This window comes from Antennarius striatus, chromosome 6 (genome assembly GCF_040054535.1).
Source record: "Antennarius striatus isolate MH-2024 chromosome 6, ASM4005453v1, whole genome shotgun sequence".
Classification (NCBI taxonomy): domain Eukaryota; kingdom Metazoa; phylum Chordata; class Actinopteri; order Lophiiformes; family Antennariidae; genus Antennarius; species Antennarius striatus.
Genome location: NC_090781.1, coordinates 17,389,815 through 17,673,697, shown reverse-complemented (window position 1 = coordinate 17,673,697; position 283,883 = coordinate 17,389,815). Strand labels below are relative to the sequence as shown.

Genomic DNA, 283,883 nt, shown 5'->3' with positions numbered 1-283,883 from the left:
AAATTAAAAGAAAAAGCATGAACTCACAGCTACTTGGTGCAGCAGTAAGTGTTTATGAACTGAACATGTATTGAAATTCAAAGCTTTTATGATGATGGTTGTATTTAGGACTGACCATTAAGTGCTTACGTTAAGGGAAGTCTATAAAATTCTCAGCTTCATTTACATTGAAGCTGCTAGGGGAAAAACACGGTCTCTTATCCCAGTTCAGGAGCCACAGCAATCTGGATTCAAGGTCTTTTGGTGCACTGCCAGGGAAGCCTGCTGTTACAACAGAGCACTAAACATGCCTGAAACAAATACAGTAAATTCTCCATCTTCGAGAATAATGTGACTCATTTTTAGAATTATTCATTAAAAATAGGGCAGTCCTTGAAAATTTGGTTTTCCCAATGCAGTACAGTACATACAATAGTGTAAGAAGGTGTTTGCTACCTTCCTGATTTCTTACTTCATGTGAATGTTTGTCACACTTAAATGTTTCAGATTATCCAAAAAATACAGTATATATTAGTCAAAAGACAACACAAGTGAACACAAATTGTAGTTTCTTCATGTTTTTTTATTATTAAGGTAGAAAAAAAATCAAAACCCACATACCCCAGTTTGAGAAATTGATCCCCCCCATTAAAACATAACTTCAATGTGGTTTATCACACCTTAGTTAAATAGAACCAAAAGATCCTCAAAAGGCAGATGTCATGCCGAAATGAAAAGGTGAACAAACGGAACAAATGAGAGATAGTAATTGAGATCATTTCAGTATAGAAAATGTTATAAAGCCGTCTCTAAAGCTTTGGGATCCCAAAGATCACAATGAGAGCCACTATCCACAACTGTTGAAAACATTGAACAGGAGTGTCCTCACAAACCAAGATTACCCCAAGAGCGCAGCCACAACTCACCCTAGAGGTCACCAAAGACCCCACAGCAACATCCAAAGAACTGCAGGCCTTACCTGCCTCAGTCAAGGATAGAAGGTGATTTAATATCTTTATGGGGAGGGTTCATTAAGATAGAGTTTATCTTAATGAGTGGTGCAGTAGTGTGATGGGAAGATGGAAAGAGTACTTTGAAGAGTTGATGAACGTGGAAAATGAGAGAGAACAAAGACTAGAAGAGGTGACTGTTGTGGACCAGGATGTAGCAAAGATTAGTCAGGATGAAGTGAGGAGGGCATTGAAGAGGATGAAGAGTGGAAAGGCAGTCGGTCCTGAGGATATACCTGTAGAGGTATGGAAGTGTCTAGGAGAGGTGGCAGTAGAGTTTCTGACTGGGTTGTTCAAAAGGATCTTAGATAGTGAGAAGATGCCTGAGGAATGGAGGAGAAGTGTGCTGGTGCCCATTTTTAAGAACAAGGGAGATGTGCAGAGTTGTGGCAACTACAGAGGAATAAAGCTGATGAGCCATACAATGAAGTTATGGCAGAGAGTAGTGGAAGCTAGACTAAGGGCAGAAGTGAACATTTGTGAGCAGCAGTATGGTTTCATGCCAAAAAAGAGTACTACAGATGCAGTATTCGCTTTGAGGATGTTGATAGAGAAGTACAGAGAAGTCCAGAGGGAGCTACATTGTGTTTTTGTAGATCTGGAGAAAGCTTATGACAGGGTGCCCAGAGAGGAACTGTGGTATTGTATGAGGAAGTCTGGAGTGGCAGAGAAGTATGTTAGAGCGGTGCAGGACATGTATGAGGACTGTAAGACAGTGGTGAGGTGTGCTGTAGGTGTGACAGAGGAGTTCAAGGTGGAGGTGGGACTGCATCAGGGATTGGCTCTGAAACCCTTCTTGTTCGCTATGGTGATGGACAGGCTGACAGACGAGGTTAGACAGGAATCTCCATGGACTATGATGTTTTCAGATGACATTGTGATCCGTAGTGACAGCAGGGAACAGGTGGAGGAGAAGCTAGAGAGGTGGAGGTTTGTCCTGGAAAGGAGAGGAATGGAGGTTAGACAGAGTACATGTGTGTGAATGAGAGGGACCCAAGTGGAAGAGTGAGGTTACAGGGAGAAGAGATCAAGAAGGTGGAGGATCTTAAGTACTTAGGCTCAACAGTACAGAGCAATGGAGAGTGTGGAAAAGAGGTGAAGAAGCGTGTGCAGGCAGGATGGAACAGGTGGAGGAAAGTGTCAGGTGTGATGTGTGATAGAAGAGTTTCAGCTGAAATGAAAGGAAAGGTGTACAAAACTGTGGTGAGACCAGCGATGTTGTTTGGTCTAGAGACAGTGTCACTGAGGAAATGACAGGAGACAGAGCTGGAGGTAGCAGAGATGAAGATGCTGAGGTTCTCTATGGGAGTGACCAGGAAGGATAGGATCAGGAATGAGTACATCAGAGGGACAGCACATGTTAGAGGTTTTGGAGATAAAGTCAGAGAGGCCAGACTGAGATGGTTTGGACATGTCCAGAGGAGAGATAGTGAATATATTGGTAGAAGGATGCTGAGTTTTGAACTGCCAGGCAGGAGGCCTAGAGGAAGACCAAAGAGGAGGTTTATGGATATAATGAGGTAGGACATGAAGGTAGTTGGTGTGAGAGAAGAGGATGCAGAAGACAGGGTTAGATGGAGGCAATTGATTCGCTATGGCGACCCCTGAAGGGAAAAGCCAAAAGGAAAAGAAGAAGAACGTGAGGGGGAGGACTGTGTTGACAGAGGCAGCTAGGAGGGGGTTGGTGACAGAGAGCTTACAGGCACTCCCCATTAACAACAAGCATTTCAGAATGGAAGTGATTTTAACCATTTTCAATCAAAGATATTGAGGACCACAGATCACTTTGGGGCAAGACATTGCAAATACAGTGTAGCTGGACATCTGGCAGCTGAATGATATGAATTAAAAAAGACTTTTAAGGTTCATCTAAATTCCACCTGAAAACATCTCCATGATTCCCAGACTTTGGGGAAAATACACTGTGGTCTGATGAGACAAATGTTCATCTTTAAATCTGGTGTAAAAGTAACACTACGTTTCAGAAAAAAACATCCTACCAACATTAACATACTTTATGGTGGTACTGTGATGGTCTTGGGCTGGCAGGCTTGGGCAGGCTTCAAATCATGGAATTTAGCATCATGACAACTGATCCATTTATGGAAAAGAGAATCGCGAGTCAAACGAAGACAGAGAAGTCGGGGCAGTTTACAATGCAACAAAGCTTGCATATGTCAGAGCTCACCCACGAGCAAACACGCTCTCTCTGAGTGAAGCCTCTTGTGATCGGTTACGAACAGAACTAAAACACCAAGAAATGTCTGGAGTGTCGAAGAAAGTCTGCCAAAGGACATTGATTGCTGGCAGAATATGAGTTAATTGTAAAATCCTTCATTTAAAAACGGCATTTTGTGGTCATTTGTGTTCTCTTTGACTAATGTATAAAGGTCCCATATTATGTGTTTTTAAAATACTGTCATTCAGCTGCCAGATGTCCAACTACACTGTACTTGAAATGTCTTGCCCCAAACTGATCCATGATGCTCAATATCCTTGATTGAATATTTATAAAATCCCTTCTGGTCTTGCACTTTATCAACGCTTCCCCCTCTCTCCCTGAATGTAAACAAATGCCACGTGGGAGGACCACCATGCATATGTAGAAACCTGAAAAAATGTGTTTTTCATAATAGAACCCCTTTGAATTTGTTTGATGATTGGAGATGTATAAGTGTAACAAATATGCAAATATAAAAGAAATTTGGAAGGGAGCAAACACCTTTTCACACCACTTTATATTTAATGTGTTCAAATGTATGAATAAAATCATCTGATTGTCTTCTGCGATTGTCTTCTCTTATGTGTCTTATAGTGGATGGATGGTAGCATCACATCAGAGTTGTGTTGAGCATAATCCAATTCTGAGTTTTGATTTGCATAACTTTGGTGGTTGCTGTTACCATGGAGGTAAGTAGTTTTGCATTCCATGAGTTTCCAGTAGATCAAAGCATAGATGCTTCCATCATGGTGCTTCAATACAGTTAAATCCAAACAAATGTTTTTTAAAACAATACATTTCTTATGACTTTTAGAAAGTACCTATCATGTGTGTTGAGACATTTTAAGTTCTTTGGATCTTAAAAATATCATGTCTGAAGCTTTCAGCATTCTTTGCTGCGAGAAATCGAGCCTGTTGCACTTGTCAGAGCTGATTAGAATCCCATCTTTGTTTTTGTCAGTACTCACTGTTCTCCAGAGAATATCCAATGGCCTCCTGACTGGACACGCCCAGTGGTTCCTTTCAGACGAACCCATCATCGCGCCATTCACCTCAATGCGGAGGGCAGTCCTGAAGGATGTAGTGACAACAAAGAAAAAACCCGGTTTATGTCCACTCTTCAACAGCCAGAACCACCAATGACGTCCTTCCATCAGAACTGAATAACATTTGTGTGGTAATAGCTCATAAAGTGTCTGTAGTACTCTAAAACTTCAGCATGTGCTGAAGTCACATCTTCTTTGCACAGGAAGCTAGCTAATGCTAACTAGCAACACCGAAGGATAATAAATTGATATTAAAACGAGTCCCAAATTACTCACTTTTACTTTGGCAGTGTTACAACATAGTCTGTCGTTCTAATTTCAATAACTTCTAAATTTAACAGAATATTACTCACCTTAAAAATGGCTTTCTCTTCAGGTTCATTTCCCATCTCTCGGTTGTTGGATCAGTCTAGCCACGCCCCTTCTACCATTAGTACCTGCAACTGATTGGTCAGTATTGGGACTGACATCTTTTTGCTCCGATGTTATAGTCAGAATGGAAGAAGTGCCAGATTTTCAACGTGCTGAAATTAAAGGGTATTAGATTATTAACTTGTCAGTATTGCCCACATAAATGTGATACTATTAATTAGAAATAACCTTCACGTTAAAATCCGTAAAAAGTTTAAAAGCAACATCTACAATTTGTTTGAAACAAATTTAAGGAGTCTTGAACCTATTATTTCTAGAGATCTGGATACATTTAGTACTGAAATTAATTTCCTTGTGCTCCAAATTATATCCCAAAAAAAGTTTCAAAGGCCCAGATCTGTCCCTCTTTCCAGTTCTATGGCAAAATTTAAGTAATTTTCTGGTCTGTGCTCTATCCAATTTAATCTTTCACCTTTTATCAGCAAATCAATCAATCAATCAATCAATCAATCAATCAATCAATCAATCAATCAATCAATCAATCAATCAATCAATCAACTTTATTATTAATCGCACAACAATCACAACTAGCAGTTGCAAGATTAACTGCAACAGACTGCAACATCCCGCGACACCTCTGAATTCAAAATTTTCCTTGACCTACTTGCAGTTTTGATCTATGGTCTTACACTGGCCTTCTCCCTCGTCTATCTTATTCGGTTCCTGAGTGCACAAAAATTGAAATTTGACCTTGACCTAGTTTTCTCAAGGTCAAGGTCATAATCTCATTTTCATCCCCTTTGCTGCCCGAGTAATGTGCTTTTTGTTTCATCTTTCTATCTGCAACGGTTGTGAAGATATTTAGTGGACATACTAACGAACGAATAGACGGACGAACGGACGAACGAGTGGACGAACACATGAACACACCGACATTTACAAACGTCACCGCTTTGGAGCAGGATGTAATAAATATTAGATCAAACTAAGTAATCAGATAGGAGCCTAACATTCGCATGAACAGAAGAAACAGACATGTAGAATAAAACAAAAATAAAAAGTAAACAATTTGATGTTAAACAATGTTCTGGCCTTATGGATGAAGATGTGTTTCACTATTATATGATGCACATTTTCTTCCAAATTCTTTCCCACCAAGTGAGATATTTAAACACTGATATCCAGTTGTTAGTCTATGTTATTATAGTCAATGTCCTTATGATAAACTGGGACAGACCTGTTGGGATTCCTGTCCTGGGAGTGTATAAAAGTCTCCTTGCAGTTAACAGCAGGAGATGGAGCTGTCTGACATTACATCTACAAATGTCTGATAGAGTTCTGGGTTTGAGGAAAGTTTAACTATGCTCATTTGGTACTGTTTTTATCTTGATAGAAATGTGTTTTTCAGGAGCAAGAAATGTTCAGGATGTGGATTCCAGAGTTTCTCATTCTAACCATCTACCTTTTGAAAACACTTCAAACAGCTACTTGAACTTGAACCAGATCTAACAAGGTCATGTGATTCCCTTTGCTGTTCTGCTCTATCATGATGCAAAATTCAAATTCATCTGTTATATCTTATTTTATTCTTGGAGCGTATCTTGATATTGGAATCATCAGGCATTTGTATTTTTTGATAGTTATCTTGCTTTACGTGGTCATTATTCTGGTCAACACCTCTCTCATTGTTCTCATCTCCATGAACAGAAGTTTACATGAACCGATGTACGTCCTGCTGTGTAGCCTGTTTGTAAATGAGCTGTACGGCAGTACAGCACTGTTTCCATTCCTTCTGATTCAGACTCTCTCTGACGTTCACACCATTTCTGTTTCTTTCTGTTTCCTGCAGATCTTCATGGTGTATTCCTATGCAAATATAGAGTTTTGTACTCTAGCGATTATGTCTTATGACAGGTACTTAGCTATTTGTTGTCCTCTTCAATATAACACACGTATGACAGTGAACAAGGTGTTTATGCTTGTTGCTGCAGCATGGTTGTACTCTTTTATGAAAATGCTTGTTCTTTTATCCTTAAACATTCCTTTGACACTTTGTGGAAACATCTTAAAAAATTTTTACTGTCAGAACTACCTGATTGTTAAGCTGGCCTGTTCTGACACAAAGGTGAACAACATTTATGGTCTTTTTGGTATAGTTATCACAGTCTTAGTCCCTCTGATTCCAATCCTTTTCTCTTACATCAAAATTCTTCAGGTTTGTTTTTCTGGTTCTAACCAGACCAGACAGAAAGCTGTCAGTACCTGTACACCTCATCTTGCGTCTCTGTTGAATTTTACATTTGGCTGCTGTTTTGAAATCCTCCAGACCAGGTTTGATATGACCCATGTACCTCGTGTGCTGCGAATCATTCTGTCTTTGTATTTCCTCATCATTCAGCCTCTTATGAATCCTTTCATGTATGGATTGCAAATGTCTAAGATACGAGAAACATTTTTGTTCTATTATAAAGTGGTGATTAGTGAAAGAGATGCTGTGAAAGTGTAATAAAAACTGATATCAAATCAGCCGGGAAATGTACTGAGAAAACATGACTCCTGACAAAATGTTAAACTATTTAAAACACAATCATAATTACAAATATTTCATTAATACCTGAATATCAACATGTTAAATGTATTAATTGTACTGTATATTCATATAAACTATTTTAAAGTAAAATACAATCGTAATCCTTATCTTTTTTATTTTTCAATGTTTTAAGCATAAAGATGAAGGCTTTCTGGGAGGAAACAAAATTTCCTCCCAGAAATTTTGTTCTGGGAGGAAAATGTTCCGTTATGTGCTGTGGTATTCTGGACTCTGAGTTTTAAGAGCATTATTGGCGCCTGTGTGACAAAAGAATTTAAAGTAAAGTAGCAAATGCTCATTATGCAGAAATGTTAGAATAGGAGCATTAGTAGAAAAGGTTTTGAAAAGTTTTTAAAGTAAGAAAAGGACAACTCTTGGTGAAAGATACCACCCAGATGCAAAATCAACAGAGATATTTTGAAAGCGTGGTATTTCTCCTGCTTTTTTTAATTCTCTGTATCGCTGGAAGTAGAATATTTTTACCACATTTACATGCTGGAGAAACACTGTATTTCCTCATGGTGAAGGCAAAGTGAAAAAGAAAATCATGCCTTTTGCATCCTCTGGGTGATGCTGAAGACTGGGTTATTAGAGAACGTGTTTCTGAGACTACATGAATACTTTATTCCACTCTGAATTATTGGGTCCTTTTAAGACTGACTCTGGCTACTACATATTTAAATCACAATAAAAATTTTGTTTGCACATTTCCTGAAACATGGTATGATATTAATGACAGGTAAGATACCTAAAAGTACTCTTTCTGCTTCCTGAGATGTTGATCAGGGATTATTCACTTTAAACTACCATATAAAACCTCAGGTTTATCCAAGTCTTATCCTCAGGGTTACATTTAGAAAAGGGAAAGAGAGATACAGCCAGTTCAGTGTAATTAAATGGATTATATTGGATTGCCATTGCATACAGTATGTTACAGGTACAAAGCAACAAAACGCAGATTTTGTTGTGGGGGTATGAGGGTACATGTGAATTAAGGGGGTGAATTTTTAGAGGTGTGAGGTGACGTGGAGCAGAGTTTAGCCGGGACACAGCTGTAGGGAAAAAGCTGTTCCTGAGTTTTGTGGTTTTTGTAAAAACAAGTCCTCCCCGTCGGGGAATCAAACTCCCGTCACTCACGTGACAGGTGGGATACTCACCTCTATACTAAGAAAGAATACAGTAGAACCCTATTAAATGAACAGGACAGGTATATCCTTTAAATCCTATCATTTTTTGGCTTTCCAAATTAATGATAAATTAATGTGTACTGTATGAATTTACTGTTTTACCAAACGAGTCCACAGAACGTAATGACAGTTATCTGTTTCGTCAAAGGTTTCACAAAACCTTCTGATCAGTTTGAAGTGCTCTGCTTGCAGCCCCGACTGAGAAGTGTTATTTTTTAAATCAGGGGTGCTCAAGACATCGATCGTGCCTGACCAGTAGATTGCCTATCATCCCTCCCATCACTTGACTGATAAACAGGGCAACCAGTCAGATGAAATTTGACTTTGACTGGAATTTGGTTCACTACACATATGTAAATTGTGCTTTCCTGGTATTCCTGAATTACCACTGCATTATCCATTAATAAGGTTCATGCAAGGGAAGGCCTGTGTGAAACTTGACAGTCCACAGAACAGATCTTCCTCTGATTGGTCATCCTCTGTTCTGTAACTGGATCAGTCGTCGTGACGCTAAATTCAATGATTAGACGCCTAATTTAACTAACAAGCTCCACCTGACGGTCCGCCAGCCGTCTCCATTGAAAAGATAACTGACACCTATAGACGTCAATGGCAGCGAGTGACTTAAGTCCAAGTACTGTTCCGCCATGACTGATGATCATTTAAAAGTGTGCTTGAGGCCGACTGTCAGCAGCTGCTGTCCAGACTAAGCATCTCTGGCTGATTTCATTCAGTACAAGTCATCAGAGTAAACTTCTGCTGAAGTTCAGCTGAAGCCATTCTGGTTGACACCCCCACCTTCCATTAGGGCCAGTTATCCTAAATAACCGCCATCACCCTCTTTCTACCACAATGGTCATGCTCGGTGTGACACTGGACCATTACTTTATATTTGAAAACTACGTCAACTATCTGTTTAAAACCTATTTTTTCAATCTCAATAAACATTTCTACGCTCTGTCCACCTGTCACCCTCAACAGGGAAGAGAAACCCTGTGTCCTCCAGTTCGACTACTGTAAAGCCCTGCAAAGCCCTGCTTGTTGGGATCCTCAGAACACCACAAGATTGCTCTTGTCAAATGTGAGCACATCCATGGCAATGCCCCAGGCTACCTGAAGGACCTCCTCACACCTAGGACATCCACCAGAGCACTTCATCCTAGAGCACCAAACATGAACTGTAGACCATGGCAGACCAGCGTTTTGTTCAGCTGCCCCACGTATTTGGTCCTCCTTCACCAACCACCTGAAGGCTCCACTGACACTGGATGCCTGAAGGCCTTAAGCCTGTTTAGACGAGCTTTTCCTGTCTCCATAGCAGCTTAGTCTGTCACATTTACCTCTATTTTATATTTCACTGGCTTGTTTTATCTATTGCACTGTAGATTTTTGTAAATGAAGAGAACATAATAAAAAATAATTATTGTTATAGCTCATGTGTGCTCATGCTGTTCCTAACGCAACCGGGCTTTACCTCAATAAAGATTTGTTCAAAAGTGTTTTACAGATTTGAGCTATAAATATATAGCAGTTAGAATAAAAACTAATGTTGGAGCGTCTGATGATGTGACGTTAGAAATGAACAGTCCATCTGATCAAGATGTGGTCAATACTCATGATGGTCAACAAAGCTACAGTTTGGGTTGACTCATTACTTAAAAGGTCTCAAATAAGGAATAAGGAGTAAAAATTCAAACTGAAAGGTTAAAGCTGATTGATATGATAATTTTTGTGTGGTCAGGACAGAGGTGCATAAACACCCTAACTATAGCGTGATGCTGCTGTTAATTAACAACAACCTCAGAAGCCTGTTGTCCCACGATCCTCTCTGATGAGGGGTGCTAATTGGTCCGTTCGAGAGGTGGTAAAAGACTCCAGAGCTTCCAAGTGTCCACACAGACAGAAACCTCTCTATGGTGTTACAGCTGGAAACAGTGTCTGATGTTGTACCTGAAGAGAGGCCCACCTCTGGGGCTCATTACTGGGCACTGATGGAGTAAACATGATGAAATCACACATCAGAGACCTGCTGGCCTCTGTCCACCTGACGTCACAGCCGAACACAACAGGTCAAGTCACTAAATTGTGTAAAAGTCTAAAAGCACTGTATGTGGAAATAGTGAAAAGTGAATGAAGTGAATGTTGCCATGACTCCTGTCCTGATTTGCAGAATTTTGACCTCTAAGTCAGGGTTTGCTCAATACATAGATCGCGATTGACAAGTTGATTGCGATGGTAGTTTTGTTAGATTGTAGTTTGGACATCGTCTATGACATGAAAATAAATAGATGTTAGCCTGTCATCTATCCCATTACCTGACTGACATGCAGGGCAGCCAGTGAAATGACATCTGACTGTCCTTGAATTTAGGTCACCGTATATGTGCAGACAACTACACGAACAAGCAAGCTTGTGAGTTACCTACAATTTTTAGGCCCCAGTTCTTTGTCTTAAACTTAAGAAAATGTATAAAAAAGACTGGGGGAGCTGGACCAAGTAAGAAAACAAAGACTTACCACTTTCATGTGGAAAGGGATTAGGCCTTTTTTTTTACTATGACATTGTCAAAGTGCATTTGCCTCATCTTCTCGTCTACAATCTTAATGCTGGAGAAGAGAAACACACAGCGGCATTTTCGGATTGTTCCATTCCTTGTTTTGACTTTACACCAAAAAATGAGCTGAGGTGAAGGAAATAAAAAGCCAGTTGCCTGGACAGCATTCATTCTTCTCACAGCCAACTTTAGAAGTGAAAGCCGCCACCTCATCATGAAGAACAAGAGGTTCTTCCAAGATGGAAAGATGGTAAAAGAGACATTCATTTCGGAAGCTGACTCAAGAAATGAATAAATAGTTCATTTTCAACGAAAAATGCAACATCCTCGTCGAAGCTGCAGCACCATGATCTGTAGTGCACTCTACACGGAGTAGATTGACAATTGCCTGTCAGAGTTTGACAACCGCTTTCAAGACTTTTATTCATGTGCCATCCTTTTCAGGAAGGTGCTGTGGTTAATTCATTTCGTGCAACTCATCAGAATACACTCGGTATAAAACAAAGATGTACAAAGTCAATTGTGCTGTGTTGTGCAATATCGAATCCTGTGGTTATGCAAGGTACATTAACAAACTTTGAACTTATAAAGAATTCATATTCTCCCCAATTATTATTTGAATAAGCTCACTTGAAAACCTGACACTGTCACGCTTTTTAACTCCACCAATTTCCTGTCAATCAAGCGCCCAACCAATCACGGTGCACCTGCCAGAAGGAATCACGTGAACAAGAGCTCCTGAGAGCATGGTCGAATAAAATAAACAGCTGCCACCACAAAGAATGGTCTATTTCTGTTTAATGTCCATTGACATGTAATGCAAACACACAGTACACAAGAAAATAGGGTCCGTTTGGGAAACATCAGCTTTACTTAAGAGGTCAAAGGATTTCCCTTGAGTTTTAAAAAAGTCTGGGCTCAAACAACTTTGGAAACAATCCTCAACAACGCAGATCCATGAAATGAGTTGAAAATGCTGTAGTGTGCATGCCAGGCCAGCAGATGGCGGTGTCACCTTTTTAAATCAACTCCACAGAATAAGATTACAGGAATGATGTATCAAATCTACATCAGAGGAGCTTAAACTAACACGGGAAGTCCAACATTGTTTTCGTGGTTCTGTCCGTGGGTTTTGCGCTGGTATCTGGAGTCGAACCATGTCTTCCTGTTACCAGAGCTGTATTTGCTGGTTTACGATGGTATAATCCAGAACCTGAAGAAAACCACCATCAGCTAGATCAATTTTCTTTCTAGAATAACTTATACTAATATTGAGACCAATGTGATCCAGATTCTAGGGGCAGGATTTCAGGATCTAGGAGTCACATGATGAGAGTCAGCCTATCAGGGGACTGACGGTGCAATGTGATGACCTCATGGCGAGACTGACCTGCCTTGGCGGAGGTTTGTTGAACTTTGCAGCCAATGGCAGCGTCAGATGGAGGGTATTAAAGTACTGACTCAGTGGTTCAGCAGGGATGGGTGGGGAAGACAGAATGCCTTCTGACATCCATAACTCAAATCTCTGACTCATTTCTGGTCATTGGCTGACATCATCAATTTGACTATTTTGACTTTTCTATGCTTCTTTTTTTTTTGATGTGATGTGAAATTGTTGACTGAGTTGTTTGATGACTGTCAGAGTTTTCGGCTTCCTCCTCTATGTGATAGTGAGGAGAAAGAATTATCCTCTGCTGTTGGGGAGTTAGGGAAAATGATTCATGCTAATCATTCCCCGTTTTGTTTTTCTGTGACTTAATATTTATTAACATTTAAAATATTTACAGCATTGATAAAGATGATCTTTTCTTCTTTAGTGTACAGGAGCCATCATTCTGCTATGGGTGGTGTTCATACTTCACATTTCAGTAGCTACTTATTGGAGCTGATCTTATAACCTACCGGTAAGTCACCAAATCTAAGGTGTTTTTTACCTGCTGAAGCAATTTCTGCTATACAATTTAATTGTGGTGAAAAATGAATGTCTGCTGTGTGTGTAGAGTATTTTAATTGCTTTATACAGTATATTATATTTTAGAGTATTCCAGGAGTTTTTGAAGTAGTCACTGGTCACAATGTCGATTGCTTGAAAGTCTCTCTATATGCCTTCTTGAATGGGAAATGAGAGAAAATGGTCCATGAAATTGAGCTAAAAATAAATGTGCTAATCAGATGATTTATTTTTTAAAAACCCCTAAAAGACCCCTAAAAATAAAGATGCTTTTATTGTCATATTATGGTTCATATTTGCTTTTCAACATCAAGCCTTCAAATAAATAAATCTAACAAGAATTTTATCCATCCATCCATCTTCCACCGCTTATCCGTAGTCGGGTTGTGGGGGCAGCAGCTTCAACAACATAACACCGCTTGGATTTAGATCAGGGAGGCCATTCCTCCCAATCACGCCCCTTCAAGTGTCTCCATCATTGCCGACGTGTGCATTGAAGTCCCCCAGGAGAACAATGGAGTCCCCTGCAGGGATCCCATCGAGGACCCCATTGAGGGACCCCAAGAAGGCCGAATACTCTGAACTGATATTTTGTGCATATGCACAAATAACAGTCAGTTTTCCCTCCCACACCCTTAAGGCGTAGGGAGGCAACCCTCTCATCCCCGTGGCAGACCTGGCCACCAGGTACTCGCTGATGGGCCCTTCGTCTAGGCCTGGCTCCAGACGTGGGCCCCGGATTTCCTCCAGGCAGGGTGACATTTTTCCCTTTTCGATTTTTCATGGGATCTTTTGAACCATTCTTTGTCTGGCCCTTCACCTGAGACCTGTTTGCCTTGGGTGACCCTACCGGGAGTACAAGACTCCCGACAACATAGCTCCCAGGATCCTTAGGGTACACAAACCTCTCCACCACGATAAAGTGATGGTTCCTTGGAGAGGACAAGTATTTTAATTATTTAAAAAACCCATCCGTACATTTTTCTGTCAATTATTAAGAAAGACTGATAGAGCAATCCAGACAATTGCAAGTGATGCATGGTGTGAAATATTTACTCTGAATCCAGCTACTGTGTCTGTGTTTTGTAAAAATGTGGTTTTAGGTAATCCAACTGAGACTGGAGGTTTTAGGAGGAGGGGAGGATGGCAAACGTCTCCTCGCACAAACACTTCATCCTTGATGGCTTCAACGAACTTGGAGCTCTGCGGACCGTCCTTTTTGTCCCTTTCTTTTTCCTGTTTGTCCTATCAGTTCTGGCCAACTCCCTGCTGCTGTTTGTCATCGTCAAGCAGAGGAGCCTCCACTCGCCGATGTACATCCTCATTGCCATCATCACATGTGTGGACGTGAGCCTGCCGCTCTTCTTCATCCCTGGGATGCTGCTGAGCTTCCTGTTCGACTGGAGGGGAATCTCTCTGATTGGTTGCTTGGCTCAGATGAACTTTATTCACCTGTTAGGAGCTTTTCAGTCCACTCTGTTGCTGCTGATGGCGGTTGACCGCTACTTCGCCATCTGCAGGCCTCTTCATTATAAAGAACTCATGGCATTACCGAGATTCCTCAAGTTCACAGTGCCTCTGATTATCAGAAACGTGTTCTTGGTCTTGCTGGTGGTGATTTTAGCAGGACGGTTGCCCTTCTGTGGGGTGAATGTGATCAACCACTGCTTCTGTGAACACATGGCTCTGGTGGAACTGGCCTGTGGAAGCACCGGAGTCAACAACCTGGTTGGCTTGTTGTCTGTGTTCCTTATCCCCATCTCTGACTTCATCATGATCACCGCCTCTTATATCATCATTTTCACATCCGTGCTCAGTTCAGGCAAGTCGAGCGTTAAAGCGCTGCACACATGTGTCACCCACATCGTCGTCATGGCAGTAACCATGATCATCATCCTAACTGCTTTCCTGTCATACCGAATCGGAAACCACCTTCCTGCACCCATTCGGGTTTTCATCAGCATCATGTACTTGTTCTTCCCGAGCTGTTTTAACCCAATCATTTATGGCATCAGGACCACTGAGATACGGGGACACATCCTGAAGACGCTGATGTGTCGTCACTTTGTCCAAACTTTGAATCATTGAGAAACAAAACATAAGAAATCTTGGCTGTATGGATGCTCTGTGAAATGTAAATGTCTTCATAATAAAAGTCACGATCCTCAGACTTCTGGGAACAAAAATGAAACCTGCATCTTGACCAAAATGACATCCTTCAAACCCATATTCTGGTGGCTCTCATTCAACCCTGCATCTGTTCACGCAGAAATGTAAACATTCGCAAGGGTAAAAGTTAGCCTTTGGTTAGGGTTAGGGCTGGCCTTTGGGTTTAGGGTTAGGATTAGCCTTTGTGTTAGGGTTAACCTTTGGGGTTTGGGTTTAGAGTTACAGTTGGGTTTTGGGTTTAGGGTAAGGGTTAAGGTTAACTTTTGAGTTTAGGGTTAGCCTTTGGGTTTAGGGTTAAGGTTAGTCTTTGGATTTAGGTCCAGGGTTAGCCTTTAGGTTTAGGATTAACTTTAGGGGTTTTGGTTTAGGATTAGGGTTTGGGTTAGGTTTAGGGTTAGGTTTTGGGTTTAGGGTAAGGGTTAATGTTAACTTTTGGGTTTAGGGTTAGGGTTAGACTTTGTTAGACTTTGGATTTAGAGTTAAGGTTAGCCTTTGGGTTTACGGTTAGGATTAGCCTTTGGGTTTAGGGTCAGTCTTTGGATTAGGTTTGGGGCTAGAGCAGGAGAGCACAATAAGGTGATACCGATCAACTGGTCAATTGTGACAGCTGCTTGACATTGACAAAATAGACGTCAGTCTACCATCCATTGCTTTACCTGATTGACACACAAGACAGCCAATCAGATGAAATCTGATTTTCTTGAAGTTAGGTAACCGTACATGTGCAGACAACTATACTATGCCACAGTGCTATGCCAGTAACACTAACAAAAACTTAGCTAGCCTTGGGTTTTTGTTTGGTTTTTTGAGGCCTTGGTTTTTGGTCTCAAACTTAATTAAAAACATTAAAATGAGTGGGGAAGGTGGACCAAATAAGAAAACAAAAACCTACCACAATTTTTTACTATAAAATTTTTGAAGTACGTTTGCCTCCTTTGCCAGTCTTCCATGTCAACACTGAAGAAGGGAAACTGGTAACATCTCGGACACACATCGAAGGCTATGATACTGCCATTGTGCAATGTGAACATTGATCGGGACTACAAGTACTCGAGGGTCCAGCAGTCTGAGGGTGGGGGATAGCAACAAGCTGAACAGACTGATTTGCAGGGCTGGTGACATTGTTGTAGTAAAGTTAGACTCACTGACTATAGTGTTGGAGAGGAAGACATTGTCCAAACGAAGGGCCATCCTGGACAATGAGTACCACCTGCTGTACAGAACGCTGATGGGACAATGGAAGTCATTCAGTAGTAGGATGAAACTTCCTAAACACACTACTGAACGACATAGGAAATCTTTTCTGCATGCCTGTGGCAATCAAGCTGTATAATACCTCAGGATAGAGATGCAGGATAGAGATGTAGCGATCAAGATAAATATATAAATATACACACATATGTAGCTACAGATAGAGAGATAGAGACAGTGGACATGAAAGGAATATATGGACCCATCATTTATCTACTCTAAAACCAGTGGTTCTCTAAAAGGACTTGTTCTCTAAATCCCTCAAGAATATAAGATAAAAATGAAGATAGTTTATTTAATTTTTATTTAATTTATTTTCATCCTTATAGCAATGGACATGGTGAAACCAGATCCCCTTTTGATCAAGAGAAGATTTTTCCCATTAATGCGTGGAACGACAATCTCAGATGATCAACAGCTGAATTGAAATCCAGCAGGAAGTCTTGACGTCAGTTTTGTCTCATGATTATTGATGAAAGCCGGAGCAGCAGAATGTAATTACATCAGGAGCTCTGGGCCGTCTGACCAAAAAGACGAATGAAGCTGGGCAGATAATTAATCCCAGAGTCCCACTCAGTGGAAACTCTGCTGCCTTCACCTCAGGGCCAATTAGCTTCCAGGATTCCTGAAGGGATGTGCCACACTCTAATTGGATTTCAGACTAGAATTCCAAAAGTAACTATCTTGGAAGTAAACCAGCTGTTTGTGACATCAGAGACTTGAGTCCACAAACTATTTCCTTACAAAATGGATGACCTATAGGATGAATATTATTTATCATCTCACCTCCACGAAGTGGAATTTAGTCATAATGAGAAGAACACTATCATGAAAAACAAAAACATGTTGGGACAGAAAGTAATGAGTGTAGAGTCTGTAGGATAATTAAAACTCTGGAGGATCTTAAATCCGTCTCCTCTGATAGGCTCAGGGAGGAATAAAACTGATGCTGCTTTTGGGCTCAGTCTTCCTGTGGAACTTCTGGGCTTCACTTATAAGATGAGGACGGAGTGGACCGAGGTCCTGACGACCGACTGACGAACGACAGGTAGGAAAGTTCACTTGTTGCCAATGACCGACTGCAAACTTCTCAGATATTATCAGTTGCAGTAGATGTTCTTCTTCTGCTCTATATTTTAGAGACATAGACAAAAATTAAATGTTTTTTGTAATTGTTTTTGTTTTTATTTATTTATGTTTTATTTTGAAGGTTTCCATTCTCGGTTGTCAAATTTCACACTTACTGTCTTGTGTGTCTTTCAATTGTTCTTAGTAAAATTGCCCTTCCTCATGAATTTAGTCTAAATGTTCATTTTTACCAATCTGTCAAATTCATTCTCTTTTTTTGGGGGGGGGGTCTTGATGTTGTTTGAACTTTATATTTTGCTGCTTCTTGTGGCTACAGATTGTCGTTTTTGACCCAAACTTGCCTCATTGTCAGTCATATTTTTCATCCTCTGCAATATTTTCAAGTTTCTATTATTATGAGATGATATATTTAATTAAAGTACAACATAAATTATGAAGCTTCTATCAAGGAGTAACATTACCTCTCCTTTCAAAGGATACGGTTCCTAACTTTTTTATTACGCCTTTAATGTGACATTCCTGTTGGCAATAAGATAAGATAAGGTAAGATAAACTTTATTGTCCACACGGGGAAATTTGTCTTGGGCAAGGTGTACTTAGTCAGCACAAACGTTTTAAAACTTACAAGACAATACAAGATAGCAGCATTGTGCATACATAAAAGAGGTAAAACTGCCTAAACAAGAGGATATCACTGTCCTCAGTAAATGCTAAAAATATAAGAACCAAGCAAATGAGTAAAATAAAATAAAGTGCGTAAACACAGTAACCTAAAGCGGGACCACAGGTCAAATAAAAATGTAAGTAAATATAAATAAAGTGCTAAGCACAGTAATAACATGTAGACATTATTGAGTTTGACTGAAAAAAAAAGAGATGAACAATATTTGTTAGAGATGTGAATTTGACAGCAAGGCAGGCTCTTCTTCGTGTCCAAGCTTTCTTGTTTAAGAGGAAAAAACTTTATTTCCATTATTTTCTTCTTAAAACAATTTTAGTTGAAATACTTTACATGTTTGTGATTCGATTTGTCACCTAACTGGTTTCTCTATCCAGTGGTGTATGCATCTCCAGCCACGTGTCATTACAACAGCAACACGTGTGATCTTCATGTCTGGAAAACAGCAGAAGTCAAAGTCATTTTCATTTATGAAGCAACAAGGACCAGGAAAATCAGGGAAGATGACCCGAAGGCACTCAGAAATACCCATTTCGATCCAGCTGAACAAGAACAGCTAGGAGAATTAAAATAAGAGACATTCTTTCTCAACTCTGGAGGTGAAGGCTGTTCCAAGCAGGTCTGCAGAATTTAATCCCGAACTCCTAGAATGAAGCCAACAGCGTGGTTTTAGCTGAACATCCCTGCATTTCCTGTTGTTAATCCTCCTGTTGTTACTCTCCTTTCCGTCCGTCCTCCAAATTGCATCGATTGATTTTCCCTCCTTTTTTTAGTCACAGGTGTGTCTGAATTTCCTCTCCTACTAGTTCGTCTTCCTGTCTGGATAGAAAGGGTTATTTCTGTATCCCCCCTCCCCCGTCTCTGGTACAATTATAATTCTTTTAATACCAAAGAAGAAGGTTTAAATGAAATGAGGTGGACCCACAATGCTCTGTCTACATTCTGTTTCACATCAATTGAATACTGATGTAGGATTTTTTATGGCTGAGATGAAAAATCTGTGCAACTTTAGCACACAAGTAGAACTAGCGCTGTTGCCATCATGAACATCCTCCAGAACATTGAAGGTTTGACTACATGTATGACCGAGTTCTGCATAAGTCAGCGCTATGTTGGAGGCATCGCTACCCAACAACTTCTCCCACAACACCTTTGTTCTCAGAGGTTTTCCTGAGCTGCAGAAACACCGGCGGCTGCTGGCGCTTCCGTTCTCTCTGTCCTACCTGTCGGTGCTGCTGGGAAACTCTTTGCTGATCTATGTGATCCACAACATGGAGACCCTGCACACTACCATGTACCTCCTTATTTATATGCTGTGTGTTGTCGACATCATGGTGGTGACCACGATCGTCCCCAACATACTCCTCGGGCTCCTGTTTGACGCATATGAGATCTCATTGGCCGGCTGCTTAACTCAAATGTTCTTCACTCACTTCCTGTCCTCCCTGGAGTCCACACTGCTGTTAGTGATGGCGCTGGACCGCTACGTGGCCATCTGCCTGCCACTGCGCTACAGCAAAATCATCAACTCCACTATGTTTGTGAAGCTGCTCCTCTTCACTGCGGTTCGAAGTGGCTCCGTCATGGGGACTCTGGTCGGGTTGGCGGGTGCACTGCATTTCTGCGACTCAAATGTCATCCAGCATTGCTACTGCGACCACATGGCACTGGTTAGCCTAGCATGTGACAGCACGGAGAAAAACAGAGTGATGGGCCTGGCTGTGATCCTTTGCTTTGTTGGGGTAGATGTGCCGCTCATCTTCCTGTCCTACATGAAGATCCTGAGGGTGGTGTTACGAACGGCGCCGCCTGGAGAGGACCGCTGGAAGGCGTTTCACACCTGCGGCACTCACCTGATCATCATGATGTGTTTCTACCTCGTGGGCAGCGTCACATTCCTCTCTCACAACCTGAACATCCCCATACCGACGGACGTTAACACCTTCCTGGGACTCATGTACATTCTGTTCCCGGCAACAGTCAACCCCATTATTTATGGCGTCCGGACCAAAGAGATCCGGAAAGGATTTTTCAGGATTTTTAAGCTTAGCAGCAAAAAGACAATGATAGTGGCTAAAGTCTTCCCTGTTGGAAGAAAGGACGAATCTGACAAGGTAAAGCAAAACTTTTAATTTAGAATATTTGTAATTTGTAATTATGTCATGGTTTTATTTGATTTTTTCAGTTGCATGACACACAATCTTTCAAAATCTGCTTTTTTCAGAGTTAACTTGTGTCGTCTGCCTAGACATTTGTGTTATCCTCTACCGGGATCTTTATTTCGACCTACAGTAGCACCTTGAGATACAAGCCATCACTCTGTCCATGTTTTTATTCAACATACGAGCAAAAATCTGAGGTACAATCGGTGCTTCTGGACGGTAACACTGCTTCTCAAGGACTATTGTGCCAGTTGGCAGATGGACACATCATCATTCTCGTTCACGAAGTAAAGAGGTAGCTTGTGTGTTCTCGTGACTTTTGTATTTCTTTTCAAACTCTATCATTTTTTCCCAAACTTGCATATATTAATTATGCACAGGTATACATGTCTATTGGTTTATTTAAAAAATTCCCATAACGTAGAGGGTTTGGGGCGTTTTTTTACAAGGCTAGAATATATTAAGTTATATTATTTATTTTAAATGGGGAAAATTACGGAACGGATTAAACTCGTATCTCAAGGTACTGCACTTGCATATGTTCTATGGTGAAAACTTCTCCACAGGTAAAGACCTACAAGCGCTCTGCTATAAAGTCATCCGGTCTTCCTGAGACTTAAAATCACCTGAGAACAAAAATCTGTAAAGGTGGCAAGAGCTTTTATAAATAACATCCAGAACAACAACTTAACAAGAAATATTATTTAACAAGTCGCGTTTCCTTCTGAGCGGAAGGTATCATTGTCCCTGAGGTGTTAAAACACAGATCTGTCCTTCTTTATCTTTTGTAAACCACCAACAACTTTTAGCTCCTTTCTTTGTGGTGCACACTAGTTAATTTTTTTCTTCATCATGTTCCATGCATTGAGTTCACCTACAAAACAGCCTTTACTAAACTTTTTTAAATGAGTTGAACCTGATCTTTCATCTCAGTCCTCATCTTTGAAGCAGTTCTATGAAAGATGTGACTCGGGGTCATTTAACACACAAACACACAAAACTCCGTAAACTTCTCTTTATTTATTCACTGTGGATAAAGGTTTCCTCCTGGCCCTGTCAAAATAAAAGCCAATTAAAATACTGTCACAAACAAATTGAGTGCTTGCTGTTGACCTTTTTCCTGTGATGTTACAGAGGAGAACCAGACCCAGATATATCTTCCCTCCATCATCACACACATCACTGATAACACAACTGTACACTTAAGACGGAGGGACGTTTCAGTCACTCTATATACTGTATATATAACATCTGTTCTTTAAAGGAAATGTTCAGTAATTCTTAACCTGCTGGTGACGTCAAAGCTACATCACCTCCTGAATCCATCTTTAAAGTCAACCGCTGGCTTGAATTTATTTCTCAATGCAACATGAAAACAGAGTCCGACCGGAACAGTTCTGTTGGTGCATTCTAGAACTTAATTTGAAATCTGCACATGTCAGAGAGCTGTGACCCGAACCTTTCTGTCACAGTCTAAATGTAATCACTAAAGCCACATCAGCACGAGTCGTTTAAAGTTTGAGGTGTGTCTGGGTAATGGATTCACCTTCTTTTCCACTGAGATTGCAAGAACGTCTGAAAAAATATTTTGCAAACATCATGAAAAATAAAAATAAGTCAATCAAAATTAAAGTACCCAGACATGCAGACGGGATGTTTCACCACTATAAGCAACTGGATCAAGATAAGCATCATCGGCCCTTTGTTGGCATGATTTTACTAATACTGAGATAAAGCCTGTTCAATAGTATTCAACCCTCAAAAACAACTTGATCAATACTATAATCAATAAGAATGTACAGATAAAAACATTCAGATTATGCATTTACAACATTATAATGAGAAAGATGGATGTTAGCTGATCTCACATGCAGGATCTGGAGGTCTAGCTGCCTTCAGCTACTTTGCTAATTAGCCTAGCCATTGCAAAATGAGTCAGAAACTTCCTTAGAGAGACCATCAATATGTGATGCTGAAAAAGATGGATGGCTAATTAATACACACCCTCACTAACAAATGGACGTGTGTGAGGGGACTGTACCTATCGGATTCTTACATCATTAAAAAATATTTAAAACACATTTACACAACCTCTGCTCTGACGACAGCTTCATCTAAATACCGATGATGTCACAACCATGTGTCCATGTCCAGGTTGATAATTCATGACATTAATAAATCACTTAAAATCCTGTTGTAATTCATGCAAACAAGGCCATTGGTTCTTCTCAGCTGATTGGTGGTACTTTCTTACAGTTCAGGTCCACGTGGCGGTGTGTGTGTGTTTGGGGGGCGTCCTTCAGTTGACTCCTCCCCCTGCAGCTTCGCCTGACTTTAAACCACCATCTGCTCGTGGATTGTCCCATAAAGTTAACCATGTTGTTTAGTTGGACCCTCTGATATGACAAACTAAAGTCAATATAAAGTTACTCTTGTTCACTCCCTAATGGAAACACACAGAACAAAGTGACATTAGAGGCATGCTACCAGTTGTCATCATGATGCCGCCGCCGCCGTCGGGTCCCGTCTCTGGCCGGCTGGCGGAGGAGTGGACAGCTGCTCCGTCTGAAAACACACTGACATCTACGCTAGCTTTTTACACCTCAGCAGGACGCAGAGGAGAAACATAAACGTGAACACAGACGCCACCTCGCCAAGTGTTTAATGGGTTTCCAGATTTGACCTAAGGGTGACCTCTGTCAGCTCTGCCCTACTGCAGCAGCAGTGGCAGCCGTGACGCCCGCCATCTTTATCTGTCGTTGAGTTTAGGCGAATTGACCGGCTCCTCATCTTCCTCCTTTTCATCTTTTGCTCCTATTAGTCGCTGGCGGGCGAAGTCTTCAAAGATGATGTCATCGTCACTGAGGGAGAAGGAGGAGAGGGTTATGACATCATGACATCACACGGAAAAGATTTTAGATGAAGCGAGGAAACAGTCATGAGCGATGGAGGGAGAGGAAAGATGAAACTGGCACATTGAGCCACAAGAGGAATCAACATGGCTCTGTTTCATGCGGCCTGTTGTTAGCTTAGCACAAGTAGAGGGATCAGGGGAAACTTATTATTTCTTTGCAACATCCAAACTCCAGTTGAATCATCTTAAAGCATCTTTAATCAAGGTGCTTTAATTTCAACTTTTATATTTACTAAAAGTAAATAACAGCCATTTGTTTTTTTATTTCTTTGGGCCTTTATTGGTGGGACGACTGGGGATCAGTGTGAATGACCCGTGTGTTGGAGCTAATTTGCCTTATTACACATTGAAGAATAGATGCTGAAACAATAATGCATTTTCAAGTGTTCTATCTGATATAAATAAAGCTCCTGCTTCTGAATAATTTACCCTGATCTAACATTAACTGTGTCACTTAAATGCAATGGAAATACTTACCTTTACAGTTAAGATGTAATTATTTTTGAACAAATTGAGAAGAGACAGTCTCACCTTTCAAACGCTGTTAATCTCTGGTGTATACATTATCATAATAAGCAATTATTTGTTATATGAGTGTGAAATCATGAGCTGTAAAACGCAGAGGAGCCATTTTCTGACGGGTGAGATTCCAGTTTACAGCCCATTTCCTGCAGCTCGACGGCGGCGCGCATTAAAACGCATTAAGGCTGAGGCTCAGGAGACATGAGGGTTAATGCTTCAGCAGGATGAAAGGAAACCTGCTCTGCTGTCAGGGTTATTGACGAGAACGTAAAGCAGAGAGCAGCCAATCAGACAAGCCGTTGGGGAGGCGCAGACAGTAAGAGAGACAGCTGCTTACTTTGTGTCAAACTCGATCAGGTTTGTGTCGATCTGAGCTTCATCCGGAGCTGCAGCAGGAAGACAGACAGAAAACATGGCTGAAAGAATTCATTTCCACATAATCATTCAGTTTGGATCAATATTATTACACTTTTGTGCACATTTTTATTTAATTCCAGGTGAGGTCAGTTTCTGAAAGTCCATTTTGAGCTGTTCCCCGATCTACTTGTGCTGGTTAAGTGGTCAATTGATTTTTCTCAATCAGGGACCTAACTTAGATGGGGGGGAATGGGGGATATATGTCCAACACCTGTGCACACAAGGTTAAGAGTCAGCAGGTAGGTGTCAGAGGTCATATACATGGCTCACCATCTCTGTAGGCGGACTCTTCTAACGGCTTCGGGTGCATCAACGTGAACGGCAGCTCCACAGAGACGTCACTAAGACATAGATCATCGTGTCACCGATCACCAATCAATATCAACACGTCTTTCGTGCCACCAATAGTTGCATTCAGTGAGACGTTCAGGTGACCTTTGTAAATCTCAATAATAATGTGAAAGGTTACCTCGCTGCCAGATCTCCCAGGAGTCTGAAATCAATAAACATTTAAGACGGTCAGCTTCGCAGCAGCAGCACTCATTCCTATTGATGCACTCATTAACTCTCATGACGATCCGGAGCCGTTAAAGAGAAGATTGTGTGTGATCTGAGCTGTTCATCCCTTTAGTGCTGTCTCAGGAGGGTATTTATAATCTTCCAAATGTCACAAGATAAATCGTGCTAATTTATTTCCCACATCAGTGAAGGAGAGGAATGACGTCTCCCGTTGGAAACAGAAACATCCTCTCGGTGTAAATGCTAGATGTGATTCAGTTTTAAACAAAAATACGCAGACTCTAATTCCAAAAGTTTACAGAGAAGGACTTCTTTTACGGTTTGAAGACATTTCACGTCTCATCCAAAAGCCTTCCTCACCTCTAATCAACATCGTCATCGTCATCCGATATGTGAGAGACATCCTGGTGTTCTCCAATTTCACCGCCAACCTGACCTGAGCTCCTTTCAAAATCAGCTCAAATTTCAGGTTCATTAAAGAACTTGAGACTCTGGTGAAAACGCAGTTGGTTAGCTGCTAACGGCTAGGTTCTTGAATCTCTGGACGTTAACAACCTGACTGGGTGTTAAATACTCCAGACTCCACATCATTCATTGAGAACTTCTTGGATGAAAGTCTTCTATACTAAAAGAGAAGCCTGTGAGTACTTTTTAAATTTAAGTCTGAAGGTTCCGCATGTACAACAAAATATATACAATATAAAAAAGCCATTGTAGCAGTGAAAAGTGGATAAAGCTGCATTAATAACAAGTTTAGCAGCAAAGACTTACAGATTAATTCTGTAATACTGACCCGCCTCTGGACACGACCAGCTTGACTTTGACTTTGTACGACACAATGATACCCAGGATCTCCTTATTGGCTCCTTCTCTTAACCTGTTAAGGACAGACCAATCAGCAGACAGGCATCACTCATCAAACTGTCTGTATGTGACTATCAAAAAACGTTTGGATTAAGGTTGGAGAAAATAGCTCATTGAAAATATCAGCAAACATTAAACGACTCGTTAGCTCATTGGTTTCGGAGACTGGCTCAGCTTGGAAACCATCATCTGAGGCCGACCAGCCAATGAACACGGACAGGTGAAACATCCTCCAAACAGCCCTGCTGGACTCACAGCGTGCTGGAGGCCAGGTTGGTGTCTTCGTGCTTCAGTTTTCCATCCAGAGCCAGGCCTCGCTTCTCCCGATTGTTGGCCAGGAAGGGAGTCAGAGTGAAGACCTTGCAGAAAGTTGAACTGGGAGCGACGACGTCACTGAGCACAGAATGAATCCAACGATCAGACAATTTAAATCAGGGTACGCTTGTTCTAGTCCAAGGAGGTGTAGAAGTTCATAAAAAGCTCAGAGGACATCTGAAAATCTACAATCACGGAACGGACCTCATGCTGGGAAACTCACTCTGACTCCTCGGTGGCCACTGGACATTTGTACTGAGCTGTGTTGAACAGACAGATGTCTGCATACTGTCGCACTACGGAGGCATAAATCAGACGTCAGCAAAACAAACAGGTGAAGACGGAGAGCAAGACCAAAGCTTTGATGTACCTGAGATCTTCATCTTCTTTACCGTCTTATTGGTGTTGTTGGTGACGTGAACATTGACGCTGATCGGCTCCCCGTGGTAATAGATCTAAGAGAACAAAGCATTTTGGAGCATTTTAGCATTAGCATTTTAGAAGACATGAAATGAGAGTAGGAAACACACATTTGGAGAGCACACACACACACACACACACACACACACACACAAACACAAACACAAACACACACACACACACACACACACACACACACACACACACAAACACAAACACAAACACAAACACACACACACATCTGATGATGCCAGCTGCATAGATCGACATCCAGATGCTTTGATTAAGTGATGGAGATACTCATGGTGTCTTCTGAAGGATATATAAAATACAGTGCGCCCTCATTCCTCGCGGTTAACGCGTTCCAGGAACCACACACGATTAACGAATTCTGCATTAGAGCGACAAACTATTGATCTTATTATTTATGGTAATTTAAACCTTTATGAACCCTCCCCATACTGATACTAAACCACCTTTTATCTGTATTACATTTTCCCACACTCTTATCGACTGTTTAAAGCACTTTTGTGTCTCACCTAAGTCTGAGACTCACGGAACATAGCCACTTCCTGATGCCATCAGCCAATAGAATGCGCGTACGGTATCACGTGACTTCTTCTTCTTCTTTTCCTTTTGTGACTGCCTACCAAAAATCCGCAATGAGGTGAAGTAGCGAGCTTTGATGCGCAAATACGAGAAGGCGCACTGTACGTCTTATTGGCCTACAGAATCATCACTCTGTTAGCCAGTTCCAGCCTCCAACGACCCGATCCTCATTGACCTTTAAAAGGCCAAAGGCTAATAGTTCATCCCCTGAATCCAGAACATCGTCTTCATCTGGTACTTCAGCTTCAACGACCTGTTCCCGGCTTTGACTCTTTTATTTTATGGAGACAGTTACAGCTGGACAGCAAATCAATATCATGGGTACGCTTAGTCCTCAACCTACGAACACAATTGGTTCCAGGAAGCTGTTCACAAGTTAAATTGTTCATAAGTTGTTATTTATTAAATTTCAATCTATAATCTCCATTTGTCATTTAAAAATGTCATTAATAGTCACAATACAAAAGTACTATTACATAAGACTTACTAGAAATCATTACAGGGCATAAAACAACACATAATGAATAAATACTGTAGTACCATAATGTAACTTTTACATCTCTACCTCTGCTGAATGAATTTGATCCTCGGGGTTGTAGAGGCTAAGCCAAGCTTTATTTCACTGAGGTATTTCACCACACTTACGTGAATGACGCACAGATGCGTTTCCTGGTTATCAAATGTCCAAAACGCCACTTTATGTTTGATTAATCTGTTTTATTTCTATTAAGTTTCTCAGTTAAGTCAACCAATAATTAACATCAAATAGCAAAACATTCAGCTTTCAGTGTTCAGAGGTTAATGCTTCCGGGCAGACACCATACCCAGCCAACATTGGTTCCTAGTTTCTTTAGCTCCTACAGGAGGACAACCCCGTCAATAAATTAAAAATAATACAAAATAACAGGCAGGTTGTTTTACAAACAATGTGATCACCAGGCTGAACAAGTCCTTCCCCTCTACCTGTCATCTTATTCCTGCTTTTACTGTAGAATTCAAGCTAGCCACTTTTCGCGGTTTTACCTCTTTGTCCAGCGAGGCCTCCAGGTGCAGGGGTTTGTCCGACATCAGGAACTGTCTGGTGGTTTCTGCCGTCGGCTGAGGACCAGGTTTCTCTGGAGCGTACTGCACCTTCCTGATCACCAGACGCACCGAGTTCCTACAACAACAACACAAAACTGATGCCACTCAGTCTGGATGAAGTCTTCATCTGGATTATGTCAGCAGCGATACTCTCTGCCTGCACAGGAAGCTGCTAATGCACAAGTGATTTCTGTTCCATTCATAATTCATCTCTGGATTCCTTCTGCAGCCAACTCACTTTTACCTTTTGTGGATCTTTTCCTCCAGATTTTCTGCGCAGAAAGCTTTCACCTCGAAGTCAACTCCGCAGGCCTGAAGACAGAGATTTGTTTCGTTAGCAGATCTCTAGGTTTCTTAGAAATACCCGGGAGGAGGTGTTTAACCTGTTCCGTCTGCAGCTGATGGTGAAGAAGAAGTAAACAGTGTCTTTACCTTCCCAGTATCTTCTGGACCCGGCTGGAGGGTGACGGAACAAGGCAGGTTCAGAGGAATCTAAAAACACGAAGGTAACATCACTTAAAAAGCAAGAGATCTTTATTTATGTTCATCACCTCACTTTACACCAGTGGAGTTATGAGTAGTGACTCATCTCTATTACCATCTTTTGTAATAACATGCTTTTATGAAATTGATGACTTTGTTCTTATTTTAAACCTAAACACAGTTTTGGAGATGTTATTCAAACTTCAGCGTGTTTTTAGAAATTTGACTATACCAGGCATGGGTAAATTATGGCCCGCGGGCCATTTACGGCCCCATTGGCTTTGTAATCTGGCCTGCCAAACTTGTTTAAACTATATATTTACTTTTATGAAATAAATGTGGTTGTTGATTTTCATTTTTATTTTTTACAATAATCATTGCATATGTACGCTTTGATGCCTGTTAAAGACCAAAAGCTTTTACGGAATGCTTTTTACATCACGTTTCAAATAAACACTCCATTCATCTGCCCGCCCATGGATTAGTCCCACGCTGATGGAGATTCAGGTACAAAACACTCCACATGCAACTTAAAATAGGTCAGTGCTCCGTCTTCACATGTTCCTTTGGAAAGGTCCCGTCATAAAAAAGACTGAGAGCATTTAAACAGATATGAAGCTTGTTATCCTGAGATAATCCGATCAATCAATCAATCAACTGATCTCAACTGTTACCACAAATTACACATCTATAAATCACAAATAATAAAATAACAACATGTAGTCATCAATTGCAGTTTAAGGGACTCGACCTGTTGACCATTAGTTTAGCATGTGTTTAGCATGTGTTGGTTAGATTCAACCATCATTATGTTCTGTTTTCCACAATTATTAGAAAAAAAACACACTACAACAAAGGATTGAAAACAAATTTTAGATTCGGGAATAAAACGTGACAAAGCCGTGATTTGCATAAAATTTGTGTAAAGAAGTTTTTAAACCATTTGGAGTTCATCATTTCCCCTGATGCCGTCTTCCCTCTCATCACAACGAGCTCCATCTGTTAAAATCTCAGAACCAATTTGCAACCTGACACCAAACATTTCATTTGATATGAATAACGGAGGGCAGGAACCACTTCCTTACAGGAATAAATTCAGGGCAGTAAGTGCCCCGTAAAGGCTGAACATAAAGATAATTAGTCAATAAATGAATACAGCACGCTGTGGTCATTAAACGAGTCTGGCAGGTTGGGTACCTCGAATGTGAAGGGGTGAGCATGTTCTCCTAGTTTTTTAATCAGGCGTTCCTGGAGACGGGTGAGACTCTTCTTCTCTTCGGGAAGTGGAGGAAACGCCTGGACGTTTGCCACAAACAAATCTTTACGAAATGTCAGGCCAAGGACATCCAGATCCTCACGACCGTAACGGAAGGCACAGGTCAGCGTCACAAACACTGGTGGAAATGGAGAACACATCATGACATCCAGTATTTTTGTGCTAAGCTAGGCTTAACTCATTTTTGAGCTCTGTCTGTTTCAGACACAGAGATAAAATGATCTTTGAAGACATGCAAGAAGTTTCACTGACTACTGAAATATTCCTTTGACTTTGGCGTTTATAGAAAGAATGGAGGTTCCAGCATGAACCCCTGAGGGACTCCTCATTGGACTAAATGGGATACCTCTGATCTCAAGGTACATCCAGCAAGTCATGTGATGTCTAACACAATGCCAGAAGATTTTCTTGGTTTCCTCGTGGATCTACAGTTCCTTCCTATTCAGAAATCACTTTCCAAAAATTGGGATGACCAAATTTCCTATTACACTGAATGCAGCAAATACTCACAAAAATCATCTGGTGGCTCATATTTCTCACCTTTCCTCTCCTTCAGGTACTCGGGGTCTATCAGTACAACGCCATCTACAGGAAGTCAGTAAACACCAGAGGATTATTATTTTCATAGTCATTATTATTTTGTTAAATTAATCTTTGATGTAAATCCAGGAACAAAAAAACAGTAATATTCAGTACTTTATGGACAATTTAACCAATATTAGTAAAAACTGATCTCACCGACAGGCTCCACCAAATCCACGTGGTCCACGAAGTCTCTCTTCCCCAGGTAGACTGTGAGCTGAGGGAGGAACGCAGGTGTCAGCTCAACCAATCAGAATCAACTCTCAGCACAGCATGCATCCAATCTGCCAATACAACTATGACAACCAAAAATATTATCATATTTCTTCATTTTTTAAGACTTTTTGCTTGTTTCCATTGTTTTGAATTTTGTTAATTTCCTTGTTTCTTTTACACATTGTTCCAAGACATGTTTCAAGTCTCTGCAGGTGTCCGCAAACTTAATTCCTCACGTATAAAGATTTGTCTGGAATGCTCAAATTTTTCTTGTAAATTCACATTTATATGACAATTTCAGATTTCTCTGGGAGGTTCTCATTTTTTTTGGATTGTTCAGATTTTTCTGGGAGGTTCAGATTTCTCTGCGATGCTCACGTCTGTTTGGAGCCAGGGTTTAAAGGATTCTGAGTGGTTTGAACAGGAGGAAGAGGAGGACTCACCTTTCCATTGGGACTGGCTTTCTTAAACACTCTGAAAACAGAGAAAAGAAGGTGAGAGGAAAATAACTCTTATCCACAATATCTGTTTTTACTGGTTCAGGTTGGTCTCTGGTATTCAGTGGAGAGGAATCTCTCTACTTGCCGCGCATCCATTCAACTATTGACACAAGAATGTTGTCCCAACAATATTCTGTACGAGACAAATATTTTTATTTTCCTTTAATATGTCCTTAATTTTTAAATGGCTACATCCACAAATATTCAGATTTGAACAACATTCAAGTTATTCTTTATTTCTTAAGTCTTATCTTTAAGGGGACCTCTGAGGTTATCACTATCATCATCATCATCATCATCGCCGTCGTCGTTGTCGTCGCTGTCGTCGTTGTCGTCGTTGTCGTCAGCAGCAGCAGCTTCCTGTTCCATGGCCTGTGTCTAATATTGTCTGACATTACAACCCCCCCCCCCGTCCTCTGTGTTAACGCTGTCATCAATTAGCCGCTGCGGCTCCATTAGCTTTCAGCTTCCTCCTGAATGGATCCTTATCAATCAGCAGCATCAGGACGCCGTTTTCCCGGAAGCCGTCTTGGCTTCTGGGAGTTCGTTCAGCATACGATTACCTGCTAAGCATCATCTCTGCAATTAGTCCAATTAAATATGAGCACACACCGGCTGGTGCAATCTCATTCACAGATTAAGATGATCTAGAATTTATTGCAGATTATTACACATCCTGGTTATGTTATCTTTTATGTTCTTACATCCAGTCAAATATTTTAGTGATACACAACATTTGCTCTGTATTTCTATACTATTCTAAATCCTCCTTTTCCAGTGACTGGGAGCTCTGGGACCATCTCCTACTGGTCTGGTGGGCAGACCAGCATAGCATCATGCTCATCAATGACATGTTGGTGAAGAAATGTCTGGTGTGTCTTGAATATCTTGTGTCACTGAAGGATGGCGGTTTTCCTCGGTTGAAACTGATTGATTGGGACTAACTGACCGATCAATATCTGATGGTGTGTTATCTCTCTGCTCGAAGACTCCCACGATGCTCCAATTGAAAAACTCACTCTGAAGGCCGATTACACTTCACGTAACACTAAAGTACGTACCTTATAATACAAATATGTTGAAACGGATAAGTTAAGGTTGAATTTCAGTCATTATTTTCAACTCTTCAGTTATTTTGAGGAGTTGAGAAGTTTTTTTTTGTCTTCCTGTTGTTAAAAACTTGTCAGCATTTCGCTTTGTTTGGTTTGAGGCCATGACAGAAACAGGTTCCGTCTTAAATGAACCGCTGGTATTAAAGCATCATCTTCATCGTGAGGAAGGAGGAAGGTTAGCTGTGAATCAGCAGCGCTCTGAGCTGCTCTGTATGTCTGACAGATCACACTGAGCTCATTAATATTCTCCTGACACCACACACTCGGATAAACTCAGCCTGCAAACACACACACACACACACACACACACACACACACACACACACACACACACACACACACACACACTCGAAACAGACGCTCTGTGGTACAGATCCAGGGGTGTGTGTTTACAGAAACGTCTTAAACATTAACATCAAATCACCAAGCAGAACATTCGTTTCTGGACTCTCATCAGGACCGACTCCAGCCACTCTGTCCAGGTCCCGACAGTCCTCATTGCCTTCTCTCCTTCCGGAGTACTCCTGATAGAACAACTCCCCGGTGCTGGAATCATTTCCTCCCCACCGGTTAGCTTTGTTTCGATTTCGCCCACCATGAGCACAAAGACCTAGAACACGGAACCTTCACAGCTTTTATCATGGGGAAAATGGCATTCCGGAAGCGTTTCCTGTTGCACTGGGAGGATTCTCCTGACGTTGAACCAGCTGTTTCCGTTCCAGATGTTTCATGTAAACCCTTCTAATGCGTTTGAGGCTCAATGCTGCTTTCATGGTTCTAATATATTTCCACTTTATCAAGATCAATCTAAAACATGATTCCTTCTTAGGGAATCTGTCAACAAGTTTTTCCATCAATAAAGAAAATACTGCAAATCTGATATGCCACAATGGGGGATCTGGACCTGTTTCTGGTCCAGACAGAACTTCAGACCTTTACAGTTCTAGAAATCCACTCTGGAGCTACGTTATCTGATCTAACTGTAGGTGTAGTGTCATATCTGTACGGGAAACCTGAACCCCAGTCACATCCACATTTAAAGGACCAGACCTCAATCCACACAGCGGTAAAAAATGTCTTCCACATCTGGATACTTATATTTTGATTGGCATCTGATTATTTTTGTTTCTCATAATATTGAATGTTAAAAACATTCAATCTTAATTGATTCAATCTATTGAATCTATTGAATGTTAAAAATATTCAATCTCACGACAAAGACAAGGTGAACCTTATCCAGAATCTGCACCAGGACCTGAATCCACCTGAAGATTCAATCAAAATATCCTGACCCAAAAATCCTCCAAAGCACAAAATGTAATCAAAACCAACAGATAACTTAGAGTTATTTTGCAGACAGATGAGCAGAAGTTAATTCTGATGAGTATTAACTTCTGACCAGGTTTGTTTCCACTTCATTTCTTCAGTTGTTTGTCACCATGGCAACACAAAATCTTCCAAGCAGGAAGGAGGAACCCGTTTAAGGTCAGTTTAGATCCAAATAATGGGATAGATCCCAGGAAGTTTGGCCAAATCCTAATAGATGCTAACAAACAGTAATGGAGCCTTGGGCCTGATGGACTGTTTGTCATGCATTCTCACACAGTCAGACGCCATGCTGCATTCAGGTGCACCTCTTAAACGCCACAGAAGTCCAGCAATGAGGTCACGTTCTGTGGCTGTTACCCAGAAACTATTTGATCGATTTCCATGGAACTTCAGGGGAGGGTGAGTTTTAGCGAGGATCCAGATGATGGGATGGATCCGTGACTTATTTTCTCCATTTCTTTAACATCGATGGAGAGAATGGTTTTCAACATTTCCCCCAATAACACAAAAACCACAGAATCATTTCTCTGAAACTTACTGGAGGTGTTGGACATGTTTTGAGAAAAAAACCCTTGAATTTCTGCAGCATATCTAGATTAATTAGTAATTTGATTACTTTCTTAAACAGTAACTGATTCTTTGTCCAAAAGTACTTCTCAGTTTGCTATTTCTGTTTCCTGTCTATCGTTGCTTTCAAAATAAAGGCAAAAATGTAGGTAAAAGCAAACGCTTTGAACACAGAAAACCAGCAGAGTACGTCTCACACAGACGTCACACCCAAGGTTCTGACAGAACGTTATGTAATGTTACAACACAGTGTGGTTCTCCTGACACACACACACACACACACACACACACACACACACACACACACACACACACACACACACACACACACACACACACACACACACACACTTGAGCAACGGCAGCAGAATGAAAGGAAGGGAAACAGAATGAAATCTTACCTGGTTCCTTTATCTACCATCCTGACGATGCAGACAAGTCAACAGCTGCTGGACAGAGAGGTCGTGTTGATGGAGGAGGATGGAAGGATGCCGTCACCGTGGAAACTGAAGGCAGGATCTCGCTCTCTGTCTCTCTTTCTCTCTCTCTCCCTCAGGAAGTTGTCGTCATTCCGTCAGATTCTCCTCAGCGGGAGGAAAAACCTCCGTCTGAGCTGCAACTGAACCAACGACTGAGTCCACCGCTCTGCTCCTCCTCCTCTTTAACTCACCCCCCCCTTCTCTCTCTCCCTCTCTCTCACCTCCCTTCCTCTCCTGTCATACTCATTACCAGTAAAATGTGTTAAAACAAAAAACACCCTGAGGACATCATGTATTTTAGTCTGACATCAGCGTCATGCTACCAGCTGGACTCCGACCTCCATCATCCTTCAGTAAATAAAAAAATATCAGAAATTGTTGCATGAAAAATTCAGAATTCAGCACAGGAGAATGGAGCTTCAGCACAGAGTATTAAAAGTGCCAAATTGTTCACAATGTAATTTGGAATCTTTTCTTTACTTTAAAATATAACCAAGAAAAAATGCTTTATGATGCTTATAAGTCACAAAACATGAAACACAAAAAGAAAAAAAACCCTAAAAAAAACTATGAAATTATATGAGATCATCGTGAATGAATTTAACGCAACCCCTTCCCGCACAAAAAGAATTGGCTATTATTGACAAAGAAAACCTGAAGAGCCAGCTCCAATGGTGACGTTAGCTAGGAGAAGATTGAATACTATTAAGCCGTTGCCAATGACGTTTATTCAGGACATCTTCATTAAATCCTACCAGCCTCAGATCTTTTTTTTTTTTTTTACAAACTTTATTCTGGCATTTGAACCTTGACGGTGACATCACAGAGAAATGCCCACTGTTTAAACTCAGTCTGAAATGCTTCCCATTTACAACAATTCAGGAGTGGCACCACAAGTCCTCATGGTGGCGATGCGTTTATGGGCCATACAAATATTTTTCAGTCCATTTCAAACGGGCGATGGTTGAGGCTCAAAGTTCGATCGGGTCACAGGCAGCAGCTGCTTCCTGATCCCTCATTAATGAAACTGTGAAATTGCCTCCAGCGCCGTTGTCAGATTGATAAAAGTCCAATGTTTGAACACATAAAGGATAAAACACCTGAGACGACAGGAAGGTTAGAAAGTTTATTGGAAGTGTAAACATATTAAAACATTTTGTTCTCCGCAGAAATATGAAAGTAAAGGAAGATGAACTGAAGACATGGCGGCTCTGAAGACATTTTCTGATTGGTTTAATCTGAATTACTGTATTCAGTGCAGTTTTAAACTAAGACTCCTTCACCTCCACCTCCCTGTTGGAGGATGCTTCTCTCTGGCACCTCGATTTACCTACAAATTAAGTTACAGAACAGTATTTATTTCTTTCCCTTTCACTTCGTGGGTGAGGAGATCATGTCGTCCCAGCTGTTTGTCTTTGGGCCCTGTGCTTCAGTCCCACATTTAAACAGATTTTTCGCTTAAAAAAATACCTGAATGTCAAACAACACCAAGATTAGAAGGTAAACTACAATAACCTCATTAATAAATAACAGAGAAACACTGACAACATCAAATGAAAGACAGAGATAAACAACAGGAAGTAGAATATGAACAGAACAAGATGATTTCCTCTGGATCGGAGCATAAATCTATTAAATTATAGTTCACCTTTGGTTTTTTTTTACATGCTCTGTTTTGTTCATCGTGTCTCTGGAGGCTACTTGACTCCACCCCTCATCTCAGAGATCTTGATGAGATCTGGAAGAGGAGTGTCTGGGTTGGAACCACAGAACTGCATCTCTGATGTTTTTGTTTTTGTTGTTGTTATTGATGATGTAGTTCTGTTAACTTTAGTCCATGACCTTCATCAGCATCGCAGCGTAAGTAGCTAGATCAAGGGTCAACAGCTCCAGAGACGTGGTCGTGGTCCTCCAGATTGGGGGGGTTGAGTCGTTGCCTCAAGCAAAAGAGTTCAGAGTCCTGATTGGGAAATGGGTCACCAGATGGACGGGTGTTTTGATTCTACCGGTGAACAGCTGATTCAGAGGCTTACAGTTGACTTACAGTACTAGCTATGAACTCTGGGTAGTGACCGCATGATGTGTTGTATGAAGAAATTCTCCAAAACTGATCCCCTGAACATGTTTAAAATTCTGTTTCCCTTCGTTCAGTTTTAATAGTGTTAAATCCTTAGAAGTTTTAAATGTTTGTTGGTGTTTTTGCGTCGTTACAAAATGAAAAGTAAAAAGCAAAAAATTCTAGTCCAAACAACAAATACAGCAGCTAAATGTCCCTTTTGTTTTCTCAAGATGTGCGTGCTGTTGCCATGCCAATGCTTCGTCTTCATGGACTGGCTGTTTCAGATGTCGCTCCAGAGGACAGCCAACCTGTTCTTTCCCACACTGACGACATATTCACCAGAAGGAGACCAGGACACGGCGCTGATGGGCGAACTGGAGAGAAAAGGCCCGAGTAAAGAAGCTGAAGGATGTCTGGTCCCTCAGGGAACCGTCTCGGGCCCCAAAAACATCTGGTCCACTTATATATCAAGGAACACCTTTGTATTGTGGTCATAGGATTTTATTTACAGAACAATAACTTCATCAGCAGTGTGTTAAATTTCAGTTCAGCATCTCAATCGAGTTTGAAAATCTTGTAGCATTTTTCCTTCGTCATATTGACAACTTTGGAAAACTGAACCTACATGACTCCATAGAATTAAAAACACAATAAATATTTTTGTCTCTTCAACTGCTAGTGGAGCTCCTCAGGAAACTGACCTGGGTCTCTGATGTTTTTATCACACTTTAGGATCGGAACACGGCCTGAATGGATTTCTGATTAACTGCTCAGTTACCTGTGTTTGTCAGGTAGGCGGGTCTTCAGATTGCCAGTGGAGACATTCCAGATGTAGACAGCGCCATCAGCTGATCCGGCAGCGAGGAAGCCCCCGTCTGGACTGATGAGAGAACATTGGGTCAGACTGGAAGTTCTAACAGTGTCGGTCATGGAAGGGAAGTATACAATATGAGGATGCAGTCGAACAGGAAGTGGATGAATGGGGGGGGGGGCAATACTCATCTGAGGGTAAGGAGCAGACATCCACTTCCACTGACACCTGTGATTTAATGATTGGAGGAGATCTGATCTAATCATTATTTCCTGTCTATTTAGAGAGTCAACAAAAGATATTAGAAGGAACCAATGAACTGCTTGAGGGATGACATCACTGCCACTACAGGCCATGGTGAAAAGGGCAGGAATGGTCCTAAGGGGCCTTGATGTGGGTCAGAATGAATGATGCTGTTCAGAGATGTAATATAATTACACAGTAATCAATTCTCTGACTCTCAGATGATGTAACTCATCTGTAATCACAGCTGTACAGCAATGAAGAGACTGGATGTTTCTGACACCAGTACCTCGGTACCAGACTGTACAACGTGAAGCACAGGAGGGTTTGTGAGCTGCTAATGCATTAATATTTGATGTCACTGATTGAACTGAGTGCATTTATGTTGATTTACCAGCCGTTCATAATTGGTTCTGTGCGGAACGTCAAACAGAACCCAGCGGGCGAACTGCCTGCTGGTCTGTTGGGACAGAAACTCATATATTTGGTGTTTCTATCAGAGAGCTGAATAATCCTGGACCTACTGTTGTCATGGAAACTGCAGAAAATGAGCCACACAGAATCTCATCTGTCATCCTTCTCTTTCTCTCATCTCACTCCGACTCAAAACATCTTCACTGGAGACGTGAACAGAAACACAAAGACAAACTAACGCTGTGATGTTTGGACCGCCTGCAGGTAAACCGCCAAAAAAACAGATCGGGAAGCAGCACAGCAGCGAGAATCTGATGATACAAATCAAACGCAGCAAAATCAATACATATGCTGTCTAAATATTGTTTCTTGATGTTTACACTTGCACTATGTTCTAACTTCATACTGATGGGTGAAGACAGATTCCACGCTGCCATCTATCCCCCAGGGGCTGACTTACGTCGCTTGTTTCCACGCTGCTCAGGGACGGACAGCAGCCTCACGTGTAATCCAATTTATTTATTTTTTACTCAGTTTACAGGGAGTTGTTCCTTCAGAGATGTAAAGTCACATGACCAGGCGGACTCACCTGATCACAGCTTTGGTGCAGTCGCTGAAACATTTAAATCCCTCCGCTCTGTCGGACAAACAAATAAACAGACACACAATCAACACCCGACCGAATACACACAAGCAAACTTTATTAAAGCCTCTACCTGAAGCACGTTCGCCCCTTGCTCCACTCCCTCAGTTCCATCAGCTGGAGACTGTCGTCGCGGCAACAGCTGAGCAGCTGGCGATGGTCACAGCTGATGTCCAAGGAGGTGATTTTTCCCTGAGCAGGAAGTTCCTCAACACAGCTGACCACCCTGAATGACAACATTCAGCGATCTGACATGTCATCGCTGGAGATCGATGTGACGGGATGTTTTACCACTTCCAGTCCTTTCAGTCTTCTCAAGCTGCTCAGCACTTTAGAGCTCATAAATAAATTCATGATATACCTTGATGTCTGTTCATATAACATATGAACAATTAATTAGTGAATGAGAGTCGCTCTCTTCTTCTGCAGTCCTCGTCTGCAGTTCTGTTTACCTTTTCATTTTCCTACTTTGTTATGAAAAACTTTAATAAGCATGTGACCAAAAAAAAATCTATGTAAATAAATTAAAATAAATTAATAATTAATAAATAAATTTAAATACTGAAATGATTGAAAAGAGGATTGTGATCATAATTTGGGGCTTGGAGAATGGATGTTGGTGTGTGATTGGTAAACAGAGCTGTCAATCTCCTCCTCTTTCATAGTCTAAGGCAGGAAGGGGTTGGAGGGGTTATGAGCTGTTGCTAGGTGACAGAAGGAGATGAAAGTTGTCGTGGTGACAGTCGGGAGACTGAAAGAAGTAATCATAATGATATGATCCGTTATCAGAGAGAAGATTCTACTGGGTCCACGGTCAAACAAGAGGAAAAGATTTACACAAAAAGGAAGTGGAGAGAAAAAAAAACGGAACAAGATGAGAGATGAGTGAGTGAAATAATCAAATGAAAGGATGAAGTAGTGAAGTGTTAGAGGAATAAAAGAATGATGAAGTGGGTAGTGACCCTGGCAGCAGAGTGAAGTCACAGCATAATGGAGCGGTGAAAAGAACTGAAGTGAAAAAGAAATAAAGGAAAGGATCAAGATCCTTAGTTGTCAGTACTGAACGGGTGGCGTGTGAACGGGTGGCGTGTGAACGGTTGGTGTGTGAACGGGTGTGTGTGAAGAAGTAACCTTACCTGGTATCCCAGACTCTGATCTTACAGTCGTAGTGTCCACTGATGATGCAGGTGTGAGAACAGACCACATCACTGCAGTATGAGCCCACCTTAACTTCCTGCACACCTGTACACAGAATTTCTTCTTAATCAGTAAGTCGATTATCAGTTATTGGAATGTTATTGATCTGTGACGAGTCTCACAGGCGGCTCTGTTGAGGTCCCACAGTCTGATGGTTCCATCTGCACTGCCCGTCAACACCTGATGAGGAGAAGAGCTGAACCTCGCTGCAGTCACCTTCCTGCTGTGACCTGTTAGTGTTACCTGAGACACAGGTGAGACACAGGTGAGACACAGGTGAGACACAGGTGAGACACAGGTGAGGCACAGGTGAGAGACAGTCCTGCAGTTTCTGCCTCAGCTCAATGTTTTAAAAAAATCTTTCTATAGATTTTCTACAACAGAAGTCAACATTTTTATTTTGTCAATTTTAATTAAACTGTATGAAAATGTATGTAAACTTTCGTTTGGCTGCGCTCTGGCTGTCATGGTTACCTTGGGAACGGACTCATCCCTCTGCCACAGCAAGGCCGAGTTATCATAGGAGGCTGCGAGGATCCTCCACCCCTGAGCAAAGACATCAGCATTAACTTCAGCCAGCTGAGATTTCACAACTCAAAAGCTGGACAGGTCATTTTACCGTTGAGTCGAAATCGATGCAGGTGATTCCCCCCCTGCTGCCGTCCAGCGTCGCTCTGTGCGTCATTGAGCCTGATGACATCATCAGTGAGGTCACAACACCTCATTAACAACAACATAATAACACTAACTCAGGATATACCTCCTCTGACGTTCCACAACTTGATGACCCGGTCTGTTCCTCCAGTGGCCAACAGGTCAGAACTGGAGCTGAACCTCACGGCGTTGATGTCTTGCTCATGGGCTTCCTGGAAGGCAGCAAGCAGTCGATACCATGATGTCAACACTTTAGTGAACTTTACTCCTCTCCATTCATCATATCTTTAACAACCGAGTTCCTGGACTCAAAGGAACCTGTAAATATAAGCCAATCAGATGAGCTCTTCTACTTCCTGTTTCACACTCTATGACATCAAACACAAACAGAGAAAAAGCTCCTGTCAATCAGAGATGAAGAGGACCTGCTGCAGCTTTAAACTTACCAGAGAGAGGCATGATGGGTAATGTGGTGAGGACAGAGGACCTCTTTGTCAAACACACAGGAACCCTATCTGTGTGTGTGTGTGTGTGTGTGTGTGTGTGTGTGTGTGTGTGTGTGTGTGTGTGTGTGTGTGTGTGTGTGTGTGTGTGTGTGTGTGTGTGTGTGTGTGTGTGTCTTCTGGTCAATTTCAAAATCACTTTGAATGTTTAAATAATTTGATGGCAAACTAACCAATTCTTGAATCAATCCATGAATACTGATATGACTGTAATGCTTTTAGTTCACATCCTGCAGTTTACAATAACTCCACCAGAGGGCGACAGAGGTTTAGTACGAGAGGCTCAGTGTACTGGCCATGTGGTTGGCGTGTACTTGGCATGTACTCAGAGTGTATTACCAAGACTTGTAGAGCTCTAGCAGGAACTCTGGCTGACAGACATATTCCTGAAGGACACATCAGCTCTTCCTCCAAACTGCACACTGAGTAGCCACGCCTCTTCCTGCTGACGTCACACAGTCACATGACTATTAGAGCCATTAAGGTAAATATTACAAGGTATTCCGGTAATGCATCACTAACCCAAAAAGCTCCTTCATGGAGGTGAAGATTCTTGGAGAGGAAACGGATGCTGATCTGAGACAGAGATGGATGTTTAAAGAACACAACCGCTACAACAACAACAACAACAACAACACTACCTGAACAGTCTGGCGCGTCCTTTCTCCGGCGAGTTGCTGCGGTGGTTTTCCTTTGGAGATGTGCATCTGGAAGCGGGAGCGCTGGAAGAACTGAAACACAAAATACAGGGAGGTCAAAGGTTATCATCACACTGAAGAGTCTGCCGATGACTTATGGACAGGAAACTACCAAAATAAGAGTCTTTGGACCAATCAGGGGTCATGCTGACGAGGACAAAAAGTTTCAGAAACATTTAGAGAAGAAACAAAAAAAACATTCCACTACAAATGGGATCAGGTTACCTGTCAACCGCGACCTTTGACCTGGCAGCAGCCTGCAGCTCCCTCTGCAGCTTCGCTTCTCGAGCTCTGACGAAAACAAACAGTGATGAGTTCAGGTACCTTATCCTGTTCGGGTGTGTGGTGCTTTCAGGTACCTGGACCTGCGTTCGTTGCGGTTGTTCATGTGGGCGGCGGCCTGTCGTTTCAGTTGGATCATGTCCTCCAGCAGGTGTCCTTCTTTGACCTTCTCCAGTCTGTGTTCTGCCTCCACCCCTCTGAGTTGCTCCAGCAGGGCATCATACTCTATCTTCAACACCCTGTTGTCCTCCCGAACCTGCTCCACCCGCCCCTGCAGCTCCTGCCGAATCTCGAACAAACCTGCCCTCCCACGCTCCTCCACAGACAGTCTGATTGAATCAGACAATCGATTTGAGTTTCAGGGATTAAACAAATACTTTTTACAAAGTAAACATACTGCACTCAGAAATAAAGTGGAAGTCAGGTTTAAAGGAAAACCTCAACTTTTACAGACTCCAAACATTTGGGAATGTTTTAGAGGAAACGTTCTGCACATTGACGTTTTATCACCTCCATCTCCTTTCACCGACTCAGCCTGAACCAATCAGCTGTGAGGATGTCTGACAGGTGTGTCACCCACCTGACACGCTGCTGCTCCAGAACACAATCCTTGACTTTCACTTCCTGCTGCAGCTCCACTACCTGATAGGCCAACTGGCAGAAAAAAGAAGAAAAAAAACACAGGAAATGTTCATGTTTAAAAAGGATCACACATCCAAATTCAACCTGTCCAGGTACGTCTGTACCTCCCCCATAGATTTTTTCAACTGGTCATTCATGTGAAGCAGATGGGAGATGGATCCACTGCCGTCGTAGGAGGGACTTCTGGACACACAAAATGAACACACCCTCAGCGTTATCATCAGTGATGGAGGAATGCTGTCGTGTCTCAGCGTGTCAGAGGGCAGATGCAGCTACCTGATGGAGCCTCCCATGACTCCTTTGGTCAGACTGGTTTTCTCCAGCAGCCGGGTGTCTGAAAGGACGGAACAGAACAAGGAAACAGATCAGCACCGCCACGAGCAGCGGCGCCACAAGCGTGTCACATTGCAGAGGAAGAAGAACCTGTGGTGCAGTTTTTAAACAACTCACTCACAACAAAGACAAGATAAAGGAACTAATTTACTGTTGTTCAGAGAACAAACCTCCATCACTGCAGCTCCCTATGATGTTATCACACCTAACAGCAGCCCCCTGATTGGCTGACATTCATCATATGACTCCTGGACCTCGAAAATCCTCCCCTTAGATCAATTGGTCTCATTTATCAAGTTTTTTTAGACAGTTGTTCTAGAACAACAGGATTTCGCAAATATTTTTCTTCGGGGTTCAGGTCCAGAACGTTTGAAGATCAATTTGACTGAATCAGTTTCCTTTCGAATCCGATTCATATCCAGATCAGACACTGGTGAGAACTCATGATAACGTCACCAGGTCATTTTTATTCAATCAATGTCAACATATTCAAGTCCAGTCAGGTAATGGGTTAAGAAATCTGTCCCCAACATCTGTTCACATCTTCCTGAATAAAAAGTCCCGAACTTGGTGTATGGGGGGCCGGGGGCACAGGTGTGAGTGACGCACCTGCTGTCACGTGAAACACATTCAGGCACATTTACAATACAAACTATGATTCCAGCCTTCAGCTGAGTGTAAAATCCACTAAAAACCGGACCAGCCGGGTTCCCGTTCTGACCCACCACCAGAAACATCAAACTATTATTGAGCGCTCATGGAGATCGGTTCCCTTGTTAACCTGACAAACTCATGTGGAACTTGTCGTACAGAAGCCGATCAGGTCCCTGAACGTCGCGTACTGGATCAGGTCTCGGTTCTTCAGCTGCCGGACGATGTGTCTCTTCCAGGTCTCCGCCGCCCCGCCGCCGCCTCCCGCAGCCGGACACCGGTCGCTGAGCTCCGACATGCTGTCCGAATCCGTCACGTCTCCGCCGGGTGTGCCGGTCAGAGCGCCCCGGCCTGCTTCATTGCGTTACCCGCTGACAGACGCTCACAAGCCGGGCAGATGTTACACGCAGCCCAGCGGGGAAGCGCCGCACGCCGCCATGTTGTTTGTGTTTCTTTGTCGCTTGTTTGTTTGGTTGTTTCTTAACTTTTTTTTCGCCATCAGACTTGTCAGTCTGGCAGGGGGCGGGGCTGATGGTCGGTGCCGTGTGTGTCAGCCAACCAGCTGACAGGAACACGCATGCACGCGCGCACCCAATGACGTATTTTAGTTTGATTTTTAAACACGTATTTAACTTTACCTAAATAAAATAAAATAAAATAAAAACGTTTCATTAGTTCTTGTTCAAGCATGAAATAAATAAATCTAAAATCGTTAAGAAAGTGTTTAATTTAAAAAAAAAAAAAAAACTACCTCTGTATCCGGATGTGGGTTTTTTCTGCGTGACATCCATTTTTAAGCTTTATTTATACAGCCACCAACCACACAAACATGACTACAGAGGACTTCCTGGATCCAGAACGATCCAGTCTCCCCATTCTAAAACACACCTCCGTGGAAAATAACTGAAATCTTTGAGAAGTGAAATAAGTGAAATAAGCATTTGACGTAAACAAACATCATCCTTTTGACAGCACGTTTGGCTCCCCCCAGTGGTCAAAAAGAAGAACTGCTTTACCTCCCCAGACAGAAGACGTTCCCTCACCGTTATCCTCCGCGTCCACAGACTGGTGTACAGGTATAGAACGAGTGTTTTTGGATATTAAATTAATAACAAAAAACGTCAAACGGAACTCCAGTACACGAGAAACCGCCCCCCACCCCCCAAGATGTTTCTGTCATGTGATGTAAAAGAATAATATTTTAAAAAGATCATTAATCCTGAAGGAGCCCAAAGTCCATTCAGAACAATCCTTTTATAGTTTTTTTAACAGTCAATAAGCCTCCAGCTTTAATGACTGTGATGAAAGTCAATTTTTATTTCCTTATTTTATAATCCGACCACAGTATATTTAAAAATTTTCAGAAACAGAAAAAAAAAAAAAAAACTCAACTAAATCTAGTAAGTTTTAGTCAAAACTCCTATGAGACCGGACCTGGGTCAAGTCTGCAGACCGAGAGCCAGATCTTTAACTAAGTCTATATTCAGGTGCTGTAACTCTGGGCAATTATTATTATTATTATTATTATTATTAATATTATTCTTTAGAAACCCATCACACAGGAGGCACTTCTTTTGATTCATGTCCTCAAAAGAAAAAAATTCACATTACACTGATTCTAATCAACTAAACCAAGGTTCAGCATCTTTCACTGACCAGACCCTTCCGTTGAACTGCTGGTGTCCTGTAATGCGATTTAATTCTGACATTTTGTTGACATGAGATGAAATGATTTTAAAGAAAGAAATAACAGAATCATTAACATTACTCAAAACACAACTGGAGGCACATCTGTTTTAATTAATAAACCCTCATGTAAACACTGGAAGATGAATTCATAGACAGACCTCAGATCTTGCGTTTCAGTGGGAAGAGTGTTTAAATATATCACACTCTGATTAAACCTCAAACACCCCTCAGTCTTGTCCTTTCTTTCTTCTCTTCTTGCTCATCTTCGGCTGTACCTCCTCCTTTTCTTCTCTTGTCTTTCTCTTTGCCTTCTCATCTACCTGCTCCATGGTGTCCCACACCTCATCATCGCTCCCCTCCTCCTCCTGCTTCAGCTCCTGGCATTCTGTCTCCCCTGTCTCAGCCCCTGCCTCTTCCAGGTCTCTGCTGGAAAGGAGGAGGCAGTTGAGTTTGGACTTCAGGTAGACTTTGTGCTGCAGTTTGCGGTCCTCCAGACTGTGGATTCGAAGGAAGCGGTCCAGGCCACATGACGCCACCACAGGCATTGAGGGGTGACACTGCAACCCCCGTACGCTCCCCGCGAGTCCCTTGAGACAACCGCGGACCACACCTTTCCTCAGGTCCAACAAGGCGATCTGGCCGTGGGTGTTTCCCACTGCCACCATGTTACCACTGGCGGGTAGGGACAGAGCAGTGAGCGGGTACTCGCCATACTCCACCTCCAGGACGGGCCGGCGCTGAGGAGACAAGGGGTCAAAGATGTGGATCTGAAGGAGGAGAGAAGAATGTTACAATCCAACCTCTATCACAAACTGTTGTTTTCATTCAGTTCTGGTCATGAAGGCATCAATCTTCCAATCAGCAGACATGAAACAGGTCAACAACAACAACAACAAACATCGTATGACTTTTAGCACCCTAACGTGAACACACCTGATGGTAACCTGTGCACGTGACCACCTTGTCCGAGTCCGGGATGAAGGCCATGTCTCTGACCCAGTAGGGCCGCCGTAGATCCAACCAGTCATCCCGCAGGTTCTTGGTGGTGAACAGCGGTTCCTTCGGATTCTCCAGGTCCCAGATCTTTAACCCATTGTCCTTCCCGCCGGTGGCGACTTTGTGTCGGTGTACCGGACTCTGCCGCATCCTGCAGACGTTCTTTCCCGCGTTGACCTCCGTCACGGAGTCGCCGCTGTCCTCCTTCCACACCCGCAGTGTCCCGCACTCTACGCAGGTGACAAACGCGGAGCCGCTGAGCGCGGCCAGCCCCGTGAAGCAGCCCTCGGACGGTTCCCCGCAGCGCCGGCTCTCGGTAAAGGTCCCCTTCTCGATGCTGAAGGTCTTCACAGTTCCGTCCACGGAGCCCACTAGCAGCTCGCTCTCCGCCTCGTCTCCCCAGCACAGCGCCCGGACCTCCTGGTCACGGCTCAGGTGAGACGTGTTGCAGAAGTTGAAAGCCTGTTTGCGGGACAGACTGACCCCCTTCAGGATGCCGGTCTCCGCGCCCAGCCACACCGAGCACAGCCGGCTGCTCTCGCCCATTAGCCCGGATTAAAAAGGACCTAAAAGTCGAGACAAGTCGAGTCGGGACTTCTGCACGTTTCCTGTCCTGTTTCAGACAACACGCGTTTCCCCTATGTCGCGTTGCAGTGACGTCAGCATTTTCCAAGAACGTAATCGAAGAAGGTATTTTTAATTTGTAATCTTTATTTACAATACAATTGAGTTACGGTACAGTGAAAACATAAAAGAAAACAATGTACAATATAAAAATACACAATGTACAATATAAAAATACACACAAAACAAACGTTAAGATTAAATGTTTTAGTTGTTGATAAACTTTATTCAAAAACAGGTTTTTGACCTCTTTTCAACGCGAACCGCAAGTCTGCGCAGGCGTAAAAGACAATCGCAACACCATTTTGCCTCTGGGAGCTGCTAGCTAGCCACGGAAGTTAGCTTTCGTACCCGTGAGGTTATTTTGCCTTACTTATTATTTCCACGCGTTCGTATTGAGGTTTAGTTAACAGACTTGGTTCGTGTTGAAACCTGAACGTGAATCGATCTTTGTCTGAGCAAATGGACGCAGAAGAGGACGACTTCATGTCTGGGAACCACTCCGGTAGCTACTGCTTTGTTTCCTTTTTAGTTTTTAACTGTTATCTAGTACATGTCAGATTCACAAGCAAAACCTTGGTAAACAGTTTTGCTTCTCGATTTATCACATAAATTCAACTTAGATTGTTTGAAATGAGAATTATTGCCTACTTAAGATATTAAGGTTAGCAGTTAACTTAAGGTTAGCAGTTTAGCAAACGACGCCAGTAAACAGTTACACCTCAAAGCCCTGCTCTGAAGCTAGCAAGCGGGAACAATCTGGATTGTTTTGGCTTTTCCACAAAGATCAGTCAATTCATTTGATAATGAAAATACTCTTCCAAGTGGCAGAAAAATTAACAAAGAACTTACGGCGTTTGAGGACCACAAAGAATCCATGGTGTCTTTGGTATAAGATAGCTGACAGATCTGACATCGTTATGGAGGAATTTTGCTCCATGGCGATGGAACATCAAAGCTATGTAAGAGAGGACTGCTGGAAAACATACATGAGAGCTTTGTAATAGAGAACTATCAGCAAGCTTCGATTTTCCCTTTAACCTAGGTGAGATGAAGGGATTCTGATTCCAATGTAGTTTGGGTAACATGATTCATATCAGATGTAAAAGTACTTTGGTGTCTTTGGGACAGTGCAGTCATGGATGCTGACCTTCTTTGGGATGTTTTTGGTCTGGACAATTCATGATGTTCCAGTTGGCTAATGATCTGAACCTTTATCCAGATCTGGGAGACAAAAATCTAGAATCAGTTGGGTTTGTGTAAATCAAACTTCTGTTTTTTATAATCAGTACATTACCTCTGCTGAGCGTCACCAGGAAAAGGCCTGTACAGGGCTAGTATTTATTCATTCATTTTCATTAACCGTTTCTTCCACTTTTGTGGAAGCCTATCCCAGCGGACTTGGAGCGAGAGGCAGAATACACTCCTGGCATGATGCCAGTGTTTCTTACAGCCATTTAAAAACCTCCCACAGATCTTGTTCAATGTACAGCATCAGTTACTGTGGTGGTCCGGCCTCTGAGGAGAGAGCACCCCTTTTGGGTTTTGCTTCCAACCCACATAAAGTGAAGTTGTTGAAGTTTTTTTGTCCTGCCGTGTTTTGTGCAGACGACGGAGGGGGTACTCCAGTTCAGGATGAACACCATGAGTCAGGCGAGGAGGAGATGAAGAGTGACCGGCATCAGTCTGAGGTCAGTGCCACAGCTCCTCTAATGCAGAGGAGGTGGGATGAAGTTTCTGGATGTCTTCCTAGTGACAATTGAGTGCGTGACTACTTGTATTCTTGTTGATCATGTTACATTCTGGAACTTCGGGTCTCTGTGTTCAGAGATAATCAAACGTTTCGTTTGTCCCAACACAACAGGATGAGGGCAGCAATGATGAAGATGGTCCTGCTGGCATGGAGACCAGCAGGGCAGTCAGCGGCTCAGACAATGATGATCACAGAGGAGCCGACAGCGACTCGGACGACGAGGCCCCCGGGGATCGCGTAGAAGACAAAAGTGACTCGGAGGTGGAGGCCCCTCAGCCCGCTGAAAGCGAAAACGATGATGACGACTCCTCTCCGATCAAACACCCAATTAGTGGGTCAGACGCCGAGGATTCACCTTCCAAGCAGGGAGGTTCTGATAACGAGGAGGGAGGCTCGTCTCCTGTCAGGCGAAGAGGGAGCAGCTCAGATATGGAGGAGGGGGTGGGGAGGCCCAAAGCAGATAGCGACTCTGAGAACGAGGACGCCAAGCCTGCGGCGTCTCCTGAACGCCGGTCTAACGCTGACAGTGACTCTGATGCAGAGACGCCAGCCAGACACAAGGCGGCGCACATAGACTCTGACGAGGAAGAGAAACAAGAGGGGGGAGGAGGGGGTAAATGGAAGGCTGTGATGCAGTCCGATAGTGAAGATGAAGTGCAGGGAACGAGGAGGAAGTCAGGAAGTGATGGAGAGCAGCAGCATCAAGAGAAGGAGCAGCGAGACAACAGTGATGATGATGAGGATGACAAACCAGGTACCCCGCCCCTCCCACATCAACTTCCTGTTTGGCGTGAGGTTGAATCTGTTTTTTTGAAGCTGTTTTTCTTTTCTGTGTGTTTCCAGTGAAGAGGAAGAAGGCCATTTTGTCAGACAGCGAGGATGATGACGACGAGACGGCAGACAAACCAGGTAAGAGAGCCAATGCTGAAGCTGGAAATTCTGGGTAAAGGCTTCAAGATGTGTGTGTCACAATATATATTTAGAGAACACTTTCACAATAAAAGCATGTAAGAAATATGATGACCATAGAAGGAAACCTGCTGCCGTTCTGGTGAGGTATAACACACTGCTGTATCTGCTCTTCAGTGGTGAAGAGGAGTCGGGCCGTGTCTGATGATGAAAACTCCGACAGCGACAGGGGATCGCCCGGACCCGATAAGAGTTTAGCTGCCAAACTCCGAGAGCTTGGCTCGGACAGCGGGAGCGAGGATGACGATAGGCCGAAGGCCACCGAGGGGAAGAAGGACGAGAAGGCGTTGTTCGGCAGCGACAGCGACTCTGGAGGAGATGACGAGGAGGAGTAAGCACTGAATCACCAACAACCAGTCTTTATCTGTTCATTCACTACAAGAAATAAGTTACTGGTTTGACCTTTGACCTCTAATTCTTCCAGAAAAATGATAGCGGACATCTTCGGAGAGTCCGGAGATGAGGAAGAGGAGGAATTCACGGTGAGTTAAAAGGTTATGGTTATGACATAACCTGATTCAATATTGGGTTATGTGCTAAGCTAACAGTTTAGCAACATATGTTTGTAGCATACCTGCTGAGGGGGAAGACATTTTACTAAAATGTTTGGAAAACTGTTTTTACCTTAACAAAGCAGCTTTCCAACAAATGGAGGCTGTTTGCACGCGTAGCAGGAGTAGCACTAACATTATGTTCCTGGTAAATCGATGCTGGTGATGTGTCAACAACAAAAATGACGGTAAAACCTGGGACACTAAGGGGTCCAGGGGTATTTAAGATTTATTGCTAAACGAGTAAAAAAAATTTTAAATCGATTAGCACCTCCTGTTGGCTTAGAGAGTTAAGTCTTCTGCCTGCTGATGGTGCGTTCCATTCAACCATCAGATGCACCGCAGAGCCTGTTGTAAGTTCAACCAGAGTTTCTATCAAACCCTCTCTTTGCTTCACCTGCAGGGCTTCAACCAGGAGGACCTGGAGAGTGACAAGAAGGAGTCAAAAGAGAAGAAACAGCAGGTGATGGAGGAGGAGTCCGACTCTGATGACGGTGTCGACCGCGGCGGCCAAGAGTAAGCACTGACACCCTGATCAATCATATTTAGGGCCTTGAAGTTGGATCATGGCAACAGTTGGGATCTGCTCTGTTCCTGTTTAGCACCAGCTTCATGTCCGACTTCGACATCATGCTGGCCAAGAGGAAAGCCATGAACAGCAAGAGAAGACGTCACCGCGATGGCGGGACGTTTATCAGCGACGCTGACGATGTCGTCAGCGCCATGATCACCAAGATGAACGAAGCGGCTGAGGTTCGCTTTACAAAAATAGAAACCTCTTTGAATGTTGTCTGTGTGCTCCAATCGCTGACTGTCTTCATTTCAACAGGAGGATCGAATGCTGAACAGCAGCAAAAAACCAGCGCTGAAGAAACTCACTCTGCTGCCACACGTCGTCATGCACCTGAAGAAGTAAGAATCATCACTGCTACGTAACTTCAAAAGATGAACTGGAGCTTTGGTTTGAGGTGTGATGGTGCTGTTTGTCCCTCAGGCAGGACTTGAAGGAGACATTTATCGACAGTGGAGTGATGACAGCCATTAAAGAGTGGATCAGTCCTCTTCCTGACAAATCCCTCCCTGCTCTCCGGATCAGAGAGGAGCTTCTTAGGATCCTCCAGGAGGTGACTGTGCGCCTGAGAGGACATCATTGGCTTCAGCCAGGGTTCCATGTTTCACTGTGTTTTGTCCCTCAGCTGCCCAACGTGAGTCAGGACACTCTGAAGCACAGCGGGATTGGACGGGCGGTCATGTTCCTGTACAAACATCCCAAAGAGTCCCGGGCCAACAAAGAGCTCGCCCTCAAGCTCATCAGTAAGGACCGCTCTGGTCTGTTTGTCCAGATCCAATGATAGAAACTGAACATTTTAATCTCTGGTCCAGACGAGTGGTCACGGCCGATCTTCGGATTGACGTCCAACTACAAAGGGATGACGAGGGAGGAGCGCCAGCAGAGAGATCTGGACCAGCAGATGCCCCAGAGGAGACGGTTGAGGTACAAACACAGGCTCAGACAACAGTGGGAGCGTTAGGACCTCCTTCCATTCATTCTTTAAGAACGGAAACTTTCATTTTTCATCTGATTTTCTGTCACTCAAACACGATGAAAGTACCGTCAGTTTGATTTGTGGTCGCGCTCTTAACACAACTAAAAAAAGACTTCCTCAGATTTTGAGTTTTTCCCGACACTTTTCATTTCATTCTCTCCTCACATTTTCTCCTCCTCATCCTTCTGTTGTTTAAGCTGTACCTTCTTCCATTCCTCTTCATCACTCCACCCCCCCCCCCCCCAGTGAACCTCAGAAGGTGGAGAGGGCGGAGGAACCCGACGTCTTCTCTCCACCAATCAGGTTCAGTCACAGAATTGCATGGTTCCATCCTCCGTTTGGACTCAAACCAGCAACTTGTGTGTTGAAACTGAAACCCACTTTATTAATGTGCTCTGCTCTGATTGGACGGTTGTTTCCTTAGTCAGGAATCATGGTTGCCACTGTCGATAAAGTTGGGCTGAAGCAAAAGAGTTATCTTGAATTGTCTGAATTGACTGAATGGAATATAATTTGAGCCCATGAATGGAAGTGTTGTAAACTGGGAATTTGGAGCCTCTAGGTTACATAAAAGTTTACAGTTCATTTACGGTTCAGGATTTATGAATGCTGATCTTCTCCCAGGAGGTAAAACCTATATATTTGATGCATGTTATATGTTTGAACACGGGGTGATGGCACGAGTGCCGGCCGACCAGTATGACGATAAGAATGAGGTCAAGTGTTTCCTGAAAAGCTAACTAACCTCTCTTGAGGTGGAGAATGCTAACGTTAGCATGAAGGCTCGCCTAATGGAGTTTCTCCTGCACGTCAAAGTGTTCCTGTTCATCCATCATGATGTTAACCGACGCATTTGTCTGCTTGACCCTCTGTCTGTAGTTCTGGAGGTCAGACGCCTCGCAGGGATCTGGAGAAACAGCTGACTGGGGAGGAAAAGTAAGATCAAAGTCTTCACGCTCCAAGCGAAGGCAGCGCTGTCGTCATGTTAATTTTAACCGAGCGCCTCCTCCCGTAGAGCTCTGCGACCCGGCGACCCCGGTTTCTGTGCCAGGGCCCGTGTTCCCATGCCCTCCAACAAAGACTATGTGGTCCGACCCAAATGGAACGTAGAAATGGAGTCCAGCAGGGTGAGTACACGAGGAAGAGGCATTGGAGTGTGCTGCTCTACAGCTAATGTGCATTTTATTATCATGAGGGGTCACAGGTTCACGCCAGTAGGAACATGTAATGCTTCTTAGGTAAGAAACATTTCTGACGATAAGCAGTTTAAATCATATTGCCTCAAGTTTAATAATAATCCAGTGATGTTTTTAAAAAAATGAAACTTATTTGCACAGTTAGATTCAAACACTGAGAGGCAGCAGAGACTAACAGAAACAGAAACAGGATGTTCTGCATTGTGTTGACTGTAGCTGTCAGGTGATCACTTACCTCCAGTGGTGTGACGCTGGTGTGAAGGGGGTCACTGGCTGAGCTGTGATTGGTCCTCTGTAGAGCTTTCGGAAAGGCATCAGCCTGCTGGAGAAGCACAAGCGTCGATTCGCTGAGCAGAGGAAAATGAACCGTCCACAGGGGGCTGTCAAGATCAGCATAGAGGGAAACAGGATGCCTCTGTAGTTCCTGCTCTTGTCCTGCAGGGGGGGGCAGTAAGTCCTTCTGCATGGTATGGTGGTGATGGTGCCGCTGTCTAACATTAACTCCTTCCTGACCCGTCAGAGGACATCAGAGCTACTTTCAGCCGGCGGTTTTACTTTATATCTGACCCGATTTTGGGTTTTTACTCAAAACAACGGCTGACCAGTGAGATACAAGCAGGATCACGTTCCAAGCTAACGTAACCTCCTGATTGTTAGTAACTGTAACCCTTCAAAAGTATCTTCTGCAGTGATGAACTGACCTGTTCTTGAGGCCCTGTTCTTTCATTACAACAGACTTCACCTTAATCTCGCTTGCAACATCAACAACACCCGGGGGGAAAAAAGGCTGATGGGTAGAAGCCATTCGGCTTGTGTAGTTCCTGTCCCCACATGTTGTTAGCTAATGTTAGCATTCAGCTACATTAATTTTATCTCATAATAATGATACACATATCTCAAAATAAGATTCTTTGGTATTGATCTTCTTTCAATTTGCCTGAAAACTAACACTGAGACAAGGCTGTCAACATAAACATAATTAGCCTTAGCGCTAACCTATTCGGTCTTTGTGGCTCTTATGTGGTGAGTAGGTATGTATGTGTTGCTCTAACAGCGATGTGTATGGTCTGAAAGCCTGCTGACTCAGGAGCTACTGGTTCAGGGGTCGCTTCTTTTATTCACCAACAAGTGCTGGTGAAAGTTGAGTTTTGAGGGGTTGGTGATGAAGCTTCTAAACAGACGGTCCCCTCTGAGAATTTGAACTCTTCCTCTGCATGACTCTGGAGAAGGGAAGTGTGCTAAATGGTGATGAAACGCCAGCTAAAATGCACTGTTTCAAAGTGTTCCGGATTAAAAAATACAAATATCATCTCAGATTTGTTTGGGATTAAGAAAGCAGCAGTGCTTTAGCGTTTCATCAGCCTTTTAAGAAGGAGGTGGCTAAGTGTGAACATTTTACCTTTTCTAGTTTCTGGTTTTAAGAATGTGATGTTTGTTTCTCCTGCAGGGGCCTGTGAAGAAGGGTTTGTCCCGCGTCGATAAACAGATGCGTAGATTTGCTGACATCCGTCGCCTGACGAAGCCGGGTCACGCTGTTAAAATCAGCGTGGAAGGAAACAGGATGCCGCTCTGATTTTAACATCTATAGGATTTATTCACTTTGTTTTTTTTCTTTTTTAATGTGTTAGTGTGGAACAATCCCACGCTCCTCCTTGCGTCTCCTCCCTCCTCAGGTCCAGATCCGCCTCAAGGGCTGCAGGAATGCGAAAGTCTGATCTGTCTGATGTCATAGGAACTCCTCTGCAAATGTAAAATGTTCTCCAAAGTGACATATAGAATTAAAAAAAACCACAGCTGTTAATGTTACCGGTGTTAATGTACGTTAGTTTATGTTACAAACCGACAGGAGCTACAATGTTGAATAATCAGCATTAACCCCAAACCAGCTAGTCATCATCCATGTTTGTTCTATAGTAACACCTAATGTTAGCATACATTTGATACGGCAGTAAAGTTTTATCTAATGCGTAGGAATCAGCATTGTTAGCTTTAGCTCAGAACCAACTGTATCCTTAATTCGAACCAATTGTGTTGTGATAACCAATTGAGGAAGCTAATGTCAGCAATCAGGTACTAAACTACTTCTCAAAACTGAAATCTCTGATGCTATGTTAGGTAGCAATGTTATTCTTCTCAGATCTAGCAAAGTGTATAATATTAACTAACTGTATCCTCAGTGTTTAATGTTATTAGCAGTTTGTTAGCTTTATAGCCAAGTCAGCCAAGATAGCTAACCCTTGACTCATGTTTGCATTGAGCTACATTACTTTAACTCCAGTCAAATTCTGTTAGCCAATGTCAACATTCAGCAGCTAACGGCCACGTCAGCTTAATCTCTGAACCAGGAAGCCTCTGTTTTAATTGCTTCTCTTCTAACAAGCAGTGATGTCACTGAAATTTTAACACCACTAAGGACGGAGTCATGACAGATTATAGGAGGCGGAGCTGAAACACTTTTCAGCCATCGGTGGAGAGAGGAATCAAAGAAGCTCATCTGAAGATCATTGTGTATTTTAGTACAATAGTTCTGGCCACGCCCCCTGTGTCTCTGAATGTGCAGATGTTTTTCTCATTGGATGACCGGACCCCCCCCCCCCAGTCCTTTTTGTCCCTTCTCAACTTCCATAGCTGCTGTACAGGAATCTTTAAACTGACTTCAGGACTGAGATGACAGGTGAGCGCGTTGGATCAGCCCTTGATGTCGGACGGGGTGTGTTGGATATATACACCTACCAGTCTGTCTGCACTGTTGTGGTTCAGATGTTGCTTTTTTTTTTTTTAAATAAAGATTCAGCAAAACCTCACCTCTGCTCTCCGAGCCTCGTTGATACAACCACAGCTAGTTTTATATTCTTGGTGGGCGTGTGGAATATTTGAGCTTCAGAATAAAATACAGACTGCAGCGATTATTAACTCTTTATTGTGCACAATTAAACTACAGGCGGTAAAAAGCATTTAAGAACATGAGACTCGTTTTAACCTGACTGTCAAAGATGTACACTGCACAGCTGGGAAATTCTGGGCTGCCCTTTAACTTGTGTAGTTCATGTTGTGAAAACTTAAATTTAATCGGGAGAGGTCAAAGACACACACTTCCTGTCAGTTAAAAGACTTTCCATTACATGATCAGACTAATATCTTATTGTGGGCGTTTCAAGCCTGCTTTAAATTATTAAAATGCAAATCAGTTTGCATCAAGATGACATTTTGAGATGCTAAGTCTTTTAGAATGAAGAAATGAGTACCTATGTTTATTTTTAAAGCAAGACTTCAGAATTCAGAGATTTTTTTATCTTAGTGTAGCCTTCATTTCTCTGCTATCTGTTCCTTTAAAATAAAAGATCAGCACTTCCTTGAGGGTTGATGGTGCAGTTCCTCTATTGGCCACTAGATGGGTTTTTGGTTGGTTTCCTATGGTTGGTGCTTGGTGACGTCAGCTTTAACCTGTAATGAGGTCACGTCTCAGATTCACAGGGTAAATGTAACACCCGCAGAAAGTCAAGTTTAAGTCGAGTCACGTGTTCAGTTTCAGCGTCGAGGTTGAGACACCTCCAGTCATAGGAGGGGAGGGAGGCGTGTGTGTGTGTGTGTGTGTGTGTGGGTGGGTAATGATGCATTCAGGTGATACAAAAAGAAAAGATGAAGTTCGACTTCTACTCAGTAAAAATCACGTTTAAATGTCATTCAGAAGATCTGTCGGTACGACATTCGCTAACTTTAGTCTCTACCATTCAAATAACGTTAGAAAAGTTTTCTTCTTTAGTCCAACTGAAAGTCATAGACTCTTTTTTCGTGATCACAACAGAAAGAAGCTGCAGATTTAGGAAGCTGGATCAATTCGTTGATTACCATTGTCATTGGGAAGTTAGCCTAATGGTTGGAGCTGCAGCCACAGTACTGAAGAAGACGAAGAGTTGTAATCCCTAGGGCTGATATTCTTACTTACAAAATTCAAATTCCAAATCAGCTCAGAATATTTTAAATGAGGCTCTAATTAGTTTCCGTTCAGACTTTCTTCAGTCGCTACTTTGGTCCTGACTTCTGAGATGAGCTTTACATTTACCAAGCTGCACCTGAATGAACCATTATGAAAGGGTCAACACAGCGTGGGGGGGAGGGGGGAGGGTTCCATGTGAAGTGAAAGTGGATGATTGAGAGGCGTGGCTTGGCAGCTGACTGGTGGCAAGTGACCGGTGATTGGATGTGTTTCATGTATCAGTGGTGATTCTTCTGCAGAGAGAAAAAATGTCCAATGAGGCACCAGCAGACTTCAAAAGGCTCTGCCCAGCGTTTTACAAAAAATAATTTCAAAATAGTAATTTTTAATCAACCGATGAAATAATTGGGCGGGTCTGCAGTGCCGTACCTGTCCAGAGGAGGGCGGCATAGAGAAGAGATGCTGTCAGACCTGGAGGACGCAGTCTATCCCCGACTGTTTGGTAGTTGACTCATTCCAATCCTGTCAATCGGAGGCGGAATGACTCGTCGCCGTGGCGACTCAACAACCTTGCTACAAACACAAAATAGCATAGATGCTAAACACGTATCCAAACATGTGAGCGTGACATCATCAAGAGCTAAACGTGTTTTAGAATTAAAGGACTGCTGCAGTGTCATTTTTGTCTGTCTCACCTTTGCCTGATTGTTCCTGACTTGGTTTCCATGGAGCTGACTGACAGTCGGTCCAGTGGGGGAATGTCGCCTGGGAAACCCCTCTTCCTTTTTGGCTCCATGACGTCATTCTCCATCCTCACTAGGTCATTGAATCGGAGGAGCTTTGCTGTCAGCTCCTCCCCCACTTTCATGCCACGTTGACGAGGACGAAGACCCAGTGAAGACCTCAAGCCGGGCCGGTCTACATGCTGGAGCACAAGGAAAGGATGGGATGATGCCAATTGACTGGTATACCGTCCTGAAACACAGCTGGGTTAATGCTATGCCTTGAAACACACCATGGGGCTAACAGTATATCTTGAAACACTACTGTGTAAAACGGCTTCTTTTTATCATTCTTTTTTTCATACAGATTATTGTGATCACTTTCTCTTCACCCTTTTTGTTCACATTTGTCGTGCATTGCACAAACGGCAGCTTTATTGACCCCCACCATGTCTTTCTTCTTCTTCCTCTTCTTCTTCTTCTTCTTGCAATTCATGTGACCAGGAAGAGGAAAATTGAAAACGATACCGCTCAAGAAGCAGCTACTGTTTTTTGCTGTAACATCAGATGTCGCTTAAAACTAGAATTTGGTTTCTATAAATTGACAAAAGACCTGAATAACTTTAGGAACATCTGGTGTTACAAAAATGTCCTATGCACTTTAGTTGATGACCACCTCACTTTTGCAAACTTCATGTTATAATGCACTAATTCTTATATTGTATTTCCCTTTGTTTCTTGGTGTTTAATGTTTTTGAGTGTTTAGTGTTTTTGAAATTTCATCTAATGAAAATTTGTAAAATGTTCTAAATGTTCTAAATGTTCTAAATGTTCTAAATGTTAAATGTGATTGAAGTTTGTTTGGAAAAGATGTTCTGAGGCACTTAAATGCTTTCATCTAATGTAAAACTGCAAAATGTTTGAATGAGATTAAAGTGTTTTTGCAAAAAAAAAAAAAAAAATCTTCTTCTTCTTCTTCTTCTTCTTCTTCTTCTTCTTCTTCTTCTTCTTCTTCTTCTTCCTCTTCTTCTTCTCCTTCTGGCTTTTCCCTTCAGGGGTCGCCACAGCGAATCAATTGCCTCCATCTAACCCTGTCTTCTGCATCCTCTTCTCTCATACCATCTACCTTCATTTCCTCTTTTGCTACATCCATTAACCTCCTCATGCAATTTCCTCCGGGATTATTAAAGTATCTATCTATCTATCTATCTATCTATCTATCTATCTATCTATCTATCTATCTATCTATCTATCTATCTATCTATCTATCTATCTATCTATCTATCTATCTATCTATCTATCTATCTATCTATCTATCTATCTATCTATCTATCTATCTATCTATCTATCTATCTATCTATCTTTGGTGTTCCTCTAAGCCTCCTGTCTGGTAGTTCAAAACTCATCATCCTCCTACCAATGTATTCACTATCTCTCCTCTGGACATGTCCAAACCATCTCAGTCTGGCCATCTCTTCCTGATCCTATCTTTCCTGGTCACTCCCAAAGAGAACCTCAGCATCTTCATCTCTGCTACCTCCAGCTCTGTCTCCTGTCTTTTCTTCAGTGACACTGTCTCTAGACCAAACAACATCACTGGTCTCACCACAGTTTTGTACACCTTTCCTTTCATTTCAGCTGAAACTCTTCTATCACACATCACACCTGACACTTTCCTCCACCCGTTCCATCCTGCCTGTACACGCTTCTTCATCTCTTTTCCACACTCTCCATTGCTCTGGACTGTTGAGCCTAAGTACTTAAAATCCTCCACCTTCTTGATCTCTTCTCCCTGTAACCTCACTCTTCCACTTGGGTCCCTCTCATTCACACACATGTACTCTGTCTTACTGCGGCTAACCTTCATTCCTCTCCTTTCCAGGACAAACCTCCACCTCTCTAGCTTCTCCTCCACCTGTTCCCTGCTCTCACTACAGATCACAATGTCATCTGCAAACATCATAGTCCATGGAGATTCCTGTCTAACTTCGTCTGTCAGCCTGTCCATCACCATAGCGAACAAGAAGGGGCTCAGAGCTGGTCCCTGTTGCAGTCCCACCTCCACCTTGAACTCCTCTGTCACACCTACAGCACACCTCACCACTGTCTTACAGTCCTCATACATGTCCTGCACCGCTCTAACATACTTCTCTGCCACTCCAGACTTCCTCATACAATACCACAGTTTCTCTCTGGGCACCCTGTCATAAGCTTTCTCCAGATCTACAAAAACACAATGCAGCTCCCTCTGGCCTTCTCTGTACTTCTCTATCAACATCCTCAAAGCAAATACTGCATCTGTAGTACTCTTTTTTTGGCATGAAACCATACTGCTGCTCACAAATGTTCACTTCTGCCCTTAGTCTAGCTTCCACTACTCTTTCCTATAACTTCATTGTATGGCTCATCAGCTGAATTCCTCTGTTGTTGCCACAACTCTGCACATCTCCCCAGTGGTTCCATTTGGGAGAAGAAGTCGGACAGTAGATCAAGCGGCGGTGCTACGTTGTAACATAAGCTAACACATATAAGGGAGTCTCCGTATAGAAAACATTGAGAGGCCACCCTGCTTGGTGTCTCTGTCTCATCTTCTGTTTTCACACATCAGGACACCACGTTGTGAGTCACCTATGACATCACACACCTAGCGACGAGCGCTTCCTGTCCGCCTGCTGCCTCTGATGAGTCACATGATCAGATATCAGCCAGACTAAACAGAAAGCAGCATCCCCGTCGGAGCCCAGAGCTTTGTGTTGGCCTTTGCTGTGATGTTACTTCATCTGATACAAGCACAGGGGCCCCTGAGGGCGGGGATGTTTGTTTTGGCCCTCAGGATAGTTTGACAGGACACAATCTGATCCGCTGAGCTGCCTGAAATCAAACATGGCGCAGTGGAAGATACATTTATCCTTGAACCCTTCAGGTCTCAGAGCTGTGTGTGTGTATGTGTGTGTGTGTGTGTGTGTGTGTGTGTGTGTGTGTGTGTGTGTGTGTGTGTGTGTGTGTGTGTGTGTGTGTGTTCTGACCTGAGCAGGCCGGACTCTGAAGCCGTCGGTGCTGCAGTGGAGCAGAATGATGGACAGCAAGCAGGAGAGGAGCAAACATTCACAAGAGTGCATCTGAAAATCAATAATCACTCTTCAGTAAATCAATAATATAATCTTATAATGAAACGATAGCTGGACATTAAGGACATCAAATGCAGCGTCAGCACTGACAAACATATTTAAAATCATCATCAGGAAGAGAAATCAACTCTGACTTGTTGAAATGATGTTAAAACACTTCCATGAAAAATAAGCGTCAACTTTGCATCAACAGATTTTGCATTGTTTACGAAATGCAGAGAATCTGGACACGTCCACAATCACACCCGTCACCTTTCAAGTTTTACATCCTGTTTTGCCAAAATAAGGTCACATCAGCCGGAACCAAAAAACATCAAATAAATAAATTATACAGAAAATTATACAGAAACAGAAACTATACAGAAATTATACAGAAACTAAATTAAAATTTGTAATTTTTTTTATCGCTTTAATATTATATTCTTATGTACGCGATTTCATTTTGCTTGAAATTCTGTGTTGTGTGAAATTAATAAATACTTTAATTAAAATGTCTTGAAATTTTTTTTTGTAAATTTTAATGTACATTTCCCAGTACATTTCCCTTCAAATTTCCCAGTTTGGGATGAATAAAGCATATCTTATCTTATCTTATTGAATTTGAAAGACCATTTACAGCAATTCTGATCCAGTTCGTGCAATGCATTGTGGGAGGTTGTCTTCTTGAGATATGCTGAGAAATTAAAACTATATTGTTTTGTATAAAATCATTTCCCCAGTGTTTTTAGGACACACACACACACACACACACACACACACACACACACACACACACACACACACACACACACACACACACAAACAAGGACACTTTTAGCACAGCTGACGCGTGAAGTGTATTGTCCAGCAACATTGGCTAATTTTAGCAATTTCCATCCCTGTAAATAAATGTCTTGACCGTCACATGCACGCCCACTTACGTGCACGCTCCTGCATTCCCCTGACACCACACACACACACACACACACACACACACACACACACACACACACACTTGTTGCTGCTGATGTTCTCGTCCTGCAGCTCATTCATGTTGGACACGATGCAAATTCTTCCATTCACAAAAATACCCGCTGTTTCCTCCCTGCAGTCCAGCACCAGCCTGAACATCACCTCCACACTCACAGACGGGCACCTGAACGCAGCACAGTGACACCAGAGGAGTTCTATGTCCTCAAACGTCTCACATTATGTTTGATTTATTAGAAAACTTGAGTGACATACATTTCATTTTAGTTTAACTTTTATTGCATCAGTTTCTTTTGAAGCATTTTGACTGAATAAATAAAGTTTGATTGAATAAAAGCAAAAACAGCAGAAGACTTTTTGCAAATATAAATGCACATGATTCACCTCAGAAAGAAACCCACAATTTTGTTAAGTGATGTTTAGAATAAAAAACTGAATCTCTGCCTGAGAATTGAAATATCTTGGAATGTGACACCTGCAGGAATTTGAACCTGTGCACACCTGAACACACACACACACACACACACACACACACACACACACACACACACACACACACACACACACACACACACACACACACACACACACACACACACACACACTGTACCTTCGGTCTCTGAGCGTCTCTCTCGCTGTTTCGTCTCTTCTTTGTGTTTCTCTGTCTTCTGTTCAGATTTTATAGCAGCTGCCTTGGAATCTCCCGTCCAATCAGCACTGTCCGCTCCTGTGACATCACTGCCTGCGCTTCCCTTCCTTTCCACACTGTGTGTTTGGTGTTTCATCATCAGGACCATTACCTGTTGGCAAAATCTCCTGAGAGCAATCTTCTCATCCTCCTTTCCTTTTGCAGGTCAGTTTAAAGTCAACTTCTCCTCTACGTATAAATAAAAATCAGATATTGTTGTTTCTTCCTTAGTTTAAAAAACCACCTGGCTAATCAGAGCTTTGTGGGCGGGATCAAGCGCATCCTGTACCAGGTGCCACATGACATTATTATCTTTATGTTGCTGGTTTGCTGATTAAAGCTATTTGCTGCAATTGCCTTTTAAAATGCAGTCTAGCCAAGTTAGCCGTAAAATAGCTTCACACGACAAATATTAATGTTTTCATCATTAGCTTGCTTGACTTCAATGATTTAATGACTTTAAGCTAAGCCAGCTAACGTTCTTTAGCTTGTCAGTACAGACGAAAAGCGGCCTCCTTACACCTACGATCATCACTCGACCCCACGATCACCCCGGGCTCCTTCCGGTTTCATGTGGACCAGGATTTTTGGGCCGGGTGTGCCCTTACCGTCTGCTCCATCCTTTGGTCAACTTTGACACCAACTTGATTCTGATGGTGCGTTGAACTCCGAGCTGATGCACGGATTCTTTTCCTTGTGTTGCTGTTGCCATGGTGGCGTCCCCGTGGAGCCACATGAACTCCGGTCTATCCAGTGGGGATGGAGGATTGGGTCATTGAGAAAACACACCTGGGTTAATATCAGTAATGACACCTCAGCTAATAATGATGGAAAACCCCCTCCTGTCCGCTCACCCTTTAATTATCGACGACCTGCTCCGCTTGGGGTGATGTCATGTTGCCCTCCACCTCACCCCGCCTAAAAACTCCCTCCCTGCAATGGCACATGGAGCTCAGATATCTCCACAAGTGAAGACTGTGGTTTTACTTGACTACAGCTTTAGTTACTTTCCAATTGGAGTAACTGAGACCAGCTGTTTGGGGTTAAACTCACTTAACCTGCCATTAAGGTGAGACGCAAGTAGAATGACAGGCGAGTCATACCTCTGGCTTAAAACCAGACCAGTAATGGCACCATGGCAACACTGACCACACAATCCCTCTGGATAGCCAACATGGCTCTGCCAAAACGCCATCGGCTCCTGGTGTGGTCTCCGAAACGGTTCCGTTGTCTAAAACTGGAAACCATCCCGAGAGACTGGATCTGCTGTTTGTCAGAAACAGGAAGTGCTGCTCATGGTTCCCCTGCAGGACTTGAACCCTGCCGTCCTTCCAGGTTCTCCTGACTCTGCAGGCCTGATGTGAAGCTACGGTTGGCGAGCCCACCTGATGACTCACAGCGAAGATTCTCCTGGCCAAGTCAAGCCTGAAGGATTCCCCTGGATGTTTCCCACCATTCCCTCTTTCTCAGTCCAGCTCTCACGCTGGACTCACACTGTAAACAGAGATACTTCATGTCTTATTGATCAACGCGACACCTCGCTGGATAACGCCTCTGTTTGTGCAGCATCGACACCTCAGTGGGAAAATATCCCAAATCATCAAATCGGTTTCCTTGGGTCAGATTCATTTTAATGCTCAGCTTCATTTATTTGTGTTCCCTTTCCTCTATGTTGATGAAGAGTCAGGTGAGGTTTCTTCATCCAGCTTCACAGCGAAACGACCTGAAGAAGCAGATCTGTGTGAAACAGCTTCAGGTCAGAGGTCATCGCTGAAGTGAAGTGAAGACTTGATCTGAAAGGTAATACAGAGTGCAGTCCAAAGCAAATCAGCTCCTCTCTGCAACCAGAGATGGAGGGATGAGGTTGACAGACGGAAAAGACATGATGAAGTCTCTGCAGATGAGAGCACTTGTTTTCTGCATCTGTGAAAATGAGAGCTGCAGGATGCTGGACAGGCTGATGGAAAGCAGACAGCCGGGGGATGTGGGGGTGTAGGATGAAGAGGTGGGATTTCCACTGTGTCTCCCCAGCAGTTCAATGTTTCAGTCATGACTTCCTGGTTGTGACCGGGAGTCGACCCTGTCCACACACCAACACAACATCAACACAACCTGTGAGAGCAATCAGTTGCTGCCTGAATCTGATTCCGGCACCGCAACACTAAAGGAGCGCTACGACCAAAACCCCTGCCTCATTCGATTCGTTGATTTCATATCTGAGATGATGAAGAGGACATGGAGGGCAGTGATTGGCCGATCATCAGTCAGTGGTTGATGCCCACAACAGGACCAGAATGGGAGTGGTTAGGGTTAGAGTCAAACATAACTGTAATTAGTCAGTGCAACTTGAATCCTTTGTTACTTTTGGATGATGACAACAACAACAATAACAACAAATACAACAACAACAACAGGATGTTTTGACTTAAAAACAAACACTGCTGTTTTGGTTTCCCCCTTTTTTTGAGATAGAGACAAAAGCGATGCTGAAGTTTCCATCGGCTGAAGACGTTTCTGGAGTGGAGGAGTGGAGTAATGAGCTGCAAAATTATTGATAGCTGTGGTTTGGCTCCGTCTGGACAGATGGAGGTGGGGCCGGCCTCCACCCTGATGAGGTGAAAGGTCACATGAGGCTTGGGGAAAAATCTCAATAAAATTCACTCAGAGGTAAAAACTCCTGCTCATGTGTGTGTTTTTATCCACTGTTGGGTCCGCTTCATTTGAATCTTTCTGACTATAAGAGACATTTTTAACCCTCTGCTGCCCGCTAAACGCGTTTTAAACCCAAATACCGGTCCAATAGTTTCCTTTGGCAGTAAGACAAGGACTATTTTAAACTCCACTGTAAAGGTAAAAAACAATACTTATTTAAAGTATCTGATACATTTTATTTTTATCTTAACAGAGAAGGTTGCTTTCTTTGTATCCTAATTACTTATTGCTGCTTTGTTTAACGTTCACCACCATGTTGTAGTTACACGGGCTGGCCTGATGGTGGTGCTATCGCATTGCTGCTGGTTTTACTCCAATCCTCTGCTCAGGAAAAGAATATTGTGAAAAGCCGGCCTTACATTTGGACGGAGGAGAAGACAAAAGAGTAGTCTGTTTTATTCCTGCTTCACATTATCCTCATTTCCCACCTGATTGCTCTGTGTGTGTGTCAATGAGGCATGTGATTGGCTAATTACTGAGTAAACAATCAGAGGGCAGCACCAGCCAATCAGCAGGGAGAAGGCGCACACATCTTTTCTGCTTTCCCAGCATCCCCTGGGAGTGTGTTCATCACACCAGCTGGAATTTGGTGTTTTCTGCCTCCAGCTCAGAAGAATGTGTTTATTTGAAGTGTCATAATTGTATTCAAAAGGAAGCTTTAACTGATTTAATTTAGAGTATAATCACACTTTGTTCTTCCTCATTAGACAACTCTAAAAGTAAAGACCTATAAGGAGAGAATGTAATCAAAATAATGTGACTCGTTTCCTGCTGTATATCTGTAGTTGTACCTGTAACCACAGGGGGCAGTGCAAGACTGCAGGAGGTCAGAATGGACTTTAAACAGCCTGACAAAGTACCTCAGATTTTAAACCATTCCCCACTTCTCATTCCCCACTTCTCCGAGTGGGGAATGAGGTCCTTCCACAGGTGAAGGAGTTTAAGTATCTTGGGGTCCTGTTCATGAGTGAGGGAACAATGGAACGTGATATTGGACGGAGAATTGGGGCAGCAGGAGCGGTATTGCAGTCGCTTTACCGCACTGTTGTCACAAAGAGGGAGCTAAGCCCAGAGGCAGAGCTCTCCATCTACCGTTCAATCTTCGTCCCTACTCTCACCTATGGTCAAGAGCGATGGATTATGACCGAAAGAAAGAGATCGCAGATACAAGAGGGTGAAATGGCCTTTCTCAGGCGGATAGCTGGTGTCTCCCTTAGAGATAAGGTGAGAAACACTGCTGTTAGCGAGGGGCTCAGAGTAGAGCCACTGCTCCTTCACGTGGAAAGGAGTCAGTTAAGGTGGTTTGGGTATCTGGTGCGGATGCCTCCGGGACGCCTCCCTAGGGAGGTGTTTCTGGCACGTCCAGCTGGGAGGAGACCTCGGGGCAGACCCAGGACCAGGTGGAGGGATTATATCTCAACACTGGCCTGGGAACGCCTTGGGATCCCCCAGTCAGAGCTGGTGGATGTGGCCGGGGAAAGGGAAGTTTGGGGCTCCCTGTTCAAGCTGGTGCCCCCGTGACGGATAAGCGGTGGAGGATGGATGGATAGATGGAATCTTATTCTACAATTATAGGGACGCTCAGTGTCAAGGAGCCAAATTCACACCTGGAAACTAAAAACTACAACTGTCCTCATGTGTTTTTAGATCCCAAGGACCCAAATGATGGCAAAATGAATCCTAAAAAATACACAAGACTCTTATTGAACTCTTTGGAACACAATTGGGAAACATTGAGTACTCTTGAAGCATCATAAAGGTTAGCAGGAGGTGGAAGAAGGCACTTTCACACGCCATTTAAAACTTAAAATATTGGGAGGGACCTCCTGGAAGGACCTTTGATTTTTTTGAGAGCACTGAAATGTAATGAACCCTTATAAGTTCCTCAGAGACTCCCAGGATCATTTGAATTAATCAAAGACTCCATCAGAAACTTCTGATGTCTTGCACACAGGAATCTAGGACATTTCCTGAGGAATCCGAAGAACCTCTGTCTCTCTCTCTTTTCCTTTTCCTGTCTCTATCCCCATTGTATTTCCTTTGCCACCCAACTGGTCAAGGCAGATGACTGCCCTTCAGAGTCAGGGTCCTGCCCAGATTTTCTTCCTCAATGAGGGAGTTTTTCCCTGCCGCTGTCCGTTATGCTTGCTCTGGAGGGTTCTGTTGGGTTCCTCTGTCTGTTAAAGCACATTGCAATGTCTGCTGATGTCATTAAGTGCTGTATAAATACAGGTTAATTGATTGATTGATTGAGCCCCCTGCAACCCTGAACACCTAACTTTCATCAAGCAACCCTGGCTCATCCGGCCAGGGAACCATTCAGCATCAGGAATCGACTACGCATGGACTTGGACTTGATTAATTCCACTGGACTCAAACCCACCAATACATCATGACGTGAATGTGTGAATGTAAATCCTCCTATAGAACCATGAAAACATTTCTCAGGACCCCTGAAGTACCACATGGGTCAAGAACTTCTTGAACCTTTGACAAAAGTATGGTCCTGGTGATGTCCACACAGTCAGCAACCCCTGAAACCTACTCGAAGACCCAAGCAGGCCTTTCACACACCTGTTAATGTTTGATCTTTGTCGTTAAATGGTTGTCTGGGGATCAGTTCTGATCGAGTCTCTTTGTTGAGTCACGACCGATTCTGGCAGCAGTTAGACTCTGTGACTCTTTCACTGTGACTTTTAACAAACCCCAGCAACACTAATCTGTCTGATTAGAACTCTCTTTAAACTCCAATAATCTGACGTGATCTTTTCTTCTTCTGTGCTTCAGGCAGTTCTGCTGGTGTGCTAATCTGACATTGACGCGTCAGACCCGTTACCAGATGTGACACTTTAAAAAGGTAGAAGTTGTTTTTTTGACAAGCTTGAAAGCAGACACTGTCATTGGTGTCAGCCGGCGGTTGAAGGTTTCTGGACAGAGATGAAGGCGGCAACTTGACATGAGGCGACGTCTGATGATGATCTCGACTGTGCACCAGAGGACATTTGATGGACAGCAGCGTGTTACTGGCCAAGTGTTGTGCTTTAACAAACGGCAAAGGAGCTGCTCAGCCTACTCAGGTTAGAAAGACACCATTGCGCTGAACAATCAGATGATGAATAGACGTTCAAAAATGTGTAAATCCGGCCAACATGAAACCTGAGAGGAGCATCTGCTACCTACAATCAGACCCTGAACCTGAGAACAAACAGATCCTGATTCCTTTTTCTGGTTCTGAACAACAAACCCCATCACCTTGACCAACCATCCATCAGTGCTCAGATTGATTTCCTTCCTTGACTCACTTCTGGAGCTTTTCAGCTCCTCCAGGAACCCTGAACCTCCATCCTGGTCAGTCCACCAATCGACATCTCTTCTCTTAAATACCTGAATAAGATGGGGACACCCCCTATGATTGAATTTCCAGAAGCCCTAAAATTTAAAAAAATACTTGAAAAACATCATTTACATCCAACTGTTTATCGATTATTGATTATTTATTGGATTTGTCCGATGAATAATTTTTTCATAAATTGACGGTATGGAGAAATTTGTCCAAAGATCAAAATTTTATTTTTACTGATTTTTATTCATCAGATTCAAATAAATTTTTTGAAAAATAAAAATGACAATGGAATGTTTGATTTGATCGCTTGAACAAAGTTGCTGAAACCAGAACACTTCCTCTCTGCTGGATCAGGTTTTCGTTCTGAAGCTGGGCTGCAATCTGAAACTAATCCACGTCCTCCTGACCGACTGCCACACACCCCCATAATCCCCCGCTTCATCTTCATCTTCATCTTCGTTTTCTTTTATTATTTAAATGGTATTTGCAGTCTGACTGTTGAACCAGACTCAGCGCTGAAGACAAGAAGTAATCAGATTACATCCATCAGTAGAGGGAGGATTGGGTCTGCCACATTCGGGATGGGGGGCGTTTGACAGACAGGGGGTGGTCCAGGTGTAACTAACTGTGAAGGTTGAGTGACACTGAGGATATTTGTCTAAGTGAAAAAGAAAGGATGATAGAAGGATGTAAGTGTTGAAGGTATAGACAGTTGTTGTCCTTGTAGTCTTGCATCTACAATCATTTCAATCCTGTCTGGGGAATATTGATGCTGATTGGCTCCTGCTCAATTAACCAACTTACACCAGGTGAGCTTCGCACCTTCGTGTTTCACGAGCCCCATCTCATTCAGACTGGGAATGACCCCAGAATCACCCTGCTGTGGTGAGGATGGAAGGCTGGTACATCGGATTAGTTGCTGACACCGCAACTCGACCAGATGAGAGGATGAAGCGGAAGAAGAAAAAGAAGAGGAGCAAAAAAGAAGAAGAGTAGGAAGATGGATGTCAGCGATGAAACCGAAGATTCATTTTGGACATGGCTGTTTGTGGAAAGCTTGAGCCAAAGCTGACCTTGCATTTAACACACAAACACTCAAAGATACACAGACATACAGACACACACACACACGCACACAAACACGCAAACATTGTTCAGCCGCCACTAAGATTTTGACAGCTGGTCACGGTTCAGCAGCCCTTCAAGGACACAACAAAAGGGTGGAGGGACTAACCTGTAAGTGTGTGTGTGTGTGTGTGCGTGTGTGTGCGTGTGCATGTTTGTGTTTGTGTGTGTGTGTGCGTGCGTGCGTGCGTTTGTATGTGTGCGTGTGCGTGTGTGTTCTGCAGAAACCTGCTACAGCAGGTTCTATGAACTGAAAGACCAGAGGAGACCAAATACTTCCCTTTCATTTCAGCCCAGAAGTTGAACTCTGGTTCTGAACTAATCAGAGGATCCGCTGACAATGACTGGCAACAGTGACATCATCGCTCACACAACAGTGACATCATCGCCCACCTGGCAGAACAGGAAGATCACCTAAAACGTCTCAGTATGAACACCCCTGAACTCCCACTGGGCTTCTGTTCAATCCCTTTTCAATTGTTCAGTAAAAATGAAAGCCAACACAAAAGTCCAGATACTGATAAAACATCAGAATTCTGAATGCGGCACTTTAACTTTTCAGACATCGAACCTGGGCCAATTGAAACTCAGAGCAGAGGGAAAACATGTCTGCCTGTGCTTTGGGTGAAATGACCCTTTAAACCTGTCAGGTCTGCTGAGCCCTGACTGGCTGTGGAGGTCTGTGTGTGTGTGTGTGTGTGTGTGTGTGTGTGTGTGTGTGTGTGTGTGTGTGTGTGTGTGTGTGTGTGTGTGTGTGTGTGTGTGTGTGTGTGTGTGTGTGTGTGTGTGTGTGTGTGTGTGTTTAACAGCAGCACTCCGATTGGTGGATCATGCTGTAGTCTGAGCACACTCACTGGGGATACTCTGGCCTTGTTTCATCACTACGGTTACAAGAAAACACACACACACACACAAAAGCACACAAAAGCACACACACACACACACACACACACACACACACACACACACACACACACACACACACACACACACACACACACACACACACACACACACACACAAAGTTTTCTCCTTGTGTACTTCAGTTCTAACCATCAAGCCTTTAAAGAATTGACGGGTGGATGAAAAACCTCTCAAGTTTTTGTTCTTCATTTAAGATGCTAATATGTTCTGTTGTCGTGCGATCACTCGTATTTTTTTGTCTGCAACATGTCTCAAAAAGTTGATTCTGAGTAAAATTATTTTCAAGGAGTATGCTGGGAACATGACTACGACAAAAGTATGTTGGGACTGTTTCTTTGTGTGAACCTGGACCGTTTCACTTCGTGAACCTGGACCTCATGCTGTGTGTGTGTGTGTGTGTGTGTGTGTGTGTGTGTGTGTGTGTGTGTGTGTGTGTGTGAGGCCTTGTTGTCCGTTTCTGGATGGACGTGTTTGTTGTTAGTTGTTAGTTGTTTGTTTGATAATGAACCTCAGAGATTTCTTCCTTCAGCCAGTTTAGATTTTACAACATCTATTAGGCCAAATTAAAATCGCCGCAGGCTTTAAATCACCCTGATTTTATGGATGAATGTGGTCCTGGCAGAAAGGAAGCCCTCAATATTTTATGAAAATATCACTGCAGGTGATAAAAAAAGACTGCAGTGAGGTTGTAAAATCTTTTTGCTGGTGTTAAGTTGACTTATTTATTTGTTAGCGAGAACAAGTGATCCAGATCATTGTGTGGATCCACAATTATTTTAAAGCAACTTTACCAATAACCCAACAACGTTTAAGGCTTTAGCAATAATGTTCACGTTATCATGACAACGCCAGGTTGCCGTCGCCGCCTGAGACGCAAAATATCTTCTCGTTAACCAATCAGGATAAATTTCATCTAGAATCTGCACCAAACAGCCACATCTACGCAACGTTTCATTCATCTTGTTGACAAACAAACCTCTTAAGTTGTCACATGATATCCTCCAGCTCTGATTGGTGCAGGAAGCTATCAGCAACATGGATCCTAAATGACTATAGAGTAATTAAATTATTTAATTTACAATCTCTCTTTACACCTCGGGTCAGTTGGAACACTTTGTCCATGCAACTCGCCCACATTCACCCCGCTGGCATCCAATGAGAGGCCTGGAATCTGGTGATGTAATCAGCCGAGTGTCGTGTACTGTTGAAGGAACAGAGGGAGGCCCACTGCCCGGCGACACCCGACTCCTCTCCACTGTTAGCGTTGCCGCTAACGTATAATTAGCTGTCAGTCATGTTGAAAATAATCTCATTACTTTAGCTTAGCTTTAGCATATTGTTGCCGCCAAATGTAACAACACAGAAACGGGGTTGTGACCCGTCTGAGCGCCTCATCCATCTGGTTCCATCTCCAAAAAAACCAGAACAACATAAACAACATCAAACGGTCTGGTTCTGTTTAACTGCATGAACCCAACTTATTCTCTGGTGCTAATTTGAAAACGTACGCCACCTACTGGCCTGGAAGAGACACAACAACAATGTTTACAACCCAACATGTACGAAGACACCTCACAAACAAACAAACAAACGTCACACCTGGAGTGGCTCCATTCAGGACAATTAAACACATAACCTATGAATAATTTCACTGCTCCAGGTCGGCAGAACGCAATACAGCTGGTTGGCGTCCATTCGGGACAGCAGCAGGTTTGAGGCCTGGAGGGGTCGCTCTGATTGGCCCTGAGCTCACAGTAAGATGCCATAATGGAGGGAATAGGGAGCCTCACACACACACACACACACACACACACACACACACACACACACACACACACACACACACACACACACACACACACACACACACACACACACACACACACACACACACACACACACACACACACACACACACACACACACAGAATGACAGGAATGATTCTGAATGTTTTGACAATTTTTTACGGACAGTCCTGGAGGCAGAAGTTTAAGTGAATTCTATTTTGTAAGTCATAAATATTTGCATAACTTTTCTTGAATGTGTTTCATGGAAAAGAGCAATAAACATTACTTATGGGAATTTTTATTAAACTTCTGTTAATGTTTGTGCATCGAGGCACATACTCATTATTGTTCCATGACACTAAAATAAATAACAGATTGACAGACGTATCATTTAAACACTGTCCAAGGTAATAAATAAAGTGTAGCAATTAAAATGTGGTACATAAAATTTTCAAAAAAAAGTGTAGAAAAGAAAAATGCAGTTAATGAAATGTAGCAAATTAAGTGTAGTAAATAACGTGTTGTAAATAAAGTAATCTGAAGCATCCGTCAAATACTGAAGGTTCTACACTCAAAAAAATAATGCTGCATGTTACTTCATTCAAATATTGAGTAGATATGAAAGCTCTCAAATCTGTTAAAACAAAACCTGAGTCATGAGTAAAATGTAAGTAATATTTTCTAGTACGTCTGAACTAAATGATTTGGTTCAATTACCTATGCAAATTGAGTAAATATAACTGAATTTGGGGGGGTCGCACCCCAAAAGGAGGGGGGACAGCACCTTGCTCAAGGACACCTTAGCAGTGGCTGGGAGGTGAGCTGACACCTCCCACCATCAGATCACACTCCGAGGGATGTCATGGCGGGAGCGGGATTTGAACCACAGATGGCTGGGCAACCTGTCTACAAGACATCTGCTCTACCGCTGAAGCACTGCCAGTGAGTAACCAGCGCCCCAAAATCGTAAAAATGCGGAATCGGTTCCCGTATGTTTACTTGATGTTTTTAACTTGTTAGTTATGTCTCCAATAAAATTGAGTTGACTTGTTTAATTAAAACTAACTGATATTTGTTCATATATTCTCGAAAAGTTTGGTGAAACATAAACTTATTATTACAAATATTTAAACCATGTAATCTGTGACTCAAATTATACTTTATTTTAAGTAAGTAAACTTAATTTACATGTGTCCATTTCACACAAATATTCCTGTTGGAGTTTTACTAATTAATTTTGATGTAGTCAAATCAAATACTCATGATGAAATTCAGAATTTTTATTGAGCATGTATAACTATATATTACTGTCACATTTACTCAGTCCTTGAATCATTTTTTAGAGTGTATTCATCACACCTTTAATAGCTGCTGTGAATGTGAACGAATCAGAGGCCTGCGTTCGTCTGTTTGGACGTCCAGCAGAGAACAGGCAGCCGACGCTGTTGTCCAACAAATCAAGCCGTCCGTCCCCCTGTTATTAGGATCTCAGCGGGATAGCAGTGGGGGGGCAGCTAGGAAGGGGGGGCAGGTTGGGTTAACATCTGTCCTGCTGAACCTGAGTTAGACCACCAGGTAGCCCACCCGCAGGCCTGTGACTGGCTGCAGGGTAATTAGGCTGTTTAAACATCTGCCTCATTAACTGGCTTCTGAGCCCCCCCCCCGCCCACCCCCGACCCACACCCCTCCCCTGGGTGCAACCAACTAAGTGTACCTGCCAAAGGTTTAGAAAAAGTGGAAGATCTGACTTCAATCTACACCCTTCGCCGCAGCACAAACCTGTTTGGATAAATCAAACCAGCTGGCTAACAACACCGTGCCGCAGAGGGTCAGTAATCCTCCGTTCCGCTGCCTGCCGGGTGGGTTTTGGTGAACGACGGCAACCTGGTGGCTTAATTTAATTGGGAGGGTGTTTCATCTAAGGATACTGGATGAGAGCTCAGCAGGTCGCCTAGCAACGACAGAGACACATTAAGATGAGTGAGAGGACACCCTGCTGACTGACACTCCCATACACACCACCTGCCAACACACACACACACACACACACACACACACACACACACACACACACACACACACACACACACACACACACACACAGGCCGCACCCATTTGTGTGGGGGGAATCCCATGAATCGCTCTGAACTTCTTCTCTTTCTTATGTTCATAATCTGGTGTACCACAGGGTTTGATTGTAGGTCCCTTTTTGTTTAATTTAACGTTTGATTGTTTGAATGGATTTAATCCCTCGCTTCAAGATGCATGGCTTCATTACATCACAGATTTTTAGTAGGTAGTCATGTGATACCATACGCACATGCTATTAGTTGACATCCATGTGTGTATATGCGTTTCAATTCACAGTTCTTCCTGCGACTTTTCTTTCATACAAAAGTGTTTTAAACAGTCTGTTAGAGTGTGGGAAAAGGTCATACAAATATATGGTGGTTTAATATTAGTATAAGGAGGGTTCATAAACATTTATATTACCATAAATAATAACATAAATAGTTAAATATGTTGCTACATTGCGGTCCTCAAATGCATTAACGGCCAGTAATGAGGGATTACTGTCATTTTAAATGTGCTAGAATGGAGCCAAGGTTAGTGCTCAGGGTGGTACTGTCATCTCTTCTGTCCAGATGGGATCTCAACAATATCCAGTCCAGGTGTGATGGCTAATCCAATGCTTTGCCTTCACACACTAGGCGGGGCAACACCGACACACTATATAAAACATGACTGACATGTCAGATACTGAACATTTACAAATTTTTCCAGAAGAAAGTAATAAGTTAACAAAGAGCGTAGACCAGGGGTGTCAAACTCATTTTCACCCAGGGCCACAACAGCACAACGGCTGTCCTCAAAAGGCCAAATCACTCTCTCTCACTCACTCATCTTTTGAACCGCTTTATCGGCTGTAGCGGGTCACGGGAAGCTGGAGCCTATCCCAGCTGTCCTAGGGGGTGAGGCGGGGGACACTCCGGGCATGATGCCAGTGCGCTGCGGAGAGCCACAAAGACACAAAATCATGCACGCTCACACTCACACTCACACACTACGGGCAATTTGGAACGGACAATTAACCTGAAGCGCATGTTTTTGGAGGTGGGAGGAAGCTGGAGAGAACCCACGCAGGGAGAACATGCAAACTCCACACAGAGCGAGACTCCAACCCGGAACCGCCTTTCTGTGCGGCGACAGCGCTACCCACTGCGCCACCGTTCTGCCCCAAAGGGCCAGATGTAACTAATAAATGTAATTAAATGGGACTCAATCTAATGTAACATAAATGTAATACTTTTACAAACATTACAGTTACACAGAAAAAATGTTTGCTTGTTGCTCTGTTATAACATAAATCCTCATAATTTGTCAGGTTATGAAACCCACAGAACTCCATCAACCAAAATTCAAACTATCTGAGTGAATAAAGAAAAATAATATCAAATACAAGTTGGGAAAGTAATTAAAATGGGCTTAATTACTGCATTGTGGGAAATGTGGTTTTGGTCAATGCACACTTCTGACCTATTTATTTTTAGACACTGACCTTTTATGCTCTCGCGGGCCACATGTAAAAATTTGGCAGGACATATTTGGCCCCCGGGCCTTGAGTTTGACACATGTGGTGTAGACCATTATAAGACAATCAATAATGAGACAAAGTTTGAACTTGAATTTCTTCTTAAGGTGGTTTTGCGTTTCTGAATCCTTTTCTGAAATTGCTATCTATTTTATATTTTATAAATTTTGTATTTATACTAAACAAAACCAGGAAAGTTTGGTGCCTAAATTTATCCTCTGGGATTTTACAGAGTCAGTCTATAGACTCTAGTCTGGAGTTGATCCATCTCCAGGTCCAGTTCTACAACATTGACCTTGTTGCTAACACTGAGGCCTGAGGCATCTCTCCATCCTCAAACCAACAACCTGCCGTTGTCCAGCCTCTCCTGCGGACACACATATGGACGCCGCTGCACTCACACTGCTGCTATTTGATCTGTAGAGGGGCCCCGCTGGTGGAGGTGATTAACCCCACTCCAGGACCACTTAACCAGTCACAAAAGCTAATGGGAAAAGTCAAATATAATGGGCAGCCAGTGTCCCTGTGAGGGAGGGGCATAGGGCTGGGGAGGGGGGGCCAGACGGATTCGGAGGGAACAGATTTGGGCCTCAGCTGGAGGTGGACAAATGTCTGGCGAACATTTATTTCATCAAACAGTGAAGCGGTTCTTGCTGCGCATTAATGTGTCATTGTGCTGGTGCCCGGCAGTGGATTAGGGTCCTAATCACTGCTGAGGTTTAACTGACCTGCTGTCAGATTACAGATTAACTCGTGTGTAGGATCAGATGAGACTGACCACTGCAACACCATCGATCAGTTTATCAGCAAAATCCATGACTGATCATCTGCAGATCAAATCAACAGACAAAGTGTTTTACTGCAGCCTCTGATGGTCCAGTTCTTCTAGAGACCCTTTAACCTGATGCAGACCCAGCTTCTGGTGCCTGAGGAATCTCATCCTATTCCTTCACTTCTGGAACACTCCTGGTTTTCCTGATGTGGCCACCTCTTCCAAATCCACCAGAGGGTTTGTTGTCTGGATTCTATTCAGGTGACGGCTCTAGAAGCATCAGGAACAGGGTCTGCGTGGACTCCCAGGTCTGCTTGGGATCATTCTCACAAGTTTTCTTCCAGGATTTCTTGATCCTTGATGGAATCCATCTAACCAGCTACAGGCTGCAGGTTTCTAGTAGACCAGGAAGCAGCCCTGGAGCATCACTGACACTCCCCCTCTCCCCCCATGTTTTATCTAGGGAGGCTGGAGCTTCTTTTTTTGAGTCCAATTAAAACATTTTAATATCTGTGGTATTGATCTGTTTGAGTTGTTGTTGTCTGATCTGGTTATTAGCAGCCGATCAATAGTAGATTTTATCAATGAACCTAATTCAGGACTAAGACAAACTGTTGATTGATGACGTAATCAGGATGAGTTAACACAACAACTCGGAGCTGTTGTTCATCTGTCAGTATGACGTCACATGGCAGCTCCGAATCAGCCTGCTGGAGGACCGACAGCGTCAGCAGCTCCGTCCTACCAAACACTCTTACACCTGTCCGTCAGAGCTGCTGGAGGTTTCTTCAGTCTTCCGTGAGTCCTCAGCTCCACATCACAAACTCCACCCGGCTTCTTCACCCAGGATTCTCGTCATTCTGTCATTTTCCACGCGGTGCTGGATGTAGAATCTGTGGCGCGCTTTTACGCAGAGCACACGCAGCCTTAAGACGCAGATCTCGGGAGCGCATCCTCCGTGAGTTCACGAGTGTTTCTGTCTCTGATAATCAATGATTGATAGGCACGTGATTGACGTGTCGTCGATGTTACGGGAGACGTGTGACGTTGTTTCGAGGTTTTAATGAATGAAGTCTCGCGTAAAGGAGAAAAGGTGAAAAGTTCTGAGACGCAACAGGTGGAGCGATGAGCGCAAAGATTTTAACAACTTTAAAAATGAAATTCCTATTCAATTCAACTCATTTAGGACATTTAAGACTCTACTCACGACATTAAAGACGGAAACTGATGGAGATGTTTTAATCAAAGAGGCTATATTTTCGAATTTCTAATTTGTCTTTATTTTGAGGCATAACATGTAAAAAAAAAAAAATCAACCAAACGATTTTACTTGAACATTAACACATAAGGGGATTCACAATGATGCAGCATGGCCAAAAGTATGTGGACAACCTGTCTGGCTCCAATGATATGACAAGCCTTCCTGGTCAGATCTTGTCCTGCTTGTGGTCCAGATGGTACATGTGTGGTCCAGTCAGCTGACGAGTGATCACTCATCATCAGCCGATCAGCTGGTGATTAGTGATCAGCTCATCAACAAACGTCCCCTCAGGGAAAAACTGGTGTATGCAGGATAGTTAGGTCTAAACCTGGTCAGTCTGGTAGTTCTATTCTGCTGGGCTGGATGATGATGATGGTGATGATGATGATGATAATGATGATGATGATGATGATGATGATGATGATGATGATGATGGAGGAATCAAATCCTCAAAGATTATCGAAAACAGTAAAAAAAAATTTTGACTGAATGTTGGGTCTGGTGGTACCCCCACCCCACCCCCAATCCCTGAGAGGTTTACGTTTTTCTAGTGAATCGTTTTGCTTGTGCCTCTGGAGATGAATCCCTGCTTTTTTTAGTGTTAAATGTTTGTGAATAATTGAAGCATTGATCACCATATCAACGCCGTCAGCTGCCGCCTTCCTCCCTTTCAGTCACTCACAAACTCTCTGTCGCTCTTTGGGGAACTCCACCCTTTCTCCTCCTCCTCATCATCATTACCACCTCCAGGACACAGCCCTTGGCCCTGACACTGTTGGAGTTACCATGGAAACCCTGGCCTCTGTTTGGGCCTGTGACCCCTGTGACCTCAGTGACCTTGGGCTCAACCCATCAACTACATGGGGTAAGAATCATAATTGAATGGATGTGAATGACTCACTCAGAGGCAGCAGTAGGGTCTACTAGTTAATGAAAAGTTCTCTGTAACAAAATACTAGCTCAAGTACACACAGTAAAACTAGACTAACAAGGGGACACTCATCACCATGGCAACATGCTGCTAATGAACATCCTTGTTTTACAGCAAAAAAAAAAAGAAAAAAGAATTTGCAAATCCATTGTGTTAAAACAAATTTCTAGAGAATGTCTGTTCATCTGGTGCTGTCATGTAACGTTTGCTCTTCAGATACCCGAACAGGGCCGCTTTCATATTTTTTTGCTGAGGTTGACTAATTATGAAAGGAGTTCTTCCTATTTCCTTAAAGGCCACATTCAGCAGGCTGGAGCTCATCCATCAAACAGAAGTGACTTTTTCCTAAGCTAATCGCTCCAGCAGCTTCCGTCAGTGATTTCAGCAGAAACACCCGAAGAAGTTTACGTAAAGGCTCAGGCTTTCGTTTTCTCTATGTTTCCTTGCTCTTTGCATATAATTTGTGGAATAATTATGACATCTTCTGATGTGGGACTGAGCAGAAATTCCAAAGACTTTCACCAGAGGGAGAGGCAATTTAATTCTACAAGGACGGTTTGATCTTCATAACATCCGGCTCTGGTTCTGGTGATCAGTGATGTCTGAACCAGGATGATTAAGGCTCTGCTGTGGTGGTGGTCATACTTTTCAAGGTGTCCACTAGTGGGCACCAGTGTTTTCATTTGAATATAAAAAAAACAGACTGGCATTTGAGACGAGTTTTGGGTCAGAGCAGTACCAAAGTTAAACCCTGACCCAGAAGTATTTTTGGAAAGGAAAACTGTTTTTAACATTAATAAAGTTACAACCATTTGTAGCTGTTTGTCCTCTCTTCATAATGAAACAAGCCCCACCCCTTTGATTACAGTAAAATAATTTTGTACCAGCCTTGTTTTGCACCGTTCCCACCACACTGATAAATATAAAAAAGCCTAAAAACAATGAATGCAGGGCTTTTGATGGAAAGTATTCTAGTACCCTCAGAGTAACCGAGTACTTTATCTATCACAGAGTCTCAGTGTAATTTTAGCAGCACCCCACCTGCTAGCCTTATGTGGACGAAGCAGCTGTCACCTCACCTCCAGAGGAACAAACAGGTATCTCTGTTTTATTTAACTTTAAAGTTAAAGGACAGGGGAGCATCCTCAAAGACCATCTCCTCTATCTCAGTCCAATCTGGTTGTGGTTCTGACTTTATCTCAGCTTCAGGACACTCTGCTTCAGAGAGAGGAGGAACTGGCCCGACTCCAGGAGGAGAACAACAAACTCCGAGGGTTTCTCAACTCATCTTTTGTAAGAAAGCTGGGAGACGAGGCAAAGGTTGGTTGGCTCATGCCCTACCCCTTAACAGATGTTCATGGTAATTGGTTCTTCTGGGTCATTTGATTCTGAAGGCAAAGAAACTGGAAAGAAAATCCTGGATGCATTTCTTGGCTTAAATCCTATCCTACAGAGTTCTTTTGGAAAGAAATCCTTCCACATAATTTCGCAGATAAACTGGAATTTAATCTTAATTTTAAGGTTGTTTCTGAATGACTTTGCTCTCACCTCTTAGAAACTACCTGCTGATGGGAGGAGGAAGCTGAAGAGAAGCCTGATGCTCAATGAACCTTTCCAAATTAGCGGTCAGCAACACAGAACCTCCCAACCGGTCAGCAAGAGAGTCTGCAGGAACCTTGCTGCCGAATTCTGCTTTGAGACCACTGAGACGTCTTCCACAGAACCAAACCTGGACCTCTGGGTGCTACGAACACTGGGACTCAAGGACAGAGACACAATTGACACATCCAGTGGGTCCTCCTGCTCCTCACTTCGATACAGGAGGAGCAGTCATGTTAATGGTGCTGAATCCAGCCCAGACTCCTCTTTCAGCTCTTCACTCACCTCTTCTACACCCTCCTCTGTCCACAACTCCCCCCAAACTGATTTTACGATCAGTGCTTCTGAATTCTATGAACAAAACTGTTGCACTTCTCCGGGTCAGTACTCCGACTTCATTGTCACTGGGAGACAGTGTGAAGCTCCTGAAGCTCTGATCAGGAGCTATAACACACCAAAGGTCTTCCAGTCTCCACCTCAAACAGAGCAAACTAGAGCAGACATCTGTTCTGTTACAGCCTCAGATCAAATCCAAACACAACCAGTTTACTGGTCTCCCACCAGCCAGGCACCATCACTGAACAAAATCCAGTTCAGTCCACCAGGAGAAAGAACCATTTTCTGCCCCACCGTGTCTCTGAGTCCTGTCATGAACCAGTTGACATCTATCTCCAGCCCGTCGGTAGGATCTATGCCCACTGCTGTGCCACAGTCTACCAGCATCCGCACAGATTTGGCATTTAGCATGTCCCTTAGCCCGTCAAGCAGCGTCAAGACCCACAGTTTCCCCCACGGCCAAGCCTTTGTCAGGAAGGACCCAGAGGGAAAGTGGAACTTCACTTGGTTGCCCAGACAAGAACCATAGGCACCGCACTCACAAGCTGTAACCAAGTGCTATTAAACAGGAAGTTGTTGTGAGTCCATTGCCATGCAGAGTCATGCCGACTGGCAGGTGTTACGTTGAGAGTCTAGTCGGTGTCGGTGAGTGAATGGTGCAATGATTTTATGTGTTCCTTAGCAAGTTAGCCCATTTGTCTATGCAGCTAGTTAGCTCAGTTAGCTAAGCAGCTAGCGCTCGTATTGGTAGATTCTGCTTTAAATGACTGATAGACTTTTTTTCTTTTGTTGTATTAAATGCAATGAAAAACACAAGAGCCCAAACAGTTGCAACTGTTTGGGTTGATTTTAATTAAAGAACAAATACAGCCAATCAACCTAACGTGAAATCTGCCAGAGGGCCAAATGACCACTTCGACATGTTATCAAGCCTTCAAACAATATTTCTGCCAGATTATTTAGACATTCAAACGGATTCCACTGAACTGCACTAGCTAGTAGCATTGGAACAAGGTAGTTAGCTTAGCTAGAAAGAGAAAAGGCACTTTTTGAGGTGCTTTAATTTACTTATTTTAAATGATGCACTTTTCACACTGTATTTTTATTTTTAACAGATAAACATTAAACATCAGCCGAAATGGGAAAAAGATGAATTTATGCTGTGATGAAGTTCACACATCCTGAACCAAGTAGCCTTCAAACTTCGAAACAGTTTGTTTGGTTTGAAGTCTTACTTAAATACAAACATGAATATTGTGTTTGTTTGTTTACTGTAACATTAAATAAGCCTGCAGCTTTTAAAGCAACAATTAAATGTCATGTTGATGATGTCATCACCGTGTTCAAACTGTCTGAGTATGATGTCATGGTTTCATATTAATGAGAAAACTGAAAAACTGCCGACTAAAGAGAAAATGTGATTCACAGATGTTTCTGAGTCATCCCTTTATTTTTATAATCAGTGTAGAATTGTAACATTGTCTCCTTTAAATTGAGTTTTCACAGCAATAATTTGATTTGATAAACTTCTGGAGTAATAGTGTTGGAAAAAAAAATAAAATTCTGTATTTAAATACAATCAAAACATTTATACAGTATTCGTGCATTGGTGCCATAAAGAAAAAAGCATACTGAAGAAACCCAGTTAACTTAGGAAGGAACTTAAGCTCAACCAAGAAAACAACAGGACACGACTGAAAAAAGAAAGACGTGATGTGTGTAATGTCTGATGGGATGTTAAAGGTCCCATATTTTGCTTTTTTTAGTTCATGTCATTCAGCTGCCAGATGTCCAACTACATTGTATTTGAAAATGTCTTGCCCCAAACCGATCTGTAGTCCTCAATATCTTTGACTGAATATGGTTAAAGTCACTTCCGTTCTGAAACGCTCCATGTTAATGGGTATGGCTCTGAGCTCCTGCTGTCACCACCCCCTTGCCACTCTGACCTGCCTCTATCAACACCTCCCTCTCCCCTTTGCATTCATGTGTGCTTTGTTTTTCATGTGCAGCATGAACGCGCTCTACCGCTATAGATCGCCATAGTCTGGAACTTTTTTTTAACTCTCAGTAACTTTGTTACGATGTACTGTGTTTCACCCTTAGTCTTCTCGTGTTTTGTGCTCTTGTTTTCAATGATATAAATGTGTATTTTTCTGCGCAAAACGTGGAGCTGCTTTCTCAGTCAGCTGAAACTAACTGATGGCTCATAGTGTAAACATGATGAGAACGGCCCATGATCGCACAGATTGTTTTGGAGGAAACACACAGTGTTAGCACATGGGACAGAAATCAGTGGATACGAGAGATGACTAAGAACTGGATATAATAAAAGCTGTTTCCCGACATTTGTCACGGACAATGAGAGATAGCTGGCTAACAACACCGGCTAACGCAGACTAATAAATGGTAAGAGAAAGTATATTGAACTGTGGGCTGTTCCCTACTTCATCTCCGTCCACCAACCTATGTCGCAGTGACGAGGAGGATGTATCAATATAGCACTTTAGTCATACTCGTAAGCAACTGTAAATAAGATAAAAACGTGTCTCTCACTTAAATAAAGGCTGAAGCTATTTGTTAATGTGTGGTGTAGTTTTGGATACATGCAGTTGTGTTCGCTATGACGCTGAGGATACACCTTTAGTGGACACACACACACACGACTGAAGCGGAGCTAACTAGTTAGCCAAATGCTAGCTGACTTCAACAGCACGTGAGGAACTTTCAGTGTGTAGCTCTGAGCCATGTCGTTACCACACACTGCTACTGTAGCCTTAACGAAATCCCCCTCGGGGATGACCACGGCCATATCCAAGTGGACAATCAAATATGAGTCAGGATAGGTAAATTTACTCTATCAATCACCGCGGAGATGACGTAAGATTCGGCACTTTATGAATCAAATCGTTTTTGATTCTGTCCAGCCATGAATCCAAAAGATTCCAAATATCAATGTAGGAAGCATTTGTTTTCCAGATTCCAGGATCTGGTCGGGTTAGGGAGGATCACTATGTATATGTGGAGACCTGAAAAAAATGTGTTTTTCATAATAGGAGTATTCCTTTAATCATCTCAGACTCTCAGGCTCTGGCCTCTCAAACTGGGAAATACTACTCCGAGTAAATGTTCAAGGATCTATTTGAACCAATTAGTTGAGACGAAACTGAGGAAAACACCCAAACTGAAAGTAAGAACTGTCCTCATACTTTTGGCCATGTGTGGTAATGTCAAAGCCCCTCCCACCCCATCTGGTTTTTGGAGATGCTGCTGTGGAAACAACTGTTTTGTTAACAACTGTTTTGTTAAAACTTGTGTCAATAGTGTCAAAATCAGGAAGTCAAGCAGGAGAACGTTCCTCCCTGTCTTCAGCTCCGTTACCAGTGAAACCAGTTTGACAGTTCTCCCTCTCCTCAGGTCTCTCTCTTTACAGGAACAAAAGGAGACCCTCGGCCCCCTGGAGATACGCCCCTCCTAACATCCTCCACCCAGATCCGCCCCACACAGGTAACGATGGTGGGGTTTCTTCTCCCTGGGGGTTCTCAATACCGGGTCCCAGCCCTGTCCCGGGTCCCCGGAGAGCAGGACGCGGCCAAGGGAAAGTTGGGAGCGGGACGTGTCCGTGGCGGGCCGACAGAGTGGTCTCTCTAATGACAAGGTAAGCCCGGCTGCAGCTGTCCGACAGATTGAGGTTCTTTCAGGGCAGGGAGGGCTCCAAGTCTGGCAGGAATATGAAGGCAGGGCCGATCTGGATCACAGGCTGGTGTCGGCCAGGATAAGGGGTTATTAAAGAGGCCGGGTGGCAGAAACCCAATCCTCCCCGGCTGATCAGGGGAACGGGTTCACCGCCACGTTCTCGCAGAACCTGACAGCTTGGCTCACCTCAGAAGACAAATGAGTTGACACATGGTTCCACACATCTGATTTCTCTTCTGATTGGTCTCCAGCACTAATCAGCTGATCGGTGTGAGGATGATGAGGGAACCCGCTCAGACACAAACACACATACATTGAGTTACAGATTGACTGTTTGCAGCGCTTTTGTGTAATATGTCACGTATAAGTGTGAGGATGCTGCTGACCTCTGACCTCTGGGCGGAGTGATCACTGAGGGAGAAAACCAGTGGCACGAGGAGATTCTGGAGCGGGTTAATGCTCATTTAGAAGATGATAGGAAGCAAAAATCTGAGTGGACATACAAAACCCATCAGTATCCAGATATACAACTGGCCCAGGAGTCACATCCCAGAACCTCCTGGGTCTCATCTGGATGGTTTTGAGCCTCATTTCTGGGTCACTTAGCCGGCAGTGGTGAAGATCTGAGGGGTGATGAGCTAATATGATTATAATTAAGTTAATAACTATAAAGTTTTGAGGGACGTGGCAAGGGCGGAGCTTCAACTCAAAATGTGTTGTGCAGCAGTAATAACGGATATTCCCTCAGATGAATGGTTTACAGGTGGATGTCTTTCAGACACGGGTAGTACTCCTACTGTTACCAACAGTTAGTGGGGACACGCCGCTGCTTAGCACTAGCAACATTCGCATCATGACAATTGTTTAAACACCTGTATTTCTCAATCATCTCAGATGCGACAGCCGATCTGTTTCCTGAGGACCAGCAATTAAGGGAGGACTTCAGTGTTAGACTCATCGGGGTTGCCATGGCAACTTAAAAAAAGATCACGTTTAGTTCCTTTGAGCTCATTTAACGAAATTCACAAAAAGCATTTCCTCATAATGGTTCTTTACCTTCATGTTAACACTTTTGCCGTCATGGTGATCATCACGCAAATGCAAATGAGTCCTGCCCTGTTTCCAGGATGATGGATGGGAATTGAGGCTCCCTGTGTATACATGTGCGCCAGGTTTAATGGTTAATGTCTTCCAACCATCCGGTTGGAGGATGAGTAACTACATACAAACACGCTGACTGCTGCCGCTACTGCTCAACAATTAACCCAATGTGGGCCTCCACACACACACACACACACGCTAATAGATGATGCTAATGAGACCTCATCCAGAGACAGACGGGACGACATGAACAAAAATCACAAGTCAAACCAAAAAGTTCATATTTGAATCTTTATTATCTATAGAGGTCATGTGATTCAGAGTCTCAGCTATTTCATTGGTTTATATGGCGTATTAAGTCAGAGAGATGTATCGCCCCCCACAGGAAGCTGAGGCAATGCAGTGGAAAATCCAGGAAACCAAAGAGAACCATGGCATGAGTGGTTTTCAGGAGTCATTATTATTGTTATTCTTGTTAGCTTAGCATTAGCATGAGTGAAGGAACGTGATGACGGCGAAGTATTTTAGGAGTGTTCCTCTTCTTTGAACCACATCTATGTTGTTATTAACAAGAAGCTTCACTGGATCATTCACAACTTCCCAACTTTGGGATTTGCCACAGGAGACCCGCTTGGAAGCAGCGGCAGGGTTCCGTTTCTCCTGCAGATCAAATAACAGCGCTCGCGTGTTGTAAGCGTGTGTGGAATGTAAATCGACCAACAGAGACGACCTTTGTCACCTGCAAGAAAACACACCTCTGCTCTGGCACAATGCCACCATGAACCCCTCTGTGTCCGAACACACCACCCACAGCTCAGGTGGCGCCGGGCGCCGTAACAATGGACGCATACATACATGCATGATCTAACCAGGAGTTACAATTAATAACCAGTTAAACCAGTCCAGGAGAAAGGCAGACTGGATTACACATGGAATTCTGTGAAATCTGATATCGGCTCTGACATTCCAGATTAATCCCTTCGTCTGAATCGCCGCCCCGTCTGAACACCTATGAAGTTGAGATCGATGGAGGGATGCGGCGCCCCGTCCGGTGCCGAGGTGACAGCTTATGCTTCATCTTGAGCTTAAAAGTCCTGTCAGAGTAGGACAAGGACGGGTGTTGACCGGCAATAAGAGGAGGAGGAAGTGAGGAGACGATAAAGATCAGAGCAACGACTCATCAATGACAATAAAAAAGGGAGACAGAAAATCAATTCATTCTTCTCATTACTGTACATACAGAACACACAAAGTAGTACTATTGTAGTACTATAAGACACACACACACACACACACACACACGTACACACACACATACACAGTACTTTGTAGTAAGCTGCTATTGACCTTTCAGTTGTTCCCTGGCCAAATATGAGGTGCTTTAATCATCTGGTGCATTATTTCCTATTGATCCACACACACACACACGCACACGCACACGCACACGCACACGCACACGCACACACACACACACACACACACACACACACACACACAGACATGATGGATGATACTCTGAGCAGAGCTGTGAATAATGGGTTGAAGACCTTGTGCTTTTGTTTGTGTGACCTTCCTGGTTTGTTTCTTTCTCTATTAGTTGCATCATTTAAACAGCTTTTATTTATTTTAACTCACTAACTCACTTCTCTACAAAGAGTACTACAGATGCAGTATTTGCTTTGAGGATGTTGATAAAGAAGTACAGAGAAGGCCAGAGGGAGCTGCATTGTGTTTTTGTAGATCTGGAGAAGGCTTATCACAGGGTGCCCAAAGAGGAACTGTGGTATTGTATGAAGAAGTCTGGAGTGGCAGAGAAGTATGTTAGAGCAGTGCAGGACATGTATGAGGACTGTAAGACAGTGGTGAGGTGTGCTGTAGGTGTGACAGAGGAGTTCAAGGTGGAAGTGGGACTGCAACAGGGACCAGCTCCGAGGAATCTCCATGGACTATGATGTTTGCAGAGGAAATTGTGATCTGCAGTGAGAGCAGGGAACAGGTGGAGGAGAAGCTAGAGAGGTGGATGTTCGTTCTAGAAAGAAGAGGAATTAAGGTTAGCCGCAGTAAGACAGAGTACATGTGTGTGAATGAGAGGGACCCAAGTGGAAGAGTGAGGTTAGAGGGAGAAGAGATCAAGAAGGTGGAGGATTTTAAGTACTTAGGGTCAACAGTACAGAGCAATGGAGAGTGTGGAAAAGAGGTGAAGAAGTGTGTGCAGGCAGGATGGAACAGGTGGAGGAAAGTGTCAGGTGTGATGTGTTTTGAACAGTTTCAGCTAAAATGAAAGGAAAGGTGTACAAAACTGTGGTGAGACCAGCGATGTTGTTTGGTCTAGAGACAGTGTCACTGAGGAAAAGACAGGAGACAGAGCTGGAGGTAGCAGAGATGAAGATGCTGAGGTTCTCTCTGGGAGTGACCAGGAAGGATAGGATCAGGAATGAGTACATCAGAGGGACAGCACATGTTAGAGGTTTTGGAGATAAAGTCAGAGAGGCCAGACTGAGATGGTTTGGACATGTCCAGAGGAGATATAGTGAATATATTGGTAGAAGGATGCTGAGTTTTGAACTGCCAGGCAGGAGGCCTAGAGGAAGACCAAAGAGGAGGTTTATGGATGTAATGAGGGAAGACATGAAGGTAGTTGGTGTGAGAGAAGAGGATGCAAAGGACAGGGCTAGATGGATGTGGTGACCCTTGAAGGGAAAAGCCAAAAGGAGAAGAAGAACTCACTTCTCTAACCAGTGTCTGCAGAGATGTTGAAGGGCTGGCACTCCAGGTCAACAGGAAAAACAAATTAACATAAAATAATTCTAATAATAGAAGAAGAAAGGGTGGAGTGGGGGATTACTGGGGAGTGTGTTGGTCAGGTGTTGGTCAGTGTGTGTGTGTGTGTGTGTGTGTGTGTGTGTGTGTGTGTGTGTGTGTGTGTGTGTGTGTTTGTGTTTGTGTGTGTTTGTGTGGCGGTGGTGGTGGGGGATTAGTTTCAGATAACCAGTCTTTTAAGACCAAAACCTGAGCCAGCAGACAGGAAACGGTTTCACTGGTTTCTGTTGGACAATTAACAGCTTTGGAGTGTGTGTGTGTGTGTGTGTGTGTGTGTGTGTGTGTGTGTGTGTGTGTGTGTGTGTGTGTGTGTGTGTGTGTGTGTGTGTGTGTGTGTGTGTGTGTGTGTGTGTGTGTGTGTGTGTGTGTGAAATTAGTGTACGATTGCCAGTGTGTGTGTTCTCATTAAATGCTTCCTTCCCTCGTGTTTCGGACCATAGGAACTTGTTCCCCATAAATGGTGTCTACACTGCCCCTAGTGGCCCTCAGCGCTACTGCAATTTCAGCTGTTTCTGACATCGCTCAGCTGACATGAAAGTCCTGTACGCCCTCATAATGGTTATTGATGAGGTTGTCACGTGATTAATTCCTTATTCGTATTGGCTTTTAAAGCCGGAAGAGAAACCGAAGGATGAAGAAATGAGGAACACAAACTGATCTCAGTCCTGCAGCCAAACACTGACACCTGCTGCTCACCTGGACAGTCTGAGAGCTCCAAATTAAAACTGAGGACCAAGCAGACACAATGACGTCATACTGTAGCTCAGTGACGTGCGGTGAGGTTCATGGCTGGTGAGGCACTGATCTCATCATAATTAGATTTACAAACATATGAACCTACAGTGTAGCTTATTCACCATTTAATTATCAATAGTGAGTGGGTTATGTTAAAGTCTCAGATCAGAATTATTTACACATACAAACTGTAACACACAAATAAGCACATTTGATTAAAAAATATGTTGTGTTGTTACCTACATGTTTGTTTATATGTTACATTTACTTATAAATGAAATCCATGCACTGCTCCTTCTGAACAAAAGCAACGAGAAAAAAAATATATAATAAGGCAAGGTGAGCGCAAAACAAATGAATGGCTGCACTTAACTTTAGATCGTAGTTTGCTGTCACTTCTACGGCCGAGGAAGAAGACTCCTCGGCCGAATCCCTGGAATGTCTGTGTAGGTTCTCAGTCATCCAGGTCATGGTTATCCAAAAGCTGTTGAGTCGATCCACTGGACATTAAGAAAGTTCTTGAAGACGTTTCGTCTCTCATCCAAGAGACTTCTTCAGTTCTGAAGAAGTCTTCAGTTCTGAAGAAGTCTCTTGGATGAGAGATGAAACGTCTTCAAGAACTTTCTTAACGTCCAGTGGATCGACTCAACAGCTTTTGGATAATCCCTGGGATCACCAGCGCCCCCTACCGGTGAGGCAAGTCAGTATCGTGCCTCAGGTAGTGCCTTTTCCCAGCGGTTTAAGGACCGCTGAACTCAAGAAAGACGTTACATTCATGCAGTTGTTGACAGAAAACACTTTACATTATATACATTAGCTAAATTATGGAAATTTAGTTCATAGAGCAAACATGTTGGAATATTTTAATAGCGACGTATAGAGAGATAGCATTACGGCCTCACTGTAGTGTGTAGCATGCCAGCACAGCTAATCAAGCCATTGTGCCATCCATGGTGAGGCTCGGCCGGCTGGTGCCTCACCGCAGGTCTCTTCTCAGTATTTCAGTGGTAAATTTGACAATTCAGTGATTTTGAGTAAAAATAACCTAAAATTGGTGATGTTGAATAGAAAATAACTTTATACTACGCATCACTGGATAAATGTAACCTTTTAATTTATTTCTTCCATTTTTCTTCTCATTATGGAAGGTGAGGCCGTGCCTCACCTGCCTCCCTTGACCGCACGTCACTGCTGCAGATGAAATTTAACCTGAATGGTCTGAATGCTGGTTGCATTCAAATGACGTAAGGTAAAAACGGTGCCCTCTGTTGTGACGTCAGGTTAGTGCGATATTAAACTGATTTCATTTCGTCATTTACATTGAAATGATGCTAACATTATTTTAACTCCTGGAGAAAAATGGATGGACTGACAATAAGCTGTGTCAGTGCAAAATAAGAAATAAATAAAAAATATCTAAAGGCATGAAGAGATGTTCATCAGGTTGGATTCACATTTATTTCAGTTTTATTTCTTTTTCAAAAATGAAAACTGACATCTGGATTCATTGTTTAGGAACACATCATCAAGAACATGCGAAATGAGTCATGAACAGGTTAAGCTGAGTTGAGTTTCATCTTCATCAGGGACCCAATTGGTCTGATTCCCACAGATAGCCAGGCATGTCAACTTTCTTAGATGGCAAAGGCTAAGTTCTGATTGGCTCACTCTTTTGGTCCAACCCCTTTCGTAACCAATCACCTTATGTCTGAACTACATCAACTGTCTCCTGATGGGCGTGGCAGCCCCACAGGCCTATCCCCTATTGATTAGATGCCGCCTCTTGATTGGAAGCCAGTCCTCCACAATGAATAGCGCCCATGGCACTTCCATTAGCTCCTCCTCTTTTTCTGCTGACATCAGTTTTCCTCAGTTGTTGAACTAATCGTATGCATCTGCTGGGATGTGGGGAGGGCGGAGTCAGGTATGTGAACAGGGTTGGGTCGTACGTGGGTGGAGCAGAGATTCTGGGCAGGGTCTGCTTCATGGCGGGCGTCTCTTCTGTTAATGGACTCCTGCATGATCTCTGTTTGTAGAGTTCGCCCTGCCCCGCCCATCACGTGACCAGTGAAGCATCCTGAGCAGCTTCTTTTGTGCTGTGACCCCTTCCCCTTATATCCACTCCCTCTTTTTAATTTGCTACTCCCTCTGGGTGGAATTTGTTGCTCTCTGCAGATGTTACTGGTTGAACCCTGTCTCTTTCTGTGGATTTGATTGGCTCCAACTCTTTTACTCCTTTTTTGGACCAGCTCTGTTCTTTGCAGCGCCATGGCGGCCAGGTCTGAGTGGGACGATGTGCTATCGATCAACCTCCTGCCCATCGCCAGCGGCCGGACAGGCAGAGCCAGCCTCAGCCTCTGCCAGAAGCGGGACCCGTGTGGTTCGGATCGGCTCCCTCGCCATGTCACAGTGGTGGCAGCAGCGACCTGACGGAGCTGAATGACCTCCACGCAGGACAGTTGGCTGATGGAGCGGTAAATAATGGTGACAATCACAGCCTGGTGGCCCTGTTGGAGGTAGAGCCCCAGGCGACACTCCAGGAGGCAGAAGCTCTTTTCCACCAGGAAGTTAGGGCTGAGGATGAAGAGGATGCGACGACTCTGCCTCATCAACTTAAGTATAGCCTCTGATAGGTCTATCAAAGAGGAAGAGACTGTGAAGTCAATACAGATCATTAAATCTTCAGGAGGAAACCCCTGTTTTCAGAAGCCAGACTCATGGGCTGGGTGTTTGCTGTTCAACATAAATCAGCCAATCAGAACATATTTCGTATTTGGACGTGTTCATTAAACTCACGTCATCGGAATAAAAAGTTTCTGCAAAGCCGCACTGTTATATTCAGATTCTGAGAAAAAAAATTTTTGGATCGTTTAAAATAATATTATATCTGAGAAAAGATGAAACACTTTAAAATGAGACAAAATTCAAAATGTAAAATAAACTGGAAAATACTCACCGACGGAAATATCAGAAATATTTCTTATTGCACTCATGATTATTTATGCAAATGGAAAATGCGGAAAACATGTAAATGAATGACAGTGAGATGATGTACTTTATACAACAGATGAAAACTGCTGAATCAACATATAACAAAGCAAACTTTTTTAACAAACTTTTTTCTTAAAGATTTTAAAACACAAAGAAATTCAGCAAAGTTCTCATTTCTACAAACGTGAAAACAAGGACCCTTTAAAAAGATCAATGACGCTTGAAAGTGAGAAGCTGTATCTTAAACCAATAACTAAAATGCTTCTCGCTGCTCATTGCTCCTAGTAACAATTTAAGTCTGTGACTGTGGATCCTTCTACGCAGATGATGCTCTGATTTTTTTATAACAGACGTTCAGACTTTTGTATCTCCTTAAAAGCACCACAGTCCTCTTTATCTGGAGGGGGCTCAAGTACCCACTGGTGATGCAGGTGAAATGTGATGGATGCTGATGCTGACAATGAACGGACATTTAATACTGAATTTGTTACAGTCACAAGATCTTTCTCTAATTGTTCCGTCACTCTTCATCTCTGGAGCTGACGATGAGTTTTCTCTCCATAACCATCCATCTATCCAACTTTCTGTGGTGAAAGAGTGTTAAAGACTTTAGTTCCGTCAGGACTAAACCCCACCTTCTGCAGGTCTTGGGAGGTGGTGCTGATGTGACTTTGCAGCCTCAACAGGGGTATGTTCTTACTGCTAGTATCCCCCTCACTACCGCCTACCCTCCTCATAGGTAACTCCACCTGCAGCCTCTTCCAGAAGTGGGACGTCAGCTCCTTGGACTTGTCCCCCTGCCACCGGACCACTGCCAGGGCCACCTGGGCCCTCCTCAGCTCTTTGACCCAGCCCTGCCTCCTGATTGGCTTGTACTGGATGAGGATCACCCGCAGGTGCCCGCCTAGTGCCATGTTGTCGATGCCAGCCTTCAGCTCCAGGAGGGTCTGGGAGCCCTGACAGGCGTAGCCCGGGCTAATGACCACCAGGAGGCGCCGGCTACGAGCCACAAAACTCAAAGTCTCATCTGTAATGGCTGCAGGGAGAGAGGAGGGTTAATGGATGGATGGATGGATGGATGGATGGATGAATGAATGAATGAATGAATGAATGAATGGATGGATGGATGGATGGATGGATGGATGGATGGATGGATGGATGGATGGATGGATGGATGGATGGATGGATGGATGGATGGATGGATGGATGGATGGATGGATGGATGGATGGATGGATGGATTTTGTTTTGGTTTCTGTAGTACTACACCCTGTACTCACTCCCTCCTGGTAGGCTGTCTCTGTCGTAGATACACACTGAGTAACCAAACTCGTTCTCCAGAACGCTGCGCAGCGTCGACAGAACAAATTGCTCCTCCTCGCTGTTCCTCGCGTACGAGATGTAGACATCATACGTCTTATCGTCTGAACACACACACACACACACACACACACACACACACACACACACACACACACACACACACACACACACACAATGACTTCCTGTTTTCAGTCATATAAATCAGATAACACCCACAGAGTCACAGATTCACTGTGGTACGATCAAGGGACTTTCTTTGGTGTGAAATTGTGAAATTAAAGGAGCTGCTCCTCACCTGTTTGCTGCTCGTCGGTGCCAAACCAGGAGCGATAGAGCAGCAGGAGCTCCAGCCAGAAGACGTGGTAAATGATGAAGAGGAGCAGCATGAGGAGCAGAGTCACGCCGAGGCCACATCCGAGCTCCACCACGGGCAGTGACACTGAAACACACCGCATGTTTAGGAAAGAAGAGGAAAAACCAATTTACTGCTGTGTCGTTTTAAACGCCATGCTAACAAATACGTCAGAGGATTCCAGTGCCAAGAAGTAACTAAAAGTTACTCAGGCAGGATGGAGATTAAGTTTCTGCTTCTTACAAAAATGTGACATGAACATATTAAAGGGATATAAAAGTTTAGCTATCTTATGGATGTCACATAAAAAGCCTTCCGGCAGGAAGAACATGACCATCCTTCCAGACAGACTTAAACACACCATTATCAACATTATCAAGAATAAAGGAGAAACTGATTCTCATCCGAAAGTGATGGGTGTCATGAGGGTGCCTCTACATGTCTGGATTTTAAAGCTGGTTTGAAACCAGACGGCCAACCCCCACCCCCCTACCTTCCTCCCCCCTCTTCGTCCTCCTCCCCCTCCTTACCCTCCTCCTCAAGGTGAGCCCGGCGGGTTTTGAACCCCCTCCCATTCCTCACGGAGCAGTTGTACTCTCTGTTCAGGTCTTCAGCCTGGAAGTCCTTGATGACCAGCACGCTCACCTCTGTCCGGGTTCCAAAGTTGCAGTTCAGCTGGCTGCAAGAAACACATGTCCCGCGTTTTTCAAAATAAAAGTCAGCCTCTAATTTTTCACAATGAACACTGTTGGGCTGATTTACTGGAGGCTAAACATTTTTTTAACATGAATCTTATTTTCAGGTAATACAACCTCAAATCACCTGTTGATATTGTAGAATCGATGGTCATGAAATTCATCCAGCTTCTTCCCATCAACCGTCCACCAGATCGCCCAGGAGGAGTTCAGAAAGGGGAACCGACCTTTGCAGACCAGATGCTCCTCTGAGCCTGAGCGACGAAAACACAATCACATAAAGGTCCAAACGTTTGCCTTTTAAATCATGGATAAACTGAAGGCAACTTTTCTGTTTTTTTCTCTCTGATTGCTTACTGATCATCGGATGCTTAATTTTCCAAAAGTCTTTAAATGACATTAATGTACAATAAAACAGTGAGCTCATGCTGCCAGATTTTATCGTTCAGTAATTTTAGCTTTACACAAGCAAAGCTCCGTTTGACGGCAGGTTTGTCCACACATGCCGCCAACGGCCTGTCGTGTTTTATGGGATGAGCTCCTGCTGCATCCACAAACGCTATGGATAATTAACTCTGTGAACGCGGGAGCTGCTCTCAGGAAATTCAATTTAAAAGAGGTTGTTGGCAGAGGATGGGCAGCTGTTCCATCACAGCCGGAGCAGCTTCATGTTCCAGGAGTCCCGACGCCAGGTGGAGACGGGAAGATGAAACGCTTGTTGTAGGTCCAAAGAAGTATTCCGATCCTTTCAGTGTGTAAAGGAAGTAAACTAGAACTGTCCCTTTGTGAGCTTTTATAGTGATTTATACTGTATAACTGAATGGCTGACCGGTGTTTTAAAATACTCTTTCATGCAGTGAACCTACCTTGTCTGACTCTGAACACCTGCTCATTGGACGGGTTGAGGAGGGTAGGTAGTTTGGATATCGTTGACGGATCTAATGAATAAAACAGAGTCAACCTCCAACACGTATATCGATTCATGTCTGTACATTTGCAGAAATTTGTAAGCAGGATGACTTACAGACGGCGGTGACGTTGATTCTCCTGGTGAAGTTGAGAGCGTTGCCTCTGCTCTGGAAGTGGACCGTACAGTAATACAACCCCTGGTATCCATCCTCCATGAGATGAATGTGGAGCTTGGTTCCCACCTGCTCCCGATCCTCCTTCCAGAATGGATACCGTTTACACCGCTGGAAACAGAGATGGGTTTGGTAAGACTTAGCCTGACGCGTAGAACTGTAGTGGACCAGGCACTGGATGCTATTCTGGCTTTTAATTTTGAAAACGCTATGCAAGGTAACATTTTTATAGCTAAACATATTCTGAACCTCAACACGCATTACCTTTGTTTTCAGGTTCACAAAGAACCAGGTGACTCTTGGCGTGCTGTCGGCCATCTTTGCAGCATCGTTCAGGTCTGGACACTCCAGCGCCTTCCCCTCCTGCAGAGGGATGATCTCATGCCTCGCTGCCACGGCAACTGGAGGCTCGCAGTCGGCAACCCGGTTGACCTCGTTCCGCCGCTGCACCTTCAGCCGCATGGTGGAGTTATGGCAGGTCGACGTGTTGCTGCAAAGCAGAGGCATGAAAAAAACACCAGGACATAGCATCACATCCTGAAGCACTCTTATTGGATAATGATAACAGTATTGGAACAGTAAGGCGGCGTATAGGACCAGTCCATTTAACATATGATCTTCAACGAGGCTGCAGACACCAAAGAAAAAGAATTCAATGACAGGAAACCAGGTTCAGCCTACATTTCCAAAACTTTCAAGGCATAATCAACCGGAGTGTTTCCAGTGCAATAGTAAAAAAAGACCAGACACAGGTAACAGGATGCGACGCACAGGACCACACAGGAAAGTTTAAAAAAAAAAAAAGAAGGATGAATCATGTGTTGATGTGATTAAGCTCTTTACAAATAAAAGCTGAGTGATCTAAAGCTGGAACCTCAGACCTCGTCTCTGGAGACAAAGTGGTCGTATTACATGGAGACCTGGAGCGCCGCCAACTTGCGAGTGTCCGTTTTTGGCGATCCTGGGAGAGGCGAGCAGCGCCACGTCTTTCAGTCGCTCTAAGAGCCTCTTAAACTGATTATGTGTGAGATGGCGGATCGAAGCTGATCTAATCTGAAGGCTCTGCCGCTCAGCTCTTTGTTATCTCCACCAAAGAGTTTCTGTTTGAGTCTGTTAGCAGGAATCGGCTACAGCTGATCTTTTAAATTCTTAAGCCCTGCTGGACAGAAGCAGCAAAAAGACTTCAGTTGCCAACATCGCTGAAATACTGTTTTAAGAGTCAAGAGTCCAGGTCACTGTCAGAGTAGAACTGGACATTGTCCCAAAGACAGAAGCATTAAGGTTTGGAGTAGATCCAGTTTAAAGGGTTCACACTGGATCTTCTTCTTTTTTGTTGGACAGCAGCGTTTTAAATGATACACAAACGAGTGACGGATCTACAACAGAGTGGCTTAAAAGAACAACTGGACATAATCAAGTTTGTGTTCTGCCAAATCCCATTCTGGCTCTTAATGTGACAACCTCTCTTCTTGGGATTAAATCTATAATATTTAACATAATTTAACATAATTGTGTAATTTCTTACCATAGCATACAAATGTAGTGTCCAGCATCATCGGCAACAGCCGGCAGCAGCCACAGTCTGTCTCTGGCTCTGGTGAGACGGGAGCTGCAGACAAGACAGGAAATCAGACGCTAATCCAGCTGCTCACCTCCAAATCAACATCCAACCCCCCAGAAGGGGGATTAGAGACGACTTCAATGAATCCATCCTCATCCTTCAGCAGCAGAGCTAGCTTGAGTTTCACAACGAAAGTATGGCTTCCTGTGTTGCTATGGTAACCGCTAACAATGGTTGAATGTGGTGGAGTTAGGAGCCAGCGATGGTACTGTGTGATTGGCCACTGTGAGGTTTTACCTGAACCTGATTGGCTGCTCCAGGTTGTCGCTCTCGGGGGTGTGGTACCACACCAGGCTGTGTCCAGTCAGCTGGGCGGAGGTGTAGTTGTAAACGGAGGGATGAGAGAAAAGAGGACAGGACAGCCAGCCGACCTCCCCCTCCAGCACAGACACCTCCTCTTTTCTGGACTCCCCCCATTCATAGCACCTGATCCCTGGGGGGAGGGCGGGCACAATCCACAGGTTAGCGCAACAGCAATTGTAATAATCACGTTACAATAAAAATACTAAATTTATCTCTACAGAAACGTTTAATGGGGTCCTCCTGAGACCTGCTGAGACTCATGGGTAATGTAGGATCTAAAGACTTCAGGAAGAACTCACAAGAACTGTGACAATTGCATTCAGCATTGACTCCAAACACTCAATCAATCAAAGCAGGAACACATTCTCATTTATTTTAGAAAAGCTTTGTGTGTGTGCCTGTGTGTGTGTGTGTGTGTGTGTGTGTGTGTGTGTGTGTGTGTGTGTGTGTGTGTGTGTGTGTGTGTGTGTGTGCCTGTGTGTGAGTAGCCATGAGGCTGAAGGTATTTGCGTAGATGGATGGTTGTTGAGGAAGGTTTTAATAGAAAGACAAATTCTGAGTGTGGGAGAAGCAGACAGGTCAATTACACACACACACACACACACACACACACACACACACACACACACACACACACACACACACACACACACACACACACACACACACACACACACACACACAGGCTCCGACTCCCCCACTGGTCACAAAAAAACACTTTACCACCTTGTGAGACCAGTTCGTTGTGTCCTAGTGGTCAGTCCTGGTACTGCAGCGCCTTCTGGCTATTGGTGGGACACCTCGGTTCCCCCAAAGGAATTCTACTTAATCTTTTCTTTCACCTATAATGAATCAAGTCACCCTCCCCTCCAGTATCTACTCCTCTCCCGTTCCCTTCCATCCATCCTCCTGCATAACGACCTCCCGCTGTCCTCCCCCCTCTACACCCCCATAATCTGAGACAGCGTTACAGATGACCGTCCTCTCTGGAACATCCATTCCTCGTCCCGAGGGGCAAGAGCTTCACCTTTCATTAACCCCGCCTCTGCAGAGGAAGATTTTTTACCTCTGCAGTTAAAAGCGTCAACGTGAAGAATTTCATGTCCACATCAGACACATGAATACACCCAACTGGGATGAAGGGGTGTCACCTACCTGGAGAGTAGCCGACAGATTCACTGATGGATGCTGTCGCTATGACGACAATGATGAGAACAAGGTGGGTGGAGATGAAACCCGCCCTGCAAACAGACAGACATTTCTTTATTTTGAATCGTAACAATAAAGACAAAGACAATCTAACTTGTCATGCTTACATCCCATAATAAGAAAGAACTCAGTTAGAGTTCAGGACCAGAATCCTCCTCTGGATCTGTAACTATAAGTTGGTGTAAAGAGTGTGTTCAAAGTCTGTTTGATCGCTCCGTCTTCTCTTCACATTCTGGTGTCTCCTCCTCCTCTTCCTCTCTCTCTCTCTCTCTGTTCCTGTGTGCTTCGGGGTCTCTCGCCCTCTTTGCTGCGTACAAGTGCTGCAGCAGCAAAGCTAAATCAGCAGAGGCCACGATTATCCGATCGTTGCAGGAGACGGATGGACAATCACAACCTTAAGGTTGCTGTTCATTCTTCACCTGATCACTTGTGTTCCTTTGTTTTATTGAACTCTTGTGTTATTATCGGAGGTGATCAATAAGTGATATAAGTGAATGGGAAGAAAATTGACATAGTCGCCTTCATTCAGAATAGTCTCCTATATTCTGGGGGAGGGGGGTTAAATGTCAAAAGTGGTTTTTTTTTATATTCTAGTAACTGAATCACATCTTATTTTTCTGATAATCAATGACGATCAACCTCCAATGAATAATCATGACTTAAGCTCTGAGTCAAACGCCTTGTATGATTGATGATGATGATGATGATGATGATGATGATGATGATGATGATGATGATTCTTCATCTGTATTTCTGCTGATCACTGCAGACTCCTCAAACTGATTGTCGGTAATCTGATTACCAGATTGATCGATAGTTTTCCATCTGAACAAATGCATCTTGTTTTTTTTTTTGTTTTTTTAAATTGTTCATCAGATGTCAACGCGTTACTCCTCAGCTCTGTCCCGAATCAGATTAAAATTCTGCTTCTGTTAATTTAGAAGCTGGCAGGGTTCAGGTAAGGAGCCGAAATGTCGGAACCATCGGGCCGAACATGGCCCGCGGGCCGTGTTCACCTCCAGTGGGTGAATCTCTCAACAAGGAGCAAAACAAATGTAAACGCACCGGTTTGTAAAGGAGCTCCACGCCCCGGAGTCTCACCACAGGCGTGGGGCGGGGGTGACACCGGTGTGTTACCGGGTAACAGACTGAACATTTACAATCAACGATGTCACCATTTAATTCAAAATAAACATAAACCCCAGAAGTCGCGTTATAAGCGGTTATGGGGTGTTTATGTTTATTTTAACCACCGCCAGTCTACCCAGCAGGAAGTTGACTCACATGAACAGAGTTCCGTCCCGTCCGTCTCGGTCCGGTGGGGACAAGTCGACAAGTGTTGTGAGCTGAGCCTCACGCCCGGCGGTCGGAGTCAGGTGGAGGGTGAGGGGGGCCCGGGGTTCGGACGGAGGGGTCCTGAGTTCCGGGTACCTGGTTCCTGACGGGAGTCCGGTGGCGCCGCTGCCACAGCAGGTCCCGGCTCTGACTCTCCGGGAACACCGGATCGGTACCGTTAAGTCTATTAGTGTGTGTGTGTGTGTGTGTGTGTGTGTGTGTGTGTGTGTGTGTGTGTGTGTGTGTGTGTGTGTGTGTGTGTGTGTGTGTGTGTGTGTGCGTACATGGAGGAAGTAGAGCGTGTGTGTATTCCCGATGAGGCTCCGCCTCCTTCACGTCATCAAGCAGCGGAACAGGAGATCACGTAGTATAAGAACGACAGACAGACAGACAGACAGACAGACAGACAGACAGACAGACAGACAGACAGACAGACAGACAGACAGACAGACAGACAGACAGACAGACAGACAGACAGACAGACAGACAGACAGACAGACAGACAGATAGATAGATAGATAGATAGATAGATAGATAGATAGATAGACGAAAACTACATATCCCTAAATCAGTTCTTCTTCTATGGCACATCAGTAATTCCTGGTGTAATGTCTCCCTCTGGCGGTGATAGGCTGTAAATACATGAAAAAACGAGCGAATGGTTGCAGTTTAGAAGCTGAAGAATTTTTCCACTTTTATACCTTTTTAGCAGTGACGTGCGGTCAGGAGAGGCAGGTGAGGCCGTGCCTCAACTGCCATCGTGAAAGAAAAAAAAAAAGGAAAATGGAATAAATAAATTAAATGCTAATATTTATCCAGTGATGTGTATTATAAACTTATTTTCCGTTTAAGGTCACCAATTTTAGGTTAGGTGTTGATAGAGGGAGCTCAGAGGAGGCTGGGGGTGGTGATAGAGTAAGCTCGGAGCCATGCCCATCAACACAGAGCGTTTCAGAATGGAAGTGATTTTAACCATATCCAATCAAAGATATTGAGGACCACAGATCACTTTTGGGCAAGAGATTTCAAATGCAGTGTAGTTGGACATCTGGCAGCTGAATGTCATTAATTTAAAATCATAATATGGGACCTTTAAATGACCTCATCACCAAGGGTCATCTGCGAAGCCTCACCGGGTTATCCTGCAGGTCATAGGGTGGTGTGCTGCATCCCAGCCCAGGATAGGACATTAGTCCTGGAGAGGGACACATGGAGAGAAAAAAAGGGGCCCTTTGGAGTCCCCTGCATGACTCTATGAGATCCTCTGGTCTGGACTCGACCCAGAGGATTCCCGCCTAGAAGCGACAGTCCAAAATACAATAGAATTATCATCCGTGGTGCCTTCAGGTTCCACTCTGCTGACATCAATAGTTTCATCAATTAGGTCTGAGTCAGTGCAACATGATGCTACACACACACACACACACACACACACACCACGAGTTTACCTGCGTTCATTTCATGCATACAGTATTTGTTTCCTGACAGGATGTGGAACACAGCAGTACCAGCAGACACCACTGGGGGCAGTGTGGTATTGTACGAAGCACGATGAGACGGTTGTATGTTGTGACTGCTTTTAAGTACTCAGAGACAACTTATTTTCACTACAGTGTGGCCTCATTACTCGCAGTTAATGCGTTCCAGGAACCACACGCGAATAACGAATTCTGCGATGTAGGGACAAACTATTTATCTTATTATTTACGGTAATTTACACTTCAATGAACACTCCCCATAATGATATTAAACCACCTTCTATTGGTTTTACCTTTTCCAACATTCTTATTGACTGTTTAAGTCACTTTTGTGTCTCATGAAAGTGCGCTGCGTCCCAAGACTCACGGAATGTAGCGCACCTCCGGACGCCGTCAGCCAATAGAATGCACATACGATTTCATGTGCCTACCTACTAAAAATCCACAATGAGGTGAAGTAACGCATGATGATGCACGAATGCGTGAGGGATTACTGTATACCACAAAAAAACTTCCTTTGCAGTTGAAACGTTTGCCTCTTCACTGCCCCCTTGTGGAGGGATTGAGCCCAACATAAGGATGGAAGTAGACGAGATACAAGAAAGGTAAATCATTCAAGCTCACATAACACCATCACAGTCCCTTAAATGGTCTAGTAGTATTGTAGACATTTTGTAATGTAATGCCTCTTAATCTTCAATAAGGAACTAGTGTTCTGGACTAGTTTCGTTGTTCAGAAGGCTCTTCTTGTCGATGCGATGTCAGCTGTTGGTTTCAGCAGCAGTAGAGTCATGTTTTTGTGTCTCTTCATTAAAACTGGATGAACTCTGAAGACATTAGAACATCAGATGGAGTGGAAGGCAGTGGTGGAGGGTATTTATACCGGAGAGGAGTGGATGGATGCTCCCCAGCTTTTAGCCCGTCGCTCCCACTTTATGTTTTTCATTTGACTCCAGGAATAACAGAGAGCTTTCAAGACACCATCCTCAAACCATCACAGCATAAACTCTGGTTACACCTCTGTCATTGCTGCTGATGGCTCAGGCGTTTCCTACATGCAGGCTTTAAAACAATGTTTGAAGAAAAAACACCCGAGAGAGAAAAGAGCCAGGTTTTTTAGGCAACTGTTTTGGGTCATTCCTAGGAATGTGTTAATATTAGCCCTTTGAATTTATAACTTTTATACCATTCAGAACACGTAAGACTTGCAATAAAACATATTTTTCAAGCTCAGGCACCATTATCTGAAAGTTTTTTTTAGCACATTCTATCCAGAGATCAATTTCGTTCTTTGTTTTCTTTTTTTTTATGGTATATGTATGTGTACATACATATACTATGAATACATGTACGTACAATTATATAATTTAAAAAAAAATCATAATGAACATATTCCCTAGTAAGAGGGAAGTAATTTTAACCATAACAATAAATGTGACATTTGACATTTTGATTTTACATTATATGAATGACAAAAATGCTCAGCGACATGAGAAAATTATTGTAGTCTAACACAAAAAGTTAAAAATATGCAAATTATGTATTATTTAACTTGTACCACATGATAACAAGTTAATTTAAATCAGTGGTTTCAGACACTGAAAGTGTTGGGGACTGGAATGACTCTTTTACACAACAAAAATATTTGTATTTTTATACAAGAACTAAAGAGAATCATTCATCTTATGTCACATGGCTGTTGACTTCATCCTCCTGGACCTCCTGTTGTCTCATCCATTATTTAAACACATCACTTACTCACTTTGTAAGGCTGAAATCTTCAGTGAATGCTGGCATCTTGGCTAAAATCGCACATCCCCTGTGAGAAAGGCGGCGCTTAGCGACATTAATGAATGTTTGCCTGCAAACAAAACGAGACACACCAAAGCTCTTATTTCATTCTTTTTATTTTTCAACCATCGTTTCATCTCTCTGCGTATTTGCGATGATTATTTCTAATATATGATGCGCTAAATGGAGGTGACTCAGAAAAGGTGCAAACATCAGCAAACAAAAACAAAGGTCAAGACGTTTCAGTGCAGCAACAGCTCGCCATCCTCCCACGTCCAGAGACATGGATGTCTTAGAAGGTGTGGATACCTGAGCCAACGGGCCAATCAGAAACCTCATTTGAAATAGATTAATCTGTACTAACTGTACTAATGATGTAATGTATAATAAATAAGTAAATGCAGATATTCTGCTTAACTTAACACATAATAATTTAGTAAACTGGATACATTATTTTAATAATAAATTAGTTATTCATGGGGCCATGTTCACAAAAATGTGATCAACAATTTACGATGTGAAAATATTACAAGAAACGTACCTAAAAAAACCCCTTCCTATGCAGGAGGCCTGTGGGTTGGGCATTGGCGCAGCATCCCATAATAAGTCATCCATGCTGTTTGTGAACCACCCGCCAGCTTTTACCTCAGAGATGCGTCCGCAGGAAAATTTTCTATATTTTCCATGAATGACATTGAAGTGATGCCTTCATGGAACCTCACACATTTTGACGCCATCTGGCTTTTCTGTACATTCTCAGTTAAGTTCCCCCATGTACTGAAGGCTTCTGTTGCACAACGACATCATCAATCAGTGCTGTAAGGAGGATGCGTTGCTGTTCTTCCAGTAACATTGAGAGCGTCCCCTACGGGCCAATTCATCATCGATGGAGTCATTGATCATTGATAGAGTCGCAGTGAAGGGTCAGCAGCTCGAGCTCAAGAGTTTTAAAGTAGTTAAATTCTAAAAACTGATGTGAAATCTCATCAAAACGTCTGACTCGACCTGCTGCTCCTTCCCAAATCACAGACTTTGACTGCAGAGTGTCATATCTAAAATTTCTACTTCTCAGAGAACCTTTAACGTGTTGGAAGTGCCTTCAGGGTGAAAACGAAAAGGTGAAATTAGAAACAAAAATCTAGTGGAAATTACTGTGATTCATACTTTCTGGCAAAAGAAAACAACTCCAAAACACAAATTAAAAATAAAACCAATGAGGTCATAAAAGATGGGAGTCTTTCTGGTGCTGTACAGGCCCTGAAAGCACCATCAAGTGGCACTAAATTCGGTATGGCAGACTCTGAAGTCCATGTGGCTTTCAGGATCAGTAATTATCATCTGTTCAATTGTGATGTTCACAAACGTGCTCCTGAAAAGCTGAGACAGTTTCTTTCTTTGACATTGGATTGAATGCTGTTCCTTATTTTTATTCTGTCGTATTTTGTTTAGTTTCTCTGGAAGTAGATGTGATAGAAGGAACACTCGTGTTACAATATTCCTGTCGTTCAGTTGAGTGGAAAAATTAAAGTTCATTCCCACTTTTTAACGGACCACAGTAGACAAAAGCCCAATGATGGTCCAGTTGCTCTGGATACTCGTGGTCCGACCCCCCAAAACCCCAAACTGGAAGACTTTCTCACAGGCAGTGCGGTGGATTGTGATTGGTTAGGTCCTTTCATTATATCCGTTCATCTGTACATCCATTCATCTGTCCATCCGTCCATTTTGAACCAACATAAGACAAAAATGTAACATTTCCAAAATAATGAAAATCCTGTGTGGTGGCAGCCAATAAGAGTCAAGTTCTACATCTGTGAACACTAACTCCGCATCTTTTAATGCTGACGATGTCACTGTTAATAATGGTGGCAGCAAATCTAATGACAGCGTCATTCAGCTACTGCCTGAAGTAATGTAGAGATAATTACAGTTGTGGCACATTAAAAATACTGACAGAAAAACCAGTAAGTGAAAATTACTAACAAAAACCATACAAAGAAAAACACAAACAAAAAACTACAAGAATAAATGCAAAAAAACCTACAAACACAAGCAAAAAATACAAAGAAAAAACCCCACAAAAAACCCTACAAAAAATAGAAACAAAAACACAAAAACGAACAAACAAAAGATACAAATAAGACTACAAACAAAAAAACTAAAAGGAAAATATTCAAACAAATCTAAAAACCGCAAATGAAAAAAACAACAACAAAAACTTCACACTCTAACTAAGAAAAGTTTTGTTCTTTATAAACAATGGATGGAACACTGCTACAGCTTGGAGTCATCAGAGAACCCTCTGATTCCTAGGTTCCCTAAATGTATCATGAGTGGAAGGGAAGTGCCGCGAATTGTAAGCTGAACCAAGAAACAGAAATACAGGGGTATTTTTTCTGGACTGTTAAGATGTGACTTTAGGATAAAAATAATCATAAACTGTCTTTAAAATAATTATTTGATTTAGATCAAAGATAAATACTTTTGTTTTTGTCTAAATTCAACAAACTAATAATGAATCACAAACATGAATAAGGTGCCACTGTTCCCCAGGGTTCTTTGAACAAATTCATTCAATCTGCAAAAATATAAATAAGATTCAAAAAAAGAACCAATCAGGAAGCTGAGGACATGGCTGCAATACTTACTGGAAGTGATGACATCATCAGTTACCTTTGGTTTGGATCTGAACCTCTTTTGTACAATTGGCTTGTGTCATTTTACAACAATTCTGACATGCTTTCTACATGAAAAAAAGTTCTAAATAAGCCCCACCCCTTTTTGAAAAGGGCACCAATCAGGACTCAGTGTGCCAGATGCAGCAAAACATACAATCATGTTTAAAAATGGTGTTTTAGGCTCGCAAAGACATGCTGTGCCACATCATCGCATCTCTATCTCATATCAGACAGTCTTTGAATGTATCACAGGATGGGGGCAGAACTGGTTCAGACCAGATCAGAGTGACACAGCTCCTCTGTCAGCATCTCCATAAATTGTTTAAATCCCACAAACGACTGTGGGGATGTCGCTACACTTTGGAAAGTTCATCATGCAACATTTCAACCTACAACTTTACCAAATAAACAAAAAACTTCTAATTTGATCAGACCTTGAAGGCAGCACGAGACAGAAACCGGAGGAAGATATTTGCATTTTCTTCAGTCAGTTCTTTGTACTTCACATTCCTGTTTGGTGGGAAGGGAATGAGTCGCTGACAGTGTTCGATGGGCCTCGATTGAAACGGGACGACCTCCTCATACCAGTGATGTCATAAATCATAGCGAACCAATCAGATCCAAGACATCAACACAAATTCAAAAACCAATGCCGAATGCGGCTTTAAGGATGTTAGCAGGGGGCTGCTTCTTTCACGCTAGCGTGTTAGCATTAGTCTAAGTGCCTTCTAATTATTTCTAGTCATGTTTTGAAACATTTTGAGACGCAGAAATAGTCGATTATTATAATTAGTTAATAACTAAGTTGGATTGTCTGCCCCGCCCTAACTGTTGTCACTTGTGTGTTATTTCCCCGCCCCCCTGAGCCGGTTGGCTCCAGCTGTTAGCTATAAACTGCTCCTGAGTATTGTTATTTACTACTTTTCTGCAGGGCTCAGTCTTATCAGGAAATGTGTTTGTGAGTGTGTGTGTGTGTGTGTGTGTGTGTTGGGGGGCTTAGGGTCGCTGTTCCCTGAGTGAAAGTTGGGGGGAGATTGTAAATATATTCAAATGTTTATTTGACCATAACTGTCTCTAAAATGCTGCTCGGAAATGTAATACGGTTGAACATACCACAAATCCATCTACAGTCCAGACAACCAATAGGAAGGCCTTCTTGTCATTACATAACGGGTTTGCTGGAAGTTTATGATCAAAGATTCACGTGAAAAGTTGCTAGCGGGCTGTTTAGCTATCTTTTTCCTGCTAAGGGTGGGCGCTGCGCTTCCCAATCTGACCACAAGGGCGATCATTCTGATTGGCTTCGTCAACCTCCGTGATTTTAAGCAACTTCATGTTTAGCTCTGATGATAACCAAAAAGTAAATGACAGTTGAGGACATCATTGTGGACAATGAACAAATGGACTCCATGATTGTAGCTTTTTTAAAAGTGATTTAAATGCGCTGTTTCTGCCTCTGGATGGTTTGGAGCAGATTTCAATCCCTGATGTTCATAAAAAGTAAAAACTGATGGTAATTTTACAAAATGCAGGAATGTGAAGTTTACAGTATTAAACTCACAAAATCTGACTTCCTCCAGTCCGATCAGAACAGGGCGGCGTTCAACCCCCTGAAACTTTATCGGCAGTGTCTACAGTAAATCTCACGAAGAAACAAGCGAGACATAGCAGCTGAAAATAAACAATCCTTGTCTCTGATTGGACGGAACAACATAGAGAAGAAGAAGAAGCGCAGCGTGTGGAAAGTGCGAAAGTTTTTGCATTCATTAAGAAATGAAAGGACGAGAAGTTTCTACACGGCTTAAAGCTTCAGAGTTCTAAGCATTTGTGACAGCAGTGATGATGACGTAGCAATGAAGGGTAGGTGTGCTCGCCTCCGGGCTCTGTATCAGCGGGGCTTTTTGCATAAAATGTAAATCATGATCAACGTTCTGATATTTTTTTCCAAACAAGCCCCTCCTCCTTAACATTTAAAATATTTCAACACGAGGAAGAAGAAGATTTTTTCTTTTTTTTTGCCTCTTTTTTTCTTGTTTTCTTTGTTGTGTGGTTGTCGTTGCTTTTGCTGAACAGAGGGAGTGTTAAAATGGGAGTTCGCCTCCTCTTCCACCTCCTCCACCTGTGGGGGGCGCTGCAGGCTATGATCCGTCCTGCTCTGTGCAGTCCTCTTGCTCCTCCTCCAGATCGCGCTCCCCGCTCCTTTCCCGCTCCCGGCTGTTCAGCGTCGGGCTCCGTGACGACTTCAGCAGCTTCTCCTCGAGCTCATGCAGCGACGGCTCCTTATACATGCATACTGCAGGGGTCGCAGGGGGGATGGGAGGGGAGGGGGGCAAGGAGGAGAAAGGAAACTTTAATAAAGCCAAAGAGATGATGTGGTGTCCCACCCTTCACAAAACCTATATGTGTGTGGAGACGATGAAGGACGTGGAAGAAGAGGAGGACAGGAAGGGGAAGGTGACAGGTATTTTTAAATGATGGCGGAGGAGGGGGGGGGGCAGAGGAGGTGAAAGCAGAGAAGGAGCTTCATGTTTCCTGGTAAACCTCCATCTGTGATATTAGAGCTTCATCCTGACCTCAAACTCAGGAACTCCCTGCAGGACGACCTCACGATGAGTTCAGGTGCTGTAGGTTAAAGCACTACACTGACCTGATGATGTCATCTGTTGTCTTACTGTTTGGCTTTATTTTCATACTCACAAAAATAAATTCAAGAAAAAGTTTATATTTAAACTTTGGTTAAAGGAACACTTAAAATTAGAAATATTCTTAGTCTGGAAAACATTTCTAGGCTACCAGTTTCCCCCTGCCTCCAGGGTTTGTGCTAAACCAGGCTAACCAGGGTGCGTACCTTCGATGGGTCTGGGGACGAAGTGTGAGCAGGGTTTGGTTTTCTTCACTCGGTTTCCCTTCATGATGACTCCTTCCTTGTTCAAGCCGAGGAACCAGGCGCGACCCGACTCGTGCTGCCGGTACAGCGTGGACGAGTAGATGACATAGTAGTTCTCAAACACCGACTCCTTGAATTTACACTCCGCTGTGAACACATCCTGACACACAAACAGTGGAGACGTCATTACCCATGCTATGCTTTCATTACATCTGATGTCACGAGGGAGGCGGGACACCATCTTGGAATAATCAAAGTCTTTCTTATTCCTTCTCATAACCTCTTTATGAAAGGATGTGGAAGGAGATTGGCCTCATGGGATATTTTCCCCTCAAATTTAAAGCAAACAATTTTCATATTATCCTGATTGTTCCTGCTGCGGACTTCAGAACCTCTCCTTACATCTGCTGTTTCATCCCTCTCTTCCTCCATCCCTCCATCTCATCTCTCGTGTTTATTCACTCAGTGGCTGAACGGAAGAATTGCTTTTTAAAGTTTTATGGAAGGAGCAGACATGAATTATGGATGGTGCATGGACTCAGCAGCAGCGAACCATCTGCAGCGTCCACACTGCCGACGCTCTATCACTTTTATTAACTGCCACTGTTCAGCCAAGCCCGACCTCCACTGAGCTTTTTGTTCCAGAGACGCTGATCGTTTCTTTTTATACTATCTGGTGTTTCTATATCAATATTTTAAAATCGCTCTGGTCACATGGTAAGAGATGAAAAGCAGCTGAGTGACTTGGTTTCTGTCGTGTTCTATTGCTGCACCGACAGGAGGATGAATTTACCATCACGAAGACCCTCCTCCTTCACTCGACAGGCAGTGTTGTGTAAAAAGTCTTCATTTACTTTCGTCCGTTTACATCTGTGACACATTTCCTTTATTTGGAGAGATCAGATTATTACCTCCTGATTGGAGGCGGAGCTACAGCACGTGTTCTTACCGATGTGTAGAGGAATCCTTCTGCGTTCATTGCCACATAGAGTCCCGCCTTCACGCCCTGGATCGCCACGACCCGCAAACCCACCGGAATCAGGTTGAACAAAGCTGCAGGCAGACAGACAGACAGACAGACAAGTTAACAAGTTGAACTCTGTATCCGATTGGCTGAGAGAAAAATTACATAAGTGAAGCAGTAATGATAAATTTTTTTCACCATCGAGAGTGGAGGAGGTGCGCCTCCATGTTTCGAAGCATGGGATAAAGTAATGATCAACAATCATACTGAAAATGTTCTAATTGATCTGAGACAGGATGACAGCTGATGTTTTGATTGATGGACGGTTCACTGTGTCTGTGAACACATCGTCTCTACAGGTGTTGCTGTTCCACAAGTGAGACCCTTAATGTTTGCTATGAATACCCCGACTGTCAAGCCGTTAGCTTAGCTTAGCTTTAGGACTTTAATGCTAACAGCGGCGCCTCCTGACGTTCAGCTTCAGCAGATAGATGTAGAGAAGACACCAAACAAAAGAGAGGGGGAGACGGAGGAGTGACGGGTGGTGATTTAATCCTCAGGGATGGAGAGCTGTAGTGTGGGTGAGGATGAAGAAGAGGGTGAGGATGGAAAAGAGGAGGAGGATGAAGAGGAGGAGGAAGAAGCCTCTGGTGATGGTTGACTTTAATCCTCTTATTTAACTCAGAGGGAAATCAAAAACATCTCCTTCTCCTGTCCTCCTTTCTGTTCCTCTTTTAGACACAGGAGGATTTAAAATCCTACAATCCTGGACTCATCCAGACAAGTGGATCCAACATATCCATAAATACAACAAACAAACAAGTAAACAAACAACTCCTGAATTCAAATCCACCCAAAGATTTACAGGATTTAGTTCTGGTCCCATGGCAACCGATTCACAAAGTTGTCGATTGACCCAAACCCAAACTGATGTGTGTGTCAGGTGATCAGGTGTTTGTGTCAGGGGATGTTTGAGTGTCGGAACACTCCCAACACTCGGATAACGGACGGACGATGAGGAAGGACTCACTGTAGTCGCTGTTCTCGTCCTTGTTCCCGCCGATCGCTCCATCCGGCTGCATCTGGAGGAAGAAACCCTGTTCACTGAAGAGACGCGTCACGATGCCCTTCAGCTGGGGCTCTGCAACACACACAAACACACACACACACACACACAAACGTACACACACAAACGCACACACCAGGTACAGGTTAAGATAAACACCAGATAGACGCACACCGCACATACCAGATAAACATCAGATAAACATCAGATACACACACACACACACACACACACACGATACATACACACACACATACTGAATATAGTGCAGGTTAAAGTGGGACACAAACACTAAACAACTCCAACGCGACACTAGATGGAGGTTCTGCTGGTCCCAGAGTTCTACTCAGAGGTTTAAACTAAATGAGTCAGGACAGAACAGAGCGCCACCTTCATGGGAGGTTCGTACTGGTCCAACTGGTTTGTTCCTATTCGCTGAGGTAGTAACTCTGGCCCGCGGACCACCTGTCAGATGACAGCAGCAATGTGTGATGAGGTGAACAGGACCGGAGGTAAAGGGATGGAGGCAGAGGGACTCGTCCTCTTCGGAAGAAAGAGACTCAAGACAGGCAGAGCCGCTGCTTTGGATACCTTCAGACAGAAGACCAGAACCAGAACCGTCATGGTCCCACAGATATTTCTAGGTTCTGTTTTTGATCTGCCTGATGTTGAACCAGACGTTCTATTTCCAAGCTGTGAGCTGAAACACTTCTGTCGGGTCAGAACACCCCGTTCCTCAGCCCGACATGATCAAAGCGTTATATGGTTCAGAACTTCACAACTATTTCTGTTTGGGTCAGGATCAAAGCCTTTGACACAGGAAGTCATTTCTTTGCCTCCATTGTTTGAAATGAAATGATTAAATGATGAAGATTTCTGATAGAGGATAGAGAGATCTGTAGATAGATGGATGGATAGATAGATAGATAGATAGATAGATAGATAGATAGATAGATAGATAGATAGATAGATAGATAGATAGATAGATAGATAGATAGATAGATAGATAGATAGATAGATAGATAGATAGATAGATGATAGACAGAGACAGACAGATACATAGACAGACAGATAGAGAGATCAATATATAGATGATAGATGACGGATGATAAATAGGTGATAAACAGACAGACAGGCAGACGCTAGACAGTTTGATAGATCGACAGACAGACAGAACACCTGGTTTCCTTCGGACCGGTTTTTTCTTCCCACTGCAGAAGCGAACTTTGCAGAAAACGCTGAAGATGTGTCTGTCACACAAAGACTTGGTGTCTTTACTCGGACTAGAGCGCCTCTTGTTGGTGGCGACCTTTTCGCTGTTGGCCTCCCGCGCCTGACGCTTCTGTCGGATCAGGGAGCTGGCAATGGCCGCCGCCATCTCCCGGAGCGGCAGTTGGAGTTTGGTGCTTCAGTCTTGATCAGCTGGCATGTCTCATCGGTGTGAACCTCTGAGTGTCTGACTGAAAATTCAAAACACTGCAGATCCACTTCCAGAAGGTCTTTCCAAATTTCTGCAGATTCCAAGCCTCATTCATGTATTTAAGAAACTTCACATCGTGCAGGTTTGACTTCACTTTCAATCCACAACCTGAAGAAATTGATAGAAACTGATCTCAACCATTTTAAAGGAGAAGATTTAGAAGTTCGGTTTGATCAACCATGAAGAAAAATCCCTCATCTCATCGGAAAAATAAACCAAATATTCCCTGGTTTGGGAAGTTAAGACCAGAAACCAAAGCATGATGGGAGACTGATCGCTGTTCCATTTTCACGCCTTTCAGGACGGCTTCTTTTCAGATGCTATCGCCGTTCAAACAAAATCTTCATCATCAGCTCTCCCAATAACTTTCAGATAGAGATGGTGATCAGACACGGGGCTAAAGAAAGAGGACGATGAAGAAGAATACAACCGATGATCCAAGAGAGACGAGAAAGCAGGAAATCAAACAGCAACTCTCTTCTGCTCTAGTTGACTCTCTTGTTTCCTCCTCCTCCTCCTCCTCCTCACAGCCAGAGAGCTGCTGAATGTGGTGAGAGGCTGTGAGGAGAGAGCGGTTGTCACAGAAAAAAGAGAGAGCGATGGAGAGACAGGAGAGAGAGTGAGGGAGATATGAGAGGTGGAGGTGTGGAAGAAGCTCCTATAAATACCCAGCCTGATGTTTCGCCTCTCTCACATCAGATTCTCCTTTCAGTCCATCCACTGAAGTGATCTGGTTCTACTGGGTCTGGTTCAAGTTTGTGGACCAGCAGATTTTTGATGTGGGTGTCTCTTCCGGAAGAGGTCCTCCTCCAATCCACAAGGTGGTGCTGATGCGCCTGAAGTCGCCCTGTACTTGACAGAATCAGCACAAGATGAATTCATGCTGTTTTGCCCCAACAACAGATGAGAGCTGGTCCCAGACCTGTGTTCCTAAATCTGTGTAGGATCTGCTTTGAGATCAGGTCATGTGACACGCCACCCGCTGCTCCGCCTCCAAAGAATGATTCCCTCTTCTGTGAAGAACTGCAACCTCAGCTGAGAGGTCGAGGAAACTGATCCCAGGCCAGTAGACAGGCCGGCGACCTTTGACTTCATGCACCGCTTTTGTTAGCATCACCACTTAAAAGGAACAGTCCATCCTAAAATAAAACGCAGTTATTGTCTCCATGTCGATGGAAAGTCAGGAAACATTTTCTTGTGAGACAGAAGTCATTGAGTCAGAGAATCTGTCAGTGAACGCTTCGTCACGCTGAATGTAGGCTTAGACCAGAAAAAAAAAAAACCAGGTCAACCTGTAATGAATTACTGACGTGTATCTGAGTCCTCGCGGTGCAGAGCAGAGATCAAGGTGAGGATGAGAAGATATCAGGATGGGCGGGGGCAGACAGCTTCAAACCAGACCCACACCTCTGCAGCCCCTCCCCCTGAGTCACATCCATCCATCAGGAAAACCACACATATAGTGACGCCCTAGTGGTGCCAACAGACAAACAGCCAGTAGATGTTTTTTAACTCCTCCCCTCAACCCTGTCTGAGCACCTTTCTAGAACAGGGTGTTTTAGAGGGGCCACGGTCACCTGGACAAACAAACAAACAAACAAACAAATGCCTGCTCAATGGTTTCAACCTGAAAACTCTATGAACTCTCTTGCTAGGTGTTAAGGAGACATTCCATTTCCTGGCCTTCAGCCAACACTCCCAGTGTGTGTGTGTGTGTGTGTGTGTGTGTGTGTGTGTGTGTGTGCTTGTGTGTGTGTGTGTGTGTGTGTGTGTGCTTGTGTGTGTGTGTGTGTGTGTGTGTGTGTGTGTGTGTGTGTGTGTGTGTGTGTGTGTGTGTGTGTGTGTGTGTACAGGAATGTTACCTGATCAATAGACGGACTGCTTCATCAGGGGGCAGGAGAATGTCAGCAAAGAATAATTAACAGCCCAGTACGTGAGTCTACAAAGTAATCAGAACACTCTGCTTTACTCTGTGTTTACACAGAGTAAAGCAGAGTAAACGCTGTGTGAACAGAGTTGATTTTTAAAGATTTACTTCCTGACATTTCTTTTTCAGTGTAGAGCTCAGTCCTCTTACAACCATTAGAATCGGTTTATTTTTCCTGGTTTGCTGAACCAATCACAGGCGGCCGACAACCTGATACGCCACAGATAAGGAGCAGAAACAACAAACGGCGGCGTGGGCGGCAGCGAGGCCGGCAACAGGAATACGCTCAAAAAGATGACAGTATTGTTCCTCAGTCTATTCTTAAACGCTCTTAAATATACTGCATCCCAAATTCATCTCCCTGTCCAGCATCTGCTGATGACTCATCGCACGCAGCCGATAAATAGGCTAATCCTCCAAGAACATCTTCCTGTTTGCAGGAACGATGATCTGGGAAAGCCTGGAAGATGCAGCTTGGTGCTAGCGCTCGGATCCATCATCGTTAAATAAACCCACAGCCAAGCGCTCACATACAGACATGTGGCTACCTAAAGCTAATGCTAACTCGCTAACATCTGACCCCTTTACAGCAAGGAGAAAAAAGAAATCAAAAAGAAAATTATAAACTAACAGCATGCTACGCTACGCTACCACCATGTGATCAACCATAATTTAGCTTAGCTTAGACCAGGGGTGCCAAACTCATTTTCACCGAGGGACACATCAGCATAATGGTTGTCTTCAGAGGGCCAGATGTAACTTATAAATGTAATGGAATGTGACAAAATGTAATGTCAAATAAATGTAACTACTCCTTAAAGTTTTAAACTCAAACATTTTTGTCAATGTTAAAATAGAATAAATGACTGCATTGTGGGAAATATACTTTTGTTCAAAATCAACATTTGACCTATTTATTTTTTGACACCATGACCTTTTATGCTTTTGTGGGCCACATAAAATGATGTGGCAGGCCACATTTGGCCCCCGGTTCTTGAGTTTGACACATGTGTCTTAGACCAAGAAAGCTCCTCCCATTGGCTAAAGATGAACCATCCAAACAAACACAGCAAAAATATTTATTCTCTGTGATTCCAAGATGTGAAGAAAAAATGAAGTTGAAGCGGACCAATGCAAACATTTCTTATCAATCAGTGTTCCAGTGGGGTTATTGATCTGTGATCATAACGAGGTCGCAATTGATTCTTGTGCGTCTTGTCTCAAATACCTGCCGTAGGTACATGAGGAGATTTTGATGTTTCAGAAATAGTCTCATAATCACTCAACGTAATAAACAACAAATAAACATCTCTGACGGCATGTTTTATCACGTGACCGTGTGAATCTCAATGTGTTGAATCTAAAAGGCGCTCGCTGAGAGACTCCTGGAGGAGCAGCACCATCTGCTGGACAAGAGGAGAACTTCAGAAATCATAATCTGGTCGATTGGGACGCACCATCCTTTTCTTTTAATGGCAGAGACCTATTATAATTCACTTGTGCTGATTTATTATTATTATTTACATGTGCTGCTTTCTGTCAGTTACAAGACCTACATGTGGGTACTCAGCTCAAACGGTGAAGAAGAGCCTCATCATCATCCTCACATTCATAAAGCTTTTACAATTCCTGATGAAACAAGAAAAAAAACCGTGTTTCACCAGGATGAATATTTCCTTTCACTGATGCAACAGGCAAACTATGATAAAAGCTTCTTCAGCGATGATTTGACTCCCGAAATCCTTACATGCTCGTCTTGACCTGTGGACTGTGATCACGTGACTTCAAGACATCATAACCCTAATTAACACAAACACTTGGACCACGGTGTGCCTTCAATGTTTCATGAATCTCTAATTCTGGAGATTCTCTTGCTGAAAGATTCATGATGTCAGAAAAAACGCAAACACACACCACACACACACTCACACAGACACAAACACACACACAAGCAGACCAGCCAGTTTGAAATTTTTGAACCTGTGTTCCACAAGATCTATCGCCACCCTCTGTCAAGAAAGTGATGCACTGTGGGTAATGCAGGCACAGGAATGAGTCATGTTAGAGCTGGATAGATGTGAAAAGTTGATGACCTCTAAATGCAGAATGGTTGTAATGCTTGTAAAGAGTTTTAAAGAGAAGCTTCTCACTGAGGCGGTAATGATAACAGAGGATGAGAGTATAAATAAATGATGAAGATAATGCACTTCTTCCTCTTATCTGGAATCGGTCCTGTTGGCAAGATCAACATGATCCAGTTCTTCCTGTCGGATCCAGCGGCGTTCCCCTCTTGAGGATTCTACTTCCCATCGAGCTGCTCCTTACATTTTGTCACTACCGAGTATTTAAGAGTCCACGACGGAGACTTTCTGTTGAACAGTCAAACTGACATCTGGTTTGTGTCAGGAAACACAATGAATGAACCCGAACCCCTAACTTAAAACGATGACGTCATGAGGGTGCAGAGACAGAGTGACCACTAGAGGGAGACACAGAGAAACGGGCAGCTGCACCTTGTCCAGTCACACCGTCAGATGAACGGATGACAAGAATAAAAAAGAGGACAGAAGCAGGGAGAGAAATCTCACAACAGAGAGGGGGAGCAGCGAAGCAGAGGAGCAGCGCATCCGGTTTCATCTTCTGGGGGTCGCTGCAGGAGATGTCATCAATATTTTGTTCCTTAATGATGAAATATTTAATCACCTGCTCCCATCAGCTGATAACCAGGATGATCTGTGATCAGCTGCATCACTAGACCTCCTCCTCCTCCAGTCAGATGGGGTTGCTGATGGGACAAAGGGTTGGGAGATGGTGGAGAAAGACCAGAAGATGCTGGTTAAACAGCAGCTCCAGGTGAGACATGCCTGGCTTTACAGGGACTGGAGGTGAACTCTGATTGGTTGCATTAATCTTATAACAATGTAAAGCGGCATTTAATTACAAAATTGTTTTATCCAACATCTTTAAACACAGATCATATTCCCAGGTGACACCATCAGAGAACAGACTCCATCCAAATAGACGGAAGCCTGTCCTTATTCCAGCTGTGTGCAGCCATGATGACATGATCACCGTGTGAACACGTGACGTCCATGTAGCCCAGCCACAAGTCACTTTTCTGACACAGCAGTGAAAGGAGGTGCTGACAGCGCTGAAGAAACACAGCTGCTCCAACAAAAATACACCTGAATGTAAATATAACTGAGAGATCGTTGTCAAGGTCACACACACACACCCTCTCTCTGGAGGTAATTTTAGTCTTGCGTTCCATTTCTGTCGCTGTTTTCTCGATACCAAACGTCTCAGGGGAAACTCAAACTGGAATATATCTGTTGGATCGGATGCATTTGTGTGCTTTTATTTTGGAAAGCCATTTCCTACCGTAGCATTAGCTGCATGTAGCATCAGTACAAAAACAGAGTGATTAAAGACTTTATATTTTACAAGGAGATCAGGGACCAATCAGGATGGTCCTCTTCCATTGCCTCTTTCAGCTTCCTGTTTCTGAGCCTAGACCCCATTTTCAAGTGATCTTGTCCTTCTGTGGTTTAGCTGACAACTGCTTTGTCACACTTTATATTTTCATCATCTCCACAGCTGCCTCAGGAAGCACCATGGAAAAGCAGGAAATCAGCAAAACAGTGTGGTGCACCTGTGGGGCAGGGCTTTTGTGCAGAAACCGGAAATCAAGCATGATTAATGGAACAATTGGTGCGACGCCAACAGTGAAAAATTGAAACCAGTTCAACTGTAACGGCATCCAACAAACATGACTCACATCAGACCCACAAGACACTGCTGCCTCTCCCAACAATGGCCCCACCCTCACGTTTAACCCCGTTCAAAAGCAATTTAATAAATTAAAACATAGCGTGCATCATTGTGACAGGTAGTACTCTAGGGTCACGCTCTGCCAAGGTCATTTTGAGGTCACTGCTGTTATAATTAAATTTGATGCATTTAGTGTACTCAGGAAAAATGAAGGATGGCAGAGAGCTGATCAGCACACGAGAGACCAATCAGTGTGTCTAAAGAGAGTGAGGTGAGATGTGATTGGCTGAGAGGTGATGAAGACATTCAAACTGATATTAAACACTACTACTGGCATCTGATACAGGGGGGAGGAGGTGGAGGAAGAGGGGAACTGGTGCTATCGACACCTGAAGGCTGCATTCTGATTGGTGATAAACTTACACCTTGACATTTCAAATAAACTCAGCAGATCAAACATCTTGAGGTTTAACACCCCGACACGTCTGTCTAGTCTTACCGTACAGAGGCTAAATAAAGACCACACACACACGCACGCGCGTGCGCACACACACACCCACACACACCCCCACACACACACACACACACACACACACACACACACACACAGATTTGTTTTTCACACAAATATCTCGGAAGATGATATTTCCCAGTTGTCCTGAATGCTGCATATGACGCAAAAAAAGATTGACTATAAAATACGAGAACTTAAACCTGGTTTTTTTTCCTGTTAGTGAAATAATCTGTTAATGCATAATCTGTTAATGCAGATAATTAATCATTTTAGTAACAACAACAACAACAATAAAATAAGAAAACCATATTGAATGATTTCAATCATCATCTCCTGAGGCAAGTTGCAGATTTTAAATCCTGGTGTAATGACATAAATAATAATGAAATTGTCATGTTGTTTGTTTTTTGGTTTGTTTATTTGTTCAAAACAACATGTTCGGATATCAATCATTTTATTTTTCTCTGCTCTGATGCGACACGCTAGCTTCAGCTATCACTGCTAATCGACTGCTGGAGGTTATTGGACGACGTGGTTGTTGCGGTTGGACTTACGCTGCTGGCTGCTCTCTCTTGGAGTGCTGCCTTCCTCCCGGTCTTCCTCCTCTCCTTTGCCCTCGCCGGAAAGCAGCCGACGGAACAGGCTGCGGTAGCGGGTCATTGCTGGCCGACACCTGAGTCAGCTCCCGCCAGCCGCCGAATGAGTCAATGAGCGGCATGAAGCAAACTCAGAGGAGGAGCGTTAGAGGCCGATCAAGTCATGTGACGACACAGAAGGAGTTTTGTGCCCTCACTAAAGTTTCATGATCCTCTTAATCCATGTCCAGAGCTAAATATGATCTGTTCCTGTTCGCCTGTCGCCAGAGGAAGAGTTATGACAGGTCGTGACCGCGTCGTTCTCCTGTCTGCTATCAATCACAAGTTATCTTTAGCGTGTTTTTAGCTGAGTCACTGGAATCCCAGCTAGCTCCTAGTATAAAGCCTCTGAGGCCATTCTCTCCATCTTTACCTCCGCCGGGAACACCTGATGACAGTCAAGTTATTTATAGAACAGGATTCTAGAAGATCAGCTCCTATTGGTGCTCGGCTGACATGTGACCAGATTATTTGTGTCAATTCCTGAATTCTGTATCATGAAATTCTTCCATCCTCATGTGGATCAAATGTTCCTGTTCTTAAATGTTCAGCCGTATCGGGCTCTCTTCTTGGCGTCCTATTGGTCCTGGTGAGTCATGTGATCTGAGGAGAATGTAGACATGAATGGGTTCAAACCATACAGATCCAAGCCTTTACCCAGAACCACACCAGAACCTGAAGGGTTCCGAGTCCAACCACGTATCCTTTGACCACGACGGGTTAAAATCCGCCCAGTAGTTAACACATCAACCAATCACAGGCCCAGGATGAAACCTGAACCTCCTTGGTGGAGGTGATGATGTCTCCTTGGTAACTGACTGGTAAATAAATACAAAAGCATCTCATCTGTCTTTCAAAGCTGAGACGGGCCTGGGTTTGAATCTGTCCAACTGTGAAAGGTGTTCAGAGGTGAGATCACCAATATGAGCTGATGTCAGATCAGCAGAATCATGAAGTGTTCATGAAGTGATGATCAATATTTCAACCATCAATAACTGATGGTCTGCTCATTGATCGAACGTTGGCATAGTTTGCCCTGAACGAGATGAACTGCTGACTTAAACTCCGCCCCCTGCCCAGTGTCAGCTGGTATAGGCTCCGCCTCACTGACAGGACCAAGGAAGTAGGTAACGGAGGGACCAGAAACTGTTCACATCCAATCAGTGATTTGTAGCCAAGCAGAGATTGTGCTGAAGTTTGTTGAGTTTGTTTTAGTTTGTGTAGAGTGTGTGTCTGGACTGAAGACACACCTGGTCCGTCTAACCTGGAGAACAAGGAAAATGGTTGGAACGCTAATTACAGGTGTCAGCTTGAAACGTCATTGTAGCAGAACAGCTTTTATTTATAAGAAAAAAAAATCCTCAACCATTGAAAGCTTCCTGAGAAAAAAATTGAAACACAAGTGCTTTCTTGCTGGTTAATGATTTGTTACAGTGCCAAACACATTTTGACCTTCAAGTAAAAGGCTCGGGTGTGTATGTGTACTGAATGCATCATCTGTTCCATACACTTGTGGAATCACACCAGACAAACCTTTGAACACATGTACAGCCAGGTGAGAGGCGTGTTCAGGCAGGACTCTTACTTTGGCGAGCTCCTCAATCAGGAAGTGGATGAAGCTGATGGAAGCCTTAATGCAGCACTCAGACGTGCCTCCAGCCGCAGACCAGTGTGTGTCAGAGTGTTTGTGTGTGTGTGTGTGTGTGTGTGTGTGTGTGTGTGTGTGTGTGTGTGTGTGTGTGTGTGTTTCGGAGACCATTTACCAAAGAGCCTCATAAATAATCGAAAGGTCTGCTCCCTCTCTCCCTCTCCCTCTTCATGATGATACACTTTAAGGTTAATCTTGCTTCCCCCCTTATTCTCTCCCTAACACACACTCTAACCCCCACCCCCACCCCGACCCCCCCCACGCCCCGTGTCTCCATAACGATACTCTTAAAGGAACACAACCCATTCCTCAGACTGTCCCAGCAGTTAGCACAGATACATTAGCAGCCATAATCCATCAGTGACATGCTAACACTTTAGCATTGATTCTGTTGAGTGCTATTAGCTGGTAATACTACAACACAATGAAATAGTAGCACAAATACAAACTACACAACATGCTCATGAAAAATGAGGAGGAAATCCAAATGCTTTTTGTCTAATTTATTTGAACATTCTTAAGGTCAAGTGAGATGTTATCATTATTATTATTATTATTATTATTATTATTATTATTATTATCATTATTATTATTATTGTCATTATTGTTGTCGTTTTTGATGTTGTTGTTATATTAATGAAGATTCTGTTTTACTCTATAAATCCTAAAGGTCTCACACATAGTCCAGGTTCAATCAGTGAAACAGTCCAGGTACACACAAGTGACACAGTCTAGGTTCACACAGTGAAACCATTCAGGTTCACTAAGTGAAACAGTCATTCTGCTGATGAATCAAATATCATCAGTACTCCAGGATGAGCATTGTAACGCCTCTCGTGTAGGTGCATCTGATGCATCCTGCATTTCTGCAGAGTTGAGGTTACTGTAGGATTTTATTGGTCGATGGTTCAATGGGTCGGCAGTAGCTCAGTCCACTGGGTCTTAGGTTGGGGGACTGGAGTGTGGCCGATGTGGACCAAAACAAATTTTATTCATCATTCGGGGATGAATAAAAGGGTTGATTATTATTATTAAATAATTTCCAGCTACCTCCAACAAAGCTTCTGAACAGCATTTAAAGGGTTAATCTGAACCCCTGCTACCAAAACAGCTGCTCCTTTAAATGGACATATGGCGTGTGATGTCATGCGCCGTTAGGTCTTCCGTGATGTCATTTTCCACTGGGATCAGTGTTGTTTCACAAGCAGGCGTATGTTCTTGTTCTCTGAGGCTTTGAATAAAGTTTCAATTTCATACAAATACAATTTGTTTCCATTAGAGCCTGACAGGGGGGCAAAGCGCTGCTGGGAACCAGTGAAACAAGTACAGAGACAAAAGGCTCTTCAACAGGGTGGGGCACACACACACCGCCCTCAGCCTGTTTGAGCTGAGCTCAGCATCTCATGCTGTTTATGTCCATTTCCAGTGGAGGAGGGGTGTGTCTCCTTTCCATCACATCCATCCCATAATGCCGTGCATAAGACATGGTTCATCACTTCCTGTAACACAAAACCTGCTCAGCACTTTATTCTCACATTATTCCAGCAGTAAATGTGTGACTAAATCTGTTCCCAGATAAGGGATCTCCTGTAGAACACACACCCCCTGTCATGTTGTCTACTTGAACCACAGAAGAAGAAACGGCGCCACCACCTGTCTGGTTGCTGTTGTTGTCCCCAGAAGTGATTGAATATTACCTGCACTATATTTCCTGCAACAGTTCACCCACTGCTTTCAAACACACCACACGTCCCACATTCTTTCACCCACCAACTAGCCTGATGCTAAGGAAGTCAAGCCAGGTTGGTTGGCATTGTGTTAACTCATGCTAGTAGTAATGGTAATGTAGTGACATTCATTCATCTACAGTGGAAACTTTGTTCAGTTTCATCACTCGTGATATTTCATTTTAAATTAGCTAATGTTATTTATGATAGCTGAAATGAGCTAGTTTTAATTATGATAGCTAGTATTAGCTATTAGCTACGTTTAACATGATGGCTGACAGCTAGTTCTACCCATGGCAACTGGCATTATTGTAGGATATCTTTACGACGTCGTGAAATGGATGAGGCCTCTCTCACGCTCTCTCTCTCCCTCACACACACACACACACACACACACACACACACACACACACACACACACACACACACACACACACACACACACACACACAGTGTTTGCGTGATTTTCACTCGGTCAGCAGCACCACAAACATAAATCAATTTGAAACAACAACCTCTCCAGGGACATTTTGTGTGTTTCAGGTTTCTCTGTTGTGTGTAGTCCTGAATCTTGTAGATCTGATCCCAGAATCAATACAACATACTTATCAGTCCACTGTAAACAAACACAAACTGAAACTTTCACTATACTCATTTTACCTGAAAGCACACACGTTCATGCCGAAGTCAATAAGCTAACTGACTGATAAACATCTGACGAAAGGAGGTATTTAACAACATGTACAAATTCAATATACGTTTACATTTAAAGTCTGTCAGAAAGATATAATTTATTTCTTGATATCATAGATCAGCTAACTCCAGTTTAGATCTTCAGCTGTAATTAAGACTTCATCTACACACATCAGTGAGCTTACTGTCCACCCTCAAGGCTGCACGCATTTTTTCAGCATGAGAGATGCTTATAAAATGACCAAGTCAAAAAGATCTACCAACCACAAAAAGACAAAACATACATTTTTAATTAAATATATTGGAAATATACAGTATGTACAATGTACATTTTTGTACCTTGCATAAAAGCATGAGCCTGTGTTTATTCTGATGACTTGAACTGATTGGAATCAGCCACAGATGCATCGTCTAGAGAGTCGCTGCCGACAGCCAGCCTCAAGCACACTTCCAATGAGCACCACTCATTGAGGAACAGGACTTGGAACTGACTTCACTAACACCCACTGATCGTCATTTAGCTGTTTGTATTCTGCATTTCCAGTTACTTGGATAAACTCATTAATCTCCAGACAGATCTCTCAAAATCTTTGAAGGAATTTCCCTCAGCCCAGTCATCTCACATCAGTGTGTTCCAACAACTCAGAGTGGTCGCAGTCAGCCTCCTTCAGATGTTCATAGAATAGACGTGTTTTAAGAGATCTGGCGCTAACGGAACTGGTGATCTTCATTGTCACATCCATGTCTTTCATATTGAACATTCTAGTGCATAACGCTTGTTGATGGATTATGCAGTGGTAATTCAAGAAGCCTGGGAAAACATCGTCCTGCTTGCACTTGGCAATAAATCCATTCAAGCGGCCAACCATTGAGGGTTTCCAGCTCCTACTTTTCAGTGACATCAATAAATACCACACAAACAGAAATATACATCTGGGCTGTGTCAGTCACATCCTTAGATTTGTCCAGCTGCAATCCTAAAATATCACCATAAAAAATACACATTATAACAGAGGAGTAAATACTTCCTTAGCACATTCTATTTTATGTCAATGTGAAAGTGCCACTGCCATCTATTGTAGCGGATGTGCAATTACACTTAATTTTGGTACGTCAATGAAAAAGCCAATGGTTTTTTCGCTGTGCACATTCACCAGGATCACATCTGCCCCCCGCTCACCCCCATTTGCTTGCGATGCTAGCAAATGGAAAAGTTTGTGTCACTTGCGGATAGCTAGTAGCCTGTTTGCGTTTGGTTAGTTACGGTCAGACATTATCTGATGGTTGGTTAGTTTAATTAGATATCTTAGTTCAAGGATAACTGCTTTTTATGCATAGTGGTGAGGTTATAGATACTAATCAGTTATTGATAATAATTCACTGTTATCTTAATAAATTTTGTTTGTTAATAGTTGTTGGTTAATGGATCAGTTTATTAAAAGTTGCTTGTTATGAGTAATTTTTTGTTTTTTGTTTGTTAATGGATCTTTGTTTGTTAATAGTGGTTTGTTAATGGATCATTTGATTTTTTTCTTAATAATAATCGCTCGGGACAGGTATAATTATTCGCTCATAGGTTGTTGTTAGCTCATAGCTGGTCAGTTGTTTATTTGTGGTTTATATGTGTTTAGACGCAAGTATTTACTGCAGTTCCCAGAATGCATCACTCTGTATGGGCTTCATAAGCCACACCCCCTTGCACATAACTTTACCACAGCTGTCTGCATTTTTGTCTTTCTGATCTCCTGTCTGTTTTTGTGGATGTCATCCTGTCTCTTTCTCCACCTGTCTACCTGCATTCCTGTCTACCTATGCTGTCTTTTCATACACCTGTCCTTCTCTCTGTTATCAACCCCCCGCCTGTCTCTCTGTTATCTGTCTTCCCATCTTTTATCAACCCTCCTGTCTGTCTCTCTGTTATCTTCCCTCCTGTCTGTCTCTCTATTATCTGCCCTGCTGTCTGTCTCTCTGTAATATGATCTCCTGTCTGTCCCTCTGTTACTTACCCTCCTGTCTGTCTCCGTTGTGTCTACTCTCCCGTCTGTCTCTCTGTTATATGTCCTCCTGTCTTTCTGTTATCTGCCCTCCTGTCTGTCTTTCGATTATCTACCCTACTGTCTGTCTCCCTATCCTGACCATCCTGTCTCACCTGTCTGTCTGCAACATTCAACCCCCCAAATCCTGGTTTGATCCTCCTGTCTCTCCCTCAGCCCACCTGTCTCTCTCTAACTCTGTGTGTGTATTTTTGCTGCATCAGGCTTCACCCAGCCATTTGGTAAAACACACACACTGCACCCCATCCCATAATAACCACACCTAGAAGCTCTACTGAAGCTGCAGGATTTGAGCAGCAGGATACCGCAGTACACTTGTACCCAACATGCATCACATCCATCCATCCGTCCATCCATCCATCCATCCCTCCACTCCTCCACAGTAAATCCCTCCAACTTCCTCTCATCCATCCTTACAGGGTCAGGAAACTTCCATCCAACCCTCCGTTATCCACCCCTCCATCATCCATCCCTCCATCCGCCCGTCTATTTCCTACCTGCCGGTGCTTTCTCTTTGCTCTCCATCTCCCGTCGCGGTTCGGTTCGGTCCCGGTCTATACGGTGGTCCTCCCGCCCACGTCACAAATCCACTTTACGCCCTGACGAGCCAAGAAACGTCGAGCAAGAGAAAATGTGATCGGTAAACGAGCTACTGATGGATCGATACCGGCGGGAGGAGGAGGAGGGAGGCACCGGGAGACCCGCGCGGATGATACCAGAACCCACCCCGCGGTGTTTTTCTCTTCAGCCCTCCTCGTAGCGGGGTTCCTTCTCCGTCTTCTTCTTCTTCTTCGCTGTTTGTTCGCCTCCTGCGGACGTTGAGGCTCGTGCGTTCACCTGGGGTCTGTCCGCGCGCGGCTGCGCTCCCTCCCTCCCGGCTCGCGCCGTGTTGCTGCAGCTCACGTGACGTCACAGTCGGAGGTGTTTTTAAGGTAACACGAAGTTTTTTTTTTGTTTGTTTTTTGAACAAACAACAGAAACCTTCTGCCGGTGAAAATACACCTGTCCGCGTAGAAAAAGTGGTCACGGTTCAATAAATGGAGATGACGTCACAAAACTTTGATCTTTGATAGATCGATCGACATATGACACGTCTGTCTGCCCTTCAACGACTCAATGACGATTCTGTCAGTCTGTTCAGAGGAAATGAATCCGATCCTTACACATGTCGAGAATGATCAAGTCTTCCACTAAAAGATTTTGATGCATGAGGTCATTCTGACCACTTTACTGTATTTAAAGGATGACGTCATGACGAAGGCCTGCTGGTAATTTAAAATTATGGCTTCTTTTGTTGAAAGAAGTCGGTATTAAAGCAATAAAACAACAAATACCCCGGTGTTTATACTGTTAGCCAGGAAGTGGTTCCATGCTAACGTTAGCCATTTTAGCTGCTGGGTTATGTTACATCCAGATTGATTTTTATCTGTTGTCTTTTACTGTTGCCAAGTATGACATCATCATAACGTCAACGAAAAATGGTTTACATGTACCATTGATACAGGTTTAGACTGGATTGCATTGGTTCTGACTGGTGACACACCCCAACACCAACCCTCGATATGATGACCAGCAGAAAACCAGCACCTGTTCTGATGACGAGAGGAAGACGACAGCATCAGCAGGAAACAAGGAGAGGGAGGGAGGACAGGTGCTGAGACCACAGGATGCTGACAAACACCACAGAGGAAGAGAAGAGGAAGCAGAACAGAAAGGGGGAAGGAAGGCATGCCAGGAAGAAACAACAGAGGGGAGGAAGTCAATATGAGGGGAGAAAACATGAGGAGAGGAGAAGGCAAAACAGAAAAGAGGGAATAAGACAGGAAGGAAGAAGTAAAACACAAGGACAGGTAGTAAAAAAACAGACGAGAGAAAGAAATAAAACAAACCAGCAGAGGGGGAAACAAAACAGGAAGAAGGAATGAGAACATGGGGGAAATACAGGAAATCAAACATGAATTGGGGAGGAAATAGAACAAGAAAGAAAAATTAAAAACATGAGGAGGAAAACAGAAGAGGAAGAAATAAAATGTAGCAGGGGAGGAGGAACAAAACAGGAAGAAGGGAACGAAATATGGGTGGAAATTAAACAGGAAAGAGGAAATAAAATATGAGGAAGAAAACAAGTAAGGGGAAGAAATAAAACATGAGGAGAACACGAAACAGGAAGCAAGGAATATAAAATGAGAGAGGAAGGCTTCAGGTTAACGCACCAGACTGCTACGTCGTTAGCTTGAGCCTGCTAACTGAAACCTGCTGCAGTGCCTCTGGGTTGTTCGCATCATTAGAAACAAAGTTCTGCTGCTTCATCTCAGAGAACTGCTGATTATTTTATCTTTGTTCTCTTCAAGACATGTGGTAAAGAAGAAGATCCAGTTAATGAATGCTCAGAGACGGGGGAGGGGGTTCTGTTGAAAAGACTTTATGATGCCTGGACTGTACAGTGAACTCCAGTGAACCTTCACAGACGGGACAAGCTGCCGGCCGAAGGGTGGAACCATTCACAACACATGATCAGAACGAAGCGGAGCAGCCGGACACGGGAAATAAACTCACAGCCGAAAGGTTCTGAACAGAGGTCAAAGGTCATGAAGCTCAGAAGAACGACACCAACAACATTTCCACCGAGCAGGAGTGTGTGTGGCACTTCAATGGTGTGAGGACGTGTGTGTGATTCAGGTTTTACTGTGGTGTGTTTTGATTAAAACCAGCTGTAACAGGTATGTGTGTATGCTGACGCTACCGGATGTGTGTGTGTGTGTGTGTGTGTGTACATGTGGTGTCACTAATTGCACTTGAGGATGAGGATCTGGATCACAACGCCGGTCAGATATCTGCACGTTTTTGGCATCTTTCTGGAAAAGTTCAACACGACCGGCTGAGGGCAGACTACAACTCCCATGATGCTCACATTTCATGTGTCTGATGTCAGCCAAGCATTTGCATTAGAGACTGATGAACATCTGTACAGTATATCAGCTGATGTTGGACTCTCAGCTGATTAAGCTCCATTTGAATTTATTTTTTGCATGAGTCAGACGATTGATCAATCAGCAGCACAGCTGGTCTGTGATAAATCATATTGAACGGTCGATCGACTAAAAGCCAATCAGTGGACGCGATGAAAAAAGAGGCACAGAGAGGATTCCAGAGGGGTTAAATCATCATTCCAAACATGGGAATGTTTACAGAGATATGGAATGACATGAAAACCACGTAATGGGACGTGCCAGTCATGTGACTTGTCGGTCATGTCACGTCAACACAGGCAGCTGAGGTAACAGAGCCGGACGTGCTGAAGAGGATTGGTTGGATCACACGATAAAATAGACGGGATTAGGAACGAGTGGGATCAGGAATATTCTGTGATAACGGTCGTGATGCAGCGGATCAACCTCAGCGGACGCACACAGTAATATTGACACACCTCCGCTACAGACACGTGACCCACACGGGCTGCTCTGATTGGTCCATCTACAGATGGGTTGGTAAAAACCTTTAAAACTATTCCTGCAATTGATAGACTCAACACAGGTTTTATCTTCACAGGTTAAAAGATTCCTGGAGGGGGGTGTGGTCTGATGTATGTACAGGACAGCCGAGCCAGGGGGTGTTATAGAACAATGTGTTTAGGGACTTTCTGCACGTAGGAAGGGTATTCACAGAGCCAAGACCTCCATCAAGGCCGAACCGCCCCGTTTAATTAATGAAAGCCTATATATCATGTTAACGGCCATCATGGATCCAAGTCTTTATCTGGATCCTCTCCAAAATGTAAAGGCTTCTTCCTGGTCATGTGACTCACCACCCCGCCTATCATGAAATCCAGCCGTATTGAAATACATTTTATGGAAAGTCCGAAAAGAAGGATGCTGTGGTGTGTGTGTGTTTGTGGGGGGATGTATGCCTGTAGTATTACTGTGTACTTGCTGTGATCCCAACAGTTAAAACATGCAGGCTGACCGCCGCTCCGTAGCGCCACCTGTCTGCTGAGACCAAACATCATCTAAGAATCAGGACCAGCGTTGCATCCGTCATTGAAAGGAAAGGTGGTGGGTTTTTTTACATTCTGTGCAAAATTAGACGAAAAGTAGTCCACATATCATCATCATCAGTCACAAGCTATCTCTTCCTGTCTACACGTCTGTGTTCACATTTCTTCTATTTACAGTTAATTTCTAAGACATTAGTACCATCATCACCAGCAGGACTAAGACATTCATCAGACGGACAAAGTCCACCTTCAGACAGAACTCCTCTGTTTCAGGCATTCCGGTCAGGAGAACGAGTGACAGTTAGAATAAAGAGTCCAACCTCTGGACAGACCAGACACTCTGGGTCTCCTGAGGATATACTGTGAAGCGTCTGTGCTTGCATTTGGACCCAAACAGAACCAGGACAGAATTCTATTTTTTTCTTTTTGTGCAAAGCTTTTGTACTTGGATCCAAAATTATGGAATTTTATAATTTTTCCCATTAATTTGGTATGAAGTATGAATTTTATGTAAAATTAAATGAATGAAAATGTGTTTTAAAGATCACGTGTGATTTTTTTTTTTTTTTAAATGGGACGTATTAAAAATCAAAGTACAATGTTTTATGTTGCAACCGTTTTCCGGGTTGGTTCCTGGCATTCCGTCTCATTGGGGCGGCAGTGGCTCAGCGGTACAGCAGATGTATTAAGAACAGACATCGCCCAGACATTGGCGGTTCGATTCCCGCTCCCGCCAGACATCCTCGGAGTGGGAGGTGTCAGCTCACCTCCCGGCCACTGTTGAGGTGCCCTTGAGCAAGGCACCGCCCCCCCTACAAGCTGCTCATAGTTGGGGCGCACCCTGAAGTTGCGAACCTTCACACTGGCTTCCCATGTACTAACGGTTGTTTTTGTACTAATTGCATGCCTACAGGCCCCTAGAGTGTTGTGTTTGTTCATGGGCCTGTACACAAACATCGTATGCATGGTCTGACATACATGTATGGACGAGTGAAAAGATAATTTCCTTCTTTCTTTCTCAATTTCTTTTTCTTTCTCATTCACAGGATCCAGACTGAAACAGCAGTGGTTCCGCCTAAAGGTGAATCTTTGCCTCGTCCTGCAGTTTAAAATCGGTCTGCTGCTCAGCTGTCTGCTATAAAGGCCTTCAGCCGGTAAAAACACAGGGCACACAGTGAGAGGAAGGAAGAGGGGATGGGAATAGAAAAATAAAATCAATAAAAATAAAAAAACTGTGTCAGACAAAACGAGACAATCACAAAAAAAATGTAAACAATAAAGTTTTAGAGTAGGCGTGGTCGCCGAGTGAGGAGGAGAGACAGGATGGGGAAAAAAACCGGGAGGGAGGGGTCCTCAGTCTCAGAAGAACTTGTCATCGATACGGAAGTGCGGCCGTGTGACGTCGTCCGGATTGATGAACACTGAGATGGATTTCCCGGGATTCTCCGTGACCAGCTGCTGCAGCTTCTTCGCCAGCCGGTCGTCGGGTTGGTTCTCTCCGCCTGCGTCGGACTGCGGCGATGGGAGGTTATTGGCGCTGCCTCGCCACTGCAGGTCCACCGTCAGCCTGTTGGCGGCCTTGGCGTGCTCGATGGTGGTGCGCAGGTGCTCGGCCGGGTCGGAGCGCACTGAGGAGAGTTTGCGGGCGTGCAGCATGGCGGTCTCATCTGACAGGTGCTCCAGCATGTTGCACTGCGGAATGAAGTAGTTGGGACACATCTTGTTGACGAGGCAGTGTTGCAGGTCATCGATCAAGCCCAAGAGGAAGTGGGCGGAGAAGTCGTCCTGCGCCAGGTAGTTGGAAGGGAGGCGGTCGCAGGCCCACAGCATGATGCTGCGGAGGTGGTACGGGCTGATGGCTTTGGGGCGGGACAGCAGCTTGATGATGATGGCTTTGCAGGCCTGATATGCCTGCATCAGGCTGGACGAGATGCACTTCTTCAGCTGCACCTCGCTGCGTGCGAACGACAGACGCCACTCGTTCTCCTTGCGGCCTTTGTAGGAGCACGCGGGGACGAGATAGAAGCCGCTGATCACCTCCTCCTCTGTGATCTTCCCGTCCCAGAAGTGGTTCTCCATCAGCCAGCTCTGGGCGACGGCCGGCCAGCCTTTGAACGACACCACGGGGACGATGTCGTACAGCATACGGCTGCTCCCCACGCCCAGGATAACGGAGATGATGGTGCCGTTTCTCTCCACCTTCTCCACTCTGGGCATCCCTCTCTGGGGCTTCTTCTGCACCTCCAGCAGCACCAGGGAGATGGATTGGTAGAACCAGTCGGCCACCAGCGTCGGAGAGAAGAAGTAGTTGGTGGTGCCGTTGATGTGGTCGACGATGGTGCAGCAGTCCTTCCACTTGTTGATGGTTCCCTCGTCAAAGAGGCGTAGACTCAGCCATGAGTGGCCGAGGGCTGAGTGCCTCATGTCCAGGGTCACCGGTTGGTTGCGGTCGTGCAGTTTGAGAGCCGGGACTAGCAGGGTGAAGTCCATGTCGTAGTCTGTGCCACGAGCATAGACGCTCAGCTCATCCAAGTCCATGTCCACCACACCCTCCCGAACACCTCCTGACAGGAGGAGGTACTCGTTGGCGACTGGGAGCTTCTGATCCAACTTCTGGACCATTCCTGCCAGGAAGGACACAATCTTATCACCACCTGAATCATATCATCCACAAATAAAAACAGAAGCAGGGGTAAAGTGCTGTCTTTAAGTGCTTAAAGTGCTGTTTAACTGCGAAAGGAGGACGCAGGATGGAGACATACCAGCAAAAGATCGTCATCCCATCGCCAATCCGATTCTACCTAATGGAAAATCCAATGCAACAGTGACACTCTTCATCACTGCTACGTCTGAATTTCAGGAAAACAGCACATTATTAAGTGCATTCAGACGTACGGAAACCAGAGGAAACTCTGTCACTGATCAGGTTATCGTGTCTTACATCGTGTTTGACGGAGTCAACGCTGCTGCTAATTAAGTTTTACCAAAGCAGAGGAGTGAACTCCTGCTGAATAGTTTCTCTGCGGCATCAACGAAGCAGGAAGGGTCAGACTAACCCTTTCAAAGATAAAACTGCGTTGAAGTTTCATTCAGCGCCTATCTATAAGTTTTGTGATGCGCTGACATCCTTGTGTAGCCAGAGGAATTTACTACTTTTTGTCCGTACTTCAATCAAACAAATCTAAAAACAACATGTTGACATCATCAAAAGTTATCATTTACACCAGTACCAGAGATGGACCAGGGATGCTGTGTCGTCATCCATCTATCTATCTATCTATCTATCTATCTATCTATCTATCTATCTATCTATCTATCTATCTATCTATCTATCACTGTTAAGCTGCATTAAAGGTTTGTCCTTTTGATTTTCCAAACATAAAAAAGTATTTGAGTGTTAAAACATTGAATGCATCACTGCTCCCAGGGTCTGGAGGACGTCTGCATTTGACCTGTGTGGACAGGTGGACCCACAACAACCTAGGACAGGTGTTGTTCTGGGTAAAACACCGTTTACCGTGGAGCCCCTCAGCATGCTGGGTAAATACCGGTGGTTATAACGGTTTGTGTGTTTGTCCGCTCACCCAGCATGGAGAAGATGAAGTCCTTGGCGGTGTGGATCTCCAGAGCCCGCTGGTCGTCGTACTCCCGCTGGTCGTGTTTGCTGAACTCCTGGATGAGCCGGTTCAGGTCCTCCATTCGGGCCGCCGACCTGAAGTCGAGCTCGGGCCCGACGCCGCCGTGCGGGAGCCTCCCGCCGGCCATGGTGGGGCTGTTCCCGAGGCTGCCCGCAGAACCAGTCCGACTGGAGAGAGCAGGGGCCGCCATCTTTCCTCCGCGGTCGCTCACAGGGTTTACTCTCCTGATCCTACAGCTGATGAGTCCGTTCCGAGCCGAGCCGAGACTGACCACACCAAACACAACAACCGGAAACCACAACCACACTTCCGTTACTCACCGCCTTCAAAATAAACGCACTGTTTACGTTTCAAGGCAGTTTATCTGTAACACGATTTTCCTATTTTAATTGGGCATTTTTACTTTTTCAGTAAAAGCAAAGAAAATAAAATATGCATAAATTTCAAAATGATATCTAATAAAAATATATTTGGAATTAAATTTAAATATTTTGAAATATTGAAAAACATTTTCTAAAATACTAAAACTGGACTGACTAACCACAACCCCATCATAGTGACAAGAAATCCTAGCTGAAACATATAATAAAAAATGAATATATGTTAAATCAATTTCGTCTTTTGCGGTATAAATAATTGTATGGGTTCCAATAGTGTGACTGTGTATGAATGTGTGAAGTCATAACAGTAAGAGTTTAATAGAATTGAATGAATTAGAATTAACATGAAAATCAGGTACTGTACATGTAATTATGATATCTGCGTGACAATATTCCTCAGAACCTCAGTTGGCACATAGACAAAACAGATGGACCTTAGTCACAAAAATGCATAATTTAAGACTTAAACAATCCTGTAAGCATAACGTTGCACTTCAATTTTAAATCAAGTACATAACTTCTCATTTAAAACGTGAATTTGTTGTTTTATTTTGAGTTTTATTTGGAAGGTCTTGCTGTTTCTACTGTATTCAAGTCACACGGAGGGTTTTTTTCATCGATGCAGTGTGTCACGTGTCCTCTAGGTGTCGCTGTCATTTCTCTGGTTGTCTTTTGGAGGTTCGGAAGTGAACCCTTCGCCGGGTCGGCCGGAAGGTCACTGTGCTTCACTATGGCGTGGAGGTCCTGCGCTGTCCTGCTTCGGCTGACCGGAGGAGAAGCTTCATGGAGCTCCGTAAGGGGAGGCAGGTCAGCAACTACAGCCGCACAGAGAGCAGTGTTTTCAGCTGATAGGCAGACAGAGCACCGCTTAGTGTTAATGCCCTGAGATTGTTAGCCGTTAGATGTTATCGAGCTGGATTAAGCAGTAGCTAACATAGCTAACTGTTTATTTCTGTGGTTCTATTTGATATCATCTCATTTTGACGTGTTTGAATAGCTCAAACATTTTTGTCCAGAGTATACTAAACAGATATTATGATCTGAAAAAATACTGACAATCAGTGCAAATATTGGTCTTCAGAAGTGCAGCTGTCATTGTTGTGAAGAGCAGGTTTAGAGGAGGGGCTGAAGGATCAGGAAGTGGGAGGAGCTAGAGGTGGGACAATTGATAAATTGGTTAGAGACCAGGTGTGAGTCTTTCCAATTACCATGCAGCAGTTTACTACACACCTGACAGAGAGGGTTTGTCTGCGTGCCTATGTGAGTTCCCTTCTATCCACGTTTAATTATTTTTTTACCTGATATCTTTGTTTGATAGACCTATGCCTTGTGTTGTTGTTCGTTTGTAGCGATATTTGTGTTACCTTTCATGTATGCTTATCCTTAGTTTCCATTCTCTTTAGATAAAAACCAGCCTTAATTTTGTCAGCCTTCATTCTGTCAGCCTTCACCAGTCAGCCCATTGATTCATCTGCTACCCTCAAAGCCATAATAAATTACAACAAAGAATCTTGAGTGTTTCCATGTTTTCCATGCTTACATTATTTCTCAATTGCTTTGACTGAAGCAATCACAAAACGCATGTTTTATAAATTTGTGATAAAGTGAATCACATGGCCTCCTTGTAAGCAGCGATCAGACTGTTTGTACTCCTGTTGTATTTCAATTCTAATGGAAGATCATTCATTTATTTTCTATACCCTCTTCTTCCGCTGTCAATGGTCGCGGGGAGCTGGAGCCTATCCCAGCTGACTAGAGGCATGAGGCAGGGGACAGTCTGGGTGCAATGCCAGTGCACTGCGGAGCCACATTGAAACAAACACTCGCGCACACCCTCACACCCATGGGTAATCTGGAACTGGCCAATTAAACTGAAGCTTATGTTTTTGGAGGTGGGAGGAAGCCGGGGAACCCAAACAAAAACTCACACAGACATGGGGAGAACATGCAAACTCCACACAGAGTGGGTCTTGAAGATCGGAACTGCCCTGCTCTGCGGCGACAGCCTTCTCTCTCTCCTTCTCACACTTTGACTCACTTTTAGTTGAACAACCAATCAGAGCATCCCATCCTACTGACGTTCTCAGATGCTTTTTTAAAAAACGGGATTGGTCTCACTGCCTCTCAGGTTAGTTTGTGTTTCTGTCCAGCAGGTGGCCTCAAAGCCTCCACCAGAATCGAGGCTTCAAGAAAGCCTCACGGAAACCAGAATCCAGGAAGGTAGAGGAGGAGCTGGAAGCCCCTCACACAGAGTCCCCTGAAGCAGCAGCCCCCCGCCAGATGCCTGCCCCCCCTCAGGCTCCACCCAGGTCAATGCTGTCCTTCAGGCGACTCATCAAACCGTTTGCCTTCACAGTGGGAGTATGTGATGCTATTTGCTGACATCATCAGTGATGTCACAAACAGATGCTAACTACATGTCAGTTTACAGGCTGCTCCTTCGGCTCGGCGGCCATTATCCACTATGAGTCCTTGAAGTCTCTCTTCGATAGTCGCTTTGCCAGGTTCCAAGGTGACGGGCTGGAGAGGCAGCCGACACAGAAAAGAGGAGACTTTCGTAACCTGGTGAGACTGTAGCTCTGACATCACATGTGATGGGTCCACGTTCAGCATCATAGGTTCAGGTGCCAGTCATCGTCTGATCATCTGAGATCTTAAACTGTCGGTAGACTGTGATGAAGTTTTGTGTTAAGGTGGATCCTGGCTTGAAGATGTCGGATCAAATTCTGAGGTGGCTTCACTGGGAGATATGGAATTTGTATATTCAGCTATATCATGAAAATTATTGTCAATTAAAATAAAAACACCCAGACGAGGACAACTAATGACATCACTGATGTCATCATTTGTCTTTATCTTGGTCGTTCACTTCATGTGGAGGAAGAGATGTAACACTACCCCCTATAGGAAGGAGATGGGATAGCTTCATGGACCTGATTCTACATCAAGTCAATCCATTTTGTTATGTTACATACATTTGGAATGAGGCAGATTCAAGTGGAGCACCATTGTCATGGTGACATTGCTACAGCAATAGCCGGTCTCCTCAGAGTGATGATAAATAGATTAGCTGTGTTTTTTTCTTTGTTGATGACATCACTGCCGTTTCCTGGAATCAGTTTATGGTAATCTTAAAACTAAGAAACATGGTTCTCATAGGAACCAAATTTTTTGGGTAGACTTTTGTTAATAATTGTGTAAATAAATCTGTTTCCATTTGAATCCATGTTTGTTTGTGTTCTGGTCCTTGCTGGTACATCTGATAAACATTAGTTCCAGGGTTTAATTGTGTTTGTTGAAGCCTGGAACCTGTTCTCTGGTCGTTCAGTTTGGGTGACGTGGGTCTGGTCTCTGTGGTCCTGGTAGCTGAGCTGATTGAACTTCAGGTTCAGGACTCGGATTGTTCGTCCTGTGGTTAAAAACATCTGTAAAACATGTGTTTGCTCATGTCAGAGCCTCGGATGAACCCGGATGGTGCTTGGATGTCGTCGTCATTCCTCTGCGTTTCATACACGACAAATAAAACATTCCAATATTCTGGCAATTGGTTCTTTTTTTGTACGAAGTGAAGCCTCATCTGGAACCAGAAGAGACGGTTTAGACAATCTTGGGTTCTTCTTCAGCTTTGAGCTTTGCTGGATCTTGATTGGCTGCTTGTATTCCAGATCAACCAGTGGTGGAACAGCTTGAGTCAAGGTCAGAAGACGGTCGCAGGTGAGACCTCACACCGCCCTCCCTCTGCTGAGCTCGATTAATCACCCTCACGCCACCCTCTGTTTTTTCCCAGTGATTATTGCTGCTAACACCATTGTGTTTTGCTGCTGGAGAGTGCCGTTTCTGCAGCCCAGCATGATCAAATACTTCACCGCTAACCCCGCCTCCAGTGAGTGTCACTGTTGTTTCTGCTTCAGGTGCTCTGGAATCAGCCAATCAGAGTTGTTGTTTCCTTCTGCAGACACACTCTGCTCTCCAATGCTCCTCTCCACCTTCAGCCACTTCTCCTTCCTCCACATGGCTGCTAACATGTACGTCCTTTGGAGCTTCTCCACCACTGCCGGCACCATTCTGGGCACAGAGGATTTTGTGGCCATCTACCTGTCTGCAGGTAAACGCTACACTGCTCCCTGGTGGTTGGATGTTTCATGTTTCCACTGATGTGTTTCTCTCCCGTTTGTTCAGGCGTTATTTCCACATTTGTCAGTTACACCTGGAAGGTGGCCACCGGGCTTGCCGGCCCATCTCTGGGAGCTGTGAGTTGATCCGTGAATGTTTTCAGGCCAGTTTGATGCCTGAGCGTTGTTTTGTTGTGACGACCTGTGAACTCGACTTGAGTCAGAGGCCGTACCGTAGGAAGTAAATCCTCTTGATACTATGTCCCTGTGTTTCCAGTCTGGAGCCATCATGTCCATCCTGGCTGCTGTCTGTACCAAGATACCTGAAGCCAAACTGGCCATCGTCTTCCTTCCAATGTTCACCTTCAGCGCCGCTAACGTAAGCTTTGGCTTCACCTACTTCCACTTTGTGACTTCCATGATGAATCCATCCTCCCTCTCTTTCCCCCAGGCTCTAAAAGCCATCATCGCCTTGGATACCACCGGTGTGTTGTTGGGATGGAAGTTTTTCGACCACGCTGCTCATTTAGGAGGAGCCATGTTTGGAATGTAAGTTGCCGGTTCGACAAATCACAGCAGCTACTCTAATATTGTCTTTCATCTTAACAAAGAAAAACTTTGCGTGTAGAAGGTTTGTAACTATTTGCTGTATGAACGTGGGTTTAATTCTGTGCTGCTCTTGTCATGACTGCTTGGCTTATGATGGGTAAAGGATGTTTATAAATCTGTTTCATGAGTTCGTAGCAGGTGCAAGACGTGACTGAACTCATTTCCCATCATGCTCTCTGCTCTTGTCCTTACAGCTGGTCCATCAGTTCCGGTAACAGTTTGATCGTTTGGTACCAAAGACAAATTCTCAAAATTTGGCACAACCTGAGGACTCGAGGAGGGTCGGGCGGAGGTGATAACAGAGGGGGAGGGCGTTGAATCGCCGGAGCTGATGGGAAATAAACATTTAAAGATGTGTAACATGTACAGACTTGCAAATGAAAAGAAAGAATCTGGATCATCAAGCAGAGTCGGGACCAGTGAACTGGAAGCGGGTGGGAGGTGCCATGACATCATGCAGTTATGTCACACAAATACCTGGAGCTGGAATGATGACTCTTGTTCATATTTATAAATGTTTTTTCTGCATTTGTTTGTTAGTTTCTTGCAGAAAAGAAGGTAATAGTTGTATGGATTTGTTTTTCTGTTCAATGATTAGCCAATAAAATGTCACCAAAAGTCCAATCCAAACCAGGAAGCGAAGTAGATGCTGTTCCTCCATACGAGCTGGCTGTCTCCAGTTGTTGTGTCTTTGGCGTCATTTTCATATCTAAATACTAATAGCGTATTTTTGCTGATATTCTTTAATCTGTTAATAAAATCTCCCATTAGCTTATTTTTCACCTGCGAATTATGAAGTTAACGTGTGAAGTTGACCTAACAAAATCACCTCTGAGTGATGTAAAACACATCATCTGCGTTTCGTGTTAACCTCGGCTACACTGTTAGTTCATCCCCCTGTCAGAGTGGCGGAGCTCCCAGACCACCTGCCGTCTCCCCTGTTGGAAGGTGTTTTCCTTCCAACTGGGGAGCTAGCAGCAGAGTTGGTCGTGCGTTTAACTGCCGGGAAGGAACAGCTGCTGCTACAACATATGTTCAGATGTTTGTGTTCATGTTGTCGAGTTGTGTTCACAAGCAGTTTCTACTCATAACTGGTTTTATTTATCCACTGAGTCATTCATTAGTGATGTTAATGATCTACAGCGGTTGGCTGCTTGTTTGGGAAAATTGTGTCAACATTGCTGGGAAAAGTTTTCTGGGCTAATCTGAGGTTGGAATTAGAGACAGATCCTGAGTTGAGCGGGTCGGCGCTCCAACGGGTCAGATCAGAGGGCAGGAGTTTGACTCCAGATCTGAAACAAAAAGGATTCAGCAGCGGCAAACTTTTTATCTGATGGCAACAGGACCAGTTTAACATCTAACAGTATATCCAGGGATGTGGCTCAGAGGTGGAGCATATGCTTCGCATGTATGCTACCCTAGATTAAATCCCCCAACATCCACAGCCCTATGGGGCCACAAGCCCGGATAATGCAGAGGATTGTGGCATGAAGGGCATCCAGCATTAAAAACTTTCCCAAACAAATGCGTTCAACTAAAATGGAAAAAGGGTGACCAACGGGACAAACTGAAAAGTTTTCCAACAGAAGTTTGAATTCACAAACACCTTTTGATTATTTTACACTTCATTATAATTGTAAAATTTCAAATATCAATTTCACTAATTTTTCGACTCATGTTGTTGAACTAAACAGTAGCATTCTTTAGTGTAAATTCCTGTTAAATGACATTGGGACTGTTCTATGTGAGGATGTGATTACTTTCAGTGCTACCTCACACCAGATATGATCATCCAGCTGATCGGCTAATTAGGTCTTGAAATGCCTTCGTTTGATGGTTCCACACTAGCTGCATGACGTCAGGAGGTGAAACGGCTTGATCGATAATGGTGTGTGTTCAGAGGCGGTCCAGAGTTCATCCACCCCAAAGACCAGCGGCCGCTGAGGATTAGACCAGGTCCACAGAGACGATCTGCATCACAGAGCCCAACGACCTAAGATCCAGAACACGTCAGTTTTCAAATCTGAGCCAACGGTAAGAACTGTGACTTCAGCTGGTCCATGAGTGTCAGACAGGTTCAGATTAAAGCGTCCTTTACTCTGGATGTTTGTGGTGTGATCCAGGGTTATATCAAATTAGAGTTTATGTGACTGGATCATGGACTGTAATTGGTTTGCGTTCATACTTCGATATTGGTTGGTTTGGAGCCAACGGGAACTATATCTGTCGGGGTAGAAGGAAGAATTGGTGCCTCTGGGTGAAGGTCGCAAACCAGAGGTCATTTTGCTTTGGAGTGTTACATGTTTTATATTAAAACTGTTCGCAAGTGTTTTTTATAATAAACATGACTAAAAGTAAAATGCCATCTGCTGTGGATCTCCAGCAACAGCGTCGATAGGAAGAAAAAAAAGTATTTTTATCATAGTTTGGCGGTTTTATCTTATAATCTTAAATTAATAAAAGCAGGGAATGCTACAACTGAATAGCTGCTTAGTTTCTTTCAAACTATTTTGAAGGCTTTCACCCGTTGTTTGTGTCTGGTAATCTATGTTATCATGTAAAGTAAAACTACAGAGGATCAGGAGGTGAACCCTGAGGAACCCCATAAGTCATTCTGTACTTAAAACGCTGTTTTACTGTTTGTGTTCTGCAGTGTATCCAGGTTCCTCAGGTGTGTTGGTGCATACGGCAGCATGGCGGTGGGCCTACAGGTTGTGGGTCTGCTATTGGGCATAGTGTCCTGGTGTCTGCAGTCCAGCTGCACCTCCTCTCAGGTGTGGAAAACCAGGAGTCAGCTTGAGTCGGTCAGCAGCAGCCAGTGGCTCTTTGAGGGTCTGTGGATGAGCTGTGCCGCCACCTCGCTGGGCTCCATCCAGTGCAGCAAGTTCAAGACGGTTCTGGGACTCCCGGGTGAGGACGCACACATGTGCTGATGGTGTCGAAAATTGATGATGATGGTCCTTTAACACATGACCGGTTAAAACACGTTTTATGCCCATCTGCAGTTCACCTGCAGGCCTGCAGGGCTCTGATGATCCTGTCTTTGCTGGTCGGTCTGGCCTCCATCATTGTCTCGGTGATAGGTCTCAAATGCACCAAGATCGGTAGGACCTCAGAGCGGGTCAAACACCAGATTGCCCTGTCTGGCGGGATCCTGTTCATCCTGTCAGGTATGTCAGTGTAATAACCATAGAACCATGTTGTGGCTTGATGGTTGGACAGTCTCACTTTTAAAAGTTTATTTGGGATTGCTGTTCTGTTCCCTCCCCAGGTGTCTTCACCCTTATCGCAGCCTCCTGGTACACCGCCAGAGTTATCCACGAGTTCTACGACCCGCTACACATTGGCGCCCGGTCGGTCAGATGCTCCCACTGACTGTCATGTCAGTCACTTCCTGTTGCTAACACTGTGTGTTGGCATCACAGGTACGAGCTGGGTACTGGTCTGTATCTGGGCTGGGCCGCATCCTGTTTGGCCATACTGGGAGGATCTATGCTCTGCTGCTCATATAAGAAGACTCCCCCCTCTCCCACAGGGTAAATCCACACTTCATGTAATACTGTTGTTTGTCCACTGGGGAGCACTATCAGTCATATCTTCAAATGATTACAGTAGTCAGAACCTATACGACAGATTTTCATAAAACTTGCCGGGAGGGTGGGCAGCAGCCCAGAATAGATTCATTAAAATTCTGGTGTGGATCATAAATCAGAAAACTGATTCACAAAGTGGGTGCCACAAAAAAACCCGAGTTCTGATCTGGATCAGACTGAAATACAGATCCATGAATCCTATGATCCATGAGTCTGACATCTGTTTGTTTTCACCAACAACTCCAAACTATTCTTTCAATTTACTTGGTGGACTCTGATTGACTGAAGTGTAATTTAGGTGGGTGGTTCCCAACCTCAGGGCCACAGACCAGCACCGGTATGTGGGTCAATTAGTACCAGCTTGCACAGAAAGAATACATAACTGACTTTATTTACATTTTATTTATTATCTAATTCTGAACAATTTTTTGTTTTGGAAAATTTGCGGATGCTCTCCGCCAGATCTTTCACTGTTGATGCTTGTCAAGATGCTTGCCTCAGTCACATGACTACTTTCTTAAAGAGGGCTGCTCCAGCCGGTAACACAGAATACAATATCTTTTTGTATTTTTCCTCCACACTTTAAAAGCTGGTCTGTGAAAATATTGTCTGATGTTAAACCGACCGTGGTGCATAAATGGTTGGGGACCACTGTTTTGGATAATAAAGGACAAAAACTATCATCCTTTTTTGAGTGAAAACAAGATGAATTTTGCCAACATTCGTACAAGATTATATCCTGATCTTTGCTGTTAATTATTTTATCATTTGTGTGCATTGGTTTGTTTTTTTTTTCTATCCTGCAGCCAGTTTTCCTACAAATTCACCAAAACAAGCCAAGGACAGAGCATCTACCGGGCAGCGCCTGTGTCAGACGGTGGCAGCTCCAAAGCCTACGTGTGAACCAAGACCACTGCTATTGATTTAGATATCAATATAGATTATCCTCATTTTGCCTCTGAAACCTTTTCTAACTGTAAAATTAAATGCATTGATTTTTTTAATGGGATTTTATTATGAAAGGCAGCCTTCTTTAATAAATATTTTGTACCAAATACAAAAATGAAAAGTGGATCAAGAGCTTGAAACAGTTCCATCATTTCAGAATGTTCAATTCCTTTATTTCTTCCACATGATGTCATGATTGTATTAGAGGCAACGCCTTTGGGGCCGTTTCATTTTATGAGCAGTTCATGTTATCGACTACAGGGGGCAGCAACACATTCCACTGAGGTCCTCCATCTGTTCGGATGGATGTGAAACTGCTGACATACAATTTAACTCACTTAACTTAATTTAAAAAAACCCCCCTAAATTTACCATAAGCCTGCAGGTGTAGAGAGCTGAGCCAGACAACTACTACTACTCAACTACTTTTCCCAGGATGCATTTCACCAGAAAATCAGTTTTATCTGAACGTTTTGTGGCATTTACGTTCACCCTAATGTTTAAAAAAGCAAAGTCTACATGTAAGAACCCAGCCCATCACATGACTTGCTTGCTCCCATTTAACAATGGCAACCAGTCACCATAGAAATGAAAACCTCAGGTCTTGATTATGATCTGGATCACGATCTATGTCTACATAAAGTTAATATTTCTATGACTCTTAAGGAGACACATTGTTCAACCAACCTGAAGCAAGTCCAGTTGATTGTTTTTGCTCCTCATTATTTCGACAAGTTTAACATTGACAAATTAATACAAACATCATGAACATATGTTTATTCACATTTATTTCCTTCTTCCTTCTTAATTTAAACAACATGCAAAACCTGATTCTGACTTGAACCTTAGACCAGCTACAAAACTACCACGTCAGCGTTTAAAACTCTACAGTCCTCCTTTGATCGTGTTTCAGGCAGACAGGAAACAGTTGGATGGCTCGTTGTTTTCTGTCCTGGAGGTGGACAACGTCCCGGAGCGGCAGGTTTATTCAAGGCTCACCGCCCCCCTGAAATCCATCATCACATTTTAATGGAGGGAAACTGTATACAGCCAACATCCTGAAAGACTATCAGTCTGTCTGCCTGTCTGTCTGCCTGCCTGTCTGTCTGTCTGCTTGTTTGTCTGTTAGACAGAGGGCGTGGCCTCGTGATGTCACCTCTCCTGGCCTGTGGACCAGTGGGTCAGTTGTTTCTGACCTGTTCTGTTGATCCAGCATCCACCAGGTGGCGCTACTGAAGTGTGTGTGTGTGTGTGTGTGTGTGTGTGTGTGTGTGTGTGTGTGTGTGTGTGTGTGTGTGTGTGTGTGTGTGTGTGTGTGCTGGGGGTCGACCGTCGGGTGGGAGGAAAAGGAAAAGATGACCATTTCCTGTTGCAGCTAGAAAATAAAACAAACAGGAAACATGGACCAGAACTCCCGGATCTCCACAAGGAGAACAGAGACCAGTGGAACCAGTGGAAGTTAAAAGCCAGAACCCACAACCCAGCCAGAAGACAGAGGGACAGTAGAACGTCAGTGAATCCAGCAGAGACCGACTAAATCTCATTAATAGAACCAGTGGAGACAAACTGGATTTCATCAATAGAACCAGTGAAGAAGGACGATAGACATTAACAGAACCAAGAGAGACAAACTGGATTTCATCAATAGAACCAATACAACCAGCGGAGACAGACAGCGGACCTGGACTCGGGTTGTGATGTCACAGTCCTGAGGAAAAATCCTGGATTATTTTATTTTACAAATAGAAGAAAAACAGTAAGAGCTGTTATTTATTCATTTATTTATTTGTTTATAATTTATTTATACAAATAGGTGAGCTATCAACTGCCAACATTTATTTATTTGTTTATTTAAATTATTTATTGGTGGATAATTTTTTTGTTGAATTGTTTTTTGTTGGTTCTCCAGCTGCTCTACTTCGTCCCACCTCTAAAAACACACCACCTCAGGTGAATTGATCATTTCCAAGTTGCCCGTAAAAGGTGTGTTTGTGTGTTAATGGTTGTTTGTCCTCCATGTGGCTCCGCACTGCACAGGCGTCGTGCTCGGAGTATCTCTTGCCCACAAGTCAGCTGGGGTAGGCTTCAGCAACCCCCGTGACCCGCAATAAGTGGAACAAATAGGTGAAAATGAATGAATGAATGAATGAATGAATGAATGAATGAATGAATGAATGAATACATTGGATTTTGCGTTGGATTTTTTTTTATTGGAGGATTTTTTGTTGGTGGATTATTGTTTGGGCGGCATGGTGGCACAGTCTGTAGGGCAGTCGCCTCCTCTGAGGATCACTCCGAACTCCCAGTGTTGCTCCTCCTTTTCTACACAGATCTGTAATGGAGCTCAGCAGAAACAGAACCTCATCAGTGGTTCCCATCCAGTTCAGACTCATTGTTTCAGAGGATGCAAACGACACCTACTAAAGGACATCAGAGGCCTCTTTGTCGCCCCCTATTGGCTCTGCCTCCTACAGCATCAAAGTGTCGAAGTGCCTGCTCCACCTGTTCTAAGATCTAAATCTGAATATATGTCACGATAATATCATCTGGTCATTTCATCATTTTCTCCTGTATGATGATGTCATCACTAAAGATGATATCATGATGCCAGCCTCCTGCAGTGTGAGAGCTGCTGCTGCCCGTGGAGTCGCCCTGGGTTTTGCCTCTCAGGTGACCCACCTGTTCAGGTTTGGTTACTTGATTGATTGATTAAGTTGTTTTCTCCTGAATCGTATTGACGATTGACAAAAGAAGACAAAACGTCAATGCTGTTGGGGATAGAAAAAGGAAAGCGTGTGGAGAAACAAGAGTAAAAGGAGTGGCAGTGGCTCAGCAGTAGAGCAGAAGTCTTCCATCCAGACATTGCCCAGACATCGGTGGTTCGATTCCTGCTCCCACCAGACTTTCGACATCGGAATGTGAACTGACTGTGGGAGGTGTCAGCTCACCTCCCGGCCACAGCCAAGGCGCCCTTGAGCAAGGCGCAGTCCCCTTACAAGTTGCTCAGTTCGGCTGCTACCTGAAGTGGCGGCCTTTCACTCTCTGCCTCCCCATGTGTTGTGTTACTAATTGCTGTGATACTAACTGCATACACTCAGGCCCCTTGTGTGTTTCAGGGACCTACACAAATAAACTGTATATATCCTGCATGTAACACAAAAATCATGTAAAAGAAAAGACAGTGAAAATTGTAATTTCCCCGTGAATGGGGATTGATAAAGTTCTGCTTCTTCATTTTCTTCTTCTTCTAAATGTGCTGAGAATGGACAGAATTATTCTCACATCAATCATTTTTGTTTCATTTCTGGCTCCGAGCTGCCAAACATGAAACTCAACCTGATTTGAGGAATGGACAGAATTATGGACAGAATTATTCTCACATCAATCATTTTTGTTTCATTTCTGGCTCCGAGCTGCCAAACATGAAACTCAACCTGATTTGAGGAACTTCTGAAAATTCGATTCGCTGACCTCATGACCTCTGCCAATGAAGGGTCTGCTGACTCAGCAAAGATTTTGTCTCCACGCGTTTCATTTCAACACGAAACAAGAAGTCAAATCTCAGGCTCCTCCCATCTGTCGTTTCATCTTCCTCTGTCCCGTTTCTTAGTTCTGATGGATTGTGTTGAATAATCAATCCGTTTTACTCGAATAATGAAGGAAATAGTTTTATTTTATTGATGTTTAATCTAAGTTAAATAGGGACTAGCCAGGTAGAATAGTGGGTGGGACCAGGACCATTTGGCCCACCCATAATAGATCTGGGACAGAGTGTAGAATGAACCTTGGAGCCTCACCGTACTACATTGTCAGCTTTAAAAAACCATCCAATCAAATGAAAGCAGCAGCTTCAAAGGAAGGCCGCATTATAACAGCATCAAGCTTCGGTTCCACCGTCACTGAAACGCCTTCTGATTGGCTCACATGTTCAGGATCACGTTTCGTTTACTCAGCTACATCCAGGGGTTGAAGTGGGATTTGGCAAATAGGGGAACCCGAAATTCCAGAGCAGCAATGAGAAACCGCACAGAATCAGATTTAAGAAATTATCAGCACCACAAGTCCAAAGTATGACCTACAAGACCCAGAAATCATTCCTGACAGCAACAAAACCCACTCTCAGGTGACCGTGTGTGTGTGTGTGTGTGTGTGTGTGTGTGTGTGTGTGTGTGTGTGTGGGTGGGTGTGTGTGCATTCCTATAGCTTGAAGCTGTCAGTCAGCTGGTAAACACACACACACACACAAACACACACCTTCACAAATGAGCTGACGAAACATTCATTAACTCTGCTTTCCACACACACACACACACACACACACACACACACACACACACACACACACACACACACACACACACACACACACACACACACACACACACACACACACTCATTGTAATAAAGCCCTTGTTGACTGAGGAGTGTTTTTATGATTGAGGAAATGAATCCGTCAGAAAGTGACATTGAAAGAGAGGTGACGGTGACCTCAACCAGACCTGGACCCAGACTCAGATCTGTACCCTGACCTGGTTCAGACCAGGACCCGGACCTTGACCCATGCTAGTGCCACAGTCTCTCCTTCCGTTATGTTATACTGTATTTGATTCACCTTGCTTGAATCATATCTGGAGCACTAACCCTCTGACCCGCTGACCTTCAGTTACAGCCCCAGTTGGTTCTTGGTGTGAATCTTATGTCCATCATGAAAGTTTAAGTGGGTAAGATGTTTGAGGTGTTTCTTTGCTGGCAGCTCTCCTGTTTGCTGTTGTTAATATTTGTTGGACTCATTAACTTCTAGTTTGACATAAAACCGACTCCCTTCGCTCAGATATCAATGAGTGGATTACATGTAGACTATTAAACTAATTATTCTCAAAAACCGTTTGATGCAACCTCAAAATAAAAGGAATTAAAATGGTTCACCCTTTAACTGCTTTTGATTTGAGTTTCTATTCCCCTGAAAATCATCCCTAAATGTCAAACGATGACGTCATCGACACTTTCAATGTAAAGACCTGCCCGTCAGTAAGGTTTTAAATCCAACTGGTTCCGTCCAATCGGACAGTGAGGGGAGTCTTGAAACCTCCAGTCATATCAGCCCTCGTTTCTTCATTGGTTGCGACATTTCCGACTGCTCCTGAACGCCTCTGCGTCCCCTGCTCCGGTCCCGTTGCGTCTCCGGTCAGTTCAGCTGCGGCTCCCTGCAGGCTGGAGCTCCTCTTCTTCGCGCCGACGTATCCCGCTGTATCCGAGTTTCAGTTGCCACAGGCCGGCCGGTGACGACAGTCTGACCCGCTGATCCGCCGCCATGGGTCCCGGCAGTAAGTAAACCCTCTGAGAGACGCTGGACCGCATCACAGCTGGAATAAACATTGTTTGACTGAAATGGAGTGGATCAATTTTCTGAAGTGATCAGAAAGTTTAGTTGTTCTTGACTGGAGCTGCAACTCATGTAAATGTTCTTTATATATATATATATATATATATATATATATATATATATATATATATATATATATATATATATATATATATATATATATATATGTATATATATATATATATATATATATATATATATATATAGTTTATAAAATCTGCAAGTGTCCTTGTGTGAATCCCAAGGTGACAAACGGGTCTGGAAACCCACAGGAGGAGGTGGCGCTGGGACTTTTGGGGGAATTTTTACTGGAAAAATTTTAAATCAGGATCAATTGCGTTCAAACTGGATTCTGCCAGTGTGTCTTGCTGCAGTTGTGTTGAGGATATGCACTCGTCTGGAGTCGATTTGTGCATTTTCAGCACTTAAGAGGTTTAAAGTTCATTGATTCATATGTTTCTGTCAGTTTGATCCTGATCCAGATCCTGATGCAGCTTGTGATTCTGATCAGCTGCAATAAGTGTAATTGATTAACCTCACTTGAGGGGTGCTCAGGCATCAAGGCAGAATTTCTGCAGGAAATTCTTGAGGGTTTTTCTTGAGGGTTGTGGAAACCCATCTCAGGTTCAGTCTGGTTCTTAAAGTGTGAAAGTATGGAAGACAATATTCAAATATATTTTATTTATTTTTTTATGAAGGATAAATATACCATAGGGGATAAATATACTGTAAAGTTCTAAAATGACATTTTATATTTATGTTTATCAGCACAGGAGTTATTTTTCACCATCAGCTCCCATATATGGACTTCCTTGTGTTCTCTAGTGGGCGTGGATGGGTTCACTAGAGGGCGATAAAGAGTCAGACGTTTGAACAAAGTCAATGGTCGCTGGTGTCAAAGTGTTTGGTGTGAGGTCGCTAACGCGTCAAAACCTGTGAGCGGAGTTTCTCCATTTGTTGAAAAACTGATGTTGAATGACGTTAGAGTGCGAAAACCGTCAGAAGCACCTCCCCTTCTGTTGGGCCCTCCTCCAGATGGTTGTCTGACAGCTGATTGGTTGAAGTGATCATTTTGAATGTCTGATTTGTATTAGATCTTATTGATTATTGTTGTGAACGAAATCACGCTGCCTCCCCGGTGATGATCGAACATTTGTAGAATCTGTTGGTTGTAGTTGCATTGAGTAATCTAAAGCTGTTGTCATGGAAATGGTTTGCTGTAATCAGTTAAATATAATTGTTCATAAAGTTATGATCTTCGTCCCACGGTGACGTGGAGACGGTCCGGTCGCATTGAGATGAGGATGAAAACCTGGCCCTCTTCGGCCGATGACATCAGCGGGTCACATGATGTCTGTCCACAGAGGGGTTGTGTCCCTCTGCAGAAGGCTGGTATTCAGCGCTGCGTTCACTGACACATTCTCTGAGCGTTCCGCATAGTTTCTACATCAGCCTGATGAGTCAGCAAGTTTTCATCTGAGCTGTCCTCATCCATCAGTCTGTCCTCATCCATCCGTATGTCCTCATCCATCCGTCTGTCCTCATCCATCCGTCTGTCCTCATCCATCTGTCTGTCCTCATGCATCCATCTGTCTTCATCCATTCATTTGTCCTCATCCATCCGTCTGTCTCCATCCGTCTGTCCTCATCCATCCGTCTGTCCTCATCCATCTGTCTGTCCTCATCCATCCGTCTGTCCTCATCCATCCGTCTGTCCTCATCCATCTGTCTGTCCTCATGCATCCATCTGTCTTCATCCATTCATTTGTCCTCATCCATCCGTCTGTCTCCATCCGTCTGTCCTCATCCATCCGTCTGTCCTCATCCATCTGTCTGTCTTCATCCATCCGTCTGTCCTCATCCATCTGTCTGTCCTCATCCATCCATCTGTCTTCATCCATTCATTTGTCCTCATCCATCCGTCTGTCCTCATCAATTCGTCTGTCCTCATCCATTTGTCCTCATCCATCCGTCTGTCCTCATCAATTCGTCTGTCCTCATCCATGCGTCTGTCCTCATTCGTCTGTCTGTCTTCATCTATCCGTCTGTAATCATCCATTCGTCTGTCTTCATCCATCCATCTCCATCCATTTTTCCTCATCCATTCGTCTCCTTCCATCTGTCCTCATCCGTCCGTCTGTCTCCTTCCATCTGTCCTCATCCACCCATCTCCATCCGTCTGTCCTCATCCACCTGTCTGTCTCCCTCAATCTGTCCTCATCCACCCATCTCCATCCATCAGTCCTCATCCACCCGTCTCGATTGGTTTGACCTCAACCACCTGGCTGCATCCTTCTTTCCCCACCCGTCTGTTGGACTCCTTTTCCTTCTTGATTCCTGCCTTCTTCCTCCTCCTCCTCCTCCTCCTCCCTGATTGTTCTTGTCATATACCTCTTCATCCCACTCCTCCCTATTTCCTGTTCCTCTTGCTCCTACATGAACAAAGAAATTAATGAACAGAGAAATAAAAACAAAAATATTCTGAATCCCTTCAGTGAAACATGATGTTTGTTTGTTTGTTTGTTTTCTGAACTGATTCAAGTTCAGCTTTTAACATTTAAAATGCAAGCATGTTTTCTGACTACATGTTTGTATTGTAGACATGATAATCTTTGATCTCTATTTCTCTACTCTATCATATACATGCACACGCACACAGAGTTAAAGTTTTACTGATCACCAGGTAATAAAACACAAACAGTCATGATGGAAAAGAACAGGTGGACACGCCCAGTCTGTGACCTTCAGGTGTTTCTGCTTATTTAAAAGAACAGTTCTGCTCATTGACTCACCGGCGCCTCCATTAGGCCGAGTGTGGCTAGCGCTTTTTGCTGAAAGGCTAAAATGTCACTTGTAATCCTCATGATCCTTTTTATTTTTATTTAGACATTATATTTTGTGTTACATTCCACAGGTGCATCTCATCCTCCTTCAGTCAGTCCAATAGATCAGACAGCATCAGATCCTCAGGCGTGAACCCGTGCCTCCTGTGGGTTCAGGTGTTTATGTTTGGGTGTGACATCCTTCTGACGTCGTCACCTCCAGATGCACAAAACTTTCAGGTTTTAGGATTTAAACTGTCAGCTGTTCAGTTTCATTCTTTCATGTGTCTTTTCTGTCGGCGTTCATTTGACCAATAGGGGGCAGAGGAGAGAGAAGCGGTTACGGCAGCAAATATGGCGGCTGTAGAGGGAGGGGTTATGATGATGTCACTGCTCAGTGCAAATTGATGAACGGATGGTCTGTGATGTCATCAGGAACATCCAGACGTGAGGACGAAGAGGAGAAGAGTCCTGTCTGTCCATCACTTTTGATTTATGATGTTTGCATAAACAGGTTTAATCCTGGCTCCGCCCCTTTCATCCCCTCCCAACTTCACTGGTTCACATTTTGGCACTCCCTCTCTTCGGCTGCTGGATTCCGTGCGATGGCGTCAGGCAACAACTGATTTCATGTCTCTCCGATGAGACAAAACACATCTTTGGATTAGCGTCAGAGGTTGTGGAACGGCGCCCGGGCCGGTGGTGCCCCCCGCCGCCTCGGCGTGATGAAGGCCTGATCCTCCTCCTCAGCTGAGCGTCTTTGTTTTGTGGCTCAGGTCTGACCTCCGCCCTGTCCAGCTGCAGTCTGAGAGGAGAACGAGCTGCATTCCTTTCTTCTGGGAAAAGATTATATTACATTTTTCTCAAACAGCTGTTTTCCCTCACAAGGGTTGCTGACTAGGCACTTTTTGCCAAATGAGAGACAGACGGCGAGGATCGCCGTGACCTCATCGTCACGCCGAGGACTGGCGTTGAGTTGCTGCAGTATCTCCTCCTCTAACCTGCAGCTCATCCCGACTTCTTGCTCAACATGTGTCACTGATCACGCTTTGGCGTGTCAGAGACCCGCCCCGCCCCGTCTGCGACATGTTCTCATTCCTCAGCCGGTAGTTTGAGGTTAGGGATCAATGAATCGCTTTAACGATCAATCATTGATCTGATGAGCAGTGGGTCGCTTGATACGAACGTCGATAAAAACAGGAAGTGGTGCTTTTTTCTATATTCAAAAACATTTATTACATATAATGTGTTTTTGTGTCCATGTGTACAAATTGCCTCTATCATCAATCAATCCGCCTATCCCTAATAACATTCATTCATTCATTGTCATATGACCACCGCTATATCCGCCGCAGCGGGTCACGGGGAGCTGGAGCCTATCCCAGTGGCATAGGGCGTGAGGCAGGGGACACTCCGGGCACGACGCCAGTGCACCGCGGAGCCACACACAAAGACATACAACCACTCACACACACACTCACTCCTACGGGCAATTTGGGACCAGCCAATCAACCTGAAGCGCATGCTTTTGGAGGTGGGAGGAAGCCGGAGAACCCGGAGAGAACCCACGCAGACACGGGGAGAGCATGCGAACTCCGCACAGAGCGGGACTCGAACCCGGGTCCGCCGTGTTGTGAGGCGGCAGTGCTAACCACTGCGCCACCGTGCCGCCCTCCCTAATAACAAATCTCTGAAAATGAATGTCAGATATATATTCACTCAGCTAGAGGAGAAGCCCATTGGATGTCTCACAGAGGTGGCTGATGGGACTTTGGAGCCACTAAAGTTGTTTTATCATAGCGTCTCATCTCTCATTGGCTATCATAGAGTCTGATCGCGGATCAGTTCTGGGTCCTTCCTTTCCTCGTCCTGATGGCTCCAGATTTGCCGGGTTAATGGCTCAACGTTTGATGATAGATCACAGCTGATTGGTTGGTTTTGATGCCAGTCATGAACTGGAGCTAAAAAAAGGACAAAGCCATAAAGCAGGAAGTTGGTGATCAGCCATCTGACAAGCATTCCTGTTTTTTTATTGTAGAACGTACTGCTTGTTCTTGTTGTTTCCTTATTATCTCTGCAGCCATTAGTCACGAAACGCCACGGGTCTCCGCCCACAGAGGTCGAGGCCGAGCTTTGTGTCTCCTTCTGATTGGCTATCTGCATCTCTTCCTGGTTTCCTGTTTGTGTTTGGTAAAAGGTTGTGATGTCTTCACCTTCACATCGCGGTGAAAAGTCATGTTGAAAATGACAACAAAGGCGACGGTGTGTCTCTGCGGTGCGTGTGTTGTGTGTACAGTATATACATATATATTTATATATGTATAGTGACGTCACATGATCAAAAGGCTTACAGGCGTCGCTACTTTATTGTGACATCATCACAGGGACATCCCCACAGCGTGTTTTAATCACAGGTGACGTTAGATAACAAATGATGACCTGCCGGCCCCTAGAGGGCGCTGTAGAGTAGTCCTGACCTTCTAGACAGGATTTTATTTTGTCTAAATATACAATTGTTTTTTTTCGTCAGAGGTGGAACACAGCAGCTTTATTATAGTGGTGACTCTCACTGGTTTAGTGAGGATACCTTTGGTGGAGGTTTGTTTCGTGGCCAGTGGCTCCTGCTCGGAGGCCCAACACTGAACGAAGAAGACGTTGGTTCTGGAAAGGGAATCAGGATTGTAAAATGTGTGTGTTGTGTGTTTTCAGGCGTTGTAAAGGATGCTGTTGCTGCAGTTTGTTGTGCAAGTGAAGGTTTAAGAGCAGTAAGTGCATTTCATCGACTTCAGCTGTTCTGTTAAAAGCCAAACAGTTGCTTTTAGTGGTTCTGGCGTTCTGGTTGTCGTGACCGCACCACGCCCAAAGGTGAACGGCGGGGACCCAGGAGTCCTCGCCTCTGTCCTTTACACTATCGCTGTCCTTTCCGCTCCTATTGTTTGTGGCCAGAAGCTTCCGCGATGCCCTGCGACCCTCTTGAAGAAAACAGGTTGTGTGTCAACGCCGCCAGGCTTGGTGTGGGTTTCCTGAGCCAGTCGCCGGGGCTGCTGGGTATTTATGGAACCAACACCGCTGAATCACTTCCACTTTACCTCCACGCTGTGCCCCAGTGTGTGTGTGTGCACGCACGTGTGTGTGTGTCTCTGTGTAGCTTCCTTAGTGATTATATCATGTGTGTGTGTACACATTACTTTCCTTACAAGTATGTTCAGGATCAGTGTGTGTGTGTGTGTGTGTGTGTGTGTGTGTGTGTGTGTGTGTGTGTGTGTGAGCGGATGTTGTTCATGTTGTTGATTTTGCAGTCTGACCAGCTCAGGATATACTGCTGCTAGAAATATACACACACACGCGCGCGCGCGCACACACACACACACACACACACACACACACACACACACACACACACACACACACACACACACACACACACACACACACACACACACATTAATCAATGTTTTTGTGAGAAATCATTACAGAAATGAAACGCTGCAGGAATCCGTGTACCCATGTCTTCCACTTACACAGGGTCGTTCCAGACGTCTTGGGTCAGAACCCATGACTGGACCTCCAGAGCAGGAGGTGTTAAAGAAAGCTGATCATTTTCACTGGGCGCTCTAGACCCACTCAGCGTGGTTTTGCTCATGCTTGTACGTCACATTAATACTGTGGAATGATGCTCTGAATGTTGAGGCTTCTGTCCTCTGAGGTTTTCAGATGGGACAGAGCGCAGCGTCATAGAACCATTTTGTGAGGGAGGATTAAATTCTTATCAGTATTTGCATGCTCAAAACTGTCTTGATAAGGATAATTTAAAACAGCCTGGAGGCAGATTTTATTTAAACATTAAGAGGCTCATAAATCATTGGAGCGAAGGCACAGCTGACCTCGGAGCAGTCTGTCAATGTTTGATCCGTGTATGTCTAATGCTTCATCGCTGTGAGAACATGTGATCTCATCTGCATTAGACTTGGGCGGGGCTTGTGAGGACCTTCCTGTTCTTGGTCTTGCTCACTGGTGAGCAGCCCTGCCAATGACACGCCACCAGTGTCATCTTATGTCATCACATGTCATGTTATATCATCATACGCCATCTTATGTCACCATATGTCATCTTATATCACCATGTGTTATCATATGCCACCTTATGCCACCAAGTGTTATCTTATGTCCCCTTATGTCATCCTGTGTCATCATGATGCCACCATATGTTATTGCTGTCTCTGTCTGTTTCTGTCATCATTAGGTCGTTCACAAGCTTAGCAAACTGCTAACAGAAATAACTTTACTGTTGCTATGAGTGACTGTTCAGCCAATGAGGGAGCAGGATTTCCTGACAGGTCACTCAGTTTTTGTCTTCTAAGTGTCCCGTGGGCAAAATCACCTTCAAGCACCAGCGCTGCTGTGGAGGTGGGCACACCTGTGACGAGGAGCCAATCAGAAATGAGCATTTTATTTATTTATTTTTTTCATCTCATTGTTTCTTGGTTAATGTTCACCTTCTGGACTTTGGTTGGGGAGTGTAGTTTCACAATATGTGGGATCTCTTTAAGGTTAGTTTGGGTTTTTTCACCTGAAGGTACGCTAGAGAGAGGGGCGTCGTGGACGTCACCCATCGTACTTGATCAAGGGCGTCTTCTTCAGGGGTTAAGACAGCCGTCCAATCATCTGTCTGTATGAGATCTTATTTCTCATCCTTCCATAATATCAACCTAGTGTAGACGCTGTGTGTGCTTTAGACGTGATTTAGTTAGTCGTTATCTCACAAGTCATAAAGTGTAACTGTCTCAGCAAGGGCGGAGCCAAAGTCCACATGCAACAGGTGTGATCTCTATGTGTGTTTGTCCCAGCAGGAGATCGTGGAGTAACAAGACAAAATTTCCACATAAATCAGTTCCATAGTTTTCGAGTAATCATTGGAACATTCCTGGATCCATCTTTTCATCCAGATCTGTGCCAAAGTTCAAAGTGTCCCTGAATTCATTCAAAAGGTTTCATGGAGTTCCGTTGACAAACAAACCAACAATCAATCACCCTCAGTTAATGTCACACTGGAGCCACGACGGATTAGACTCCCATCCATCGTGTTCAGACAGCTTCCTTGAACAAATGACTTCCTGGTTCCTGTTTCAATTTTGATTTTGAGAATGTGGCAAAATAAAGAAGAAATAGTGATGAACTGACATCCTGGAGATGAAAAGCTGATTAATTGATCCGTCTTTTCTCTTCCGCAGATTCCTCCCTCCCTGTCCCACTTCCCCCAGCTCCATCATGCCCATTCTCAAAAACCTCCCAGTGCGCCTGAAAGGCGGTGGTCCGACTCTAGATAACGCTTTATTCATACGCAGAATGAGCCTCAACATCGCCCCGCACCACCACCACAGCCCCTTTGACAACAACGATGATGGGATTCATGATGGCCATGACAACCACTGGTCACCTGGAAGCTCGCTCCTTGATGGCGACGGGCCAAGAGACCGGAATCCATTTGAGGATGAGGAGGATGAGAATGAGGCCAATGAGGGTAAAAAGGGAAGTGGAGGTGGAGGTTCAAGGAAGGGATCGCTGAAGTTCAAGTCCCCGCTGAAGACGCTGGGAAAGCTGGGCAAGACCCTGAGGATGTCGGGAAGAAGCAAAGAAAGTGCAACACCTTCTCCACAGGGGTCACTGCAAGGAACTCCTTCACCTTCAGACAAGAAGAAGAGGGGCAGGAGGAGCTCCGAAGGAAGCTTGTTGAGGTAAATATAGGTGATACGTAAAGAGTAAAGACATGATTGGAACATTATTGGAGTTTGTTGAGGGGATGAGGAGTCTCGTCATTGTTTCTTTCATATCTCGACCAGGTTTGCGGGGAAATATCGGGACACCCTCGGCTCGCGAAAGGAGTCTTTCACCAACGGGGAGCAGAACTGTACGGAGAGCGAGTGCGACTCCACCAGCCGCCGCCTGTCCTTCATGAAGATGGTGGGCCTCGGCAAACTGAAGAGGGAGTCAATGGCTGACCATTCATCCCAGGCTGAGGAGCAGCCCCAGAAGGTGGAGGTGGTGGAGGAGGTCAAACCCAGAGAGCCGCTGTCAGGTAAGAAGACTGAATGATGAGTCACTGAAATACATTAACAAGAACTAGCAGAGTCTGGTCTTCTGATCACTGAGCAGCTCCCCTAGAGCAGCTGGAGGTTAGGGCTACCTCACAGTTGGTAATCGGTTCTTACGCTTTGAGATGATTGGAGCTCTGGATACTAAAAGTGATCATCTGAAGGCGTGATGGGACCTGTGTCCTGTTATCTACAGTCTCTATCTAACATTTCTATGGGCTCATAGATGTAAGATGTCTCTGCATGGTTTGTTTTCATACCATCTTGTCTGATCTTATCGATGTCTGCTGACAGTGTGGGGGCCACTTTAGACTCCAACACCCACAGTGCATGGAAGGGAGGGAGGAAGGGAGGGAAAGAAAGAGTGAGAGAGACTGACTTGTGGATTTAGGGAGAGGAATGAAATGACTGAAACTGACTTAATATCCAAATGGTGTTCAGCAAGATGTTGTAATTGTTATTATATACTGAGAGAGAGAGAGAGAGAGAGAGAGAGAGAGAGAGAGAGAGAGAGAGAGAGAGAGAGAGACTGAGAGAGACTGAGAGAGACTGAGAGAGAGAGAGAGAGAATCATGACTATTGGGTCAGTCCTGGAAACTTTCTCTGGGCGTCTATTGTTTATTGTACCCTGTTTACTAATGATTCAAGTGTGTGTGTTTCCTCCACACCCTTGTTTACATGTATTCAGTTTCTCTCCTGTTGAATGTCATCCATGCCAGACTGTAAAGCTTGGTGTGTACCCTCATAGCACTGCTAGCTGCATAGCAGAATGCTCTTTGTGTGTCAGTGTAACCTGTGGTACCACTATTACAATTGCTACTAATACTACAAGTAGAAGTAGTAATCAAAGGTGATTGTCAGAGTGTTGCTCAATGCATACGTATGCCATCAGGATGCTGCCATGTACATCATGCTTTTAACCCCCACCCTCCCCCCCAACATGCAAGAGGTATTTGTTGTGGCGCTAATGATTAATCAGAAACTGACTCAAAGGATTGAGGCCACGTTTAGGGTTAATCACAGGTTAATTCACAAAGTGCAACAGAGTCCTTTAAAACATTCACTAGTATTTTTATGTAACAGCCACTGAAGTCTGAGCTCAGAGAAAATTCTGGATGTTCAGGCCAGGACTTGTTTTCAGATGCACTCAAACCAGCATATCAGCACATTAGTGTGTGTGTGTGTGTGTGTGCGTGCACGTATGTGTGTGCGCGTGTGTGTGTATTTAGAGTTGTTTGTACCTGCATCACCGTTATGTATCATTTACACACAGTGCTGCAGCAGCTGATGCATCACCTTGAAGAACTACTTGCTCGAAGGAAGAAGCTTTGGTGTTTTTTAAGTGTTTTAGGTCAACAAGACGACGTATAACATCGGTTATTACATGTAATAACAAGAGAGTCCAGTCAGCAGGGTGATTCCACACATTTAAAACAAATAACACCCTCACTGATATTCGATACCCCATTGGGGTGCCTCAGGGTCTATTATTTGACCGTGTGAACGTGGACTGTTTCACTGTGTCAACTTGGACTATTTCACTGTGTGAACCAGGACTATTTCATTGTGTGAACCTGGACCGTTTCACTGTTTAAGCCCGGACTATTTCACTGTGTGAACTTGGACTATGTCATTGTGTGACCCTGGACTGTTTCATTGTGTGAACCTGGACTGTTTCACTGTGTGAACCTGGACTGTTTCACTGTGTGAACCTGGACTGTTTCACTGTGTGATTGTAGACTGTTTCATTGTTCTATCAATTTGATTTTGGATTCAGTTTGAAGCTGAACTTTAAAAGTTACCACATGTAGCAAATTTGCATAAAACTGAGGTACAGTTTGAGTCCAGCGTGTATTTTAGGGTACTTTATGTGGCGCGTTAAGGTGTCTGACCTGCGTTTGACTCTGTTCCTGCTACTGATTGCTGTCTTCATGCATTCTGGCTTCTTATGTCAGCATGCAGAGCTGAGAGTGGAGACAACAGATTCACATCAGGTATGCAGCAGAGCATCAAAGGCATCAACACCACTATGACCACCAGATCAGCGCTGTTATCTTCGTGTTATGGGGGCCATTCGTTGTTCATGTTGCTCTGAACCGTCATTACAGGAGTATAACTGCTGGGGATTTAGCTTCATTGATAAACCTGATTAACTAAAGCTGCAGTTCAAGAAACAATTAAATAAAATATTATTTTCATTCATAAATATCTGGACTCTCTGAAACTCTGATCGTTTACTATGTGTATGTTCAACACATACAAAGAACATTTAGAGATGAGAGCCTGGGTTCCCAGAAAGCAAAACCATCAGTGCATCTCAACCAGCTGGGATGCTTTCAGGTTTGGACAGACTTCATGAGGAAGAGAACTATTATGAAACCAAATATTTGCGCGAGCTTCTGTTTAGAGAACACTCTCTGTCTGACCTCTGGTTAGCATCAGTCTTGGCATGATGCTGCTGCAGAACTTTTTTCTTATTTTCATCGATGAAACAGAATCGCATAAACAGTTTAGTGCAGTGTCTGAAGACAAACCTCACTTTATTCAGACACACTGATGGTCTTTAGCTCCAAAACACACCATCTTCATGAAGTCAGGGCTCAGACTGGGCCACAAACTAAAGAAGACCCACCCATTCATGTTCTGGGGTCTCTCCAGTATATCTCCACCAGGTGTGGGTAGCTTTCATTTTATGAACCAGTTCAATTTCATCCAAATAGACTCAACTGGCACAGTGCTACTTAGCCATTGGCTAGTTATCACCTTCTACATAGCTTGTAGACTACGAATAGTATGTGAGGCATTGAATGTTTTGCGACACATTTTGTGTTCCAGTCTGATTCTCAGCTACCTGAACCAATGATATGACAAGTCCTGATCTGAACAAGTGTAAAGACCATCATCTGCATAGAAACTGATCCAAAAGTATGGATCTCGAACTGGAACAGTAGTCACCAGGTGAATTTGTGTTGATTAAAGTAGAGGTCATATTTGTAGTGAGGAGAACACACACACACACACACACACACACACACACACACACACACACACACACACACCTTGGAATGTGTATAATCCATGCTCACGTTTCAGGCCTGTTGGAAACCAGCAACATGTCGCTGCAGCTTTCAGCACTGAATCGATGATCGTTCTTTAAACTGGGCTTCATGACCAGAGAAAACCAGCTGTTGGGGATCTGTGACCGATGTGGCTTTAGGCATTGTCGAGTGAAATCATTTGATATTCTACTAAACAAAAGTTCTTTTTTGTTATACAACATGTCAGTGAATATTTCAGATCAATAACTGATCAGATGATCAGACTTGTTGGGGGCAAAGAATTTTATGGCTTAAAAGTCACCTGTGATCACAGATTATCTTCTTCTTCAGTCCTTAAACTACTTGTGAACTACTTATGATAAAAGAACAAATGACTTAAAGGTAAAAGGTTTTCCTCAGGTTGGTTTCACTTCCTGCTTTAATGCCTTCATTAGCAAGAGGTGCCAGGACATGTCGCTGTGTCTGTAAGCACAGAATGAATTCATGCTAAAGACATAAAAAAGAAAATCCTGGGAAAATATAAGATTGAAAAGTAAAAGAAAACACATTGGACCCAGCTGTGCCTGCAGGGACCGAGCTGGACAATCCCCAACTTATTAAAAATTCTGCCGTGAGTGGAAAACCTTCCTGAGAGAAGGGTTGAGCTCCCAGGATCAGAGTAAACCAAAAGTCTTTGTGTTTGGGATGGTCACTTGGACAGTGTCACAATGTCATCTTGGACTTTTACTCTATGGTTAAGAGTTAAGAGAAAGGTTCTACCTACCTGATTTCTCAGGACAATCAATCCATCGATCGTGACATAGCAATCATGTATTTATCTATGATTGTGTATGAATGTGGCGCACATCGAGATAGTACACCAGACCGGCTGACGCAGAAAACATATTTGCTGTGTTCTTCATTTACCAGCTACATGCTAACTGTAGCTACTAGCACACCACTACAAGTTGATATAATGAGGTTCAGACTTCTAAAAACATACCCAGATGATTTGTTTTATGACTTTTAAAGGGATCCAGATCTGTTGGATGTAAGGCGTGTAGAGTTGTTCAGCCTTGGCAGAGGTATGCTGGGAGTTTCTGACATAATTTGCTTCAGACTGGAATGTTTCCTGCACTCTTTTCACTGCTCAGTCATCGCCGTTCTGTCACTTTACAAAAGTTAAAACTTCACCTTTCACACAAGGGTACCAAGCAGTTCAACGCAACGGTTGCTAAGTACATCTGACGTAACTGTGAGTGGCTCCACGGATGCGGTATCATAACTGCTAGTGGAGCAGAGGTTAAACAGGAAGTGATGTCGTGAAACTCACCCTGTTCGACATAGGAATGAATGGAGATGGGGCCTGCAGACATGCGATCGTGTGTGTAGACTGCCAACCATAGTTAGTTTTAATAAGACCACTGGGGAAAGGGAAACACACACACACACACACACACACACACACACACACACACATACATGCACACACATACACCCTGCATGCACTATGCAGAAACACTGCTCTTATTGTTCAGCTTTAACCTTCAGAGAAAATCTGTTCCAGCTTGATAGATCCACCCTCTTACTCACACCACCATTATCATCACCATCATCATCATCATCATCATCATCATCATCATCATCATCATCATCATCATCATCTCCACCGCTGCCACCGTCAGAATCTGTGCAAACAGCTTTAGAACACAATAATCTGAAGTAGAGCAGAAGCTGAAGTCGTGAAACAGAAGCGTCAGCTGCTGCTGATGAGTCGGCGCATCTCAGATTTTTGACTTGCTCAGATACACCTGGAAGAAAGGCAGGCTTTGAGGTGTGTGTGTCTGTGTGCAGTTGAGTGCTGCTCTCGGATCAGTAGCTGCATTATGTGAGTGTGCAGAAAGTAACCGGAGCCCATCGTTCACATTTCCTGCCCTCACGCCTTTTGCCCAAACCTCATTTTGATCCTGACGGCAGCAAAGCCCATGCTTCCAATTCTCAGTGGGCTTTAGAGCCTGAGCAGAACCAGACAGGATCTGATCTGAATCTACAGAAGACCAACCAAAAGCAGAGGATGTACCTCCGACCCAACATCCCCTCAAACGTCGTCCTGTGTTGATGGAAAGAAAAAGAAAAGTTCTGGATCTACATCAAGATTTAGTTGAGTTACACCTGGCTTCATTGATTTAAACCCACCTCCACGGAACTGGGTTTAAGAATTCTGCTGGAAACTCACAGAGCCAAAACAGGCAACCAAGCAGCTGCTCAAACAACCAGCTGATCTACCATCCAGCTGATCGACCGACCAGGTGATCAACCAACCAGCTTATTGAAGAACCAACTAATCAAACAGTCAACCAGCTAAACAACCAACACCCTCACCAATCCAACAATCCAACAATCAAGTAACTGGTCAGACAGTGAACCAACCAACCAGCCAGCTAACTAAATGAATAATAAAAATTAAACTGACTGACTGACCAAGTAAGAACTAAAAAAAAGTAATTCAAGAAAATGAGAGTCAACCAACCAATCAACCAACCAACCAAACAGCCAAACAGGAGTGAAATAGTCCCCCACAGGAAAGCCGGCAGCCTTATAATACACACTCATTCCATGGATCTTCTCGGTGAGTGTGTCCAGGCTTTAATGCTGTGAACTCTGACCTCCTTTCTGCTGCAGGACAGAACTTTATTCTCTGCTGAACCAAACAAGTAACATAAAAGACTAACGATGTTCCAGTCACATTGTTCTGTTTATAGAGATGATCTTCCTCTGGGCGGTCCCTGTGTTTGTGCGCCTTCCTCTGCCGGCGCTGAGGTGAACTAATGAGCTGGGGTCTAGAGGACTCACATCCTCACACAGTATTTGAGGCAGATCCGGGTTCTTATGTGGATCCAGGACTTTATTTCAGTTCTGGATTGTGGTGACAGTTTTATGTATGTTTATTAAGGTTTCTTTTAACTGGATGTTATCTTCTAAGTTCCTAACATCTGCAATAACTGAACAAAAATTACAGAACGTCACACAACAGAATCGGAACTGGATCCAAGTCATGTTCTGCATGTAGGGATCCAGGAGTTCACAGGAGACCTGAGGTCACGTTGGAGCCGAAACAGATTCAGTCAGGAGCCAAATTTAAAACGTTTATTAATTAATGTAAAAATCACTGATGATTTACTTTCTAAAATGACAGCATTTAAAGACTGGTATTGGAAGCTGAGTACTTTTTAATTTTGAAAAATCTAAAGAAGCAGGGGTGACATTACTTCCTGTCCAACTGTGTATCTGTGTACATGAACTTCCTGTGTATAATCAGGCTGCTGCAGGGGGACTCTACCATAAATATCTGACTCCTCTTTCCTCAATGATTATTCCGGGTTGTGTCTGTTTCTCATTTGACTCAGTGTAAACTTCATCTTCTCATTGCCACGTCTTCATCTGATACCAAACATGTTGATATTGTCCAGCGTGACTTCCTGAAGATTATCTGTAATGCAGAATAAATTCATTGAATTGAATCCGGATCACTGGGCAGAACAAGGAGGTTTTATCTCTATTTACACAAATCCAATAAACCTTTTGTGAAAGGATGGGGCATAGGTTCAGCAAGAACCTAAAAAAATTATGGTGCAGATCTGTAAAGCGGGTCAGATCCTTTATGGACACATAAAGCAAATGAAAGAGCTTTTCTGCTTTTCATCAACACATGAATAAACAAAACAAAAATCAATAAACACAAATTACTTCAGCATATAATAAACAAGTGGACTAACAATGACAGTGATCCTCAATTTCGGCTCTGGTGACAAAATGTGGATCTGTGTTTATGTCAGCCGGACTGCAGGTGACCTGACAGTGAAACTCATGTGATGGAGGGTGGAGCCACAGTCATATGACAGATTGTTTGACTTCGATGGTTGTATGACCCACAAATGAAAAACAGTTGGGACTGTAACACATAGGATGTCAAATTTGAAACGCAGATCGCAATTTAAAGTATTATCTCTGCACCGGCACTGCTAACATTAGCATATCCGCAGCCAGCAGTACAACTAACGTTAGTATGTCTGCAGCCAGCGCTGCTGCTAATGTTAGTATGTCTGCAGCCAGCACTGCTGGTAATGTTAGCATGTCTGCAGCCAGCGCTTCAGCTAAAGGACAGAGCACCTGTTTTGGGGAGGCAGTGGCTCAGTGGTAGCTCGGGCGGTAGAGCGGGTCATTCAATGTTCCAAGATTGGCGTTCGATTCTCGCTCCCGCCCAAAAACACCTGGAGCGTGAGCTGACAATGGGAGGTGTCAGCTCACCTCCGGAGCACTACCGAGGAGTCCTTGAGCTTGGCGCTATCATACCCTTAACAAGTTTTTCATTTGGGCACACCAACAGGAGCTACCCGCCACTCTACCTTCCTCTGCATGCGTAGAGGCCCCTTGTGTGTGTTTGTGTGTTCAGGGCCTGTACACACTAATATTTGCATGTGTGAATTACTAGCACTAGAGTGTGCCACTAATTTTTCCTTCAAGGAATTAATTGAGTATATATATTTAAAAAAAAAAGTTATATCTCAACACTGGCCTGGAAACACTTTTGGACCCCCCAGTCAGAGCTGGTGGATGTGGCTGGGGAAAGGGTAGTTTTGGGCTCCCTGTTGAAGCTGATGCCCCCGCGACCCGACTATGCATAAGCGGTGGAAGATGGATGGATGGCTGTTAGCATGTCTGCAGCCAGAACTGCTGCAAATGTTAGAATGTCTACAGCCAGCACTTCATTCTTTAGTCTATTAGAACCCTGATGATGGAACCAGGAGAACCTGAACTGTGTACTATCAACGGGAAGTACAACAATTTTGAATGACCATGTTGACAACAATGAATCCAACATTACAGACTGGTGGTGGTGTTTTTTCTTCTTCTCTGGATAAGGCCAAGCAGATGCTACAGTTTCACACTGCTGCCCTCTACTGGTTGTTTTTAATGATCAGTTTCTTCTTGTTAAACCCGGTTATCAGGTTTATTGAGAGTAAAAGAGTTTTCAGCTGATGTGAAAACAGATTCCTGTCTGGACCCGATGCTGCCGGGGTTCTGGTGCCTGAAAACAGCTGGAGCTCCTTTATGGTCTTACAGAATGACTGATGGACTTAAAACCAGTAGCTTTGGGTAGGGTTAGGAGTATGAATGAGTTCAACCAGTCTAATGATGTCATCACAGCACTGCTGTGCTGCTATGATGACATCATCAGCCCTGACGGTCCAATGGGATCCTCCCTTACAGCCGACAGATTTCAAGCTGACCTCAGCCTCAGGAGGATTACTGAATAAAGTTGCTTGTTTGGAGGAGTGCTGACGGGTACAGGACTGTTTCCCATCAACACCCTTTTATAATGCGACTGTTTGGAACAAAAGTGAAGGTTGTTGGTGTTTTTAACCCTCTGGGTGCTGAGAGAAATGTCTTTTATTATTTTAAATTCACCTTTTAAAGTTGCTTGCACACACAACACACAAATAAATGTCACTGTCTCCTTCAGTCCTGGAAATCCTGCAGCTGGTGAAGAAGAGGGACCTTCTGCTGGCTGACAGTCACATGCTGGAGCTGGAACAGGAGTGCAATGAGTCTGCTGCAGCTGACCGAGCCGCTGCGCCGCATCCAGAGGACGCCGCCAGCCCGAGCATCAAAGATGGCCGACGGAGAAAAGCTAAGGACGTGGAGCTGCTGTATGAGGAGCTGCAGAAGGAGCTGTGGGCCGTGGTCAGAGAGTCTCTACGATCCCCAACGGCCGGGCCAAACCTGGGCCTGGTGGTTCAGGTGAGTTCTCACCGCTGCTGCCATGGTAACAGGGTTAGCATACTTCACTTTAGTAAAGGTAAACTTAACTGGTTAATTGAGTTCTGCCCTCCCTTTTTTTTCTGCAGGTGCTCCAGCAGGAGGAACAGACTGACAAAGACTGGATCCTCAGTGAAGCCACGGCTCCTGGGGGCCCCAGGCCTCGCCGTCTTAAACAGAAGTGGAAGGAGGCGGTGGAAGAGGCCGCAGACGGTTCTCTGCCTCAGAGAACAGAGCTCACGGCTGGAGGGCTGGACAAATACTTGGACCGACTCCGAGTGCGGGTGGTGGACGACCTGGGGGCTGCCAAGAGGAACGTGGTGTCCATTTACCCTGAGGAGTACCAGCCCTTCCAGGTGAGGTCACACCCGCGCAGTGATCTGCTTTCAGCACTAAAACGCAGGAAGTCGAGTAAACCTCCACCTCACGATAGTCCCAGATGAACGTTAACCTTTGACCTCCCACCTGTTAGGTGTATGTCCAGAGCTACCACCAGGCAGTTGCTAGGCGACTGGAGGCTATCACTTCCAACCAGCTGGAGATCACAGACATTTACTCCCTTCTTGATTGGCTGCACAACATATACAACAGGTACACACAAATATACCTAATGACAGGAAGGAAATGAGATGACGTAAGGTCTAGGAGAACTCTGTGTTTAGCCATCATGTTGTGTTTGTGTTGTTTCAGAGACGTTCTGGGGACGATTTGCATCACGAGTCCCTTCAGCCGCTCTCAGCTCAGTCCTCTGTTGCCGTCGGAGACGGTGGACCGGCTGGAGCTGGACTGTCTGAACTCTGTCAGGGTGAGACTTATTCAACTCCGCTTTATTGATACAGAGCTTGATAGGCCAAAGTTGTGCAGCAGATTGCCAGTGGTTCTGTTTTAGCCCAAGTCCTGCAGCTTGTTGTAAAGTGTGGGGTGTGTTTGTTTCAATCACCGGCTCCTCCAGGCTAAAGTGACCACGGAGCTGAGTCAGGTGCTGGATGAGGAGGAGAAGAGATGGATGGAATCGCTGCACATCGAGGAGTATCAGATCACTCTGGCCAAGACTGTCATCCAGGTAACCCACCCCCCACCATTACCATGGTGACAATGACGTGTTTTCTGTTTGTTTATATGACGGCTACCGAATCATTGTGATTATTGTGCACTGGAGGATTACGCTCTGATTTGTATGTCTATTGTTTTCCGAGTATTCTCTCACACACACACACAAACACACACACACACACGCACACACACAAACACACACACACACACACACACACACACACACACACACACACACACACACACACACACACACACGAGTGAAGTCACTAGTATTTTAGTAACTTGTTCATTCTGAAATTTGAACTGTTGTCCCAGAGGCTGCAGGTTGATCTGGAACGTTCTGCCTCCATCAACAGCAGTTTGGGCTCCAGAGTGGCTCAGTGCAGCCTCAACGGTCTGGCGGACTTCCTGTACAGGTGAAGACACAGCGGGTCTGACGGCTGAAGCCAGGTCCGTTCTGGCCGAGGACCTTTGTCACAACACTTTTCTGCTTTACCAGTCTCACATGGAAAACTCAAACGCCCCCCAAAATAAACTAAAATTAAAAATTACTTTTCTTTTTCAATATTAGAATTTATAGATAGAATTAATAGATAAGGAAAAGCTTTATTCTTTAAAGATGGACTCATCCCACTAGAACAGTTCTTTTGTGTTTTTGTTAATGCCTGTGGGTCTGAGAGGACTGTAATTTCACCTGTGCTGTGTGTCGTGCACATATGGTACATTTGACAATAAAGTTGACTATGTTTGATGTTAATTGTTTTATCAATTAACTGAAAATGTTAAAGAAAGGCTCTAAAAGAGACATTACAAAGCCTAAAAAAGTTCAAATAAAAAAACGGCTTAAGAATCCATCCATCGTCCATCCAGCCATCCATCCCAGACCAAATGAGATTCAAAATCCTCTAATGAGTTCTGGGTCTCCTCCCAAGTGGACATATCTGGCAATCTTCCACCGGGGGGGGGGGGTGATGACATCCTGATCAGATGCCCAAACCATGATGCAGCAGCTCAACGCAGACAGCCAGGAAATATGCTGTGATTGAATTTTTCAGGTTCCAGGAGTTTGACTTTGAAATCAGAATCACATTGGGGTTTTTTTTGCTTCTCCCTCATGTTTGTCACTTTTTTGTTTTAGTTTCCGACGTAAAGTTGAGATGTTTCATGAAGGGATGCAAGCCGGCATGTTTGGAGACAACGAGTACGGATACGTGTCCAAAACTATCGCCCTGGTCAACTGCTGTCCTCCATTTAGGTACAAACCAGTAGATTCTGAGAGAGACCCCAAAACAAACTGAAGACCTCACTTAGTTCACATACAGTCAATGTCACCTGTTTTGCTAAAGTGTGTGTGTGTGTGTGTGTGTGTGTGTGTGTGTGTGTGTGTGTGTGTGTGTGTGTGTGTGTGTGTGTGTGTGTGTGTGCGTGTGCGTGTGTGTGCAGAGGTTTTGTACAGCGCTGTGCTCAGTGTGATCCGTCGGTCAGTGAGGACTCTCTGCACCGAGCCACCAAAGCTTTGGATCACATCGTCCATCAGGGAATCAGGGTCCTGACTGAACGCCTCTTTGTGCACATCAGGGTATTACACAGCTACACACACACACACACACACACACACACACACACACACACACACACACACACACACACACACACACACACACACACACACACACACACACACACACACAAAAACATGAGAGACAATACGTCGACACTTTAGTGTTTGTCTTTAATCCTTTTTTGTTCATGCCTGGTTTGTCGAGGTCACACCTTTTTATTTCTGTATCAACAAAGCTTTTTTAATTTTGTTGAATGTTTAACCGTTATTTGTTCTGGGCGTGTTGGTTTAAACACTAATGGCTGTTCCTTTGTCCGGCCGTTAGCCGTTTTTTGAGCGACTGGTTAAGAGGAAGTGGCTAAGCAACACGGAGCCATACGAACAGATCGAGATGCTGGTTAAAGAACACTTCAAGAAATACCACAGGATGGACAGTCCACCTTACCAGGTATACACACTCATCTACCACACACAGCAACACATGACCAGGAGAGTGTGAATAGTCAAAATGGAGGGTTGAATGTGTGACACCTCTGGTCGATGTGGCCACAAGGCCAATTTCAATCTGATCTGTGCTACTCAGCTGCTGGCGTCGGAGGTCCATCGACGGGTGGTGATGGAGTATCTTCGCTCCGTCATGAGAGGCAGAATCATCTGCACCTCCTTGAAGATGAGGAAAAGGATGGCTGGCAGGCTCAGAGATGAAGGCAAACAGATCAAAGTCCTCTTCAAAGATCTGGTGAGTGAAATTGTTCTCTTACCTTTGGGTCTCTGGTAGTTTTAGCTCCTGTAACCTCAGTGGGATCCTGAACACAACCCCCTGTAATGCTTCCTGAATTTTATTACTTGCTGCTGTTAGATTTTATGATATTCTTTTGCCTATCTTTCAGGAGTCTCCCTCCAGCTGGTTGGATAGCGCTCTGTCTCACATCTCAGAGATCATCCAGCTGGAAGATGTCCCCTCCATCCAGATGGAGGTTGCAGTTCTGGTCAGAGAGTTCCCAGATGTCAGGTAGGGCAAGTCAAAACTCTTTTTTGCGTTGTAAACCACTTGTCAACCATGAACCTCGAAAAAGTACTGTAGATTGTTTTTGAGATGACTCCTCCTCTTCCTGCTTTCTCTTCATTCAGGAAGAAGCATGTGTCAGCCATTCTAAACATCCGGGGGATGACTCGACAGACGGAGCGACAGGAGATACTCAACATCGTCAAAGACATCGAGAGCAGCGATGTCAGCAGCGCCGGGTTAGCTCGGCTGTCTCGGGATCGCGCCCTCTTCTCCGAGGTGCCGGTCACCTCCGAGGTCCACTGCCTGAACGTGGGCCTGAGTCGTATTGCCCTCACGGCCTCGTCCTGCTTCTCCACACTGAGACCTCGAAGACGCAAAACACGAGCACCCATCCAAGAGAACCCAGATGATGTTCTCTGAGCAGCGGATGGCTCCAAAGTGTTGAAAGTCCAAACAGTTCATAACGTGGACTGAATCTTCCAATCAGCCTCTGCTTTAATGGAATCACCCAAATATGTTTCTTTCTTCCCAAGAGACTCTGATATTGTATGGAAGGTGGCTTAATGTCCACTGGAGACAAATATGTCTCATAGAACATGAGTGAAACATCATCCTGGGTTCTAATTTCATAGATTCTGAGGTTGAAGCTGGATGGAAACCGAAATTTTCTCATGACCGTTGTTTCAGTGATGGATGGGTGAATTATTCACAACTCTTTCATCTGAGCCCTAAGCACATAACCCTGACAATAGCGATGTAACCTGGAATCTGGTTCCTATCATCATTATTCCCACTTATTTAAAGTCCTTCACCTGCAGGGACACTCCATCATTTCACCTCAGAGAACCACGGTCGTGGAGTTGGAGATGTTGACTTTAATGCCCAGCCATACTCAGCTGGGATTTTAACTCGCCAATCCTCTTAGGAAACGGCTCCGGTGCATGCTAAAGCCAACAGTATCACATCATCTGCAAAGATGATGTGATACTGTGATACATCTCCCACTTGCCAGAATGTTGAGGTGCTGTCCTTGAAAACTGGAGACCATGGAAACCTTGGTGGAGCTCAAACTGTATGATGATGTGTGATGATAGGGCTCGAGTACAGACACAAGTTATGAGGACTGGACAGCTCAAGGCAATGGTGGAAAGAGTTGGTCTGCTGTACCGCAGTTCTAGTCCCAGATTTCTACACTCTACATTTCATCAGTAGACCACATTTGGAAGACTGTGTGATTTGCTATGTTGGGCAAACATCTAGCATGAGGTGCTTGTCAAAAATTGTTTGGTTGTCACCAGGCTTTAATTCTATAATATCACTATGATTTAAATTCATATTTCAGATCTGCCTCATGTTTATTTTTCATGTTTAATGTGATTACATTTCGTTCTTGGACCAAACAGGTGATTTTGGGTGATTTTTGTGATGTCAGAACAACTTGTTCTGTTAAGGTCTCCCAAAATTTTCCTGCAGCGTTTTGTGAACTTGACATGAAAAGCATTTCAATTTCAGACAGGATAATTACAAGGAAAAGAGTTCTGTTGACTAAAGAGAAATGTAACTGGAATAAACAGACCATCCAGACTTTCTTTCTTGTCTGAAGCAATAAAAAGGAATCTGGAGTGAGCATATGTGGATCCATACCACAGCAGCTCCTGCACCTGCTGAAACTCTTTCTGAGGATGATGTTTAAAATCCAGAAGAAGGGGACTCTTCACATGAGATCTAGTTTTATTATTGCACAATATAAAAATGAACTTTTAATCAAAGGTACTAGATGACAATCTTGTCTTACTGATGGTGTATTTAAAGCAGTGATATTAGTTTAAGCTCTTCGGTGGGATGAGGTTTAGCACATAAGTAGGAATCAGAAATAGTGATATTCCTTTTTTTGATTACTTTTTTTTGTTGATCAAGGAATCAAAAAGAGCAGCTTAGATATAGAGGGGGAAAAAAGGATATTGATATTTTCCAGACAGGTTATGTTGGATTTAATGTCTTCTCATCTGTTTGGTTTCCTCATGCTAAACTATGACTAATATCACATTTAGTTTTCTGATTTTCTGACAAAGTGTAGTTACATGTGTCAGCCACCAGGGTGCAATGTGAATACATTGCTTCCACAGGTCAGACTCACTTTGGTGTCTACGAGGATAGAATTAGGATGTATGAAATGAATCATTCTGTACAAACCTCAGCATTTAATGACAATAAAATGGATCAGCTCATTGACTGTTGTTGTTAGATTTGTTCCATGAATCGATCTCTCCAGTAGGATTTAATTGGACGTTTGCGTCTTGGATAATGCTGGTCCTCCTTTCCTTTCGGCTTTTCCCTTCAGGGGTCGCCAAAGCGAATCAATTGCCTCCATCTAACCCTGTCTTCTGCATCCTCTTTTCTCACACCAACTACCCTCTTGTCCTCTTTGGTCTTCCTCATCATCCTTCTACCAATATATTCACTATCTCTCCTCTGGATATGTCCGATCTATCTCAGTCTGGCCTCTCTGTATCTCTAAAACCTCTAACATGTGCTGTCCCTCTGATGTACTCAGTCCTGATCCTATCCATCCTTGTCACTCCAAAAGAGAACCTCAGCATCTTCATCCTTGCCACCTCCAGCTCTGTTTCCTGTCTTTTACTCAGTGACACTGTCTCTAGACCAGTGGTTCTTAACCTGGGTTCAATCGAACCCTAGGGGTTTGGTGACTCGGTCTCGGGGTTCGGCGGAGACGGAGGTCAAGACAAAACACCCGACGCATCGTGTCGGGTGTTTTTGCTGAACGTACACGAATCACCGTTTCAACGATGGTCGTTGGAAAGTGAATAGCACTGACCACACCCCACAGGGTTTATAAACTGGGACATGATCAGCCACCCTCTGAACTGAGGAAGTCTCTTGGACGAGAGATGAATCGTCTTCAAGAACTTTCTTAAGGTCCAGTGGATTGACTTAATACAGCTTTTGGATAACTATGACCTGGATGAGTGAGAACCTAAACAGACATAAACGAATCACTGTGTACGTTTGACACATCATGTCAATTTGTGATGACACGCCCCCTTAGCCATCACTTGCTGAAGGTGATCACACTACATCGATTAGCCTACCTGTGCTACAGGGGATTTTGCGCACTCAGTAGTTGATTTATGCCTGTCATGATGGTATGTCATCTGATTGCTTTCTTAATATTTTAATTCATAGTAACAATGTTGAGCAAAAAAAGAAAGCAGTCGGACGAATATGTGCAAGGTAAATTTACATGTACTGTATAATGGAACGTGGGCGGCACAGTGGTGCAGTGGTTAGCGCTGTCGCCTCACAACACGGCGGGTCCGGGTTCGAGTCCTGCTCTGTGCGGAGTTTGCATGCTCTCCCCGTGTCCGCATGAGTTCTCCGGCTTCGTCCCACCTCCAAAAGCATGCGCCTCAGGTCCCAAATTGCTCGTAGGAGTGAGTGTGTGTGTGCGTCTTTGTATGTGGCTCCGCGGTGCACTAGCGTCGTGCCCCTAGTGTCCCCCACCTCACGCCCTATGCCAGCTGGGATAGGCTCCAGCTTCGCGTGACCCGATACAGTGGATACAGCGGTGGTACATGACAATGAATGAATGAATGTATAATGGAACGTGATGGCGTTCTGCATGATTTGCAATGTCAAGTTGAGCAGCTCTAATCTAGCACTGGCAAAAATAAAGGTACACTTCCTTAAGCTGCATGGAAACAAAAGAAACAGACTTTGCTGTTGAAATGACATAAGAGTAGCACTTGCCAAGGTGAAGCCACGCATATCTGAACTGAGGCCTGTACCATAAAGCTTGATGAACCTAGCCGGGCTTCCTCTTACTTATCTGGCTTCACTTACCGAGAAATCCACCCACTGGATTTCCGGTACCATAAAGCCGGCTATCAACTCACTAATTCAATTCAGGCATGTCCACTCTAGATCTGTGTGTGCTGACATAAAAAGGACGGAGGTTGCTGCATGCGACCAATCGCAAACATGCAACAAACCGGCCCGAGCCGCATATTTCACAACGGAGGAGCAAACAATAATAATTAATAAATACATGCAATACAAATCAATAATCCAGGCAAAAAGCAACACAGTTGCAGCTGCCAAATGGCGCAAGGATCGCTGGCACAAAATCGCCGACTGTGTCAATGCCTAGGTTAGTGCCATTATAATATTACTTCCCCACTATGACTCCACTTGTATATCTGACTACAGTAACATTTGTGTATTGCATAAATGTATGCATGTACGACATTTTTCGTTATGGCATGTGATTGTAGCCCCCGCGACTTTATGAATAGCTGTACGTACTGTGTTCTTCCCGAGGTTTTCGGCATCGCCAACAGAATACATAAAAGTACCTATGAATGAATGAATCAATCCATGATTTACTTAAACAAATAATTGATTAATGGCATTTTTTCTGTGGATTGCTTGTAACCCATCCAACGAGGGATTTAAGGACATCATAATAATTACGAACATCACTAAGAAATATATTAACTGTGGCAAAAAACCTCAGTGCAATGCACACTGTCTGCGGGACTGTCAGCGCGTGGTTGCGGTGCGTTACATTACTGATGTAAGGCTCCAGCAGCTGACAGATGTAATGTAAGCCCTCTCCCCAAAACCTGTACCTTTCGTACAGTGATTGTTCAGGCAATTCGAACGGATTACAGTGATCTCTAAATGTTCTCTTGCGTCTGAGTGCTCTTCGCACAAGCTGTGTTCTCATAAAACGGACAGCCCATTTTCCAAGAGAACTGATTAGTCAGTAGGTGGGGCTGTTATACCTGCTGAGCTCTGATTAGTCAGTAGGTGGGGCTGTTATACCTGTTGAGCTCTTATCCTGAACTTATCCTGCTCCGGAGCAGGTTAGGTGTTCAGCATAGGTTACCGCGACAACGTAGCCCGATAGAAAGTCAGCCACCTTTATGGTACCGAAAAGCCAGGGTTAAGCCTGAAGTTATCTCGCTAAGCGGTAATCCAGCCTTATGGTACAGGCCTCTGGTCTCTCAATAACAACAGCAGAGGTCACACTGATTTGCAGGTAGGTCATTTCATTTGAGCTCATGCACTGTCTTGGTTTTGTTATTTAAAAAAGGTGACATTAATGCGCAATCCATTAAATACACCAGTAGAGCATATACTTATGTCTTAAAGTTTTTTTTTGTTTTTTTTTTAACGAAAGAAGGGGTTTGGTGAGTGAGCATATGAAACCAGCAGGGTTCAGTACCTCCAACAAGGTTAAGACCCACTGCTCTAGACCGAACAAAATCGCTGGTCTCACCACATTCATTTTAGAAGAAAGTCTTCTATAGCACATTACACCTGATACTGTTCTTCACCCGTTCCATCCTGCCTGTACATGCTTCTTCACCTCTTTTCCACACTCTCCATTGCTCTGGACTGGTAACCCTAAGTAATTAAAACCCTCCACCTTCTTGATCTCTTCTCCCTGTAACCTTACTCTTCCACTTGGGTCTCTGTCATTCAACACATGTACTCTGTCTTACTGCGGCTAACCTTCATTCCTCTCCTTTCCAGGACAAACCTCCACCTCTCTAGCTTCTCCTCCACCTGTTCCCTGCTCTCAAAACAGATCACAATGTCATCTGAAAACATCACAGTCCATGGAGATTTCTGTCTAACGTCGTCTGTCAGCCTGTCCATCACCATAACAAACAGGAAGGGGCACAGAGCTGATCCCTGATGCAGTCCCACCTCTATCTTGAACTTCTCTGTCACACCTACAGCACACCTCACCACTGTCTTACAGTCCTCATAAATGTTATTCACCGCTCTAACATACTTCTCTGCCACTCCAGACTTCTTCATACAATGCCACAGTTCCTCTCTGGGCACCCTGTCATGAGCTTTCTCCAGATCTACAAAAATACCATGCAGCTCCGTCTGGCCTTCTCTGTACTACTCTATCAACATTATCAAAGCAATTACTGCATTTGTAGTACTCTTTTTTTTTTGGCATGAAACCATACTGCTGCTCACAAATGTTCCCTTCTGCCCTTAGTCTAGCTTCCACTACTCTTTCCCATAACTTCACTGTATGGCTCATCAGCTTTATTCCTCTGTAGTTGCGCAACACTGCACATCTCCCTTGTTTTCAAAAATGGGCACCAGCACACTTCTCCTCCATTCCTCAGGCATCTTCTCACTATCTAAGATCCTGTTGAACAACCCAGTCAGAAACTCTACTGCCACCTCTCCTAGACACTTCCATACCTCCACAGGTATATTATGAGGTCCGGGTGCCTTTCCACTCTTCATCCTCTTCAATGCCCTCCTCACTTCATCCTGACTAATCTTTGCTACATCCTGGTATACAACCGTCACCTCTTCTAGTCTTTGTTTTCTCTCATTTTCCACGTTCATCAACTCTTCAAAGTAGTCTTTCGATCTTCCCATCACACTACTGGCACCTGTCAATAGACTTCCATCCCTATCCTTAATCACCCTAACCTGCTGCACGTCCTTCCCATCTCTATCTCTCTGTATTGCCAACCTGTATAGATCAGTCTCTCCCTCCTTACTGTCTAACCTAGCATACAATTCATCATAAGCCCCTTGTTTGGCCTTTGCTACCTCTACTTTCACCTTACGCTGCATCTCACTGTACTCCTGTCTACTCTCCTCAGTCCTCTCAGCGTCCCACTTCTTAGCTAACCTCTTTCTCAGTACACACTCCTGTACTTCCTCATTCCATAACCAAGTCTCCTCATCTACTTTCCTTCCAGATGACACACCAAGTACTCTCCTACCCGTCTCCCTGATCACATTAGCTGTAGTTGTCCAGTCATCTGGAAGCACCTCCTGATCACCCAGAGCTTGTCTGAACTCCTTCCTAAAAGTCATGCAACACTCTTCCCTTTTCAGCTTCCACCATTTCGTCCTCTGCTCTGCCTTTGCCCTCTTCATCTTCCTCACCACCAGAGTCATCCTACACACCACCATCCTATGCTGTTTGGCTACAGTCTCACCTACCATTACTTTGCAGTCACTGATCTCCTTGAAATTACACCGTCTACACAAGATGTAGTCTACCTGTGTGCTCCTACCTCCACTCTTATAGGTCACCTTATGTTCCTGTCTCTTGTGGAAGAAAGTATTCACTATAGCTGTTTCCATCCTTTTTGCAAAGTCAACCACCATCTGTCCTTCTGCATTCCACTCCTTAATACCAAACCTGCCCATCACCTCCTCATCATCTCTGTTTCCTGCGCCAACATGTCCATTGACGTCTGCACCAATGACAACTCTCTCACTTCTAGGCATGCTCTGCATCACTTCATCAAAGTCCGACCAGAATTTCTCCTTCTCCTCCAGCTCACATCCTACCTGTGGAGCATACCCACTATCAACATTGAACATCACACCATCGATTTCTAGCTTCAGACTCATCACTCTATCTGACACTCTTTTTACCTCCAGGACATTCCTAACAAAATTTTCCTTCAAAATAACTGCTACTTCATTTCTGTACCTATCTACACCATCATAGAACAAATTGAACCCTGCTCCTAAACTTCTAGTCTTGCTACCTTTCCACCTGGTCTCATGGACACACAGTATGTCTACCTTCCTCCTCTGCATCATGTCAACCAACTCTCTACCTTTTCCTGTCATAGTTCCAACATTGAAGTCCCTACTCTGTCCAATACTATTGGCGTTCTTCTTCTCTCCTCACGAACACACTTTCCTCCTCTCCTTCTTCGACCAACAGTAGACCAATTTCCACTGGCACCCTGTAGGTGAACAGTACCGATGGCAGTCGTTGTTAACCTGGGCCTCAACCGATCCGGTAGGGAAGTCATATATGGAAGTCAATATTTGTATATTGATTTGGCAAAAATTTTACGATGAATATTCTTCCTGACACAACCCACTGTATTTATCTGGGCTTGGCTTTTGCCCTCTTGCGGCTACATTGTCTTGTATAATGCTGGTAATGTTTTAAAATTAACATTTTAACAAGATCTCATTGGGCGGCACGGTGGCGCAGTGGGTAGCGCTGTTGCATCACAACACGGCGGGTCCGGGTTCCAGTCCTGCTCTGTGCGGAGTTTGCATGCTCTCCCCGTGTCTACGTGGGTTCTCTCCGGCTTCCTCCCAACTCCTGGTCGCAAATTGCCCGTAGGAGGGAGTGTGTGTGTGTGGTTGTCCGTCTTTGCGTGGCTCCGTGGTGCACTGGCATCATGCCCGGAGTGTCCCCCGCTTCACGCCCTATGTCAGCTGAGTTAGGCTCCAGATCCCTGTGACCCGCTACGGCGGATGAAGCGGTGGAAAATGAATGGCTGAATGAACAAGATCTCATGACTAATTATAAAAGTAAATTGTGGTATAGTATCTTTACTAGCTTATCTCTTAACTAATTCAGTCAAGAGTCTGGAATGAGAAAATGTATCGTATATTTGCTACCACCCAGTGGTCATAAAGTGTAAATACATGTTTTAATAGCCCTCACACTCCAACCACAAGAAGGCAATGACTGGTCGATATGCCTCTGAGTGAATGTCAGATTTGGGGTGGGTAATGTGATTTAACCATTTTTCAAAGTCATTTAATTGTGAATGATTATTCATTCATCCATTCATTTTGTAGTGCACCGTCGAGCCATAGACAAGCACGCACACACTCACACCTATACAGGCAATTTGAAACTGGATAAATTTACTTGCGGTGCATGTTTATGGAAATGAAAAGAAGCCCGAGAACCTGCAGAGAACCCTAACAGACACGGGGAGAACATTTAGATTCTGGTGCAATTATGTTTTTAGATTCTTGAACAAAGTGAGGAAAAACCCCATAAAAACAAAACTTAATAAACAAAATCAACCAAATTCTCGTAGTTTTATAAAGGCACAAGAGTAATATGTTAGTAATGTCATGAGTTCTGTCAGAATGACAACAATCACTACTTTGTTTGTGTTCTCACACTAATGGTAGCGCGTTGTACTCATGGTTTTGTCCATACGGAATTAGACTACAAAAATACTACACACTAATGGGCCAATTATTTCAATTCTTCCTTGACTTATCAACTCCCAATGACATTTACCTGACTCATTAATTATTTAAATCAAGTTGTCAACATGTTCCTCTGACGAAGTCATAGCTCAGTATTTATATGTTGTCAGTTTTTTCCCATGTGAGCTCTGAGTTTTTGACTTGTGAAAAGCTCCCTTCAGGCTGAAGACACTGGTGTTAATGTCACCAGTGTCAGAAATCATCATGTACATTAGCACACTGGCATGATTTCGCTATTGATGTCTTTGCTGTTTGACCTGCATAGCCATCAGTCTTTAAAGGATGTCAAATTGTCACCAGAGGATATTATGGTCTTTGATCCATGACATGTTTGTTACCATTCGAATCTGTCTTCAATATATAATGATGACCTTTGAGACATCTCTATTCCTATGTGTGATGACAAATTCCAGTGAAATTAATTAAATGTCCAGATTAATGGTATCATTAATAATTTAAAGAATGTCCTGTTATTGTTGGCTTGGCTAATGAATCAGTCAGAGTTCATTTGACAACTACAGTGCAAACAAAACTTTTGCTTGTTGTCATCAGTTTACATTGTTTAAATGTCAGTGTATCCCCCTGGCCCATCCATCCATCCATCCATCCATCCATCCATCTTCCACCGCTTATCCGTAGTCGTGTCGTGGGGGCACCAGCGTGAACAGGGAGCCCCAAACTTCCTGTTCCCCGGCCACATCCACCAACTCTGACTGGGGGATCCCAAGGCGTTCCCAGGCCAGTGTTGAGATATAATCCCTCCACCTGGTCCTGGGTCTGCCTCGAGGTCTCCTCCCAGCTGGACGTGCCAGAAACATCCTGGAGGCATCCGCACCAGATGCCCAAACCACCTCAACTGACTCCTTTCCACGCGAAGGAGCAGCGACTCTACTCTGAGCCCCTCGCGAACAGCAGTGTTTCTCACCTTATCTCTAAGGGAGACACCAGCTATCCGTCTGAGAAAGCCCATTTCAGCCGCTTGTATCCGTGATCTTGTTCTTTTGGTCTTGACTCATCGCTCATGACCATAGGTGAGGGTTGGAACGAAGATTGAACGGTAAATGGAGAGCTTTGCCTCTGGGCTTAGCTCCCTCTTTGTGACAACAGTGCGGTAAAGCGACTGCAATACCGCTCCTGCTGCCCCAATTCTCCGTCCAATCTCACGCTCCATTGTTTCCTCACTCGTGAACAGGACCCCAAGATACTTAAACTCCTTCACTATTGGAAGGACCTCATTCCCCACTCGGAGAAGGCAGTCCACCGGTTTCCTGCTGAGGACCATGGCCTCAGATTTGGAGGTGCTAATCCTCATCCCCACTGCTTCACACTCGGCTGCAAACCGGACCAGTGAGCGCTGCAGGTCACAGGCTGATGACGCAAACAGCCACTCAACATGAGCTCTTTTTGAGCTCATGGCTAGACACCGAAGCGCCAGTTCACCTCAAAGAAGATGGACATTCATTTCAGTACAATAATGTCCAGATTTTGTACTAGGCAGACGGTTTGAGAGAGGAGTGAAGAGCCATCTGTGTGGGGTGTCTGCAACATCAGCTTTTGTCTGTTTACAATCAGTGATCACTATTAGCATACAAGGGCGATGACCTCTTTGAAATTCATAATTTGACGACCATTGACACTCACTGGCTCCTTCATGACCATCAGTTGGGCAGCCAGGTGGGTCTTGACAATTGTGGTTGGAATATGAACAGTCCTGATCACACCTAGCAGAGTTAGAAGCTGAGACAAGACCAACCACCACCAGAACTGAAGAAGAGTCTAGGATGAGAGGTGAAATAACTTCAGGGAACTTTCTAAAAATCCAGTGGATTGATTTGTACATCTTTGGGTAGCTTAATTGAACAGAATGTTTTAAACAGATATTTTGGACATTGTGCACACCCCTTAGAAAACACGTGAAGTAAACCTAAGTTAAAGTTCGATCTGGCTGTCGAAGTAGGAAATAGAGCTGCTGCATGTACGCTGGGCATGTAAAAGACGACAGCGTTGTTTTACTGTTATGTTACAGGCAATGTTTGGAAAAAAGTGGTAATTAAAAATTTTCTGAACACCGTCTTTCTGTACAAAGATCTGAAATACAACACCTGAACATCTAAGGCTTATAGACAGGTGTAGTCTTTATATGTGCAAACTTTATTTTCTTTTGAAATTTATTTGGTGCAGCTTGCATACAAGTTCCCTCAATAGTTCAGAATTTCAGGTAGTTCTTTAAGTATGCCAGCAGTTCATTTCCATCTATTGGTCTGTGGTCTTTGCCTGTTTTTCCTCCTTTGTATAATTACATCTCGCTTCATAGTGGTGATGTATTGTTGAATGTCAGTGTTTGTCCATTCGTCCGTCCGTCCGTTACTCCACCAAATATCTTTGCAACCATTGGTGATACAAAGATGAAAAAAAAGCACATTACTTGGGCGGCAAAGGGGATGAAAATGAGATGATGACCTTGATCTTGAGAAAACTAGGTCAAGGTCAAATTTCAACTTTTGTACACTCAGGAACTGGATTAGATAGAAAGACGAGGGAGAAAGCCAGCGTAAGACCATGGATAGATAGATCAAAGATAGCTCTCTGACAGTAGGTCAGAGCACTAGCTTTGATCTTTGACTTGTACAAGTAGGTCAGGGTAAAATTTTGAAATCAGGGGAGTTGTGGGATGCTTAAGTCTCTGCTTCGTTATAATAATTGAATGGTTCATCGTTTCCAGAGTGTGTCCCGCCTGTCATCCGTAAAAGTGGAAGAAGCAGATAAGATGATGAATGAATGAATGATGAAATGTTGAATTGAGGAACGGTTTACATGCTAGAATGTTCACAGTTCTAGGCTTTGTGCATTTTTAGTCTACCTCCTGTTGTCATGGTACAGAAAAAATATTCTGCACACAAACATCCGTCCAACCTGTGATGGAGCCCCACCCCCAAATGTCTGACTAGGGAACTGCTCCCTGGTTAGCAACAAATGGTGATGTCCACACTTTGGTGAGTGAAGCTTGATTGGTGTTCGGTGCTTTAAAGCCTTCATGCACAGTATCCGTTGCTCAGAAGGCTGCAGGAAGCTCTGAAGCAGCCTCAGACTGCAGGGAGGCTTTGGTAATCTGACAGCTTCATGCTTGTTCACCTGCGCATGTGTTTATTAGATATAAAATGTTGTGTAATGTGTTTGTGTTAATCATCTGAAATTCCAACAGTCACAGCTGTGATATTGTTAAAAGGTGAATTTTTATTCCTAAATGCATTCTTGAACTTTAAATCTCTTTTTTTCCACATTATCCTCCATGAATATACTGTATTGTTGATTGTTAATTATTGTTAATATTTTGTCCTTGTTAAATAGATCACTTAGATTCATTTCTGAAAATAAAGTAAATTTGATATTAGTGGTTCATAAAATTTAGAATTGTATGGCGATAAATAACTCTGAATTAGGTTTTGAATCCTCAAAGATCAAGATCAATGATAGGGTCATAATCATTCAGATCTTGGTGATATTATTCCTTTGCATTAACATCATGCTGATTATAACTTTTTGTATTAAGGATTTCTTCTACACAAGCATGCGCTATATCTTGTTTGCTGTTACACTCCTGTCTGATTCTCTGTTTTTAGTTTTGTCTGACATCATGCTCATTTTCAGCTATTTTCGTTTCACCATTCAAACTAGTTTGTGTATTATTTTGTATATCCTTGTATCTCAGACCAATTACATCACAATACTTACTCTGACAGCAATGGCCCTGGAGCGCTACGTGGCCATTTGCTTACCCCTGAGGCATGCAGATCTGTGTTCCACACGCAATTCTCTGCACTTAGTCCTAATAATTAATGGTCTCAGCTCTGTGCCCTGCATTATATTTCTTTCCATTTTCTTTGCATCTGTGACTCAAAACTTCTACACTCAGGTCAGAGTTTGTTCTTCGCAAATCTTTGGCATACATGTTTGGCAGAACCATCTTCGGTCATCAATACATCAGTTCTATTTTGTTATTATAGGAATCATTATTGTATGGTGTTATTTCAAAATAATGAAAATAGCAAGAACTGCATCAGGGGAGAGTAAAAAGTCAACATGGAAAGGTCTCAGAACTGTTGTTCTTCATACCTTCCAGCTGCTCCTCTGTGTCATCCAGCTGTGGTGTCCTTTCATTGAAAATGCTGTGTTTCAGATTAACGTTTTGTTATTTGTTAATGTCAGGTTTTTTAACTATGTTACTTTTATTCTTGCTCCAAGATGTTTGAGTCCTCTCATATATGGCCTTAGGGACGATATTTTTTTTCAGGTATTCAAACACTATGTCCTATGTGGCTTGTATAAGAAAACAAATAAGTGATTTTGAGTAATGAACTAGAGTTGTGGTCCTATTTTACCTGCACAATATTGTTTAAAGAGGTTATTGATATTATTTACTTTGTTATATAACAGGGAAATAGAAATGAAATGTTTCAATCATTCCTTTGCAACTAGCAAATAATATGGTATGAACTGTCGCTCATATTGACTTTTGCTATTTGACTGTGTTATTGCATTGCACATGTTACCGGTCCCAAATACTGAGGGACGTAATAACGAATGAATGGCGGTTCTGTACGCCTCGCACCCTGAAAACACAGGAAAACAATCACAGGAGTGAGAGAGACGAACCACCCTTGTTGCATTTCCAGTATGTTCTCTTTTTACTTTGCAATTATTCACAACATTACAATGAACATTCATGTCCCTAATGCAATAAAGTTCAGGTCCCAATGTCCATTGTGTGGCTCTCATCTGTCCCTGCTTCAACTCCAAGACACAGTGTATTCCGTTCCATCTCACATCACAGTCAGTTTAAGATTTTCCTCTTAAAACTCAAAATAAACCAAAGTAAATAAACATGAACCAGAGGGATTCAGATGGTACATTACTTTGGTCCCAAAAGTATATTTTCGGCATCTATGCCATTACTATGGCTACTATGATATATAGTGCTCTAAAGTCAATTTCACATTTACTGTACCAAAATCCACTGAAAGTTACCTACAGTAGTATAAGACTGGTATTAATCTAAAACAGTAAACTCATTGCATAGGGAATGTTAATGGACTCGTATACAGTAAAACTAGCACTTTTAAAACTGACGAAAATAGTTTCACGCTTCATACTCTAACTATTTATTCCTGAAAGGCACATGAAACTAACAGTGCTTTTTATAAACAGACAATAGCCATTCAAAAATATATGTATCAGCTTGTTCAAGTAATTTCCGTAATGCACCATAGTAAACAAAGATCCTATAGTATTAGTTTAATCATATCCCAACAGCAACACTTTATTTACAATGTTTGTCAGGTGTGCAGGGCCAAAAGAGGGAAAACAACTAAAATCTTGCCACGCAATGTGCACATATGCAAATGAGCTCTGCCTAATATGTAACAGGTAGGCGCCACTTTCTGAAACTCCCGCCAGGCGGTTTTGCTTACTAGGCGGAGTTTTCTAGCTAACATCAAACTTACTTTTATACATTGAGAAACGCCGCCGAAAGCATGTCACTAATGCTAAAATAATTAACTCTTAGGAGGTATTCATTTTGTGATTGTCACAGTATACTAACCTGAAAACACAGGAAAACAATCACAGGAGTGAGAGAAACGAACCACCCTTGTTGCTTTTCCAGTATGTTCTGAAGAGAGGGACCGAGGTCCGTCACTAGAGTCACCTGGGTGAAACGCGACCTGCACTTAGGTTCCGCCCTCCTGTTTCCCTGCTACCTGAGCTACTTTGTCTCAAAAAAAAGAGAGACGAAATTAATATCTGGGAAGACAGACGTTAATATAAAAATGTGTCATCAATTAGAATTGCCGAAAATAAAGTGCTGACAAATCAGTAAAATAATATGTAAACATTAATCCCCCAAAATAAAAACAAATATGACCATATATTTTGAGTGTACCACACAATGTAGCCGCAAGAGGACACAAGCCAGTGTCTTATTGTGCCGGTCCCAAGCCCGGATAAATACAGAGGGTTGCGTCAGGAAGGGCATCCGGCGTAAAACTTTTGCCAATCTGAGTTTGTTGATTACACATTCTAATGACAGAAATGTTCGTTGATTCTGGGGAACGGGAATTTCACAAGCCTATTTGGCTTCTATCCGTCTGCCCTTTTTTTCGGATGTTGTTGTTGATGTTGTAAGTATGATGAAGGTGTGAAGTCTGCTATATTAACATGTCCTGAAATAAATAAATAAATAAATAAATAAATAAATAAATAAATAAATAAATAAATAAATAAATAAATAAATAAATAAATAAATAAATAAATAAATAAATAAATAAATAGTAAACTCATCTTTATTTTTGTTCATTGTAATTTATCAGCTGTTCAACTTTTCTTAGATTTTAAGTCACAGCTACATGAGAGAGATAGTCAAGAAATTTCCTCTGGAAATGGCGGGCTGCTGGTGAACATATTCTTATATGCCACAATGTGATGCTAAATTTTCATGTATCAACATAAACAATCCCAACACAGACTGTATTAGTCAATATAATATACTATACTGTACTGACTGTACAGCTACTAACTACACTGCTAAGTACAGTACTGTACTATTTTGTAATCAATTTTTAACTATTGAAATATTATCTCTGAATTTATTTAATGATTTTTTATTTAACACTCTACTGTGTATGTTTCCAAATTTCGACCGGAATATTTCCAATTTCTGCCTTTGAGCTGCTGCAACACCTGGAAGACATTTTCCCGGGTATCAATAAGGGCTTATTTATTTATTCATTTATTATTCAGTTTATTTTCTTCTTTCCAGACATGCTATTGCAACAGATTTTACTTTCATCAGTGTTTAGACATCAGCAAAAACATCCGAAAAGAAAAAAAAGGGTTGATGGGTAGAAGCCATTTGTTTGTAAAGTTCCCGTCCCCTAAATCAACAACATCTCTCTCATTGCAGCAGATTTTCAACCAATTCATACATTGCATGTCACAAATCAATTTCAATTATTTTATTCTGGTACATTGTTGTTTTAATCTGTCCATTTAGTCCAATAGGCATGCATCTTTGCACACCTCTTTGTCAGTTATTGAGAAGAGTCCAAGTTTTGTTAATGTTCATTTTGTTATTCCTTTCAAGGGTTGTTTCTGGTCAATTTTATGATTTAAGCACTGTTGGAGCAGTCATAACATCTTGCATGTGCTCAGTTACTGCACAAAGGTTACAGTGACATTTGTTTCACAGGATTGACAACATGAAGTTCAATTCGCCACAACAGTGCAGTCCTTTAACCATCATTCATGTCAGAAATATAGCCTTGCAAAATCATGGTTTTAAAAGCTTTTTTAAAGGCAGTTAGAGTTCCCATACTCCTAATTTCATTATCCAATTTATTCCAATGTTGGACACCAGTGAACAATAATGAGAATGTTTTTAATGTTGTTCTTGCTTTTTTCTGTACAAATGCTGTGTTTTCTCTTAGTTGGTAATCTGATTCATTAATCTGTATGTGTGATTGTATATTTTGAGGTTAATTGTTATTGGCTGCTTTATACATAAGTTGTACTGTTTTATAGCTTATGATGTCATGTATTTTCAGTAGTTTAGATGTAATAAATAAGTGGTTTGTGCTTACATTATGTTCCAAGAGTCTAAATGTTGCAGAGTGTCAAACAATGTTGCCTTTTCTCCCACGGAGGGGGAAGCAGTTTTCAGTTTTTTACGTGCAGAAGAAGAATAAGTGGAAGTAGAAGAAGAAGAGGCGGAAGTAGAATTAGAAGACGCGGAGGGGCGGAGCAGCATGGCCGCGCCGCGAAGGCTATTAGCCTGCCTCAAAGTCTTGAGGTAGGACACATTGTTAAATACCAAACATTACTAATGTTCGGTATTTATTTTGTATAAATTATTCCAAATTTACACAATCTATCATGTTATAAATGCTGCTGTTGGGGTAAATACTGAGAAATTTGTGTTCAGCTTATAGGAACTGCCCTAGCAAAGACGACAGGAAGTTGAAGACAATAAAATTAGCTTTTGATTCACAGCCTCAATGTTGAGATTAAACCTAAACTGAAAAAAGAAAAACAGAACAAACAGGTTCTACTTTTTAGTTTATACACGTCTTTCCTATTTTAAGGCGTGTTTGACAGTTGGTAAAGCCGAATTGCGCAAGTTGTAGTTGTGACGGGAGAAATGTTTTTCGTAATTAGATCGCAGGGATTAGTTTCTATCAGAAAGTAATCAACTAATAATTGTGAAATCTGATCATGCAGTTTTTACTTTAATATACAATTATTCAGAAACTAATTAGTAAAATATAACATGGATTGAACGTATCGGTATTTTTTTCCAACTAGCTCCACAAGTTAAAATGACAGACTTGTGAGGACATATATAATGTCTTGAGACCTTTTCTAAGTGTCACTTGACTTGATTCTGAACCTGGTCTTTGTTTTATTCAGGAGTTCTGTTCGTCCCCTGGTGAGCAGCAGAAAACCACCTGTCCATAAACCAGCAAAATGGACCAGTGTACTGTACACAAGTGTTGCGTCCTTAACCGGCGGCGCTAGTCTGTGTGCCATACCTTTCAGAGAAGTAAGTGCAGGGTGCGATTTGTTGGGGAACCCCCCTCCCCCCTCTGGTTTTTACATCTCTGGTTTTTACATCTCTACCTCTGCTGAATGAATTTTATCCTTTTGGGGGACAACCCCAAGGATAAAACTATTTTAAAAATATATGAAATAATAGGCAAGTTTTCTTGCAGGTAGCCTATAGTTCACATTTCTGGCACTATCAATCTGACCCGAAATGTCGACAATCTTGATGTTTGCGAATGTCCCCATGTACATAAATACACTGTGGGTTTGTTTCCTGCTCAGAAGTTCACAGAGATGTGGGTAAAAGAAGGACACAACGATACAGATGACGTGTTGACAGAAAAACCAAAAAATGCCACATGAAGTCTGACATCACAGGAAACTGTTGACTTAGTCTCATGTTTGCTCAGCTATTTTGACTTGATGTGTGACATCTTAATCTATGGGGTGTAAATGTTACATTTTTCAGACCGTTAGCAATAGGCTAAATTCTCGTGCCATGTTCGCGTGATCAGCCCTTATTCATGATCTTGAAGCCTAATTAGGACATCTTCATCATCTTTATCTTCCACATCGTGGCCAGTGCAGAAAATTAAATGTTTCATGTCTTTTAAAGTTTATATTAAATGTGAATATTAAACTGTTCTAAATTCAGGCTCTTTGGTCCTACTATTAACCTAAAAGAGAAGTAGGCCTGTTGATTGTTTATCTGTTCATAATTTAAAAAAATCTATAGGAAATGTCTCCTCAACTTGTTCCCCCTTGTGTTTCGGTTCCAGGCTGAAAGCCTCTCTCATGACACACTGATCAGACGGGCAGTGTCTCTGGCAACAGACAGTTCAAGCACTTTACTCTCTCAGACTACTTTGGCACTCATAGACGCCATCATGGACTACTCAAAAGTGAGTTTTTCTTGTGGTAAGCATTTTTCTGTATCTTTAATATTGTCACACTCATTCATATAGGGTTTAGAGTATATAGTTTTTTGTGCAAAGCCTGTCGGTATCACTGTGATGTCAAGAAATTTAGATTTAAATTTATATAGTTTTGGGTCATCTCTTCATCTGCTGCTTGCAGATGATGACAGCATGCTTTCATACAAATAGCCACATTAAATACAGTCTTTTCACATGTATGTTCCATGGTCTCAATTGGATGTGTTTCCAATCTAGGACCATGTCTGAAAGTGACTAACCTAATTTGATTGTATTTATGTATCCTTGAAGGAAAAAGTCAACTTGAAAAGATCAAGTGAGTTTTTAGCGACTGCAGGAAGTGAATACGCTGATGTTTCACATTTCCAATTGTGCAGTTGACACATTAAATTGAAGGTGGATAATAGATGGGAGAAACTGTAGAAATAGCGAATGCTGTGGTTAAAAAACATTTTAATTTTGTGTTTTATTAACCAGGAATAAAATCTTTAGAGCATAAAAAGAGTTCTTCATGACCAGATACAAGGGAATGGCAATGTATGCAGACATTTATATCAGTTGTTGTGGACTTTCTTAGTCTAGCCATGAATTTCGAGGGGTAAAGCATCTGTTTTCCCACTCACAGACACATGGACCATTTTGGTTTGTGTTTGAGTACCTGATCTTGTGTTGCAGTTTGAGTATGTCAGAGATGACAGGCATTTCTTTTAGATGTAATTACCCCAACATTATTTTCGTTTGAGATACAATGAGAAGTAGAGGGCGGCAATAACATTGTCTTTAAGGGACTTGATTCGATTCACCTCCTGAGCAGTTCCGAGATGTTGAGTATGTGCGGAAGATGAGAGTGTGACTCACGGACACTTTTAATTTCTCCTCTATGTCTTCAACATTATTAAACATGAATATTTAATTATTTGTTTTTCAGTCACCAAAAAAAATCTACAGCATCCATAATTTTTTTTCAGCTTATTTGTATTTTAAGCTTTGAAAATAACAACGTGAAGTACATGCAAATAGACCTTGACGCATTGTGGCATTGAGACTTTTGGCAGAAAACAAAATAAAATATAAACATAATTAATTTTTATCATGAAATCCGTTGTTGTTCCAGGTAGAGGTCATTATCAGCTTTATTATGATATTTTGTTCAGTGACTAACTTGCATGTTTTATAACTGAAATTATGGCCGTCATGGTTATTCGCTAATTTCACGAGGATGACCCAATGATCTTAAAGACAGACTTGGTAGGGAGTGGTAGGGACGTCCACATACACGTTATCAGTAGGAGAATTGTTCAGACTCTGTAAAATGAACCTTCCTTTTTTGCGCTTCTCTGCCACTGTAGTTTATTTTCAAATGATAAATATGTATTTTCCTTCTCTGTTTGCTCCCAGGCTGTGCACACACTCATCGCTCTCCAAAAACGATACTTGGAATCATTGGGAAAGCTGAGTCCTGTAGAGGAAGATAAGATCTGGCAGGTGATCATTAGCCAGCGTGCACAGGTTAGTGTGTTCTGTTCTCTTTATTAAAAGCACTTTGCATTCTAGCATTTAGCTTTCCTGTGAATGTACTGATTGTGACTATTAATGTGAGAGATGAGACAAAACAGCGACAGAACTTTTTGGTCTGACTTCTTTCCTGACAGGTCAAACATCATCAAGATGAATGCCACCGCTTTGAGTCATCCTGGATCGGTGCAGTCAAGCTGTGCGAAACGGCAGCAGAAGTGGCGTTCAGCTCAGGTGTGGACTGGAATATGTCAGTGTGCGGCAGTGTTCTCAGGTTTTCTGTGTAGTGAGTAGAAAGGAAAAAAGCTTTGTGTATTGTTGTGTGTGTCTGGTCCCATTCAGCTGCTATCAGTCTCGCTCTCCACAGTGGATGGAACATTACATGTCGTTGTGGGTGTTTGTGTTACACCAAATGGAGATGATGGACAGGAGTGCCTTCTTAATGACCATAACGAATGTCTGACCTTGATGTGGTGTCATTTCAACCTCAGAACTATTTCAACTCGACTTGACAGAGTGTTGACATGTGTGTATGTCCAGGAGCTGACCACGCATCCGTCACAGTGAGGACAAACATTCAGCTGGCCCTGTCGCAGGTGGAGGAGGCACAGAAACTGTCAGAGGATGCGAATAAGAAGCTGACTGAGGCCAAAGTCATGGAGGTTGAGAGAATGACACAGTATGCTACCACCCTACAGAGTAACGATGAAGAAGATGTGCCTGAAGCTTATTTAAGAGAAGATTGAAGCAAATACAAGTATCGGGAAACAAAAGAAAGCACAAAAAAGTGTTAATCACTTTCATCATAAGTACTTTTTTGGCTCTGATTTATGTCTCATTTATTGTGATTAAAGCTACACAGAAACTGAAATGCTGAAACCTTTTGAGAACATCTTTAAGGTCGTGTTGTTTTACTTGTTTGTATCCTTTTTCACTCAACAGCTGTGCATTCACTGCTAATTGCCCGTGTCCTGTTTTTTTTGTAGAGCTTTTAGGACATTTCTCAAGTCCCCCCCGACCGTCATCACTTCGTCTTTTACGTCATATCTTTCCACACTGTCACTGCCCAAAAATAAACCCCTCTTTTCTGATTCGCATTAAAAGATGTCTGAATTACGATGACTTTTTATTAAAGGAAACCAAAAATAATTTCACCACTGTTACTTTTGTGTTGGCAAATAAGAGACAAAATGATGTGAATGAATGGATGCTGTGAACCAATTTACTTATGAAACACAACAGGTTATTTTACTTAACCTGGTCTAAAGTCATATCACTGCTTTTCTTTGTTAGCTTCTAAATGTTACCAGTTATTAAAACTAGTCAGGTGCTCATATGTATGGAATTGGAGTGTAGAAGTTCTTACTGCTCATAGTGTCTGAGATGTCAATGACAAAGTTGCCTGTTCTTTCTTGTTCTTCATAAAACATCTTAAAGCACTGAATTTGTCCGCTTCGGCTTGGATTGTGTCTTTACATTCTTTACGTGAAGGATGTGGATTCTGTCCTCCGTCAGTTGAATGTGACATATAAGAGATTGTTATGTAGCCAGTATTTAATGGGAGGAATGCTAATATGATTCAATATTCATAATTACGTCTAATTATTTTCAAGAGACTTGGAAGAATGTGGTTATGAAATATTTTATGACCAGCAGATGGCGATGGAAACCCATAATGTGTTTTTTGATCATTTTAAAATATTTTTAGTTAAATCAAACACTTTGGAGTTCTTTTTCTTGTCGATTAGTATTTTTGTCTCGGAGTGTTAAACAAATATTGTAACGTTTTTGCTAAATGACCATCATTATGTAGGGTTTTGATTAAATGGGAGCTCTACCTGTTAGATTAAATTAAATAGCCACATGCATATCCTTAAGTTTGTGCTTGTGCTCACAGAGTACGACACTTATTCATCCATTACAGTTGATGCCTTTCTCTTGATCAAATTCCGGAGAAACGTAAACTCTCCTCCATTCAGTGAATGTACAGTAACTCTATTCTGAAAGTTTGTCACCACATTGACTCATCGTGGAAGTTTTAAGGCAAAGTAAAGCCAATATGCTTTGTAACTGACATATGAAGAACGAACATTTCAGAGGGAGCTCATTGTGGGAAGACTTTTGTGGCGCTGTAAGCATGACTGTATTGTCAGTGAGGTGACCTCCCTGCTCTGAATGGTCAAGATATGGTACGGGGCTACAGAGTGGGGGCTGGGAGGATTTGAGGTGTGCTCGGACTGGCTCTCCAGTGTGACCAGCGAGGAATGTTGTGTTGAACAAAGGCTGTTTTCTCAGACTGTAAAACCAAACGTCCCAGACAGTCCGTGTGGATGTTCACCCACTGGTCACAGGGGAGGTGGTGCCAGTTCAGCCTCGCCTTCCTGGAAGAAAAAAGTGGTAGTGGCCACTGAGTATGTTTACAACATCAAAGCTCAATGAGGTGCCTACAGTTAGAAAGGTCATGGGTTATAAATGCTCATAAACTATTTAGTGCTTCCAAGAGTAGAGAAATTATGCTAGTAAAAGGAAATATGCCTCACAGACTCTATTCGACCCAAACTGGTGATGTCAGATTAAATGTAGAAAAAATATGATTTATTAAAGTAATGTATAAGATTGTAGTCTCATAAATACAAACAAGACTCTCACTGCACTGACTTTACTGTTCCAATGCAAAAGGGTCCAGTAGGAGGGATTGATTGGTGAAAAGGGCAGAGCTTTCACCTGGGGCTTTATAGGTCTTTCAGGATATAAATACACCACCGGAGGGTATAAAGGCAGGGGTTGTAGTGTGGTGAGATGTCATGGGTCACACTTTAATCAGTGAAGCTGGGTTATAGTGAACCTGAATGGACTCTTCACATTCACTAATACGTGTCATAAATAAAGTCATACAGGTAATAAAGTCCTCACCACAGTGTGAGATATAGAGATATAGTTAGAAACATACTGGAATCATATAAAAATTAACATATTCACACACCTTTAGTGAACAAATGTCCTACCAAAAACTGCTGAGAGAGGACGTTTATCTGTTCGAGCCGCAGAGTATAATAACATTGTGCTGCATACAATGCTGGATTCCTGAACGTGTGAAAGCTGTAATTATCTCAGAGAAAAGAACAACCCCAAAAGAATTTAGGATGGAGCATTAGTGTATTTACTCCCATGAGGACGTGTATTTTCATATTTTTAGAAAACGAGTAATGCACTTTGGTTGCTTGTGATAGATAGCTTTGTGCTCACACCATCCTCCACAGGTCATGTCAACACTCATATACATTTCTTTGTTTTTTTCCACCAGTTTTTGAATACTTTTACTACTCTGGCCACACATTGGAATACACCTTAATCATTGTTAGTGGATCTGTTCTGTCTCTAGGAGAAGTTAAATAAAAATGGAGAGACTTCATGGAGCCAGTTGCAGGTCTAATTGTTTTTAAAATCATGGGACCAACCGATAAATTAATGAATGTTCAATGTCTCCTTGTGTATGACAACGAGTCTTTATCTGTTCATTGATGTTAGGAATATACTGATGCTCTATGAGTAAACTGTTATGTGTTCCCTGAAGGGAATTTCATATAGAGATCCAAATAAAACTTCTCTTTGCTTTTATTATTTTTAATAGAATGACATAAGAGACCCAAAGATAAAACTTTTTAATAATCTCTTTGTAAATATGAAACAGTTGTTTCATTGTGGATTAAGATCAATCAGGAATCTGTTAAAGGAAGTGACCTTGAAACACAACGTAGGTCTGTCAAAGAAAACAAAATAGATCTGTTGGTAATCAGTAATTACAGACCAATGTCAGACCTTAAAAAGTCATACATCAACAACTAGATGACTTTCAACTCCTAATATTCATGGTTTTCAGTATATCAATGGTATTTCAGAGCCAATCAGGATACAGAAACTGCTCTTAACATGAAACAGCGATCTTTAGGTCAGCAGTGACTCACACAGTTTTAGTGTTGCCTGCTCTTGCTGCTGCTTTTCACACCATTGATCACAAAATTCAAAGGCAAAATTAATCAATTTGCTTAGCTGGTCATGTCTTTCACCCACTTTAAAGTTCTGAAGCTTTTGTTTAATTTTATGCTTTTAATGTGCAGGAAGAAAATTTACAGGTACTTGAGGTTCCACACAGGTCAGTCTTTGGGACACTACTCTTCAATCTCGAGTTAATCATTGTACACCACATTAAGTAGCTACCTGCCGCTCTACCTCTTACTATTTATCTGTGTGCTTACAGGCCCCTTGTGTATATGTGTCAGGGTCTATTCATATATACAGTATATAAGTGTGAAAATAGGCTGAGTGGAAAAATAATTTCCCCAAAGGGATAAATAAAGTAAATTCTGTCTTATTATTAAAAATAAGTAATCTGTCTTAATTTGAACTACAGTATTTGAAACAAACAAACATACAAACAATGCAATCATAAATATACAGACACAAACACAAACGGCTATGTACAAACGTTTGTACAGACAGTTGTTTTAATTCCTCAAAGCCATAAAACCTTTCAAAGCTTTCAAAGTTTTCAAAAGTTCAAAGCTGATGCTTTGAACTTTTTTCTTATATATAGGGCCGGTGTTTGGGGGCGTGTCAGTTTGTTGAAGTGGTACAGCCCAAGCGGACCGGTCTCCATGGTGAGGAGCTCCCCAGGACCGCGAGCCAGTTAGAAGGATCAGGCACGAGCACCAAGTGAGGTGGACGGAGTGCGTAAGCACACAGACACGAACCATGGAGAACGGACCACCGCTCTCTGGGACTTTTCCATCCGGCCGGATGCGACTTGTAGTGTTTCTTCTCACTCTTTACGGACTTACCTGTAAGTTGTTTTCTTTTTTTTTTTTTCTACTTTAAATCACAGGGAGGGATTTTTCTGTTCCGCTCTGCGAACCTTGTTACGTTGAATCAGAACCAGCTAGCTTCATCTAAGCTAACGGTCCCCGCTTTGAGGAATGCTCTTCTACCGTTACCCCGGTTGAAAAGTCGTTGCTGGTAATTTGCTGTTCACCTTTAGCTAAACGTCATTTGTTTTCTGAATGTGGTTGTGTTGTTTTAACAGTAGTTTATGATCACTTGTTCTAGATAACTAATTGCACATAACTAAATGAGGTTAGTCCAAGTGACTCCTATTGGACAGGAGACAACTTCAGGGAAAACTCGCTTCTGATGTGGTGGTTTTTGTGTCCCATGAATGAATACCGTTACTACGCTAACATTACTTGTAGGATGTCAGAGTAGAATTGACTTCCATCCCACGGGGACTGTGGAGGAAACACCCGCTGGTTTCTGTCCAGTTCTGATGACCAGAAACGCTGGGGTGCGGCGTTAAATCTGGATGTTTAAAGAAAAAAAAAAAAAACCCAGATCGTGTGCTGGTGTACTGTATTCTGGGTGTCACTTGTGGCTCGCAAAGAGGAAATCCTTTGTGAACAGTTTGCCAAGAGGTCGGACACTGAATAGGGATAACCGTTATGGGATTCAGGAGCAGAGGCAGAGGGGTGGTGAGGGAGTGAAGGCAGTTTTTTAGGGAGGTGCTGCAGTCGCAGAGTCTCTGGAAGTATTGACCTGCAGTCGGGCTACATGCCAGCCGGAACACCTTCTAGTCACTTCAGCGCAGCTGGAGATCTTCTGGTGTTCAGCTCCTGAGCTGGGATTAGAGAACATGACAAGCCTGCAGGGACAGAAGGAACAGAAACACTGATGGACACTAAAGTAAATACAGCTCTGGAATGCACCTTTTCTGCCAGAATGCAAACACAACAAAACATCTGATGTTTTGTACTTTTTATATAAAGTACCCTAAACCTTTCTTGCAGATCCACATGTATTTGGTGAGATCTAAGTGTTTCAAGTAGACAGTTTTGTAAGTAGTTTTAATTATTTTTTTAAAAATAAAATATAAAATAATCATTATTTTTTATTCATTATTAATGTCTCATTTTGTGTAGAACAGGGGTGCACACATTTTTCAATATTCTAGCTAATTATAAAATTACCACCTCAAAAGATCTGCAACTACATTTATTAATATTAATATATATCATTCAATATATTGAGATCATACAGTAATACAGTATGGGCATTAGCCCATTAACTATGTACATTTTCTACCATGTCCTGAGTTTACTCTGATTGCTTGCACTGAATGGAATCAGCCAGATTCTTAGTCTGGACAGTAGCTGCCTCAAGCACACTTTCAAATGATCATTAGTCATGGTGGAACTAAACTGTATTGGGCTTGACTTAACTAACAGCCACTGACCATCATTTAGCCGTTTGTATTCTGCATGTCCAGCTACATGGAAAAATTTAATCTCTGGACAGGTCTCATAATCTTTTAAGGGATTTCCCTTAGCTAAGCCATCTCACGTCAGTGTGTAGTAACAACAGAGAGGTCGCAGTCAGCCCACTCCATTTATTAATGGAATAGACACCTTTCAAGAGATCTGGTGAAAGACATCCATGATGTCTTTCATGTCTTTCATGATGTCTTTGTCTGTCAGCATTTTAGTGTATAACTTTGTTGATGGATTATGCAGTGGTAATTCAGGAAGTTCGAGCGGCCAACCATTGAGGGTGCTCTATCCATGGTGATGGACACCAGCACTGGGAGCTGGGTTTTTCAATAGTTTCTGAACGACTTCTCCTCACATCTGTTCTTTCATGTGCAGTACTGTCAATAGCTTCTCATTTGAAGTGATATCAATAAACACCATACAAATAAAAATACAGTCAAGTCTGTAGATTCATCCTATTAGAGTGACGAACTTGCAATCTGTGGCTTTCACTTTTGAAGTTTGCTGTGAGAAAAATAACTTATTTCTGGACAGTCCTGCTGGCTTAGCAATGTTGTCTGCGTGTGCGTCATGACTTAAATTCAAGATATAGTCAGATGTCATCTGATTGGCTGTCATGTGACTCAAGCAATCTACCCAATCGCTTGTTTGTGCATGTGCGGTGACCTATAGTCAAGAAAACGTCTGTTTGCATTAAAAATCTACCGGAAACTAGCATCAATCGCGTTTGAAGCATTGAGAACTCCTGATGTAGAACTTTATATCTAATAAGGCATGATCAAATGGCATGTTTTTTTCCTGACCAACAGAAACTAAAATATTCATAAAATATTCAAGCATTTGTATTTGAGAGGTATTTTTCTTAAAATTTTCCCCAGATAATAATAAACACTGGTAATTTCAGATTTTGATTGCTATTTTTTATTACATTTTTTTTAATGGTCTAATTGATCATCTGGTCTTTTCAGTAATAATTCAATACATATTTTTGCATTTGGTTTAAAGGTCTCTCACTGTATATATAATGACTTTGTGCCCATACTGCAGTGAAATAACTCTTATTGCTTCCTTGTGAAGCAAATATGTACAGTTGGCATCTATTTTCAGAATCATCTTTAACCAAATGTAATGCTATCATTTTGTAATGTTTTTACCAAAAGCAACTAAACAAGAATTTCACATTTAGGAGAGACTTTGAACAGGATTACAAGTTACAATGAAGGAAAGTGACTTTTGGAAAGAACTGCCAACTCCATATAATTGCTTTAAATACTGTTAGCAAGACTGCTATAAAACGGAAGTAAATCCCCAACTTTGTGGCCAACATTCTAACATTGCCTCGTCACCAAATCATCATTTAGTGTAATTTACCACATAGCTGATTTATTAGCAGACTACAGGAGAGGAGTTCTCTTCGAAGGCCCAGATGCCTCCCTTCTGCTTTTCCCCAAGTGTTCACTTATGGACATACTGGAAAGGAAATTTATTTAATCATTTATTTTTGAGGTCTTTTTTTGTTGTTGTGACAGAGCGTAGGCCACAGGCTATTAAGAAAATACCATTGCAAATTTGCAAATTAAGCTGATTACTTCTAACACAAATGTTATTTGCTGCTAGTTTCACGCAGGTTTTCAGTCCAATTAGTCCAGCATCTTCACTGGCCAAGTATCTGTTCATTAACACAGGAGAAACTAACCTGGTGTTAGTTTAGGTGTTATGTATGAAATAGAAATGTGCATAGTTTTTTTTTTACTCTGAATAACTTGGTTCGAGCCCATGTGGCCTACTGATGTGCATTTAGCACAACACAAGTGGCCGGGGTGGGGTGAGGGTTTGGGGTGTGCGTCAGAAATAGTGTTGCTAGTTACCTCCACTGAGTCATATTGACAACCCTGGTAGTGCAGACAGGCTTGTGAGGAGGGGATTCAGCTGAGGCGTGGCCACAGGCTGTGAGGTCTATAATTGTAGACCATAGTTTTGAGGTTTCTTCTCTTGGGGCCACATGGTTCATAATCTAAATAAATAATGCAGTAATAGAACTGCCTAAATTACAGACTCAAAACAGAAATAGATTTGAAAAAGCAGCACACTGACTGAGCAGATTTAGTCTCCAAGTGTTTGATTTTGAGGCGCTACAGTGGTTATTAATTGCCACAAAAGTCTGTGTGTCATTCAAAATATAATCCAACAGTTTGAGAAACCACATGAATAAAAGTAGATCAGTGTCATGTGTTTTGGGCAGGCATTGAAGTCTCAAAATGACATTTATCTTAAAGATATAGACATGTGTGGGTATCAGCATTAATTGTGTTTTCATCAAACTGACAGTTACAATGAATATTTCTGGTCCAAATCACAGCTGTAGTATTCATCTAGTCATCTCATTTCATTTAGAATCCCAGTTGTGAAGCAACAGACTGAAAACTAATTCCATTAATTACATGCTGTGTTTTCGTCCTGAAGGAAAGTCATCAGCAGATTATTTGGTTGCTTTAGTGTGGGACATGGAAGCTGCCTGGGGTTCAGGGGGCAAACTGTGGCCACCGGCTTCTGTTGACTCCACCCTTTGCTTCCCTTTCACCACCAGATGTGACTGGCTGTGTGGCAAGCTGGTGCTCCATTAGTAAATTCTAAGTTGTAACTCCCCATTTTAGATTATTCTGGACTGCTTTCACAATTTTATTTAGGGCTGCCTGCAACAACCTGTTCAAACCTGAACCAACTTTACAAACTGTACTCTGTGTTATACTTTATAATTCCAGTGAAAGTTTCTCATTCAGCACAAAAAAACTAAGAAGTGATCACTTAAGTTGTTTCACAGTCCTTGTTGTGAGCAGCTTCATGTTGCGACTATGTTCACCTTGCATCAACATACAGAAGAAAGTGTGCCGTCTATTTATGGATGAGATGGGAGGCTAGCCAACTAATCTAGCTAAAGCTACAACTCAGCCAAAGAGAGCACCAGTAATATTTACATCCCACTCTCACAAGCACAAGCTCTTCATCCATGAGAGGATGCTGATTCCCTTCAATGCTGTGATAAAGTGTTTATCAGTAGACTGAAAAGAGTTCCAACATGAAACCGTTCAACAGCTGTGAGACACCTGAAATGATGATTCTTATGAGTTTTGATGGTTTTTTGTTCTGTCTTTGAGCACCAGAAGTTCCTCCAGGTAGATAGAAAAAGATGTTGCAAGGAACAATTTTAATTAAAATGTGTGAAGTCTTGCAATTGTCTCAAAAATTCCACTTACATTTAAGTCTGCTCATACTCATAATTCGCAGTGGGAATAACCAAACACCAATTTCCCAAAGTTTTCGAAAAGTCAGAATCGGATCAGATTGTGATCTCCTGATCCAGAACATAAATATTGTTAAATGGACACCTGTTACATCACATAAATCATGATGCCTCTATCATCTGTGTTTGTGAAATCAGACTGGAGATGTAACCTCTCAGCTACAGATGGGTGGAGAATTGCAAGCTATTTTCCAATGGGATGAAGGTTTGAACATCCTGGTTGTCTTCCTCTAGTCGGCTGTCACTGTAGTTCACAATTTGTAGTCAAATGAGGAAGTGTTGTACAGAGAAATTCCAACACAGCGCATTTGCTAATATAACATGCAGACAGGACACAAGCTCATTTTCAGAAGTTGTAGGTAACATCGCGGTGGATCTAAAACCAGGACAAAACTAACTTAACATTACAAAGATATGAATTTGCACAGATGCTGCATGCATCTGGATTCTCATCTTTTTCTCACTATCTTCCTTTCAGTCTTGGTTTTCTATGAACTGGTAGGTAACAGCGCTCAGGCTGTGAAAACACCAGGTTACCTTACCATTCTGTTAGACATGAATGAAGGGCACCTGTAACCTACAATCAGATGATCAGATTACAGGAGTTTGAGATTAGCCTTCACAATGTGATTCCACATTTTTTGTTTTTTTTTGTTTTACGTGAGGCTCACTGTTTTTGGCTGTTCTATTGTTTTACTCCTGCATGCACTAAATGCCCTACCCACACTCAAAATATCCAGGAAGACTGATTTGTTACAAAAGATTTCCATCTTTTCCTGTTAGAACGAATTGGCTCAGGGCTGAGGGTATTGAAGTCCAGAGCAATGGGATACACCCTAACTTATTGTTGAATTTGGCCAGTCTGTGAGATTTAATGGTCGTGACAAAATCTTTCCATCATCTGGTTTTGCAAACCAATCATAGTGCATTAATTTGTATTGACTTCCTCCCCAGACCTTTGCTTGGAGTGATGAGTCATTAGGACCACAGTGCATACAAAAGAAGCTATTCAAAATTAGAAAAATAGATGCAGCATGAAAAAAACTGTGCCTTTGCTAGTATTTGTTTTCTGGAGAATAAATTTTGGATAGACAGGAATTGACTGTTTAAACACTGTCAAAGGAAACTGCTCTCTAAAAATGGCTTCCAGATATTTCCATGCCTAATTGCCCACTGTGAATGAACAGAGGGAAACCTTTAAACCGTCTTTTGCCTGCTGTTTTCAGGAAGTTTTTCCCCTGAAAGAACAGTTCTCAGTATGCGACTGAGGTTAGGGTCACATGGATACACCGTGGCTTAACAGGCCATATTAAAGAGGGAGACATGTAGGATGTGCACAGTCAGCAGGTGAATCCCCCAGGAGCTCAATGTCGAGGTTATGGGAAACAGGTGTAGCTGAGTTTTCCCATTCAGTCTTATTTGTTTCAGTTATTCAGCTGTCAGGTGACCACCATGTTTGGGAAGAGCACACAGTGTTGACACACCCCCTACCACCCAAGTGGGAGATTATTTACACCCACCAGTCAAATACAGGAAATGGATGATTGTGGCCTCCAAGCTATCAATCTTGTTTATTGTGTAAGGACTTGAGCTGATTTAAAGAATATTTAGATTTTGTTTTTTAAGGGATGGATCCCTTAGTTAGACATCCAAAACTCGTGCAACGTTGATCAAATATTCACAGTGCATCCAATACATCTTAGTAACAGAAATGGATAAATTATGACATGCCGCTGAATAATGAAGAAAAAACACAGAAGGTATTGAATGGACTATCCTACAATCACATGTCCAAAACCATAAGTGAACAGGAAATGTCTTGTGTATGAATTATTAAGGGTAATGGAGTTGCTCAGTAGTAGATGGTCAAAACAGTTTCTTGTAGCACAGAGGACAAAGTGTTAACATTCCCACATTCAGATAGGAACACTCGCATCCTTTGAAGCATAGTGTGTGTGACAAAATTAGTGGGATCAGGAGATTAAGCTAGTTTGTTAGAACATATATCTCAGTGTTTTTGGTTTCAGTTCTTGCCCGCTTTTCTTATTGAATGTGAGATAAAATCACATATTAAAACTGAGGGGATTTCTCCTTTATTATAAAGCTACTATAACCCTGTCGATGTTTGTCTAAATGACTGTACTCCCTTGCATTGCAGCGATATCCTGTCCCACATTATCGCTATGTACTTTAAGTTTGCTCATTAGTGGCTGATACAGTTTTGTTACTGTTTGAAATGAATAGAAGATGAGAACTGTTTTCACTTGTGAAGCTGCGCCGTCATTCAGGGAAGAGTCATAGATTACTGCTTATTGCAGACAAACCTGATAGTTCAATACTGTTGCTATATTTTGACTCTACTTGGGTTACAAAAGGGATCATAACAAAGCAAGTACCCAGTTCTCTTCTGAGCCTAAAAACATTTTTGGATTTTGAAATAATGCGTGGATTACGTTACATTTACAAGATAGCAGCAGTTGAATATTTTACTTGTTCTACAACCCAGAACTGTTAAAACAACAAAAATAATATACTGCTTCCTGTGTGTTCTCACAGCGCTTGTTTATCCTCTGCAAGTGAACTTCGTTTGATTGGAGAACTATGTCAAACCAGACATGTAACCCGAGTGCAAGAAAAAGAATGTCCAGCTTTTTTTAGTCTTTTGTCAGTGTGGACCTCTATGAACTTTCCAGTTGTAGGAGGGGAGTGTAGACTACATTGCAATGAGGGGTGTTGTCACTATTTCCCTTTCATTAAAGTCTGAGCAGTTGTGGGATGTAGGGCAATGTTACACCATGGGCATAGCTGTTGTCCAAATGTATAGTTTTGACATACTGTGAAATATGTGATAGTGTCTTGTTGTGAGGTCAATACAGACATGTTTTGTCAGTCGTGAGTTAACTTTTTTAGGCATTACTGTTTTTTTAATTTTTAATTGTTCAAAGTGAGCGGTAAAGACGTGAATCAACAGTGGCGATCAAGTCTGATTCTGAAACAAGCTGGGAGCATGTGCCGGGAAAGATTGCTGCTCCGGAAAACATCACCCTCTGACTAGCGTAGTGCTGCTGAAATGCCACACTGACCAAATGACTGTTTTTATTGTGCAATGGATGCATGCTGGACTGCTTCATTTCCTCACCCTGTTGTGAAGTTGTGATTACTGACGTATCCAGTGATGCTGATGGTTCTAAAAAATCCAAAGCAGCTTCATACTTTGTTTCTTTACTGATGATTTGTTTCAGGAATTCAACAATACCATTGTTTTGTCAGACCAGGTACAATGATATGCGGTACTTGGAGTACTTGTTGATACTGTGGACAAATATAAGTCCTGGGTGACAACACTGCAGTTTACTTTCACATGTTACCAACCTGATGAGTTAAACAAAGTCAAGTTTTATGTGTCAATTTTTGGATTGAATTCTGCTTTTCTGAACAAATTTGGCACTGCTTTCTCATCTAACTCTAAATGCTCCCACTAACCTCGGCTTTGATGAGATGGTGAAACTGTTTCACACGGAGGACGACTGAATACTCAACCAATGAGAAGCTGGGCTAACACTGCCAGTCCAGTTGACAGTGATGAGGCCATGATGTGATATTTTGTCTCTAATATGCCCAGTTCCTCTGTACCGGTCTTTTGGTTTAATTGCTTGTGTTAATGTAGCTATTTGGAGCTCCAGTTTGCTTTACCTTTCACATAAAGGCTTACATTAATATATTTCCTTGCTGCTGACATTGATCTTCTTTTTTGAATGTTGTAAAATGAAGAACTTCGGGGTCAAATAATGTGTTAATCACAGCAAATATTCCACATTACTCCAGCACTCAAAACAAGTATGAATCATTTTCCTTGTGAAAATGTAAATATGTTCAAAAGGCAATTCTTAAAGTGCTTTTAGTTTGTCATGAATCTTGCCATTTCAAACAGTATTGTCTATTATGCAGATTCCCATATATTGTTCATCATCCATTAGCATTGTTTTCCATTACAATGAAAGAAGTGTGTACATAGAGTCTTGTTGACTTATGCTGTCATTCGGATAATTTAGACACCTTGACATAAAAAAGTTTAAAAAAATGTTGCTGATTGTAGGTAAAAATAGGGCTAAATTTAAAAAAAAAAATTGAGGAAGACTCTAATGGGAATAATTTTAAAGAAAAACAGTCCCTTCCCTTTGGGTCCTCTGTGGTTTGTGAGAAACGGTTTCCAAATGAGATTGGCCGATTGAAAGCACAGTATTCCATGTACAACCAGGCGAAAAGCAATACAGAACCATTCGCTCTGCTGTGCAAAGCTCCACCCTGTCACCATCGCTCAATCAGGACCCAATCTCCGTCTGATCTCCTGAATGAAACTTGGCCTTGGTTTACTTATCGGGAAATTGCAGTATTTACAAAGGACCATGTCATGTAACTGTGGTGACAAAACAGTTTGAATAACAATGCTTATTTCTCAAGGAAGTGTTCCGGATAGTTATTTCTTGGAACCCCTCTGGAGAGTCAAAGCTGAGCTAATGTGTGTGTAACGTTGACACACTGAGGTAGTTAGAGCACAGTTAATTTGTTTTTTGGTTTGATAGTGGATTTGAGTGAATGAATTTGTTTAGTGTATACTATGTTTAAGTTGTCTTTTCTTAATTCCAAACTAAATCAATCAATCAATCAACTTTTATTTACATAGCGCTTGATCACATCTAAAGACATTTCAAAGTGCTTTACAGATAGAAAGCCAACAATGCCCTCCAGAGCAAGCGTAAGCGACGGTGGCTGGGAAAAACTCCCTAAATGCCTCATGCAAAAAATGTCTAAGACAAGAGAAAGTTTTTTTGTGAACTCTGTTATCTTTAAAAGGTCAGCAGTGGTACAGAAGCACTTGATGAATTCGCAGACCCTGACATGAACTGCATTTTTACCCAAGTGCAATTTTCAACACTCCAGGAATGACGTTGTGTGCATAGAAGATGCCAGTAGAAACAAGATGTCAGAGGTGTCGTACACTTTAGTGCTACTTAGGAGAAACACTTTTTGTCCTTAAAAAAAGAAACTCCAACATTTAAGTATCTTTTCTGAACTAAATCATTTCATCTTCCGGGAAAAAACCAAACAGTCTGCAATACCTTCTCCATGTGGATGAAAAAATATTGTTGCCCTTCTCTGGACCCACACCACTGTGTGCAATAGAGAAATGCCTCAACCCCCCACAACAAACTAACAAATCCCACACAAGAATGCAAAATGCTGTAGAAGTGTTGGTGGGACATCGGCACATAGTGGAAGACATTGTCCTTCACAAGTTACAACTCTAATTGACTCTGATGGGAGGTTGTGATCTATCCAAATACTTTGCATATGAACAGTATTGATTTTTTAAATAGATTAGATCTTAAATGAAATGTAACCTGGACGAGTAGGCCATGAAATCCACATTGCTTTGGGAGGACTGTTAGAAAACAGTTTTGAAGAGGACAGTGCCATGTGAAAGAGCTGGCTACCCCCTGTAAAGGTCTTTCGAACTATATTTGTCTCTACCATCTATTACCCTACTGAAAAAGCCTCCCACCCTCAGAGGATACAATGCCAGGAAGGAAAGGGACAGGTTAGAGCTGATGTAGGTGCTTGTGCTGATGTAAGAGCTTGTGTTTTTTTTGTTTTGTCTTTTCATCCTGTAAAAATATTTCTTATGATAAAGCTGCTATAATACAGGTAATTTGCCATGTTTTCTATCCGGTCTCTAAGTGATTAAGTGATTGTCTTCTGCAAGAAAAATCAGTGGTCTAGGGAGGGGGCTGTGCTAGGTTTCTAGGTATTGTGACTTTTTAAACACGTCTTCGGACAGTGACCATGCTGAACAAATGGCTTCACGCTGCCTGTTGACTTGTTGAGTTTGCTGCTTTAAAAGACAGCTGACTGTCTTAAAACGCAGCAGAACATTTCTGGTAGTGTTTCTGAAATATCTAAACTCTTTACTTTTTAAAAAGCAGGATAACAAGCTCTAGATGTCAAATAGTGACACATAAGTATAAGAATGGAAGATAACATGAAGTCCAGTTCTGTTTGACCTGTGACCTGCTGTTTGTTTTCTAGTCATAGAAAACAAACAGCAGTGCATCAAGGATTTTTCCCAACATTAAACCATGTTGTATGGCTAAATAAGACTATTGTTTACCTTCAGGCTGGGTCATTGCCTCACTGCTCTACATTTTTGCCAGTTTGGTTTTTGCTGTAGTTATTGCAGCACTTCAAAACATTCAGAGTAAGAACATGGATGTAATTCATGCGTCATAAATGTAAGAAAATATGATCAGACAATTGATTATAAAAGTTTATAAAAACAGATTGTAAAGTTTGTACAATCCACCATCCTGTATGCTATACAGTACCTGTGTCTTTAACAGTGGTTTTGACCTCATACAGTAACAACACACGGTCATCTGGACCACACTGTTAGACCGCTATTTCCTTTTGTGTACCAATATGACTTTGTGCAAATGATTAACCCCATTTAGTTCCATTTTCGTGGTCTCTGATAGTTTACAGGGTTGTCAACATCTTCTTTGATCAGTTTTATTCCTGTGTTCTAAGTCAATAATTGCTCGGTTTCTTGCTTTATATCCTTATTCATCCTCACCACACTGTATTCATTTTTGAATGCTGAACATTCAGAGTTTCCTCTTGTTTTACTCCTAAACCACAGTCCCTCCTGCACAGATCTTATGTCTACATTCTTCTCCTGTGAGGTCTTCTGATCAGTCCCTCATGAGTGCTGTTTGACATGATAATCTATGCATCGAGTTTGCCTAGCGGATAAGGGCAGGGTATCTTTTCTGTTGCAGCGTGTCAGTGTGTCTGTCCTTGGATCCCTCCAGTCTGACACAGTTCTGACATGCATTACAGGCTTCATCATTATGATCTCTAGCCAGGAGCCTGCCTCCTATGCAGAGGTCAGGGCTGAGGCTGGGTCAGGTCCGAGTAGGTGGAGATTCTGGCTCGTCAAGTGGCCGACATGGAATGTTTGGAGGCGGTTGCCAAGCAAAGACGAACGTTTTGATTTACCATTGCGTCTCTCGAGCATCTTGTCACAATTAGTGATGTCAGGAGGGAAAAGAAACAAATATAAAGGATCTCTTCAAAGGACAAGCATATACTTCCCATGAGTTCATTCTTTCCTTGGGTTTCTCAAGGAAAGAAGGGGAACTGGGCAAAAGTACAGCCAATTTCTCTCCGGTTAAATTCTGTTTCACAGGCTAGGATTGTTACTGTTGTCTGGTATAGAATGTCACATTATGAGTCAACTAAGTAGGCTGCAAATCATCTAAAGAGTGATACAGCATGAACATTACCACCAAAGTTCAGCTATTTTTCTTTATCCTTTTTAAATTCTGAGCATACCTGACCTGCATAACCAGTAATAGAACAAGTGACAGCCCTACAATTTGCTCAATAGCACTACACCTATTTCCTTGACAAAACTGCATGAGAGCTTTGATTTTCACACTGTTTACATTTATTTTGCTTGCAGTATTTCAAGAAGCATTTCATGGTGCTCTAGCTTGTAAGCCCTGGCTGTGTTGTTCATGGACTCAGCTCTCAGTGCCAAGTTTCCCTACTCTTCCCTTGGCTTTAGGTATCCCATGCAGAGGCCATCTGTCTCTCCTGCCTTAATCTTAAGAGTGGAGTCCTCTTTAGGCACTTCCCCCCTTTCTCTCACTGCTTTCCTATGTACTCCCAAATGCGTACTGTAAAACATTGCATGGATGGAATCTGTTTTTTTATGTATGATTCCACAAGGCTAAAAGTTGATGCAGCAAGACAGACAAACAGCACACAGTAGTAGTTAGAGATGGGTTAGAGTTGGGACCGAGACACGTGTCTGTCTGCATGCGTCATGTGAAGCCTGATAGTTTACTGCTCAGACAATAAGAAGGTTTTATTAGCCTGCTGTGTGTTTAGTTGTAGCAGTTACAGATCTATATTCACTTCATTATCAAACTTTAATTTTTTTGTTGTACTTTAAGCGAAGAAACGTTGGTGCTTTCTTAAGGTAGCTGCAGACAGCTGTTGTGTCATCTCAGATGACTGGAGTGGAGAATGTAAAAGCCACATGGCTCTGACCCTGATTCTCCACTCGGAGGACTCTGGCAGGCACAGCGCAAACAAAAGTGACATTTAAGACAGGCTTTGTCAAATCATTAATGTTAATAAGTTGAAACCTCTGAATGCAGTTCAGAACTGTGTGAGATCAATTTACACAATAAGGTAGGAAACATAAGGAAAATATTTAGAAAATGTGGGTCAGCAGCGAAATGAATGGAAAGGAAAAGCCAAGTACTATAGCACGACAGAGTACAGCAAACTTTTAGGACTCAGCAGACATTCAAACAAAATGCCTGACTGTAACACATGGTGATTCTCTTATTCTTTATTTTGGAAAAGAGAAACTCTGTGTGTGTATATGTGTAATAACTAAAATTACAGGGGATGTAATGGAACACAAGGAGCCTCAGCCTCCTTTTGGCTTTATTCCTCACAAACCAAGATAGCATTTCTGTGGCTTACCAGTCACATTTATGTCAAAGTCTCAAAATACCAGCCAGTGGACTTCTTTTATGAGCGCCACTCCATACGCATCCGAGACTGCGTACCAAGTGGAAATTTATGACTCCAAAACATAGCATACCCTGACTGAAACTGAAACAGTCCAGCATGGACATTTTTAATAAATCATCTTTTTTTTGCATATTATCCACAAAGCAAACATTTTACACACCTTCTGTGGGTCTACTTCACAGTCACTTCAGACTTTCCTGAGTCTCATGAAAATGTTGCTATCAGTGACTCGTTTTTGTCATTGAGACATTTCCAAAAAAATGAAGGTAGCATGCCTTGTTTTCCATTCAGGACTACAGACACAAGCTGTAATTAAGGATTTATTTCCCAGCAGTTTTCCAAGACACTTTTTTCATTCCCACTAGTTTTGGTTGTTTTTGTTTTTTGCTATAACCCAATAGGACATCTATCATTCTATGATGTGTGCATAAATATCCACACAGCACACATTTGGGCATTTCCCAGGCTCCTGTCTTGACTCGATTGCAGTAAATTCAATTTTCAAATTGCCATCAATGTCCAAATGTCCAATGTCCAAATCAAAGTTTACAAGTTGATTAGTTATGGGTCTGTTACACAGGAAGTGACTCCATCATTGTTTCATATAATTTCAGAGATGTTGCTATCATCAATGCAAAACAAAGCAAAAAACTTTCTTCATTAAATCGGTGACATCCGCTATAGAAAAATATGTTGACATTTCATCGACAAAAACCAATGCAACTGACTGCAACATCCCGCGATGCCCCTGAATTCAAAATTTTACCCTGACCTACTTGCATAGGTCAAAGATCAAAGCTGGTGCTCTGACCTACTTTCATAGATCAAAGCAGTAGCTTTGATCTATGGTCTTACTCCCACTGGCCTCCCTCGTCTTTCTATCTTTTCCAGTTCCTGAGTGTACAAAAGTTAAAATTTGACCATGACCTAGTTTTCTCTAGGTCAAGGTCATCTCATTTGCATCCCCTTTGCTGTGCTTCTTGTTTCATATTTCTATCTGCAACGGTTGCGAAGATATTGGATGGAGTAACGGACGGACTGACAAAACACTGACAAACACTGACAATTACAATACACCGCTTTGAAGCTGGATGTAAAAACTGCAATAGATTTGTGTTGCTAAATCTATATTTTAACCTTCCTCTCCTTTATTCTCTGCAGGTGTGAGCAGCAACAAGCTGATTGTTCACAAGAAATTGACTGCAGTGCTTGGGAAGGACATCATACTGCCCTGCAAAATAGAGATGACTGACACAAACTTCACACAGAGCAGCTGGCAACAAAATTTTGCTAAAAATGTTACTGTGATAGTAGTATTCAACCCTGATTATGGAACCGACTACGATTCAAAGTACAAAAACCGTGCCTCGTTAATTAATCCTTCCAAGGAAGATGCCAGCATTATTCTTAGAGGAGTCCAATTATCAGATGCTGGCCTCTACACCTGCAAAATGGCGTCCTTTCCATCGGGCATGACTGAAAACAGCACTCAGCTTGAGGTTATAGGTAAAGTAGAGATCTCTCACTTCCTTTTTCATTGTTCATTGAGTGAATCTATATTCAGTTCTCTATTTTTACTTCTCAAAGCGGGGCATTGTTGTTTGTGTATAAGTAAAGCTGAAGTGATCGCTAAGCATTATCCCTGAAGGGATAAGCAGCTCTCTGAAGCAATCAAAGCATTGCTTTTTAAAATTCTACTGTACCAGGACAGACGCCATGTCAGCTTCAATATTTATAGAGATTGTGGATCGGTAGGCAAGCGGTGTTGAGGTCTCCCGCTCATCACCTTCATCTTGGTGTCACCCACTGTGAAAAACTGTTAAGTTGGGTTTAAATGATTGCGCTCAAATTTAATGAACTGAAACAACTGATTCCACAATCCTCCACACGACGCTTGCATAGGAACACTCAGGCATGGATGGAGAAACCAGTGCAGGAAACACACGATATGCAACCTGATACAACTAGCAACATACAACAAGTGTTTAATTGCAGACTTTGACACGAAGCACTATAGTGACTGTCGGGTGCATTCATCCAAGCGGCGTAAAAAAAAAAATTGAACACACTGGTCTTAAAACTGCAACTGATTATTATAGTGGAGGCGGGGTGGGTTGTTAACTCTGTTTACTGCGATGCGTAAAAATTTTACATTTTAATTGTGATTTCATTGCATTTCCGTTTTTGTGCACACAGTATAATTGAGTTAGCATAAATATTCCACACTGTATCTACCCATACCCCCACCCCCTCCTGAAGTGCATGAATGCTGAACGTCTCTGTGGCTAGCTTAAATTTCAAAGTCCTCAATGGGCACTTGGATTGCATTCAGGGAGAGCTGACAGTAGAAGATCACACCATCTTTCTCATCGTCAGAGTGAAGAGGACTCTGATGACTAATGAGAGCTACATGAAGTGTTGCTGTGACAGCCACGGTGTGAGACCTCCCATGACTTCACTGAGAAGCCTTTCAGGCTCAAACACATAGATGCATCACCCATACACAAGTACTGTACATGCTTTGAACTACTCTACAATTCCGATGTCGCTAGGGTGTAATTATGGAAGAAAACTATATTCTTTGCAATTTGATCAATTTGATACTTGTCATGTTAGAATTAGGTTAGGTTAGGGTATTTTTCTTAGATGCAGAACATCACAATTAGGCCTACAATCAGCAGATTTAAGTTCCCAAACCAGCGGCAGAGAGTGGCCTCTTCATCTCTGCTTTCTTTTCGCTGACTTGCACCTTTTTCATAGGAGTGTTTTGAGAGAGGACAAGGTGGCTGCAGCCACAAATGCATCACACAGTGCACACCACTATAGACACTATACACTATATTTATTTTAAAAGCATTTTTACAGTTTGTGTTGTAATTGTTTAACCTGACTTTATGTTCACAGTTTTGGTTCATGTTCCCACTAAATCATTTATGACCACATTTAATCTTTTTTCTTTGGGCCATAATTAACTTTAGTAATGAATGACAAAGTTAAAACAATAAATATTATTACTAAATCACAACACATATCCCCATGATCGACAGCTCTAGTTTACATTGTCTTCATCTTAAAACTCACACTCTTGATAGCATATCTTCTGTAAAATCAGCATCTTGAGACACTCAACACATAGTATTTATTTAGGCCCGACACTTTCTCACTTTCTTTTTCCATTATTGTAAGTTTAAAACCATAAAGAAAATACGCATTTCAGGAAGAGTTCAACAGGAACTGTGCTGCAGTATGCAAGCCAAAAGTCCCACCAGTATTTAACGGAAAACAATCAGAGATGGAAAATATGATGAAATGAATGATTTAAAATGGCCTTTTGTTTGAGACGCTAAGAGGTGAATTGGTGATTGATGACATCGTCCCACATCATCAAGTCAACTTCAAATTGACTTAATCTTCTAGGTGTTAACTGTATTTTTTAGTAATCATTTGTTCATTTAAGTGAAAATAATGCAGCTTTTTGTTGTTGTTGTTGCTGAGTTGTAACAATGAGGTGTCATCCCCAGAGAGAAAAAAATGCTTAGTCACTGAATCCAGAATAATTTCTGTGGTTTCATTTCCTCTTCTAGACAGATTATGATTGATTCTCTAGTTCAGAAAATGTAAGTTTCTACTATATTATGCTTACATGGAGCTGTTTTATCCTTCACCCATCCGCCGATGAGGGGAAGCTCAGTTAAGAGCTTACATCCAATAATTTCACTGATCTTGCTTTCCACGTGTAAAAATAACTATGATAGGTAGACTTGTGTCTGGTACTTGTCTCTGTCTGAGCTCTAGCAAATGAAATGTAGTACAGAAGTAATGTCAGGAGCCGCCACGGTAGATCATCTCACCAATGCACCCATGTTCCTGGGGTCAATCCTCCATGTTCATATGTGAATTATTGGACCTGTGGGTGGGAAACAGTGCAGCCAGTATTCTGCAAGAAAAGCGTTACCTTTTCCACTAAATATTTCCACTCTTTCAAAGGGCTTTCCACCCTTCCTGACAATAACTCTGAATTAACACTTCTCCTTGATTTAGTTATCCTGAGGCTTCGGCCAGCTCCAACATAGAGCTGCTACTGTTTCTATTCAGAGGCCTGAATAGAGGGGAATAGGAGGGGCAGGGAGACGTGAGTGAAGAATGTGAGGTGTTGACTGAATGTTGTCCCCGCCCCTGCATCGCTTACAGGAGGAGGCAGGTTTTATTTTTAGTAAAAAAAAGCGGGTGCCTAGTGTTATTTGAATTTCTTATAGATCTCCTGCTGAGCCGGAGACAAGTTGCACAGGACCTTGTACTGTAGATTACACTGATACATATCCTCAGTGCATTCACCATAGCAGTAGCTGTAACAGCTGATGGTGTTTTAGGAGGGACTAAGACTGAGGAAAGGGATGTGCTGCAGGGAAAAGAGTAGCAGTGAACATACAAGGGAAAGGCCATCGAACCAATGTGACCAGTTTACTTCACTCTCCATCAAGCTGCTGCCCACAACCAACACAATGTTTTTCAAGAATAAAATAATTTTAGTCAGAGGTTTAATTAAAGAGCATATAAACATTATTATACAGTCTTATACAGTGTTATATTATGCAAAACTCTGCTGCGAACTGTCTTTCATCACCTTGTCCTTTAAGTATTTGTAATGATTGTGTGAACGAATGGAGAGACAAGCAGAATTATTATGGGGATATTTTAAGTGTTGTGTTTCCACTTTTGCTTTAATGAGCTTTCTAAAGTATTATTTCTTACAGGTTACCATGATGAAATACAGCCCTACATGTGTTTTGTAGTCATGAGTTCAGCTCTTTTTGTAACATCCTTCTTTAATGCATCTGTTTTGCCTCTGTTGAGCAAACCTTCGTTACATCGTGACCTCCCATTTTTGTTCGACTGCTGGCTCTACAGAGAAGTTTACGCCAACTTAGCTGCTTCTACTCCAGGATAAAATTCATTCATTTTCGTACCCGCTTCATCCGCTTGAGTTGGTCACGGGGAGCTGGAGTCTATTCCAGCTGGCATAGGGCGTAAGCCAGGGCAAACTCCAGGCGTGACGCCAGTGCACTGCGGAGCCACGCAGAGACATACAAACACGCACACACACACTCACTCCTATGGGCAATTTGGGACCGGCCACTTAAGCTGAAGTGCATGTTTTTGAGGGGAGCCCGGAGAGAACCCACACAGACTTGGGGAAAACACGCAAAATCCATACAGAGCAGGACTCGAAACCGCCCTGTTGTGCAGCGACAGCGCTACCCGCTGCGCCACCGTGCCACCCCTCCAGGATAACACAATCAACACAATGTTTTCCAAAGTTGAGGAAAGTTATGTGCAACGTTACCCCCATATGGTAGCACCAACCTCAAACACACTATGTGTTTGTTTCCCAACATAATCAGCAGAATGTTTGAATAGTGTGGGTTATCATTTGTTAATGCATTTGTATATATTGAATGTGAGATCAGTCAGCCGTTCGGTAGTAAAGCATCTCTACACTACTATATGATGAACATCATTTATTCATAAATATATATACACAAAGAGATCAATATTCATTTTGTAATCTTCTCTCCATTTTGTCATTTTTTTCTCCTCCGTCCACCTCTTCTTTCTGTCTGTCTCCTGCTTTCCACAGTGGAGCCAACGATCCTTTTGGCTATGGGCAACAGCCCTCTGGTGAATGGCAGCAGGGAGACCCTGGTGGCCACCTGCATAGCGGAGCACGCCATTCCTGCCGCTGAGGTGTTCTGGGAAACGAAGGTGGATGGACGAACCGAAAAACAACATCAAACCTATCTTAACGGCACCATCACCACAAGGGCGAGCTACTATTGGCAACCACAGAGCATCGACCACGAACAGAAACTCACCTGTGTCGTGCGCCACCCAACCCTAAAATTTGACTTTCGCTCAGAATCTGTACTACTCATTCTGTGTAAGTGCCAAGTCACATTTCCTCTATAATTATGTTATTCAAAACTTTCCTGTATGTTAGGAAAGATACAACATTTGAACCACGTTTGGTTTTTTCAGGATTTGAAAGAAAGGCTGGAATTTCAGTGTTTTTGACTGTGAAAATGTTTTGCGCAGAAACACATCAATAAGCCACATTACTGCAGAGCGTGATGATAAACAGGGGACACTACGGTTAATGTTTGGTCAGTCCCACACACACCATCTTGCTGCAGTAAATGTGGACTCACTTAATCCAGCAGCAGCACCATTTATTCCTCCTTCAGCAATGCTGCAAAAAACATAACCATCATCGATTGGATTAAGTTCTGTGGCGTCGCTTTTATCGGTAAAGTTAATGCAGTTTCTTGAAATGGAAGTTTTATTTTATTGTGTTGTCGCTTCTTTTTCGCAAGAAAGATTTTGGCCCTGAAGTGAATAACTTGAATAATTTTTTTTGTATGTGTTCAAGTAAGTTGCAATTGTTGTAGTTAGTTTTTCAGCCTAGCATATCTTATCAATATTAATCCTGACTGGTAGCTTGATTTATAAAAAAGCTGACTCTCTTACCTTTCTTCTTTGACCATTAAGAGAGTTGTTTTAATGTTAAAGTCATTGATGACTACCCACTGGGTGAGCAGTAATAAGTGTTAGTGTGTGTTTGGACTGTGTGAGTGCAGGCTAATGAAGGTATGTTATGAAATATTGATTAGGCGTCAGCAGCAACACAAGTAGCAGCAGGGTGCTGGGGAGGGGGCAGTGAATGAGGCACAGAGCAACCAAGATTAATACAGGAAGAAAGAGGCTTTCCAGCTCAATAAATCACGTCAAATGCAGAGTCAAGGGATTTTAAGCTCAAAAGAAGCACAGCTTCAGCATCACGAAAAGGGTCAACGGTTGCAGTTAGCCAAGGCATCTTCCTGTGCGTTGTAGTGAGTTTCCATTTGTCCTCCAGAGAAATCAAAACAAAGAATTAGATTCCTAAGTCAGTGTTTGCCTTGTTTTATTACAGTGTCATGTGCTCGGCTTCATTTAGTTATCCTCCTGTCTTCCTTTTGTTTTGGTTTAACTTTGTCGTAGTAAAGCAGTGGACTTTATTATTAGCTGCACTGCATCCACTGTCTTAGAGAGTGTCATTTTCTAACTTCCCAGCAGCCTGGGGTCATTTGTTTGTTTTCTTGGCTCTCGCTCACCAGCAGATGCTGCACCATGCTACGGTTCTGCACAGGCTTTGTTTTTTGTCATTGCTTGCTACCGTGCTTATAATGCAGGCTTTGTTCCTTCTGGATAAGCTCATTTCTGACCGGGTTGCTGATATCACAATAACTGATTATTGAGTCGCACACTTTTGCCCTTTGAAATAGAGATAAATTATGCTCAGACAACTTCAGATGACAAAAGATCCGTCCATCTTCTTCCGCTTATCCAGAGTCGGGTCGCGGGGCAGGAGCTTCAACAGGGAACCCAAAACTTCCCTTTGCCCGGCCCCATCCACCAGCTCTGACTGGGGAATCCCATGGTGTTCCTAGGCCAGTGTTGAGATGTAATCCCTCCACCTGGTCTTGGGTCTGCCGCGAGGTCTCCTCTCAGCTGGATGTGTCAGGAACACCTCCCTAGGGAGGCGCCCCAGAGGCATCTGCACAAGATGCCCAAACTCCAAGGAGTTTACCTTGGAGTAAACTTTCCCAGGGAGGCTGAGAAGTGTGATGCCCCTGTAGTTGGCACACACCTTCTGGTCCCTCTTTTTTAAAAAGGGGAGCCACCACCCCAGTCTGCCACTCTTTCGGCACTGTCCCAGACTTCTATGCAGTGTTAAAGAGGCGTGTCATCCATGACAGCCCCTCAACACCCAGTGTCTTCAGCAGTTCCGGGCAAATCTCATCAACACCCAGGGGTTTGCCACAGTGAAGTTTTTTAACTACCTCGGTGACTTCGCCCAGAGAGATTGATTCGAATCCCCCATCATCCTCCAGCTCTGCCTCTGCAACAGAGGACGGGTCAGTTGGGGTAGTTGGAGTCAGGAGTTCCTCAGTGTTCTTTCCAACGACTGACAACCTCCTCAGATGAGGTCAAGTGTCCCATCCTTGCAGTATAAAACTTGGATGGTTCCTCATTTGCCTGTCGGTACCCTGCAACTGCCTCAGGAGTCCACAGGGACAACATGCCCTTGAAAGCCTCCTTCTTGAGTCGGATGGCTTCCCTGACCACAGGGGTCCACCACGGTGTTAGAGGGTTACAAAAGGATGACAAAAGAATGAATCAAAATGTCAGTCTTTCTAAATGATCACAATATTTTGTCCTGTTTCTTGTTTACAGATGCACCAGTGATAACAATTTATCCACGCGATAAATATTGGTATGTGGGTCAAGAGAATGTGCAGCTCACCTGTGGAGCCAGAGCCAACCCTCCTCCAAATCTCACCACATGGACCAGGTGAGCATCACCATCTGCTTTCTTCCTGTGGTAAAACGCTGAGACTGCGTCTAAAATGTTTGATTTGATTGCTTGAGCCACTTTGGTGAATCAAGATTACAAGTAAGCATCAACCTGTGTGGCATTGAAACAAACAGAAATGCAAGTTTCTCTAATGATGAAATCATCTTTGTGAAGGCCAAAAGTGCTGACTTGTCATCGGAAAGAGATAGTCACACATTTTCCAACATTTCAGTGCCTAAGGTTTGTGTTATGCTCTAAAGCATCTCGTTGTGACCGCGTTGGATGGCAAAAGTGTATATTTGTCCAGCCACATTCACTGGGAGACTGGAAATTTATGGATAATCATTTTAAGTTAATGCACATAGTCAGACGGTTTCATGAGAGATGTTTAGAGTGTCTGTGTTTTTAAACTCAAATAGTGACAATAGTTGTGTTTGTTAGTAATGAGAACAGCTAGAGCGAGAAGTTGTTATCATGGATATAGCCGTCCAATCACAGAAGGATGTGCATGTGGTACTGTTAGTTTGTTAAGTTGTGGATTAATTCAGTTGTGCTTTAGTTCACTGCTCTGACTGCATTTGTCTGCACTTCAGCCTTGTTCTTATAAATGGGCACAAGTATACTCCCTCCATTCTTTAGGCATCTTCCCAACTACTAGAATTTTGTTGAACAACCTGGTCAAAACCCCCACAGCCACCTTTCCTAGACGTTTCCATACCTCCAAAGGGATGTCACCTGATTAGTCTGTCATCTGATCCAAATTATCTGTTGTAACTGTTTTGTTGTCATTTGTTTGATTCAGTGCTGGTATGAAGATTTGATGCAAAGAAGGAAACTTTTATGTCTGCTTGTAATTTCATACTTAAATGCCTGGTCTAGTAGGACCTATGTAGTCCTTCATTATTGAACATATAACCTGCAGGTAGCAGTGTTAGCATAAATGTAGAACACATTTGATAGTTCTTTTTTTTTTTTAAACATTTTGAGGGATTACTATCAGCTGCTGTTTGAACCATTGAAGTTAGATATGGCAAAGCGAAGAACGGTTTGTCTATAAATGACCTCTGGCATAATTTCAGAGCCCAGATACTGGAGCTGTCAATGCCCCCCCACCCCCATACTCCGTGCTATAAATAAAAGCCTTCGAATGGTACATGCTTCAGAATGCCTCTGTCCTCCTGGCAGTGCTTTGTCATCATCTTGCTTTTAAAAGAAGAAGCAAGGTCTCAACTGAGAAGCCGTTTACATTTATTTTATCTCTGGTGTCCAAACCTCATGTTCTTAACTGCAGAGTTTCCCTTTGATGAACTTGTGCTCATGTTAAACAATCAAAATCACGTAATTATGTCATCATGTAAAAGAGTCAACAAAACCAGCAGAACGCCACATCTTTACATCTTTGAAGACATTCTGTCATGAAATCATCCTGAACTCCATGTATGTTGATGGTGTGTTAATTGTGTTGTGATCCATGTATGTTGATGGTGTGTTAATTGTGTTGTGACCCATGTAAGCTTTCATTTTTGCACAGGTTGGATGGAGTGATGCCCAAGGGTCTTGAAGTGTCAAACGAGAGCTTGGTTTTCACTCGACCACTGAGGCGCAATGACTCTGGTATATACCGCTGCGAAGTCACCAATGAGATTGGTGTCCGGAGTCAAGATATAGACCTCTTGATACAAGGTACGTTTCTTTTCCACTCAGCCTAAAGTGCTATGGGATACCTTTTAACCCTGTGTTTACTTAAGTAAATAACCTTTAACATCTGACTTTAGCTTTTGACATCCGTCGTGCCTTTTTTGATGTAAGATTACCCACTCAGTACGATCACCCTGCTGTTCAACACTTCTAGCAGAGTTAAGCCTCCGTATAATTGTCCCAGCCCAGATCCACTTTCACAAATTCCTGGCAACAGAGCAGCGCCGAGGGCAGATAAAGAGTATCAGCACCCAACGTTTCCACTGTTGTGGTTTTGGCAACATAAGATTTCCCTGATAGGAAAGAAGATGTTTACCTCTACCGAGTCAGCAAAATATGGACCCACGCAATGTTTGTCTTTGTTTTGTTTAAGTGTTTTCATTTTCACAGCAGGACATAAGTAACTTCACAGATTTGCAGTATATAGATATAACTAACCAGTATGCAGTGATATATTTGTCTCTTTAAACTGTGTGAAGTGTATGAAGGTAATTTACTTGTCACTTCGTAGATTATAAAAGAAGATCCAAAAAGGGTACTTCCACAGATCATTTCAAGGGGTTTTCCTTCATTTAGATTCTTTAAACACTGTCCAGTTATTTTCTGTCTTTTCCATTTGTTATTTTACGTCAGTGTAAAGTCAGGAGGTGAATCTTGGGAACTGTGCATCCTTTGTTATTGTCACTTCTCCACTTGATTCTTTTCCAAACAAAGCAACTTCTACTTTCAGACACATAACACACACGACCCTTTTCATTTCTCACAGTTGAGAGGAAGAAGCTGGAGAAGTCCCAACAAGGCTGTCAGACTCTATCTGTGTACAGAACTGGTGTGCAGTCCTGCTCCAAATGAAATCACAGCTGACATCCTGTACAGGACAGACTTATATGAAGCAATTCTATTGCTTTTCTTGTCAGATACTAAAACCTGAGACTTCTGACTTCCCTCTCGTATGGAGATGGTCAGGTTGTGCTCAGCTGTACTCGCCCTTTCCATGGTTGCTTGGTGTAGCTGTTTTCCATTCCCAGTTGTCTGTACAGCCTTGTGTTTTTGGCTGCTTGTCACTCAGATAATGAGCTACATGGCTGCTGATGGTTCTCATTTACACAAGGTTAAAATGTCACACTCCAAGGTTGGACTGACGACTGACCAAGACAATTGCCAGTAAATCATTTTACTCACCTTGAGTTTTCTCCATTTTCCTCTCACATGATTTCACTTTACCAACGCTCCTTCAGCCTCACACTTGATGTACAAAAGGCCATCCATCCTACCCAGCAACAGAATCCGTGGGACTCAATATGGTTCCATTGGGAATCATGTTTTTTAAATCGTGCCTGAAAACCTGTTGATGCAGGCCCATATTAATGCGAACCATCTTGCTGTGTAGGCAGGCCTTTGATGAGTCTGCGATCAACTAGCGGTATCAGGCAGCTCATAACCCTGGAGGCTGGAGGTCAGAATGGAGACTCTTATCCTGACCTTGAGCTCCACACACCCCCTTCCTCTCTGACACCGGCTGGTATCACAAACGTCGGCCACCGGAGGACAAATACAGATGCGGTGACCTCACATCGATCACCCAGCGTTTCATCTTCTCACATGACTCCTCCACAGCAGGGTTTGGTAAAGAGACGTGGGCTAATCATAATCACCCATTCATGCTCGTCCTTTGTTGTTCAACCTCGCTCTGTCTTTATCTCATGCTCACACTGGTCGTCAGTAACAGGATATGGTTACATCTGAAACATCTCTGGACAAAATTCATTGTAAAAACGCAGATTGTCTTTAAGTAGCTTTTTCACATTTCTTGATTTTACATTTTAAGACCTATTCAAACATTGGACAGGAATATTTTCCAGTAACTGGACGATCCATGTCTCTAGTCCAACATTGCACTTTTCAGACTTGCCTATTTGGTCACCACATAATGTAATTGTGATTTGTCTCCTCTTCTTTCACGAGTCCTAATACTATCTGCTGTCCATCCTTTCTGTTTAAATCTTCTCATCTCATGTCCACTCTGCAGATCCTCCCCCCACCACAGCTGCCCCCAGCACCACTACATGTCTCTGCTCTGACATGACTGAAACCAGCACTACTGCAGACCGGCAGACAGCTCTGCTTTCGCCCCCGACGCATCACACCTCAACTGATGGCAGTCTAAGCATAATAATCTGTGGAGTTGTGGGTGGCATTTTGATCCTGAGCCTACTGCTGATCCTGGGCGGGGTGTACTTCATGCGACGGCGCCGCACCTTCAGAGGAGACTACTACACCAAACAGTACCTGGGACCCTCTGACATGCAGAGAGAGTCTCAGCTGGATGTGCTGCAACCACACGAGCTGCAGGAGGTCTATGGAGACAAGACAAGCAAAGGGAGCCAGGATCTTAAACCCAAACTTGGGGGAGACATCATTTACCCCGACTACACCCCCGAACATAAGGATAGGGATGACTGGGCTGATTCGGTGGATGCCCACACTTTCCTCAAGGAGGGGAACTACTATCCAGATCCCTATAACATCCAAAATATGCACCCCAGTGAGCCTCCTCTACAGAGCCCCATAGTGAACAACGGCTCCCCCCACCTGCCGGGGGACAGTATTGAGAATGGTGGGGACAACGACTATGTGTCCCACTTAGACGGCTCTGTGATCTCACGCCGGGAGTGGTATGTCTGAAGAAAGAGGTGAAGAAATCAAAATGACAAATGACCGACTGAGATTGTTTAAGGAGCAACAAGATATAAAAATCAACGATTTCAGTTAAAGGATGAATCCAGTGTCTCAGCTCAGTGCCACAATGAGCTCTATGAACAATACTGCTCTGCCTTGAGTGTAACCTGTTGACATTAAGGACGCAAATGTGGTTTTTATTACTTTTTGTAGCATTTCAATAGGCTACAAATATGCTTGAACATCCTGTTGATACTAGCTCTTCAGGCTCGAGAGGCTCTGACATAGAGTGGAGTTTTGACTGATGGGAATGAGGTTTTTTATTGTGTTTGTTTTGTGTTTGCACCTGTCTTTAACACAGGTCACAGGTCAGATGTTCAGACCCTTGTAAGATGTTTAGACCCTTGTAAGATGTTCAGACCCTTGTAAGTCAAGTATGATAGCCTGAGTGAATGAGCTCTTCTCCCATAACACCTCACAGTTTCTGCACCTTTTTGAAAGTAATCTCTTAATTGCTTGCAGCATTAACATATTTGTGACTTTTTTTCAATCATTGCTGCAATCTGTGTTAAAAGCCAGCTGCACTGCATGATTTTAAAAACCCAAAATGTATCGTCATGTTAAAGGGAGAACTGTCAATCACATGACTTAAAGGGAGAATTACTCAGGCATTATACTTACAAAAATCACTGTCCCTTTTAAACATTTTTTTCAGTTCTTTAATGACTTCTGCTGGTTCTGTATGAATTTTAATCCTGTCACCTGACAGTGATAGATACAGTGCTTTGCGAAAGTATTGCCCCCCCAATAACTTGTTGACATTTTGCCACATTTCAGGCTTCAAACTTAAAGATAACAAACTGAAAATATTTTTCAAGAATCAACAACATGTGAGACACAATCGTGAAGTGGAACCAAATTTATTCAACATTTTATATTGTGTTTACAAATAAAAAACTAAAAAGTAGGATGTGCAAATGTGAGACCAAATGACACATCAGTGCATTCTGTTTGTCATTGTTGTTATTTGGGTCAATATTGAATCATTCAGAAGTCATCAGGGAACTTACCGCTGGAGTCGGTTAGCTGAGCTGAGAGAACAGGGGGCCAATACTTTTGCACATCCTGCTTCTCAGTTTTTTATTTCTAAACACGCTATAAAATGTTGAATACATTTGGTTCCACTTCACGATTGTGTCTCACATGTTGTTGATTCTTGAAAAATATTTTCAGTTTGTTATCTTTCAGTTTGAAGCCTGAAATGTGGCAAAATGTCAAAAAAAAATTCTTGGGGGGGCCAATACTTTCGCAAGGCATTGTACATGATAATGTAGTGTAATTCCTTTAACTCAATATTTGTTCTAGAGATAAGTTTGTTCAAAATTTGTTATTTTTGAGAATTGTTCTGGGTTCTTTCAATATTTGTTGTAGAGATAAATTTGTTCAAAATTTGTTATGCTTCAGATTGTTCTGGGTTTTTTGTTATTTGCTGTTTAAGTTGCTGGAAACAGCTTGAACGTAATTGTGCAAAATGCTAAATCAGCAACGGGTGACTTACAATAAAATGAACTGAAGTGACTTATCAAGAGGTCAGTCACTGAGTGATTTGGGCTGGCTGTGGAATGACTCATTACAAGTTTAAAATGCCAGAAATGACTGTTGTCTTGTTTTGAAGACAATCATGATATATGGAAATCGCAGTCAATGATACTTTACAAATCTGACCTGAATATAGTGTTCAAATAGTCGACTTTTAACTACCAATAGAAAATACTAATTAAAATATTTTTTAAAATGAATACATTAGATGTCTATTGCAGAAAAAGTGCTGAACATAGATTATGTAAATTGAATTGACTTTTCAAAATACATTATTATCTAGTTGTGTTGATCCAGTCACTTTCTTGCAGTGAAAAAGCACAACTCTGTCTGATGGTTATCAGAAGGACAGCCAGGCCTCTGCCTTCTCCGTTTAGCCATGATAACAGACTGCATTGCTGGTTTTTCCATTTTCCCTCTTCTATCCTCTGATTTCTGTCTGCAAGATGAGAACCAATTGGTCATAATAGCTTTTATTTTAAATGTGGGATCAAAGTAATGCATTATAAATTCCAGATGTGACGATCACAGCTGTCATCATCTGACATTATGTGGCTCCATAAACCACCTACAGTTTCAGTGCTCCTGCTTGACACTCCACTGCCATCATTCATAATGGTGATCAAGCAAAGTATTGGTTGAAAAAGTACTAAAAAAAAGAGGAGCCCTAATAAAATAATCCTTCAGCTTTATGTTGTATGTTTCTGAAGTGTGATTGGACGAATACATCACAGAAAAGTAGAACTGTGAGAGCATGAGATCACAGAACAGACTGTAATGTTTGGTTTTGGCTCTGCTGCAGCTTCTCTGAGGAGACCCAGTGATCATGGATACCAGAAATTCAATCCATGTATGAAAAAAATGTTTCTAGAAGCATTAAGGTTAGAGATGTGTGTGCAATGGCTCCTCAAGGGATATGTATTTTTCCTACAAACAAACGTGGTGACATTAGGTTGCAACAAATAGTTGACATCATCAGTGATCTCATCTCTCACTTAGTGCTCCCTGTTTGTTTCCTAGGAATGAAACGAGGATCAATCATACCATATTTGGAAAAATCCTTATTTAGTCCGTGCGTGTTTCTTGAACCCTGTATATGTGTGACACGGTGAGATTAGGATGGGTGGGTCTGCTCTCTCATTGGTGATTTATAGAGCGTATGCATCCATATCTTCTTTTTTTAGACTTTTCTCCGCCCTTTCCCATGCCAGAGCTTTGGTCAACGATATACGAGAAGAAAGTTCTTAAGTGTTCTCACACTCTTCATCACACACACAAACACACACACACACACACGTGCATCAAGTGGCCACACATCTGCTGCTGCTGCAGCCAGCACCTCAGACCACAAGCTTTTGAATTAAGGTTTCATATTTTTTTCTCTTTTCATTTGGAAACTCAAAACGCTTATTCAAGGTGATTTATAGCAAATCCACATCTATGTTTACATGTCTTTTTTGGGTGGCTGACTGAATGCTGTCATTTGTTGCTTTGGTGAAATCACTCGATGCAAACTGCTGTCGCTCTTCCAAATTTTCCTTTTTTTTTTCACGACTGGTTGGATGAATGCAAACCAAACTGAAGTGATGAATGTTTTTTTTATAGCACTCGTATTTCCTGGTTGCATGTAAATTAAGTTATTCACTACTGCTTGGTTCATTATTTCTCATCACTAATGTTTATATACATGTATATAATGCTATTAGGTTAACATAGGATTAGCTGTTTGATTTATGTGTTCATGTACAGTTTGTTCTGGACTACCCTACTGAATAGTTGGTGCCTTAGATGGGCTGAGCAATGCACAGAAACTTTGAAAAAAAATGGCAATTACCAAAAGCATTAATATAAAGATTCTTAATATCATGATAGAAGAGGACTGACCACTCCATTTTTATGTCTTCCATCTTGATATTTAAGGTCAATAACAGACACAAGGTTGACTGCCATGCCTTATACTCTGAAAAGACACAGGTAACACGTTGGTTACTGAGAAAAGTGTAAAAGTAAAGTTTCACTGGGAAAATATTCAAGCCAGATTCACAGAAAATATTGTTGTTCTTGTAAATATGCTGGCTGTTTCTTTTTTATTATTATTGAAAAATATTTTTTGTATGAGGTTTTTAATTTTCACAGAATCTAAGTTATCTTATCCAAGAAGCTCTTGTCTCGAGATGAGAGGGCGATGCTGTTTCCACTGCATTTTGTATTTGTTCTGGAGGTTGTCTGACCAATTATTTTGTATGTTCTTTGAATGATTGATTATCTCACAGGACTCAGAGATGAAAGTGTCATAGATTGTATTTTGTTTCTTTGTTTGCAATAAAAGACTATTATTATTGCACAACGTCATAGGATTCTGCTGTTCTTTTTGTCTACTAAGTTCTTAAACTTTCCATTATCCTAGAGATGAATACTGTCCTATTATAATGTTACGATAAAACATATCCATCTAGAGCTTTCTATGCAGACATGAAGAGGACACCATAAAAGCATTTAAATGCATAGTAGAGTACCCCTGCAAGTAATACAGTCTTTAAATGTCATTGTATATCATATCTAATGAGGAAGACTGCACAACTCAATAAAACTCTTGGGCACAGCTACATTGATATTTAGGTAAAGGTATTGTTATCTGCTGTTCTCAAGGTCAAGAATGACATTTCAGTCGTCACCTTTTAGTAAAAGTTTGGACAGGATTTCCTCTTAAAGTGCTGATGGGTATTTAGGGTGTAGATATACCTACATACAAGGTAAATATGTTCCCATTTTCTGGGGTTAATCCATCGGTCTCTGTCACCTTCATCCTCCTCCACTGTCCACACCTGTGCTAGTATCTAACTGACCCATTTCACACAAATCTTCCTCTTGACCAACTCGGCACCCCCCTCTACATCAGTCGTGGTTGCTTGTTTTTTGTCACACCTGGATCTGTTTCTGACCACCCACAGCTCCTTTCTGTTGCCCACCAATGCTAAAACAGTGAGACGAGTCTCTTAAATACGGTGAATTTATCACTTTTAAATTATGCCCCCAAAGCATTTACAAAGGAATTTACAATGACGTACTTAATCCAATCCCTCCCACTCTAAGTGCTGGCGTTTAATCCCCCAGTATTGACCTGGCTTTGGAGGTGATACCAGCGATATCAAAATGTGTTGTTTTGTAGAATGACATTTGTCCCCTCTGGTCCAGATTAAATGCTGGAGGAGAAACCAGATACCTAATCCTCAGTGGCATGTTGGACAGAAATCTCCCCTCTAAGACGTCACTTTCATCACCTCAGTGTCCACATCACCTCGGCCCAAAAGCACTCACTCTGTTATCATGATTGGGATGGCCTCTGCCTAATCCATCACTGCCAGCATCTGCATGTTTGTGCAGGCAGTGCGGATAAATAACTCTTGTGTTGGTGGGCTAGGATTACCTCTCCTTTTTTCTTTCTGAAGTTTTTGGTGGATGGTCGTGAGAGATTTTTTTTCACACTTAATGAATCCGTCAGCAAATGTGTTTGGTTTTATTATCCTGTAAAACAGCAGCGGGCCCTTGCTTAAAACATTTTTCAAGACCCCACCCCAAGAAGTGTAGGTGGAGAGTATCAAACTCCAACCTTCAGAAATATTTTTTTTTCCTTCCAACATTTTATTTACTCAGACCAAAAATGAAAGAGGTGGCCACTTGGATTTGGTGCTTAAACCATCTTCTACCTCTGGAAAAACACTTATTGTTTAGCCAATGAACACGCTGGCAGTGCTGGAGAGCATACATCAAAGGCCACAGCTGACTGAGCTGAACAGACAAATTGTTTGAGCTCATGGGTTTGGAAATAATGAAATGCTGCAGAGGGTGGGAGAGTGCGGAGCAGTTACAACAAAAATGTTGTCACATGGCCTGCTGTCTCACCAGCCCTTGTCTCAGCGTGAAGCGTGCGACGCCTCAGGGCAGCAGTCACCTGGCTGGTGCAGGCCTGGTGGGCACTAGGAAAAAAACATAGGTATCAAATGAATTTTATGCCTGTTTCTAGATTTCTTAAAAAAATATTCCATTTAGTAGCTGATCATAATACAGAAAGAATCGAGTTTACAATGGAGTTAATGGAGTTATACAGAATGATTCAGATATGTACCGTAATAGAAAAGGACTCAGTCTGTGTCACAAACCCAAAGAGTCACGTCTCTATACAAAGTATTTTCCTCTAAGATTTACAAACCCTCTGAGACCATTTCATGGCTTTGCTTGCTTTACTCTCACTGGTCTTATTAACACTTTTACAGTAAAATATCACTTAAATGATACTGGGCAGTATCTACCCAACACCAAACAGCAGCTAGCAACTGTTGGGTTAAAAACAGAGGAGTGCTTGGGTGTTAACAAGACAGAAACATCCTGTAGGATATGGTGTGTAGACCAAAGACAGACCTAAAAGGGGTGTGAATATTCTGCAGCTTGTGTGCAAAGAAACTTTTGTTTCAGTATCAATGGTGACAGATATGTTATTACTGTTCCTTTTTGGAGTGGTGAAATAGCAATCTGCTGCACAATGTTTTGTATGACGACTTTTTATCTTGAATGTTAATGTTGTCAGCTTCAAAGGCTTTCAAGATTCTGACATTATACTGTAGAATGACAAATCTAGGGGTTTGTCTTTGTTTTCAATACTGAGTCATTTGAAAAGTCATTCATGAAAAATCCAGACCATAAAAACACAGTCTAGAATCTTTTTAGGGTGAAAAACAAAACCCTATAGAATGTGCCTGCAGGCGACCGATGACCTCGGCTATGTCTGTTCATCGTCTTTGTCACTCTTGCATTCTGTGATTTCAAAGCCACAAAATATAGGTTTCTATCGTGATGTATAATACGGAAATTAAATGATGCAGTATATCACCATGAGCAGTCTGCGTCATGCTGCAGTGTTGGTCTCTGAAAACCCCCAATGCAGTTTACTGACTATCACCGACAGAAAGCAGGACGGTCGTATAGAAACAGGGTAGCAGTTCTTATCTGATATTTATACAAAACCTCCTACATACATCACCTTTAAGCAGTGAATGTTGACTTGTTTGCTGAATAGATGTGAGGTTGAGCACCATGACAAAAACCCCTTTGTGCAGCTATCCCTGTGAGACCAAAAACAAAGACAATGAAGGTTTTCATCGATGAGCCACATTGTCATCCAGATAGCACTGAGGGCCGCTCACAGATCAGATCCTGTGCGCCTCATTCCCAGCTCCCTCTCATACCATGGAAAAGCTTGATCCCTCTGAAGTACTCTGACTGAGTTTCTGTCTGCTGACTCAGAAGGTTTTCCAGAGATGGTAAAAAGAAAAGTACTGAGAGAAGCACATTTGACTGAACAATATGAAATTAAACTGTGATTATAGAGTGGTTTTCTCTATGGTTAAACGATTAAGGTACACATATGGATCAAAGTGCGGATGGTAAAAAAAAAAAAAAAATTGGCTCTCTCTTACTTTTGGCAGGCTGGCCATCTCCGCTAACCACTGCTGTGACTTTAACCTCACAAGACCAAAACACACATGTTGGAGTTCATGGGGCAAACAGTTTAATGGTTTCATATTGGACAGCCTGTATTTCTTATGGATCAGTGTCTAATTGGTATGCCTCAGGCTGTGATCAGAATGGGTGGGAAGCCGTCATACTGGGCCCTGACAGGGTGACTCCCACTCCCCACTGCATTATTCTGCAGTGCTGGAGCAGATATAATCTCCAGTGAATCATAATGTGTGTGAAACAATGCAGTTTTCCCTGGGAAATGTCCATTGGGTATATAAAAGGAAACAACAACACACAATTGAATGAAATAAACTTGAATAAAGTGAGCACTGGACTGGTCTGGACCTTTAAATTAGTGTATGTTAGAAATATTTGAGAGGTGCTTGGAGGAAGTTCAGACTCTCAGTGTGCAGTCATACTATAAACCCCGCAACACTGGGCTCCTTTTATACATTAATTTCACACAGATGTATGTGGTCTTTGCTGAACATAGCAGTGTTGGTTTTGTTGAACTGTGTGACAGTTTGATGCCACACTTGTTGCAATATTTCAATGAGAATTGTTTGACCTGCGAGTGACACTGGATTAGAAGTTAAGGAATTACTTGTCATTCGTAACCTGTGGAATGTGCTGTAAATTTCTGGTGAGCAAAAGAAGCCAAGCTCATAGTGTTACCAGAGAAAAAGTCAGGATAACCAGTCAGCAGTATTCATCCTCTGGAGATCATGAATGTTTGTACAAAATGTCTTGAGAGAACGCTGATCAGCCATAACTTGCTAACCACTGAAAGGTTGAGTGGATTACTGATTAACTCATTAGAATGGCCTGTTAGTTTTTTATTTTGTAGGAAGCAAAAAATGTTTTTGTTGGAAGTGTGAAGCACACGAGTGAGAATCTGAGCAGATTTTACCGCAACCAAACTGTTATGTCAATGTGACCAGATTAGAGCATCTCCAAAATGGTGTTTTGGAGTTTCTGGTGATCAGTACCTACCAGATGTGGCCTGCAGGACAACCAGGGAACCAACGATACGGTCGTGTTTACCCAGTCCTCACTGATGCATGGGGGGAGCGAAGGTATAATCGGTGTTGTCTGATTCCACAGAAGACCCACTGCAGCAGAAATAGCTTTAAAACATAACGCTGGTTCTGATAGGGAAAACAGTCAGTGCCTTCAAGCTTGTTGCGTACACTTATCTGTAGCATAGATCAATAAGCGTGACCATGACCTCTGTCAACCACGCAAAGCGCCCACATGTAGCATCAGAACTGGATCACAAAGCAATGGGACAAATAATAATTGGACCACAACAAGGAAATCAGGGTGATGATTTGGTCTTCAAGTCACACAGATCTCCATTTACTCCAACTGTGGGATGTGCTGGATAAATGAGTCAATCTATAGCAATCTAACTTACAATTCACAAGACTTTTGGTACATTCACACAGAACATTACACACATTTTCATGTTGCTCTCATTGCATGCATGCGTCACAACTCACCTGACACACACTTGTCTTTTAGAGAAGATATCTGCAATGCTCACCAATGCCACCATAGATCATTTGAGCTTTTATACACCATTTGCTCACGTCAATAACAAACAGAACGAGGCAGTCGCAGACTGCAACAGCCCGTGACACCCCTGATTTCAAAATTTTACCCTGACTTACTTGGATAGGTCAAAGATCAGAGCTAGTGCTCTGACCTACTGTCATAGATCAAAGCACTAGCTTTGATCCATGGTCTTACCCACATTGGCCTTCTCCCTCGTCTTTCTATCTTATCCGGTTCCTGAGTGTACAAAAGTTGAAATTTGACCTTGACCTACTTTTCTGAAGGTCAAGGTCATCATGTCACTTTCGTCCCCTTTGCTGCCCGAGTAATGTGCTTTTTGTTTCATCTTTCTATTGGCAACAGTTGCGAAGATATTTGGTGGATTAACGAATGGATGGACGAACGAATGGATGGACGGACAAACACACAAACACTGATAATTACAATACATCACCGCTGTGAAGCGGGATGTAACAAAACACAATTGTGGCTGCGTGTGTGTTGTGGAACTAACAGATACATTGGAAGAACAAACCTTGTCATAACTGGGTTCACACTATCTGGACACACAGATTGTCCACATGCAGCTACAACTGGTTGTCTTCCACTATCATATCATATATCCTGCAGTTGGGATGTCGTCGTCGTTATGGACCAGCTAACTGAGTGACATCATGAGGCTAGCAGAGCTAAAAAAGAATTCAAACTGACATAAGAATTCCCCCATCTATCACTTCGAAGGACTCCTGGGTGTCTGGTAGTCGGCTGCTGTCTGTTGTTGTTATTTTTAGCCTTGAAGCTGTTTCCTTCACCTGCCAGCATCTGTTAGTCTGCAATTGCAAGGCCCAAGAAGGGCCGTTTAGTCAGCCTGACCGGACCCCACCGTCCCCTTTGCGTGCTTTCAGGGAACAGTTGAAGCGGCTCATGTGGACGCAGCCCGACAGCTGGACCGGCCGTCCACTCACCACCCCACCACCACCGACTGTGTGCATCTGTGCACGTGGTGGCGCCCGTCATGTGACTGCTGCCTGCCTGGGCATCAAAGCTCAGCAGACCACCACTGGAGGCTGTAGTCGATCGCTCCAAGTCCTTGGAGCACATGAGTGTATAACATCACCTCGCATTAAGTCCTTACAGCTCCACTGATTCTGAATCAGTCAGCTAGTTTGGCTTTTTGTGTGTGTTTCCTGGCTTTATTTGTTCTTCTCCCTCTTTCAGTCTTTCATCCCAGAGAGAGACCTCTACTGAATGACAGATGAGCTTGTCACACTCAGCTGTTCTTTAGGATGATGAATCACCAGGACTCCGGCTTACAGTCGAGACATGTGCTTTTTTGTTACATCAACACAGCCTTAACATATCTGATTTATAGTTCTGATTTACAGCAGAGGTTGACGGTGGATTCGCATCTGAGCAGATAGAGGCCTATAACATAATGGGTTTCATGACATTTACGGCTGTATTAGCTCATCATGTTGTTGATGTTTAAATTATTTGAGAGAGACACTTGTTTTCTGTCGATGAACGTTTTCCAAAGAGATTCTAAGAGAATTTTAAATGTTTTGTGAATTTTCCTGTGTTTTTGTGTCAAGCTTTTTTTAAAAAAATCTATAGCCATGTACAGTACATGTGCATCCATCCATCCATCCATCCATCCATCCATCCATCCGTTTTCCCACTTTGCATATCATAGGCAATGTTTGAGCCTCTCCCAGTTGACTATTGACGACAGCAGGGAACACCCTGGACGCATCAAACCTGGAATCTTCTTGCTGTAAAGCGTCACGTCATGTTATTTATTTCATATTGTCCGTGTCACTTAGAAATTTAAAACCAAAATACCAAATAAAAGATGGAATAGATACAGAAGACTGGAGAAGTGATTGGTCCTTAGTGACCTGATGACATGTTATATTTCAAAGGACCCATGAAGGATTAGTGACCCACAGCCTACTGTGAGGGTTCTCTAGAAACATGTTGACTGGACAATCTATTTCAAAATTTTGCGGTTTACAGACAATAGTATTCCTTTCAACATGAATCAATCACACACCTAAAACAAACTTGTTTTATTAAAAGCGTCATTTCACGATCAGCAGAGAAAAAATGTACTATTCTTTATTGTTCCATCCAGTTGCTTTGAACTTCTTTTCTCTTTTTATAATAGATTCCTGATTGACCACTTGACTTTATAATCATCTTTACCCTCCTCTAAGATGGAGGTATTTTTCCTTCATTAAAACAGCCATGATCATATAGATGAAGGGATGACAAGAGCAAATAGAGACAAAAGGTAGGGATGAACTCCTTTGTTCCACAACAACACGAGCGTGTGTTGTTGGAGAGGCGAGGATGAGGTGAAGCACAATTCACGTCAAATCGAATGAATTGCTTTAAACAAGGAGGGATGGCTGACGGCGGGAGGTCATTTAGGAGCTTTTAAAGTTGAACAGCGTGAAGTCTTAATTACTGAGACTTAGCGCTGGCCAGCGCTGCGCTCACGCTGTGATGGTCAGGAGTTGGAGGCTGCTGCCCCAGCAGTATCAGAGGAAGGAGAAAAGACCAAACATAATATATCCACTGTTTGTGCTGACTGGAAATAAATTAAAGGTTGAATAAATTACATCGAATGTCTAGATTGTCCTGTAAAAGAAGCTCAACTCTTATATTCTTCTCCAGGTGGTGTCAAGATGAAATTAATTTTCAACAAATGACAGTTTTCTTCCACCATCTTCCCCCTTCTGTCAGACTGACCCTTCATTCACACTCAGGGTTTATTGGCTTTAATGATGGCAGGTTACTCCCTGCTGAACAATCACATGGTAATGCTGACTGTTCAAATGAAGACCGGGACGACTGGTTATGTGGAAAACAACAGGAGGTGCTGGGAAGCTCTGGTTCCACTAGTCTGAAGGTGTGATGCCGTGAATGAGGATAAAGATACACATGTTGACCTTTGACCTTTGCTTCCTCCTGATACATCAGGTGTACGATGTGCTCTGTTGCTTCAGCAGTGGAAAATACAGACAGGACTGCATTTAATCGTAGGAAACTGACCAATCTGATATGAATTTTTGGAGAGAACGTGAAGTCTGCTCTATATCCTCCTCTGATTTCATCAATGGACTGTCAGCCAAACCATACAAAGTCATTTGCCACTTAGTTAAATTCTAATTTTGGACAGAATCTGGTCACTTTATCCAAATCAGGCCTTTTTGGAACTCTATGATGAGTTTTTAAGCGATGCCATTGCTGCAGACACCAAACAGAGACAATCCCATCAGCAGCCGCCTTCATTCTGGTAAAACTCTCTGGAGACGTCCTGGTTGCATAAAAGTTTAACAAATAACTCCTAACTATTACTCTCTGTTGTCTTGGTAATTTGTGTACTGTTTTAATCCATATTTATTTACTATATTTATTTATTTACCATTTACTATAAACAAAATTGGATTCAAACTTCACCTCATCTTGACGGGATCTTTTCTTCTAATTTAAGATGAGCGTCCGTGCGTCTCCCATGGTGATATCAGAACAAATGTCTGAACAAGTGGGGATTCTCATTTTAGCTGAAACGCAGCTTGTTTGTTCTTGTAGGAGGATCTCCCTCAGGCTGCGTTACCTTTGGAGGTCATTCATTGGCCCCGACGGTGGCCTTGAGGATCAGGGGACTGGTAGCCGTGACGACACACTTTCATTTCAGTCGGTCAGTAATCCCTCTATGCAATAAAACTGTCTGGCCCCTCTGTCTGGCTCCAGTCAGACCAACTTTACTCACAAAAATGTCCAACCGTTTGCAATATTATTAAGTGGAATGTAAATCTCTAAATAGAGGCCTGCAGCTATTTTCTTTTTTTTTGCATCAAGAATTGTAGAGGTTGTTTAACAACTGTTTGCAGGACAGAGTCAAGCGTTAAGGCCAAAGAGAGTCCTGTGTGTTATTCTACAGGAGGGAGTACATCTCAACTAAACAAAGACACCAGTGGGGTCAGAGGTCACTGTAGCCGAGTCATGAGGTGTTTACTGGTGATTGAGTGTGTGGCTCACGGCTGTTTTGGGCCAGCCTGTCAAAACAGTTGCTTCTACACACTCCACTAGTATTTCACACATTCTATAAAGGTTTCAAAAGGACCAGCTGATTGGATTAAAGTTGCTAAAATGGTACAAAGACTATATACAACATTTCAGTCCTTTTATACATGGTTAGAAGATGATTACTTTACTAATTGAATGTAGTATTTTAGTATTTTGCAGCTAAAGCTTGATGTTTCTTATTGTTTCTTATTCTTTTCTCAAAATCATAAATATAACACTGGAAAGATCAACAAATAGGATTTACCTTCGGGACTACAAATTTAAGTGCATTTTACATAAATTTACACAACAGTTCTTGAGATATTGAAAGACAGCAGACCAACAACACCCCCAAAGTGATCCATGTGCGTTTAACAATCCCCTCTCCCTCACATTAAAGAATATGACATAATATTCCATTCCTAAAAATAAAGATGGACTTGAATTACTGCTTGAATGTGTGCATCAGTGACAGGCTGTCGGAAAACTGATCATAAACCTGAAACCTATTGAGGACTTTAGTTTCCTTAATGCAGATCCATTTCATACGTTGTAGCCTGAGCCACTGCAACCCAACCCTCACATATTAACCTTACATCAAGTATTCAGTCCTCATGTGTTTAAGGTCAAAGGGCCCTCTTGTTCCACAAGGATCAACTTATGATTATGAATAAGGACTGAAGACGTAATGTATTCGAGCCTGTAACAAACAGACTTGGTGTCCAAGTAAGATTTTTTAAAAATTTCCATTTATTAAATCACGTTTTATTGATTTTGCCCCTTGTTCTGCCTTGTGTTTACGAGGAATCTAACGTATTTGAGTTCTGAAATTTTTTTTACACAACATAATAATCCATTGATCGAAGGATGCACTATTAAAAGCAGCATTATGCTTCATAAAAAACGTATACACAATGGATGGTTCATCAGTAACTTCCAGCCATTAAAGGAATCAATTATTCCCTAATCAGTGAGTGCAGATGGTTGGCATTTATGGCTTCAGGCTTTTCAGGCTTTTAAACTGCGGTTAAGAGAATGTTGGCCTGATCCTTGACAAATGTCTCTCAGACTCTCTGGGAGTCACCAACAGCATGATCACTTAGCATGAAGCAGTGAATGCTGAGTCGGTGCTGGTGTGAGGAAGGTCAGGATGTGTGCTACTGGCACAGGCAGTGGGAGGTCACTCAGGGACAACAGAGATGTCTTCTGGCAAAAACAAAATCTGATTTCAGACTACAGTATAGACAAATTCTGACTCAATTATTCCTCCTGTCAGATGCTGAAAGTGTGGTACTATCCTCCGGGTGGGATTTCCCAAACTGGGGGCCAAAACTAAAATAACCCAACTGTGTCACTAAACAAAAATTTGTATTTTATTGCAAAGAAACTACATAGTTCCGAGGTCTGCTGATTTCAAACTGATTATTTGCATTTGTGCCTATTTTCTGAGTGATCAGGCCTCACTGGCAACGATTCAACGACAAGGGGGAGAGTGAACTGGAACAGTCTGTTCACAATGCACAGATTAATCGAATTATAACAAGGACTGGGAAGGTTGGCTTTGAAGGGGTCTGAGTTCATTTGGAGTGTGTGGAAAATTGCTGAGTCATCGATCTGAGTTTGATTTGAGGGAGAATTGTGAAATTTCCAATAGAGATCCAGACTATTTCAAGAGCATTTTATCTGTAACAGAATCACAAACACTGACTGTAATACATATTTTCTTTTGATGCAATCTATTTATGCATTAATTATCCAAATTAATGTTTGTTGCAGGATTTTGCCCCTCTTTAAGTTTCTTTGTGTAAACTTACTGTAAGTGTCATTGTGAGGAATGTGTGTTAACCTACAGTGTGCTGCAGGATGTAATGGACGAGTGGTCAGTGCTCTCATTGGAGGCCCCACTGGGATTTCTAAGCTCCCCCCCCGTGGGTCTGTTCATTACTACACTGCAACCCATCTCAGGAGCAGGTTTCATTGTCAATAATGAAACTGATCTAGTGTCAGTTGATCTGATCAGTTGATGCAGAAATCAGGGTGGCCTCTGCACAGAGTGCATGAGTTTATGTTGAACAGTGATAAGACTCTGATCTTTTATTTAATAGTATCATAAACTAAAAATTAATTATTTCATTAGAGGTAAAAGTCTCTTAGTAGAAGAACAAAGATATACTATTATTACTCATTATGCAGAATCACCTATTCAAGAATAATATGCAATATCTTAAAATGGGACCACTTCACAAATACTGATGGTTAACTTCACCTCAGACACATCAGAGTACATTTTTTTGAGTAGATTGTATTTTAAATATCACATATATCTTTTAACAAGATTCTGAAATCCAGGCTGCACCACCATTAGTGTAGTGGAATTAGATTCAAATTGAGAATCTGTTTGTCCTCCCTGGGCTGTAAAGGTTGGTGCATAGAGAGGAATGAGTTGTGCCCATAGACGGCAACAATGAGTTTTGATTAGGTGGAATCTAAAACCCCAATCTGTTGCACACACATTTCTGTCTTCTACATTTGAAACTTGAATCTGTATAAAATTAAGAAGAATGGAGTTATAGCAGCTACAAAAACCACATCCAGCTGTCCAATCGAATAAAGTAGCCGTAAAAACAATCATTTCCATCATCGTAGTCTAAGTGACCATCGTGTCTCTCCTCATGCGAACAGTCATGAAACAGAAAGTTGAATGAAAGTAGCAGAGCTAAGAAAGAACTTTAAGGCACGATCTGGGTCTATAAAGCAGTATTGATTTGCTGCTTGACTTCCTGGACAGCCCCTGCCTGGCTGGTGCCAATTTGTCCCCCCAGGTCTAAGGTTGCATGTGAATTTTCTGTTGTGTCAGCTGAGTTTAGTGCAGTGCATGCTTGAGAGGAGGTGAACTCTCATTATCTCGCATTGTTTTAATTAAAAGCCCCTTCTCGGCAAAAACAGCAATCTTTAACTCATTCATTACCTGCTGCAAGAGGCATTTCCAAAAGGCAGTTCTCCACAGTACAGTGTGTTTGTCAAGCCCAATGAGCAGCAGACAAACAAGAGGAGAAATTGAAGGGCTAATTTAGTATAAGATACACTCCTTTGTACTTCACCTCTTAAACACATGTCAAACTCATAATCAGAACAAATCACCACTTAATTTTATTAAGGAAAAAGTAGGTGTAATCGATTCCAATTGAACTTTTGTGATCAAGGTATGATTTTAACGAATGCATCATTTTGCTGCCTGTGTAAACCCAGAGTGCCTGAAGATGGATGTGTTTGCTATGGCAACTAATGTTTTACTGTTAAAACGTCGGTTTAAACCAGCAGAAATTCACCAAATGAGTCAGTGTAATAAAAGTATTCAGCTCTCGGTAGTGTTCAATCTCTGCAAGCCAAACTTTTCATTAGGTGTGGCCCTTTAGTTTTCCAGGAATAAAGCAACATATGTATAGTTTGTAGTAGCATACTCCAGTTGTGCTCACTTAATCGTTTGCATTAAAACAGGTTTTGATTTAGAGACTTATGGAGGATTTTTCTCAGTGTTTATGGCACCATTTCCTTGGACAGGCCACCCATAGAAGTTGTGCAGGATGTATTAACACAGATTCACAGGCTGATGGTTGCAGAGTCGTGTTGTGGGGAAGCCAGGATGAGTGCCAGGTCTGCAGGGGTGCGCAGGCCCAGCCCTGCTCAGCGCGTTCCAAACAACCGGTGCAAGAAGCGAAGCCATCTGCTATCCATTTCCCTCACACTTACATTCTCGCTTAAAGCTTTGCCAGTAGCTTCTTTTTTTCACTCTTGGAATCAATCTGATACACTCATCCTCACACAAGCCACCAAAGCTTTTGGGTAACTCATTTGATTTTTGCCTGACAAAACATTAAAACATTTTTCAAAGCAGTGACATTTATCGCAAAAACCCTCCTCCAAGCATCATCGTCTATGTTCTGCAATGACCACATTTGCCACTCCTCTCTGCTTGAGTGTATTGGAGTGAGTCCATCAGCTAAACAACCATTAAGCTCTCAGCATATCAGCTGCAACTGTTGACGTGCATAATTGGCTCCTGAGCTGAACATCAGATGCATCATCTTCAAACCTGTCGCATCAATCATAAGTGTTTGAGTAATATCCACCAACTAAATGACCATTAGGCACTCAACCAGCCAACCTCCACAGCCCTTAAAGTGCTGCAGCATCAGAGAAGAAGCCAGTGTGCAGGGGTTTCATCCAACATTGCTATCTGTCTAAAGGAGAGAATTCAGGAATTTTTTTGTTCATTCAATATGCGCTTATTGTTGCACAACAGTTTATTCTTTATATTGTGCAATCACAAGGAGCGCAAGCATGAATGTGTTCAATGACCTTTAAGACGTTTCTGACAGCTGCTGAAATTATAAGAAGCCTCTGAGATTTACTGCAAACACGCAAGAAAACACGTGTGTGTGTGTGTGTGTGTGTGTGTGTGTGTGTGTGTGTGTGTGTGTGTGTGTGTGTGTGTGTGTGTGTGTGTGCGTGTGTGTGTGTGTGTGGGTGTGTGTGTGTGCGTGCGTGTGTGTGTGTATGAAATTTCAACTTGCCTATGTCATGCTGTAATGTCATGCTGTTGAATGATGCATTTGAAAAACATTCAAACTAATGGAACTTAAAGACCTTGCTCTTAAAGTCAAGGTCAGGATGTTTTAGAGTATTAATCCAATAGTATCTTCATTCATTATAGATACTGTATATTTAAATAGAAGTTTAATAGGTTTTGTCGTTGTTTAGGGTATCAATCAATCAATCAATCAATCAATCAATCAATCAACCTTTATTTGTATAGCGTATGGAGCCACTGTCACCTAATCAACACCTCTTATTTTAATTTCACTGCAAGTTTTTTTCTGTAGAAACTGGACAATTAAATGATGAAACAAAGGAGTGTCACGTCTCTGTCCTATGATTGTCCTGTTTATTTTCCTGCCACCAACAACTCATATCATTCCAGATCCTGCCTCATCCTCCATCAGTTCATTCCCTGCACCTGCTGTCTCTCCACACACCTGCAGCCACTCCCTAACCTGTCTCCACTCTACATATACCCAGCTCTGCCCTCAGTACTCTGCCAGATTGTTTAGTGTTCGCCCTGACTCTCCAGCCTTTGTCTCCTGCTTGCTTTGTATGAATCCCGTCTGCTCTCTCGACCCAGCCTGTTGTCTGCTCCTCATCTGATTCGTCTGCCTGGTTTGTTGGTTGTTTCGTGCCTGACCCTGCTGGATTCTGGACTCCACCTTTAGCCTGTCGTTTTTGGATACCTCTGCCTATCGGACTGATTATTTGGTACCTGACCTCTATTAAACCTGCTCTGAGACTCTTGACCTGTCTTTCGTGCTTTTGGGTTCCCCGTGCCAGTCGTGCTCAGCCGTGACAAGGAGAGACACACATCGTGCATAACCTGAGTGATAATAATTCTAAACGTCTCTTATTACTTTATCCTTACTTTCCATAGCAAGTTAGTGTGTTTCTTGTCTTTTTTAAAAGCGGTAATAGATTCTATTTCATGATATGTCATCCCATGTAATCCCATGTATGCTGATAATACATAGGTTGTTTCCTCACATGTCTTGTGTGAAAACTACGCAGGAGAGGAAGTCATGCTCTAAATTTATTTGCTTACAGACAGTGTGGAACAGACAGAAGACATCCAGACGGTCTTCAAGGCATCACCACAACAGGTAATTTATGAATTCACTGGAAAAAACAACAACCATGTGACTACATTGAGTTTTGGGCAATCGACACAACTCCATGTCAAGCTTTTACCCTCAAAGACTAATGTTGAATGTAATATTCAGTAAAGCAGAGAACTGTGCTTTACCTTCCGGAGATAAGATCGTCTCACAGTTTGAATCGAGCTGGAGAGCGAGACTGGAAATAATAAGATCTTCAATCTCACTTTGATCATCCAGACAAAACCTCTCATTCATCAGCTCCGTGCAGGAGCTGATTTCTACAATTTGTAAACACGGACACTAATTAGCTTCCTTCCACTGTGTTTTCATATGCCTTATCAAACTAAATAACTTAAGGAGTAACTTAAAAAGAATCAAGATGTTATCTCTAATCCGTTTGAAGGACAAAGTTGAATGTTTTTAGGGGATTTACTACAATATCTGGACATTTAATTTTGATTCTGACAGCAGGAAACATGGAAAACAAATGTTGGTTATGCAAAGAAATAAATGACTGTTACAGCTTTAAATTTAGAGTTTAATTACTGCAATACTTCGAGGCTAAATGTGTCACTACAGCTGTGACATGTTTTCTTTGTGTGAGATTTTATCACATTTCATTCACTGGGGTTTTCACAACAAAATGCTCGGGTGGATTATATTGGGAATTTAGGGCTGAGGCCCAACAAACGTCTTTGCCGTTCACACCTATAGTTCTGCTTTGAAAGAAGTTTTTCTCACAACCTGCTAAATTGCTGACTCGAAAAAACACGGCCGGAAAGTGAAATAGCCATAAAATAACAAGGACAGAGTGATTTCCTGAGAAGCTTGTTTCCATCTTGCACAGAAGTCATTTCAGAGAGATGGATTCTACCGTGTAAATCTATAAGTGCATTTACAGTGGCATCTAAACATGTAAACGGTGACAGAATGTAAGCTGCAATGCAAATCAGGAGAAATAATGACTTTTGGGGAATGATATTTGCTGCAGGAATACAGTGTACACTTTGCAGAGCCCAAGAGGTGAACTGGCAGTTGAGTTCACATGGGATTTGAACCGACCACCCTCAGGTCCCTAACCCAAGACCCAGTGGACTGAGCTACTGCATCATGGGAAGGTGAAATAAAAATGAACGCTGCCAGTGATGTGGAAATTAAAGGCTATGATAGTCATAGTGTTAAGGTTATGTTCTTTAATCATTATTAAATGCAAGATTCACACTGTGGACTTAAATGCAGTCAAAGCTGCTGTTTTGAGGATTATTGTGAATTTACTGTTTTATAGTGCATAAACTATAGCTGCAAAAATTTTTTTCCAGTAATATGAAGTTGAGGAAGTAAACACACAGACAAGACCAGCTGGATGAAATGTTCTCAAGACAGAAAAACTGGAAGTGACACTTAATCATTTCTACCTAGGTTGCTGAAGTTGTGTGTGTGTGTGTGTGTGTGAACACACGCAGTTGACACACCCTACAGCTGACACCAACATTTCACACAGAGTTCACCTCCTGACACATCATACAACACTCAATGATCTCATCCAAAATGCTGCTCACAGCATTCTGGGTAAATCTTTAGGGTCAGTTATTCAGCTGACTCTGGGGTTATTGTCCTGTCAGGTGAACAAATTGTAGTTGTTAACCTCAAGTGGGACCATCCAGATTAGTTACATATGCATTAAGGTCAAGATACAGGTGGGATTTGGAATACTCATTCAATCTACTACTGACGACATTTTAGTGAAGCTGTTATTGATCACATAAAAACTCATTGGTTTTCTTTTCAGCTCTTTGAAGTGAACAGTTATGAGGGTCCTGCTTGTGTGTCTGATAGAAAAGCTCGTCTTGGGTTTCTCCAGAGACTCCAGTCCTCAGTAAAACCTTTGATTCTGCGGAGTCACTTGACCTCCAGCTGGAGATGAAAGTGTCATAGACTGAAAAGGTTTGTTTTTCCAGAGCTGAAAGTCACATTTGTTGACCGCATTCCCGGTCTGTGAAGGAAGAGCTGCTATGAATGGTCGCTGTCTGGTGAGAAGAAGAAGCCCCTTGAGCTCAGAAAATGTGATGCAGTGCATGAATACCTAATTTATTTCCCAGTTATTACTTACTTTGTATCCTTATGGTGTGCTCCTCTATGCTTGGCTGACATTTATTTTGGCAATAACCTGCAAGGACAAATAAATGATGAGCCCACAAGGTATAATTGAAACTGTACAGCATATTTATTTCTCTCCCTCATGTCCTTTCCTCTTGAAAGGCTTTGAAGCCTCTCCACATTGTTTCCATTTGTCATGATGTACAATACAGTAACACTAACATCATTTCAGCTTTAACAGTGTTGGATACAAACAGTTTAGATCTCGGCAACTGGCTCAATGTTCAGTGGATTTTTATGAAGCATTGCAGCTGCGAGCTGTCATTGTGTCACTCATCATGTAAGTAAAATAAATCTGAAGCTCTTGACTTCTAGTAGAACAAACTATGTCCTGAAGTGCACCACAATAAAGTCAGCGGAGGGGAAGGAAGGTGAGAGGGATGTGTGTATTAGACGTATTGTCCATTCTGAAAGTGTCATGTGTCAGATCCTATTAAATGTTCTCTTCTAAGAAATATTTCCTAATACAGTAATAGATGATTTCTGACGGGCTTGTCAGAGTGGGTCAGCGTGTTACTTTTGGACTTTTCATACAAAACAAAATTGAGTCCTTTTTTTAATAAGAGTAAAACATGACTATCCATCCATTCTTGTCTACAGCCACTTACCCACCTTGCGTGTCATGGGTCTGCTGGAGCTCATCCCAGCTGGCTACGGGCAAGAGATGGGCCATACCCCAGATGGGACGCCAGGTCATTGCAGGGCATGAGATAACTACATACTGTAGCAGTAAAATAATTTGTGAACTTTGATGGTTTTTCAAATATTACTTATGCTCTGTTACAAGTTTTTCTTATTTCCAATGATGGTGTTAATTTCTAATGTGGCCCAAAGGCACAATTTATTTATTTATTCATGTTGTGTCTTCTTTTATTGTGCAATTTAATCCAAATTATCTTTAGGCGTCAATCACCCAAGTATTGTTGGGACCATTTCATAATCAGCTGGAGGCTTGTGAAGAAATGCATAATGGTTTCAGTGCCCATTCTGTTTTCATTGCCCATAAACTAATTTTGGCATGCCAATACAGTGAACCAAGACAAAGGATATGTGTGTGAGTGGTTATTTGACTTTTGTGTGGCTGTGTGATGCGCTGGAGCGTACCCCTCCTTTCACCCGTTGTCAGCTGGAATAGGCTTCAGCCGCACCCATCACGCGAAAAGTGAGAAGCAGTTGAATATGAGAGAAGGTTACAAAGGTCTCATGGATGGATGGATGGATGGATGGCTCAACATCAGCATGTTCAGCAATGTCAGACGGGGAGTTAGCATGCTGACATTAGCATGTTGCTCAACATGGCAGCCATAGATGTAATCTCTCCTTGCTTCTATTGATTAGACATTGACACACTCTAATTATGATAAAATGGCTGAGAACATTATAACCGCTGACCCGTTTAGTCTACCTCATCCATCACAGGTTTCCTTTACCAGTGAAAGACAAAAGGATGTGTGAAAACCGCTTCCATAGACACAAGAGTGAACATCTATCTGTCAGCCAGGTCTTCATCCCCCACCAGCAGGAAGAACAATCTCATCTCTCTCCTCTCAAGACATTCCTGCTCTGCCTGTGTTTGCAATTTCAGGACCGCTCTCGTGATCTTATTACCTCTCACTGTCATGGAACATTCCCTCTCAGGTCCACGTAGAGTTAGCGGTAGAGATCACACACGATGTCACAGCAATACTGGGAGAGCATGTGGTTCTGAGCTGCAGATAGGTGGGCATGAGATCGGGAGCACCGATTGGGAAAGACCCGGATTCTATCTGAAGTTCAATCCAAGGGGCTGGTTGTGTTTGATAATGATGAGCTATTTAATAACACATAACCCCAGAACCAGACTCTCACCAACCTCACAGTTAGGATGACTGTGTCCAGAGTAGAAGTGAAAGGGGAATACGTCTGTTTGAATCAAAAGAAGGGTATTATTCTGACAGTGTGTTCCTCGTAGTTGTTGGTCAAATTTATAAGGTCTGTGTTTTTTGTCTATGAAAATGAACTAACAGATGAACAGGAATGAAAATGTGTCCTCCTTGTCAGAGGTAATATGATATGAAAAAGTCAGCCTCAGTCTGAATGCTGAATGTGTTAATTGTTAATAAAGTATTCACAAGTTTGCGTTTCTCTCAAGTGCCTAGAGAAATCAGTATGTGCAGATTAAATTAAAACAAGTGTTCATAAGTAAGTGTTCACACACAATGCTGTTCTGTTGTCGACCTCTGTGTCTGAGGATGCATACATTTCCATTCCGCATGAAGGTTATAGATATGAAGCAACAACTTCTTGTTGGCTTCAGTAATGACTTCAAACCTTTGTTTATTTTTTTGTTAACATTTGTAGAGCATACATGTCCCTGTGTGAATACACTGAATTTTCATTTGGCACATTGCTTGGAAACAGTCGATGTGTTCACTGTCATTCTGTACAGACACTGATCCACTTAACACTGGACACAACACTAAAATGTTATTCACACATTCCCATTCCTAACATCTGAGCTTTAATGGGGTGCTAGCTTACTTATTATGGCACCTACACTACCCAGCAACATTTATGTATTTGGTAATAGAGCTGTATTAAGCTCACAACTCCCTAAGTCGTGACTGGAGAGCAGCTGGGCCAGACATCTGCTCTCAGCTGCAGCCCAGCTAACAGATGGGACAGGTGATAAGCCGAAGTCTGCACTCTCCAAAGGCCCAAAGAAGCCCTGTAAGGCCTTTCTGCAGCTAACATTCTACTCATCCAACCATGGCTTCCTATGTGGAGCAAAAACAACCAGAGCCACAGTTTTCTATCTGACTTTTTAATTTAGTGGAAAAAACCAAGAGGCCTCATGACAGAGTAGCGCTTCTCGCTTTTCCTGCCTGGTCTGCAGTGAGGCCAAATGTAACTGCTAAAGCAGAGATGGTACAGTGAGAAGAAAGTCGGTTCTGGGTGGTCTCTTGTATTATATCTGGAGGAGCTGTGACACGTCCTTGGCTTTGAGACCTGATAAAGAGCTGCAAAGAGAGAGCAGCACAGACTCAGACACAGACAGACTTCCTTCCTGGGGGCAGAGGGGCACAGTGTTACCTGTGTATGTGACCGTCTCACATTTAGTCTCAGCGTTGCCTTCTGTGACTATTATCTGTGTTAAACATTTTAAAAACTCTGCTGATAGTCATGAGGAAGGAAACGGATGTTCTTACTGTTCTGCAGATTTGTTAGTTCGGTTGTTGACTTTGAGTCTGGAAAGCAGCAGGAGCGAATTCCACTACTCTAAATCTTCAACGTTCCGTGAAAGTCATAGTGATGCCGTCATAACCCTGCAGGTCATTGGGAACACACCCAGAGATGGACAGAGTACTTGACCCCAGTACTTGAGTAAGAGTACAAATACTTCTGGTCAAAATTTACTCCGCTACAAGTAAGAGTGGCCCAGTCAATACATTACTTGAGTAAAAGTAAAAAAGTACTTGCTTTTAAATGTACTTAAGTATTCAAGAGTAAATGCCTTTAAATGTACTTAAAGTAAGAGTAAGAATAAATTCCTTTTTTTTAAATCTTTGATGAGAGTGGACCTGACTGAATTAGTCATTTTACAATTTTATATATCATACCTTGTATCTCTTGTTTCAGAGAAAACTCTTTGAAACCACCTGCAGTGATGTGCTTGCCTGTAGAACCATTATGTTATACTGTACCAAGCCTTCCCCAACATCTATAAAAATGGAAATAAAATTAATGGAATCATCAAAGAGGACGATTATGTCCTTTTCACATTTTATTAAACAATTCCCCTCTTCCATACACACACAAGACCAAATGGAACCGTACAGGCCCAACCAACTCGTTTAACTGGGGACCAACTGGAACCCCTAAAGGACACACTGGTGGACTACTGGTTGAGAACCACTGCTTTACAACAAACTAAAGCTCTGCTTTCAACAACTCAATGTTTACAGGAAGGACATATCCCAGTACCGCAATATTTGTCTCCCCCAGACTGCCTGTCTCCCCCCCACCTGTCTGTCTGTCTCCCCCCCAATCTGTGTGTCTCCCCCTGCCCCCCAGTCTGTGTGTCTCTGTGGCCCTGTGTCCGCCAGTCTCTGTCAGTCTGTAAAATTAAGTGACAAGAGGTCTCTAGGTGTGACTTTTGTCAGTTTTTCTTCGGCAAACACAATAAGCATTTGAAAATGTACTTTTTCTTGTCTGAGTCCACGTTGTCCTTTTTCACTTCTACAAACTCGAACATATCTTTAAGATGAGGCCATGGGTTTTCTTTCTTCGCCTCATAAAACTCCGGCTCATCATGTTCATCAGATTCAACGGAGGCTTCTTCGGCAGTCGCCATTCCCACCGCGGTCTTGTTTTGAGCTGATTGGGTAGGGGGATGATGTATTTCCGCTTTTACCTAAATCCCAGTTGAGAACGTGTACTGTGATAGGTTTCCTTCTTTGAGGAACACTGCGTGTGGCCAAATGCATTTTAGGGGGGGGACAAAAAAACAACAACAACAGGCAAACCTAAAAGTAACGAGTATTCATGGGCCTTCTCAGAAATTAACTCGAGTAAGAGTAAAAATCTTTGCCTTGGAAATGTATTCGAGTAAGAGTAATAAGTATGAAAGAATTCTAGTATTTGAGTAAAGTAAAAATCCTCAGAATCTGTACTTAAGTACAGTACTTAGGTAAATTTACTCCGTTACTGTCCACCTCTGAACACACCACATTACAGAGTTAGCTGCAAAAAGAGGAACATATTTTGAGCTTGGGATTCATTTTTACACTAAAAAGAATCTTAAAAGAATCTGAAGAGTACCTCTGTGAAAACAATACCTTCTGTTGATCTAGAGGGAAAAATAACCTTGAAGATGACACCATGATGAGTTACAACTAATACTGTATTAAGTTTAAAATAAAAACTTATCGAGCTGCAACATGGGAAGTGTATGACCCAATATTTTTGAAGTTTGACGTGCACGGTATTTTATAAACTATAAAATAATAAATAATAAAACACAAAATAATTATTAAGTATTAATTTTTATCTTTCTTTCTAATATCAGATTTGTTTTTAAATAATAAAATTAAGTTCTTAAATTTAATTCTTCTTTTGTTTTTTCAGTATTTTGATTTCTTTGCAAAAGCATTTTCTTCTTCATGTGGACAAATAAGAATAAAATGTAGAAAACATTCAGAAACAGGTGGCGTTGGCTCTTTTTTCTTGTCTTCACGTCCTCTGGAGGATGTGGCTCCAGATTTGGTGGTACCAACCTCAAGTGAGAGACAGCAAGAACCAGATTCCATGGTGGAAAAACATTCTTTTTTAAATATTTAACTGCCATACTTGATTACTGGTGAACCGAGCATTCCTCTTTGTGTGTTCATCTGTGGAGATGATGGGCTTGTGCCTCTGGGTGTGAAGCCAGTTGGAAACCACCTCACAGTGGGGCTGTTCTGTGGGGCATCAGCATTGTGGCCCACTTGAATGTTGTTTCCCTGTCACCATCTTGACGAAGCTCTGAAGTTTAATCCTGCTTAAACGCCACATTATACAGTCTAGTGGTTGAAAATCTTTATATTTATTTCCAAAAGGAATTCTCCAGACACTTTGGAATATTGACATGAACCTTCTTGCCTCTTTCTCCTACCTCAGAACGAGCGATTCAGCAGACTGAAGATGGGCATGAGGTGATGAAGTGCTAAGCAGCTGATGCTGTTGCTGCTGCCAGCGTTTCCTGGCTCCTCCAGAGGGTGTGCCAGGAGTCCCTCAGTTCTATTTCACTTCACATGAAGGAAACCACTCTGTTCAGAGGGTTCTACTCCTCCCTGCTGATTCCCCTTGGGAACTCACTGCAGTGTGTGTACTAAATCAACCTGGGTTTGGGAACCCTCCCTGTTTATGTAATGTTCAACAGAATTTGACATTTTTTCCTGAAAGTAAATTTCTCAATTCTTGATCTTTAACTTTCGTTTCCAATCAGCTCAAGTACGCTACAGCGTCACCTGTCTTACTGTGTGGAGAGAGGGTGATGTGTTCACTGTCCACATATGTGAACGGCTCAATGAACCACCATAACCTGGCATGATGGAAACAGTGACAAAGCACAGTCTGTCATAAACTGAAGTACAGGATGACAGATTGGGATTGCGTGTCTTGGTTTCCGTGTATTCTGGTCAAAATTGAACCTAAATGTTGGAGCATCACTGGAGAAAAGAATGATACACATCTTTGAGCACACTGCATGATTTCTTTAAAACAGGTCTTCCAGTGACACACACACACACACACACACACACACACACACACACACACACACACACACACACACGCTGCACAGCTGTTGGTCCCCTTGTCGTCACCCCTTTTTTTCTTTTTTGCGGGCCCATCTGCTGGGTGTTTCTTTGGAATGACAAGCAGGGGTCTGATCTCTGGCTGCAGCTGGTACTAACTGTAAGCATTAACCTGAGTTCTTGTAGTGAGTTTCAGAAACCAAACATCCCTGCAGCTAGTTTCTTGAAGTCCCGAAATCTATGCCTCATCTCCCTAGATACTGTGAGTTTAACAGAAACATTTGTCATGTCAACCCCGTAGTTATTTGTAATTAAAAATTCACATACATGAGAGGGTACAGCTCTGAGTTGGAGAAAATACACCAGAATATAACCTCATCTGTATTACTATCTGCCACTTCCACATGAGGAAGCCACCTGTAGCCAATCAATGTTCTCCTCATTAGAATGAGATCAGATTTATTAGCCTGGAAGCTGAACTGGAGTGTTTCCACCACATGGCATTAATCCACCATTGTTTTGGTACTGGAATACAACTAAAGAGTTATTATAGACTTGTTTTTGTCAATAAGTCCCATGAAGAGACCAAGTGAACTGGTTCAAACAAGTGTTAGCGGAACACTCAGCAGCATAGTCCTGATATCAAACAATAGACACTGTTGTGTATTTGGAGACACATCCTGCTGTGTTAATCCATGGCCAACAAGAAAACTCTATCCAAATACTACTTCATAGAATTGTGTCTTATGTCTGAAACATTTACTTATACTTAAGAGTGAGAGATACTTGATTTTTATTTTGTCTCCTTAGTTTACAGTCAATTATGTTTCAAAACTGATGGCTCAATTGCCCATAAGGGTCCTCCAAACAGGGGTTAAGGAGCAGCATGAAGGCATCCAATCACCACGCTGCTGTGCACTGCATGTATTTATTTCAGCACTATTAACTATGATCTGCATCTCTCCACACTCATCCTCATCACCTCTCTCCTGGTGTGCTGGTGAGGTAAATGCCTCCACAGGTCCACAGGCAGCCGGCTGCAGCTCGGCAGGTGATATGTTAATGCACAAATGAGGGCAGCACTGCACATGCATTAAATACCAGATAAGTATAAGGTATGGATTGTCAGCCCAACTCAACAGAATCCCGTTATCTTGCAGTCACTCACAAACAGGAAACACTGTGATCGAAGCAGAGAGGTACCTCCGCCACTGCAGCCCTGCAGACCTTTAAACCTTTATCCACGGAAACGGCTTCTCGTTCCAGTTTCCTGCTCATTCTTTTTTTTTTTTCTTCCTCTCTGCAGCAGTGCTGCTGGCAGCAGACTGCTGCTTGTTGGCTCATTATCTTTAGTGCCACATTGCAAAAATCAATGTAAAAGGCTAAAAATGTCCATATCTTTAGAAGTTATTAGTATAATGAAATATGAGCTGCCATTCATCCATGAAAAAATTGCCAGAAACCCGTCTCTTAATTTCATCACTTTTGAATAAAAGAATGTCTTTTATGAGGGTAGAGGCATAACTGTCACAATATGAGAGCTGTTTATGGGCTCTACTTGTGGACATTTGCACGTTTCTACAGTCAAAGCCAAATCTAAAGTCTCACAAGAATGTAAGTCGACAGGGGCGTTGCTAGACCATTGTTACTGGGGCACCTGGCATCGTCTGTCTGCTTCATGCTTGTAAAATCTCACATAGTTTTAACAAGCTCCTAAAGTTGGGATAGTAATGCAAAAAAAGGGCTTTTTTTCATTAATCCAAAGTGTCACAGCAATAAGTTACAGCAGTTGAACCAACTGACACGAGAAGCACTGCCCAAATGATGGGGAACACTTGGTGTTCAAAGTTGGCTTGAAATGTTGTTTGCTTTGAAATAGTTGTTATTGCGAAATGGAGAGGAATGGCAGTGGACAATGGTTTCCAAACTTTGGTCAGCGCTCGTCATTACTGACATAGGCAGGGTTTCCACATGAAAACATGGTGAGAAAACTCAATGTTAGTGCTTGTTGCGATTAATAATTGTTGCAAAAATTTGTTTTATGTAAGTTACAATCTTTGCATTTTGGAACTCTTTCAGTAGTTGTTTCAGGTTTGGCTGCAGCGGCACCACTGCAGTATGACAGCAGCAGTAAGGCGAGTGTAGGTGGTGAAGTGTTTCCTGAATGCAGCAGGCATTTGAGAAACAAAATGTGATTGGGATAATGGAGGCTGTGCCCCGAAAGAACCCCTGTTATTCAGGATCAAATGGGGTGAATGAAGCTGCACAGTGCAGCACAAACAGTGACAGGATAGTTATTTCAACAGGCTGTCCTCTCTGGTAAGAACATTTGGTCAAGGTGCCATTGGTTTGTTTGCCTTGGAAAGTCCTGTCAAGCTAATTTGGGAAGGTCAGTCACTTGGTGTACACAAGATCATCTCGATTCCCCAGGAGAAAAACTATTTTAAGTCTAAGCTCATCTCATCCTTCCATTTCCTTTGGGGACGGGGACTCTTTATGACCATCGGACCTTCAAAGGTTGTGATGTCAGTGGTTTCATGAAGTACAAAATGATCTGCCGCCTCTAACATCAAAGGTCAATGATAAGGACTCGGTTCACACTTCCCCTCCTTTGTTATTCCTGTCACGTTCACACCTGCGGTTTGCTGTTTTATGACACTCAATGTGACAGATTATATCATTGTGCCATCTAGTGGTATTCTAACAGCATTACAAGCTACAAAAACCGTGATAATAAAGCCTATTCCTAGAGAATAGCTGGTCACAAGACCAAATTTCATTCAAATACAAACCTATTATCCTTTGTAAAGAAAGTGTAAATTGTTTATTCATCCAGTTTATTTTACTGGAATTTTTAATCCAAATCAACAATATCTCAGATTGTTTCCTTCTGTTAAATTATGTCATTCATCCAGTCTGTATATGGACAAACAGGATTAATTGGTTCATAGACATTACATAACTTTGCTTTTAATAGTAATCTGCATGTACATGTAGGTACTTTTCTGCATTTTCATAACAATACCAAGTGGTAATGGTTTCATTTGTATTCATTTTTTGTATCGGTAGGTTTACATAAAAAATCCAGAATGGATTTCCATACAATGTAACCCAAATGAACCCATTTGCTGCAGATCAGAACGCAGGAGTGGTTCAAAGGTTTTTGTTCACATCCTTTCACTTCAGGAAATATCCATGAAACTATGTGGAGGGTGGGACGTGAGCCAAAGAAGCTGAACAGATGTGTAGGATTGTTTGGCCTTGGCAGAGGTATGTGCTCCACTGAGCGCTCCATTCTTGTTTCATTTATTACCAGAGGACTGAGCTACAAGAAACACATTTCCAGACATGGTAGATGAGTGAGACTTACAGCCCATCCTCCCCTGTGATGTCTTTTACTTGCCAAAATCAGTGAAGGAACATCTGCTGTGACAAATGGAGGGATTCTATAAATTCTCAGACATCATGATCCAGATGCAGACACTGATCTTCAGCTCATCTGTCCACGTTTGGCTGCAGTCTTTTCACACCCTCGTGTGGCAAATGATGACACAAAACTGACTGAAGCAGGTTCTGTCACAATTAATCTACGCAAATTCGTTACACTGGACACCTCAAAGATCCTTTTGTCTTTCAGTAATTAGGAATACAATTCAACATTTAAATGCAGAAAAATTCTCTAGAAAGTTAAAGAAATTACCACTCACAACAAAGACCCATTTTAAAAAAAGTAATTTTCATTTTTCTACTTTTTTCAGTATTTTTCAAGAGATGTTTACATTATATTACACTTTTTAAAAAAAAGTTTGCATTCAGGTTTTCATCTTCAGGAACAATATCAGGAAGCAGACACACAATTGAATACTGAAGTTATGTAATCACTCCCTGTACAGACAAATATTGATGATTCTACATGGGTATGTGGTTGAAAAAGATTACACAGGCATCAAAATTTAGCAATGAAAATAACACGTCAATGAAAATGTACGACTAGTATTCTGAAAAATAGTTGACTCAAGTGACAAAACGTGACCAACAGTCTGCTCTTCTATGTTCATCTTTTCTTGTAAACACAAGGTCTCAACTGTAATCCAAATTTCTTGATGTTTTCTGGAGCCTCTCCTGTCTTCACCAACTCAAAGGAGCAGAAATGAGTGTTCTCTGTGTCCTGTAGAAACAAACACGGACATCATCCTTTACAATCAGTCAGTCTGTCAGTCAGTAGGTACATGGATCATTTACAGGTTCAAACAGAGTTAATGTATAATTTTTTTGTAGTTAGCAATACTTAAACAATTTTTAAAACAGATTTTTTTAACTTATGCTTTCCCGTCACAGCACCACAAACATGTTTTCAGTAATGAGTCAGCAGTCTACCGGCTGCTTCGTCCCTCCTTGAGCAAACTGATATCTAAATAAGATTGTAATGCAGGTTCAATGGCAAGAAACAAAAGTTAATGCTTAAGTGTGCTCAACTAACTCTCCAGGGGGTGTTATACAGTATGTTTTCACTGCACATTGTCTGACTGTTTGTTGGTTATCAGAATGTAGCAAAAGAATCAAAGTGGATTTGAATTAAATCTTGTATAAAATGGGGGGATTAAATTACACTTTGAGGCAGATCCAGTCTAAGGTGCAGATTAAGATCTTTTTTTCCATCACAATGTAAGACAAGGAGTTTTAAACTGTTACAATTATTCAAACATTTTGATTTTAGACTGAAACAGCATTTTAATTTTAAAATTAAAATGCTTCTTTCTTCCTTTAAACAGTCATTCTATTTTGGGTTTGTACATCCATGAATTGGTATATAAGAAATAAAACTTTGAGTTTACAAAGTTTTAAGGTGATCTGCTGACTTATTACAGACTTAAATTCAGGTAAGACTTGGGGTATCAGATTTGCTTCTCTGAGTGTTGTTTAAGTAAAGATTGCACATCTGGAAACTCCAGTGCAAAATCTGAATGTTTACCAGCAGTACTGCTTAATATTACCAACTACTATTACTATATACTAGCTAGTTCTCCTTCTGTGATCTCATCGCTGGACAATGACCTCACCATGAAATCTTAATAGAGCCCTAAGACTGTTTGCTAACCTGGTTAATAATTTCAAAATCATCATTTTTGTTCACTGCCTCACCTTGGATACCATCTTGAATCCCAGATTTGCCAGCGCGGTAGTGAAGCTTCGGATATTCTCAAACCTACTTGCTACTTCTGCTATTTTAAGGACTCCCCTGTAATGATAACAAAGTACGACAGTTCTACAATGATGTAAAAACTGCCATGCATTAAATGAATAGGTGTTCCTTTTGTTTTTTTTTACCTCATCTTTAAGACGCGGTTTGCCTCTGCGAGAAAATCTGCCAGGTTGGTTCCCATGAGAGAAAGACAGAACACAGCAATGTCCACAGAGGCATCACGCAGTGGGACCTGCTCACAGATTGATTTTATTTCTTTACAGTGATATAAGCTGTATAACATATTTGTACCCAGAACAATGACACACACTTACTTTGGCCATATCACATACGGTGACAAGCTCACAGGCAGCTGCCAAGTCGAAGCTGTGCACTTTGTTCTTCACACTGCGCGCTATTTTACAGTCGCCACAACCAAAGTCTGCAACCACAAGAGAGGGAGGCCTGGAATAAAAAAAAAAAAGCAACCATGAAATCAGCAACTGGCAAGAGGAGCTCGCCTTAAAATGAAATCTTTGCTATGATCCACACAGAGCAGCTGCTGACATTAACAGCAGCAGCCAAATGAAGAATCAATGAAACGCCCACCATGCAGCATAAACCTGCACAGCTCCCAGCTGAAAAATAAAACACTTTCAACAACATTTAGTCTGCATGAAGAAGACATGGAGGGTGTACCAGAGGTGTACAGAGGTGACCTGGTTAATGGATGCTGTCAAGATATATTTTTGTGTGATAAAAATATACTATCACAACTGTACCTTCATAGATTTACCTAAACTGTGAGATTTCTGTGTCACTGTGAGCTGGATGATAAAAAATAAGTCCAGAATTGTGGATTAAAATGACTGCTGGACAGAAGAATGTAGAACCTTTTCACAGCAGTTATTTGAGACTTTCAACTATTGTTTTACTGAATGAATTTGAATTCATAGCTATGCATACTGGATCTGTGTACCTACACACTCATCTTCTTTTAACACACTTGATATCACCTGGTGTGAGATTTTCAAGCTCTTGCTAGATAAATAGCACTGAACCTGTGGTGGTTCCATTTTCTCAGCAAACTTAGAGATGTAGCTGAAAGCTTTAAAATTGTTGGAAGAGGACTGAATAATTATTATGAATTCCTATGTTTTAAGTTTTAAGAGGATGGAACACTGATTTCTATCTCATAGCTTTTTAAATAACTGCAGAGCGTTACATTATCCAGCATCTTACTTTTGTCGGATGTAAGCGATGATCTCATCCACAGGGTTGGTCGGCCATCTCTGGACCTGTGCTGTGTATCCTCTGTGGTAGATCCAGAAGGCCTCTGGATCCTGCCTGAACATCCGACTGGCCTCGCCGCTGCTTGTGCTGTACAAAACTTCATTAATGTAGCGAAAGCGAGCCGATTGCAAACGCTGCTCCATGCGAGACCTGAGTAAGGCGGAGCGGTCTTGTTGCACCTCCTCCTGGGGTAACTCCGGTTCATCTGTCACCTCTGCAGGGCTCTCCTGTTCTTTCTTTTCCAGGTTTTTGAGCATTTTCCGTAGCTTCTCTCTTTTTATAGTTTGTTCCTTCAGCTCAAATTTTGTTCTTTTCACTGGTATCTCATGCTGAACATCAGGTTCCACTGCTTTATGTTTTGAATCGTTAGTAGCAGAGAGATATGAATCTTGTCCAACGTTGCCCCCGTTAATTTTTTTCTTTTTTTCAATCTGCTTGACTTCTTTGAGAGTCTGGTTTTCTACTGGACAGGATTTGTCAGAGTGTTCGTCATTTTTCTTCCTTTTCTGTGGTTTATGTTCTTTTTCCTTTGTCTTTGCTGGTGTTTGATTGTTTTTATGACTGTTTTTGTTGCTACATATCTCTGTTTTGACTAGTTTGTCTTTCTCTGAAGAGTTCAGTTCAGTTACCTTCATCTCTAGGTTATTCTGCTTGAATTTATTTTGACATTTCTTTTTGTTCTTCATCTTATTTTTCCACTGTTGTCTGCTAAGCTTCTCTGTGTTCTCAGGTTTCTTTGGATTTACCTTTGCACATTCTGTAACATCTATATTCATTGTCTTTTTGTTTTTCATCTTTAAAGTGCCTTGAGGAAGAAAGATAATATTAAAATAACATTTAATTTAATTGTAACAGTGAAAGAAACATCCGGTTTCCAGTTAATTACTCACCTGTTTTGTTGTCATTCTTTTTTGGAATGAGTTCCTTCTCCTTAGCAGTCTGGTCTATGTCCTGTTTCAGTCCCTGCTCTCCTGTTGTCTCTCCTTGCCTTTGCCTTTTTCTTCGTTTCTTCTTTTTCTTACTGTGTGATGGAGCCACTTCTGTCTCGCTATCGCTCTCTTGCTGATGATCATCGTTTCTCCAGTCAGGAATTGATCCCAGAGTTTGCAGGGTCCGCAGGAGACTCTTCTTTCCCACCACCTTGTCAGATGATAATTATTTGAAAAGCTCAGACTAATGATGGCTCTAACAACAACTGCAACAACATAAATAGATGATTATACAGTATTGAGACATTGTCACTCTATTTGTGTAACTGTAAATTCTGATGATTTATTAAGCTCCATGTGTAAATATGAAACATTTCTCTATACCCAGATGAGAGATCATCACAAAAAATGTGATGGCAGTGGTTCAGTGGTACAGGGTGTCGTCCAATGATCACAGGATTGGCGATTTGATTCCTGCTCCTGCCCAGCCACCCAGAGTGTGAGCTTACACTGGGAGGTGTCAGCTCACCTCCCTAACACTGCTGAGGTGCCCTTGAGCAAGGCGCTGTCCCCCTTTAGAAGTTGCTCATTTGGGTGCACCAAGAAGGAGGTGCCAGCCACTTTACCTCCCATTGCATGCTTACAGGCCCCTTGTGTGTGTGTGTGTGTGTGTGTGTGTGTGTGTGTGTTTGTTACAGGGCCTGTACACAACATACAGTGTATATATCCGTGTGACTGCCTAACAGTGCTGACTAACAGTGTTACTGACTAACAGTGTTACTGACTAACAGTGTTACTGACTAACAGTGTTACTGACTAACAGTGTTACTGACTAACAGTGTTACTGACTAACAGTGTTACTGACTAACAGTGCTGACTAACAGTGTTACTGACTAACAGTGCTAACTAGAGTGCGCCACTAATTTCCCTTTGGGGATTATTACAGTATATAAGATTTAAGAAACATTTAATTTAAATGTGGTCTACAACGTTTATTTTTTACCTTGACAGGACTGGTGTTGGGCTTCTGGGTGTTTATGAGCGACGATTTGCTCTGGATTTGACCTTCATGCTCGTCATCCCAGTCTTCGTCCTCATGAAACATGTTTCCCACGGGAATAAAGACGGATATCTACTTATCGGTGCCGGTAAATAGAGCAACCCGTCCAGTGACACTTCACGAAGCTAACTCTGTTAATTCACTTTCTTACAGCTTCGACTCTGAAGAGAGGACTCACCAGTCAAACTATTAGCTTCGTGTTTGTAGAAAAAAAATCTGTATAATGATGCTATTATATTCACTTTTTGAAGAAATTTCTTGTTAAGCTCAAAAGCCACGTTGTTTGGGCTCGTGTGCTTCCAGGAAGCAAAACAGAATAACAGGCGCGTGTGGATGACATAGAACCCCAATGCTTTGTGGGAAATGAAGTAAAAAAAGAACGATCAGAAAAAACAAACCAAGCCAATTTTTGTCACGTTAAACAGGATTATCAGAGGATCCCAACAAACTGGATGAATGAATGAATGAATGAATGAATCCACTAAAATTGTAATTTTTTGGCAGGATGAGACAAATAAATAAATAAGGAATTTACTTATGTTCTATGTACTCCTGTTCCTAAGTACAGATTTGAAACACACGTACAATGTGGAGACGTATCATTATGGAGATTTGTACTCAACAACAAGTTTGGGAGAAAACTAATATTTTTCAATCAAACACGGTAGTCATGCTAATATAACATTGTTATGACAATCTGGGAGTCTCAGGGAGATCTAATTCAGCATTGAAAATGGATGGATGGAAATTAAAATCACGGACTTTTATTTGTAACTAAATATTTTTACTCTGCATGGTAACCAGTGCTTCTTTTATCACATATGAATGAATTTACGTATTTTTTTTTAACCTCTCAAGAACCATTTCATTAGACTCCATACCACATTACCATGTCAAATTTTAAGAAATGCTCATATCTAGAACTTGACTCTGCGTACGACTACAGTACTGCACTAGGAAAAAAACATGACCTGAGGGGATAAATATTGACTTCCTGTAATTCCGCCCGCGGCCTATAGGGGGCAGGGCTACGGTTTCCTCCACTAACTCAACGTTAACACGTACGTACGAAGGGGGTGAGGGTGTGGACGTTTCGCTGCGTTCAATCTACAGGAGACTTGAAACCGCTAGCATTAAATTCCTTTATCTAACTTCATTACACCACAGAAGGCTAATACATCTGGTAAGCGTTTGACCAAAATTCTGTCAGTTTGAACTATCAAATCTTGTTTTATTAGCGTCAACGTGAAGTTAGCGTCAAATGAGAGAAACGGAGGCAGTCCGGAGGGTCGCTGATTAGCTTGTTAGCTAAACCTGTCGCTATCAGATAGTGAGCTGAGGGATGCTAACAAATGTGTGAAACTAACCGAGTCAGTTTTTTGTAATGAAAACATGCAACAGCACTGCACGAAGCCAGAGGGACAAACCCGCTTCAGATTTAACTAATTCTGTGTTAGCTCGGTGGGAGTATAGCAGTACAGACCGCTGTGAGGTAGTGAGTGAGTCGATCACGGCTACATCATCACTGGCTTGTTACTGTGTTATGAAAAAATCATTAAATCATGAAGTCAAACTTCAGATTTGACTTAATTTAAACTGCAGACTCCTGGCGTGTTACGTTTCACTGCGGTAATAATAGCTATTAAACTTTTCAGTTTGCATTCCTGTTATTTAGTTATCATTTGTCAACAAGTTGTTGGAAGCTCAGCCTATGCTAAAGGTGCGTTCACTCCCTAGATCTGTTTTTTTTTTAATAGTCACATTAGGTCTGCAGAAAATTATTAATTCCATGATCATTTAATCTAAGGGCTGTTCTCTTTAACCATTTAGTTTTGGGACATGATTTGTTTTGATTTTTTTTGGTTGATCATTGATACACACAACAAAGGACTTTATCTTGATAACACATAAAACTGAGAAAATTAGTTAATGATTATAATTGAGATGCTTTCAGATCAGTAGTTTAATCTTGAATGACTTAAACAAGAATTGATCAAATTAATAGCTACAAATACATATTGTGTCAATCAGCAGATAATTTCAATGGTAATTAAAAATTAAAAGCGTATGTGGAAGGAAACATTTTTCTGCAAATACTTGAGTTCATGTTGAGAAAAATTTCCTGCTTTTCCTGGAGAGTAGGAAAATGGAACCAAGTGCAAACCTGAAAACAGCTGAAATATTTGTAATATTTCACCACTGTCCAGAATCATATGAGAGTGGATTTATCTGTCTGGCAGAGTTTACCCTGAATGAAAAATAACAGTCTGTCCCATTTTATTAGGTCTTGTGTGAGTGCAGCTGAGCCACTCTGATTGTGCACCTCATTGTCCCACATGAGGAACTGATGCTGACCAGGAACCTGCTGAACCCCTCGGGTTGCCTTTCTCATCTGTCACAGTTTAGTTCTGCAACAACTCCCACAGGTGCGCCCTAAGAGAAGAAGAATACTGCAGCTACAATGGATGATATTTTCACACAGTGCCGGGAAGGCAATGCTGTGGCAGTTCGCTTGTGGTTGGATAATACAGAAAATGACCTCAATCAAGGGTGAGCTACAGTTTATTTACTTGTTACAGTATCCAGTGTTCACAAATCACTTTTCTAAATCTCAATTGCCAAAGAAATAAAGAAAACATTTAAGTCTTTTGAACTAAATGCTGTGTCAAACTATCTTAAACAACTCATGTCCACCAAATGCTTTTGGCCATGGGATTCATGTTTTAATATGTCTGGCTATGGATGCCAAAATAATCACTATCTGATTCCAGTATTGAAGAATGATATACTAACCAATGTGCACTTAGAGTTTAAAAAAATAAAAGTCAAGATAGATCATAATATTGCCAACAATAGAACAATATCACTCTGGCATCTTTATTTTATCAGGCAGTGTTTCTTTTTACAAAGTAAATCTGTATGTTGCTGGATAACTTGAATTAAAACATGTTGGAAGTAGGTATTACGCTGCAATGATTTAGTTTCATTTTCGAGTCCAATTTGTCGTGTTAGCTGTCCTGTGATTGAACCTGTTTCTTTGTGGCCACATGTCCGGAATGCCAGCTGAATAAATCAAAAGCACGATGCTGGAAAGGAAACCTAATGTCATGGTGGAGTTGGTTATGTTTTTAGTTGTTGCTGCAGTTAAATTTGGACTTTATGGGGGAAAAAAAGTGGACAAGATTACTGGTACGAAATATGTCATCAAGTTGCCTCTGTATCCTCAGCTGACACCAACAAGGAAAGTGTGGTAGAGCTTGCCAGCCATGTACTGATGAACAACAGAGTAGTAGGTCTGTCACAATAAGTTGTATAATTTATTAGTGAGTTGCAAGAGAATCAATCACTTAATTTTTTCATTTGTTTTTCATGCAAAAACATCAAGTGCTTGCTGGTTCTGCTTCTTAATTATGAGAATTTATTGCTTAGGATTGTAAAAAACTTGTTGTGTTTAGCTGGAGAAAACAAACCAAAGAAGTCACTTTAGGGTCTGGAAACTTTTTCTTGAGGTGCTGTAGCCCAAATGATTTATCATGAAGTGTCTCTGTGGACCTGACCTATCTTGAGATCATTGCTTTAATGAATCCATCTTATACTGATGACCCCAAACCTTCAAGCTGCTTTCCTTTTGCCTTTCGTCAGATATTTGTGTACATTTCAGGAACAAGTATTAGTACCTATTAGTGTTCAATTTTATGCTGTCGGATTAATTTGCAAAGGGTAGAAAGATTTAAGAAACTGTTTTAAGATGAACTGCGCTGAACAGGTAGTTACTGATCATAGCATCCAGTGCTGCTGCTATTATAACCTACTGATGAAATGATTATTCGTAATTCAAGAGTGACGTGCCTTCTCTTTTTGTAAACTTGTGTTTTTGCTGTTTGTCCTTTGTTTTCATCTTCCCAGTATTATTTGCAAAATGCTTATGTGTATAAATACCAGTACAACCTGAATGTGCCTCCTCCATTAGCTGATTGCATGTCAAGTTCCCTTTTCCTGATGATATATCTCCTCCAGTTGGTGAAACACATTCCCACCCTTTTCATTTCTGTACAGAACTTTCCTGTATTTGCGTAAATCTACAATATCAGCGAGTGGGTGAATGATCCCTGTGCTCTACTGTGATGTTTATTCTGATGTAACACCCAGACTGAGAGTAGTAGTGGAATGCTGAATCTCCTTACAAGGAATAACACGCAGGCCTCAAGGGAACTATCTACCACCTACCAAATACCAAGAAAGGGAGGGGGAGGAGACTGTTGGAGCAGGGCAGGAATGGAAGAGTTATGTGATGAGAATGATGCTTGTGTGTATTTGTGTGTACTGTATGTGTGTGTGTGTGTGTTTCCGACAAGTGACGGAGCATATCAGCACCCCCCCACACACTCATACACACACACACACACACACACACACACTTTCCCTCTTAGTGTTTCCGGTATTTTTGACCCAGTGGTATTAGATAGATATACTAATTTCCCTTCAGCATTTCCTCCCACTTCAGAGATGCCAATTGCAAAGTTTATATAAATCCTACTAAATGTTTGCAGTGTCATCATCATCCCTGGTCTCTGAATGTGTTGCAGTGCACGTTGAAAGACATTACTATGAGCCATAGGTTTGTGTTGAAAATTTACATGGAAGTGTTCTGTAATTTTGAACAATAATTTGTTTTTCAATTGAAGTTTTATGTCAATAAGTCCAGGGCTACAGCTCCCTATCACTACAGTATTCCCTTCTATGGATAAACCACGGGGGATGGGGGGTTGTCATCTGTTCCATTTTTTCTTTCATCATGTTTTGTTTCAGGAGTGTCACTAAAACATTGTCAACTTTTGTTTCACAAGAGTGTTTTATATTCCATTTGGAAAGACAAGTAAAATAATTATCAGCGTTTTTCTATGGCTAATTTTTGGACTACTGTATTGAGTTAGTTGATGTATTTTCATTTTAACTTAATTTGCAGAAAATTAACCTGCATCTAACAAACAATCAGACATCCTGCTGCCCTTTGTCAAAGGAATGATTAGAATGAAATGGAATTTCTTTTGGAAGGAATTTTTTATTTTAATTTTAAATCTTGTATCCCATATTGTATACTATATTAATCCCCGAAGGGAAATTAAGACTGTTAACAAAAAACATTTAGCGCTGTAGATAAAGTAATCTTGATGCTTGTAAAACTGATTGAGATTAAAAAAACAAGTCTTTTTAAATGTCATTTTGATTAAAGTTGTCGACTGTCCATGGTTTTACAACTAAAATAAACTTTGTGTCATACATGCCTACACTGACAACAAGGGCTTCTTTGCTGGGTGCTTCTTGTTCACCAAGAGCAGTAGATATTCACATTTATAAACAGCGATGGGCGTCAGGAGGTTTTTGTGGCTCTGTGTCTTTCCCAAGAACTTCCTCCATCCATTCCAGGATCCTCAGGAATGGATGGAGTTCCAGTACCTCAGCCAGCTCAGCCCTCCAAAATAATAAATTCCATAACTCTGCCAACAATGTAATTGTCTGTATGCAGGACACAAAACCTACTTTTGCCTAATTTTACAAGTGATGGAAGGAACTCATTAAATGTTGGAGGTGATTTGGATGAAGAACTTTTTTCTAAACATTGTAAGGGAAGGATTTTGAGAAGGTTTTTATCACACGTAAATTATTTAACAGGTTATCACAAAAGTAGAAAATCACCATTAGTTTTCAAACTAATGACACCACGTGACCATAAACTCTAAGGGTACGTTTTCATGGTCAACAGTGATTTCCTGGTCGAAGTGTCCTGGAACCTTTGCTCTCAGAAGTAACTACATAATGGGAAACCTGAGTTGCTTTGGATGTGGTTTGTTCTCCCTGAATGCACCATTGTAAAAACACTCATTTAAGTGCCCTCAGTGCCCTGTCTGCGTCATATTTGGTCTGAAACAGGAAGTTGAATTCAGTGCTCTGTGTTTTAATTTGGTTTTGAATATTTAATGCAACTTAAATGGCTGTATATATATATCTCAGACATCTTCAACTGCACATCCAAAAGTAGCCATCTACACAGCGCTTTACAGTGTTGTTAAAGTGGGGGCTCCTCATTAGTCCCAGTGTGAATTCTGATTTTATATATAACCTCTGTGGTGGGGGCAGCAGTATGAGCCTGCTGCCTTGCATGATTTACGACTGCGTGTGGATGGTGAAGAGGCTTGCTGAAACAGGTAGTGCTCTCAGAAGAAGCGGTGTTAGCAGTTTCCGTGTTTTAGGTAATACAGTTAATCAGGTTAAACAGTCTGACGTTTCTAGGCTGACTGAACATGTCATTTCAGATGCACTGACATTGAATTTGTAATGCGACAACAAATGCAATTCAGACAAAATTGATAGTAATTTCAAGCCTTCAGTGGTCCTTTCATGCTTTGTATGTTAAACTATGTTTTAACATGTGCAAAATGAACATTTCATGAATGAACAGAATAAAAGGAAAAATAAAACCTGTTCTTTTTCAATTGTTATGGTTTTGTGACTTTCCTGTTGGTGTTATATGACCTGGTGGAGATGGTGGTGCTGAGACATACAGGGTGTAGACAGAGACTCTTCCTCAGGCTTTTCCGTCTGCCAAACTGAGCACTGTTGGCAGGTGGAAGTGCCTGAAATAAATTATGGAGGGGGTGAGCTGGAGAAAACCTTGGCACTCGAGTGCCTTTGGGTTGTTGGGATGAAGCTAGCTTAAAGAGAAAATCTATCCTATAAAATGGGGCTCTGAATAGAAACACAGGCACAGAACCCAGAGGCCTGAGCTTCACTCAGTGTGTAATAGAACATTTCTGACAGTTTGTTGTGTTGGTCATAAACTATTATTAGTAGGGTTTGAATGAAATTAGAAACAATTCAACCCAACAGTGATGAAGATTTCCTCAGTTGCTCTGTTATGTATAAAATTGCTTAGTGACAATAGTGATGCATTTTAAATGTCTTGTTTTTAATTAGAAAGAGCTACACTGGGAACACATTAGAAACAATGATATGTAGACTCCAGGGAATGAGGATCAAACCACCAACCATGAGTCGACACCCTCTCTGCTCTCTGTGCCACGGCCACGGCCACCCATCAGTTTGTCCCACCAGCAGAATAAAACTCATTTAGCAATCATGAAAATCACAGAAAGCCAACAAATCCTCACATTTAAGGAGCTTGAAACAGAGAATATCAGTATTTGATTGCTAAAAGACTGAAACCATCAACTATCAATGAACTACACATAAATCTAGTTGACTGAATGGAATCATTGTCTGAGCTGAAGATATTTGCAGATAGTGAACCAGACCTCATACAGACATAATCGCGATGTAATCCGTTCACTTTATGTTTACACTTTTAAAGGATAGAACCACTAAATTCACAATTCTACCATCCCCCAAACAGGGTCAAGCTTTAAACAAAAATGCTGATAAAAAATCTAGAGTTGGGTCTCTGGGGAATTTTTCTCTTGTAAACTGACTAATTAGCTCGGAGGGTTTGGCCTTTTGGTCTTGGAGGAAATTGGACACAAAAGCAGATCTGTTGTGCATTCAGCAGGTTGCCCAGATGCACAGATAGATGTTTGTTGGGAAGGAGGGTCTCTGTGGAGCCATTGATGCTGTTTGAGCAGAGCTCTGCAGGATAAGTGAATACAAGCCAGTGAATTGATTGTGAGGCAGACAAAGTTCAGATTCTGACAGATTTATAATACTCAGTCAGTTCTCAGATCACATTACAATGTCGTCTGCCTATGGAGTTAGTACATGACGTTATTATGTGAAGGATCCTGTTGTATTCTGTTTACAGTATGTAAAGTCCTTATGCATCAGCAAACATTGGATTTGATTTGCACCCAAAAATAGTATCTTATTTCTTGTTATATCAGCCTAAACCGGTTTAACGCTGTAGTTTCTGCTAAATGCGCTCGGTTATCAGTTTATTAGAGGAAACGAACTGAAACACTGTCATCTGCTATAACAATTCTGTGGTAAATTATGAGCTTGTGAGTCTCTACTATCCAGTTTGTGTTGATGCTCTCTCAGAATGGTGTTTATGGGATGTTCAGGTCATTTTGTGGCTGTAGTTTGCAATTAAGTCTACATTTAATGCGATAATGAAAAAGCAACAACTCCATACAATAACATAATGTAATTATCTTCATGAAGGGTGGATTTATTGCAAAACTGTTGTGGTGAACCACAGGTTTTTGAGAGTTGTGTTTAACTTGCAGTTTAACGTATTTGAAGCCAAACCAAGGCCTGATTTCTCTGGAATGCACACTTGTTGTCTTTATTCGATAAGTGCTGTTTTGATCCTAGACAGGCAAACACACATTCTCCAAAAAAATGTCCCAATGTGTGTAGAGTAGTGGAGTAGGCCTTGTGGCCTACTCTGCCACCAAGTCAATTTCAGTAACACTTTTGACGTTGTCAGCTGAGGAGCAGAAGTTCTTGCTGTACTTTTCTTGAACGTCCTGCAGTTATTGTGTGTTTGCTGTGCTGAATTCTGCTCTCTAATTGCAGGGATGATCATGGCTTCAGCCCTCTCCACTGGGCGTGTAGGGAGGGCCGCTCCAGCGTGGTGGACATGCTCATCATGAGAGGGGCTCGTATAAATGTCATGAACCGTGGAGATGACACACCTCTGCACCTGGCGGCCAGTCACGGACATCGTGATATTGTGGGAAAGGTAGGTTTCATGTAAACACATGCACAAGGTGACAGTTGCTTGGTAGTGTTATCTTTGTTAATGACAGAACATGTTATTTATCAACCTTTTTTTCCAATAAGACAAAGCAGTGAGATGAGATAACACCAATAACATTCAATACTGAGACTTAATCCGTAAAGGTCTCTGACCCAACGTAATCTCAAACCTTTAATGTCTGAATTGGCTGAATTTCACAAGTCCGTTGACTTCAACCAGTCAGCCCCTTTTTTTTTTTTTTTACAGATGTTGTTGTTGATGTTGTAAATGCGACGGTGTTAAGTCTGTTATATTAACATGTCTGGAAAAAAAACAAAAAAATAAGTAAAACTGTTCTCAAATTTTAAATGGTAAGGAAATCTGGCTAGCCAATGTAAAACAGATCACAACATGTTCCTTGTCTGGATTCATTTTTTTTTTTCATTCATTTTCCAAATCCGCTTAATCCGCTAACGCAGGTCGCGGGGTAGCCAGTGCCTATCCTGGCAGACTCAGGGCGTGAGACACTCCGGGCACGACGCCAGTGCACCGCGGAGCCACATAGAAACAAACAAATCATTCACTCACACACTCACTCCTATGGTCAATTTGGGACCGGCCAATCAACCTGAAGCGCATGCTTTTGGAGGTGGGAGGAAGCCGGAGAACCCGGAGAGAACCCACGCAGACATGGGGAGAGCATGCGAACTCCGCACAGAGCGGGACTCGAACCCGGGTCCGCCGTGTTGTGAGGCAGCAGCGCTAACCACTGCGCCACCGTGCCGCCCTCCTTGTCTGGATGTGTTCCTTTAATAGATAGGCGGATGGCCGCCCAAAAGAGTCTGGGTCCTGCCCGGAGTTTCTTCCTCATCGAGGGAGTTTTTCCCCGCCACTGTCGCTTATGCTTGCTCTGGAGGGTTCAGTTGGGTTTCTCTGTCTGTTAAAGCGCTTTGAAATGTCTGCTGCCATGATTAAGCGCTATATAAATAAAACTTGATTGAACTTGATTTATTAGACGACATCTGACCAAACACTTTCTGAAAAGCTCCTTTCTGAATTCACTGGCTGCCAAAGATGTCTATAGACATCAACTTCAACAGGGAGGGGTCAGTCTGGAGGAGTTCGTCGGTGAAAATCCGGCTTGGACTGAGAAGTTGCTGCAGCTTACGATGCAACAGAGTTGGCGTATGTCAGCGCACTTCCATGAGCGAAAACGATGTCGCTGTGAGCGAAGCATCTTGCGATCAAAGAACAGAAAGAAAACACTGATAAATGTCCGGAGATTAGAGAAAGTCTGCCGAAGGAGGTCAATTACTACAAAGTGCTGCAGTGAATATGTTAATTACACAATCTGTTTTATCAGATATGATTATGTGAAGTATGTAACATGTCTCTAGGAAGTTAGTCTTTCCCCAAAACAAAAAACCCCCCCCAAACATTACTTGACTAAAACTAAAATGAAATTCTGACCTTTTCTTTGACTGGAGTTAGACTTTACTTTTAATGGCTTTGAGTAGAACTTCATTACAAGAAGCTTTAACATGTTAAAGTATGATATAAGCTTTTCACACTTGTCTAGACCTAAATAATGTTTTTTTTCGCTATCAATTATTTGTTGTTGTCTTGTTGTTGTCATTGTGAGCTGTTGATCTATAGTCGAATTGTGTTTGACTAAAGTTCCCTGGAAATGAAGTCAGAAGAACTGTTAAACTATCGCCTGTTCCTCTTTTCAAAGACACTCAAATTTCATTGGTTAAGCTGATATTTAATCTCTTTAAGTTTGCTTCATAACAAAGGACGTTATGAAATCTTAAGGTGAAGTCATCTGTTTAGCTGTTCTAAAGTTGCAAAGGTCTTGTCTCGTCTTGCAGTTCTACTGTCAGTGACTTTTAACATGAGGTAGAGTTGTTAAGTTAGATAGATAGATACTTTATTAATCCCGGAGGAAATTGTATAAGGGAGAGATGAACATTTTAATGCCCACACTATAATAAGACAATCTTAAATGTAGATTCATGAAGTATGAAACAACCAATATATGACGTTACCAGTTCTTTATTTCAGTTGCTCTGATTGTGTTTTGCAAAAGAACTTCATTTTATTTCATAACATTCATTATTTAGAATTTAAAGGCACAGTTTTCAAACAATCAGTAACTGTAAGCATCTTGGAATATAGGGATTCATTCATCCATGACTTGGACCCTTTGAGTTACATCACCGGGTGTACTGCATGGCATGTTATGGGTGGAGCATGGCAGTGATTTATGTGTTCAAATATTGTATATAAAAACTACAAAAATATCTTGCAGATAAGCGTATGACATTCTGTCAGCTTCTCGTTTGTTTGATGCCATGTCTCAGTACCTTCTGGGATGTACTCACAAGCAATATCTATGTTTCTTGTTGGCAGCATTCCCACTCATCTCATGCATATAATCCTTTGTTTCTGCTTCTCTTTTAGCTGATCCAATGCAAAGCAGACACAAATGCAGCCAATGAACACGGCAACACTCCACTGCATTACGCCTGCTTCTGGGGCCAAGATCTAGTGGCTGAGGTTGGTGTGCCCCCTGGTGGCCAGATAGCTGAGACTATTTTGTATTGTACGCATTTCCCATTTTGTAGAATTCTCAAAATATTGCAAACACTAACCTGTTATTTTTCTCAGGACCTTGTGACTAATGGGGCTCAGGTGAGCATCTGCAACAAATATGGGGAAACACCCCTGGACAAAGCTAAACCTCACCTTCGTGAACTCCTCAAAGGTATCCCAACTCACTTTTACCACTTCACTCATTCCGGCAGAGACAGAGTCCAACTTGTCTTTGTGTTACATTTCGTCATGGCATTCTCTCTGTCTGTCCACCACACAGAAAAAGCAGAGAAAATGGGACAGAACCTGACTAAAATTCCCTTCAAGGACACATTCTGGAAAGGCACCACTAGAACCCGACCCCGTGAGTCCAGCACAAACCCACATTTAACACTTTATCAGCTGACAATTTTCCACTTTGGATTTGGAGTGTGGTGACATTTCCCCACTTTGTCCACCGTGTTTGATAGTTCACATGATTGCATGGTTCTTATGTGCTTCAACTTTTCATCATCTCAATCTTGTGTTTTTAGGTAATGGCACTCTGAACAAACATGCAGGGATTGACTACAAACAGCTTTTTCTCCTGGCTAAAATAAATGAGAACCAATCAGGAGAGGTACTGTAAAATCTTGTATTTCGTCTTATTTTTTTGGTGGACCTGCTGATGGTCAATCAAATGTTTTTCACTTCTCTTTTTCTCTGCATCTTTCTCATTGGTAGCTGTGGCAAGGACGTTGGCAAGGAAATGAAATTGTTGTTAAGGTGCTGAAAGTTCGCGACTGGACCACGAGGAAAAGCCGAGACTTCAATGAGGAGTATCCAAAACTCAGGTTATTATTTAATCCTTGTGTTTTTAAAGTCATACGGGACATAGAGGTCTCTGCTTTTGTGGCCCCTCATTTGTCTGTTTGCATTGTGTTGAACCAAACTTTTCTGTTTTGAGTGTTGCATCTCACATACAGCTGTCTCTTGATGTCAAATCCTTTATGGGTTTGACTTTATATCTGTCTGTCTGTCTTTCTCCCTTGTCTGTTCCTCCCTCCCAAACGTGGGCTCCATCCCAGGATATTTTCTCACCCAAATGTCCTACCCATGGTGGGAGCATGTCAGTCTCCTCCTGCCCCCCACCCCATCATCATCACACACTGGATGCCATATGGCTCCCTCTACAACGTGCTGCATGAAGGCACCAGTGAGTACTTGAACTGTGGTCCCAAAAGTCCATACTTGTCACCCCCTTGAGTGATTCGCAAGGATTTGTGATTTATCACACTTATGCATCTGTCATTTTGTGACCATCTCTTTTTGTCAGTGTCACTGTCATGTGTTAAGACTAAAGTAGGGACTAACCTGTTTGGATTTTTTTCAATCATCCTGCTGCCAGATTTTGTGGTGGACCAGACGCAGGCCGTTAAGTTTGCTCTGGACATTGCTTGTGGAATGGCCTTCTTACACACACTTGAACCCATGATCCCTCGCCACTATCTCAACAGCAAAAGTGTGATGGTAAGAATAACTTTTGGTTTTAGCATAGCTTTCAGGAAGTAGTAATACAAATACAAAAGGACATGATCAGTTAAATGCTATAAAGATATGTTGGTAAGTGTTCTTTGTCCCCACAGATAGATGAAGATATGACTGCCAGGATCAGCATGGCAGATGTCAAGTTCTCCTTTCAGTGTCCTGGCAGGATGTACTCACCGGCGTGGGTGGCCCCTGAGGGTAGGCATCACTCATACAGCACGGAGCCAACGTGACAGCCAGAGCCACTCAAATTAAAGCCTGAGTTATGGGTGCAGGGAACTGCAGAGTGGTGCAGAACTAAATGCAGTCTACAGATGATTTCCACTTTAGTAACAGTAAATGGAGCAAATTGGAAACACAAACTGTGGAAATAACCAGAGAACTTTTGCAAAAGTGATGGAACAGCAAGAATAGATTTTAAATAATGTACGAAGGGTTAACAACATACTGTAGCATAAATTTGATTTGTTCCAGCCTGTTTCCCAGCCTACAATTCTGTCTACTGTAATATTACAGATTGAAAGAGAAGCTACTGTTCTTACTAGTTAAAATGGCAAACCTCTTGTTTCCTCCTGAATTCAGTGTATGTTGTTGAAGAGGAAGTCCATCATGATGTATGTAACCAATAATTGTGGTAACTCCATCAAGAACTTAAAATTACTTCCTAAATAACAAAGAGTTACAGTTTAACACAGTAAAAATGAAATTGAAAGACATTTTGTTACTGTAACTCTTGAGCTCATCTTAATAATTCAAATGTTGTATCAACTGATGCTTAATTTTTAAGCAAAAAACAAAACTCATGAATACAAAAATTCCGATTTCAACCTAATAGTCACTGTGTCTATACAACAGGTGCAAACCTGTATTCAGCTCTGATCAAAGTTTGCTTTTTGTTGTGTAGTTTGGTGGGTTGCTCACACTAGTTGCTCTTTGTGGTTCCAGCCCTGCAAAAAAAGCCAGAGGAGATCAACCGTCGCTCAGCAGACATGTGGAGCTTTGCTATCCTGCTGTGGGAGCTGGTGACCAGGGAGGTGCCGTTCGCTGACCTATCCAACATGGAAATTGGCATGAAGGTTCACGCTGCTATTTCTGCCTAATAAAGATTCCACCTGAGAAGCAAATACTAGCATGGACAGTCAGCTGTTATTCATGTTTGTTATTCATTCATTAAAAACGTTTACCGCTGAACCAAATGCTCTGTTTTGATTCCCAGGTTTCCTTGGAGGGTTTGAGGCCCACTATCCCCCCCGGCATTTCACCCCACATTTGCAAACTCATGAAGATATGCATGAACGAAGACCCAGCAAAGAGACCTAAATTTGACATGATTGTGCCAATTTTGGAAAAAATGCAGGACAAATGAAAACCGTCATCTGCGCCTGTGTGCTGACATGGATGTCTTGCTCCTAACGGTGATGTGGTGCTTTACCAGTATTGCCTTAAACTCCTTTTGCTGCTGCATTCAAAGCCACTGTTGCTTCTGCTTCTGAAGTGAGTTCAGCAGCAGTCACTTTTTTATATATCTATTTTATTTTTTTCATTTTCAATGTGATATCAACATCTTATGTGTTTTCTCATTTGTCAGTGATCCACTGACACTGCCTCAGCAGCCTGTAATCACAAAGACTTAGTACAATGTTTTTCAGTCTGTTCAACTGAAATACCTGTGGAGGTCAGCATGACAGACTGCTGCTTTTGCCTCAGTGGATTAAGGCCTTATTTTGTATGTGGCATTGACACAAAAAGTTAAATTGTAAGAAAAAAATATGGGGGTAAGTAAAAAAATCAACTCAAAGCTTCGCTCAAGTAGGAAACCTTTGTTTTAGCAACAAACTCAAGCATGAAAAATGCCTGAAACCAAGCATTTAAACAGCATCAAGAAGACTTTTGTGAATGAGTGGTGCCAATGGGATAATTTAGTGGTGTTGTACCATTCAGCTTGGCTCCTAGTGACATATAGAGCTTGACTTGTCCTGAGCATTGGTGTCTGATCCGTTTCCTGTACAACCTGCTGACAAAGATGTAAAACTGGCAATTCAAACCTCTCTCTCTCTGCAGCTAACATGTGAGTGTTAATCAATGCAGTTTTGTGAGTATTATAAAATACTGCAGTAATTCAGATTTTCTCTCATCTGTTGGATTAATATAATGAACTCAATTACACAAGCGTTGTAATCTAGTTATTTCTGTTTACCATTGGGAAATCAATGTTGTAGTTTTGTCATGGTTTTAATTCTGCCAGTTGTATGACGCAGCAAGCTCTTTTTTAAGATGTCAAAAAGTTTTGACTGATCTTAACTTTCATGCCATTTATTGACCATCTATGTAATCAGATGCGTAATATTTTGCAAAGTCAGGAATAAGTAATGCAACCCAGACTGTAATTTATTCATGGATATCATGTGTACAAGACTGATTGTGTTCTATTGTGTATGGGGACCTTTTTTACAAACAGGTATGACTGCATCAGAAGCTGTTTCCCAACACAAGGTGACTGGGACATTAGGGATTGACGTCAACATCCTGCAAACTACCCAAACGTTTCTATGATTATTTTCTCTGTTTTGATTCTGAGATGATTTCAGACTTCATATAAGTTTTGTTTTGTTTTCTCCATGCATCGTTTCTGTCCTTCCACCAGCTTGCTTGTATGTGCTGATTCACATTGAAGCCAAAATACAGAATGACTTAAACAAATGTACGTATTTATAAGTATATTAAAAAGGACAAATATGGCCAGCTTGAATGTGTGGATTTTGATGGAGATTGGACATTATTTGGGTCATTTAATAAGACACTTGTGGTGCTCATTGTTACTTTAGGGGACAAAGGTCAATGTATTACGTTTATTAGTTTGATAGAAAAAAAGCAGTATTCATGTTTTTCAGAAGATTTTTTGTCGTATTCATGTCAATTATTAGAAATATTTCCATATCTGAAGCAATTGCCAACTAAAAAAGGTGATTGTAAATTATCTAGCTTGAATTTAGTTTTCTAATATTGAAACAATTTTATTTTTTTATGTGTTATAATATTGAAGCTAAATGTTTACATTGTAGTCCTAGTTGGATTGTTATATTCCAATTTCTATATACTTCATACATTCATCTTCCGAACCGCTTTATCTGCCGTATACTTGTAATTGTAAATTATTTAATTTTTCAACATCACATCTGGAATATTAACAGCAGACAAACACAAAGGCCCAGGTCTTTAGGCTTGGTGGATCATATGTATTGCAGTTGTTTTCCAGAATGCGTGGCTATAGAGAAGTACAGTATTACTATTAAGGATATTCAGGGTACTCTATTGTCAGGAAGCTGGAGCAGCGGCACCGGATCAGTGTCCAAATCAGTCTGGTCCTGCCCATTTTGTGGGCGGCTCCAGCTGTGACGTCAATGCGTGACGCAGGTTCGTCCTCCATCAGCAGCCGAACCCACTGACAGAAAACAGCACCCAGACGCGAAGCGAACTCTCGCTATACATAGAAAATATGTAGCCTTGTTAGCTCGCACGCTTCAAAATATTTCGACATCTGGGCTTTGGAGGAGCTGGTAAGTCATAACTGTAACATGAGCTGGGTTATCACTACCTGTGTTTGCTCTGGTTACCTGATGGAGAACGTTAGCTAGCTAGCTAGAGAGCTAACTTTAGCCTAGCCAAAATGACGGTGATGATGGCGGATGAATCCCGTTATTTGTAGCTGCGACAATTGCCCTCGATAAATATCGTATTTTAATAGACACTGTGCACACGCGATTGGATTTTAATCCACAATCAGTTTTCTGTATGTAATTTAAACTATTGATGAGTCATACATGGGGTATTTTATTGGAAGAAAAACGTCTTGTTGTCTAGAAGTGGCCGAAATTCATGAAGTGCGCTTCATGTTCGACAGATACCTAGTAGTGAAAGTAGCCGTAATGATGGCTAACTAGACCAGCCATCAATGAACCGACTACTAGCTCTAGATTGAAATGTTGCTAATGGATTAATATTTATTTTAGATTCAACATCTTTCTTCCATAATTACAGCATTTTGGCGGTGCTTGATCTTTTTTCGTCGCCAACATGCACATGAAATTCGTGAGTGCCTGACTGCTCGCTTGCTAGCTCCCTAGCTAGCATGTAAATGCTAATTCATGTCAACCTTTTCTCCATTAGTTATTAACGATACATGGAAAGTTGCCATGGGTGGCCATGATGATGAAGACATGTCATATATTGTGAATAAACAAAAACAAGATGAAGAGCTAAAGAACAAACTGAACGATAGCAGCCACTGGTGCGACCAGGAATCCACAGGGAACAATGCCAAGTGGGTTAAAGAAGGCCAAAACCAGCTGCGGAAAGTAGCTGAAAACCAGCAAGACCAGGACCACAACTGCAATATCAGCCAGAATGGGAACAAGGAAGACTTCCCTCTTCAGACCACCACTCAGGAAGAACCAAAGGGGAAGGACGAGCAGACCAAATCTCCAAAAATAGCAATGACCCCTGGTCTCAATCAGGAGGAGTCCAAGAATATCCTGAATGAGCCTCTACTTATCGACACCCTGGAGTCTACAGAAGAGAAAGATAAAGAGAGGGAAGAAGGTGGCAAAGAGAAGGAGAAGAAGTCAGATGAGGATGAGGAAACACCAGGGGATATCACAGGAATAGCCGAAGAAAATAGTAATATGGAATCTCAGAGGGAGGGTAGTGTCGTAGAGAAGAACACCTGCCTTCTGTTCTCCAACATGAACGGGACTCCAAACGATGAAGAGTCCTGCTGGCCTTCGATGTCTCAGGACAACACATCTAACAGCTCTCCAAACGACAACAGAGGTACTTAAATGGACACCATATAGCCAGTTTGATCATGAACAATATGTTACATAATTATGAAGCAAATCATTGTATAGGAATAATTAAGATTACACTGGGTATTGGCACTGGCAGGTTTTTTTTGGTGTGAATACAGAATAAAATTTCAGTTATAATTTGAACTACTGTATGCAGTATTTGAATATAGAGAAGTTTATCCTGTAAAGTAAATAAAGTAACAATCAGTATTTGATCAGGATTCAGTAATTTTTTTTGTGATTGACACTGGTGAAGCAACTCTACAGATGCCACTCTACAACTTTTGTCTCCTTTTGTTGATGCCATTAAGTTATTCTTAAATGCTGCTCGCTGTATTAGTTAAGTGTCAAAATGTAGTGACAGAAAACTAGTACAAATACACAACAAAAGACAGCTAGCTGTTATGTTTTTTTATTAACATTCAGAAAAAAATTGGATTTCTGGCTAGGGTGAATCATTATGCTAGTATTCCAGTTGATGTGATTATTTTAATATGGCTGATAAGATAAACTTTAAGAACTGACTGATTTCAAAGCCATCAGGTTTTAATTTATCAAATAGACATTGAACTTTTTCCTCCATTTCTTTTTCCTGCTGCCTGTCAGAATCCTTTTGGGATTCCAGTGCTTTTGAGACAGACACAGACCTGCCCTCAGGATGGATGAGGGTGCGAGATACATCTGGCACCTACTACTGGCACATTCCCACAGGTACCACCCAGTGGGAGCCTCCTTCACCCCTGGGTAAAGTTTGCGACTCCATCATGTCTTCATCTATGTCCCTGGAAACTACCCCCTGTGAGGAGATTGAGGTGAGGTTTTTCTTTTTGCACTGATAGAATCAGAAGGACTCTACAGATTCTAATAACTGGTGCTAAATGTTTCAGGAATCCTGGGCTCAGATTTCGGGCGCAGATGAAGGAGCTGGTGATGGGGAACTGTGGAGGGTACGTCTTGGCAAGGATAAAATTTAGTGTCATCAAAATACACGAGGAGAGGAATTTGCACATATGTTGGTCAGCTTACTCAGCTGTAAGTGTTTCACTGAGTGGACTTCTTGAGCCCATTTCAAGGCTATAAACTTGACCAGAACAAGTAATTATTTTCTATCAAGTTAATATCTTCTAGGTGGAGTAAATTGATTTTCCAATATTAAACGCTCCTCTAATCTGTTTGCTCAGGAGGAGGGAGAGGCTGCATCTGATCAAAGTCTGAAGGAGTTTGAAGGGGCAACACTACGCTATGCATCTATCAACCTCAAGTACGTGTTAATCACAACTCAGACAAATAAAGAGTTTGTCTTTATCACCTTATCACCTATTCTTATTTTCTTAATGTTATTGTCTCTCTGTCAATACAGTTACAACTGCTCCCAGTCTGAAGAGGAGGAGAATCTTGTTCCACTCAGCACAGATTTAGAAACCAAGGTAAATCAGTATTTCTTTATCTTTTAGTATTCCAGCTACCATGTCCCTCAGGTATAGAGGATTCTCGCTGAAGGTATCAAAACTGATTGAACACATAGAATTATGTACAAACAAAAAAATGTGAAATAACTGAAAACATGTTTTAAAGTTTAGATTCTTCAAAATAGCCACCCTTTGCATTGAGTAGAACTTTGTGCACTTGTCCATTCCTGTTGGTTAACAAAGCTGTCATCACAAGAAAGTGTGGCTAATTTGAGAAAAGTTAAATAAATAAAGAAAATCCACGGAATGAGAAGGTGTGTCCAAACCTTTGACTGTTTGTGTATGTTAGCCACCTTTTGCTGTTGGTCCAGCTGGTTCCCCCCATTTTGTGTTATTCTGCGTGCTCAGTAGATATTCTATTGAGGTCAGACATTGGTTGTTGGTTGTTTCAGTGTAAATCAGCATTTAGTAGTCTGAGATTATATTGTTTTTCTCCTTTAAAGAGCTGCATACTGACTTAAAAATGAAGAGCATTAACTCTGAGGACTGACCCAGCGTACCTCTTTTTCCATCCTATGACTTCATTGTTCCTCTCCTGCTCTGTATGGAGGTGTGTTTTGGTAATGTCCTGTATTTCTCCTCTCAGTGCTTTGCAGTGCGTTCTCTGGGCTGGGTGGAAATGTCTGAGGAGGACATGGCACCAGGCAAAAGCAGCATCGCTGTCAACAACTGCATCAGGCAGCTGTCGTATCACAAACACAACCTTCATGACACTGCTGGTATCTGGGGAGAGGTAAAAAAAAAGCAACTCACAAATAATTATTCAAGGTCTTGTGTTTTCATCTAGGCTTCTCAAACAGTAAGAATTTGTATGATGTGTTGTCATGTCAGGGTAAGGATATGCTGATGGTGCTGGAGAATGACACGATGAACCTAATCGATCCATTGGGCCAGACTCTACTTCATGCACAACCGATTGGCAGCATTCGTGTTTGGGGAGTCGGCAGAGACAACGGCAGGTTGGTGTCTGCTGCATGTGGTCGCAATAGAGATGACAGAACTGTACTTTGATTATCAGTCAACCATTATTTATATAGCGCTTAATCACATCAGCAGACATTTCAAACGCTTTAACGGACATTATATATCTAGATTCTTTGAATGAACCATGCTTTTTTAAAAATTAATTAATTTGTTGTGTTTAATTTCTGATAATAAATCATCATCTAAATTAGAAAAACTAACATTGAACCTTACTGAGGATTTTTAAAAATGAACGAAACAAACGGGTCCATTTTGGAGGGAATGAATAGTCGATTAAGTCAGCTTTAAATGAGTCATTTCAGTTGGGTGCTTCTTGCTCGCTTCAGTTTTCTGCAGTTATCCTGTTTGCATCTAGTGATTCATTCCCCTTAAAGTAAAACCTCTGTAGTCACGACTCAGAGGTTGAACATTCCTAAAGAAATCTTGTTCAGACAAGCGCATTAATCGCTCGTTGTCTTTTTATGGTACACTTCTGCCCTCTGCTGGATAATCAGGAACATAGCAGACAAAGATACCCTGTACTGTTTGTGTGCTGTCTGTCTCAGTCTATTCTAACAGTCATGTTTTTTCTTTCATGCTGCATTTTCCATCATGAACAGGGAAAGGTATTCACTAATGTTTATTATCTAAAAGTTTATGATATTTTTTATTTTAATGCCGTTGGTACTTATAGTAGTTGGTATGATTTACGTGCACTTGCATTAATATTTTTCAATGTAGCTCGCATTTGTATGCTGTGCTAATGATTAATTTCATGACTGTGAACCTTTCTCCCTGATGTTCAACCTAGGGATTTTGCTTATGTGGCCAGAGACAACTTGACGCAAGTTTTGAAGTGTCACGTTTTCCGCTGTGACTCACCTGCAAAGAACATAGCCACCAGTTTACATGAGATGTGTTCAAAGGTCAGACATTAAGTTTCATTTTCTTTCACTATTATTACAATGCAGTATTGTGGTTCAGAATCAACTCTGGGAGTCTTTTTCAAAGTTTAATATGTTCACTACTGTCCTTCTTCTTACGCAAGATAATGATGGAGAGGAAGGCAACTAAAAGAGGGGTGATTGGACTGAATTCTGACCTGAGTAACTCCATGAGCATCCCTGTTGAAGGTAAAGTATTTTTAGGGTTTTTTCCTACTTACAGGGCTTTCATAATGTCAAGTGTAGCAACAGTTTTGTTCTTTCCTTGCAGAGTTTCCTGCGCCAAAAAATGAAAACTTTCAGCACTTCCATGTTTATTATCTCGGTTGTGTGGCTGTGTCGAGGCCAGTTGGTGAGAAAACTCCCTCAAATCTGTAATGCTTTATGTAAAAAATGGTGCTGCCATTAAATGAAGACATATTTTTGGATACTAACAAGATAATTGTTTATCTATTATGCGATAAGGTTGATGTTTCTTTCTCTTCTCAGGTATGGATGTAATCAATGAATCGCTAGAGGCGGCAGTGACCAGCAAAGATAAAAGTGAATGGATCCCTGTTTCTGTGAATGTCGCGCCTGCCACCCTCACAATACTTTCGAAACAGGTAATGACATTACATTAATGGAGCTATAGTAATTTTTCTGTTCAGTCAGTGGAATGTAAGCAGTTTGTTTTTGCTCCGTTGGCTGCCTACATTACTGAAGCCATAGAGCAGCAACTGAAAGGTAGAATAAAAATCCAAAATCCAGATTAATAAAAAGAACTAGGTGTAATCATTTGCAAAATTCACATATCTTATGAAACATGTGCAGTTTTTCAAAAACATTGTCTCGTATCAAAAACTGTTTGAGCCAAACACAAAGGAGACACACCAGTGTGAGGCCAGCAGCACGCGGCACAACCACATACCAGAATGTACTGTACATGATGATGATGTAATCTTCATTTCTCATTGTAGAACGAGGAGGTGCTCTCAGAGTGCAGGGTCCGCTTCCTTTCTTTCATGGGGGTGGGGAAAGACGTCCACACCTTTGCTTTCATCATGGCTGAGGGTCCCCACGAGTTCACCTGCCGCATGTTTTGGTGCGAGCCCAACGCTGCAAGTCTGAGCGAGGCTGTGCAGGCTGCCTGCATGGTGAGTCTTCACGGATGTTAAATGTGATGTTTGCATTTTAGTTCCATCAGATTGAAAGTGTTTTTCTCTCTATAGCTTCGTTACCAAAAATGTTTGGATGCACGTCCGCCCAGCCTGGCCTCCTGCCTGCCCACGCCTCCTGCTGACTCTGTGGCCCGACGAGTAAAGAAGGGGGTGCAGACTCTGCTTGGCAGCTTTAAGAGCTACAGGTCAGGCCCTCCGTCCCCTTGAGCTGGAGAGGAGACGCTCCACATCCTGTAACACTAAGCACCACCTCTGAATCACATAATCTCCTCTTCCTCTCATCTTTAACAATCGCTTCACTTGTCTACTCACTTGTCCAGTGTGTGGAGTACTTTGATGGGAAAATGTGTGTCTGAAAAGATTGCATTTATTTCCGTTTTTTTGGGCTTTTATTTTATAAGACGACTATAAACTTGTCTCCAAACAGATGAACCCCTGGCACCTGTATTTTCGTTGCTGGGATTCTTTCTGTGAGTCTTAACTATTTTTGTGTTTTAACAGAAACAGTGACATGAATGTTGCATATGGATGTAATGTATTTGACATCCACACAGTAGACTAAAAGAGGTTGCTCCGACATCTCACCGAAGTGGACTCATTCCCTCGCCCTCCTCTTTTGCAACACAGTCGCTTCCGGATTGCGTCGCGTATCCTAAAGCTGATTTCATTGAACATCACTTCACAACCGCCCCTCTCTCCACCTTAGGTAGAAATACTGTAGGTGTCTCAGTAGTGTGCCACGTACTTGTAACCCTTGACCTCCCCAATGATGTATTTTTGTCTTCCAAAGAATTGTAGGATCATTTTGTCACGTAGAGAGGAACCACTGATTTGAGTCACTCATACATTCTGCATGAACATTTGCAAGTTCAGTGCTTGTGTGCAATAATCAGATGTTCTTGTATGGCATGGTCAGAAGATACCATGTGACTATTTGTTCACTTTAATGAGAGAATCAGGCTAGCCTGAGTGAGGCTGATAGAACAGCAGAGCCACAATGAAAATCATGATGTAGTGATAGAAGTAGTAGTAATAATTCAAACTGGGGATCGACGCAGCCTTTCACCACTACCTAATACTAAATAGTACTGTAGAAACTCAACACAAGCTGCATGTTTTGATGGCCTGGAGTTCTGTCTGCTCACAGCAGTTCAGAAACAAGGGGCCATCAGTGTATCCTGTAAAGTCTGTGTTTCCATGTGGTTAGAGGAGGCTGGAGTTGTGTCGTTTCGTGTTTCATAGGCATGTCACACTAGTTAGTGTCAGTGTTTATCATAAGCTAGCAGTATAAAGTTAGACTTCTCGTCAGTTCCCTCAGACTGAAGCAGGTTAAAGTTTTGTATTTACAGTTTGTGTATATGATAAATAAACTGTGGCGACCCCTGAAGGGAAAAGCCGAAAAGAGAAGAAGTATATGATAAATAAACTTCTGGTGTCCAGTTTAATTTCTCCCTTGAACACATTTTGATGTGTGGCCACAGTTCATGTTTTTATTATTCCCACACACCGCTGTTAAGATGGTTTTCACAAGAGATCCTTATATTTCCTTTTTTTGTTTCTAGATAAAGCGTAGACTGATTAGACAGGTCGTACTTTATCTTTGTGTGTCTGTCAGTTATCAATCCTGTATGTAGCACATTAGTAATGGTCATCTCTAATATTAATGATGCGGTTTGTAAGTTTTTTAACCTCTGCAGGGCATTTGTTTAGCCATGTTGTCTGACACTGGTAACTGTCTCCATTAACATAAGATTAAAAAAAATAACTGCAAGACAAAAAAACACATATATGTGGGGACAGATGTGTCGGATCAATATTTTGTTTGGAGAAAATGTATCGCTAAAATCACAACAAAATTTTGTGGGAAGTTTATAGACATACATTGCAAATACACTAACTTTGTGTTGAAGCATCTATGAAGCTGTAATTGACTTGATGGTGGTGATGTTCAAACGTGAGTGTAAAGACATGCTCTGGTTTTGGTCTCATTTAACTGCTATCAGCATTTATTTTCACTACTGTTCTTACATCCTAGATGTTTAAAAAAAACTACTAAAACATTTTTTAAAAATCTCTTTATGTTGCAAAAACTTGAAATCAAAACTGTTCCCCTGAAAATAGTCCAGGAGACGTATGGTACTTAAACATGGTCACAGAATATAAAATCCACACTGAACCACAAACTGTAGATGATGCGTAAGTGCAAAGAAGTGATGCTGTTTTTAGAGACTAAAGCTGTCAGGCAGTCCGTTCTGTTGTCTGACCTCTTGGAACGACCTTGTCAGAGTAAAGCGGTGCTTTTGTGATGACCGGGCGTTCTTCAGATTTCCACTCACAGATCCAAGTAGTTGTAACTTTTTAGACGTTAAAACACTAAAACCTCTTCATTTTCTTTTACATGTGTATGGTATAAAGGTAACAACACTTGTTACAGCTGTGTTACTTGTAACGATTGCTTTTATCCTCCTTTCTATTTGTGGAAATACTAAAGCCAGATGAGTTAAACATTACAAGATTAAGTTATTTTCTTTCATGTAAATTAGGTGTATAAACTGTATGTATATAAAAGTCACTGCACAATAAATGTGAACATATCCTAACTGTCTTCCCGAAGTCATTCTCTGAATATGGTTTTTTCTTCGATTCTTGGTTTTACTTCTATTAAAATGTAAAAAGAGGCCTCTGACGCTCTGTCTGGGTCATATTAATTAAACTGATGAAGCTAGCCTTACTGCATGTGTTGGCAGTCCAGCCAGTGTGCGAACAAAAACTGCAAACCCCCCCCCCAACCTCTTCACAGCCCACCTGCGCCGTTCATACAGGCACTGTTGCCCCCACCTGGTGTGTTCAAAAGAAATGGGATGGCAGCTCATTGTTTCCCTAAGAGATGGCTTTAACAGATGAAAGGTGCACATGGAGTGGAATCCACAGCAGCTGCAGACTAGAAATAATTGGCTTCACCATCTCCACACAAATATGAGCACTGACCTGCTGGCAGATCCTTCAGCAGTGGGACAGATCAAGGCTACGGCTGTAATCGCATCCTTTTGAAGGGAAGACCAGGCCTCTGTGTGATGTGACTTATTCACTTGTGCTTGTATAAATGGATCGTATCAATATCTGCTGCTCTAGACTGGTTTCATCATGAGTGGCAACCATGTCATTTTTAAAAAAATAAAAAATGAAAAAACCTAACTAATGTCCTGCAGGTGTATTGTTGAGTGTTACACCACAGGAAACAACGGTGGAATCACACATTTGAAATTATTCCGTCCAATTACAGATTATAACTCATTATTATAGCTGTTGTCAGTTTATAGGTAATCATAATAAAAATAAAGTAATATTTTCTTATGTTTCATTAATATTTTTCAACCAATCTCTGGATGAGAAACATTTTGGTAGAAATACAGTATAATCCTAACTAGGATCTCAGCTGTGAGTTATCACAATACAGCACAATGAACTTTTTTGTCGTCACAAATATCGATCATGTTTTATATATTCTGTTATGCTCTATTTGCTGCTGAAACGGTTCCGGAGACACCTCAAGATAGAAAAATAGGGATTTTTAAAAAAGAGATTTGCCATCTAATCTAACAAACTGACCAATCATTTATCACTGGTTAAAAACAATTCCACAACTGTGTCATAACTGAAAAGCAGTAGACCGTAAAGTCTAGTATGTAGAATGTGTCCTGATTGTGTGATATAAAACCCAGTGGTCATGTTTAATCTTGGATCATGAATGTCCAGCTGTAAAATCTCTACACCCACCAATACCCTGAATTCCTCTGTCAACCCTTTATTCAGATGCTTGTCATGCTGCATGTATTGTGTGTTTCTCTGAAGTCAGATTTATTCCCTCCAGTTTTACCAAATGCCAATCACAATTTACCTAGGTCGGCCCATGGAGAAACTAATCGCAATTCCAATTATTTCTATAGGCTAATTGTGGATATGACATTGGTATAATGGAGATTTATTTTGAGTAATGAATGTGTAGTCTTGTGGAACATTGCTTTTCCTCTCGGTGCAGAGGGGAGGACTTACATCCCCACTGCTGGGCTCTTCAATCTAATCACCAGTGTCAGGATGCATAAAAACAGGCGGTGAAAGATCCGACTCCAAACCAGCATCGAGGTCTGAAGGAGACGATGGAAATTCCTGCAGGGCCTTTTCTGACTGATTCATCTTGCAAGAACACTTTTTGAACAAGGTTTCCCATATCATCTGCAGCCTTTATTTCACTGCCGCTTACCCACAACCATCTCTGCTGCTTTCCTGTTTTTCATCCCACTTCTGGGTTCTGCCGAGATCTGTTTCCTGGTAATTGGGGGACAACACCTCCAAGCACCGAGCTTCGGTCAGGACCACAGCAAATCAAGCACAGCCACTGGGGATGTGTGAATGGAGGACAATACTTTTGTTGCCGCTGTAACAAGTGTTGGAAGAAAACAATGCCTGCTGCAAGAATCCCATTACATCCATAGTAATTTGAGGTACATGAAAAAAAACAAGCGATGGCCGGGGATGGGGAATAAATGGCAGATGCAAGGCTCACAGATTGGTGGGGGTCTCCATTGACACCCTGAGGCATTCATTTGGGGATTAAGCAGCTTAATCTCAAAATGCTGATGAATTCATTCCCCTCCCGAAGAAATAACAGAGGGATTGTTTTGTCGGTGAGAGCAGCCAACAGCCGACCGGTGTAATCGGGTCTCCAGCGGGGTTAAAGTGGCAGCTCACAGATCAGACAGGAAGGACCGTCATTACTGACTACTGGTCGGTAGGTGTCCTGGTGACAACAGACCATAACCTGAACTATGAAGGTGCACCAGTACACGTCTCACTCTTGTGTTTTATACCTTGTCAGTTGGAACATCACTTAACATTTTTTTATATGTTTTACATACTGTACACACTATTAATAATTTACACCATACTAGGACTGTTACTCTGTAGCTGAGAGTGCAGAAGTTAAAATACACTACAAAAAGAAAATAATGACAAATAACCTACAGTGAAGCGGCACAGTGGGTAGCGCTGTCGCCGCACAGCGAGGCGGTTCTGGATTCGAGTCCCGCTCTGTGCGGAGTTTGCATGTTCTCCCCGTGTCTGCGTGGGTTCTCTCCGGGTTCTCCGGCATCCTCCCACCTTCAAAAACATGCTCTTCAGGTGAATTGGCCGTTCCAAATTGCCTGTGGGTTTTGAGTGTGTGCATGTGTGTCTGTGTGGCTCCGCGGTGCACTGGCATCGCGCCCGGAGTTTCCCCCGCCCCAAGCCAGCTGGGATATGCTCCAGCTCCCCGCGACGCGCTACAGCAAATAAACGGGTTGGAATGTGAATGAATGAACCTACAGTGATTTGGGATACATTGCAATGGAATTCTTAACATTTGCAGGATGGATATGCCATGGGGAGAAATGTGTCTGTTTCTGTTTGAAAAATCATTTATTGATCTTCCCACAGGTTAACTTAATCTTTTCAGAGTTTGTCATAAATTGAATGGCAATATCACTGATCTCAATACAACCTACTGACAAGTCGTTTTGTTTCCAGACAAATGGACTCTTCAGGCACACCTTGCCCGCCTCTCACCCGCCTCCAATCAGTCACTTCTATTTAAATTTGTCAAATTCCATAATGGAGTAATTGCCGCGAGGCATAGCGGCTGTCAAGCTGGGAATGGATGGTCTTTACATTGTTGCCATGTCACTGAAATTTTCCACTTGAGATGACAGACAACCAAATCAAACTCCTACTGTGTGATGTGTGTAATATTCAATGATTGGAGTTAGTGGGAAATGACATATCTCATTATAAATGATGATAAAATTGTCCATCAGTGTTATAGAGTT

At 42.4% G+C, this 283,883-nt stretch overlaps 21 protein-coding genes across 35 annotated transcripts; 13 read left to right on the top strand and 8 right to left on the bottom strand.

The window, feature by feature from the left end:
• The first annotated feature begins 6,174 nt into the window (after positions 1-6,174).
• Positions 6,175-7,134, top strand: LOC137596195 (olfactory receptor 4D1-like). Its single transcript, XM_068316506.1, has one exon. It carries the CDS (start codon positions 6,175-6,177, stop codon positions 7,132-7,134), a length of 960 nt encoding a protein of 319 aa, XP_068172607.1.
• Positions 7,135-14,053: 6,919 nt separating this feature from the next.
• LOC137596705 (olfactory receptor 52N2-like) lies at positions 14,054-14,998 on the top strand. Its single transcript, XM_068317417.1, has one exon. It carries the CDS (start codon positions 14,054-14,056, stop codon positions 14,996-14,998), a length of 945 nt encoding a protein of 314 aa, XP_068173518.1.
• A 4,209-nt stretch (positions 14,999-19,207) lies between these two features.
• or55e1 (odorant receptor, family 55, subfamily E, member 1) lies at positions 19,208-22,997 on the top strand. Its single transcript, XM_068316505.1, has 2 exons — positions 19,208-20,212; positions 22,980-22,997. The coding sequence occupies exons 1-2, from the start codon at positions 19,208-19,210 to the stop codon at positions 22,995-22,997; spliced, it is 1,023 nt and encodes a 340-aa protein (XP_068172606.1).
• arrb1 (arrestin, beta 1) lies at positions 21,271-34,585 on the bottom strand. Its single transcript, XM_068317004.1, has 16 exons — positions 34,390-34,585; positions 30,924-30,954; positions 30,421-30,481; positions 30,223-30,267; positions 29,604-29,800; positions 28,356-28,415; positions 28,168-28,235; positions 27,864-27,999; positions 26,182-26,266; positions 26,035-26,107; positions 25,752-25,889; positions 25,426-25,509; positions 24,583-24,606; positions 24,384-24,454; positions 24,034-24,082; positions 21,271-23,121 (listed from the first exon to the last, which is right to left on the bottom strand). Exons 1-16 carry the CDS (start codon positions 34,407-34,409, stop codon positions 23,010-23,012), a joined length of 1,254 nt encoding a protein of 417 aa, XP_068173105.1. The 5' UTR covers positions 34,410-34,585; the 3' UTR covers positions 21,271-23,009.
• Positions 34,586-36,591: 2,006 nt separating this feature from the next.
• LOC137597150 (protein Atg16l2-like) lies at positions 36,592-44,122 on the bottom strand. Of its 5 annotated transcripts, XR_011035615.1 has the most exons (19): positions 43,757-44,122; positions 42,890-42,947; positions 42,718-42,796; positions 42,552-42,625; positions 42,049-42,300; positions 41,915-41,980; positions 41,633-41,722; positions 41,514-41,567; positions 41,331-41,436; positions 40,595-40,700; positions 40,454-40,524; positions 40,309-40,380; positions 39,957-40,077; positions 39,774-39,879; positions 38,711-38,863; positions 38,584-38,631; positions 38,105-38,197; positions 37,305-37,406; positions 36,886-36,900 (listed from the first exon to the last, which is right to left on the bottom strand). XR_011035615.1 is itself a non-coding variant. In XM_068318115.1 (18 exons), exons 1-18 carry the CDS (start codon positions 43,893-43,895, stop codon positions 36,807-36,809), a joined length of 1,791 nt encoding a protein of 596 aa, XP_068174216.1. In that variant the 5' UTR covers positions 43,896-44,122; the 3' UTR covers positions 36,592-36,806. The 5 variants fall into 5 exon arrangements, 3 of the variants coding, with proteins under 3 accessions (XP_068174216.1, XP_068174217.1, XP_068174219.1); XR_011035616.1 differs by lacking the exon at positions 38,105-38,197 and having other exon boundaries at positions 36,592-36,900; positions 37,305-37,401; XM_068318115.1 differs by lacking the exon at positions 38,105-38,197 and having other exon boundaries at positions 36,592-36,900.
• Positions 44,123-45,366: 1,244 nt separating this feature from the next.
• Positions 45,367-46,939, bottom strand: wdr74 (WD repeat domain 74). Its single transcript, XM_068317788.1, has 2 exons — positions 46,220-46,939; positions 45,367-46,053 (listed from the first exon to the last, which is right to left on the bottom strand). The coding sequence occupies exons 1-2, from the start codon at positions 46,826-46,828 to the stop codon at positions 45,514-45,516; spliced, it is 1,149 nt and encodes a 382-aa protein (XP_068173889.1). The 5' UTR covers positions 46,829-46,939; the 3' UTR covers positions 45,367-45,513.
• Positions 46,940-47,190: 251 nt separating this feature from the next.
• LOC137596936 (protein IWS1 homolog) lies at positions 47,191-55,726 on the top strand. Of its 2 annotated transcripts, XM_068317767.1 has the most exons (16): positions 47,191-47,411; positions 48,515-48,597; positions 48,771-49,413; positions 49,503-49,568; positions 49,746-49,959; positions 50,053-50,110; positions 50,583-50,695; positions 50,782-50,932; positions 51,009-51,091; positions 51,174-51,303; positions 51,376-51,493; positions 51,563-51,674; positions 52,606-52,662; positions 52,742-52,853; positions 53,221-53,372; positions 54,370-54,507. In XM_068317767.1, the coding sequence occupies exons 1-15, from the start codon at positions 47,369-47,371 to the stop codon at positions 53,341-53,343; spliced, it is 2,106 nt and encodes a 701-aa protein (XP_068173868.1). In that variant the 5' UTR covers positions 47,191-47,368; the 3' UTR covers positions 53,344-53,372; positions 54,370-54,507. The 2 variants fall into 2 exon arrangements, with proteins under 2 accessions (XP_068173868.1, XP_068173867.1); XM_068317766.1 differs by lacking the exon at positions 53,221-53,372 and having other exon boundaries at positions 54,370-55,726.
• A 94-nt stretch (positions 55,727-55,820) lies between these two features.
• On the bottom strand, positions 55,821-62,317 carry ostn (osteocrin). Of its 2 annotated transcripts, none has more exons than XM_068317769.1 (5): positions 62,289-62,317; positions 60,608-60,700; positions 57,555-57,784; positions 57,289-57,432; positions 55,821-56,366 (listed from the first exon to the last, which is right to left on the bottom strand). In XM_068317769.1, the coding sequence occupies exons 2-4, from the start codon at positions 60,698-60,700 to the stop codon at positions 57,345-57,347; spliced, it is 411 nt and encodes a 136-aa protein (XP_068173870.1). In that variant the 5' UTR covers positions 62,289-62,317; the 3' UTR covers positions 55,821-56,366; positions 57,289-57,344. The 2 variants fall into 2 exon arrangements, with proteins under 2 accessions (XP_068173870.1, XP_068173869.1); XM_068317768.1 differs by having other exon boundaries at positions 55,827-57,152.
• A 16,352-nt stretch (positions 62,318-78,669) lies between these two features.
• On the top strand, positions 78,670-81,278 carry gmnc (geminin coiled-coil domain containing). The gene is made up of 4 exons (XM_068316504.1): positions 78,670-78,748; positions 79,826-79,911; positions 80,018-80,134; positions 80,370-81,278. The coding sequence occupies exons 1-4, from the start codon at positions 78,670-78,672 to the stop codon at positions 81,276-81,278; spliced, it is 1,191 nt and encodes a 396-aa protein (XP_068172605.1).
• Positions 81,279-90,546: 9,268 nt separating this feature from the next.
• On the bottom strand, positions 90,547-100,286 carry il1rap (interleukin 1 receptor accessory protein). Its single transcript, XM_068318012.1, has 12 exons — positions 99,960-100,286; positions 98,622-98,707; positions 97,401-97,596; positions 97,068-97,151; positions 95,807-96,032; positions 95,485-95,653; positions 95,327-95,398; positions 94,588-94,714; positions 94,296-94,444; positions 93,709-93,852; positions 93,371-93,514; positions 90,547-93,128 (listed from the first exon to the last, which is right to left on the bottom strand). Coding segments are annotated over exons 1-12 (1,863 nt in total). The 5' UTR covers positions 99,962-100,286; the 3' UTR covers positions 90,547-92,664.
• Positions 100,287-105,367: 5,081 nt separating this feature from the next.
• Positions 105,368-126,118, bottom strand: LOC137597110 (fibroblast growth factor 12-like). 2 transcript variants are annotated; one of them, XM_068318057.1, is made up of 6 exons: positions 119,575-119,694; positions 119,121-119,473; positions 110,839-110,949; positions 109,794-109,897; positions 108,806-109,004; positions 105,368-108,250 (listed from the first exon to the last, which is right to left on the bottom strand). In XM_068318057.1, exons 2-6 carry the CDS (start codon positions 119,224-119,226, stop codon positions 108,096-108,098), a joined length of 675 nt encoding a protein of 224 aa, XP_068174158.1. In that variant the 5' UTR covers positions 119,227-119,473; positions 119,575-119,694; the 3' UTR covers positions 105,368-108,095. The 2 variants fall into 2 exon arrangements, with proteins under 2 accessions (XP_068174158.1, XP_068174159.1); XM_068318058.1 differs by lacking the exons at positions 119,121-119,473; positions 119,575-119,694 and adding an exon at positions 125,821-126,118.
• Positions 126,119-127,729: 1,611 nt separating this feature from the next.
• On the bottom strand, positions 127,730-133,286 carry LOC137596533 (nucleotidyltransferase MB21D2). Its single transcript, XM_068317168.1, has 2 exons — positions 132,902-133,286; positions 127,730-131,941 (listed from the first exon to the last, which is right to left on the bottom strand). Exons 1-2 carry the CDS (start codon positions 133,143-133,145, stop codon positions 130,677-130,679), a joined length of 1,509 nt encoding a protein of 502 aa, XP_068173269.1. The 5' UTR covers positions 133,146-133,286; the 3' UTR covers positions 127,730-130,676.
• Positions 133,287-133,925: 639 nt separating this feature from the next.
• Positions 133,926-138,774, top strand: parlb (presenilin associated, rhomboid-like b). Of its 4 annotated transcripts, none has more exons than XM_068317456.1 (10): positions 133,933-134,142; positions 135,486-135,696; positions 135,760-135,900; positions 137,001-137,049; positions 137,123-137,218; positions 137,291-137,440; positions 137,515-137,585; positions 137,725-137,826; positions 137,899-137,996; positions 138,251-138,771. In XM_068317456.1, the coding sequence occupies exons 1-10, from the start codon at positions 133,955-133,957 to the stop codon at positions 138,372-138,374; spliced, it is 1,230 nt and encodes a 409-aa protein (XP_068173557.1). In that variant the 5' UTR covers positions 133,933-133,954; the 3' UTR covers positions 138,375-138,771. The 4 variants fall into 4 exon arrangements, with proteins under 4 accessions (XP_068173555.1, XP_068173556.1, XP_068173557.1 ...); XM_068317457.1 differs by having other exon boundaries at positions 133,937-134,142; positions 135,489-135,696; positions 138,251-138,770; XM_068317454.1 differs by having other exon boundaries at positions 133,926-134,142; positions 137,725-137,996; positions 138,251-138,774.
• Positions 138,775-139,972: 1,198 nt separating this feature from the next.
• Positions 139,973-142,723, top strand: LOC137597013 (claudin-1-like). The gene is made up of 6 exons (XM_068317889.1): positions 139,973-140,090; positions 140,710-140,966; positions 141,062-141,226; positions 141,328-141,409; positions 141,482-141,592; positions 142,456-142,723. The coding sequence occupies exons 2-6, from the start codon at positions 140,750-140,752 to the stop codon at positions 142,550-142,552; spliced, it is 672 nt and encodes a 223-aa protein (XP_068173990.1). The 5' UTR covers positions 139,973-140,090; positions 140,710-140,749; the 3' UTR covers positions 142,553-142,723.
• A 1,302-nt stretch (positions 142,724-144,025) lies between these two features.
• LOC137597090 (tumor necrosis factor alpha-induced protein 2-like) lies at positions 144,026-171,606 on the top strand. Of its 2 annotated transcripts, none has more exons than XM_068318029.1 (15): positions 144,026-144,353; positions 156,034-156,537; positions 156,643-156,878; positions 165,457-165,734; positions 165,842-166,108; positions 166,225-166,343; positions 166,443-166,557; positions 166,705-166,815; positions 167,124-167,224; positions 167,947-168,063; positions 168,252-168,387; positions 168,695-168,817; positions 168,953-169,108; positions 169,260-169,381; positions 169,501-171,606. In XM_068318029.1, exons 2-15 carry the CDS (start codon positions 156,071-156,073, stop codon positions 169,796-169,798), a joined length of 2,646 nt encoding a protein of 881 aa, XP_068174130.1. In that variant the 5' UTR covers positions 144,026-144,353; positions 156,034-156,070; the 3' UTR covers positions 169,799-171,606. The 2 variants fall into 2 exon arrangements, with proteins under 2 accessions (XP_068174130.1, XP_068174129.1); XM_068318028.1 differs by lacking the exon at positions 144,026-144,353 and adding an exon at positions 147,673-147,921.
• A 10,244-nt stretch (positions 171,607-181,850) lies between these two features.
• LOC137596191 (odorant receptor 131-2-like) lies at positions 181,851-182,777 on the top strand. Its single transcript, XM_068316503.1, has one exon. It carries the CDS (start codon positions 181,851-181,853, stop codon positions 182,775-182,777), a length of 927 nt encoding a protein of 308 aa, XP_068172604.1.
• Positions 182,778-186,187: 3,410 nt separating this feature from the next.
• On the top strand, positions 186,188-190,920 carry LOC137596583 (diablo IAP-binding mitochondrial protein-like). Its single transcript, XM_068317240.1, has 6 exons — positions 186,188-186,278; positions 186,896-187,028; positions 187,810-187,932; positions 189,364-189,474; positions 189,618-189,714; positions 190,021-190,920. The coding sequence occupies exons 1-6, from the start codon at positions 186,235-186,237 to the stop codon at positions 190,224-190,226; spliced, it is 714 nt and encodes a 237-aa protein (XP_068173341.1). The 5' UTR covers positions 186,188-186,234; the 3' UTR covers positions 190,227-190,920.
• A 3,244-nt stretch (positions 190,921-194,164) lies between these two features.
• LOC137597057 (nectin-3-like protein) lies at positions 194,165-224,422 on the top strand. 2 transcript variants are annotated; one of them, XM_068317974.1, is made up of 6 exons: positions 194,165-194,320; positions 208,870-209,214; positions 213,347-213,646; positions 215,980-216,097; positions 217,632-217,783; positions 219,828-224,422. In XM_068317974.1, the coding sequence occupies exons 1-6, from the start codon at positions 194,233-194,235 to the stop codon at positions 220,481-220,483; spliced, it is 1,659 nt and encodes a 552-aa protein (XP_068174075.1). In that variant the 5' UTR covers positions 194,165-194,232; the 3' UTR covers positions 220,484-224,422. The 2 variants fall into 2 exon arrangements, with proteins under 2 accessions (XP_068174075.1, XP_068174076.1); XM_068317975.1 differs by having other exon boundaries at positions 219,189-219,864.
• A 25,973-nt stretch (positions 224,423-250,395) lies between these two features.
• rrp8 (ribosomal RNA processing 8) lies at positions 250,396-256,117 on the bottom strand. 3 transcript variants are annotated; one of them, XM_068317823.1, is made up of 7 exons: positions 255,769-256,117; positions 254,727-254,976; positions 253,786-254,641; positions 252,879-253,008; positions 252,690-252,796; positions 252,504-252,600; positions 250,397-251,529 (listed from the first exon to the last, which is right to left on the bottom strand). In XM_068317823.1, exons 1-7 carry the CDS (start codon positions 255,868-255,870, stop codon positions 251,416-251,418), a joined length of 1,656 nt encoding a protein of 551 aa, XP_068173924.1. In that variant the 5' UTR covers positions 255,871-256,117; the 3' UTR covers positions 250,397-251,415. The 3 variants fall into 3 exon arrangements, 2 of the variants coding, with proteins under 2 accessions (XP_068173925.1, XP_068173924.1); XR_011035594.1 differs by lacking the exon at positions 252,690-252,796 and having other exon boundaries at positions 250,396-251,529; positions 252,504-252,627; XM_068317824.1 differs by lacking the exon at positions 252,690-252,796 and having other exon boundaries at positions 250,396-251,529; positions 252,504-252,644.
• Positions 256,118-256,872: 755 nt separating this feature from the next.
• LOC137596976 (integrin-linked protein kinase) lies at positions 256,873-271,381 on the top strand. Its single transcript, XM_068317825.1, has 13 exons — positions 256,873-257,008; positions 258,110-258,375; positions 264,355-264,520; positions 266,981-267,076; positions 267,188-267,284; positions 267,393-267,476; positions 267,646-267,731; positions 267,836-267,945; positions 268,180-268,307; positions 268,500-268,621; positions 268,738-268,837; positions 269,585-269,715; positions 269,856-271,381. The coding sequence occupies exons 2-13, from the start codon at positions 258,287-258,289 to the stop codon at positions 270,003-270,005; spliced, it is 1,359 nt and encodes a 452-aa protein (XP_068173926.1). The 5' UTR covers positions 256,873-257,008; positions 258,110-258,286; the 3' UTR covers positions 270,006-271,381.
• Positions 271,382-272,063: 682 nt separating this feature from the next.
• On the top strand, positions 272,064-280,627 carry apbb1 (amyloid beta (A4) precursor protein-binding, family B, member 1 (Fe65)). The gene is made up of 14 exons (XM_068317380.1): positions 272,064-272,196; positions 272,807-273,469; positions 274,093-274,298; positions 274,374-274,433; positions 274,668-274,747; positions 274,847-274,913; positions 275,542-275,688; positions 275,787-275,914; positions 276,730-276,844; positions 276,967-277,051; positions 277,134-277,214; positions 277,352-277,467; positions 277,822-277,998; positions 278,074-280,627. Exons 2-14 carry the CDS (start codon positions 272,833-272,835, stop codon positions 278,227-278,229), a joined length of 2,055 nt encoding a protein of 684 aa, XP_068173481.1. The 5' UTR covers positions 272,064-272,196; positions 272,807-272,832; the 3' UTR covers positions 278,230-280,627.
• The last annotated feature ends 3,256 nt before the right edge of the window (positions 280,628-283,883 follow it).

What these genes read in the sequence shown, in the direction of transcription:
- LOC137597013 (XM_068317889.1), top strand. Translation starts at nt 140,750, where the DNA reads ATGGCGGTGGGCCTACAGGTTGTGGGTCTGCTATTGGGCATAGTGTCC. An exon ending in GACGGTTCTGGGACTCCCGG is followed by an intron (nt 140,967 to 141,061) that starts GTGAGGACGCAC and finishes GCCCATCTGCAG; the next exon opens with TTCACCTGCAGGCCTGCAGG. An exon ending in GATCCTGTTCATCCTGTCAG is followed by an intron (nt 141,227 to 141,327) that starts GTATGTCAGTGT and finishes TTCCCTCCCCAG; the next exon opens with GTGTCTTCACCCTTATCGCA.
- LOC137596195 (XM_068316506.1), top strand. Translation starts at nt 6,175, where the DNA reads ATGATGCAAAATTCAAATTCATCTGTTATATCTTATTTTATTCTTGGA.
- LOC137596976 (XM_068317825.1), top strand. Translation starts at nt 258,287, where the DNA reads ATGGATGATATTTTCACACAGTGCCGGGAAGGCAATGCTGTGGCAGTT. An exon ending in GCCAAGATCTAGTGGCTGAG is followed by an intron (nt 267,077 to 267,187) that starts GTTGGTGTGCCC and finishes TATTTTTCTCAG; the next exon opens with GACCTTGTGACTAATGGGGC. An exon ending in CACCACTAGAACCCGACCCC is followed by an intron (nt 267,477 to 267,645) that starts GTGAGTCCAGCA and finishes TTGTGTTTTTAG; the next exon opens with GTAATGGCACTCTGAACAAA.
- ostn (XM_068317769.1), bottom strand. Translation starts at nt 60,700, where the DNA reads ATGCACTCTTGTGAATGTTTGCTCCTCTCCTGCTTGCTGTCCATCATT. An exon ending in TCAGAGTCCGGCCTGCTCAG is followed by an intron (nt 57,785 to 60,607) that starts GTCAGAACACAC and finishes CTTGTGCTCCAG; the next exon opens with CATGTAGACCGGCCCGGCTT. An exon ending in TCAGGAACAATCAGGCAAAG is followed by an intron (nt 57,433 to 57,554) that starts GTGAGACAGACA and finishes TTGTGTTTGTAG; the next exon opens with CAAGGTTGTTGAGTCGCCAC.
- LOC137597110 (XM_068318057.1), bottom strand. Translation starts at nt 119,226, where the DNA reads ATGACCCGCTACCGCAGCCTGTTCCGTCGGCTGCTTTCCGGCGAGGGC. An exon ending in AAGAGAGAGCAGCCAGCAGC is followed by an intron (nt 110,950 to 119,120) that starts GTAAGTCCAACC and finishes TGTGTGTTGCAG; the next exon opens with AGCCCCAGCTGAAGGGCATC. An exon ending in CGTCCCCAGACCCATCGAAG is followed by an intron (nt 108,251 to 108,805) that starts GTACGCACCCTG and finishes CGACCCCTGCAG; the next exon opens with TATGCATGTATAAGGAGCCG.
- arrb1 (XM_068317004.1), bottom strand. Translation starts at nt 34,409, where the DNA reads ATGGTAGATAAAGGAACCAG. An exon ending in GTGGCCACCGAGGAGTCAGA is followed by an intron (nt 25,890 to 26,034) that starts GTGAGTTTCCCA and finishes TTCTGTGCTCAG; the next exon opens with TGACGTCGTCGCTCCCAGTT. An exon ending in CTGATCGAGTTTGACACAAA is followed by an intron (nt 23,122 to 24,033) that starts GTAAGCAGCTGT and finishes CTTCTCCCTCAG; the next exon opens with TGACGATGACATCATCTTTG.
- parlb (XM_068317454.1), top strand. Translation starts at nt 133,955, where the DNA reads ATGCAGTGTGTCACGTGTCCTCTAGGTGTCGCTGTCATTTCTCTGGTT. An exon ending in AGCTCCGTAAGGGGAGGCAG is followed by an intron (nt 134,143 to 135,485) that starts GTCAGCAACTAC and finishes GTTTCTGTCCAG; the next exon opens with CAGGTGGCCTCAAAGCCTCC. An exon ending in GGAGGAGCCATGTTTGGAAT is followed by an intron (nt 137,997 to 138,250) that starts GTAAGTTGCCGG and finishes TTGTCCTTACAG; the next exon opens with CTGGTCCATCAGTTCCGGTA.
- LOC137597090 (XM_068318029.1), top strand. Translation starts at nt 156,071, where the DNA reads ATGCCCATTCTCAAAAACCTCCCAGTGCGCCTGAAAGGCGGTGGTCCG. An exon ending in GCCTCTTTGTGCACATCAGG is followed by an intron (nt 168,388 to 168,694) that starts GTATTACACAGC and finishes TCCGGCCGTTAG; the next exon opens with CCGTTTTTTGAGCGACTGGT. An exon ending in TGGACAGTCCACCTTACCAG is followed by an intron (nt 168,818 to 168,952) that starts GTATACACACTC and finishes TGTGCTACTCAG; the next exon opens with CTGCTGGCGTCGGAGGTCCA.
- LOC137596583 (XM_068317240.1), top strand. Translation starts at nt 186,235, where the DNA reads ATGGCCGCGCCGCGAAGGCTATTAGCCTGCCTCAAAGTCTTGAG. An exon ending in GTGCCATACCTTTCAGAGAA is followed by an intron (nt 187,029 to 187,809) that starts GTAAGTGCAGGG and finishes TTTCGGTTCCAG; the next exon opens with GCTGAAAGCCTCTCTCATGA. An exon ending in AGAAGTGGCGTTCAGCTCAG is followed by an intron (nt 189,715 to 190,020) that starts GTGTGGACTGGA and finishes GTGTATGTCCAG; the next exon opens with GAGCTGACCACGCATCCGTC.
- LOC137596936 (XM_068317766.1), top strand. Translation starts at nt 47,369, where the DNA reads ATGGACGCAGAAGAGGACGACTTCATGTCTGGGAACCACTCCG. An exon ending in CGAGACGGCAGACAAACCAG is followed by an intron (nt 49,569 to 49,745) that starts GTAAGAGAGCCA and finishes TCTGCTCTTCAG; the next exon opens with TGGTGAAGAGGAGTCGGGCC. An exon ending in CCCCAGAGGAGACGGTTGAG is followed by an intron (nt 51,675 to 52,605) that starts GTACAAACACAG and finishes CTCTGTCTGTAG; the next exon opens with TTCTGGAGGTCAGACGCCTC.
- gmnc (XM_068316504.1), top strand. Translation starts at nt 78,670, where the DNA reads ATGGAAACCCTGGCCTCTGTTTGGGCCTGTGACCCCTGTGACCTCAGT. An exon ending in CAACCCATCAACTACATGGG is followed by an intron (nt 78,749 to 79,825) that starts GTAAGAATCATA and finishes TATCTATCACAG; the next exon opens with AGTCTCAGTGTAATTTTAGC. An exon ending in ACCTCCAGAGGAACAAACAG is followed by an intron (nt 79,912 to 80,017) that starts GTATCTCTGTTT and finishes ACTTTATCTCAG; the next exon opens with CTTCAGGACACTCTGCTTCA.
- il1rap (XM_068318012.1), bottom strand. An exon ending in AATCAACGTCACCGCCGTCT is followed by an intron (nt 95,399 to 95,484) that starts GTAAGTCATCCT and finishes TTTATTCATTAG; the next exon opens with ATCCGTCAACGATATCCAAA. An exon ending in AGACAGCCTACCAGGAGGGA is followed by an intron (nt 93,129 to 93,370) that starts GTGAGTACAGGG and finishes CTCTCCCTGCAG; the next exon opens with CCATTACAGATGAGACTTTG.
- LOC137597057 (XM_068317974.1), top strand. Translation starts at nt 194,233, where the DNA reads ATGGAGAACGGACCACCGCTCTCTGGGACTTTTCCATCCGGCCGGATG. An exon ending in CACTCTTTACGGACTTACCT is followed by an intron (nt 194,321 to 208,869) that starts GTAAGTTGTTTT and finishes TATTCTCTGCAG; the next exon opens with GTGTGAGCAGCAACAAGCTG. An exon ending in AATCTCACCACATGGACCAG is followed by an intron (nt 216,098 to 217,631) that starts GTGAGCATCACC and finishes ATTTTTGCACAG; the next exon opens with GTTGGATGGAGTGATGCCCA.
- LOC137597150 (XM_068318115.1), bottom strand. Translation starts at nt 43,895, where the DNA reads ATGTCGGAGCTCAGCGACCGGTGTCCGGCTGCGGGAGGCGGCGGCGGG. An exon ending in TCAAAGGTCGCGGTTGACAG is followed by an intron (nt 41,723 to 41,914) that starts GTAACCTGATCC and finishes TTTGTGTTTCAG; the next exon opens with TTCTTCCAGCGCTCCCGCTT. An exon ending in ATCAGAGTCTGGGATACCAG is followed by an intron (nt 38,864 to 39,773) that starts GTAAGGTTACTT and finishes GTTGTCATTCAG; the next exon opens with GGTGGTCAGCTGTGTTGAGG.
- LOC137596705 (XM_068317417.1), top strand. Translation starts at nt 14,054, where the DNA reads ATGGCAAACGTCTCCTCGCACAAACACTTCATCCTTGATGGCTTCAAC.
- LOC137596533 (XM_068317168.1), bottom strand. Translation starts at nt 133,145, where the DNA reads ATGGCGGCCCCTGCTCTCTCCAGTCGGACTGGTTCTGCGGGCAGCCTC. An exon ending in CTTCATCTTCTCCATGCTGG is followed by an intron (nt 131,942 to 132,901) that starts GTGAGCGGACAA and finishes CCTTCCTGGCAG; the next exon opens with GAATGGTCCAGAAGTTGGAT.
- rrp8 (XM_068317823.1), bottom strand. Translation starts at nt 255,870, where the DNA reads ATGTTTCATGAGGACGAAGACTGGGATGACGAGCATGAAGGTCAAATC. An exon ending in AAAGAATGACAACAAAACAG is followed by an intron (nt 254,642 to 254,726) that starts GTGAGTAATTAA and finishes TTCTTCCTCAAG; the next exon opens with GCACTTTAAAGATGAAAAAC. An exon ending in GATTCAAGATGGTATCCAAG is followed by an intron (nt 251,530 to 252,503) that starts GTGAGGCAGTGA and finishes TTGTTTCTACAG; the next exon opens with GACACAGAGAACACTCATTT.
- apbb1 (XM_068317380.1), top strand. Translation starts at nt 272,833, where the DNA reads ATGGGTGGCCATGATGATGAAGACATGTCATATATTGTGAATAAACAA. An exon ending in GTGATGGGGAACTGTGGAGG is followed by an intron (nt 274,434 to 274,667) that starts GTACGTCTTGGC and finishes CTGTTTGCTCAG; the next exon opens with GAGGAGGGAGAGGCTGCATC. An exon ending in TATGCATCTATCAACCTCAA is followed by an intron (nt 274,748 to 274,846) that starts GTACGTGTTAAT and finishes CTGTCAATACAG; the next exon opens with TTACAACTGCTCCCAGTCTG.
- LOC137596191 (XM_068316503.1), top strand. Translation starts at nt 181,851, where the DNA reads ATGGCGATAAATAACTCTGAATTAGGTTTTGAATCCTCAAAGATCAAG.
- wdr74 (XM_068317788.1), bottom strand. Translation starts at nt 46,828, where the DNA reads ATGGGCGAGAGCAGCCGGCTGTGCTCGGTGTGGCTGGGCGCGGAGACC. An exon ending in CGTGCACAGGTTACCATCAG is followed by an intron (nt 46,054 to 46,219) that starts GTGTGTTCACGT and finishes CTCCTCCTTCAG; the next exon opens with ATCCACATCTTTGACCCCTT.
- or55e1 (XM_068316505.1), top strand. Translation starts at nt 19,208, where the DNA reads ATGTTGGAGGCATCGCTACCCAACAACTTCTCCCACAACACCTTTGTT.